This window comes from Cervus elaphus, chromosome 5 (genome assembly GCF_910594005.1).
Source record: "Cervus elaphus chromosome 5, mCerEla1.1, whole genome shotgun sequence".
NCBI classification, from domain to species: domain Eukaryota; kingdom Metazoa; phylum Chordata; class Mammalia; order Artiodactyla; family Cervidae; genus Cervus; species Cervus elaphus.
This window is the reverse complement of record NC_057819.1, coordinates 33,580,914-33,869,271: the sequence shown is the minus strand read 5'-3', so window position 1 is coordinate 33,869,271 and position 288,358 is coordinate 33,580,914. Positions and strand designations below refer to the sequence as shown.

The following is a 288,358-nucleotide window of genomic DNA, read 5'->3' as shown; positions in this document are numbered from 1 at the left end:
GGACTTCAACTCTGTTCAATTACTTGGTACAGAAATACTATGTCATCTAAACTGCCTAGTTGTATAACAGAAAAGATCAGTAAAGTAGACTGCATTATCTAGGAGGAAATGCATAAATCAATTACAATTAACTAAGGAAATGAATGAAGACTTATTACCCTTTCTATGTACATGTAGTTTATAAAAACTGCAAAGAGAAAACATTTACAATATTTAAGTTGTCAAAAGTAAAGGATACAAATACTGCAGGTCTAGAAATTAGATAGATTAAATTATTCAATAATTGAAAACAATGGAGCTTAGAGAAACATATTGGATTACATTAGAGCAAGACACAACAATCAGTAAAACAAATGACTTACACTGAGAAATTATATTTTGTTGAATTAATATCTGTTACAAAAGAAGAGAATGGAACTGTGTGAAAAGCAACATATGCTTTGAAGGAGAATTCTGCTCCCTTAATTTTTTTTATGTGTTTATTACAGAAGATCCGTTGTGTGATGGACAGAAAGATGTCAAAGGCATACTCTAAGAAGATAAAAATATATTGGCAAAGTTATGAAATTCTATGAGAATGTTTGCATAAGTAGCAATTAATATAGTTGGCTCACAAACAGACATGTGGTTTCCTTTGTTTCCAGAGATTCTATATATTCAGTAAGAGAGGAAGCTTTAGTAAATGGAGTTTGCCATTTTTGTGGGAGTCTCTGATGCTGGGAAAGATTGAAGGCAGGAGGAGAAGGGGACAACAGAAGATGACATCACCAACTCAATGGACCTGAATTTGAGTAATCTCTGGGAGTTGGTGATGGACAGAGGCCTGGTGTGCTGCAGTCCACGGGGTCCCAAAGACTCAGACAGGACTGAGTGAATAAACTGAACTGCTCTTCTAAGGGGCTTCCTACTTGGTGCTAGCAGTAAAGAACCTGCCTGCCAACGCAGAAGACGTAAGAGATGCAGGTTCAGTCCCTGGGTCAGAAGATCCTCTGGGGAAGGAAATGGCAAGCCACTCCAGTATTCTTGCCTGGAGAATCCCATAGACAGAGAAGCCTGGTGGGTCAGACATGACTGAAGCGACTTAGTACACACACGTGCTCTTACACACTTTCAAGATTGGCCAAGGACTCTGTATGCCAAAGGCCCCACAGTCCTGAAAGTCAACTCTTAGACAAGGGAAGCCAAAGTCAATTTTCCTCATGTATTATTTTTCAACCAATCCTGATTCCAAACCCTTCCAAAGGATGAACTAAAGGACAGAAGTGTATTAATAATTGGGAAGTTATCATTGGAACATAAGATCTGGATTATACAGGTTCTGAGGTCAGTTTTATATTGTGTTAGTCATATGTGACTGTCTCTGAAGTACATAATCTCATCAAGGAGACCTTTTAGGCACATGGAGGAAATAAAGTTGGGATGAGGAAAGCAGCCTTACAGTAACGTTTAATGCTTATATATATAGCCATGATTTAAAAAGCAGACAATGCCTATAATTTGTGTGGGTTCTTCATATATATATATATATATATATATATATATATATATATATGTATATATATATATATATTTTTTTTTAATTTTCTTTGAATCTCCTGTGAGAAAGGAGTGCTCAACTAAAATGGAGTAGAATCATTTTCAAACGACATAGTATCAGTTGTAAAGCATGAAGATAATGCCCCATAACAGAGTAAAAGACAATAAAAGTTCCAGAAATTTAATACATTAAAACAAGGTAAAGAAGGATAATGATACTAAGATTATTTTACTATGTAGAATAAAGAACAATGAAAGAAAAAGGAGGGAAAGAAAAAAGGAAGGCAGGAAGGAAAAAATAAAAAGATGGGGAAAAAAGAAAAAGATGGGGAAAAAAGTTACATAGGTAGACAATCTTAAAGACTTTTCACATTTTAAAGTCTCTGCCTCTCTTAAATTATTTCCTCACCCTTTCTCTACTGTTTCCTCTGTGCAAGGAAGCTGACATCCAGCAGAGTTTTCCTGATATCCATGTCTGTAAACTTCTGGATAAATTGGATCAACAAAGAGCGCTGGCAAAATTTTGATAAAGTTGAAGCTTCCTGCGGTTGCTAATGCCCGGTTTTCTCACCATTCACTTTCATTTTGTGCATCTCCAATTCCCTGTATTCACTTTCTTTTCTACATCATGCAGCACTATGTCTGGATCTTTCATCACAACTCTAGGAGTCTTTCAGCAAACAAGGAGAAAGTCTTTATTAGATCTTTTCTTTTGGACAGTATAAAATACATTAGAAATCTGAGGTTGAAGATAAAATCTATCTGGAAATAAAACAGTTCAGAACTATGAATGGGATATAATTTCATCACAGATATTTGTACTTGCAATGTTTCTGGTGACAAATATATTATGTTTCCCGTGGATAGCAAAGAACAAAATCAGAAAATATATAAATGTTGTTTTCATATCCTATGAAAGGCAAGTTATATGATGGTCCATTCAATTTTCCAATAAAAAGAAAATGGAAGAAAAATATCAAAAACAATGAAAAGATAGATAGGCAACTCTCTAAGGCAAAAAAGTAGAAATCACAGTTTTAATTCTTAAGAATTGTGGTCTTCCTTAAATATTTCAAGAACTTTTAATATCTTTACATTAATTATCAAAGAGACTACAGGAGTAGTTTATTAAAAATGAATGAACTTGCCTTATAAAAAGTGTTTTAATGTGCTTTTCTAAACATGCTTTATTGTTTTTTTACAAAAAATAAAAATAAAGCCACATTCTACCTGCAGTGATCTCATTATACTACTTCCATGTTTTTACCTAACACCTTCAACATCTTAGTCATAGTGTTGCGGGAAGGTGGACCCCTTCCAGGGCCCCAAACTGGACTCTTGTCTAACATTCAGCAATGAATTGTCTGAGGAGACACATGTGCTGACAAAGCAAGAGATTTTATTGGGAAAGGGCACCTGGGTGGAGAGCAGTAAGTTAAGGGGAACAGCTCTGCCACGTGGCTCACAGTCTCGGTTTTATGGTGATGGGATTAGTTTCCGGGTTGTCTTTAGCCAGTCATTCTGACTCAGAGTCCTTCCTGGTTGGGCATGCCTTGTTCAGCCAAGATGGATGCCAGTGAGAAGGATTCTGGGAGATGGCTAGACATGTGGTGTCTCCTTTAGACCTTTCCCAAACTCTTCCAGTTGGTGGTGACTTATTAGTCCTGTGTTCCTTACCAGGACCTCCTGTCATAAAACAACTCATGCAAATGGTTACTATGGTGCCTGGCCAGGGTGGGCGGTTTCAGTCAGTGTGCTTCCCCTAACCGTTGGCTGCTCACTGCTCAAAAGCAAGTACTTGAGGGTGAGTGTTGGTATGAACAGAAAGTTTGGTTTACTCAGGAGCCTAGCACCGCAAGGAGAAGGTAGACGTATGTTTCAGAACCTATCCTGAAGATACTGCTTGGCCATGTCAAATTTTAAAGGGCAAAGGAGGAAGTAATCTCAGGTACTCATTGAGATGGGGTGTCAGATTGGTCATCATCTCCCACTGCTCAGGTTTTTTAACTCCTTGTGATTTTTCGTTAGATGCTATCTCATTCATGCAGTTTGTTTGGGAGATTATTGAAAGGAAAGAGGGGGAAAGATCTTGTCATCCGTTAATTACTTATTCTTCATTTCTATTTCCTTGATCTAAGAGGGGGAAAAAAAACAAAACAGATTAGCAAAGTCTTTTGTGATCAAAAGATTTGAAATGTGTGCTTGGGCTGGAGATGAGTAGAGCATGGGGGTCTCTGGCTTAAAAGTTAGTTACAATATAGCTTTGCTAAAGTGACAAGACTAAAGGGACCTCCTGCAGAGAGCCGCTTCCTGCAAAGAGCTCTTACCTGCAAAGAGCTGCTTACAAAGCAGGTAAATTGCAGATAGAGCTGCTAGCATTAGGAAGATAAAAGTTTATTGATTCATGTGGGGCTTTGGAATTTAACTCAGGGAACCTATCTCATATAAAATGCTATATAAATAGTATTGTATATGTTCAGTTAATTGTATTTTTAATTACTAGGCTGTTAAAGAAACTATACGTTGCAAAAAATTAAGAAAATTTGATGTGATATACATAAATATATGAATAGATACATCTATATAATTGTTTTAATTTTCATTGAAAATTATATAATACATATAATTAAGTACGTACAAAAATTAATCAATCTTAAAGAATAACTAGTAAATGTTAAACCACCTACCCACCCTCCAGACCAAAGTAGATTTTCTTGAAACTAAAGTCCCACTTATAACCCTCCTGATATCACCCTCCCTTGATTCCTTCCTAAATAATTAAACAGTCTGCTGTACTCAACAACTCCCATATCCATGCCACAGAGTCTTCCAGAAACCAAGAAAATGCTCTATAATCTGTCATCCTCTGAAGTCTTGGCATCTTCCAGTGAATTATCCTTTATTTGGCTGGTAGACAAGGGATGTGAGAGCCAAACATATTCCATTGGACAGAAATATAAAAGAGTATCAAGGGATTATCTTTGAGCATTAGAATATAGTTAACCTCATCTAGAAGAAAAAGAAAGAATATATGCTGAAAAAATCCCAAACTGTCCTTGTCACTGTTTTCCTGTTCCCTGCTTCCACTAGGCTGAATCAAGGGCTAATCCTCTCCTTTAATTTCTTTATAGTTTTTACTATCTACAGATATGTCTCTAAACATTAAAAGATGTTGAACTTTGTCTTTAGAAATTTTTATTTTTGGGTGTTCTGGGTCTTCCTTTCTGGATGTGGACTTTCTCGAGTTTCAGCAAACAAAGGCTACTCTCTAATTGCAATGAAAGGCTTCTCATTAGGGTGGCTTCTCTTGTTATGAAGCATGGGCTCTAGCGTGTGTGGGTTTCAGTAGTTGTGTCACATGGGACTCAGTTGCCTCATGGTGAAGGAGGAAACATGCAGAACAGGCTCCATCTTGAAAGCAGGATTCCATCTTGGGCTGGACTGTGGACTTCGAGCTATATGCCCAGTATCTATAGAAATGACATACCAACTGGAAAACCAGAGCCCTTGGATAGAAGAGCTCCAGGGCTCTTTCCTAGACTCTCTGACGCCTAAAAGGATACTCTAATTATCTGTGTAACCGAATAGAATCATAAATTCTATTGTGCTTATTGGGGTATGACCATAGGCCTACTGATAATTGTCCACTATTAACTACCTAGGTTTAAGGCATTAAATCACGGGTTAACTTTGATTGTATCTTTCTTTTCCTTTGTTCAGACTAGTTTCAGGGAATTTGAGGAGGTGGGTTTGGGCATGTACACTTAGGGTATATAAGGTTTTCAAAAAAACTGATCAGGGACCTTGGCTAAGAGGTGACGCTGCCTTGGGCCGGCGGGTGTAATAAACTGCGCTCCACTATCTGCATTGTCCTTCTGAGTGAGTTTGTTTCCTGGAATGAGTGGCTACAACAACGGCTTGGGGGATCTTCCCAGAGCAGGGGTAAACTGGTGGCTCCTGTATTGCAAGGCAGATTCTCAACCATGACAGTACCAGGGAAACCCTGAACTTTGTCTTTTAAGGTTAGACATTTTTCTTCACATTGTACTTTGAGATTAATTCATGATGCTAAGTGGCACATTTTTTTCAATGTGGCGTAGTATCCTATTATATGATTACTGTCATTTTTTGTTATTTAGCCTCTAAGTCCTATTCAACTCTTTTGTGACCCCTGGATTGTAGGCTACTAGGCTCCTCTATACATGGGATCTCCCAGGCAAGAATACTGGTATAGGTTGACATTTCTTTCTCCAGAGGATATTTACCGACCCAGGGATCAAACCTGCATCTCCTGAATTGCAGGTGGATTCTTTACCACTAAGCCAGCAGGGAAACCTCTGGAAACCTCTTAGAATATTACAGAACTTATTAATATATTCTACCTTAATGAGCATTTTGTTTGGTCCATTTTTGTTATTATCAGCAAAGCTTGAGTAAATATTATTTTATATCTCTCCTGCTGCATATATTGTTTTCTTTTTTCTCTTTTCTTAGTTTTTGATTGTCATTCTTTAGCTTGTGAAGATGTAAGTGCTGGTCATTGATTCTTAGCATTTCTCCCTTTCTAATACATGTCATCAGCGACTCAATGGACATGAGTTTGAGAAAACTTCAGGAGTTGATGATGGACAGGGAGGCCTGGCATGCTGCAGTCCATGGGGTCACAAAGAGTTGGACACAACTGAGCGACTGAACTGAACTGAACTGAATACATGCACTTAGAGCAAATATATTCTTATTACTGTTCAGTGTAAAATAATGTTAAATATTTTATTAGCAATTATTTTTGACCTCTTTGATTTTTAACTGTCTTGTTTAATTTACAACTGTTTGAGAATTTCCTACTTATCTCTGTGGTATTTATTCCTATGTTAACTCCACTATGATAAGGGGACATAATTCTTTATATTTGTTATTTTCAAATGTGTTGTGACTTGTTTTATGCCTCAGCATCTGGTCTTTTTGATGAAACATTTGCTATGTACTTGAAAAGAATGTCTTTTGCAGCTGTTGGGAATAATGTTCTATATATGTCAGTTAGGTCAGGTTGATTAAATGTCTTGCTCATATTTTTTATATTATTACTAAGGTTTTGTTTTATTTATTTATTTGTCTGCTTCTTTTACCAGATGCTAAGAAAGGTGTGTTAAAATGCCAAATCGTGATTGTAGATTTTTTTTTCCTTTTATTCTTATTAACTTTGTTTTAGTTTTTAAAGTAATAAATTTAAAAACCTTTATTTAAAAAAAAATTAAAAATCTTGTTATCTAATACTTACAAAATTAAAATGAACTTTTTAGGGACTTCCCTGGTAGTTTAGTGGTTAATGATCTGCATTTCAATGCAGGGGAGGGAATGCAGGTTCAATCTCTGGTTGAAGAATTAAGATCCCACATATTGCAAAGCAACTAAGCCCATGCATCCCAAACTACTGAGTCTGCATGCCACAACTGGAGGGTACACATGCCACGACATAAGATTCTGCATGATGCCAGGAGGATCCTACATGTATCAACTAGGACTCAACACAGCCAAATAAAAAATACTTAAATAAAATCAAATGAACTTCATAATATGCGGAGGAGAACATCAGAAGTGTGTATGTACTTTTAACAGAAAAGCTGGCAATCATGGAAGGGTATGTAGGTCATAGGAGGAAATGTGAAGTTCAGCAAGAGTGAAATGGGCCACTCTGCAGCATTTTGACATGAAGTAACTGAGCAATCTGACCTATGTGGAATAAACCAAAGGGAGAATCAAGAAGATCACTTATATATTATATCCTCTTAATATATATATAGTTTATTTTAATTGAAGGATAATTGCTTTATACCCTTTCATGGACCACAAATTTGTTGTGGTGAAGGGGCTTGAGTAACTCAATGAAGCTATGAGTCATTCTGTGCAGGGTTGCATAGTGAAGAGTTCTGATAAAACATGGCTCACTGGAGGAACAAATGACAGACCTCTGACAGTGTGGATCACAACAAATTGTGGAAAATTGTTAAATAGGTGGGAATACCAGACCACTTTACTTGTCTCCTGAGAAACTTCTATGCAGGTCAAGAAGTAACTGTTAGAACCAGACATGGAACAACTGACAGGTTAAAAACTGGGAAAGGTGTATAACAATGTTGTATATTGTCACCTGGCTTATTTAATTTCTATACAGAGTACATCATGCCATATCTTGGGCTGGGTGAATCACAAACTGGAATCAAGATTTCCAAGAAAAACATTAACAACATCAGATACACAGATGATGCTATTATAATGGCAGGAACTGAAGAGGAACTAAAGAGCCTCTTGATGAGGGTGAAAGAGGAGAGTGAAAAAGCTGGCTTAAAACTCAACATTAAAACCTAAGATCATGGCCTATTCCCATGAATTCGTAACAAATAGAAGGGGAAAAAGCAGGAGTAGTGACAGACTTTATTTTCTTGGGCTCCAAAATCACTGCAGATGGTGACTGCAGCCATGAAATTAAAAGACATTTGCTCCTTGGAAGGAAAGCTATGACAAACATAGACAGTGTATTAAAAAGCAGAGACATGACTTTGCCAACAAAGGTTCATCTAGTCTAGGCTATGATTTTTCCAGTAGTCATGTATGGATGTGAGAGTTGGACTATAAAGAAAGCTGAGTGCCAAAGAATTGATGCTTTTAAACTGTGGTGTTGGAGAAGACTCTTGAGAGTCCCTTGGACTGCAAGGAGATCAAACCAGTCCATCCTAAAGGAAATTAACCCTGAGTATTCACTGCAAATTCTGATGATGAAGCTGAAAATCCAATATTTTGGTCACCTGATACAAAGAGCTGACTCTCTGGCAAAGACCCTGATGCTGGGAAAGATTGAAAGCAAAGGGAGGAGGGAGCAGCAGAAGATGAGATGGTTAGATAGCATCACCAAGTCAATGGACATGAGTCTGATCAAATTCTGGGGGATAATGAAGGCAGAGCCGCAGTGCATGGAGTTGCAAAGAGTTAGACATGACTTAGTGGCTGAACAGCAACAATAAAATTGGTAAACGAGGTTGTGCCATACAACAATATGAATTATTCATTAAGTATACATAAATCCTTTCTCTCATGAACTTTCCTTCCAACTATCATATGACCCAGCAATCCCACTAAGAATAAACCTGAGAAAACCATAATTAAAAAAGATACATGTACCCCAGTGTCCACTGAAGCACTAGCTACAACAGCCAGGACATTGAAGCAACCTAGTTAAGCAACGACAGAATCTGTATACATATTTAAAGTAGAAAGAAAACAATATTCTAATGAATATAGGCAGCAGGAGTGGGGATAGGGAGGAGAGAGTGAGAGAAAAAAGACTTCAAGATGACTTCCAATAGCTCTGGCCTCAGAAATCTGAAGAATAGCTCTGTCATCAGCTGTGCTGAGGAAGGATTATACATGTGTTTTTGGTGAAGCATGAAATCAGGTGTATTGCCACAACTGTGCCACAAATATGACTGCATAAATTCAGAAGTTATTCTCTTAAAAAAAAAAAGATATTTCACACATTTTGTGTTTTCAGTGACAGGAAAAAAAAAAAAAGAAAGAAAGAAAAGAAAGAAGAGGAATGAACCCATAGTGTGGTTTTAGCACACTAAATTTTGTAAACTAAATAATGTAGATTTGATTCAAGAATTGGGAAGGTGAAGGAACTAGTTTGCAGAGATTATGACTTTTTATAGGCCTTTGTTCTGTAATTCATTTATGTAAGTGTAAATGATAGAATACAAGAGGTGCTTCTACTTAGTTCTGTTGTATTCTTTATAAACTTTACTATGTCCTTTATAAATTCAGGTAATCAAGAATTTTATTTCTCTGAAGTCATCATACTCAGTTTAAATTTAAACATATATATTTAGCATAATGCCATATGACTACAAATGACACCTTTCTCTAATTTGGAGAAGACACATTTTATTTCCTGCTGTGGTTTAACAGTATCTTTCTCCCTTTTTAAAATCCCTAGAATGTTATGTAATGGATTCTAATTTTGATACAGTTCTTTGGGCTAAATTGCTCCATTTCTGTCAATACAAAAAAGTTCCTCTGGGTCATCAACTAATTATTCATTCTGCTGTGTACAGTCCCAAATGAAGCTTTAGATCTTCAACAAGTTATTAATATAATTTTCAAAGTCATATACATAAAGAAAGGTGTTTTAGCATTGATAATAGTTAGAGAACTTCTATAATGAGAAAACCTTTCTATGTAATGATAGTATCATAATTTTACTCCCTGCTGTTTTTTCATTGTCTACTAAAAGTGTTCTCTCAAGAAGAGAAAAAAAAGCAAATTAGAAAAAAGAAATAAAAGTAGAAATCTTTACAAATGAGTGAGTTGTATTATCATTTAAATTCTACTGTTTCTACCCTCCTGCTTACCTCTAAGATTGTTCTTACTGAGAAATAGAAAATGTTTATCACCTAAACATATACATTAGAATGAATTATATCTTTCTTCTGTTCTAACAATCTGACCTAAACTCTTTATTGGTGAAAATAAAGCTTAAAATATAAATGTTCCTCTAAGAGGAATTTATATAGAGCTGTATGTCAATTACATCTCAATAAAACTGGAAAAGAGTATATTTCTTAAGATGAAATTATTTCTTATCTCTGGTTCAAATGTTCCCTTTTGTAACAAAATCTATGATAAAGGCAAAATGAAAAACTGAAAAAAAAAATTAGATTGTGTTTTAAAGCTTTCACTTTCAACCAAAAGATAAATGCTTGAGTCAGGGTATCAAAATAAATTATGTGCCGTAAATTTTTATTTTAATGTAAAGCGTCAGGAAGACAATGAGGCAACATGAATCAAAATTGTTATACAATTTTCCAATTTTCTCACTAGAGAAACATTCAGCACTACAATGCAACTGCATATGCTTTTAAATGAGATTTTCACTAATCATTTATGAACATCGATGTGTTTTTTCTTATTTTGTTTGGAAATATTTGAAAAAGTCATTGTACGTTGCATTAAAAAAGAATAAGATGATATCCAAGTCTACAATAGCCTTCCTTAATAAACGAAGACTTAAACATCAATTGCAGTCTCAGCTAGCAAAGTTCTCCCTACTTTCTATATAAGTGACTAAGATAAAAAATAATTCATAACAATAAAAAAAAATGTGGAGTGATTTTTCACTCTCCTTTAAAAAGATAATTTTTTACAATTATGACAGAATATGATAAGCCAAAATTTTACCATGACATTGAATGTTGCAGAGAGTTTTTAGCCAAATATCCTACCACAGCTCACCAGCACCTTGGGTGTGGTGACTTGGGTGTATTTCTCTTTTACTCATACTACATTCTCTCTTCTGTATGGATGTGTTTTGTAGAAAGTTTCACTTTTATAGTTTTCTTTTTGCTAGTTCAAAAGATTCTTTAACAAAAGAAACCACTCGTTACACACAAATAGACAATTTCAATTTTTTATAGAAGATTATTTGACTTAATTTCAACATTCAGTCACTAAAAGAAACAAAAATAGAAACAGTGGAGAGAAGAAATAGCACACATGTCACCACATTGGGCTGACCAACACCCAGGCTTAAACAGTACTGGGAAGTACCTAATTAACAGCAACCTGGAGTTCCAGATGGGAAAGTGTCCCAGGCAGTGTATCCACTTCCGGGCTGAAGCTTCAAATTGCAGTTCAGAGGCTCCTGCTTATAATTCCAGGCCACAAACTGAAAAATGAAGCTCTGGTTTTAGTTTAACCTTTTCACAATGATGTTTGCTTCATCTTGTGAGACATAGGATTTTGTTAGACTTGAAGGTATTGGCCAGGCCCTCAAAGACTCAAAAATTCTAAGACCTATGCACTGCCTTACCTAAAGTGCCCCTCACCCCCGACTTGCTGTGTTTACAAGCAGGCATGGAATCTGGGCAATGTCCAGGCAGATTACAAGCAAGGTCAAGGGCATGTTCTCCTACTTTTGAAGCCTGAAAAATTCCTCATTTTAATTTCCCTAACAAGGTACGGGTTTCATTTAGGCCTAGTTTGAACACTGTCTTATCCTTGAAATTTGTTTTCACTGTCCCCTTATTCCACACATGAATAACTGCCCTTTCTAGAAGTCTTTGAACATACTGACTGTTAAGCCAGCTTTTTCACTCTCCTCTTAGAAAGAAATTGAAGTCACTCATTCATGTCTGACTCTTTGCAACCCCATGGACTGTAGCCCACCAGGCTCCATCCATGGAATTTTCCAGGCAAGAGTACTGGAGTGGGTTGCCATTTCCTCCTCCAAGAGATCTTCCTGACCCAGGGATCGAACCCGGGTCTCCCGCATTGCAGGCAGACGTTTTCCCGTCTGAGACAGCAGGGTAGTGCCACCATATCAGGCATAGCCTGAGATTTGGACACGTTTCTGATTGATGGTGGCCATTGCCTGGGTTCCAGAAAATGTAACACAAATGTAGCCACTGAACAAAGGCACTCCCACTAGTTTATAGCCAAGTTGGCTATGTATCAATATATGTCACAAGAGAAAGAAGTAGTATTCAATGAAAAAGATGCTCCATAGACATCTGGTTGGAAACTCATTTCCAAGTTGTGAGAAATGCTGTCATCAGTGTTTTTTGGCATAGCAAGGAACAGGGGTCTTAATGTACTCACACTGACATCTGAAAGGAATGGCAGCCAATAATTGATACCGAATTCCATTAACCCAGAAGATATTTATTTCACTTTCACTCTGTGACAGGTTTTGTTAGGGGGAAAGGGATAGGGAAGTGAGGGAGGTACACATGAGTAACAAGGCTTCTGTAATCATGGGACCAAAACTAAACATATTCTGACTATTATACTCTGCTCTGAAGACTCAAGCTAGAGTAGTTTTAGTTACTATGCCCAAAAATCATGATCCATATCCAGTTATTATAGCTGAATAAAAAAGCTATATTATGGCTATTAAAGCTATATTATAGCTTTCTCACAGTGGTGGACATGACAAGCATCTATTAAATTTATACTCTTCAAAGATCTCACATGGCGTGCCCTATAGAGTAGAAAATTTCTTAGTAGCATTTCAAAATATGGAAGCAAAGTTTGGGATGATTTAGGCTTCCTAAGCAGCTCTCATGGTCAAGAACCCTCCTGCCAATGCAGAAGACTTAAGAACCATGAATTCGATCCAATATTAGATCTACTCCAATATTCTTGCCTGGAGAATCCCATGGACAGAGGAGCCTGGAGGGCTACAATCCACAGGGTCACAAAGAGTCAGAAGTGACTGAAGAAACAGCACACACACAGTCTTTCCAGGATCATGCTGAGTCTTTACAAATACTCTCTTTCTGTTCTCCAAAATGGAACCTGAAAATATTTTCAATGGTGTAATACTCTGTTCATCTCCAATGAGCCACAGAAATCTGCTATGAAGCATGTGATTGCTTAAGTTCCCTGAAATTTTTACCATCTGTAGTGTGACTACTCCATCTGGTTTCTTACATTTGACAGGTGGAAATCAGTCATTGAATTTTTCTCCTTCTGGCCCAGACCTATATCAGTCGACCAATATTCTCTATGTATTCTGTATATGCAATGCAAATACCATGAACAAACAAGTCCAAACAGTATCGCTTGTGTAAAGCCCACCTGTTGATGTCAAATTTTCATCATCTTGTTCATGCTGGAAATGAACATGTGACTTCTTGGAGAAGCCACAGTCCTCCCCTTAACATGGTTAAGAGTTTATGCCATTGGTTTCAACAAACATTCTGGACTCATGAATTCCTTCTTCAAGATTTCAATCTCCTCTTCTCCCCAAGACTGTAGAAAATTAATGGGAAGAAAATCAACACTACAGAAAATGGCTACTCACCTTTATGTGATTTCCCTGCTTTATGAGTCAAGATGGGCCTAGCTTCAGGAGTTCTGTCCTTCAAATAATATGAGCCTTATTTCTGAGGCAGAAAAATGTGTGATCTAGCCATCATAGATTGAGAGGATATCTTGCACACATGATGGAGAAAACTTATAATTCTTTGATTTGCATTTTATATGATCGAGATTTTATATCCCATTTTAGTAAAGCTGACTTAACTCCTATTACCTTGAGAGAGCAGTCCTTTTTAGTACACCAGAAACTTAATATCAAATCTCTATTATTATTTCCTGTAAAAATACTAATCACTCCCTCCAAAAAATTTTGTGGCAGATGGATTTCTTAGGTTGTCAGGGATTATGTCATGAGATAAGTGTAAAAGAAAAGAATCATGTATATATTTTTAAAAGTAATGTTACTAAGGTATGCTTATTTTCTAATAACATTTATTTCATTAACTCTTTACAGTTAACACATTTTTTGGCTTATATAAATAAAATTTATTAAGGGAAAATAATAATTTGAGTAGTTCTGTTTATGGTTGGCAAATATAATGACTCCCTTGCCTCAGGTGCTGTCGAACATCAGAGACATCCTCAGAATGTCTCTGAGACATCAGAGAATCCATATGGGCTCCAGGGCCAAGGGTCTTAGTCTTGTTTTCTTCTGTGACCTGGAGTTCTGTGTGGGTAACTGATGCCCAGCTCCTTGCATCTCTGGCCTGCATCTTGGGTGGGCAAGTGATGGCGTATGGTGAAGATTCATCCAGGTCAGCTTCAACTTCAACACCCCAGCTACACAAAAGACTCTTTCCTTGCTAGAAACATCTGTGACAGACAAAAGTGTCACTGAAGGATGGAAAACTGTGCAAACACCAAATACAGTCCCTTGACCAGTCACCTGAGGTCAAAGGCTGACTACTTCTTCTTTCACTTCTTTGGTCATCCCCTTTCTGTGGTTATCTCCAGACTATGACACCAGAAATAATATAAATAATTTCATTTATATATATATGTGTGTGTGTGTGTGTGTGTGTGTGTGTGTACACATGTGTTAAAATGAAAAATCATTATAATTTTTTTAAATTATGTTACAATTGAACAAAAGTATAAGAAGCTTTTTAGTATATCAAGAGGCTTTCAGTGTATCAATTATGTCAAGAATTTGAAATTCACATAATTTTCTTTCTTTTCTCTGGTGGGGAGAAACTCTGGATATCAGAAAGAGCTTAAGAAAGCACTACAGTTAAAATGGAAATTTCAAAGCTAACTATACAAAACTAAGTTAATCTTTAGATACATGGATAAGCTACTTTGCTGCTTAGTCACTCAGTGGTGTTCGACTCTTTGTGACCTCATGGACTGTAGCCCACTAGGCTTCTCTGTCCATGGGATTCTCCAGGGAATAACACTGGAGTGAGTTGCCATTCCCTTCTCCAGAGGATCTTCTCAACCCAGGGATCGAACATGAATCTCCCACATTGCAGGCAGACTCTCTACCATCTGAGCCACAAGAGAAGACCTTAGATACTATTTGCCAACAAACATTATATCAATTTCTGATGGGAACTCCTGCTGAATGAATATAAACTACTATTAGAAATAAAAAGTGTGATGTGAAATATTTTCGTGGAATAAGTCATTTATCCAGATTCATACTTGTAAGTGTCTGATCTAATAATGCAAACTTTTCAAAATATCTTCAACATTAAAAATATTTTGAAAAAATGTTATTTTAAACTGGGTTCAGAAACAACTCATTGGTGATTTTTTTGTTTGTTTTCCTTTCCACAAGATTCATAAAAATAAATGATATTTTGCCTCTTTCATTTAATATATACCATGGAATATTCTCTTTTCAAATATATTTTTATAATTGAGATAGCAGATTCATTTCAGATTTTTGAATGAGAGAAGGTATATGCCAAATTTCTTACAGTGCTTTCATGTGTAATTAAAAATATGTGTGATTAAAAGTGATTTAAAATGTGTACAAACATTTGCAATAAATAGAATAGGCAAAAATTATGAAATAAAAATGATCTGTATAGACATTTAATTTCTCTCATTCCTCTTGTTAGCTTTCTTATTGTCAACCTTTCATCTCAGGCATGTTGTATATTAAAGTGATAATTTCAGTAGATCTAATCATTTGTTGGTTTTTTTTTCTTCCCCCTCTGGTTACTTGTCACTGAATTGTCCAATGTCTAACTGCATTATTTATGATCTTGACACAATGAATCTGAAAAATGAAAAATGCGATAAAAAATAAAGTTGGCCCAACAATTAGAAAAAAAGTGCAATAAAATGACCAATGCTTTTGTGTTGCCTTATTAAATCAAAATTTTTCTGTTGGAACCTAAGCCTTTTCATTTAATGTTTTGCCCTTACCTTCTAAAAATATATTTTTCTCTGCAATGCAAACCTGCCTGCAACACATTCTAAGAGTTTGCTTGGACAGGTTCTCTCCTTTGGTTCTTTTAGTATGAAAAGAATATCCTAAAATTATGCTCATTTTTCAAGCTCTGCTTCATCAATGAAATGTTTTTTAGTTCTTGATATCACTCTACTATCAAAGCAGAATTGATGTTTCCTATGTTAAACTGACATTTTGTTTATTTGGACATCTATTATCTGGGATATTAAATATATCTGTATATATCTTATCTCATTAATCTTGTAGTACAAACCAAAACTTCTCAATTTTAAGGAACACCTTTATGCCTCCTCCTTGCAGTTCTTTGTAAATATTAGTATTTCAAATACGTAGCATGTAAAAAAAGTATTTTTGAAATTTTCTCTTTTTCCTATTGGATAATGTAAAGAACATTGAGTTGAAAGATAAAATAAGATGTAGCACAAGCATTTTCATGTATCAATATAAATATTTCCATTGGGGGACCATTTATCTTATGCCTCCACCCCCCACCATTTACTGTGATAACCTAGACAGCATGTGAGAAAGGAAAGATATCACTTTGCTGACAAAGGTCCATATAGCCAAAGCTTTGGTTTTTTTCAGTAGCCAGGTATGGATGTGATAGTTGGATCACAAAGAAGGCTGAGAACAACAGAATCAATGCTTTTGAATTGCGGCATTGGAGAAGACTCTTGAGAGTCCCTTGGAGTGCAAGAAGATCAAACAAGTCAATCCTAAAGGAATTCAGTTCTGAATATTGGAAGGACTGATAATGAAACTGAGGCTTCAATATTTTGGCCACCTGAATTGAAGTGTTAATTCATTGGAAAAGACCTTGACGCTGGGAAATATTGAGGATGGAAGGAGAAGGGGTTGACAGAGGATAAGATGATTGGATGACATCACCAAGTCAATGAATGTGAATTTGAGAAAACTCCAGGAGATAGTGCAGGACAGGGAAGCATAGTATGCCACAGTCCATGGGGCTGCAAAGACTTGGATATCGATTAGTGACTAAACAACAACATTTACCATGATGTCTGTTTTTTCACTTAATCATGTGTCTTGCAAACAGATATCTAACTCTTCAATATGATGATCTGTAATGTTACCAAGAATTTCAAATAAAACGGCAGAGATCATATTTCATACTAACATGGAAACACTCCTGGTAAAATACCTTCAAATATATCTTTGTTTTCCCCAGTTTTTCCTTAACATCATTAGTCTACCCTCTACTCTTACATAGTACTAAAGAATGCACCAGAGTGTGTATCTTACTCAAGAATAAAAAACAGTTACATAATGAAATTTATCACCATGTCAATTTTTGGAAACCCAAACCATTGCCATACCGACTATCAAGGCTAGTGATATAAAATTTTGATCTAAAGTGTCTAACCAATAAATAATCCTAAGAAATATTGGACAGGTGATGACTTATTAACTACTGTTAAAATGGTAATTATTTTGTAATCATTGTGCTGTATATCAAACTGACACAATTTTATGTCAAATAAATATCAATAAAACTGGGCATACAGAGATTAGATGAATATCTCTTGATGAAGATTTAAGGCAAGCTTACCACATTTCTACTAACAAAAACATCACGAATGAATCTGATTACGTGAGTCAATTCATACCCAACCATCCTTCTCTTTGATTGTTGTCTTTGATGTACCTTTGGAGTAGTGTTGCATATCAAATCCAAAAGAGACAGTGACATTTATAACTGTGACTTTTTCTAAAGTGAATGCTTTGTCCCCACACTTGGTTTTGTTTTCCATGTATTATGACACCTAATAGTTATTTTTTCCAATGGAAGGAATATGTCTTATAGAAACATACAAATAAAAACAAGAAGCAGAAGAATCCCTCAGCTATCCAGTGGTTAAGAATCCATCTGGCAATGTAGGAGACATGGGTTCTATCCCTGTTCAAGAGGGATGCTCCACAGGCCATGGAGCAAATAAGTCTGTGCACCACAACTATTGAGCCTGTGTTCTGCAACAAGAGAAACCACTGCAATGAGAAGCCTATGCATCGCAACTAGAGAGTAGTCCCTGCTCTCCACAACTAGAGAAAGCCCATGCACAGCAAAGAAGACCCAATACAGCCAAAATTAAATAAATTATTAATGAATTAAAAAAGAAACAGAAGAAAACTTGTATTTCTTCTGTGCAGCTGACTCACAAGTGAAAGAAGATTCTGTCTTTCTGGAGCCTAAAATGCACACCAAGGTTTGCTTCCCAAATGCATTAATTTGATCAATTATTCCATTTTCTCAGGTACAGATTAAGTGAGGCAACACAGGGCTTCCAAGAGTGTAAAATTGTTAGGTGTCACTTCACATGCAAGGCATAATCAGGAATTGAAGAATGTTTGTCTCCTAGCAGTCTCCTATTACTATTCTCTTCACCCCACTGGCCTTAACTTCCAAGAATACAACAAACTAAAGGTGTGGTTGTCTAGTTCAAGGACTAGATCAGTGGCCTACATGGTTTTGTTTTTACCCTCATATGGCCTATATCTCCGTAAGTGTTACTGCTCCTCTTGGGCCCACAAGAAAGGGAGTTACGATAGAAGAGAGGATTTATTAAATCTATCTCAAAGGCATCCTGTATCAAGTACATATATTAATCTATATTTTATTCCCATTTCCGTATTTGACCCAATGTTTCCCAAGTGGCACTTGTGGTAAAGAACCCATCTGCCAATGCAGGAGGCATAAGAAATGTAGGTTCAATCTCTGAGTCCACAAGATCCCCTGGTAGGGAGCATGGCAACCCATTCTAGTGGATAGAGGAGCCTGACAGACTACAGTCCGTAGGGTTGCAGAGTCAAACATGACTGAAGCAACTTAGCAAACATACTGGATCCAGCTTTGAAGTTCACCATCATCTATAAGAAGTTTTATACTATATTTAAAAGGCATAAGAATACTCATAAAACATGTAAAGATTTTCCAATAGCAATGCTAAAAATATATCATAATGTCCCTAGTTAATAAGAATCCTTCCCATTACAAAATCAGTTAAAACTCAAATGTTAAAAAATCAGACATTTCTTCAAAGAAGATAAACAGATGGCCAATAAAAACATGAAAAGATGGTCAACACTGCTTATTATTAGAGAAATGCAAATCAAAACTACAATGAAATATCACCTCACTCTGGTCAAAATGGCCATCATCAAAAAATTCATAAACAATAAATGCTGGAGAGGAAGTGGAGAAAAGGGAAACCTTTTGCAAAATTGGTGGGGATGTAAATTGATACAGCCAATCTATGGAGAACAGTATGGAGATTTCTTAAAAAAAACAAGAATAAAACTAACGTATGACTTAGCAACCCCACTACTAGTCATATATTCTGAAAGTGAAAGTATTAATCTCTCAGTGTTTTTTAACTCTTTGCAACCCCATGGAGTGTATGTAGCCCACCAGGCTTCTGTGTCCATGGAATTCTCCAGGCAAGAATATTGGAGTGAGTTGCCAGTTCTCTTCTCCAGGGCATCTTCCTGACCTGAGTCTCCTGCACTGCAGGCTCATTCTTTATTGTCTGAGCCATCAGGGAAACCCAATAATTCAAAAAGACACACGTATGTCAGTTTTCATTGCAACCCTATTTACAATAGCTAGGGACATGTTAGCAACCGACATGTCCATTGACAAATAAATGGATAAAGAAAATGTGTTACATATATACAATGAAATATTACTTAGCCATAAAAAGGAACAAAGTTAAGTTAGTTCTAGTGAGGTGGCTGAACCTAAAGCCTGTTGTACAAAGTGTGAAGTAAGTCAGAAAAAGAAAAACAAGCATCACATATTAACACAGATATGTGGCATCTAGGGGTCTCCCAGGTGGCTCAGTGGTAAAGAATCTTCCTGTCAATGTAGGATCTGCAGGAGACGTGGTTCAGTCCTGGGGTCAGGCAGATCCCCTGGAAGGGGAAATGGTAACTCACTTGGTATTCTTACCTGGAGAGTCCCATGGACAGAGGAGCCTGGCAAGCTACAGTCCATGGGTCACAGAGTCAGAAATAACTGAGCAATGGAGCACAACGTCATATGGCATCTAGAAATATGGTACTGATGGACCTATCTGCAGGGCAATAATAAAGATGTGGACATAGAAAACAGAGTTGTGGACACAACAGAGGAAGGAGAGAGTGGAGAGAATTGAGAGGGTATAACTGAAACTTATACATTACCATATGTTAAATAAATAGCTAGTGGGAAGTTGCTTTATAACTCAGGGAGCTCAACCCAGTACTCTGTAACAACCTAGAGTGGTGGGACGGGGTAGGTGTTGGGAGGCTCAAGGGGGAGGGGATATATGTATACCTATGGCTGTTGTTGTTGTATGGCAGAAACTACACAACACTGTAAATTTAAAAAAAAAAAAAGTACCTGAAGATACAAATATGTAAAATTGCTCCCCCCCTTTTATAATGAAGATGGCATACTAGTAGATTAATGAATGAAGTAAATATCTTTTTTTTGTAATTTCTTGGTTAAAAAACAATTTAGAGTATAATGTCAAAATTGAATGATCAAAATCGAAAACTGATTTATTCATAAGTTAAAAGTAAAATAAATGGATATGTATTATTATTATTATATTTTTATTGTACTTAGTTTCAACCAGATGCCAAGATCAGGCTGGAATTTCCTCCAAGAATAATAACTTGGACTCTCACTGGATTAATATAAACTCCATCAGTGCCTTTTACAGGATGCATCTATAGTTCCAGAACTCTTGTGAACCTCACTTTTATAAAGTACACAGAGTTAATAAGGCAAAAATATGATCATATTTTTATATCTCCATTTACCAAATTTAGAATCATTCCATTCCTGCCTCCAGAGATGTGATGACCATGATGATCCCAGAACATAGTTCCGAATATTGCTGCAAGACCATATTAAAAATGAAACAGTATCTGCATGAGGAGATTAGGGAAGAAAAATCTTTGTTTCTGCTTTCTCTGAATCATAATCAATACCAGCTGACAACAATCTAAAACCTATAAATTATTATGAAATACCTTCCTGCAAAAGGTTAATTTCGCCATGATTTATTTACCACACAAGAGGGAATATCCAACCACACGTATGTCTTCTCTTGCTAGAGAGAGTGTGAAATGGTGTTGCCTACATGGATAATCTAGAGATCTGTAGTCATGATGCTTCCATTGGACATATTTTATTTCAAATATGTTTCTTTTCTTTGCTGCTTATTCAAAATGCATTAATATTCATTACCCCAACATTTTGTGTTTCTGGCACCTCTGGATTAGTAAACTGAACTTGGATTGGATATAATTACATTGAATTTGATCTATTTGGGGAAATGCATTTGAACTGAGTCACAGTGACTGTATCTGTTGCCACTTGGTATAGAATCCCTTACATCTAACAAAACTGCCTGATTAAAAATGATTCATCCTTTATGTGTTAGTAGCAAACTAGGGCCAACTTGAGATCTGCTGGGCAAAGGCTTAAATGCCTACAAATACATAATACGATGTCACATCTCTCTCTTTCCTCCACCTGTAAGAGTGAAAGGCAAATCTGATTCCATATTAGATCTGTTTCCTACACTTTAACTTTTGTATTCTATTGCTTTTGCTTAGCTTAGAATTAAAACTGTTGTGTATAGCCTGAAATATACAGGATAGCCCTTTCTCAAGGCTCTGAGCTTTAAGTGTTATACCTGTAAAAATTTTCCATTCATATAGAAATAAAAAGTGGCAGAACAGTTGTTTACTGGAGGTTTGCAGGAATATGGTGACTGACCTTCATGGGTAGATGTAAGAACAAAGGATTCTGACACCAAGACATTTGCAACAACCAACCACCCCTTCCCCTCACCTTGCTTTTAAAAATGTTTTGCTGAAACATTTGGGGGAGTTCAGGATTTGGGGAGTCATGAGTCACCTGTCTTCCTTGTATGGCTCTGCAATAAACCTTTCTCTGCTCCAAACTCCAACACTTCTGTTTGGCTTCACTGTACATTGGACACATGAACTTGCATTCAATACCACATCCATGCTACTGCCTTGACCCTGGATGAAAACTGAAATCAGAAAAACTAATTCAGAGTTGCTTATATAGACCAGAGTCTAACATAAACCTAGGACCTCACTCACTCTGTTCAGCACATTCTGAGTTCAGTTTAAAGTAGCATATGCTTTTCTGACTCCTTTAGACTAAGAAACCAGTATTTGAACTGTCTGTTTCATCATATTTGAAATTTTGCTTCATTGATGCCTGCTGAGGTAAGGTTACTCTTGATATAGAAAGGCCTACTCATTTTGGAAAAAAAAAATTGAGTACAAGCCGCAGTTACCCACCAAGGTTATAACACCACTTGGCCCGTAGCATAAGGCTTCCTGCTCAGGTTGCAGCACAACTGCAAAAGTCAGCTTCATAACTCAACATAAACTTCTGAAAACTGCTGATTTCAAAATGCCACTCCCGGAAGTCCAAAAGCTATAGCCATTTGATTTGACTGCATAAGAAACCTCAATCAGTCCAAACATACTTTTTTCCCTGAAAATTTACTCCTTGCCAATTTCTCAAACTCAAAGGCGAGGCTCCTGTAAATTGAATTTGCCTCTCGATCATTTCCACCCACTCCCGTGCACATACACATCGATCCGGCAGGGCCTTCCCCTTAAAATGCATGTCTTAGATAAAACCTTGCGAAGTGGCTCCCTGCCTCCCAAGAAAAGTAAGGATGGTGAGCTGAATGATTCAGGCCAAGTTTCTTACCAATCATGTAACAGGGAAGAATGAATCAGACTCCATATTAGATCTGTTTCTTTTCTTTAAACTTTGCGTTCTGTTGCTTTAGCTGTAAGTTACCCTCTAAAGGGATATTGCCTACTGCATAAAAGTTTAACAGTAGTAATTAAACCTATATTTTGTGACTGTCTGCATTTTGAAAATTCCTTCCCTTTTCCCTAATTTCATTGTTGATGTGTTTAGATATTGAATTTGTTTAAATGCTGATTTTGTAAAAGGCACAATTAATCACATTCATTATATTTTCAGGAAAGACTTCAAAAATAAACAGAATTGAAAACAAACATACCAAATGTGCATTTCCAGGAACCCTGCCTCCTATGCCTGAGTGTTAACTTAAAATGCCTTTGTTTAAGCTCAAAGGAAACATCTTGAACAGCCTACCTGTAAATGGCTGTAGGAAAGAGGAAATGAATACATCCCCTCTGCTGTCTGGAGGGAACCAGGAAATATTGGTTGCAACTTACAGCTTTTTTTTTTTTTTTAACTTTATCCCCTCACCTTCCCATCTTTGTTTCTTGAAAGAAATTAACATCATAATTGAGCAAGATGATTTTTTAGGACATTCGTCTGTCACCTTTACAGTCTGGTGTTTTAAAAAACAAAAAAACAAACAAACAAACCTCACTATTGCTTGCCCCAACACTTCATCTCTCAGTTTCTTGGCCTGTTGTGTAGCAAGTGGACTCAGTAACAACCAGATAACCAAATCAACCTTTAAAGTGGGAGGATGAACAAAAGGGCAGAGAGAAAACAAGAGCATGAATTGATACTCTCTAGAGTGAAGAAAACATCAGAGAGTGTTTATGGGCAAACTTAAATCTTACAGTTAATTTAATTTTAATGTGTGGGTTATTAGATAAAGTAACCTTTTTTTTTTTTTCTATTAAAACTACTTCTTCCTTGTTAATTATTTTTCATGTTCCTTAAACACATATTTTTTATCAACATGCATTACTTATAAAGAAGTAAGCCAACCCTTTGTTGCAAATGTTCTATAAATTAATTGTTGTTTGATAAAATCTAAGCCAAAATCCTCACAATTTAGACCACAGGTATTATGATATATAAAAAATATGAATGTATGGCCACTGTATTGATCAGGATATGGTCTTGACTGCTATAATCAAGGACAGAATAACAATAGTTGAAACAAATAAAAGTTTTATTATTATGTAAAAGTCATACTGAGATGGAGCAAGACTCTATAGCTCTAATACTTTGGCCACCTGATGTGAAGAGCTGACTCACTGGCAAAAATCTTTTTGCCAGGAAGGGGGAGAAAAAGAGAAGGGGGCAGCGGAGAATGAGAGTTAACAGCATCACAGACTCAATGGATTTGAACTTGAGCAAACTCCAGGAGATAATGAAGGGCAGGGAAGCCTGGTGTTCTGTAATCCGTGGGGTCACAAAGAGGCAGACGTGACTTAGCGAGTGAACAATGACATCAACAGATATGGTTCTTCTCCAAATCTGCAAGCCTGCCTTTTGTCTGTGGAAAAACTTTAACCAGTGAATAAGATTAATCATAGAAGTGAGAAAATGCAGAAACAAGGGAAAACTGTCAAAGGAGACCAAATAATAATAATTTTGTCAGTAAAAAATTTCAAGCACTTTTGGCTCCTTCTTAAGGGCTTTAGATAGTATTATGAGCCATATCCTGTGAGCCGTCTTATAGATACTGAAAGCCCCACCATGTGGAAGAAGTTAACCACATGATGATCGGACAGCGACCAGGACATTATCTGCCACAGGTCCAAGCACTGGCCTCAAGAAATTGAAACAGACTGACTCTTGAACTGAAGACTATCTGTATTTAAAACAATCAAAATGACTGATCAGAACACACACAATTTCAAGAAATTATCAGAGCTGACTATACAGTTTCTACAGGTAGACGTTCCCTCAGTCTATGAAAGCTCATGCTCACTGATTGTGAATTGTGAGGGGAAGGGGAGTCAGCCTTGGATATTCATCTACCCACCCCCTGGTTACCAGCATCCAGAATAAAGCAAACTTTCTTTTCCACCAACCTGGCCTCTTCCATATTTTTTGAGTGATCGGTTGCAGGGCCAGCCAGTAAGGAGAAGGGTAGGAGAACATCTTTGTTGTTGTTGTTGTTTTTTTCCCTTCTAGGAAGTGGACTGAAAGTTACATATGTTATGTTTGCCTTTATATCAGTGGATCTGTCATAAGCCACATTTAACTCACAGGAGCCTAGGAAATTTATTCCTTAGCTGAACAAGCAGGCATCTAAATTTTCTATTACTCTGGGTCGAGGATCAGCAAACATTACACGTAAAAGCACTGAGAATAAATATTTGAAGTGTTGGGGGCCAGTTGAACAGTCAGAACTACTCAGTTGTGCTGTGATAGCACAAAGCAAGACCTGGAACAGACTGTGGCTCAGGTCATCAGCTGCTTTATGAAAAATTCTGGCTCAAACTGGAGAAAATAGGGAAAACCACTAGGCGATCCAGGTAGTATTAGTCACTGTCATGTCTGACTCTTTGCAACCCCATGGGCTGTCATTCCCTTCTCCAGGGGATCTTCCTGACCCAGGGATCGAACTCAGGTCTTCTGCATTGCAGACAGATTCTTTACTATCTGAGCCTCTAGGGAAGCATTCAGGTAGGACCTAAATTAAATCCCTTAAGATTAGACAGTGGAGGTGATGAATAGATTCAAAGGAGTAAATCTGGTAGACAGAGTGTCTGAAGAGATATGGATGGATGTTCATAGCATTCTACAGGAGGTGGTGATCAAAACCATCCTAAAGAGAAAGAAATGCAAAAAGGCAAAGTGATTGTCTGAAGAGGCCTTACAACTAGCTGAGAAAAGAAGTAAAAGGCAAGGGAAAAGAAAGGATACACCCGCCTGAACGCAGAATTCCAGAGAATAACAAGGAGAGATAAGAAAGCCTTCCTCAGGGATCAGTGCAAAGAAATAGAGGAAAATGATAGAATGGGAAAGACTAGCGATCTCTTTAAGAAAATTGGGGATACCAAGGGAATGTTTCATGCAAAGATAGGCACAATAAAAGACAAAAACAACAAGGACCTATCAGAAGCAGAAGACATTAAGAAGAGGTGGCAAGAATACACAGAAGAACAGTTCAAAAAACCTCTTAATGATCCAGATAACCACGATGGTGTGTTTACTCACCTAAAGCTAGATAGCCTGGAGTGTGAAGTCAAGTGGGCTTTAGGAAGCATTACTATGAACAAAGCTAATGGAGGTGATGGAATTTCAACTGAGCTATTTCAAATCCTTAAAGATGATTTTGTTAAAATGTTGCACTCATTATGCCAGCAAATTTGGAAAACTCAGCAATGGCCACAGAAATTGAAAATGTCAGTTTTCGTTTAATCCCAAGGAAAGGCAATGCCAAAGACTGTTAAAATTACTGTACAATTGTGTCTATTTCACATGCTAGCAGGCTATGCTCAAAATCCTTCAAGCTGGGCTTCAGCAATACATGAACTGAGAACTTTCAGTTGTACAAGCTGGATTTAGAAAAGGCAGAGGAACCAGAGATCATTTCCAAAATACGCTGAATCATAGAAAAAGCAAGGAAATTCCAAGAAAACATCTACTTCTCCTTCACTAACTAATTAAAACATATTACCTGCCTCCTGAGAAACCTGTATGCAAGACAAGAAGCAGCAGTTACAACAGGACATGGAACCATGGACTGGTTCAAAATTGGGAAAGTAGTACGTCAAGCATGCATATTGTTATTCTGTTTGTTTAACTTATATGCAGAGCACATCATATGAAATTTTGGGCTGGATGACTCGCAAGCTGGAATCAAGAATGCCAAGAGAAATATCAAAGACCTCAGATATACAGATGATACCACTTTAACGGCCGAAAGTGAAGAGGAACTAATGAACCTCCGGACGAAGGTGAAAGAGGAGAGTGAAAAAGCTGACTTAAAACTCAACATTCAAAAAAATATGATCATGGTATGTGGCCCTATCATGTCATAGCAAATAGATGGGGGAAAAGTGGAAACAGTATCAGATTTCATATTCTTCAGCTTGGAAATCAATGAGGACAGTGACTACGGCCACAATATTAAAAGATGCAAAAAAATAAATAAATAAAAAATAAAAGATGCTTGCTCCTTGGAAGAAAAGCTATGAGAAACCTAGACAGTGTGTTAAAAATCAGAGACATCACTTTGATGACAAAGATTTGTGTAGTCAAAGCTATGGCTTTTCCAGTAGTCATATGTGGATGTCAGATTTCAACCATAAAGAAGACTGAGCACTGTAAAACTGATGCTTTCAAATTGAGGTGCTGCAGAAAACTCTCGAAAGGTTTGTCTCCTTGGACACCAAGGAGATCAAGTCAGTCAAATCTAAAGGAAATCAACCCTGAATATTCATTGAAAGGACTGATGCTGAAGCTGAAGCTCCAAAATTTTGGCCATCTGATGTGAAGCGCTGACTCACTGGAAAAGACCCTGATGCTGGGAAAGATTGAGGGCAAGAGGATAAGTGGGTGATAGAGGATGAGATGTTTGGATGGCATCACTGATTCAATGGACATTAGTTTGAGCAAACTGAGGGAGATAATGAAGGTCTGGGAAGCCTGGCTTGCTGCAGTCCATGGGGTTGCAAAGAGTTGTACACAACTTAGCTACTGAACAACAAAACACAAAAGCCATCACACACACAAAAAAACATGCAAATGAATGAGAGCTTCTGTGCTTCAGTATGATTTGATTTATAAGCAATGAAATTTTAATTCATATAAGTGTCATATTACAAAGTATCATTCATCTTTTCATTTTTTTTAAGCACTTAAAATTCTAAACCATACAAACAGGTGGTGAGACTGGATTTGACTACCTGGCGATAGTTTGCAAACACTCCGTAATAGGAATAGGGGACATATTGTTAGTTTTCACCACAAATACTTGATGAAATATATTTCAGAAATACAAGAATGGCACAGCATTACTAAATCTATCAATTTATTTCATTATGTTAGTACTTAAAATCAGGAGACATTTTATATGATCTCAATCAGAGGATGAGATGGCTGAATGACATCACTGACTCAAGACATGAATTTAAGGAAACTCCAGAAAATGGAGAAGGACAGGAAAGCCTGGCACGCTGCAGTCCATGGGGGCACAAAGAGTCAGAGATGACTTAGCAACTGATCAACAGGTAACAGCAAATATAACAAAACTTTGTTTGACAAGTTTAAAATCTGTTCCTAAATTATGAAACAATTCTTTAGACACAAATTCAACTCTCACTCCACATCTTACTATATGTGAAAATTAGATCTTTCAGCCACATTGATTCCAACTTTCCTCACCTGTAAAATGATGACATTAATTTTATCTATCTTCAATCATGAAGTTAATTACCAAGCGTACAAACACAATCAATTCTCATTTTTCATATCTCAATAATTTCACTTTTCTTAGCCATTTATTTTTATGGGAAAAACTTTGTAAGTCAATTTTAATTGCATTATTCATTCGATTTTATTTTATTTCCTTAGCAATTCTTTTTTCAGTCCTTTTATACGTTTCCTCTTTCTTTATCTATTTTGTGTCAGTTTTTACTTGGGCAAGATTTTTGGTCTTTTTCTTCTTGCCTACACTTTTCCATTAAAGATTTCATCTTATTTCATGAATTCAGTCATCAGTGATGACTGTAAGATCTACAATATCAATGTGTTTAAGTGCCCACCAGATATATATTTCTGGAGTCCCCAGGCAATTCTAATTCATCATGACTCCATTCCACAAAACAAAATTTATTTCACAATAATTGTTTCAGTTATTTATACCACCATTCATCCAGTTGTCTAAGTGACATTATTTATTTATCCCTTATTCATCACATTCATTTTGACCTGATATTTAATTCTCTAGGTATTATGCTACAGTGTTCAGCTAAAGGGAATATTTCCCAACTTTCATAAATTCAGATGGTAGAGGAAAAGAAAAAAAAAAGTGAAAAATGAATATAAATAATTATTTCATTTTGAACCAAGCATTATGAAGATGTAAGATGGACTACTCTATTGGATGGTAAATTTGATAGATATAAGTAAATAATATGGTCAGGGAAAGACACACCTAGGAGGTAACTCTGAGTTGGATTTAGAATCATTGATAGATGAGAGCCAGGGCAAGAAGCTGGAAATCTGAATGGCATCCTTCATACTGCCTCATGATATACCATGTACACGGTGTGCTGTTCCACTGGCAACTATATGTACTTAATCTTGTGTACCCAAATCATCAGTTTCTCTCTTTCTCCTCTTCTGCAATTTTTTTTTCACTCTTAATCTACCTCTCCCCACACCCCAATAACATAAGTTCACCCTCTAGTCTGTGAATCTGTTTCTGTTTTGTAAATAAGCTTATTTGTATCATTTTTTAAGATTCTACATACAAGCAATATTATATTTGCCTTTCTCTGTCTGACTTACTTCATATATGATAATTTCCAAGTTCATACATATTGTTGAAAATGGCATCATTTCATTCTTTTTATGACTGAGCAATACGTACTACCTCTTTTTATCCATTCATCTGTAGGTGGACATTTAGGTTTTTTCCACATCTTGGCTACTGTAAATAGTCCTGCAATGAACACTGGGGTGCAGGTATGCTGCATATATACCCAAGAGTAGGATTGCTGGATCATATGGTAGCTCTATTTTTAATTTTTAAAATAATCTCCATACTGTTCTCCAAAATGATCGCACCAATTTACATTCCCACTACCAGAGATGCTCCCTTTTCTGCACACCTTCTTCAGCATCTATTGCTTGTACAATTTTGATTCATGTAATCTTATGTTCCAAAGGAATCTTGTATCCTCCCATTAATTTTCCAGATGCAGCAAGATCGCTCTATAATGCAAATCCTGTCAAGTGACTTTGACTTCTCTAATAACAGTCTTCACAGGATTTCAATTTTGGGGTCACCATAGTCCCCAAATTCAAAATGCTCAAGACCTCAAAATATGAGGATGTTGCAACTTAAATCCTACGTTTTCCACTCCCATATTGGTATCTATGCCCAGACTCTACTGAAATATTTCAGTGCCCTTAATGTTTGCTACTTAATTTTGACTTTCACCTTTTTAAGTAGTCCTCCCTCTGTTTGAAGTCCTTTGTCTATCTAGTTAACTACTGTTCATGTCACTTGGGTGCCAGCTTAAATGTGATCACATATATTTTGTAGAAAAAAATGTCAGTCAAATGTTTTACCCTTTTGCTAGTGTTTAAATTCCTTGATTGCGAGGAATTTGCACTTTCTCAGCTTCATAATATCCAATGTCTGTCTTTTAAACTAAATTGCTTTACTGCAATTTCTGTAGTAATAATACAAGTTGATGTCTTTGCTATTCAGCATGGTAGCCTTAACACATGCACTAGTATATGTCAGTTTCTCAACAAACATGCTTCTATACCTGTATGCATTTATATGTATTTATCTTTGTAGGAAATAATGGTTGCATGAATGAGATTATATTCAGTTAAAAATAAAATATGATATAAGACTTATTTAGCACAAGGAGACACATGATACAAGCTTAGAGCTCTCTGGAATGTGCTGTTCAAATTGTGGTTGGCGAACCAGTCCCACTGAATTTGCCTGGGGTTGTTAGAAATGCAATTTTCAGTCCCATCCCAGATTTGATGAATCAGAATTTCCATGAGTGAGCCTAGGAATCTAGGCTTCAACAAGATATTCTGATAACAGAAGGCGTGTACATGACAGGTTACTGGAATCCACCCCAAAATGCTGATTTTTCAGATTTAGGCTGGGGTCTGATGAATTTTCTTGGGGGTTCTCAGGGGATGTTGACAGTGATATTTTGGGGCTCACTCTTTCTCTAGAGCAGGAAGTGTCAAACTAGTGGCATGCCAAATCTGACCCTGTTTCCGTAAATAAAAATGTGTTGGGATATAACTAACCATTCCTTAAAGTATGGTTTATGGCTCCTTCCGTTGCACCATGGCAGAGTTAAGTAGTTGTGATAGTGACCATCCGGCTCAGAAAATCTAAAACATTTACCCCTGTGCCCTTCGCAGAAAGTTTGTCAAATTAAACAGCACGTTTTTTCTTGTCTTGATTTTTTTTTTTTCAAGTCAAGTTTAATTTAATAAGAAGTTGAAACAGATTTTTATTAAGAGGGTAAAAGTGAAAGTAGTTCAGTGTCTGACTCTTTGCTACCTCATGGACTATACAGTCCACGGACTTCTCCAGGCCAGATTACTGGAGTGGGTAGCCTTTCCCTTCTCAAGTGTATCTTCCCAACCCAGGGATCAAACCCAGGTGTCCCACATTACAGGCAGATTCTTTACCAGCTGAGCCATAAAGGAAGTCCAAGAATACTGGAGTGGGTAGCTTATCCCTTCTCTAGGGGATCGTCCCAGTCCAGGAATTGAACCTGAGTCTCCTGCATTGCAGGTGGATTCTTTACCAGCTGAGCTACCAAATTAATTATAGCTTGTATGTGTGTGTTAGTTGCTCAGTTCTGTCCACTCTTTGTGATCCCAAGGACTGTAGCCCTCCAGGCTCCTCTGCCCATGGAATTCTCCAGGCAAGAGTATTGCTTAACCAGCATTTTTTATGATATTTACCTGTTGGCATAAATGCTTTTGAATCAGTTGTCTGTAGGGCTATCAGATTTGCAGGACTCTACTCAATGTTATAAACCATCAAACCTTACTGTTTAATGTTGGTACTGAACTGTAAACAATATCCTCTTTAAGTTAACTGAAAGAAACTCTAAATTAAAATTAAATGATATGAATACAATATAAAGTAACACAATATAAAACTATTACTCTGAGACTTATTTAAATGAATAACTATCAGAGTAACAGATCAATTTAAAAGATACATTTTGTTGTTGTTGTTCTTAACCAGAAAGAGACAAATTCAATACACATCACAAAAATGTTAACAAACCAGCTCTTTAATGACTCACATTCTAAGTACTAAAGTGTAAAATAGCATTCCTTTGAACTGTGGAAGAGTATTAAAGTCATAAAGCTGTTAAGGTGCCATTTCTTACCCAAATAAAAACACATTACTCTCCTGCCTTTACAAATTAGACTATATAGAGAATATTTCTTGAGTAAAAACATATTGAATAAGTTTAACCAACTGTGCTTAAATAAATAAATGTTTCAAGAAACTACAAATAAATATTTAATTTTTTTGTGTTAAATGTTTAACACATTTCCTGGAAAGAACTTTCTCTTATCTCTGAAATTGGCTTATGTTTCTGACGAAGTCATGTCATTAAAAACACAGTAGCAGCTTTATTATAGTATAAAATAATTCAACTTTAATCTTCTGTTTAATATTCCAAGGCATGAAGTGAATGATTACTTTGGGAAATTTTCTGGTTTGAACCAAGATTTTTACAAATAGCTTCACGCTTATCTATAATGAAGCTATTTTCATATTCATAAGTAAAACATAATTTACTAAGTGTTATTTCAGAAACATTTCAATGTCGTCTTAGCAAGTAACATGTAGATAGATGCATTACACACACAGGTACATGTGTACATATGAATGTATATACATAGTCATAATTTTATAATTATTTTTCAGCTCCATTTTAACAACAAAAAAAACACGTTTGTAATATGTGATCTCATGTATGTTCCATCTTAACATAGAATGCTGGGTGTTTTTTTGTTTGTTTGTTTTAGTTTTTTTGCTTTTTTTTTTTTTGTTTCTGTTTGAATATCCACTACGTTATTTTTAGGTATTATTACTAAGATGTCGAAAGAGGCAGGTGTGGGTTGAAGCTGAAGAGTGGTCTGTGTCCCACAATATTTTGGGTTTAAGTATAAGACACTTTTCAAAAAATTTAAAAATTGAAAAATCCCTGCTCCATTGTATGTTTGTATATTTAAAGCAAAGAATTAGAATAACAAAGATCCAAATCTTAATGTGGATCCTACAAAATTTATTTTAAATGTTTTAATTAAATAGGAAGTAATAATTCTTAATTAATAATGCAGTTCTTAAATCTGGTCATATATATATTCTATAGAACTAGACCAATGTTTGATTATAAAATATATTAACTCTTAATTTCTTCTTCATGTCTTCAAATCAATTTCTTTAGGTGTTTTTCTGCTATCTTTCCCGAGAAGCTCAGACAGTAAAGCATTCACCTGCAATTCAGGAGACCTGGGCTCGATCCTTGAGTCAGGAGGATCCAATGGTACAGGAAATGGAACCCACTCCAGTATTCTTGCCTGGAGAATTTCATGGACAGAGAAGCCTGGTGGGCTACAGTCCATGGAGTCACAAAGCGTTGGACATGACTGTGTGACTAACAAACACACACACACATGCTATTTTTATTTATTTATTTGTGTAAGTTCATACGCAATACATTTTGATTCTTCTTATCAATATCACAAGCTCGCCTAATTGCCAGTTAAATTTTAACATTGATTATACTGAAATTTATCATACAGAAATTTGAAAGTTTCTTCCCTTATGCTTTTCTTTAATTTCTAACAATTAACCCATTAATCTTTTTCTGGGGAGTACTCTTTAGCTAATTAAATCTTCCCTGCTCTCTTTCTTCATTCTCTTACAAGTTTGAATACATAATTTGCAGTTAAATCCTTGCCTCAGTCTCTGCTTTTGGGAATCCCAACTTACAGCAATAGACTTGGGAGCACCCAGGGAGTTAAGGGCTGCATTGTTTAAAACTCAGGTCAGCAGAGACAAATGTCAGATCCCTCCACTCCTGAACAAGGTGTCTAAGTGACCCATCTTAACTAAACATAGCCCTAGACAGAGTGATATTATCTTTAATTATTATTGATATTGTGTCTATAAAGTGTTGCAAATATATGTTTGACACTAAATATTTCATTTTATTGTAATTTATTTCATTTTTACTTTCCCATGCATGTGCGCTGCGCTGTGCTCAGTTGCCCGGTTATGTCCAACTCTGTGACCTCATGGACTGCAGCCCTCCAGGCTCCTCTGTCCATGGAGATTCTCCAGGCAAGAATACTGGAGAGTGTAACTATCCTTGCTCCAAGGGAATTTCCCTACCCAGGAATCGAACAGGGATCTCCTGTATTGCCGATTCTAGACCAGCTGAGCTACCTGGCAAGCCCGCATGTGTGCTATGTACACCTAAGTCACTTCCCTTGTGTCTGACTCTGCAACGCTATGGACTGTTGCCCACCAGGTGCTCAGTTCATGGGATTCTCCAGGCAAGAATTCTGGAGTGGATTTCTATGTCTTTCTCCAGAGGATCTTCCTGACTCAGGAATCGAACTTGTGTCTCTTCTGTCCCTGCACTGGCAGGCAGGTTCTTTACTACCAGCACCACCTGGGTTCCAGAACTTAATTAAAGCCAAACAATTTCCACAGAGGCATTGGGGCTTCCATGGTGGCTCAGACAGCAGAGAATCTGCCGGCAATGCAGGAAACTGGGTTCAATTCACTGGTTGGGAAGATCCCCTGGAGAAGGAAATGGCACCCCATCCCATTATTCTTGCCTGGAGAATTCCATGGACAGAGAAACATGGCAGGCTACAGTCCATGGGGGTCCCCAAGAGTCAGACATGACTGAGTAATGAACACTTTTATTTATTATAATAATGTCCACTAACATTATAGGTAAAAACAGTTAAGATTTATAAAATGATCATTATGTGTCAGACACAGTGCTAAGAATTTTCAAAAGTATTGTAAACTAAGTATATTACAGCATTATGCCTATTTGGGTCTACCCTTGTGGCTCAGCTGGTAAAGAATCTGCCTGCAATGTGGGAGACCTGGATTTGATCCTGGATTGGGAAGATGCCCTAGAGAAAGGAAAGTCTACCCACTCCAGTATTCTGTCCTGGAGAATTCCATGGACTGTATAATCCATGGGGTTGAAAAGAGTTGAACATGACTAAGCAACTTTCACACTTATGCCCATTTTATTCATGAGGTTAAATGAGACTGTCCTGTCCCTTTAGTTGAAAACACTGTGGATCTTGCAAAATGACTCTTAAGCAACCTAGTTCCTGCCCATTTTCTCACTATGGCCTTCCAGCCTCATGGGAGGTTTGCTGATACAAATTTTAAAATTTCTCCATGTGATAAAGTTATACAGAATATTTTTGTCACTGTTGCTTTTTAAAAACAAGAACCTTTACTGATAAAGTGTCTTTGAAAGCTGGTCCTTCTTTTCAATATGTGCTTATAAAATCAAACTCATTAATAAAACCTTTGAAATGTCTCAAAAATTTCACCTGTATTTCAAAATGTGAATTTAATTGTTAAATTTTCCATTTCCAGTGTTCAAATACCTAGCTAGGGCAAACATTTATTTGGAACAAATAGATTTCTAAGCCTGCCTCAATGAAATGGAAATTACAGTACATCTCTAAATTTAAGACATTTCTACACTAAATATTCATACATGGAATAGCTGAACAATTCTTTATGCTGAATCTTCATGTTAAGCGTAAAATAATGGGGAATACGTAGGCATGACTTCATAAATTTTCGAGAGGGAATCAACAAATACATGGGTACGTCTGATAGAACCAGAATATATGGACTTTATGCAAGTTGGAGAGGAGAGAGGAGATATCCCAAAGCTTATCCATCTAAATCACATAGCCTTAGTGAATAACAAAAGGAAAGAAGCAACCACTGCATCTTTACACAAGATTTATGCTCAAATGCCTACAACCGAAGGCTTCCCTTCTTAAGGGAAATATCACACTCCTTGGATTATGATCCTGCTCTATCCATGCTGTGCTCCAATTTATCTTGTCAGATATGCATCTGTTGCTAATGTCATTAGGGTCTTTGGTTTCCAAGTAAACACCCTCTGCATCCTCCTAGTTTCACTACTCTATGGCTAAACAGACTAGGTCTTTAAAGGTATGAGAAATAGGAGTATTAAAATTTCAATGATGCTCTCTGGCTACACAACTAGATGTACATTGTTCAAGGTGATAGTCAGAGACCCAAACACCTTAATTAGTCATTTTTGCTATATTATTCTGACACCATATTGCATGCAAAACTTAATTGTATGAATTATGTCATAAGAGTCTTCTTTTTCAGGATTCTTACTGTAATTATTAAGGTTTACATATCCCATCTCTTATACTAGGGCTTCACCTAGCAAACTATTAGGTTCTTGTTCAATGACCTGAGCATTATTTAATCATAATTCTACCCAATATCCCTGCTCCTGTTTTGTTTTGTTTACTTGTTTGTTTTCTTTTGAGTAAGCAAAAAGCTCCTTTACCATTAATCTCTCTTTTTATGATGTATAATTTATCCATTAAGACTTCCAGATGTAGGTATATTTTCTCCAATTTATTGATATTTGTCAATAGTAGCACAATTTAATAGAAGGATGGTGTTAATAAACAGTGAAAGGTCTAAATTGTATCCATTTTGGAAGCTGAATTAGCATATTACCATAGCAGAGTGTCATGTATTCAGGCAGAGGCAGAAAAATTCTAGGTCAAGGATAAAGGAAAGTTTATTGCTCACAGCAATAGCAGTAGCCAAAATATCATCGCTAGCTTACACTGCTTCTTCAAGTTCTAAAACCCAAAAAGCAACATGGAGGAATCAGGTGACATCTGGTCATGCAGTGGAAATGTGTTTAAGGAAAGGAAATCTGAGTTTAGGAATCCAAGTGTTCTATAACAGATAAAAAATTCTACTCATCTGTATTGGAAGATACTATCTTATTATGCTAAACACACTTGTTTTTTCTTCTAGAGGAAGACACTGCTTTCATCTTCCAAGGATGACAGCTTACATGTCATTTGCGCTAGATCGATATCCAACTTTATCTTCCAAGGCTCTGAACACCACAAACATCCTGAAAAAATAATCCAGAACAAAGGTAGTGTTTTTTTCTCAGAAGACATGCATACATGGGAGACTACTATGGAGACCCTCCTGCCAAAAATGCCACCACGCATCTCTACACTGTCTTAGCTTCTGGCAGGTTTCCCTGTGTGTGTGTACTCCATGAGACATTCTGATTAATCTGACAAACAGCCTGGAACTAAATCCATTTAATCTCTCTCCTTCAGCATTTAGTTAAAGTTACTAAGAAAAGGACTTTAAATAGAAGGATGAGGCTATCCTGCTGTATTGACCTCAATCATGTTTCCCAGGGTTGTAAAACCAATCAGCTGAACAAATCTCATAAACTCTCAGGGACTCTCTGGCAAAACCAGGTAGCTTTCTCCTTAAGTTTCTGTGTTGACCTTTCTCCTAGACCAAAGGCATTAATCCAGGTACAATAACATGTAGTAGTGATTGCACCGATTCTGCCTTGGTTCCTCAAGGACAACATCTAGCGAGATCCAAATCCTTACAATAACACTGACCAATAATTTGAGGCTGATATAACTCCTTCTCAGACCAAGGTGGTGTTACAAATCACCTTAGCTAAAATCAAGGACACATTTCATAGCATCTTTTCTAATTGGCTTCTTACCATTGTAGAGATAGCACCTGCTTCAATAATGAGTCAATTATATCTCCAAGAAGCTTCTCCAGTTAACCAAACCTCGTTTTGGAAGTGTATCCCCATAACTTTCCAGTGTGATGTGATTTACTGATAGCTTTCTTAAACCCTTCATGGTGTCTCATGACCACCACTAAGGTGCACATTTCTCTGTTTTCAAGGAAGTGAGTTAATGCTTGGCTTTGAAACAAAATAGTACAACCCTGATTGCACACATGTTGCCCCAGAAAGATTTGTTTAAAACCATCACCCTCTTTCAAGTGGAACCTGTATCAGTGAGGGGGGCCTGGGTTGTCTGTGATTCCATTTGGCCTGTTAGCTGATAAGCTTGCATTTTCCAATTCTCTTTAAAAAATTAAGTCTAAGACTTTCCAGGCAGTCCATTGTTGAGATTCCATGCACCCAGTGTAGGGAGCATGAACTCAATCCCTGGTCAGAGGGCTAAGATCCTACATGCCACAAGGCACAGCCAATAAATAAACACATAAGTAAAAACAAAGAAATTAAATCTAGCCCTTGATTTTGGAGAGACAGTCTGAGGACAGATAACACAATCTGTCCTGTTTGTCCATGATACCAGGAGAATGGTAGCCATCCACCCCATGAAGATATTGAGTGATAGCTTGTGGGAATGAGCACAGAAAGAACATCTAAGGTTTTAACAGGTGTTTTAGGTAGTTGGTGCTAGAATATTGGTCATTCTTTGCTGTTTCTCATAGCCTTCTCAGTAAGATTATAGAGAACAGAGATCAACTTTTGATAGCATTCTTTGGTGAGTGATGGAAAATCCAGCAGTCAGTTGACTTCAAGCTTCCTGGAACTGTTTGGGAGAACCATATCAGGAGGTATCCTTCATGAAGAAGGATTTAGGAGTGAGTCTGAATGACACTGAAAAATAATGACCTTCTTTTTTGTATATTGTCCAGACTCAAGGTGTTCCTTCCCCATGTGAGAGGGCTGTTGGTCTTCTTACATTACCAGAAATCAGTGGGTCACATTCTGATAGCTCGACTTCCCTGCTCACACCCAGATCTTTGGTTTGAAACAGTCAGAAGCAAAAAGGATAACACTAACAGAGACTGATCATGTCTCAGTTTGACCAACACTGGCAGTTGAGTTGCTTTTGGAAACCAGGGTACTAAATCAAATGATTATTACCATTGGGGATTATCACAATAAAATTTGAATCCCCTAGACCTCCCTTTAGACAAGTTATCACTCACAGTTACCGTTAAGAAAAGAAGAAAGCATTTTGCCATGATAGGATCCCCAAATTTCAAAATAACTCTTTATAACCCCACAACTCTTTTATTCTGGTCATAACCCATGAATTGACTAAACAGAGGCAATTGCTTTCTGGAGACAGCACCCTCATTGACTAAAATGCATTAAAAAGGGGTATGTACTAATTGCATCTGCAGGAGGAAGACTTAGAAATATTTTAGGGTCAATTTCTGGGGAAGATGCCTTATGTTTACTAAATTCTGTGGATGCTATGGATGGTTCACCTTGTTTATCAGCTCATTATTCAGTGGCTTTTGTGATGAAAGGCACACCATTGCCAGACTGTAAATAGCATGGGAGCCTGAAAACATGGCACATATGAGTTTGCTACACATAGTTACAATTCTAGAATCACCTGACTGGACTAAGCATCAGTGTTTAACCTGAAATAATGTCAACAACATTAAAGCCCCATAATTAGCCCCAAGGAAAGAATAAAAACCAGATATAGGTAACTGCAAGAAATAGCCAAAGGCCATGCCTCTTGCAAAGTGGTCATTTATATCATGAGAAAAATGTGTCAAATTTTGGCAAGAGTCACAGTTTAGCATGAAAGGCAATCTCTGCACCATAAAATGAAGCGAAAGTGTTAGTCACTCAGTTGCATGACTCTTTGTGACCCAATGGACTGGAGCACTCCAGGCTCCTCCATCCACGGAATTCTCCAGGCAAGGAAACTGAAGTGGATTGCCATGCCCTTCTCCAGGGGATCTTCCCGACCCAGTGATCACACCCAGGTATCCCATTTTGCAGGCAGATTCTTTACTGTCTGACCCACCAAGGAAGCCCTTCCACATCATAAATATATAGGGATTCACTTTGCTTCCAGTACATTACAGCAGGGTTATTGTCGTGGTATAAATAATGATGGGTACAGTCTGCATTAATGCCTGGATAATGAATCAGTGACATTCTAGGAAGAGGTAGCTCAATTAATAGTAAAATTTTAAGCCTTCACGTCAGAGAATGGTCTTTACACGGGTGTACACATGAAGACTATCTTTTATCTGTGAGTAGGTAGCTTTCTGAGGGGCAGGACAAACACCTAGATCATTGACAAAAGCCCAAGAGATACTAAAAGATATATTCAGTTTCATTAAAAAGGGCATTGGCAAGTACTTTGAGAATGGCCAGAATGTTGCCCACTCAGCAGAATGATTGCATCCATTTCTGCTGCTGCATGACTGTTACTGAAGTGAACCAGCCATAGCCGCTCTCTGGGCACCACTGATGATTTGCTTAGTTAAGCCATCAATCATGCCAAGATGTTTGAGGGAACTTCTGTGGATTTGGGGTCCCACTGAGCCATTGATGCTGTTGTTGCTCTCTAGTCACTAAGTCATGTCCGACTCTGTGCCCCCATGGGTTGTAGCCAGCCAGCCTCCTCTGTCCATGGGATTTCCCAGGCAAGAATACTAGAATGGGTTGCCATTTTCTTCTCCAGGGGATCTTCCCAACCAGGGACTGAACCCACATCTCCTGCTTGGCAGGTGGATTCTTTATCCCTGAGCCACCTGGGAAGCCCCACTGAGGCAGTGGTTTTACCTCAATTACGTAATAAGAGGGAAAGTAAAGGCAAAGTTGACACTTTTAATGTAAAACTGAGATGTCCCTATAGTCAAACAAGCTGCATTCTTTTTGACAGCGTCCATTTGACAAATATGGCTCATGAGTTTGAACAGACTATGCCAGCTCCCCATCCCATCCCAAATAAATACCAGTCAGAGTCACAAACACTCTAGATGTAAGGAGTTCAGTCTTGGGAAATCTCAGTAGGAAACTGCAGCTTCAAATCTTTACCTTTTGTGCAAATATGGCTGCTTTAGGGAAGCAATGAAACCACCTTAACAGGCACCTCTGGAAGGAGGCTGCCTGCTGTTTCCAGAGGCTGCCGGCTGTTATCCAATCACTACCATGGAAATTTTTAGCTTGAAGGCATAATTAGATTTGTGAAATCTCAAAGGTATAGCATTTCTCTATATGCAGTTCTTCCAAAGAGGGAGAATGCCTTCACTGACAGTACAACCCTATAAAAAATCAACATTGATTATACATTCAGAGTATGACCTTTGAGAGTAGAATAATGATTCGCCCACATAGTCTCACCCACATAGTTGAATTAGCTTCTCTGAACTATTGTAAACCTTTCTCTGACTCAGTTAGCTAAATCCAGCTGGTATTTCCCCCCAAGGGATAGGGTAGGATGGTGACTTGGATGCCTGTATCTGAAGTAGCCATAAATGTTTGAGTCCTTCCTCTTTTTGAATTTCTTCACTTAGTGCACATGGACTTTTGGGGACGTGGCCAAGCATTTTGCTCCTTAAATAAGCAGTTAGGGCTAGAAAGGAAATCAAGGATTAGTAAGCACGGAAGGAGAGAGCAGGTTCATCAGGTGGGATAAATTGTGGAAGCTGTTCAAGTCTCACCCAATGACCTGCTGATGGTTTTGGTACAGATGGTACCCACCATCCTATACTAGACAGCAAGGTCATCTTTACTGATAGCATCTATTTCAGTCTTCAACTCTCTTGAGCCTGCACGCAAAGCCCCAGTGCTCTCCAGTCAGACCCCCAACATTTGTGTTATTTTGATTTCCTTTGTCTTGACTCATAGAGTGGCAGGAATTTTTTTAAGGTCAATTTAATCTGGGGAATTTGTTGCATGATTGTCATGGTAGCAACTCTTAATATTCTCCCTGATTTAAAATAAAGGGTAAGGGAGTTTTCCAAGATGATAAGATTCACTAGTGTAAGAAAGAACTTTTCTGGATTACTTTGTGCTGCTATCTCATTGTCTAGTACCAACAAACAGATGAATGGATTAACAAAATGATATGTCCCTAAATGCTATTTCATAATTAGAAACCTTGAATATTTGATACATGCTACAAGCTGAATACACCTCAAAATATTTATGCTGAGTGAAAGATGGCAGACCTAAAAGACTGTGTACTATATGATTGTACTTAAATAAAAGTAATTATTTACTTAGAATATTTAAATAAAATAAAATGTAAACTGGCCTAGAGTGACAGAAAGATCCTCTGGGGTTTCCTGGCAAAAGGGAGTAAAGAGATGGGAGAGATTACAAAGAGGCTTGAGGAAACTTTAAGGGCTGATGATGTTTTCATTATATTGACTGTGGTGATTATTTCATATGTATTCATATGTCACGACTTATCACTTATAGACTTCAAATATGTGCAATGAACAAATATTGTATATTAATGCACATATATGGATATCTAGGAAAATGGTATAGTTGATCTTATTTTACAAAATAGAAAGAGAGACATAGATGTAGAGAACAAACATGAGCACCATTGAGTGGGGGGAAGGAGATATGGGATGAATTGGAAGATTGGGATTGACATATATACACTATTGATATTATTTATAAAATAGATAACTAATGAGAACCTACTCTATAGCTCAGGGAACTCTATTCAATTCTCTGTAGTGACCTCAATGGGAAGGAAATCCAAAGGAGAAGGGATATAGGTATACATATAGCTTATTCACTTTGCTGTATAGTAGGAACTGCTACAAAACTATAAAGCAAGTATACTCCAATAAAATTAATTTAAAAACATATGCAGTGTATTATGTGTCAAATATACTGCAATAAAGCTGTTTTTTTGTTTTGTTTTGTTATTTTTTTTAAGCTACTGAGAGGGCAGTTAAAAAATGATATGGTGAAGAGAATTTAGAAAGAGCTCCGTAAATAGATAAGTGGAAAAAAAAAAAAGACACATTCACACACATAATTCTAACTACTGCTTTGACAAATTCAGTTTTAAAAACTAGCTTTGTGCCATGGTAGATTTAGTCAGAGACCTTGAAAAATATAGTATCAATCCAAGAGATTTCAAAAATCAATAAAGCTTATAGTGAATGATCAAAAACACAGATCTTTATTCAACAGGGATTAAATTTTTTTAAAAAATGTGAGTATATGTTAGGATTATATCAGAACTTCCAGAAGCTCACGTTCACCTATTCATGATTATCTTCACATCATATATTTTGTATATGTGTGTGGTGGGAGGGTACTAGTGTGTTTATCCATATATAGATCTATCATCTTTCTAGCTATCTTTATGTTTAAAGGTTAGAATCACAGGAAACAGACTGTGAAATGTAGATATGTATGTCTCTTCAGGCAAAGACTATTCCTGAAGAAGGAGTCACTGTCTGAATCTGGAGAGTGAGCATGTTAGTCCTGGAATGAGAAGCTTGGTGTCTGAGGCAACCACTAAGTCCATGCTTTATGTGGATGCACTGACTCATATAATAAATGCACCCATCTGTGCACAGTTCAAAGATTCTGGATGGTCGGTTTTCCTGAGGAAACTGATGAAACTTTTGGTGGAATGAGCTGCACAGTCTGCCACTGTATCTAACCTCAATATGAAGTTGACATTCCCTCTCTTCCGCTTTTAATACCCTTATCTGCTTGTACGGGTGACTATGGCAGGCATGCATTATCCAACTATTCAGGCCTCTTTTTAAGAGCAACCACTGTAAGTCAGGTAGTTGCCTGACAGCTGGCACTTGCTACACCTTTAGTTCCATTCCAGCAGCCTTGCTGAGGCCACTCTCTCTGTACTCCTTCCTCACATAATTTAATACAGTTCGAGCACTAGATCTAAGTGGAGACTCCACACAAAGGTTCTTGTGTGCTGAAGCTCCCCATCAATCTACCTGTGTCTTTTTGGAGTTCTACTGCTATTTGAAGCCCTTCCCAAAGTCTTCCTTTATTTCCCCTCTTCTTTCACATCTGTCAGACCTGCATCATAGTATTAAGGTTTTCCCTGATTCTTCCTCCCCTTACCCCTTATATTATAGGAATATCCCTGACTTTCTGCCCAAAGCCTCTGGCTATTGATTCATTATTATTGTTTGCCTCTTCAAAAATTCAAATGATCACATAGCTTACCTGGTCTTATGGTGACTCAAGATACTTAACCCTGAGGACTCTGAGCCTGTAGCTATCATTTCCTTCTTAAAGTTGCTGCATGTGTCTATTGATTGTTGAGTTGGCACTGGGAAATAACAATAATCCCCAAATTAATCACCTAGATTCCTAATGTATTCTTCCTTGCTCTTATTATGGAACAGATGTCCTATCTCCTATAGATGATCAGAGAAAATCATTCCTGCCTGGATATAGATTTCTTTCCATTTCATTCTCATCTTCTGGTATCATTGAGAATCCCAAAGTGATTAGACAACACATAAAACCTGAAACATAATAGGATCCTTGTTGTGTCTGGTGACAGTAATATTCTCTCTCTAGAAACAAGACCCATAGATATGCAAATTCCAGAGTTGCAGAAATGTGTTGTTGCTGTTCAGCCACTAAATTGTGTCCAACTCTTTGTGTCTCCATGGAGGGCAGCACGTCCATCCTTCACTATCTCCCAGTGTTTGCTCAAATTCATGTCCATTGAGTCAGTGATGCTATCTAACCATCTCATCCTCTGCCTCCTCCTCCTCCTTTTGCCTTCAATCTTTCCCAGCCTCAGGGTCTTTTCAATGAGTCAGCTCTTCCTATCAGGGGGCCAGAGAATCAGAGTTTCAACATCAGTTGGTCCAATGAATATTCAGGATTGATTTCCTTTAGGATTGGCTGATTTTATCTCCTTGAAATTCAAGGGACTCTCAAGAGTCTTCTCCAGCAACACAATTGGAAAGCATCAATTCTTTGTCACTCAGCTTTCTTATGGTCCAACTCTCACATCCGCACATGACTACTGGAAGAACCATAACTTTAACTATAGAAATCAAGACACAAACTACCCAAGTGGATCACTGACAATGAAGGTAAGTGAAATTTAGTCTTATTTATATGTTTTGAGTCCTTGAATCATGTGTTTTTACCAGTTAGAGACACACCATTATATAATATTCATTCATCAGGTTGTCAGCTCCATCACTGACAATGGCATCCTATCTACAGAAGGTATACTTTCCAAGCTGAAGCTTCAGTTCACACTTTAAAAGCTTCTGCATCATTCTATTTATTGGAAATTTCTGGGTGGTGTGGTAGAAAATAGGACAAGTCAGTTCCATGATCTTGTAGACAACATCACAATTCAGTTTTAGAAGTGTGAATCCTTTGGTGTTATGATGTTTTTCTGGGTTACAAATCAGGATCGTATGCTCTGTAGACTCTTAAATTCTAGTGGTCTCTGAGACTCCATGGTCAAAAAAGGCTTACCCATATACATAATAGATGTTGTCCAGAAAATACCTGAGAAATCCCCCTGAGGGAGCTGTACACAGATCAAGAAGCAACAGGTAGAACTGGACATGCAACAACAGACTGGCTTCAAATTGGGAAGGGAGTACATCAAGGCTGTATATTGTCACCCTGCTTATTTAGCTTATATGCAAACTACATCATGCCAAATGCCAGGCTGGATGAAGCCCAAGCTGGAATCAAGATTCCCAGGAGAAATATCAATAACCTCAGATATGCAGAGGACACCGCCTTTATGGCAGAAAGAGAAGAGGAACTAAAGAGCCTCTTGATGAAAGTGAAAGAGAAGAGTGAAAAAGTTGGCTTAAAGTTCGACATTCAGAAAACTAAGATAATGGCATCTGGTCCCATCATTTCAAGGCAAATAGATGGGGAACCAAAGGAAACAGTGAGAGACTTTATTTTCTTGGGCTCCAAAGTGACTGCAGATGGTGACTGCAGCCATGAAATTAAAAGACACTTACTCCTTGGAAGAAAAGCTATGACCAATCTAGACAGCATATTAAAAAACAGAGACATTACTTTGCCAACAAAGGTCCATCTAGTCAAAGCTATGGTTTTTCCAGTGGTCATGTATGGATATGAGAATTAGACTATAAAGAAAACTGAGCACCAAACCACTGATGCTTTTGAACTGTGGTGTTGAGGAAGACTCTTGAGAGTCCCTTGGACTGCAAGGAGATCCAACCAGTCAATCGTAAAGGAAATCAGTCCTGAAGAGTCATTGGAAGGACCAATGCTGAAGCTCAAACTCCAATACCTTGGCCACCTGATGCAAAGAACTAACTCACTGTTAAATACCCTGATGCTGGGAAAGATTGAAGGCAGGAAGAGAAGGGGATGACAGGGGATGAGATGGTTGGATGGTATCACTGACTCAACTGTTATGAGTTTGAGCAAGCTCCAGGAGTTGGTAATGGACAGGGAAGCCTGGTATGCTGCAGTCCATGGGGTTGCAAAGAATCAGACATGACTGAGTGACTGAACAGAACTGAACTGAGAAAATACCTGTCCCTGTTAGAGGTGAATGGGTCCAGTGCAATAACTTGTCACCATGGTTGTGTCATTCATAACCCAAGGTGTCTACATTGGGCATGGTAATTGAAAGCGACTGGCTGATGTCAATTTCTAAGTCATTCAATCCACTTGTGTTTTGTTTTTAACCTATGACCTCTGATAGGCTTTAGTATGCAATATCAAACCAAAGATCTTCACAATTTATGTGCACTCCTGAAAGTCTCTGCACATACTTTTTCTATGGAACTCCTTGTCTTTTATCTTCCACTCCTTGCTAGATGCCCCCATGGCTCTATGTAAATTCTAATCATGTACTACTTTTCTTTCCACACAAAGTAAAGGATCAGTTAAATAATCTTCAGTTCTAATCATTGGGAGGGTTTCTTCTCACCTATGTTTTTCAGGGTCACCTCTAAGTGGGACAGTAATACAGTATTGTCTATATTCAACCTACACCCAAATGGCCAACCAACTTAACTCAGATCTAAGCCTGGTGTTATTGGTCTCTACTGCCTGGTATTAACTCTGCCTCTCCCACCCACCATGTAACTATAGGTGTGAGCTGAATAAGTGTTAACCTTTTTTAAACATTTTGTTAAATCTTTTTTTAAATGATGAGGCAAATAAGATATGTTTACTTGATAATGTATTCCTTATTTCAGTCCAAACATGTTCCAGACAGCTAGAACAATTACAAAATTTAATTGCTTAAGTGGGTCTTGAATTTTTGTAGGCTTTATCACCTGTCTTTAGGAATGCTGTGTCTTACCAAGACCTTCAGTATCCTTTTACATTCACATGATTTAATTAATGTGATTCCATCAATAGAAAGAAATAATATAATACTAAGCAAAGTGTACAGATACTGTAGGTAATTTTGACCTACATTATGACAGTCAGCAAGAAAGTTAATATTTAATACATTTAATATAACTCTGGGACAAAGTGAAGTATATCCTGTTGTTTATACTACATCAGCAATAACTGCTTCTCATCTGTTTCTTCACAGCAATAGAAAAAATCAAAATCAAAAGTTGGATACCACATGCTTGGGATCATGTTACTATGCAGTAGCAAAGATATATTTGACTACTACTTGATTGAGTTTTCAGTAGCCGACTTCATTTTCCAGGGTCCATAGAACTACTCCAGTAACCATATTTGTGAATCAAAGAGGGATATGATGAGGATCAATATTATTAAACACTTTAGATCTTCAAGAATGGCTTTGATTTCTGACATTTCCCTGGAGATGCAGCATTGCTTTTACTTTATTATATTCACAGAACAAGGGGCCAGATTCAACAGCTTATATTTGAGCTTCCCAAATATGAAAGCTCTTACTTCATAGGTGAATGTTGGTATTCTTAAAGCCACCAAATACCTTTATATAATTATTAATTGTGAGATCAGGGAAATCACTACTTTGTGGTCCATGGAGAGTGGATCTGCTCTGAGGTAGATCTGGACCAGAACAATATATTTTTTATTATCTATTTTCTTTGAACTATTCAGACCTACAATTATCTAAAAAAAAAATCTAACAAATTTTGTCTGAATTCCTGAATACAAGGAAATTCCATTGACCCTTGAACAACAGAAGGTTAAACTGCATGATCCACTTATATACAACCTTTTTCCAGTAAATAGATACTATCAGTTCAGTTCAGTCACTCAGTCGTGTCCAACTCTTTGCGACCCCATGAATCACGGCATGCCAGGCCTCCCTGTCCATCACCAACTCCCAGAGGTTCCTCAAACTCATGTCCATCGAGTCGGTGATACCATCCAGCCATCTCATCCTCTGTCGTCCCCTTCTCCTCCTGCCCCCAATCCCTCCCAGAATCAGGGTCTTTTCCAATGAGTCAACTCTTCACATGAGGTGGCCAAAGTATTGGAGTTTCAGCTTCAGCATCAGTCCTTCCAATGAACACCCAGGACTGATCTCCTTTAGGATGGACTGGTTGGATCTCCTTGCAGTCCAAGGGACTCTCAAGAGTCTTCTCCAACACCACAGTTTAAAAGCATCAAATTTTCGGTGCTCAGCTTTCTTCACAGTCCAACTCTCACATCCATACATGACTACTGGAAAACCATACCTTTGACTAGAAGGACCTTTGTTGGCAAAGTAATGTCTCTGCTTTTTAGTATGCTATCTAGGTTGGTCATAACTTTCCTTCCAAGGAGTAAGCGTCTTTTAATTTCATGGCTGCAATCACCATCTGCAGTGATTTTGGAGCCCAGAAAACTAAAGTCTGACACTGTTTCCACTGTTTCCCCATCTATTTCCCATGAAGTGAGGGACCAGATGCCATGATCTTAGTTTTCTGAATGTTGAGCTTTAAGCCAACTTTTTCACTCTCCTCTTTCACTTTCATCAAGAGGCTCTTTAGTTCTTCTTCACTTTCTGCCATAAGGGTGGGGTCATCTGCATATCTGAGGTTATTGATATTTCTCCCAGCAATCTTGATTCCAGCTGGTGCTTCATCCAGCCCAGCGTTTCTCATGATGTACTCTGCATATAAGTTAAATAAGCAGGGTGACAATATCCAGCCTTGATGTCCTCCTTTTCCTATTTGCAACCAGTCTGTTGTTTCATGTCCAGTTCTAACTATTGCTTCCTGACCTGCGTACAGGTTTCTCAAGAGGCAGGTCAGGTGGTCTGGTATTCCCATCTCTTTCAGCATTTTCCACAGTTTATTGTGATCCACACAGTCAAAGGGTTTGGCATCGTCAATAAAGCAGAAATAGATGCTTTTCTGTAACTCTCTTGCTTACATACTATAGTACTACACAATGTGCAAGTGGTTGAATCTGCAGTCGCAGAATTGCAGATACAGGAGGAAACTAGGATACAGGGGAACAGAGCATACAGAGAGTCAAATAAACATTATATTGGAGTTTTGTATGAGGGTTGGCACCCCGCAACTCATGTGATGTTCAATACTCAACTAATATTCAAATAACCTTCTCAGAATATAAAACTCAGTTGCACTCTCTCTACATTGAGTTTTAGACTCACATGAGTCCTTAGTTAAGACTCAGCTTCAAATGCAGGATTCCTAGAGATACAAGCATTTCATTCATCTAAGAAGTGCTAACACCAATCTTTGAAAAGTTCAGAAAATAAAGTTTGCAACTGAAGTTAGTTTTGACTGGTGTGCACCCTTTTCCTCTATGTAGCTCTGAGAAGAAGGAAATGTGTTATTTTCCCAGTGGGACTTAGAGAAACATTTGTTAAGCAGAAAGTATATGATTTTTACTCTATAATGTATTATAGTATGAACAAAGGTCATTTTTATATGTAGAAGTGGAAACTAAAGAGAACTTGTTTTGAACAGATTGTCTCAGCTGGTAATAGTAAAACTGAGCTTCAAAATTCTGAGGCTTTTGACTTAAATTACATATTCTTAGTGTGCCATACTCTTTGCCAGAATACTATTTTTACAAGACCCTAACAAATAAGATGACTATAAAAGTGCCTTGCATTTCAAAGTACAAATGTTGGATTGGATCTTTGTTCTGGAGTTATTGAAATGTCTAGTGCCTCCCTTTCCTCAGTACACAGTTATCAGAATAAATGACTATATGCCTCATTGGGAAAAGGCATTGATAATCATTAACATATAAACTTGCTGTGGGGTTGAAGGTGCTTTCTCATGGGAAACTTCCCTGTCCTTCAGTTAATGGGTTCTGGATTTTAAAAGTGACACATGTTTGGAAACTGTGCTGGAAATTATCATGTTTTAATGGCTTGGCTGCCCTTCACATTCTAATCATCCATGCTTCATTTCTTTTGATTGCATAAATGAATAAATACTTTTAAACATTGTCTGAATATCTTGCCCTTATGGATGCTGTGTGCACTATTATAGATAGTGAACAAGAACACTATATTTTTTATCATTCATCTTCTTTGAAATATTCAAAGATTATAGGTAGAGCACACAGCATCCTTAAGGGCAAGATTTACAGGCAATGTTTTATAGTAAAATAATTTCCATAATTATATCTGGCTTCTGTTTCCACTCTAATTTTTCTGCTCATTTCAATAATTATGTCCATCATTTTTCTTTTAATAGATGAGTACTTCCGAGATCTTATTATCTTCATTGCTCTCAAGCAACTACTGTCAGCTGTAATCTATATAGGAAGCTGTCATTGATCCAATAAAGCTGGTGAACAATTCACAATGCTTTTCCTATCATGATGGTTGCTGCTGCCAAGTCACTTCAGTCATGTCCAACTCTGTGCAACCCCAGAGATGGCAACCCACCAGGATCCCTTGTCCCTGGGATTCTCCAGGCAAGAATACTGGAGTGGATTGCCATTTCCTTCTCCAATGCATGAAAGTGAAAAGTGAAATTGAAGTCACTTCAGTCATGCCTGACTTCTAGCGATCCTATGGACTGAAGCCTACCAGGTTCCTCCATCCATGGGATTTTCCAGACAAGAGTACTGGAGTGGGTTACCACTGCGTTCTCCATCATGATGGTAACTGTGGCCTTTTGGCAGAAAATAGTCAACTGGTAGATTGTCCAGTCTTACATAGTATATCCACAATAGTCTGTCAAGTTCACTGGGCCTTTTGATTTTTGTCTTCCACTTTCTAACATGGAAGTTCTGGCATTTCTACATCATGTTTAAATTGCTTTCCCCAAACTTCCAAAGCCATCCAGGAATTAGTGCTTCACTCTAAGGTCTTTGTCTGTATATGAAATCTGTAATCAGGAAGAGTGCTTTTACACTAATAGATTATTTTAAAATTAATTTTCATTGAAATATGTTGCTTTACAGTGTTGTGTTACTTTCTACTATACAGTAGTGAATCAACTGTATGTATACACATAAACTTCTTTTTAGGATTTCCTTCCAATTTAGGTTAGCATAGAGCACTGAGTTCCCTGAGCTATACAGTAGATTCTCATTAGTTATCATTTTTATACACAGAATCAATAATGTATATATATCAGTCTCAATCTTCCAATTCATCCCACCTCCCCTTTCCTCCTTGGTGTCCTTACATATATTTTCTAGCATCTGTGTCTCTGTTTCTGTTTTGGAAATAAGATCATCTATACCATTTTTCTAGATTCCACATATATACATTAATATACAATATTCGTTCTTCTCTTCCTTCCTTTTGGATGACAATCTCTAGGTCTATCTATGTTTCTAAAAATGACACAGTTTTGTTTCTTTTCATGGCTGAATAATATTCCATTGTGTATATGTACCACATTTTATTTATCCATTTATCCATCATTGGACAGTAAGGCTGCTTCCATGTCATGGCTATTGTCAATGTTATTATTCAGCTTCATATCCGGCTATTCTTGATCAAGCACCCTTAGGAACCCATCCCATGAATATACTCCTAGTTCCTGACACTACACATAGCTTAGATCCTACACTCTCACTGAGCTATAATCCCTTTCATCTCCCAATAGAAGCATTTATTAGTAGCATCCTCCTAGATAGTATGTATTGAGGCTTATCTTTATTTAAAGATCTAATGGTCTTGAGGAAGATTGGGATACATGACAAGGAGGCACAAGTTGCCTTATAAAGTAGAATCTGTTATCAGGTTCAAGTTAAGGACAAGAACTACCCTTTAATACTAAGGGCCATATTTGTGGACTAGAGGACTAAAAAACAAACCAACCAACAAAAACAAACAAGAGATTCTGGATTTCTGACCCAGATATCTCCACTTATGCTTTATCATCCTTTTTTTTTTTTTTTTCCAATCATGGTCTTGCCCTTAGCATAGATTCTGGATTGAGAATTTACATTTTGCGTATTTCAGTTATCCTTCTAATTACTCATCAGGCTTGCATTTTAGCTTTTCTGCCCTCTGGATGTAGGAGATGATTACATTTATATGTTTATGTGCTATGTCGCTTTAAGTTAGTAATTAATTTAAGCATTTTGTTGTCCTTTTTCCCTAATGTATTAATGACCTCAATAGCAGCTATCCCATTTCATAGTCCTTATAATTATTAGTTCTCCTGAATTTCTCAAAAGACAGATCTGAGACATTTCACCAACCACTGCTCCACACCCCCCAACTGAATCCCTTTCCAGTTTATTATCATGGAAATATTAATGATGGCATCATTACTACATATCAGGGACTCTCAGTACCCCATATACCACCAGTGATGGGGTTGTCTTTGCCAACTGGCTAGCAAATGCTTTGATTCCAAAAATTTCATTTCAGCATCTGCTTTTTTGGACCATGATTTGCACCAACTGACATAGATAAGGTTCCCTGGGAAACAGTCCCTGAGACAGTTATTCAAATGAAAGCAGTTTACTGAGATGAATTCACTGAAGAACACCTGTCCATGAGTGAGAAAAGTAAGACTGGGCAGAGATCTCTGGCATGACCCTTTAGACAGGGTTGCCAGACTTAGCAAATAAAAATAGAGGGTGTTCAGTTAAATTTGAATTTCTGTTAGATAATACATACATTTTTGTTGTATGTCTATATTTTGGTATACCTCAGTGTAAGTATGCCACAATTTTACAGGGAATGCACTTATGCCAATAAAGTATTAATTGTTTACCTGCAATTCAAACTTAACTGGGTATCTTGTATTTTTTTTTTCCTTTGATGATGATACTATCTTCATAGCTGTCATGAATTGAGACAACAGATCTGGCCTATTTTCTCCCCATCTTGAAAAGTGTTTAGATGCAAGCTGCCCTATAAAAAGAGAGCAAACTTATTTGAGACAGACTTCTTTGTCCAAAGGCACTTCTTGGAGGTGATGTTAACTGCGAATTGCTAGCTGCTATGACTCCTGAGGACATAAATCCTTCTGTTTTGGACAGAGCAACTGGGTAGTTGTCCATAGTCTTCACGATTATGTGTATGTTAAAGAGTGATGGATGAGAAAGAAGGGAAGAAGGATAAATGGGTCAGGAACTATTTCATTATTTTATCTGGGCAATATTCACATCACTGATCTCCACGTTTTACAGTATACAGTACATTTATAATATAGTGTAGAATAACACATGCAGGCTAGAGCTCAGGCTTCATTCAGAATTCTTGGCCTCATCAGACCTGTGCATTTTACTCAGGTTAACAGATTCCTGGACTTAAAACTGTGGAACTGGAACACAAGTCAGTTTACTAGACTTTTCTAGAAGTCATACAAACAGATTCCTAAACCAGTCATATAGCTATATGCTATAACTTCAATATCTAAAGCAATGCAAATATTGTTTTTTTTCCTGTCTAAAGCATCTGAAAGTCATTAGAAAGGTATAACTTTGAAGATCATTGCCTATGATGTTATTATATAAAAATATAGTTAAGCAACCAGACTTAAAGATGTTACAATAATCTACACTAGTTCTATTACACAGGCATTACAAATGGAAAGGCACAGTTGCTGCCTGGATAAGAAAGGAAGGACTGGGGTAGAAATAACAATATTATTTCATAACAAAGTAAATATATTAGTTTGCTAATCATTGCAGCTCAGTGAAGCATATTTAGAAAGGGTTTGATGTAGGATATTCTGTGGGATTGATAAAACCAAAGTGGATAGAAATTTTAGGAGTAAAAATATGTCAAGCATATCTTTACATCATATATGGCATGGTGATTATAGTTAATTATATTACATTATATATTTTTAAGTGGCAAAGAGGGTTGACCGGAAGTGAATTACTGCTATATACTGCATGGAACTTGAAAAAATACTAAGTGAGAAGCCAGACACAAAGGCCACATATTGTATTATTTTGTTCCTATGAAACATTCAGAAAAGGTCAGTCCATGAAAAGAGAAAGTAGATTAGTGGTTGTCAGGGGTTGAGGGGATGTGGAAATGGGAAATTATACCAGTGAGTGCAGGATTTCCTTTGAGGGGGGTGAAAATACTATAAATTTAAATAATGAAGATGGTTGCACACCATGGTGAATACACTAAAAGTACTGAACTGTAAAGTCTAACAGCAGGAATCGTTGGTATGTGATTTTTATTCTCAATAAAGCTTTTAAATAAAATAAGTCATCACAAGAAGAAAAATTTCCTACTATTTATGGTAATGGATGTCAATTAGTCACTGTGGTGATCATTTTGTAGTACCTACATATATTAAAAACTATGCTGCACACCTGAAATTAATATAATGTTATGCCAATTATTTTACAACTAAAAAAAAAAAGAAAAGAAAAGAAGAAGTTTCAAAACAATATTTGTTCATACCCAAGACTAGAAAAATAAGAGAAAAGCAAACTCATAGCAAGCTGAAGGAATGAAAGATAAAACATAATATGCCAAACAGAAGGATTGTGAATATAAATTTATTTTTGCATAGACAGCCAGGCTCATTAAATTAATATAAAGAAGTGGATCATACTCATCTTATCTGAACCATTTACAGATAGATCAAAGTTTTGGAAGAAAAGAAACATATGTGACTGTCCATTTGATTCCTAATAATAAGCCGACATTCTAGGAATCAGTGAACTAAAATGGACTGGAATGGGTGAATTTAACTCAGATGACCATTATGTCTACTACTGTGGGCAAGAATCCCTTAGAAGAAAAGGAGTATCCATCATAGTCAACGAAAGAGTCCGAAATGCCGTACTTGTATGTGATCTCAAAAATGACAGAATGATCTCTGTTCCTTTCCAAGGCAAGCCATTCAATATCACAGTAATCCAAGCCTGTGCCCCGACCAGTAAGGCTGAAGAAGCTGAAGATGAAGGGTTCTATGAAGACCTACAAGACGTTTCAGAACTAACACCCAAAAAACATGTCTTTTTCATTATAGGGGACTGGAATGCAAAAGTAGGAGGTCAAGAAACACCTGGAGTAACAGGCAAATTTGGCCTTGGAGTACAGAATGAAGCAGGGCAGAGGTTAATAGAGTTTTGCCAAGAGAAGGCACTGGTCATAGTAAACACCCTCTTCCACCAACACAAGAGAAGACTCTACACATGGACATCACCAGATGGTCAACACCAAAATAAGATTGGTTAAATTATTTGCAGCCAAAGATGGAAAAGTTCTATACAGTCAGCAAAAACAAGACTGGGAGTTGACTATGGCTCAGATCATGAACTCCTTATTGCCAAATCCAGACTTAAATTGAAGAAAGTAGGGAAAACCACTAGACCATTCAAGTATGACCTAAATCAAATCCCTTATGATTATACAGTGGAAGTGAGAAATAGATTTAAGGGACTAGATCTGATAGACAGAGTGCCTGACGAACTATGGATTGAGGTTCATGACATTGTACAGGAGACAAGGATCAAGAACATCCCCAAGAAAAAGAAATGCAAAAAGGCTGCCTGAGGAGACCTTACAAATAGCTGTGAAAAGAAGAGAAATGAAAAGCAAAGGAGAAAAGGAAAGATATTCCTATTTGAATGCAGAGTTCCAAAAAATATCAAGGAGAGATAAGAAAGCCTTCCTCAGTGATCAGTGCAAAGAAATAGAGGAAAACAATAGGATGGGACAGACTAGAGATCTCCTCAATACAATTAGAGATACCAAGGAAACATTTCATGCAAAGATGGGTTCAATAAAGAACAGAAATGGTGGGGACCTAAGAGAAGCAGAGATATTAAGAAGAGGTGGCAAGAATACACAGAAAAACTATACAAAAAAGATATTCACAACCCAATAATCACGATTGTGTGAACACTCACCTAGAGCCAGACATCCTTGAATGTGAAGTCAAGTGGGCCTTAGGAAGCATCACTATGAACAAAACCAGTTGAGGTGATGAAATTCCAGCTGAGTGATTTCAAATCCTTAAAAATAATGCTGTGAAAGTGTTGCACTCAATATGTCAGCAAATTTGGAAAACTCAGAAGTGATCATAAGACTGGAAAAGGTCAGTTTTCATTATAATCCCAAAGAAAAGCAATGCTAAAGAATGTTCAAACTACTGCACAATCACACTCAACTCACATGCTAGCAAAGTAATGCTCAGAATTATCCAAGCCAAGCTTCAGCAATATGTGAACTCTGAACTTCCAGATGTTCAATCTGGTTTTAGAAAAGGCAGAGGGACCAGAGATCAAATTGCCAACATCTGCTGGATCATCAAAAAAGCAAGAGAGTTCCAAAACATCTATTTCTGCTTTATGGACTATGCCAAAGCCTTTCACTGTGTGGATGACAACAAACTGTGGAAAATTATGAAAGAGATCGGAATACCAGACCACTTGACCTGCCTCTTGAGAAATCTGTATGCAGGTCAGGAAGCAACAGTCAGACCTGGACAACTTCTATGCAGAGTACATCATGAGAAATTCTTGGCTAGATGAAGCACAAGCTGGAATCAAGATTGCCAGGAGAAATATCAATAAACTCAAATATTGATGACACCAGATGACACCACCCTTATGGCAGAAAGTGAAGAAGCACTAGAGAACCTCTTGATGAAAGTGAAAGAGGAGAGTGAAAATGTTGGCTTAAAGCTCAACTTTCAGAAACCTAAGATCATGACATCTGGTCCCATCACTTCATGGCAAATAGATAGGGAAACAGTGGAAACAGTGGCTGACTTTATTTTGGGGGACTCCAAAGTCACTGGAGATTGCGACTGCAGCCATGAAATTAAAAGACAATTACTCCTTGGAAGGAAAGTTGTGACCAACATAGACAGCATATTAAAAAGCAGAGACATAACTTTGCCAACAAAGGTCCATCTAGTCAAGGCTATACTTTTTCCAGTGGTCATGTATGGATGTGGGAGTTGGACTATAAAGAATGCTGAGCACTGAAGAATTGATGCTTTTGAACTGTGGTGTTGTAGAAGACTCTTGAGAGTCTCTTGGTTTGAAAGGAGGTCCACCCAGTCCATCCTAAAGGAGATCAGTCCTGGGTGTTCCTTGGAAGGACTTATGTTGAAGCTGAAACTCCAATACGTTGGCCACCTGATGGGAAGAACTGACTCATTTGAAAAGACCCTGATGCTGGGAAAGATTGAGGGCAGGAGAAGGGGACGACAGGGGATGAGATGGTTGGATGATGTTACCAACTCAATGGACACAAGTTAGAGTAGACTACGGGAGTTGGTGATGAACAGGGAGGGCTGGCCTGCTATGGTCCATGGGGTCACATAGAGTTAGGCATGACTGAGTGATTGAACTGAACTGGCTGAATAAACAAATACAAGAACAGCTTTGCTGATAAAGGTCAGAACTAAAGGTCCATATAGTCAAAGCTTGGTTTTGCCAGTAGTCATGTATGAATGTGACAGTTAGACCATAAAGAAGACTGAGCATCATAAAATTGATGCTTTCAAACTGTTGGTGGAGAAGACTCTTGAGAGTCCCTTGGACTGCAAGGAGATCCAACCAGTTAATCCTAAAGGAAATCAACCCTGAATATTCATTGGAAAGACTGATGCTAAAGCTGAAGCTTTACCACTTTGGCCACCTAATGTGAAGAGCCAGCTAGTTGAAAAATAACCTGATGCTGGGGAATATTAAGGGCAGAAGGAGAAGGGACAACAGAAGATGAGATGGTTGGATAGCATGACTGATTCAATGGACATGAGTTTTAACAAACTCAGGAAAATAGTGAAGGACTAGGAAGCCTGGCATGCTGCAGTCCATGGGGTCACAAGAGTCAGACACAACTGAGTGACTGAACAACAACAACAAGAATAGCTTATGACTAAAAATCAATTAAATTAGAATTTGAAATTTAATGAGTTACATACACTTTATGAGTATAATGCATTGTGATGTAATGGTAATAATATTACTTCCTCATTAATTCTCATAATAACTATGACAAAATATGTGTGTGGTAAGTTTCAAAGAGCTGAAAAATGATCAGTGAACCACGTTGTATGAGACAGTGACAACCAGAGTGTAAGAGGGAGGATTCCTTTAAAGAAGTAACCCTGGGATACCCCTCCCTCACCTGGCTTTTAAAAGTGCTTTGATAAAACCCATCTGAGAGTTTGGGGCTTTGAGTACTAGTTGCCCTGGATTCCTTGTTTGGATCCTGCAATAAATGATGCACTTTCCTTCTCCATAACCAGGTGTCAGTAGGTTAGTTTTACTGGGGATGGGTGAGAGACCCAAGTTTGACTTGGTAATGATGCCATTACCAAAATGTTATAAACATTCAAACATTGAATATGATTAACTGAGAAGTTGAAACATTGTCCTCTGTCTACAAAAATACTATTATCAAAACACAGTGTTTTGTATCCAAATTAATACATCAGAAAAAGGTTTAAACATCATTTCACAAAAGAAAAAATTGATATTGCAATCTGATCCTTATTCTCAGTTGGTTAATTGAGAGCACTTGTCAATGAATATTTTCCCTTTACCTTAAAAGTTATGTCAAAAAGCTGTTACTTCGGATTGCATATAGCAGGGTGTCTCAACTTCAGTACTATTGATATTTTGAGCTGCACAGCTCTCTCTCTTGGAGTGGAGAGGGGTTATTCTGTGAACTGTAACATTTGTAGAAGCATCTCTGGCATCTGCCCATTAAATGATGGTAGCACTTCCACTCTTGGCTGTTACAATCAAAACATGTGTTTAGAGCTTGTCAAATCTCCCCAGTTAGTTATATTGATAAATAAAATTTGTTAAGTGTGAAGAATGTTTGGATAATGTCTAAAATTCAGACAATGTATGTTACTGATATGCTGGAAAACAAGAGATTTGATCATTTATTGTGTTGATGTGCTTATATAGAAATAGAATACAGAAGTGAAGTGGGATGTATAAATTAAGTGAAAAAAGACTAGAAGATTAGAAAACTATCTTTAACACTATAGCATTATTGTGTTAATAATTAACACATTAATTAACATTTAATCTTAATTAACAATTAACATTATTGTCTTAATAATTAAAAATGACTAAAAAATGGTGAAAATGCCCAAATATGAAATAATAATTTTGAAACTATTTAGCAGTCTTCACATTGTGTCACAGTATAATAGCATTCATTCTTTCCAACATAAAATGTGACAAAGGATGTTTCTCTATGGAAAACAAGGTCAAACAATCAGAAAAGTTTCTGGATTTAATAACCTAGATAACTGAAGTGCAAGCACTATGTTACAATAAGGGAAAGAGGCACAGATTCTCCTTCAAGTTTTTATGGTCTGATGCTGGTTCCATACAGGAAAAGGTGTACGTCAAGGCTGTATATTGTCACTCTGCTTACTTAACTTATATGCAGAGTACATCATGAGAAACGCTGGGCTGGAAGATACACAAGCTGGAATCAAGATTGCCGGGAGAAATATCAATAACCTCAGATATGCAGATGACACCACCCTTATGGCAGAAAGTGAAGAAGAACTAAAGAGCCTCTTGAGGAAAGTGAAATAGGAGAATGAAAAAGTTGGCTTAAAGCTCAACATTCAGAAAAGTAAGATCATGGCATCTGGTCCCATCACTTCTTGGGAAATAGATGGGGAAACAGTGTCAGGCTTTTTTTTGAGGGGGGGGGGGCTTCAAAATCACTGCGGATGGTGATTGCAGCCATGAAATTAAAAGATGCTTACTCCTTGGAAGGAAAGTTATGACCAACCTAGATAGCATATTAAAAAGCAGAGACATTACTTTGCCAACAAAGGTCTGTCTGGTCAAGGCTATGGTTTTTCCAGTGGTCATGTATGGGTGTGAGAGTTGGACTGTGAAGAAAGCTGAGTGCTGAAAATTTGATGCTTTTAAACTGTGGTGTTGGAAAAGACTCTTAAGAGTCCCTTGGACTGCAAGGAGATCCAATCAGTCCATCCTAAAGGAGATCATTCTTGGGTGCTCATTGGAAGGACTGATGCTGAAGCTGAAACTCCAACACTTTGGCCACCTCATGTGAAGAGTTGACTCATTGGAAAAGACCCTGATTCTGGGAGGGATTGGGGGCAGGAGGAGAAGGGGACGACAGAGGATGAGATGGCTGGATGGCATCACGAACTCGATGGACATGAGTTTGAGTAAGCTCCGGGAGTTTGTGATGGACAGGGAGGCCTGGTGCGCTGTGATTCATGAGGTCGCAAAGAGTCGGACACAACGGAGCAACTGACTGAACTGAACTGAAGAGGTGTGTGGACTGTGTGCTTAATCGCTTAGTTATGTCAGACTCTTTGCAAGTCCATGGATTGTAACCCACCAGACTCCTCTGTCTATGGGATTCTCCAGGCAAGAATACTAGAGTGGATTCTTATTCCCTTCTCCAGATGACATTCCCGACCCAGGGATCAAACCCGGGTATCCAGCATTGCAAACAGATTCTTTACCATATGAGTTACAGGGAAGTTCCTTATTTCAAATAAAGTAGCTGTAAATGTACGGTTGTATTTAGTGAAAGGAGAGGTGGCCTGGATGCAATAAAATATATGCTTTGGGCTAACATGTAAAGGCTTGATTGGTGAGACAACTGTCACAATTAATCTGTAATTGAAAAATTACTAGGGATTTAGTAATCAATGAGTGAGGAGGAGTGCTCAAGTTGAAGGAACAATGTGTGCAAAGGCCCTGGAGTTGAAGCACGTGTGCTCTTTCTTGAGATGTCATAGAAGTCCACCAATCCCATGTGGATTGGCATAATATCAACAAATGCAAATGTATTTGGCATAAGATCAGTGGAAGTTTTTCATAATTGATACATCACCAAAGAACTTAAAACCAATAGAAGGACCTAGGGCTTATTGAAAAGAACAATGGGAAATCATTAAGTATTTAAACAGCAGCAGGTAATATAATCAAACTGTAATTTAAAAAGAAGTGATTGTATAATAGTGACAGAGAAAAACACAATTGAAGGACTGATGCTACCCAAATTCAGACTTCTTATAAAGTTGCAGTAATAAAGACAATATAATCAACTGATCTTTGACAAAGAAGCAAAGGAAATGCAATGAAGCAAAGATAGTCTATTTAACAAATGGTACTGGAACAAATGGACATACACCTTCAAAAAACAAATGAATCTGAAAATAGATCATACACTTTCCACAAAAAAATTAACTCAAAATGAGCACCAAAAACATGATCCATGAAAACATTGATTATCAAGCTGTACTTTATTAAAACTAAAAATTTCTGTTCTGCAAAAGATAATATCAAGAGAATAAGAAAACCAGCCACAGACTGGGAGAAAATATTTGCACATGACATATCTGATAAAGGATTGTAATCCAAGATACACAAAAAATTCTTAAAACTCAACAATAAGGTATCAAACAGCCTGATTAAAAATGGACCAAAGATCTTAAGAAATACCTCATCAAAGAAGATATACAGGTGACAAATAAGCATGAAAAGATGTTCTGCATCTTATGTCATCAGCAAAATGCAAATTGAAAGAATGAAATACCAGCACAGGCCTATTTGATTATAGAGAACACTGACAATATCAAAATCCAGAACACTGGCAGTGTCAAATACTTTGAGGTTGTGGTATAACAGGAGCTTTCATAAGCTGCTGATGGGGATGCAAATTGGTACAACCATTTTGGAGGACAATTTGGCAGTTTTTATAAAAATAAGCATAATATTACAAGTATCTTTATAACATTTTCACTGCTTAGTATTTACCCAAGGGAGCTGAAACCTTATGCTTGTACATATCCTGAACATGGGTGTTTAGAGCAGCTTTATTCATAATTGTCAAAATTTAAAGTCATTCAAATTGTCTTTCAGTAGATGAATGAATAATCACCCATGTTACGTCCAGATAATGCAATATCACTTGGCACTAAAAAGAAATGAGCTATCAAGCCATGAAAAGACATGGAAGAAGCTTAAATGCACATAAGTAAGTGAAGGAAGCCAAACGGAGAAATCTAAATACTGTATGATCCCAAATATATGGCATTCTAGAAAAGGGAAAACTATGGCAACAATTAAAAGAAAACTGAATTGGGTGTGTGGAGGGATGAATGGATGCAGAAGAAAGGGAAACTATCTAACATCATCTCTGACCTATAAGGAAAGTAATCATTCTCACCTTAAAAAAAGAAACTTAGACCTGTTATGCCCGATGTCCGAATCCCCGAGCGGGAAGAGAGAGAAGGCTTCCAAGACAATGCAACTCGCAAAAAGGGAAGTTTATTACTGTCTCGAGCCAGGGCTTTCTGCCACAAACATCACAGTGGTGCAGGGTCAGAAAGCGCCGAGCTCAAGCTTGGTACACAAATTTATAAGATATGCAAAAGCGGTTAGTAGCTGGCTTAAGCGGATTGGTTACATGTTTGCAAAGTAATTCTATCGGTACAGACTTTCGCGGGCTTTTCAGCTCTCCCTTTGTTCTTACTGGGCGCATATTGATTGGCTGGCTCCAGGTTACCTGATGGGGGTAGGGAATCTTACCATTTCGGGGGAAGCTAAAACTTAGGTCCAGGCCGCCCGTCATGGTATTAACCCTGGCAGCCTCACATTCCCCCCTGTCTTCTTGTTCCTGTAGAGGAATCCTTCTCTTCATCCTGGGATACCATCTGATATTGCTGCCTCAATACCATAATCTGAATGGTATTTAGACGTTCTTTAATAAATGACATTAGCCGGTTTAAAATACAAGGGCCAAACGTGAGTGTTAATAATAGCACTATAAGCAGGCCCAGGAGGGTGGAAACTAAGGTGGTCAGCCAGGGGGAGCGTTGAAACCAAGACTCAAACCATCCCTGCTGGGCCTCCCGTTCCCTCTTTCGTTGCGCCAGCCCTTCTCTTACTTTTGCCATAGATTCTCTTACCACTCCTGTATGGTCTGCATAGAAACAACATTCTTCTCCCAGAGCCGCGCAGACCCCACCCTGTTGGAGAAAAATCAAGTCCAATCCTCTCCTATTCTGCAAGACCACCTCAGACAAGGAAGTCAGAGACTTCTCCAAGTGGCTGATTGATTCTTCTATGTGAGTTATATCTTCATCTATGGCGGCTCGTAGGGAAGAAAACCCTTGGCCTTGCAGAGATAGTGAAGCTATTCCTGTCCCTGCTCCTGCCAGCCCAAGACTGAACAAGGCTGCCATGGTGATCGCACTGATTGGCTCTCTCTTTTGTCTTGGCAATTCTCGGTCCCAATGTGAGTACATAACCTCTTCAGAGTGGTATAAGATTTTTGGCATTACAGCAACCAGGACACAGAATTCTTGACTCTGGTTAAAAACCTTCACATTTAAACATGGGGTTAGCCCAGTATGTGAACAAATCCACCAGCCCCCAACCTCTGGCACAATCCAATTTTTGCCATATAAGCGTAGGTTACTAATAGTCCGGGCACAGAGGGAAGTTTTATCACGTGGCACTGTGCCCAAACAGAGTCCCTGTCCCCAAACTTCGTTCATTGTGAGGCCAACCTTGCGTTCTTCCCATCGGCATGGGGGTGGGTTCTGGCCTGAAGATAAGTGGTAAGAGACATTGAGGCCTATGGCCTCATAGAAGGGGGGGTGAAGATTATAACAAAGCCAACAGGACTGGGTTGCATTAGGGTTGGTATGGTTTAAGACCGTAAAGGCTGCATTCACTAAGGCCCATAGGGGGTCCTGAATTGCTGAGCTAATGGTAACAGCCAGAGGGCCAGGGGTTTCTGTCAGTTTGCCTCTGAGGCTCGGGGTAGAGGAGATGTTAAATGTTCCTGGCAAGCTTGGTCTAAAGGGGGTTGGCTTGGGGGTCGCCTTGTGCCCCTGTAATGCTCTGACCAGATTGGGACCTAAACTATGTACCTGCACCGGCTCAATAACCTGTTTAATGATTAAAAGCTCGCCTGGGTAGGGGCCGGGCCAATTTACGTGGAGCTGAAAACCCCAAGTCAGTCCTGAGGTCCAGCGGTTTTCTTTTTTCACCCGTTCCTGGTTAAATCGTACTCGTACCTGAGGCCCCTGGTGTCTACGGTCCTTGAAGGTGAAGCTAACTAGATCTCTGTTTCCGACATCCCACCTCTGGGGTCCATCACAAGAGGTCACACAACTCCAGCTCCTGCAATAATAGCTTTCTATGCCACCACAGGTTTTCCAGTTATTTTTTACGTAGCCCGGGCAAGCCCAAAACCCCAACCTATGGTTTTTTATCCCATCCCTATAGTATTTATCATAGAGACCGTCCTGCTTTGCGAAGAGGCTTGAGAGGTCGAAGTTCAGGTCCGGCCACCAGGTGTTTGGAGGGTGGATTCCTGAGGTCTCATTGAGCAGCTCATGAGTTTGCCCGTCGTTGAGTTTCCATGTGATCTTAGCAGGTTGATGGGGGTTATGACTGGTCGCTCCTGGGTCGATGAGAGCTGCCATCAGCAGGAGAATTAGGAGGCCTCCCAGCGGACGAGTTTCAGTTTCAAAGGATTTGACGGGTGAGGACTCGCCTTCCATTCTGCTCGCGCTTTTTCCTGTTCTTCCGATGTGGCTTGCCGCACGTGATTGCAGTGAACCCAGGGTCCAATCCCGTCAACCTTGACAGCGGTAGGAGTGGTAAGGAGAACGACATAAGGGCCTTTCCATCTAGGTTCTAATACTTTAGATTGGTGTCGTTTTACCCAAACCCAATCACCTGGGCTAATATTATGTGAGGGGAGGGCCCTCTTGTTTTGGCCCTCATGTATCTCTCGAATCAATTTCCAAACATGGTTATGCACCTTACTTAATGCTATCAGAGTTTGCTGGAATTGTCCCAAAGTAGGGGGTGGCAGACATTTTCCTTCGAAAATAGGATACACAGGAGGGGGTCTTCCATACAGAATCTCAAAAGGAGTAAGATTCAGCTTATAAGGGGTGTTACGTGCCCGAAAGAGTGCAAAGGGGAGGAGAGTCACCCAGTCCCCGCCAGTCTCTATTGCCAACTTTGTCAAAGTTTCTTTTAGGGTCCGATTCATTCTCTCAACCTGTCCTGAGCTCTGGGGATTATATTCGCAATGTAACTCCATTTCTTCCCCAGAGCTTGGGCCAGCCCTTGTACAATCTGGCTCACAAAGGCAGGTCCACTATCAGAGCCCATAGTCACTGGCAGCCCATACCTAGGCACTATCTCCTCTAAGATCTTTTTAGCAACCACTATTGCTGTCTCTCCCTTAGTGGGGAAAGCTTCTACCCACCCCGAGAAGGTATCTACCAGTACCAACAGATAGCGGTACCCATACTTGCCTGGCCTTACCTCGGTGAAATCTATCTCCCAATGTTGCCCTGGCTTTTCCCCTCAGTACCTCGTTCCCGAGTGCTGCTTCTTCTCTGCCCTCATCAGCTGGCACGCTTCGCAGGCTTGAATTATCTCTCGTACAGTTGCATTTTGTCGAGGGAACCTCAGGCAGGCCATCTGGAGAAGTGTTAGGGTCTTTTTTTCTCCCAAGTGTGTAGTTGTGTGCAGGTGTTCACACAGGTGACGACCCAGGGTGGCAGGCAAGATCAGGTTGTTGTTTTCGTCTCGGTACCATCCATCTTGGTCATCTTTCTGGAGGGTGGTATCCTTGTTGATCCAGGCGAGATCAGGGAGGGAATATTCGGGAACTGGTGGCAAGGTCCCCATACCAGGGGGTGGAAGTCCCACGGCTAATATGGGGGCAGCATAGTCCCGGCTAGCTGCTTCTCGAGCGGCCGCATCAGCAGCACGATTGCCCCGCGCCTTAGGGTCTTCTCCCTTCTGGTGACCGGGGACATGTGCTATCGCTACTGCCCGGGGTAGTTGGACAGCTTCCAAAAGCCTGCGAATCTCAGGCAGATTTTTGACCTCTTTTCCCTCAGCTGTCCGAAATCCCCTTTCTTGGTATATGGGACCTTGAATATGGGCAGTGCTGAAAGCATATCGGCTGTCAGTAAAAATGGTGACTCTCTTCCCTTTGGCTTGCTCCAGAGCCTGTATTAGGGCAATCATTTCTGCTTTTTGTGCAGAAGTGTTTGGGGGTAGTGTCTCAGCCCATATCGTCTGCCCTGAATCATCAACTATGGCGGCTCCCGCCTTCCTTTGCCCATCTTTTACATAACTGCTCCCATCGGTGAACCATACTAGCTCACTGTTGCTTAGGGGTACATCAGTTAAGTCTTTTCATGCCGCCAGGGCCTCAGCCAGTATCTCACTGCAATCATGGAGAGGGCTGTCCTTCTCTGGGTTGGGTAGGAGCGTGGCCGGATTTAGGAAGCAAGGGGTCTGAAAACGCACCCGTGGGGCATCGAGAAGCAAGGCCTGGTAGTGTGTCAAGCGGGCATTGGAGATCCACTTACCCGGCGGCTGCTTTAAAACCCCTTCCACGGCGTGGGGGGTGTAAACCGAGAGTTGCTGTCCATACGTCAGCTTGTCAGCGTCGCGGACGAGGAGGGCTGTAGCTGCAATGATGCGAAGGCAAGGGGGCCACCCAGCGGCCACCGGGTCTAATCGTTTCGAAAGGTATGCTACCGGCCGCTTCCATGGTCCCCATTGTTGAGTCAAGACCCCCTTTCCTATTCCTTGCTTTTCATCTACAAACAGCTGGAATGGCTTATTTGGGTTAGGCAGTGCAAGGGCTGGGGCTTCTAGTAGGGCCCGTCTGAGTGTCTGGAAAGCCTGTTTCATTGGCTCAGTCCAAGTCCACTTTGGGGTCTCTTTACTTCCCTCATATAAGGGCCGGGCCTTCTCAGCAAACCCCATAATCCACAGTCTGCAATATCCAACAGTCCCCAGAAACTCTCTCACCTGGCGGGGGTTTTTGGGCTCTGGTATCTGCAATATTGTTTCTTTCATGGCCTGAGTTAGCCACCTTTGCCCCTGCCTGATCTTATACCCCAAATAGGTGACCTCTTGCCGGGCTATTTGTGCCTTCTTTGCGCTAGCGCGATACCCCAAGATGCCTAGGGTTTGTAATAGGTCCCCAGTGGCACGGCCGCAAGCTTCCTCTGTGGTTCCAGCCAACATAAGGTCATCTACATATTGTAGCAGAATGACCTCTGGGTGGCAAGCCCGATATTCGTAGAGGTCCTCACTCAGAGCCTCATTAAACAAGGTAGGGGAGTTCTTGAACCCCTGTGGGAGGCGGGTCCAAGTTAATTGTACTACCGGTTGGCCTTCCCCCTCAGTCCACTCAAAGGCAAATATCTCCTGGCTCTGGACTGCCAGGGGTAGGCTGAAAAAGGCATCCTTCAAGTCCAGCACAGTGTACCAAGTGTACTCAGGCAGTAAACTGCTCAGGAGGGTATACGGGTTAGGGACAGTTGGGTGTATGTCACTCACCCGTTTGTTGACTTCTCGCAGGTCTTGGACAGGTCTGTAATCTGTCCCCCCTAGCTTCTTCACCGGCAGTAAGGGGGTGTTCCAAGGGGATTGGCATCGCCTGAGAATTCCGGCCTCCATGAGCCGTCGAATGTGAGGAGTGATCCCCCGCCGAGCTTCTTGGCTCATAGGGTACTGTTTCACCCTCACAGGAATTGCCTCGGCCTTTAGCTCGATGACGACCGGATGTCTCTGTTTAGCCAGTCCCATTCCTGCTGTTTCTGCCCAGGCCAATGGATATTTATGGACCCACGGTTGTACATCTAGTGCTACGGTCTCTGAGGACTTAAGCGCAAAGTGTCTGTATTCATCCCTTAAGGCTAGGGACAAGACATGTATCGGTTGTCCAAGTCCATCCGTGACTGACATTCCCCCGGGGTCAAAATGGATCTGAGCATTAACTTTAGTCAACAAGTCTCTTCTAAGTAGAGGGGCTGGGCATTCTGGTATCACCAAAAACGAATGGGACACCTGGTGGGTCCCCAGATTTACTTTCCGTTCTGTGGTCCAACAATATCTTTTTGTCCCCGTGGCTCCTTGCACTAAGCTGGCTTTCTTAGACATTGGTCCCAGTTTTTTATTTAAAACAGAGTGTTGGGCGCCAGTATCTACCATGAAGCCAACGGGTTTCCCCTCCACATGTATGGTTACCCAGGACTCGGGGAGGGGTGCCGAGTCTCGACTCCCCTAGTCACTGTCTTCCCCCGCATATAGAACTCGAGTTCCGGGGGCGATTTTCTCTCTCTGGGTCATTCCTCTCCTTGAGTCCCTCTTAGGGCACTCGTTTTTCCAGTGCCCCTGTTCTTTGCAGTAGGCGCACTGATCCTTCTTTAGGGCCTGCCTTTTTGGTTTTTCTTTTTCTCCCGTCCGGGGGTCTCGAGGTTCCCTCAATTCTGTTCCGGCCTTTAACCCCGCAAAAAGAATCTGGGCTAGCTCCTTCTGGTTCTTCCGGTTTTCCCTCGCCCTATGTTCCCTCTCTTCTTTCCTGATCTTTTCCGCTAATTCCCTTTCCTCCCGCCGAATTCGCTCTTCCCTTTCTTCTGGGGTCTCCCTATTATTAAATACCTTTTCAGCTACTTTCAGTAAATCCTGTATTGTCTGTTCTCCCAATCCCTCTACCTTTTGTAATTTCTTCCTAATATCTGGGGCTGCCTGATTCACAAACGCTAACAAAACTGCAGCGCGTGACTCCTCAGCCTGGGGGTCCATAGGTGTATATTGCCTGAAAGCTTCCATCAGCCTCTCTAGGAAGGCTGCCGGGCTTTCAGTGGGCTCTTGCCTTACTGAATTTACCTTTGCCAGATTTGTCGGCTTTCTTGCTGCAGCCCGCAGGCCAGCCATTAGAGTCTGGCGGTACACTCGGAGACGCTCCCTACCTTCCACCTGCTCAAAATCCCCGTTAGGCCGCAACAGAGGAAACCCCTCGTCCACAAGATGAGGCTGGGCGGTTGGCCTCCCGTCGACCCCTGGTACCCGTTTCCGTGCCTCTGCCAGAATTCGCTCCCGTTCTTCCGTGGTGAAGAGCACCTGCAACAGCTGCTGACAATCATCCCAGGTGGGATTATGAGTGAACAAAATGGAATCTAAGAGGTCAATGAGGCCTTGGGGCTTCTCTGAGAAAGGAGGGTTTTGGGTCTTCCAATTGTACAGGTCACTCGTGGAAAAGGGCCAGTACTGATAGGTTCGCTCTCCGTCCGGGTTAGTTGGTCCCACTCGGACGGGGAGCGCCTGAACAGTGGATGAAGGTAACTCTGGGTCCCTAGGGTCTTGCTTACCCCTATCTCCCTTAGTTTTCCCCCGGGTCCCCAATGCCAGTCCCCCGTCACGGTCGGTTCCCGTTGGCCCTCTTAATCCTCTCGGTTCACCTGTGGGAGCTTCTCTCCTCGGAGGGGATTGCAAGGAGGGCACATATGGCGGAGGCCTTATCTCCGTTTCTAGATCTATCAGGTTTGGATAAGATGATTCCTGAAGGACTGGTTTTGGGTCCTCTTTCTTTTTGGTTTCCTCCGGGGGGGTCTCCATCACCAGGACCTGTGAACTGGAGGAACTAGGAAGTTTGTAAACAAAAGGTTTTAACCAGTTAGGCGGATTTTCCACTAGATCCTGCCAGACCATGACATAGGGGACTTGACTCGGATGGCCCCAGGGATCAGGAGCCATAATCTTCTCCTTCACAGCCTGTATGATGGACGGTTGAAAGGTGCCTTCCGGAGGCCATCCAACCTGAAAGGCGGGCCACTCTGCAGAACAAAAAGTTATTAATTTAGCTTTTTTGACTAGCAAAGACAAGTCATGGGCCCTGGCCCTGACATCCGAAAAATGGTCAGTCATGAGAGAAAGTGGGGTAGATTCTCCCTGCCCCATGGTCAAAGAATAAACGGTAAGGGAGAGAGAGAATAAGTCAGAAGTGAGAAAGAACGATGCACCAGAAGAGAACGAGACTAGAGACCATGCCGGCACACACAAAAACACGGAGAGCCAAAGACAAACACACGGACAAACAAACGTCGGCCGACGACACAGCGCTGGGTTTTCGGGCCCCCTGAATTTTCTTGCCTCCCGGTAGCAGATTCACCTTACCGAATGGCGTCCGCTGTTCACCAGACTCGGGGTCGGGAGAAGAACCTTTTTTCCCGTGGAGTCAGCTGCCTTCCAGCGCGTCCGCTGGCCCCGGCCTTACGCCGTCTTGCTCCCCCTTTATAAAAAGCCTTCTCGCGGAGTCGGCTGCTGCCCAGCGCGTCCGCTGGCCCCGGCCTTACGCCGGCTTGCTCCCCCTTTATAAAAAGCCTTCTCGCGGAGTCGGCTGCCCCCCAGCGCGTCCGCTGGCCTTGGCCTTACGCCGGCTTGCTCCCCCTTTATAAAAAGCCTTCTCGCGGAGTCGGCTGCCGCCCTGCTTCCTGAGCACCGGTGTTATTATTTATCCTTCCCCTTTGTCCTATAAGCGTTCTCTTCTCCCTGTCAAGGGATCCCGGACGAGCCCCCAAATGTTATGCCCGATGTCCGAATCCCCGAGCGGGAAGAGAGAGAAGGCTTCCAAGACAATGCAACTCGCAAAAAGGGAAGTTTATTACTGTCTCGAGCCAGGGCTTTCTGCCACAAACATCACAGTGGTGCAGGGTCAGAAAGCGCCGAGCTCAAGCTTGGTACACAAATTTATAAGATATGCAAAAGCGGTTAGTAGCTGGCTTAAGCGGATTGGTTACATGTTTGCAAAGTAATTCTATCGGTACAGACTTTCGCGGGCTTTTCAGCTCTCCCTTTGTTCTTACTGGGCGCATATTGATTGGCTGGCTCCAGGTTACCTGATGGGGGTAGGGAATCTTACCATTTCGGGGGAAGCTAAAACTTAGGTCCAGGCCGCCCGTCATGGTATTAACCCTGGCAGCCTCACAAGACCAACTGAAAATCAGTAACTTTTTTGAATGTTTTATTATTTTTGAGTCACTAAGTTGTGTCTGACTCTCTGCAATCCCATAGACTATAACCTACAGGCTCCTCTGTCCATGGGATTTCCCAGACAAGAATACTGGACTGTGCGGCCATTTCCTTCTCCAAGCGATCTTTCTGACCCAGGCATGGAGCCTGTGTCTCTTGCATTGGCAAGTGGATTCTTTACCACTGAGCCATCAGTGAAGCCCTTTGTGAAAGTGCTTAGTTGCTCAGTCATACCTGACTTTTTGCAACCCCCATGGATTGCAGCCTGCCTTGCTCCTCTGCCGAGGGGGATTCTTCAGGCAAGAATATGGATTGCCATGCCCTCCTCCAGGGGATCTTCCCAACCCAGGGAACAAACCCAGACCTCCCTCGTTGCAGGCAGATTCTATACCACCTGAGCCACCAGGGAAGCCTGAGTCACAAACAAAACCTGCTTCTCAGAAACAGAGACTGATGGAGTCATACAATGGTAGGAGCCTGAGAATGTACTTTTGACAAATGGTTGAAGGCTGAGTTTGGACTAGCATGAAAGTCCTTTCCTGAAGGAAAGGGTCCCAAAGTCTTTCCCTCCAGGAACTTCACCAGTGTCTCATCATGTTGAAGGTTTGCAAAGGAAGCCTTATGGCTCTGGCAGGTGGAGAGAAAACAGATCATTCTGAAATATACTCAGAGTCTTCTCCATCATGGAAGGCTGTCAGAAAGAAAGACTGTGGGCTGAAGGACATCCTTCCACTGTCAGAGTGCCTACTAAGGTGGGGCCGGGGGGGAGGGAAGCAGAGACTGGGAGAAGGAGGCTTTTTACATCCCAAAGACTACATTTCAAAACAATGGCTCTCAGGTCCTTAAGAAAGATACTTCTAAAAATTACATATTCATAGTTGTAAGACATTTCTAATGAATGTTGTAAGAAAGGGAGACTAGCAGCCTTTGAGATGTTGGCTAGAACAGAGTAAATTAACCCAACACCTTTGAACTTTGTCAGGCAACATTCTAGTAGGAACTTAGGCCATCTTAAGTACACAGCCTTATGATGCTAAGAAGCCAAGGTAGAGTTTGGTTGTCTCTCAGAGCAGAAGTTTGGACAAAATTGTTCTGTGCCAAGAGTCCTGTAGTTCTCAGCGTTACAGCTGAGAACTACAAGCCATGGACTCTCTGAAGAGGAGCAGTTAGAAAAGCCTAAAGACAGAATGGGAGTCAAAAATAAAGGCAATTGAAATGCTTTGAAACCTCTTGTATTTGCAACTTTGCAAACTTTAAACAGAGTTCAGCTCCTATCCGTGTTAATGAAAAATGTAGCACTAATGACTTAATATATACCTCATTTCCTATTACCTAATAAAACCTGTGTGACTTTCAAGGAAAAATGCAAGTCATGCTAAAAGACAAGAAAAACACTGTGAGGTGAAAAAGCAAGCATCAGAAACAGATATAGATACAGCAGAGATGTTAGAGTATCAGCCTGAGAATGCAATGATAAATAATGTGGTAAAGTCCCCAGTGGGGGGCAGGGGGAGTGAAATGGAAGTTGGTAATCAATGAAAAAAATAGGTAATATGTAAGAACATGGGTAATATGTAAGATTATGGGTAATATAAGCAGAGAGACAACAACTCTAAGAAGGAAGCAAAAAGAAATGCTAGAAATAAAATATTTTTTAAAAAAATCATTATAATAGAATTTTAGAATTCTTTGGTAGATTCATCAGTAGGTTTGACAAAGCTGAGAAAAGAATCACTGAGTTTAAAGACTTTTCAAAAGAAACTTCCCAAACTGAAATGTGAATTTAAAAAAGTGAAACAAACAAAAAAGAACAAACCATTTGCAAAGAGTGAAACAACTGCAAAACTATATAACACGGGACTGGAAAAGGTCAATTTTCATTCCAATCCCAAAGAGAGGCAATCCCAAAGTATGCTAAAGCTACCATACAATTGCACTCATCTCACACGTTAGTAAAGAAATGTGCAAAATTCTCCAAGCTCAGCTTCAGCAATATGTGAACCATGAACTTCCAAATGTTCAAGCTGGATTTAGAAAAGGCAGAGGAACCAGAGATCAAATTGCCAACATCTGTTAGATCAGTGAAAAAGCAAGAGAGTTCCAGAAAAACATCTATTTCTGCTTTATTGACTATGCCAAAGTCTTTGACTGTGTGGATGACAACAAACTGTGGAAAATTCTGAAAGAGATGGGAATACCAGACCACCTGACCTGCCTCTTGAGAAACCTATATGCAGGTCAGGAAGCAACAGTTAGAACTGACATAGAACAACAGACTGGTTGCAAATAGGAAAGGGAGTACGTCAAGGCTGAATATTGTCACCCTGCTTGTTTAACTTATATGCATTGTACATCATGAGAAATGCTGGGCTGGAAGAATCATAAGCTGGAATCAAGATTGCTGGGAGAAATATCAATAACCTCAGATATGCAGAGGACACCACCCTTATGGCAGAAAGTGAAGAGGAAGTAAAAAGCCTCTTGATGAAAGTGAAAGAGGAGAGTGAAAAAGTTGGCTTAAAACTCAGCATTCAGAAAACTAAGATCATGGCATCTGGCCCCATCACTTCATGGGAAATAGATGGGGAAACAGTGTCAGGCTTTTTTATTGCGGGGGGGGGGGGGGGGGCCCCAAAGTCACTGGAGATTGTGACTGCAGCCATGAAATTAAAAGATGCTTACTCCTTGGAAGGAAAGTTATGACCAACCTAGATAGCATATTAAAAAGCAGAGACATTACTTTGCCAACAAAGGTCCATCTAGTGAAGGCTATGGCTTTTCCAGCGGTCATGTATGGATGTGAGAGCTGGACTGTGAAGAAAGCTGAGCACAGAAAATTTGATGCTTTTAAACTGTGGTATTGGAGAAGATTCTTGAGAGTCCTTTGGACTGCAAGGAGATCCAGCCAGTCCATCCTAAAGGAGATCAGTCCTGGGTGTTCACTGGAAGGGCTGATGCTGAAACTGAAACTCCAATACTTTGGCCACCTCATGCCAAGAGTTGATTCATTGGAAGAGACCTTGATGCTGGGAGGGATTGGGGGCAGGAGGAGTAGGGGACGACAGAGGATGAGATGGCTGGATGGCATCACGAACTGGATGGACATGAGTTTGAGTAACCTCTGGGAGTTTGTGATGGACAGGGAGGCCTGGCGTACCGCGACTCATGAGGTCGCAAAGAGCTGAACATGGCTGAGTGACTGCACTGAACTGAACGTGCATTAGAGATTAGAGAGGTTAGAAGAAAAATTGCTGTTAGAGAAAGATGCTGAACAATAGAAAAATTCTAAGTATAAGGTTTTGTTTTTTTTTTTTTTAATTTCAAAGGAATAGAGATTTAAACTTTAGAGATGTGAGCAACTTCAACAACTAAATATGTTTTAATTTAAGTGGTTAGTCACTCAGACATGTCCAACTCTGCGACCCCATGGACTGTAGCTTGCCAGGCTCTCCTATCCATGGGGATTCTCCAGTCAAGAATACTGCAGTGGAAAGCCATGCCCTCCTCCAGGGGATATTCCCAACCCAGGGATCAAACCCAGGTCTCCCTCAGTGCAGGAAGATTCTTTACCTTCTGAAACAACAGGTAAGACCTTTAAATTATATAGACGTGTTATTCTTTATAATAGCAGAGTGGGAAGTTCATTAAGTCACTGTTAATCTATATTTGTTAATGCATCTTGCATACTTTTAAACACATACTAAATATATTCAAATTTATACTGAATGGATAATTTAAAGTGATCCTGGTTGAATTAATAAATCCCTTTTTTGTTAATACCAGAAAAAATTAAATGTTAAATCCACTAAGAATTTAATACTCCAAAGTCCTAAAAATAAGCACATGTCAACTTTAAAATTTTTAACACATGAAGACTCTCTTCAAGTTCAGTTCTATTTAGTTCAGTCACTCAGTCATGTCTGACTCTTTGCAACCCCATGTACTGCAGCACAGCACACTGGGCCTCCTTGTCCATCGCCTATAACTGGGGTTTACTCAAACTCATGTGCTTTGAGTTGCTGATGCCATCCAACCATCTCATCCTCTGTCATCCCCTTCTCCTCCCTCCTTCAATCTTTCCCAGCATCAGGGTCTTTTCCAAAGAGTCAGTTCTTCACATAAGGTGGCCAAAGTATTGGAGAGTCAGCCTCATCATCAGTTCTTCCAATGAGTATTCAGGATTGATTTCCTTTCAGATTGACTGGTATGATCTCCTTGCAGCCCAAGGGACTCTCAAGAGTCTTCTCCAACACTACAGTTCAAAAGAATCAATTCTTCAGTGCTCAGCTTTCTTTATAGTCCAACTCTCACATCCATACATGACTACTGGAAAAACCATAGTTTTGACTAGACAAAACTTTATTGGCAAACTGATGTCTCTGCTTTTTTAAAATGCTGTCTAGGTTGGTCATCGCTCTTCTTCCAAAGAACAAGTGTCTTTTAATTTCATGGCCACTGTTTCCACTGTTTCACCATCTATTTGCCATGAAGTGATAGGACCAGATGCCATGATCTTAGTTTTCTGAATGCTGAGTTTTAAGCCAACTTTTTCACTCTCCTCTTTCACTTTCATCAAGAGGCTCTTTAGTTCTTCTCCACTTTCTGCCATAAGGTTGGTGTCATCTGCATATCTGAGGTTATTGATATTTCTCCCAGCAGCCTTGATTCCAGCTTGTGCTTCTTCCAGCCCAGCATTTCTCATGATGTACTTTGCATATAAGTTAAACAAGCAGGGTGACAATATACATCCTTGATGTACTCCTTTTCCTATTTGGAACCAGTCTGTTGTTCCATGTCAGTTCTAACTGTTGCTTTCTGACCTGCCTCTTGAGTAATACAGGTTTCTCAAGAGGCAGGTCAGGTGGTCTGGTATTCCCATCTCTTTCAGAATTTTCCACAATTTGTTGTCATCCAACCAGTCAAAGGCTCTGGCATAGTCAATAAAGCAGAAATAGATGATTTTCTGGAACTCTCTTGCTTTTTTGGTGATCCAGCAGATGTTGGCAATTTGATCTCTGGTTCCTCTGCCTTTTCTAAATCCAGCTTGAACATCTGGGTGTTCATGGTTCACTTACTGTTGAAGCCTGGCTTGGAGAATTCTGAGCATTAGTTTACTAGCATGTGAGATGAATGCAACTGTGTGGTAGTTTGAGCATTTTGGGCATTGCCTTTATTTGGGATTGGAATGAAAACAGACCTTTTCCAGTCCTGTGATCACTTTTGAGTTTTCCAAATTTGTTGGCGTATTGAGTGCAGTACTTTCACAGCATCATCTTTTAGGATTTGAAATCGCTCACCTGGAATCCCATTACCTACACTAGCTTTGTTTATAATAATGTTTCCTAAGGCCCACTTGACTACACATTCCAGAATGTCTGGCTCTAGGTGAGTGATTATACCATTGCAATTATCTGGGTTTCATTAAGATCTTATTTGTACAGTTCTTCTGTGTATTCTTGCCAACTCTTCTTGATGCCTTCAACTTCTATTAGGTCCATTCCGTTTCTGTCCTTTATTGAGCCCACCTTTACATGAAATGTTCCCTTGGTGTCTCTAATTTTCTTGAAGAGATCTCTAATCTTTTCTATTCTATTGTTTTCCTCTATTTCTTTGCATTGATCACTGAGGAAGGCTTTCTTAGTTCTCCTTGCTGTTCTTTGGAACTCTGCATCTCAATGTGAATATCTTTCCTTTTCTCCTTTGCTTTTTGCTTCATTTCTTTTCACAGCTATTTTATAAACATTATCTCATTTAATTCCCACAAAAATGCCTTGAGTTTGGCCCCATACATATCTCAGTTTTGCATAATGGTTATGTATCGTGGTGGCTCAGATGGTAAAGAATCTGCCTGCAATGCAGGGAACTTGAGTTAAGTCCTTGGCTCAGGAAGGTTCCCTCAAGAAGGGAATGGCTACCCACTCCAGTATTCTTTCCTGGATAATTCCATGGATAAGAAGCCTGGTGGGCTACAGTTCATGGGGTTGTAAAGAGTCAGACACAGCTGAGCAACTAACACGTCATTGCCTTATCCAAAGGTTACACAGCTAGCAAATAATGGGTCTTAAGTTTGAATCCAAGCCATAGATCAAGAATTTTGTTCTTTCACAAGCTACATTGCCTCACCAAAATGAATTATACTATTCTGCCTTCTTGAAAGAAATTAAAATCCAAAATCAACTTATCTTGCCATTTTGACGTAAAGGTCAAATTCTAGAGTTCTTGAGTTATAACAACATCTAAAGAATCACCCTCTCCAATTTCATTTTCTGGTCAAGGCATAGGTGACTAACAAAGGCACTGTAACTATTTGATCTTAAAACAATTGAACTGGTCAAATGTTGCAACTCTGATATATCTCAATTTTTAGAGATGAGAAATAAGGAAAGGAACTATCAATATTATGTCTTTCCAATATGTTTATGTTTTAGGAAAGTGCCCTACTACTCAATCATCTGCTCCCTAAGCAGCCATCCCAGATGAAATAATGTTACTAAAATATCTATAAATATTGCAAGAGATCAGAGCAGAAATGCAACAGTATCAGAGAAAGAGAAACTTTTCAGGCTCATCAGTAGGACAGTCAATGGCTAGAAGTTGTCAGGAATACAAAACTTCTGAATTTAAACTTATTTTGATAAATGTCTCAGCAACATGCTAATTTTGTACTAAGCGCGTACAATATCTGTGGGGTGATTCAACTTATGTGGATGAATCATAGCTGCCATCTTTTACAAAGTTTAGAAATGTGTCATGTTGGCAAGCCCAGTTAGCAGAAATAATTCAAGGTGACTTTATTTTATATCCAGCATGTTCAGAATTCCTTAATTTCCGTTTCTTCAGAGTCCCCTGTCTCTTGGTACTCTGTACTGAATTGAAAGTCGGCTCAGTCTAGTATCTTAGTTTTCATACTCCTGTGAGCAGTCTTTTTTTTTTTTTCCTTTTTATCGTTATTCTTTTTATCATTAAGCACTGAGCATGTGGCTCTGAGGTCAGTTAGGACTGGAAGAAATCAGTCCCTAATCTAGAGAAATGTTCTCCACACAAGTTAAGAGAGAAGATTAGGAAGTGTCCCTATAGTCTCCCCATCAGGGAGAATTGGGAGGATGTTGAAAGGCTTGTTAGAGGGCTGAAGGTGCCTGAAGCACTTACATTTGTAACAATCTCTTTTCCAGTGTCCTCGCTATGCAATAATAGCAGACCCTTCCCTGGTGGCTTGGACAGTAAAGCGTCTGCCTGCAATGGGGAAGACCTGGGTTCAATCCCTGGGCTGGATCCCTTGGTTGGGAAGATCCACTGGAGAAGGAACTGGCAACCCACTCCAGTACTCTTGCCTGAAAAAATCCCATGGACGGTGGTGCCTGGTAGGCTACAGTCCATAGGGTCACAAACAGTTGGACATGACTGAGTGACATCACTTCATTTATCATTTCAGTTTGAATATTTTTACCAAGAACTACCTAATCAGTTCAGTTCAATTCAGTCATTCAGTTGTGTCTGACACTTTGCAACCCATGGACTGCAGGTGTTCCTGTCCATCACCAACTCCCAGAGCTTGCTTCAAACTCACGTCCATCAAGTCAGTGATGATATCCAACCATATCAGCCTCTGGCATCCCTTTCTCCTCCTGCTTTCAATCTTTCCAGCATCAGGGTCTCTTCCAATGAGTCCATTCTTTTGCATCAGGTGGCCAAAGTATTGGAGCTTCAACCTCATCATCAGTCCTTCCAATGAATATTCAGGGTTGATTTCCTTTAGGATAGACTGGTTGAATCTCCTTGCAGTTCAAAGGACTCTCAAGAGTCTTCTCCTACACCATAGTTCAAAAGCATCAATTCTTTGGTGCTCAGCTTTCTTTATGGTCCAACACTCACATCCATATATGACTACTGGAAAAACCATAGCTTTGACTAGATGGAACTTTGTTGGCAAAGTAATGTCTCTACTTTTTAATATGCTGTCTAGGTTGGTCACAGCTTTTCTTCCAAGGAGCAGGCATCTTTTGATTTCATGGCTGCAGTCATCATCTGCAGCAATTGTGGAGTCCAAGAAAACAAAGTCTGTTACTGTTTCCATTGTTTCCCAATCTATTGGCCATGAAGTCATGGGACTGAAGACAATGATCTGAGTTTTTTAAATGTTGAGTTTTTAGCCAGATTTTTCACTATCCCCTTTCACTTTCATCAAGGGCTCTTTAGTTCCTCTTCACTACCTAATAGTGGTTATGTGTTCATAAAGTTTTCCTACAAAATATTGCAAAATCTCAAATTTAAGGGGGAAAAATCCTTTTTTCCACAATTTTTGTAAATTTTTTTTGAAAATTTTATTTTCAGCATATTAAATTTACTCATAAAACATTATAAAACTTTTGGGGCCGTGTGTAATTTCCTTTGTTCTGTCTCATCTCATCACAACAAAAATTTGAAATGATGGACCAGTGTTACAGCCCTTGAATGAACCAGTGTTACAGTTTTGTGTTACAGCTCAGTTTTATTTAGAAAGTAAAGGAAAACACATCCTTGAGGCATGAGGGCATGCTGATCCAAAAGGTGTGAAGAGAAGAGAGGCCCCTAGCCCAATTTTGGCTCTTCTTTTCATGTTTTTATCCTTCCCCTGGGCCTGCCCTGTGTAAATTGGGCTAGCCAGCAGTGCTGTTTGTTTTACCTGAGGTCCTCACTCTGGTCCTCAGACCTTCCTTTGTTCTAATTTTGTGGGTTTTTCCCTTCCTTGTCTTTTTGCCATGACCATTCTGGAATCATTTTTCCTATTTTTAACTACCTAACATGACCATTATTATTATTATTATTATTATTATTATTTTGGTCCCATGCAGCTAAGAGGCTTATCCCAGATCAGGTGAAGGTCCTTGCTGATATGTCACTCCATGTGTTAATTTCCAGATTAGACCCATTGATAAATAATAAAAGAGTCTCTAGATCCTCTATCTTCTAACCTAATAGGATCCAGGAGATATTTCTCTTGTTGCCTCTTCCCATACCTAGAATCACTATTATAATTATTCTATGTTATTAAAATGATCTATTTTTGGTTATACATTATATAATACAAAAGACACCAATCTTATAAAATAAACAGATTACAAGCCATATAGCTAATAATGGGATTAAAGTTACAAACAGGGATTTAAGCCACGAGTTTTTAGAACCAAACCATTGTTATAAAACATCAGCCATTAGATGATTCATCTGATGTGTAAACACAATGTTCAGTTTGAATGCTAGCACAGGTGCCCCCTTGAGATGCTATAAGAATATCAAGGGCCATATGATTTTGTAAGACACCTTTTTCTCATCATAGGGACCTCAGAATTTAGTAGGCAAGTAGCCTGGTTGCTATCATTTAATGTCCTTTGAGTGAATTTTGCTAAGGCTTCAATGTGAGAAATAACATTTTCCAATCCTATTGAAGGCACAGAAATAGTTTCTAAATGACCACACCAGTGAAATACAGAGCTCTTGGCTCATTGGACTCGTATTGATGGCAAATTTGTTGGAGTCCCATCTAAATTTATATGTCAGTGGTCTTGAACCCAAGGGAATACTAAAGTATACTTTCTAACTAGCCTGGTGGAAGTCGGGGTCAGAGATCAGACTCACAAAGCCATTGAGCCCTGTTAGGTGCCAGTCAGCTTATTTCTGGTCTTCTGGCCCAATCTATTCTATATCAATCACTGTCTTTAAGAGAAATCATACTTTGACAGTTTTCATAAGACACCCAGACTAATTTTCTAGTGCTACTGGGTTGATTTTCTTTGGTATGGTTTAATTGTTTCCAGCTTCGGGGGTGGGGGTGGGGGAGGGGGGAGGGCTGGGTTTTTAGGCTTAGATGACCATAGCCTGGTGTTAGTTAGATAAATCCATCCCATAACTGAAGAAGCATCCCTCTTAATAGTCTAGAGTTTACTTTTTTTTGTTTGTTTTTGTTTGGACTGGAATTTAGCCTGTTACTCTTATTGAGCTTGAGTAATCTTAAGGGGCACTTCATATTTATGGCCAGGGTCAAAATAAGTATGCTTGATTGACCAAGTAAGAGGATCCCATCTAGTGATATCAGTAGTAGCCCAGACAGAGCTGTAATTCTTTTTTATCCAAAATATATGTTCTAAGACCCATCCAGTCAGAGCCTTGGAGGGAAGAAACCCATCAAGGTAAACCATAAGTACTGGATGGAGGTAACTAGCCACAAACCCAATAACTTGATTGGCTTCTAAAATTTGCATAAGATAGTGCCCATGATAGAAAAACATTGATTCATGTATCCAAGAAACTAAGAAGAAAACTTATGACCAATCATACAGGTCTGGTCCAACATCTTGGGACAGCTATCTACTCCTGATGTCATCTTTTTCTCATCCCTACATTGCTGTTTCCTTATTATCTGAGAGTTGCTTTAAGGTGAGTTTGATGTCAGCAGTACTCTCTACAGACCAGTCTGATGCAGAAGCCCTTTTTAGGTGGGAAATATGAATCCATGAGTCAATTTCCTTCAGTTTTGTTGCACATGAACTAGTTAAAAGAACCTGATAAGAGCCCTTCCATTTAGCTTGGAGGAAGTCCTTTAAATTATGTCTTTTTCAATATACATAATCTCATGGTTGTAAGTCATGGGACATCTGGTCTTAATTTGATGATGCATTTGTGTAATAAGCTTCAGAAAAACATTTAAAATGACATCAATAATTTGATTAAACTCTTCCAATAATATGATATATCTCCCTTAAGTAATCTAGTATCATACAGTCTTTCATCCAACCTCATTGGTCCCCCTGTAATAATCTCAAAGGGAGACAAATGATGTTTGCCAAAGGAGTGGATATGAGGTTGAGGAAAACCAATGGAAGGGCCTTAGGCCAAGAGAAGGAATAAGCAGGCATAATTTTAGCCAACTGAGTTTTAACTGTTCCATTTTTCCTTTCCACTAACCCAGAAGACTGGGGGTGACGGGTGCAATGGAAATGCTGCATAATCAGCCAAATTTTACAAGTTTCATTAACAATTTGTCCAGTAAAATAGGTCCCTTTGTCACCATGTAGTTCAGAGGAAAGTCCCCATATGAGAATCACCCTTTGTAAAAGCAGCTTCCTTACCGATTGTGTCATGGCCCTTCTGCAAGGTTAAAGATTTGAATATAATGCAGTTAGGAAACTTGGATATTTCTGCAATATATAACATTTTAGTATAATTATTAGAATTATGACTGCTAATATTATATCAGCACATATCAGGTGTTAGGGATTCCATATAAATTTTGGAATATCTGTATTAATGATATTTATCTGTATATTACAAACTAAAGTTTACTTTCAATCACTGGACAATGTTTTTGAATAAAAAATACCAAATAAGCTTAGCTTAACATTTATCTCTGAGGTTCTTCAGAGATGTTTCTTCAAAGCATCCATCTCAGAGTCAGCTCGAGACTAAAAAGCTTAGTTGTATTTTGCTATTTGGGAAGTTTGTTGGAAATATCAAAAAGATTTTAAAACACAGGCTTATAGGTCATTGAAATAATACCTAGTCACTTAACCAAAGTCACCAAGAAAGTAAATATAGATCATTTAAGGGCACAGAAACCCACACAATCTGTTATCAAAAGGAGTACTTATAACTGACAGAAATAAAATTTCCAGTCTTGCATTAGCTCACTTATTAAAGTCCATTTACTAAGTTAACTTAAATCTAAATTTAGTTAATACTGATTATGTATAAAACTTCTTCCTCAGGGTTCCTCTTCATAGTCTCTCACCACTTTTTGTATTCAGTCTGCCTTTCATTTTTCATCTAAATACAATTAACTAGCTTATTTTTGTCACTAAAATGTAATTTCATTTCTCATATCTTCTTTCCTGCAAACATACATTTAATTTCCTACTGTATTCTGAAAAGTTACTGTATTGTTTTTAATAGCTTTAATTATATGTTTGAATTAGAATCCTCAACTCTTAAAACCTTCAATTTAGTAAAACTAATAAGAAGGAATTATGCACTGTCTTTACACTGGCATTTTATAAATTAGTGAGCTTAAATATCAGTGATAATTTTTTACAACTTTAGTTTTCTTATAGAGAACATTTTAGTTGATACCAAACATTTTCATTAATATTTTCAAATACTTTTAATTATTTAATTTAGTAATTGATATCTCAGTATCTTCTAAACAAGTAAGCTTTCATCACTTAACTTAAATTGGCACAGCTTTAGAATCTTAAGTTACCAAACATTTGGGACTATCATTTTAAGTAGACATTTCTAAAATATGATTACTTTAAACCTTTTACCCAAAGTCCTTATCTAATTTACATTTACCTTAAAGTTTTATCATTTAGAGTTATTTTCTTGTAAGAGATAAGTAAGTTCTTATTTATTAACCTAGGTATAGTAAAGTATACTTTATTTTGATGACACTTAATGACATCCATGCTAATTTAGATCTACAAAATTAAACATTAATATCAGGTGTCAACTTAATATTGAATATTTTCCAGTTTATGAGAATCTGAAAGTCATCTTGGTCAGTTTTCTTTAAATGTGAGCACTTTTTATTAAAATTGTTGCAGGGAGGAAGCCAATTCTAACTCCATATTGGAAGTGTTTCTTTGATTTGCTTTTTGTTGCTTTGTTATTATAATCATACAGAATGGTTTGCCTCAGAGAATCCTGCCCCTTTGCCTGACTGTTAAACTAAAGTGTCTTTGTTCAGAACCCTGTCCACCTGTGGATGGCTGGAAGGAAGAAATCAACATATCCCTGGCCTGAGGCTTGCCCTTGTAGGAGATGTTTGCATGATTAATGGCCTTTTTTGTTTGCTTCCTCACCTCCCCTCATCTCTAATCAATAAAAGAACCTAACCTCCAGACTCCCAATAAGATGGTTATTTTGAGGTGCTAGCCTGCCATCTTCCTGGTCTGCTGGCTCCCTGATCAAAGTCTTTCCTTTACCTCAACATCTCATCTCTCAGATTCATTGGCCTATTGTGCAGTGAGCAGAGCAAACTTGGACTCAGTAGCAAAATTAAGTAGAGCTCTTTATAAATCCAATTCTAATAATACCTTTAGGTAGAGTTCTCATATGTATAATGTGTACACAGACATAAACAAAATTAGCAGTTAGAATACCTTAATATTGCTTGCTCAGATGATTAAGGCTTACTCTCTATAAGATTTGACTGTAGGAACATTCTCAGCAGTTTAGATTTAAAACTGCCACTTTTTTTCCCCCTTGGTCTTGCCAGCTTAATTGGTTTTAGTCTTGGTCCTTGCAGCCTGTATTCATATTCTGGTTCAGACATTTGCAGTTGTTTAGTTTTTTAAGTTTTGTTTTGTGTTTTGTTTTGTTTTTTTTTTTTTTTTGCCTAAAGTTACTAAAATCAGTGGCAAGATTTTTATCAAACTGAAATGTGATTTACAAATTTCTATGTTTTATAACTTTAGAGTTTGAATTTATCACATCTTCAAAGCTTTGTGTAAGGCATTTAGCAAAGAACTTTCTGAGTTTATAAATTTAAACCAAAGTAAAATCACTCTTTTTATTTTATTAACCCTTGCATATTATTAGTTCCTAGTTTACTTATTTTGTATGACTCAGGTAACTATGGGTTTCTTCAGTATGTTTAGTTAATATTTCTTTTATGGCAGTCTGAATGCCTTGTTTATCCCACAACATAGTTAAATAAAAGCTGTAACCACCTTATATAAAGCTCATTTAAATATACAATTAATATACCTTATCTAGATTCCACCAACTTTAATACCTTTAACTTTAGCTCTAAAAAGGATACAATCAACAAGCTTTGGTCTTAGGGGAGACTTTAGAAGCTTTTTTTCTTTTTGTTCCCTCTTTTACCTACTTTTATATAAAAGATTCTGGGATTCCCAGAGTCAGGTAGAGCTGAGGAAGTCAGGCCCTTTAGCCTAACTGTCTGTCCCAAGATAACTAGTCAGATATCTCTGTGTAAAGTTTTCTAGCCTCTTAAAAATATAACTTAAAACTGGGGTAAACAGAACAGATTCATTTAGCTTTTAATGTTGGGGAAGAGTAGGAGTTTATGTTTCCTGCTGGGAAAGATTGAAGGCAGAAGAAGAAGAGGACAACAAAGAAGAGATGGTTGGATGGAATCACCAATTCAATGGACATGAACTTGGACAAACTCGGGGAGATGGTGAGGGACAGGGAAGCCTGGAATGCTGCAGTCCGTAGGGTCACCAAGAGTGGGACAGGGCTTGATGACTTGAACAACGACAAGGCCCATTGAGAAGAAGGTCTCAATGTAGCTTCCTAAACCAGCTTTCCTCATTAAAAAATAAATAAATAAATAAATTCTTAGGTTAATTTGACTTTTGTTTTATGGGTAGCAACAAAGCAGTTGTTTACAATGAGAGCGCTCTAGATTTAATAATTTGTTAGTTTCTCTAATTTTCAAAGGATCCATCATTTGGCCACCAATAAATCCTATCTTCACAGAGATGCAAGTGATTAAGAACACAAAACGACCTCTTACAGGCCTAAGGCAAACATACAATAGAACAACCTAGGAAGATCAGATAGGATGTTTGCAACTCAAAGACAGAGAGAAATCTGAGTTTCCCCATTGAAGGCCTTACTTAAGGCTTTACTAAACCAGCTTTTAATTTTTAACTGTATGTGTTTTAAAGAGCCCCCTTCCCAATAATTAAGGCAAATTTAATTTCTCCAGTTAACTAGGTAATTACAAATATGAGCTCTGTTCGTTGTGTCTTTCTATACCAGAACCACCTGGATGTCTTTCAACTGAGCCCCGGGTATTCCTTACTAAAACCGAGCCTGCCCCTACCAGTGCCTTTCCATGTTTGCGTGTTCTCTTGATATGTTTCAACCAATTCCTGGATGTCTTTAATGGACTCCCTCTCTCTCCCAAAGTCTTTCAATCAGGTGGGAATTCCCTTGGTATCTTCTGACTGAGCCCCACACTGGTGGGTATTTCCTAGTGTCTTCCCACTGCCTTCCCCCCACCCCCCCACCCAGGAGCTTACTGAGGGGTTAAGTACCTGCTATATCCCACCAAATAAAAATTCAGGGTCTCAACCAGTATGGAGAAGGAAATGGCAGCCCACTCCAGTATTCTTGCCTAGAAAATTCTGTGGACAGAGGAACCCAGTGGGCTGCTGTCCATGAGGATAGCACAGAGTCGGACACAACTGAAGTGACTTAGCATGCATGCATGCATTGGAGAAGGAAATGGCAACCCACTCCAGTATTCTTGCATGGAGAATCCCAGGGACAGAGGAGCCTGGTGGTCTGCCATCTATGGGGTCGCACAGAGTCGGACACGACTGAAGTGACTTAGCAGAGGCAGCAACCAGTATGGGAGATCTGCGGCCCAGGAGAGATTTACTCAAATCCATCCTGAACTCCCGAGGAAGTGGGTGGGCACAAGGGGCCTCTGCTGGTGCCATGGTTATGGTTTTCGGTAGAGTTTAGGCAGAGGAGAAAAATCTGTTCTGGGTCCCCTTGTGGTCGCCAAACTTTCGACTAAAACATATAGTCACATATCGTCACAACCAGAAAGTAGAGAATTATTTAATGGAAACATTTAGGACTCTAAGCCCAGGAGACAGCATCTCAGTAGCTCTGAGAAAACTGCTTAAAGGAGGCAGGAGGGGAAGTCAGGCTACATACAAGTTTGCAACAATGGGAGCAGGCAGTCTGAACATCAAAAATCAGATATCAAGTTAAGGAAGTTAACACTATATTTTCGGAAGATGCAAGCCTCTGGGCTCACTAAATTCATTCCTCTCATATGCACCTCAGGTCTCTGGGGCCAATCCTATTTCTTTGTTCTCTTTGATTTTTGCATTCCTCCAACTCCTCAGCAATCATCATGGAGGGTGGCAGCACCTTTTGGATGGCAGATTTGGGAACCCTCATTTACATTTGGAGCCCAGAAATTGTTGATGGTTGTAATGTTTTTTCTTTATTAATATGGCAGGAGGTATTTTCATTTCACATCATAAAGGCAGAAACTTTTATTCCCTGATATATATAGCCCACATGCCAGAACTGTGTCTTAATCAAAGAAGTGCTAAACTATGTTGAATCATGGCTTCTCATTAATGGCTATATTATTTTCTATACATTTTGGTTAGTAATATAAAAAGTAGTAAAAATGAATGTCTTCTTTAAAGTGTTTTCCATAGATGCACTACAAGGCACAAATATAATTGCATGTTTTGTTTTGGGTATGCATGATTTGTTCAGTCACATCTGAATCTTTGCGACCCCACAGACTGTAGCCTGCCAGGCTCCTCTGTTCATGGGGTTTTTATGGCAAGAATATGTCATTCTCCTCCTTCAGAGGCGCTTCCTGACCCAAGGATCAAACCTGCCTCTCTTGAGTCTCTTGCGTTGCAAGTGGATTCTTTACCTGCTGAGCCATCAGGAAAGAGACATACTTTGTTTTGGTAGGTGTTAAAGAATGCTCTTCAAGCAGCTTCTTCCAGCTTATATTTTACCTAAAAGACATGTTTTTCTCAAAATTCTCATGAACAGTTATGATTATATTTTTATATCTGCAATGTGACAGGCAAACCATTTCCATTCATTCATCCCCCCCCCCAACCTTCATTCTTTCAACAAACATTCTTTCAACTTTGAATAAATATCTTTTCAAGTGCCAGTTGGTTTTGTACATACTGGAGAATACCATTCAACCTGTCAAATGATGCCTTTATTCTCATGGGTCTTCCTAGTGGAAGAGGTTAAGAAACATTAAACAGCACAATATTTGAGCTAAGTAGAAATACATCAGGCTATTGGCTCTTATAGGAGTGATTAGCTATTTGCTTAGATGGACAGGAAAGTTTATCCCCTCCCCTGCATTGGAATCATGGACTCTTGACCATGAAACTGCCAGGAGAGGCTCTTGAAAATATCCTTTCAATTTATAATATATAAGATGAAACTGAAGTGCCAAGAAGGAGCCATCCATGCAAAGGTGGACAGAGATGACAGTTAAAGGCACAGAAGCAGAGACAGCAGTGAAGACAAAGGCAACAGGGAGTGGTGATTTTGGCACGTTTCAGGAAGTTAATGAACCACCATTTATATAGTCACAGGAACAAATTGAGCTCTGGTGAGTTTAGAGAGGGAGAGACCTGTGAGGTCTGAAATTCACATGGCTGTAGGAGAATAAAGGATGGGTGAAATGGAGAGGAGGAGAAACATATAAACTTTTAGTAGGCTTTTTCATCTGTTAAATAGCGATGCATGCTTAGTGTAAGTATTCAAATGTATCACGTATTTCAAAACAATTATCCAGAACCAACTTCAGCAAATAAATAATACTATGGCAAGCTCCAAACTAGTTCTACTACTTTGTTCAAGCTTTTAAAATGATCAAAGCTTCCAAGTCACTTATCAGTAGGTTTTAATGTATTGTTTCATTTATTATACTTATTACAAGTTAGAGATAACCAGGCATCCTAGGAAAAGAGGCCTCTTATAAATCATGCTGATTGTTTATTTACCTGTAAATGACTCTAAATGATTAACCTACTTGAAATGCATCTACAAGGAAGCATATATTATTCTACAATACATATGCTATTCTACAAATATATAACAAGATTCTTTAGAAAAAATTCCTAAAGTCTATTTATTTCTGTTTAATTTTTACTATAAAAACATTTTTTCCTAAGGAAAATAAAATGACACTTGGAAAGTAATATTTAAGTTACAAAATTTATTCCTGTTACTTCTTAAGTTCAGGATTTTTCCATCAAGGAAGGATGAGCTCAGTAAGCTGAAAGGAGAAATAATTCATGTCTTATGCAATTATTTTAAAATTTTTCTTTGATTTTTAAAAAATTTTTGCTTATGGACAGAAAAATTTAAAGTTCAAATAAATGTTGTAGTAGAGAGAATTTATAGTAGATAAGATCTCAAAAAATTGAAAGGTAATTTTATACTCAGAGAAGATTTTAAAAAGAAATATAAGTATGTATCATCTAAATAGTGATATATTAAGATGTCTTGACACGTAAAATCTTACAAAAACATCACTATGTGTAGATGTCTTTACAGGAATATATTTTAGGAAGACCATTAGAGCTTATTTTGGAAGAGAAAGTCTAGCTATATCAGTGAAACAAAAAATTCTACATCTAAGAAGGATGAGAAGCAATATATACACCTTGTAAGGAAATACATTGATTTCTAAATAAACCGAAGAATCTTCTGATATTTCCATCTCAGCATGATCATCATAACTGAAAGTGCTTTAGCACACTAACCGTGTGGCCCTCTTAGGTGAAAGATAATGGTGTTGTCATTATTGTCTAAATGATCTTTTTATGGTTTGTGACAACATTTGTGTAAAAATTATATGACTTTTATGTAAAATAAGTATTACATGAGTTGTGTCTGTACTCAGTTGTGTCAGATTCTTTGTGACCCTTTGGACTATAGCTGGCCAGGCTCCTCTCTGTCCATGGGAATCTCCAGGTAAGAATTCTGGAGTGGGTTTCCATTCACTCCTCCAGGGGATCTTCTCAATTCAGGGATCAAACCCATTTTTCCTTCATGATGTTTTACCAAAACAAAAAATATCTAGTAAGAAAAAAATATCTTAGATTTTATTGGTGTTATATATCAGTATAAGTTCAATCATACTTTTGAACTCCTGGTTTTCCACTGTGGTTTTCAAATGAAAATAAAAATAAATACAATATACACTAATTAAGCTGTACTACGTGCTTGATATTTATTCCTCTAGTTGAAGTGGAAGTGATATCTCTTTAAATAATGGAAGAGATATATGCAGATCTCTTAAAAGAAGTTTTTCTCAAAATGTTTATAATGCCATGAATCAGGACATTTTATTAAAATGCACACTAGCTGACATTCAGGATAAGCGTGATGTTCTAGGAGCTCTTTACTATTAATTCATTCCTGATGGATTTTTAAACATTTCACATTCTTTATACTCTCTCTCTCTCTCTGAATTTCAATTTGTATTAAATAATATAGAGGTTTTGAGATGCTTTTTTCACTTAAGAAATGAGTTATGCAATCTATGAAGTTCCATAATATGTCATTACAACTATTAGAGATTTTATACGTCTCTGCTCCCATAGCTTAAATGAAATTATAGGGAGGAAGTATGGCTCACATAAAAATATCAAGTCCAAGGTTCTCCTCTGAACAGTATTTTATAGATTTCTTTACCCTTCTCAACATGTATCAGAAATGGTCCCATATGTCCAGAGGTACTCCACAACGTTTCTAACTCCTATTAAAATGACCCAAAGTTGAGCCCCAGACATAGGACAATTTTACTAACAGGAAGACTAAAATTCAGTGATATCATTTAAGTTAAGCACAGTATCTTAACTAGGACATGGCCAAGCTAAGACTGGAAAATCATGGTCTTACTTTTAGGAGTCAAAGTAACCAAAGATCTGTGAAAGTCTCTTGTAACTATGAACATGTTTTCAAACTGTATATTTTAAACTGTTCAATTACATTTTTAAGTCCAAAATACAAAGTAGATGGTTTTCTGTGTTTCCAGTTATTCTTTTCTTTCATTGTGATGTAGTAAATTACAAAAATGTTCCTTATACCTTGAATAATTATGATTTGCTTTATTTGGAAAACACTCTGTATAATGTGTGCATGCTCAGTCACTCCATTGTATCTGACTCTTTGCAACCCCATGGACTATATAGCCCACCAGGCTCCCCTGTCCCCTGGAATTTTCCAGGCAAGAATAATGGAGTGGGTTGCCATTTCCTATTCCAGAGGATCTTACTCACCCAGAAACAGAATGCACATTTCCTGCATCTCCTCTTTGACAGGTGGATTCTTAACCACTGCACCACCTGGGAAGTCCTACTATGTATAATAGAACTACACTAATGAAATTATTTTTATAATAGTTACTTTTAATTGAAAATAATGGTAAAATTTTAAAAGATGCAGTGGTATTGTAAAATATCCAGCTTTAAAGTTCTCTATTTTCTTCAAAATTTCATATTTCAAATTGCAGCTATTAAAAGTTTTTCAAAATGCAATTATGTTATGACTTTTTGGACAATAGTCCAACAAAAAAATTTTAATCTAGATAATGAAATTATTCAATATATATAGCAAAATTAGTGGTGTGGATTAAACAGTTTCATAATTTCTTGGATTGAAAATCCAAGCTTTTATAATTTGACTTATGTATCTGCTCAAAAAACATCTATATATTTTACTTTCCAGTGTATGTGTCAAGGAAGTAAGATTTCATAATATCAAAAGCAAATAAAGGCCTTTAAACTCATAAAACAGCACTTTTAGTTATATAGTTTACTATGTGTTGACTCCAAGTTCACTTGGAACTTCAGGGCTGAAATGTCTTATGCCTAAGTTCTGAGTTTATGAAGACTAAAATGTAAGAAATGGTCTTTCACTTCAGGTTTTAAAAATGACAGTCCAAAGATAAAAGTGTGTGATCTCAGAGATATGGGAAAAGTATGTCCTTATAGAGAATTTATGGTGTGTACTACAAGTTCTGAGATGGAAACTTCTCAATTTAGACCACTGAGTAGCTCCAGCTCAGATCATTCAGTTTTAGGACTTCTGTCCTCTATGATATACAGAGAAAAGTGAGAAAGTGATTTCCTTCCCCTTCACACAAGCGCCTTTATTTTTGTTTGTTAACGATCACCACAAATATTAGTACCTTAGGCTTTTAACTCTAGTATATGTTATGCTATTCATTCTATTTCTATAGATACATAAAAACATACATAATAGATAATTATATTGAAGGAAATGTTCACAAGAGTTATTACATGCATTTCACTGGTCACTAAGATGAATAAACACAAAAACTTTCAACTGCAAGCTGTACCATTGCAATGTCAGCTCAGTGAGCACCATGGACTCTTAGAACGTTGTAAGTTTAAAGTCCCAGTTCAAGCACACATGTCTAAGAAATCATTTTTTATTAATTAGAACTCTGTTTGAATGCAAAATAGACTAACTGATTTATTACAATCTCAGCGATCAGTAAGGAACAAGGAGAAAACAGTTTGTAAGTAATTGGGAACAAAGAAAGCTTTGAAAATCTAGTGCTAAAAATGATGACTAACATTTATTACATACCTATGTTATCTACTTATTTAAGTTAACATGTACTTACATGAATAGCTATTTATTATTCAATTAAGCCCTCTATAACATTTTTAAGTATTTCTTCTACATTTATGCCTTTTATTTATGGGTGTGATATGCAAATATTGGCAATCTACCAAGTTGCTAAGCTACTGACTCTAACTATATACAAAGAGGAAGTGGGCATTAACACTGCCGATCTTCTTCAATTTACAATGGAATATTGTTTTTGTTAAGTCGGCTGTATAGTTCACGGGGTCATAAGAGACGGACACGACTGAGCAACTTTCACTTCACTAAGTCTTGTCTACTGTTTGTGACCCCATGAACTGTAGCCCCCAGGCTTCTCTGTTCATGGGATTTCCTAGGCAAGAACTTTGGAATGGGTTGTCATTTCCTTCTCCACAACGGGGCTATGCCCCTGTAAACCAAGCATACACTGAATATACCATAAGTGGAAAATGTGGTTAATATACCTAACCTATTGAGCATCATAGCATAGCATAACTTTAAACATGCTCAGAACACCTACTTTAACTTTCAACTGGAGAAGTCATCTATGACAAAGCTATGATAAAAATGCAGAATAGCTCATATAATTAATGAATACTATACTGAAAGTGAAAAACGAATGGTTGTTTGAGCTTAGAATGGTTGTATGTATTTCTGTTGTTTACCCTCATGACGGCGTGGCTGGCTGGCGGCTGCCACTGCCCAGTGTCACAAGACATGACTTTTTACTGCATATCCCTAGTCTAGCAAACTATCAAAACTCAAAATTCAGAGTATAGTTTCTGCTGAATGCATATGGCTTTTGCATCATTGTAAAGTCAAGCCATTGTAAGTCAGGGGCTCTTTGTGAAAGATTTTGGAGTGTTATTAGACTTAACATGTTTTCCATTGTAGCATCTCAAGTACCTGGGGAACTGTATTTTGATTAATAGTAGATTTAAACAAGGCTTTTCTGTTCAGGGCCAGAGAAAAAATATGTTTAGCTTTGCAGGCACGAACAGTTCTGTAACATATCTAGAAGTCAGGTAAAAGAGCCTCACACTGACCAATTATGGAAGATTGTAACATAATAGATTATACCTCCTTGAATACAATTAATTCAAGCAAGAATAAATAATAAATGAGAAGAATAAATAATCGAAGTTTAAACTGGTGAATCACAGCTTTAAAAAGTGGGTATTCATGTGATCTCAATGAATCTCCTATAAAATAGTTGCTAATTACAAAGGGAAAAGAGTAATTTTAGGGTAGAGAAAATTAGCAGCCACAACCTTTTGTCCAGCTAGTAAAGTTTGTTGTTTTTTAGTAAATATATCATACCTAACCCTCTGAAAATCCATGGATTGTAGCCTGTCAGGCTCCTCTGTCCATGGCATTTCCCAGGCAATAACATTGGAGTGGATTGCCATTACTTTCTCCATGGGATCTTCCCGACCCAGGGATCAAACTTGAGTTTCCTGATTGGTAGGCAAATTCTTTACCACTGAGCAACCTGGGAAGCCCACCTGAAAAATTTACATATCAGTAATTGGATACATAAAACTTGTATGGCACTTGATAAAATGCAATTTGAAAATAATAAATAAGCTAAAGTTACTTCTGCCCCCAAAATGGATAATTTGAATTTATTCATAAAGAAGCATCAGACAACTCCAAATTGACAAACATTCTACAAGTGTTCTTGAAAATTTTGTGTAAAGTTGGCATCATATTGAAATAAATAAGTAAAAATAAAACACAGTCCATGAACCTGTTAGGTAGTTAGAATAGGAAAAAGAGTCTAGAATTGTGGTAGCTAAAAGACAAAGAAGGGAAAAGCCTGCAAAAATAGAACAAATGAAGGTCTCAGGACCAGAGTGAGGACCTCAGGTAAAACAAACAGGCCTCCAGGTTAGCTTAACTTACATAGGGTAGGCTCAAGGGGAGGAGAAAAAAAAAAAAAAAAACACCTATAAAAAGAGGAGCCCAAATTGAGCTGGGGTCTTCTTTTCTCTTTCCATCTTTTGGGTCAGCCTGCCATCACGCCTCAAGGATGTATTTTCCTTTGCTTTCTAAATAAAACTGAGCTGTAACAGAGCTGTAACACTGGTCCATCCAAGCAAATTACATGGGACTGTAACACTGGTCCATCTGAGAAAATTATACAGGGCTGTAACACTGATCCATCCGTCTCTTCAAATTTTTGCTGTGGCGAGACAGAATCAAGGAAATCACACATGCCCCCAACATCTATGGTGCCATGACTCAGATTTAACCTGGCTGAAACAAACTCAACTCAGCCCCCATGAGGTGGAGGTCAAACACAACAGAAGCCCAACTCGGCGAAAGCTCCTGCGGTGGAAGCAGAATGCAAAGAAAACCCAGCACAGAGGAAGTGACAAGAAGCCCCGCATGCTGGAAACTGGGACAGCAAAAATTAACTCAGCAGAAAGCTCATGCGGCTTAGTCTCAGATTCCAGAAGACCTCCAGCTAAGGTGGGAGGTCCTTGCTCCTATGGCTGGAAGGACATCTGGCTAACAAAATCTTAATTCCTTTACAATCTTTCATTTGTTGTTTCCTCAAACCCCGCTAGGAACAGGCTAGCAGCAATGGGTTCAACTGAGGGATTCTGCCAGGGGCTACTCCTCAGTGTGTCCCAAAGGCTCCACTATATGCTGTTAGAAGTAGCTGTTGCCCAAGTGAGTAGCGGGTTCTTCTGTCCTTAACCTTCTTTGTGCCAAGGATCAGATGAATGAAAAGTAAGCACAGGCCAGGTATTTTTCAGATTTTCTGGCAGATTATGAAGGGGATTCCTCAGTACGTTTTTCCCACTGCTTTTTCTTCCCCTCCTTCAGCTCCTCTCTCCCAGGACTTGAGCCTGGCCAAAACCCATGGTGCTGGCTTCAGGACCTAATGAAGCTCAGGCTCTGATGTCTCATTTCCAAAATTCAGTGAGAGACACAGCGATAGGTAAGAGGTGGATTTGTTTGGATTCAGAGAGAAGCACACTCCACAGAGTGTAGGCCATCACAAAGGAGAGTGTCGTGGCCATGGAATTGGTGTGGTTAGTTTTTTTGTTTTTTTGTTTTTTTGTTGTTGAGCTGGGTGATTTCACATGCTAATGAGTGGGAGGGTCATTCCAACTATTGGGGAACCACCCACTCCATCTTTTGACAGTGTCTTGGAACTGTCCTGGCACCTCTGTGTGTGTCATTTAGCTTGCAGACTGAGGATCAAGGTTTAGTTGAATTTGACTTGTCACCTTGGACCCATCTGATTTTAATGGGTCTATGTTATGCCCTTGGGCTATACCATTTTTTCAAAAGTTGTGCCCTGCCCCCTTCCCTCCTGTTTCACGCTCTTTTCTTGAGCTGTCTGGGCCACAGTGTTGCCTCTACAATCTTCTGGAGGGACAGCCAGAAAATAACTGGCCCTTGGGAGGGAAATACTGTATAATATCCGATCCTTCTAGATATTCAGGGCTTCATCTTCCATGTTTCTTACAACATGTGCAACAACATCTCTCGGTGAACCTATTAAGGCGGGTGACAGGCACACAATGCCTGCTAGAAGTCCATCTGTTGGAATCTCTTCAAGGGCAATTGGGCTTCTAGGGATAAGTTTTTCCACTGAGGGAGTTAGCCCTGCAGGCTATCAAATCCAAATCCTTACCCAAATCCTTACCACCTTCCCCCTAAAGTTACAAACATACCCCTGGATCAAATCTCCACTCTACTTTTATGGAACATCTGGTCTGTTATCTCTTACCAATTTGTTCTTAAACCACTTACCAACTCCTACAACCAGGACCCTGCCCCCTTGTAGGCAACATTGCTCCACCCTGCTTATTGTTAGAATACTCTTACTGCCCTTAACAGGACCAGATAACCCACTCCTTTGTCATTACTTCTGCTATTATCTAAAGTGAGTCTATGACAATGAAATATTTACCATTGGAGACACCCTAACCTGCTTTTATGAAGGACCAGAGGAGGATATCAGTGACTTGTGTTCCCTCAGAAGAAAAGGCTTTGGCTGCTTCACCAGGTTCCAAGTCTCAGGGCACAGGCTTGGATTGCTTTACATCATGATATTTATCCCCACTTGTGGTGAACAAACTGGCAGTGAGTTAAAATTAAAACTCCTTAATCCTACCCAGCACTGGTCATGATGGAGATCTTGGGTATGCCCAACTCCAGTCCAGGGGTCCCTGGAAGTCGACCTGCCTTGACCTGCCTAGGGATCTGGTCCTCAAAAGTTTGTCATGCCTCAACTTGCTTGGGGATCCATCAGTCCAGGGGTTCCAGGAGGTCAACATGCCTTGACCCACCCAGGGACCCAATTCTTGAGAGGCTGACCTGCCTCAGCCTGCTCAGGGATTCGATCTCCAGGAGGCTGTCATGACTCAGCCTGCCTGGGGATCTGCACCCTTTCCCAGGGATGCCTGGCTCTCAGGTTGCAACAGTACTAGGTAGGATAAGCTTCAAAAAGACTCACCCTTAAGGAAGTCCACCCATGGAAATTGAAGGAAGCCTATTTATTTTTTTATCTCTCTTGCTCTCATTTCCATCCCCCTACCCCCGTCATCACTGTCTTTCAGATGAGAATTAACCAGTCCACTTCCCAACAGACACCCTTGAGATGCATCCTTGATAACTGGAAGCTTTTTGATCCTACAGAAAATCCTACAGAAAAGTCACTTAAAATTCTTTTTGTGCCACTTTGTGGCCATGGTATCCTCTGGGGGACAAGAAACACTGGCCTGAGGATGGGAGTTGAAATTACAATTCCATCCTACAGCTAGACTTATTTTGCAAAAGACAAGGGAAATGGACAGAGATCCCCTATGTCCAAAGTTTCTTCCAACTAAGAGATATGAAGGAACTCTGTCTTAAGTTTGGGATTGTTGTATGCCCTAAAAGTGAACCTACTAGACAAATGGTGTTAAGCACAGACAACCAAGAGAAAGACGCCCCCCCCCCCACCCGCCCCCCCGTGAAGGCTCACCTCTCATAGCTTCCAAGTTGTCTGGTGCTCCTTCCTTGGATGCAAACGTGCCCCCATGTTGGGAGTACCACCTCCACAAAAGCCAATTTGAGCATGTCCCTTAGCTGAAACTGGAGGAGAATTTGGACCAACCTGGGTCCATAAGCCCTTCTCCCTCTTAAAGCTAAGACAGATCAAACAAGGCCTGGAAAGCTATACAGATGACCCAAGCAAATACATACATACATTCCAACATATTACCTTGGTCTTTGACTTGATGTGGAAGAACATCATATTTAGTCAAACTTTTGGAGAAGGCAATGGCAACGCACTCCAGTACCTTGCCTGGAAAACCCCATGGACCGAGGAGCCTGGTAGGCTGTGGTCCATGGATTCGCTAAGAGTCGGACACGACTGAGTGACTTCACTTTCAATTTTGACTTTCATGTATTGGAGAATGAAATGGCAGCCCACTCCAGTGTTCTTGCCTGGAGAATCCCAGGGATGGGGGAGCCTGGTGGGCTGCCGTTTATGGGGTCGCACAGAGTTGGACATGACTGAAGTGACTTAGCAGCAGCAGCAGTCAAACTTTATCTGACCCTGAGCATGCTAGGATCTTAAAGGAAGCCTGGAGGTATGCTACAGGGCTTCACATGTCAAATGATAAATACCCAGTAGGGGAATCTGTGGTCCCTTCCTCAGATCCTAATTGGAATTATAATGACCCTGAGCACAACTGGGAAAGGGATCATTTTCTGACCTGTGTGAAGGCAGGACCGAAAGCTATCCAGCAAAAAGTAATCAGCTATGACTGGATCTGAGCAATAACTCAGGAGCCCAGTGAGAATCCCATTGCCTTTCTGGAAATGCTAAAAGAGGCCCTTGAAAAGTTTACCAATCTGGACTTAGACTCTTATGAAAGACCAGTAATTTTAAAGGGGGGATTCCTGTACCATTGTGCATCAGACATCAGGATAAAGTTACAACAGCTACAGCAGCAGGACACTGCTGCCTCTTTTGATGAGATGGTTTAGACCAACATTTTTTATACCAGAGAATAGGAGAGAGCGACCCAGGGGAGGGAGGAAAGCAAAGAGACAAGGCATGACCAGATGCTGAACATCCTCCAGGGAAGCTGCATGGCAAACCCTAAGTCCTTGAAGGACAAGACATGAGGCAAACGCTTAATCCTTAGACAGGCAGGACATTGGGTCAAAGAGTGTCCAAACCATGACAAGTCTCCTAAAATGGCTTGCTACAAATCAACTGGGACATTGAGCAGCACTCTGCCCTCAGGACCCAAGAGCCTCAAGGTCAAGTGCCAAGCCTTCCCTCACGATGGTTGACCAGGACTGAAGTGGCCCACTCCAGCCAGCCCGCCTGTCACGATAACCATCATGGGGCTGGAGTCAAGGGTGCAACTGGATGTGACAGGTGGGTCCAAGAATTTCTTGGTTGACACAGTCGTTATCTACTCTGTCTTAATCTCCTACTCCAGAGCCTTCTCCTCCCAAACCTGTACCATTTGGGGTGCTACAGGAAAAACAGCTACTAAAAGATTCACCTGAGCACTTCTTTGTTGCTGTTATGGACAAATATTTTCCCACCAGTTTCTGGTGGTCCCTGAGTGTCTACTCCCTTATTGGGAAGAGATATACTCACTAAGCTGGGGACCACTCTTGGGAAGCTTTCCAGCCCCTAGAGCCCTACAGCTTCTGGTTACTACTGAAGAACCCATTACCGTCTCCAACAGAGAGGGACCAAAAACTATAGGAGGACAAAATTAACCCCTAGGTGTGGGACCACGGAACTGGATGAGCCCACCAAGCTGAACTTGTTGTCATTGTCCTCCAAGATCCCACTCAGTTTCCAAACCAGAAAAAATATCCCCTCAGAAGAGAAACTCAGGAAGGACTACAGCCTCTAATAAATTCCTTGCCTGTGGGCTATTGGTTCCCACCAGTTCACCATATAACACCCTGATCCTCTATGTAAAGAAAGAGTATGGGACTTGGCAAATGGTTCAAAATATTTGGATCATAAATGAAGATGTAGTCCCCCTCCATCCACAGAACCCAATCCCTATATAATCTTGGGAGAAATCTCGCCCAGTGCCAGGTGGTTTACATTCTTGGATCTCAACGATGCATTCTTTGGCATATCATTGACTAAAGAACCCAAATATATTTTTTGCCTTAGAGTGGGAGGCTCCAGGAGAAAAACACCAACAGATGACCTGGACAGTATTACCTTAGTGGCTCAGAGAGAGCCTGCACCTGTTTGGACAGGCCCTTAGCTAAGATCTCCTAGATCTGGACCTGGGACCTGATGGGAAAATATTACAATACATAGATGACCTACTAATCTTCTCTGCAGATGAAAAAAATGCCCAACAACATGCAATTCAAAAGTTCTAAACTTTTGGCAGAGAGGGGATATAAAGTCTCCCTTGCTAAGGCACAGATGGTCGCGACAAAGGTCACTTATCCAGGAGTTCAGATTACACATGAGTCCAGAGGCTGTCCTCTGATCAAGTACAAGTAATCCTCCAGTTGACCTCCCTCATGACTCGAAAACAATTGCAAGCTTTCCTGGTGCTAACTGGGTGTTGAAGAATCTGGATACCCAACTATGGTCTAATTGCCCAGCCCTTATATGAAAGCTTGAAGGGATGGGGTGATTCAATCCCACTGATGGGGGGAACTCCTCAAAACAAGGCAGAGGCTACACTAAAATAGACTTTAATTTAAGCACCTGCCTTGAGGTTGCCAGACCCAGGAAAAGCATTCCAACTTTATATCCACAAAAAAGAAGGAATAGGCTTGGGAGTGTTAACTCAAAGGTTGGGACCTGAGCCCCAGCCTGTAGCTTACTTATCCAAGAGGCTCGACCCAACCACACAAGGCTGGCCTCCCTGATTTTGAAATCTTGCAACTATTCCAATGTTGATAGAAGATACTTTAAAACACTCTTTTTAAAGCAAATTAACTATTTTCACCAGTCACTAAGTGAAACAACTCCTAAATGGGAGAGGCCATTTATGGATGTCTGATCAAAGGATCCTCAGATATTGAGTAGTGTTGATGGAAAATCCAGGCCTGACTATATCCCCTTGTGTGGTTCTTAACTCAGCCACCCTCCTGCCTACCCCAGAGGGCTCTCTCCCCTTTCACTCTTGCCTAGAAACATTGGACCACTGGAGAAAACCCCAATAGGGATTGTCAGAAGATCCTCTGACCAATGCTGAGGAAATCTGGTACACTGATGGAAGGAGCTTTGTCTTGGATGGAAAAAGAAGAGCTGGATATGCAGTAGTCTCCAATTTTGAGACCGTAGAGCCTAACCTTTGCCTCCAGGTACTTCAGTCCAATTAGCTGAGCTCACAGCCCTGACTCTAGCTTTAGAGCTGAGGAAAGGAAAAAGAGTAGCCATTTACACTAACTTCAAGTATGTCTTTCTGGGGCTACATGGACATGTGGATATTTGGAAAGAAAGAGGCCATTTGACCACCCAAGGGTTCCCAATCAAATATGATGATCAAATCCTTAGGCTCTTAGGGGCAGTTCATCTGCCCACTGAGGTTTCAGTCTCCCACTGTAAAGGACACCAAAAAGGGAGCATGGAAGTGATACTAGGGAACCAAGCAGCCAATCAGGCAGATAAGAAAGCACTATTACAGAACAATAACCCAATAAGGGTTGCCACCTTTGTTCCACAGACAAATTTGCCAGAAACTCCTTCATGTACAGAAGGTGAGACTCTTAAAACTAAGAGTGAGGGCTTTCAAGAAGATCATATGGGGTGGTTCCACAAGGAGGGACTCCTTTTTCTGCCTGGGAACCTCCAATGGAAGCTGGTTAACTCCTTACATGCCACCACTCATTTAGGGCAGAAGGCCCTCCAAAGATTAGTAGAAAGGTCCTTCAGAGGAACAGGCCTCCAAACGACTATAAGGCAAGTGGTCTCCTCTTGTCCCACTTGTCAATTAAACAACCCCAAGGAGCTCAAAGACCCCAGCTGGCCCAGCCCGTCCAACAATGTGGGACCTACCCAGGAGACTTCTGGCAGTTGGACTTCACCCAGATGCCAATTTCCCAAGGGTATAAATACCTATTAGTCATGATAGATACATTCACAGGATGGATTGAAGGCTTTCCCACCCTGACTGAGAAGGCTAAGGAGGTGGCAAAAAAATAAATAAATAAATAAAATAAAATAAAAACTGCTCCATGAAATCATTCCGAGATTTGGTCTGCCCGCGTCATTACAAAATGACATTGGGACATCATTTACTTCCAAGGTCACCCAAGGTGTCTCTGAAGCATTGGGCATTTCTTATTATCTCCATTGTGCCTGGAGGTCTCAACCTTCAGGAAAAGTAGGAAGAGCCAACCAATTCCTAAATTCAGCTATAAAAAGCTAACCCAGCAGACCTCCCTGGGATGGAAGGAGGCTTTACCAATAGCTCTCCTCCACACCTGTGTTGTCCCTAAGGAACAGGTTGGTCTTAGTCCTTATGAGATGCTTTATGGGAGACCTTTTGTTTATGTCATTGGCCTCTTCCTTGATCTAGAGGCTCAGCCCCTTCAGTCTTACACCATGGCCATTGGGAAATTCCAACAAGATGTACACTTGTGGGGTGCCAACAAGGACCCAAAAGATTCTAAAGAGTCACCATATATGCTCCAGGTACTCAAGTCCTAATTAAAGTCTGGAAAGATGGCTCCTTAAAGTCTCAACTCCAGCCCGCATGGAAGGGCCCCTACCCTGTAATATTTTCTATCCCCACAGCAGTCAAGGAACTAGAACACAAATCCTGGATTCACTATTCATGAGTCAAGCCATGGAAGGAAAGAGAAGAGGACACTCAATACACCTGTGAGCCCCTGGGAGATCTCAGATACCTATTCAGGACTACAAATGAATGCTATTCTAATGAACACACCCAAAATTAAGTTTCTGGGGATAAGATTTCCCAGGACAGCTCTAAAGAGCCAACATAGCTTGGCAGGGGTTGTACTCCAAAATAGACAGGAGATAGATCTCCTGATCCCAGAACAAGGAGAGACTTGAGCCATCTTAAATGAAATGTGTTTTTTTCTGGGTAAATAGCTGCAGCCAAGTTAAATAAAGTCTCACAACCCTCAAGAAAAGCATTCAGATCCTACAGGACCTCAAAGAATGAACCGGAGAGCTCTCAAGGTGGCTACAGTCTCTCCTTGGGGGAGCCTTCTCCTAGCAAGGGGAAATTTGGAGTTGGCTAATGCCCCTCCTAATCCTGTTATCACCATATCGATGATGCTTATGATTGCTCCATGTACTATCAATTGTCTAACCTGTTTTGTCTCTGCCCAGGTCAACAAGCTAGAACATGCAGTGCCAGTTCAACAAGGGTATACAAAACTATACCCAACCACAGAAAATATCACTCACCCTTAGCTGGACAGCACTATAAGGACTCTGAGGTTTGAGACTAGCAAGAGGGGGAGGCCCAATGCCCCTTGCCACCCCAGTTCAGCAGGAAGTAGCCAGAGAGATCTTGATGCCCCTATTCCCAAAGAATTGGGCCTCCCATCTCTCAAGGAGGGGATTGTTAGGTAGTTAGAATAGGCAAAATGAATCCAGAATGGCAGTGGCTAAAAGATAAAGAAGGGAAAATCCCTCAAAAATAGAACAAAGGAAGGTCCAAGGACCAGAGTTAGAACATCTGGTAAAACAAACAGCCCTCCTGGCTAGCCCAATCTACATAGGGCAGGCTCAGGGGGAGGAGAAAAAACATAAAAAGAGGAGCCCAAACTGAGCCAGGGGCTTCTCTTCTTTTTGTGTCTTTTGGGTCGGCCCACCCTCACACCTCGAGGAGGATTATTTTCCTTTGCTTTCTAAATAAAACTGAGCTGTAACACAGAGCTCTAATACTGCTCCGTCAGAGAAAATTACAAGGGGCTGTAATACTGGTCCATCCATTGCTTCAAATTTTTGCTGTGGCAAGACAGAACTGAGGAAATTATGTACTCCCCTGACAAATCCATGTCAGAACAAACAAATCAGAATTTCTCAAAATGGTACCCAGAAAATTGCATTTCTAAAGTCTGTGGCTCAGTTGGTAAAGAATCTGCCTGCAAAAAAAAAAAAAAAAAAGAATCTGCCTGCAATGAGGGAGACCTGGGTTTGATCCCTGGGTTGGGAAGATCCCCTGGACAAGGGAAAGGCTACCCACTCCAGTATTCTGGCCTAGAGAATTCCATGGACTGTATAGTCCATGGAATCTCAGAGTCAGACACGACTGAGCGACTTTTGCTTTTACTAGTTGATGCTAGTTTGCAGCCAACTTTGAGATCTGCAGATCTGTGGAAAGAAGAGAGAGCAGCCATTGATAGGATCAAGTGCTGTGTTCTGGGTTGTGTAATCAATACAAAAAGTAAACAATACTCATCTGTAGGACCTATTATATTAGATGCAGAGTCTCATGAAGTATATCCACTTGAGACACCATGCAAAACTAAAATCATGCTTTCTCATTCAAGTACCTTGAAACTTCATTACCAGGATTATTCCCAAGAAACATGCTAGTATAAACTTAAGGATTTTATTTTAGGTTGCTGCTTTGAGTGTGCTAGCATCTGATTTTAGTTATCTACCTTGTAAATATGAAGGAAATTAATTATTAAGTACTTTTGTAGGAAGGAGAGTCAAATGTTTTCAATCTGTGGAGAAACAACTTCTAAAGACAGAAAGTCATTGAAAACCATTCTTTGGGCATTAAGGTTTGAGAAATATTCAAGTTCCTAAGAATAAAACTATCCCAAAGGTCAAGGACTTAGTGTTACCCAAACAATCCCTTAAGGTTCACACATATTAGCAGATAGATTATGAATTCAACAGATATTCAAATTATAGAGAATTAAATTTTAAGTTTACTTTCAGTTCTCAAACATGTATCTACATGAATAAGCTGTAATTAACACCATCATAGAATTTTAGTTTCAATCTGTGCATTCAGAAGCATCGTGTAGATGTTGTACTCAGGTAACACACTTTGTTATAGAGGTGGCATTGGTCTAAAATAGAAATAGATTATAAAGTTAAATTTCATGGATGCTGGTCCTGGGTGGAACCTTTATTGTCCTAGGACTTACATATCTTTTAGCTCTTCTTTTCTCATCTTCTCTCTGTAACTGGCTCCTCAGCTCCATCACAACTGACACACAGTTGACAGGGCACAGTCTACATGAAATATCTCCAGGATTTGCAAGATCTCACTGCATCCTTTGTCATTCATTGTAAATTTCAAGGGAATCTGATTACTACCAATTTTCCAATCATGGGCCAAGTCGACCAACTAATTTGGTCCAATTATTTATAATCCATGTTTGAAATGATATAGATCAAAAGTATTTGAGGTGAGAAATAAAACATTTTAACTTGGCCCTCTCTTGTGTTAAATTTAGAGTTACCAAATGCAGCCACTTATGTGTCTAAGATAATTTTATTCTAGGTTTTTTTTGTTGTTGTTGTTGTTGTTTTTTAATAAACAACCTAACCTTACTCCTAAAGCAACTAGGGAAAGATGAACAAACAAAATCCGGGATTGGTAGAAAGAAACAAATCATAAACATCAGAGCAGAAATAAATGAAATAGAAACAAATAAAATAGTAGCAAAAATCAATGAAACTAAAAGCTGGTTCTTTGAGAGGATAAACAAAGCTGAAAAACCTATAGCCAGACTCATCAAGAAAGAAGAGAGAGGACTCAAATTAATAAAATTAGAAATGAAAAAGGAACAGTGACAACTGACATTGCAGAAATACAAAGGATCATAAAAAATTACTACAAGCAACTATATGCCAATAAAATGATTAATCTGTAAGAAATGGACAAGTTCTTAGAAAGGCACAAACTTCCAAGACTGAACCAGAAAGATACAGAAAATATGAAAAGACCAATCACAAGTAATGAAACTGAAACTGTGATTACAAAATCTTCCAACAAAGAAAACTCCAGGACCAGATAAATTCACAGGTTAACTCTATCAAATGCTTAGAGAAGAGGTAATACCTGCCCTCAAATTCTTCCAAAAATTGCAGAGAGAGGAACACTCCCAGGCTCATTCTATCAGACCACCATCACCGGAATACCAAACCAAAGATATCACAAAAAAGGAAAAAAAAAGATTACAGTTTTCACCTGTTTTGCCAAAAGATTTGTCCTGTTTCCATGTGTCTTTGAATGATTGTATTTTCCCACAACTTTTTGTACAACCCTTCCTGAAAAAGAGATGCTTCCCTCCCCTTCTTAACTAAGTAATTCCAAATTCTGCTTTTCTCTGAACATTCATAGCCTCCAAGCTATTCTAAGTAACATTTTTTATCAGTTAATATTTTGGGTTAAAAATTTCCAAAACAAACCTGAATATTGCTTGGCAGATAAGAAATGTGTTATGAATATTAGGAACGTATGTGCAATAGAGGCAAATAGAGGGCATTCTGGGGTGCTGATCAACAAGTCATCAGAGTAGCACTTCTGCTGGGATGAATTAATATTCTGGATGAATGACTGTATTCATGGATGAATGACTCTTCTCAAGACCAGAATAAGTCTGGTCTTGAGCCATCTCTTTAAGATTTTATGTCTATGGAGAGTTCATCTGACTGGGAGAGATTAGAATATGTTCCTACACCCTGGGATTTTGGAAAGTGATGGCTAGTACCAAAAAGCTTCCAGGAAATCCTTAAGCTTTGCAGAGAAATGATGAGCACTGGGTTATAATAACTCACAAAAATACACACAATAGGATAGGTTTTGGTGTTTGCTTTTATTGTTGCTTGTGTTCTCTTAAAAAAGAAATCAGAGTGCTTATAGGAAGGACAGATGAATATTGAGGATGGAGGGAAAGCTAAAACACTAAAGTAATTAATGGGACTTCCCCAATGGTCCACTGGTTAACACACTAAGCTTTCACTGCAGGGGGCATGGGTTTGGTTCCTGGTTAGGAAACTAAGATCACATATACCACATGGCCAAAAATATTATAAGCAGTCCATAACAAAAAAGATGTAGTAAGGATGATATGATAACCTTGACAGTTGGTGCCAGGGACCAGTTTTGTGGAAGACAATTTTTCCTCAGAACAGGAGACAGGAGGTGACTTGGGGATGCTATAAGATCATTACATTTGTTGTGCCCTTTATTTACTATTAGTACATCAATTCCACCTAAGCTCATCAGGCATCAGATCTTGGAGATTGTGGACAGGTTATGATAGTGAGTCCAAGGTTTTGTTTAATCTATGATAAATTTAGGCAATTAAGAATCAAAGTTGATTTTTCACCAGTATTCTTTTCAAATACAATTTATTTAAAGTACATATTGTTCAAGGTTGTATTATTGTTCAAGGTCGCTTTATCTTATATATATATATATATATATATACACACACATATATATGTATGTATACACACATATGCACGTGTATATATAATGATTTTTAACCTTCATTTTTATCATCACTTTGTGAACAAGATGACACTTATGATTACCCAATGCCAGGCAACATACTGCCTAGGCATACAGTCATAGGAATGGAAAACATTTTCAGAAAGTTTATCAGTCACTCTCATAGGTCACTAATGAAAACATGAGAGTTCTGCAGTTCTCATTTTAAGAAATCCTTTCTAACAGATAACCCACAAATATATATCAAATCCAATGTAATTTTCAGTAATATCATTAATGCTTCTGGAATTTTCAGATCTAGAAATATTTACCTGAATTGCTATCTGTTAGAATTGTATATGGAATGCCAAGAGATTGCATTTTTCAGTGTAATTTTTATGATTTTAAAAATAACGCATTGTTATTAGAGAACATTTAGCACATCTTGAAAGCTGTAACAGCTATAATCCCACCACCCAGAGCTAATAACCATTAAAGTAATAACACATTTATGTACTTAGCGTCTCTGTTTCACTTACATGTTTCTGTCCCTCTATGCAGTTTAAAGTTGATGCCTTATGTGATGGTTTTCTCTTGATACTGTGTCATATGTTTTTATCTTTACCATCAAAGCTTGTTTTCAAACTTCAGTCATCCCCTCATTAGAAACAGGTAAACTAAAAGTAGGGAGCTTTCTGGACTGATAGCCATTGAAGTGTGCTGTGCTCTAATTAATGAGAAAGTGGGTATGCAGCAAAGAGGACAGGGTTTTAGTCATTTGAAATCAACTCTCTATATATATTTTTAAAGTTATTTATTTGGCTGTGCCCAGTCTTAGTTGCTGGAGAAGGCAATGGCACCCCACTCCAGTACTCTTGCCTGGAAAATCCCATGGATGGAGGAGCCTGGTAGGCTGCAGTCCATGGGGTCACTAAGAGTCGGACACGACTGAGCATCTTCACTTTCACTTTTCACTGTCATGCATTGGAGAAGGAAATGACAACCCACTCCAGTGTTCTTGCCTGGAGAATCCCAGGGACGGGGGAGCCTGGTGGGCCCACCCCCACCCCCGTCTGTGGGGTCGTACAGAGTCGGACACGACTGAATCGACTTAGCAGCAGCAGCAGTCTTAGTTGCTGTATGTGGGATTCATTTATCTTGACCAAGGACTGAACCTGCACCATCTCTGTTAAGAGCATGGAGCCTTAACCATTGGATCACCAAGGAAGTAACTGAATCAACTCTAAATTTTTTTGAAGGGGATTGTTTGGTTAAACTTCTGATGATCAGATTATCCTAATTAGTAACTATTTGTGTATAAGTTTGTATGGGAAGTCAAGTTCATCCAAGATAAGGGACACAAGATGATAGTAAGGCTAAAGTAAAGCAAAACATTTTCCAAACTATGAAGACACCATGCCATTCTAAATAAGATTGCATATATTACTTAAAGAGTGAATACAACCAAGGGGCACAGGCAGCCAATCTAAAAGTTTTGCTATAAACTATAAACTCCTTTCATTTTTCTTGATTTTTCAAGTAAATGAAAATGCCAAAAAGACTTACACATGGTGAAAATCTTAAAAAATATTTTTTTTCTACATGAAAGAGTAAGGAAATTGATTATAGACAAACATGAAACATGTTAGTATATAAAATCAAAATATATTTCTATTTTATTTACTGAAATGACATGCCAAAAATTTTGCTTGGTATTTCAGTATTATCTAATTTTTTATAAAAATCCAATCTGGAGGAGTAAGATTGAGGTAAACTCACTACCTCTCTACTTATGATATTGTATCATTATGAATCATCACAGCTTGCTTAAGGCCTTGTGATTGCATATGTATAAAATGTGAACTTTATTTTTAAAATTCGGGGCTACTGGATTTCAAGAGATGTGACAGTCTCACCAGTTTGACTCCTTTGAATATTTGTTTATTTTAACAATTTGTATGATTTCATCATTAATAACAAGCAAATACATCAAAGATACTAATTACCTCTGAAATACAGAGATAAACAAGATGATTAATCTTTTCTGAACTTCCACAACTAAAGGAAGAGAAAGACTAGTTAACAATTGCTTGCAATTCGCTGAGTGCAATAGCATTTTATATAATAAGAAAAGCAGAAATACGTGGGAACAGTTCATCTTTGAAGGAAGTTCAGAGATGCCTGAGCCTCATATGGTTAAGAGTCAGCAGGAGTCAGTCAGGTGATGAATTAGGGTTGAAGGTGGAGGAGTGGAGGATGAGCACTCCTGGCAGAATACAAAGTTTGTAGAGAGACATGAAAGCAAGCCATGCTCTGGAATATGTGAGCATCTGCAAGTAGTTTAGTAAGTTTCTTATTGAGATATAATTTGACAGGAGCTAGGTCATAAACCAACTTGAATGTAATAGTTGGGAATTTGATTCTGAAAGACATAAGGAATTGTGGATAGTTGGAAAGGGATCATCATTGTAAGTTTTTAACTAAATTACTGCTTGCATTGTGGAAACAGATTAAAACATAGGAGGAATCAGAACACATCGTTATTCATCGCACGCATACTGAAAAGAGGTCATGAGGACCTGAGTTACATAAAACAGACAAGCAGATAAAGATGTGAAAAATACTTAAAAGCATAACTGGGACTCTCTGGTATTATAGTGGATAAGAGTCTGCCTACCAATGCAGGGAACACAGGCTTGATCCCTGGTCTGAGAAGATCTCATATGTGTGAAGCAACTAAGCCCAAGTGCTATAGCTACAGAGCCCTCACTCTAGAGCCTGTGATCCTCAACTACTGAGTCCACATGCTGCAACTACTGAAGGTCACAGGCCTAGAGCCTGCTCTACTACAAGAGAAGGCAATGCAATGAGAAGCTCAGAACACCACAATGAAGCAACAAAGAATAACCTCCGCTCGCCACACCCAGAGAAAGCCCGAGCAGCAACGAAGCCAGTGCAGCCAAAAATATTTTCTTTTAAAGAATTTAATCTATATAACTAAACTAAGAGTAAATTAGAGAGGATTTCTCTTTCTAACATTTCCAGTTGAATGATTCCATAAATCATATGTGAAAATTCTCTGTCAGATTATTAGGGCTGCTGTAACAGAAATATCATAGACTGAGAGGCTTCAACAGCAAACTTTTATTTCTCACAGTTGTGGAGGATGCTAAGTCCAAGATCAAGTATCTGGCAGACCTGATAAAGGCCCTTTTCCTGATTCATAGACAGTCGTCATCTCACTGTGTCTCGTGTGACAGAAGAAGCAAGGGAGCCTTCTGGGGGTCTCTTTTATAAGGGCCACTAACCTAGTTCATGAGAGTTTCATCCTCAAAGGCCAAGGGCTCCACTTCCAAATATCATCACATTGGGTGAGGCTTTAACATAAGAGTTTGGGGAGGACATACACAAATTCAATCCATAGCAACCTCTTTGCTCTTTAGAGTCATTCATTTGGGTTTTATGTGTGTGTTTATTAATTGTTTTTCCTTACAATTAGATGTATTTGTTGCTCCATATGTTGAAGCACCCATTAAATGGTGCAAAGTTTTTTGAGTAAAATTCTACTTCCTTTATGATGGATTGTCCAGGTAATGAAAAGGGAATTAAAAATCGCTCACTCCTAAGTAAAGCTAATTTCCACTAATGGACTCTCTACTGAAGTGGTCCAAACTTTTTCAGAACTGCTCTCAGTATGAATTTTTTCCTTTTCTTTTTTTTTTCATTTTCTCCCTCCTTGTATTGGTATCTTATCTACATCATAATCTGGAGTTTCTCCCTGCCTACTTAAATACTTTCCTTCTTTTTCATTCACAAGCACTTCCCATATTAATCCCTTGCACATCTAATCCCATTTACCATCTTTGACTATCAGAACCAAAACATACACAGATGGTACCAGGAAAGTCCTAGAAAGCAGTTGTTAGGTATTTTTAGGGACTGGCTTATTCATCAATTGGTATAAGATCTGAGGGGTTAGTGGGACATGGATGTTGGAACAAAATGGCAAGGTGCTTACTAAAGAGGTCACCTGCAATGACCTGGGAAAGTGTTCTGGAAAAATAACTTTACTAATATGAAAGTTTAAATATTTCAGTCATATGGGAAGAGTAGTGCCTACAATGGCAGTGGAATGGGCTGATTGTTACTAATTTGCATCAGTGTCTTACAGGGAATAGAGTGAAACTGGGGAAAAAAATTAAAACTTAAGTTTAGAAGTTAAAAAAGATTATCTTGTAACTTAAAAAAAAAAGAAAGCCTTTATCTCCTTTATTGGGAAAGAGGTCACAGCTAAAGAGCAAACAGGATTTGATAGGATCTTGGAATTCCTGCTGCTGCTGCTAAGTCGCTTCAGTCGTGTCTATGTGTGACCCCATAGATGGTAGCCCACCAGGCTCCCCCGTCCCTGGGATTCTCCAGGCAGGAACACTGGAGTGGGTTGCCATTTCCTTCTCCAATACATGAAAGTCAAAAGTGAAAGGGAAGTCGTTCAGTCGTGTCCAACTCTTAGCGACCCCAAGGACTGCAGCCTACCAGACTCCTCCATCCATGGGGTTTTCCAGACAACAGTCCTGGAGTGGGTTGCCATTGCCTTCTCCACTTGGAATTCCAAAGACCTGTAAATACTCAGCCAAGGCATATGCCATGGTTGGAGTAACCTCTAGGTTGGGTCCTTGATGCAAGAGTACAAAGTACATAGTACAAAAGGACAAAGGGAAATCTCTGAAACTGCCTTCTACTTTGGTCAAGGTAGTAAATAAAAAATTATATTGTCTTCTGGGACAGGAATGTGATCAGTGCCATCTTTATAGGGCCAAATGATGCAGGCATGGTGGGTCCTATCATTTTGTTTAATTCTTCCATTTGGTCCTTTCAGTAGAGGATGAATTTATGGAATTTCTGTAGGCTACTGTCAGCTCATGCAGTAGCAGCTGCAATTAGAGCTGTTGTACTGAATGTGATATCACTGCTAGAGTTGATTAAAACGACTTTACATGCATGACACACAGGCACTGGTTTCCAAAAGCATTATTTTATTTAGTGATTAGAAAAGAGTGTAAAAAGCAGTTCATACTCTAGTCTGAAGACAGGGAGCATGATTTCTCCAGCTCTGCTCATCTTTCTCAAGAGTATTTTGGTTATTCTGGGTCTTTGGTATAGCATTACTATTTTAGAATGATTTGTTCTAGTTCTGTGAAAAATACTCTTGGCATTTTGATAAGAATTGCATTGAATCTGTAGACTGCCTTGGGTAGTATGGTCATTTCAACAATGTTATTTTTTTCAGTCAAAGAACACAGTGTATCTTACCATCTGTTTTCATTATCTTCAATTTCTTTAATCAGTATCTTAGAGTTTTCCAAGCACAGATCTTTTACCATCTTTGGTAAGTTTATTCATAGGTATTTTATTATCTTTTCAATGATATTAAATGGGATTGTTCCCTTAATTTCTTTCAGATACAGAGAACAAACTAGTGGTTACCAGTGGGGGGGAGGATATGGGAGGGGCAAGGTAGAGTATTAAGAGGTACAAACTATTATGTATAAAATAAGCTAGTAGAATATATTGTACAGTAGAGGGAATATAGCCAGTATTTTATAATAACTATAAATAAAGTATGAGTTTTAAAAATTGTGAATCACTATGTTGTACACTTGTAATTTACATGATATTTCATATCAACTACACTTCATTTAAAAAAAAAAACTTTGTATTACATGAAACCTACAATGATATTCAATTAGAGTCTTTTCCTAGGGCTATGTTTAGTTTCCAGCCCCTTTTCATAATATAGTCTAATGTAAACCTTGTCTGCATATTTCACAAAACATTAGTTTAATTAACTGTAATGATATTATAATGCTGATCAAGCAGGAAAGACAAATGACGGCTAGCACATGAATAATTTTGGTACAACATAAACACTACAGGATGAAAAATTTAAACACCATCTGTGAAGATTCTGGAGAAGGAAATGGCAACCTACTTCAGTATTCTTGCCTGGAGAATCCCATGGACAGAGGAGCCTGATGGGTTACAGTTCATGGGGTCACAAAGAGTCGGAAATGACTAAAGCAGTTTAGCACGTACGCACGAAGATTCAGGATAGGTCAGTCACAAATGTTTCTCTGAATAAATCTCTTCCACACCAAATCTTGCTTAACTTCTGCTCTCAGAGATCTCAAATTGACAAAGGCAATATACTAAAAAAGCAGCATCACATTTAACAGTGATTTCAGGTTCCTATGCAACACTGCTCTTTATAGCATCAGACCTTGCTTCTATCTCCAGTCACATCCACAACTGGGTGTTGTTTTTGCTTTGGCTCTGTCTCTTCATTCTTTCTGGAGTTAGTCCTCTACTGATCTCCAGTAGCATATTGGGCATCTACTAACCTGGGGAGTTCATCTTTCAGTGTCCTATCTTTTTGCCTTTTCACACTGTTCATGCGGCTCTCAAGGCAAGAACACTGAAATGGTTTGCCATTCCCTTCTCAGTGGGGAGAACTTTTGTCAGAACTCTCCACCATGTCCCGTCTGTCTTGGGTGGCCCTACACAGCATGGCTCACAGTTTCATTGAGTTAGACAAGGCAGTGGTCCTTGTGATCAGACTGGTTAGTCTTCTGTGATTGTGGTTTTCAGTCCGTCTGTCCTCTGATGGAGAAGGATAAGAGACTTAGGGAAGCTTCCTGATGGGAGAGACTAACTAAGGGGAAAACGAGGTCTTGTTCTGATGGGCAAGGCCATGCTCAGTAAATCTTTAATCCAATTTTCTGTTGATGGGTGAAACTGTATTTCCTCCCTGTTATTTACCTGGAGCCAAACTATGGTGGAGGTAATGAAGGTAATGGTGACCTCCTTCAAAAGGCCCCATGCATGCACTGCTACACTCACTGTCCCCAGCCCTGCAGCAGGCCCCCATTGACCCACACCTCCGCTGGAGACTCCTAGACACTACTGGGCAAGTCTGGGTCAGTCTCAGTGGGGTCACTGCTCCTTTCTCCTGGGTCCTGGTGCACGCAAGGTTCTGTTTGTGCCCTCCAAGAGTCTGTCTTCCAGTCCTGTGTATAGTCCTGTGGCAGCTCTATGGTGGGGTTAATGGCGACCTCCTCCAAGAGGGCTTGTGCCATACCCAGGTCTGCTGCACCCAGAGCCCCTGCCCCTGCCGCAGTCCACTGCTGACCCGCACCTCCACAGGAGATGCTCAGACACAGTTCTGTCTCAGTCTCTGTGGGGTCTCTGGGTCCTGGTGTGCACAAGGTTTGTTTGAGCCCTCTGAGTGTCTCTGTCGGAAATGGGGTTTGATTCTAAATGGAAATTTGCCCCTCCTACTATCTTGCTGGGGCTTCTTCTTTGTGCCTGGGCATGGGGTATCTCCTGACAGCGACCGCTCCAGTGCTTACCATCTTGCTGGAGTTTCTCTGACCTTGGATGTGGGGTATCTCCTCACAGCCGCTTCAGAGAAGTGCAACTGCTGCTCCTGACCTGGGATGTGGGGTATCTCCTCATGGCCACTCCATCAAAGCACAGCCACTGCTCCTGACTGTGGTGGAACTGGGGTATTTCCTCATGGCTGCTGCAGCACCGTGAAGCCACTGCTCCAGTTCATTTAGTCCATTGGAATGGGTGACGTTAACTCAGATGACCATTGCATCTACTACTGTGGGCAAGAATCCATTAGAAGAAAATGGAGCAGCTATCATAGTCAACAAGAGTCCAAAATACTTGGACTCTTGGATGTAATACTTGGATGCAAGCTCAAAAATGATAGCATGATCTCTATTTGTTTCCAAGACAAACCATTCAATATCACAGTAATCCAAGTCTATGCCCAACCAATAATGCTAAAAAAAAAAATGATGCTGAGTGACTCTATGAAGACCTACAAGACCTTCTAGAACTAACACTGCAAAAAGGTGTCCTTTTCATTATAGGGGACTGGAATGCAAAAGTAGGAAATCAAGAAACATCTGGAGTAACAGGCAAATTTGGCCTTGGAGTACAGAATGAAGCAGGGCAAAGGCTAATAGAGTTTTGCCAAGAGACCGCACTGGTCATGGCAAACACCCTCTTCCAACAACACAAGAGAAGATTCTACACATGGACATCACCAGATGGTCAATACCAAAATCAGATTGATTATATTCTTTTCAGCCAAAGATGGAGGAGCTCTATACAGTCAGCAAAAACAAGACTAGGAGCTGACTGTGGCTCAGATCATGAATTCCTTATTGCCAAATTCAGACTTAAATTGAAGAAAGTAGGGAAAACCATGAGACCATTCAGGTATAACCTAAATCGTATCCCTTAGGATTATACAGTGGAAGTGACAAATAGATTCAAGGGATTAGATCTGAGAGACAGAGTGTCCAAAGAACTATGGACGGAGGTTTATGACATTGTACAAGAGGCAGTGATTAAGACCATCACCAAGAAGAAGAAATGCAAAAAAAAAGCCAAACAGCTGTCTGAGGAGGGCTTACAAATAGCTGTAAAAAGAAGAGAAGTGAAAAGCAAAAAAGAAAAGGAAAGATATACCCATTTGAATTCAGAATTCCAAACAACAGCAAGGAAAGATAAGAAAGCCTTCCTCAGCTATCAATGCAAAAAAAATAGAGGAAAAAAAAAGAATGGGAAAGACTAGAGATCTCTTCAAGAAAATCAGAGATACCAAGGGAATATTTCATGTAAAGATGGGCTCAGTTAAGGACAGAAATGGCATGGGCCTAACAGAAGCAGAAGATATTAAGAAGAGGTGGCAAGAATACAGAGAAGAACTATACAAAAAAATGTTCATGACCCAGATAATCATGATTGTATGGTCACTCACCTAGAACCAGACATCCTGGAATGTGAAATTAAGTGGACCTTAAGAAGCATCACTATGAACAAAGCTAGTAGAGGTGATCAAATTCAGGTGAGCGATTCAAGTCCTAAAAGATGATGTTGTGAAACTGCTGGATTCAATATGCCAGCAAATTTGGAAAACTCAGCAGTGGCCACAGGATGGAAAAGGCCAGTTTTCATTCCAATCCCAAAGAAAGGCAATGCCAAAGAATGCTCAAACTACCACACAATTGCACTCATCTCACATACTAGTAAAGTAATGCTCAAAATTCTCCAAACCTCGATCCAACAGTACATGAACCATGAACTTCCAGGTGTTCAAGCTGGCTTTAGAAAAGGCAGAGGAACCAGAGATCAAATTGCCAACATTCACTGGATTATTGAAAAAGAAGAGAGTTCCAGAGAAACATATATTTCTGCTTTATTGACTATGTCAAAGCCTTCAACTGTGTGGATCACAATAAACTGTGGAAAAATCTAAGAGATGGGAATACCAGACCACCTGACCTGCCTCTTGAGAAACCTGTATTCAGGCCAGGAAACAATAGTTAGAACTGGACATGGAACAACAGACTGGTTCCAAATAGGAAAAGGAGTATGTCAAGGCTATATATTGTGACCCTGCTTATTTAACTTCTATGCAGACTACATCGTTAGAAATGCTGGGCTGGAAGAAGCACAAGCTGGAATCAAGATTGCCGGGAGAAACATCAATAATCTCAGGTATGCAGACAACACCACCCTTATAGTAGAAAGTGAAGAAGAACTAAAGATCCTCTTGATGAAAACGAAAGAGGAGAGTGAAAATGTTGTCTAAAAACTAAACATTCAGAAAACTAAGATCATGGCATCTGGTCCCATCACTTCATGTGAAATAGATGGGGAAACAGTGGAAACAGTGACAGATTATTTTTTGGGCTCCAAAATCACTGCAGATGGTGATTGCAGCCATGAAATGAAAAGACCCTTGCTCCTTGGAAGAAAAGCTATGACCAACTTAGCATCTTAAAAAGCAGAGACATTACTTTGCCAACAAAGGTCCATCGAGTCAAGGCTATGTTTTTTCCAGTAGTCATGTATGGATGTGAGAATTGGACTGTAAGGAAAGCTGAGCACCAAAGAATTGATGCTTTTTAATGTGATGTTGGCAAACACTCTTGAGAGTCCCTTGGTCTGCAAGAGGAGCCAACCAGTCCACCCTAAAGGAGATCAGTTCTGGGTGTTCATTGGAAGGACTTATGTTGAAGCTGAAACTCCAATACTTTGGCCCCCTGATGTGAAGAACTGATTCATTTGAAGAGACCGTGATGCTGGGAAAGATTGAAAGTAGAAGGTAAAGGGGATGACAGAGGATGAGATAGTTGGATTGCATCACCGACTCAATGGACATGAGTTTGAGTAACCTCTAGGAGTTGGTGTTGAATAGGGAGTCCTGGTGTGCTGCAGTCCCTGCCGTCGCAAAAAGTCGGACATGACTGAGCGACAAAACTGAACTGAACTGATGTAAAGGAATGGAATGCAGTGTCCATACTTATCACAGCTATTTCATGTACAATGTGAAGGTGATATTCAGTACAGTGAGAAAAGCTAAAGTAATACATTGTACAATGTTTATAAAGGAGAGAATTCAAATGCTATTTGCTCTCAGTGTGATGGTATGTGTTGTTGTTCTGACCCTTTGTGACCCCATGGAGTGAAACACTCCAGGCTCCTCTGTGCTCAAGTATCTCCTGGAGTTTGCTCCAATTATTTTCTATTGAGTCAGTGATGCTATCTATTCATATCATCCTCTGCCACATTAGATAGTAAGTAGAGATTCCTAAATGCTCTATAAAGATTTTTTGCTAGAATAAATATATCAATATAGCAATTACAGGGTACAAAATCATTATATAAAATTAAATTTTGTTTATATGTACTGTCATTAAACAACTGGAACTGAAATGTTAAAATATTATCTATGATGTTATTACAATCATAACAAAAGAAATGATTGATTTAATAAAGATAGGCAAATTTTCTACTAAAAAACTTGAAGAAAAATAACAATAAAAAATAAAAGAAACACAAAAATAGAATAGATACTCAATGTTATATGAGTAAAAGACTACAGATTAAAATGCCATTTATTCCTTAATTTATGTTTAACGCAAATCGTTAAAACTCCTTAATTACAATGATATGCTCAACTTAAAACATGCAAAGATCTTAGAGTAGCAATAATGTTTTAAATGATATACAAAGTTGCAAAACATATTAGCTTATTTCAAAATATTCTGCAAATCTAGAGTAATCAGGGCATTGTGTTATCAACATATGAGCATGCATACGAGTTAACAGGGAAGAACAAATTCAGAAAGTTCAAAAACGGTCCTTCACAGATATAGTCAACTGACTTTTGACCACGAGGCCAAAGTATTTAACAGATAAAGAAAGTTGATTTCAATAATTTGACTGTTATTCAGTCTCTCAGTCTTGTCCGACTCTTTGAGACCCCATGGACTGCAGCACGCCAGACTCTCCTGTCCTTAACTATCCAACTCAACACTATGAATCAGCTAATTTATATATACATAGGTTATATATATATATATAAATTAAACTCTGAAATTTTGGTGAGTAGATAGATGATAGCCAGCTTAATAGATATCTTTATTAATAGATATATGTTTATAATAAATACATAGATACATCTATATGCATACACCAATATACATGTGTAGAGTACATTAGAAGTATTGTTTAATATAGTATTTGTATATATACATTTATCTTTATACATGTACTATCATACAATATTTCTAATGTGTATATATATATATTTATACACATATTATATTATACAATATTTCTAATGTACTCACAAGTATATTTGCGTGTACATATAAATGTATCTATGTATTTATTATAAATATATATATCTCTGTATAAAGGTATCTATCTATTAAGCTAGTTATCATCTATCTACTCCCCAGAATTTCAGAGTTTGATTTATATATAAATAATCTATATATATGGACATATAGAGATAAATGGAATTTTTTAAATTGAATTTTAGTTGATTCATAGTGTTGTGTGAGATAGTGAAGGGCAGGGAAGTCTGGTGTGCTGCAGTCCATGGGGTTGCAAAAAGTCATACACGACTGAGAGATGAAAAACAACAGCACTATTATTGAAAACAAATTCACTCATCCATTAAATGCTTTGGCTTTATGGTCAAACATTAATTGACTATATCTGTGAAGGATCACTTTTGAAATTTCTGAATTTGTTCTTCTCTGTTAACTTATATGCCTCTATACGATGATAACACAATGCCCCTGATTACTCTAGATTTGCAGAATATTTTGATTATATTCTATATATATATATGTGTGCGTATGTACACACACACATATACACAGATATATATATATATATATATGGTGCTGCCAAGTCACTTTAGTCATGTCCGACTCTGTGCGACCCCATAGACGGCAGCCCACCAGGCTCCCCCATCCCTGGGATTCTCCAGGCAAGAACACTGGAGTGGGTTGCCATTTCCTTTTCCATATATATATATGTATATATATTTCCTTCTCCATATATATATATGTATATATATATATATTTATTTAAGCACACACACATACGTATATATATATTGTTATTCAGTGTTTCAGTCGTGTCTCTTTGTGATCCCATGAACTGCAGCATGCAAGGCTTTCCTGTCCTTAATTGCCTCCTGAAGCCTGCTCAAGCTCAATCCATTGATTCGGTGATGCCATCCAACCATCTCATCCTCTGTTGTCCCCTTCGCCTCCTGCTTTTAACTTTTTTCAGCATCAGTTTTTTCCCCAATGAGTCAGCTCTTCACATCAGGTGGCCAAAGGATTGGAGCTTCAGCTACAGCTCAGTCCTTCCAATGAATATTCAGGACTGATTTCCTTTAGGATTGATTGGTTTGATATCCTTGCTGCTCAAGGGATTCTCAAAAGTCCTCTCCAGCACCACAGTTCAAAAGCATCAGTTATTTGATGCTCAGCCTTTTTTATGGCTCAACTCTCATCTCCATACATGACTACTGGAAAAAACATAGCTTTGGCTATATGGAACTTTGTTGGCAAAGTGATGTCTTTGCTTTTTTAATGTGCTGTCTAGGTGTATCATAGTTTTTCTTCCAAGGAGCAAACATCTTTTAATTTCATGGCTGCAGTCACCATCTGCAGTGATTTTGGAGCCCAAGAAAATAAAGTCTGTTACTGTTTTCATTGTTCCCCCATCTATTTGCCATTAAGTGATGGGACCAGATGCCACGATCTTAGTTTTTGATTTTGAATGTTGAGTTTTAAGTCAACTTTTTCACCTCTTCTTTCAACTTCATCAAGAGGCTCTTTAGTTCCTCTTCATTTTCTGCCATTAGGGCAGTGTCATCTACATATCTGAGGTTATTGATATTTCTCCTGGAAATCTTGATTTCAGCTTCTTCTTCATCATCCAGCCTGACATTTCATGTAATGTGCTCTGCATATAAGTTAAATAATCAGGGTGACAATATACAGCCTTGAATTGCCCCTTTCCCAATTTGGAACCAGTCCCTTTGTCCATGTCTAGTTCTAACTGTTGCTTCTTGACCTGCATACAGGTTTTGCAGGAGACAGGTAAAGTGGCCTGGTATTTCCATCTCTTTATGCATGTATATATATATAGAGAGAGAAAAATAAAATAACCCAAGTGAGAATGGAGGTCATTTATGAATTTCAAGAGGGTGAGCCATTTGTATTTTGAAGAGACCCAAAGGCAAGCTGAGGTGAGAAAGTGTTATAGTGCATAAAAGAGTCAGTTCAGCTGTGTTCTGATTGAAAATTGTTGGTGTAGGAAAGCAGGAGGCCAGCTATCTAGAAACAAGACTCTGAGCCTTGATTGGGTTACGTAGTTTAGGAGCATATTTCATTTTCACTTCAAATGGGTAAAAATATAGGAAAGCCAGGAGTCAATGGTCAAGTCCTGACTGTTCTAAGGTACCGTCTACAAAGGTTGTGGTTTGGCTCCTGGACTGTTTACTGCAGAAGTTGTGGGTCAGAGTTCTTCTATGTAAGATCTGGCTACTTCCTGTTGTTGTACTTAGTCTCTCAGTCTGCCTTTTGGTCAATCTCTTGATTGTATTTGACCAATTCAAAGAAGGCTAGAAATTCAGGTGTTCACCATTTGGGGGTAGTCCAGTTGGCTCTGCCTCCAACTGTGTGCTATAACCTTCTTGAACATTTTTGTCATTGAAATCATCCAACCAGAGAGCAGACGCATAGAATTCAGTGTTCTAGCATCATGATTTCTATGATGAAAAATTAGGAATATTCCTTGAAAGATACTTTGGTTCCAAAGAATGATGTGATTGTCTCTCATGTTGATCTATATTCCATCTATGGCAGAGATTGTATTATTAATAGTTTCTGTGAATGTTAGTGATGAGATTCTTGCATTGTTTCTGTGTGTGTATGAATCACAATTCTGATTGTTCATAGAAATGAACAATTACCCACGTAGTGTACCTAAAAATTTAATGTGACACTCTTTTGACATTTGTAGCTCAGATTGAATTTCCAGCCTGCTTGATTTATAGAATTAGAGCTTCTATATAATATATATAGAAACTCTAGTCATAAAAGAAACTCTAACTAACTAAATATATATATATATATATATATATATATATATATACACATACATACATACATCTGACATATACAAGATCAAGCCTGATCACAAAGAAAGTAGTTTGCACATGGAGAGATACATGGAGATCCGGGGGGAAAAGGCAAAGCTCATGACTTGAGGGCTAATCCAAGGTATTATATTAGCTAGGTTATATATTGAGTCCATATTAAATAAAAAAAAGCAGTAGTTGATGCAGGCTTCCCTGGTAGCTCAGCTGGTAGAGAATTCCCCTGCAATGCAGGAGACCCTGGTTTGATTCCTGGGTCAGGAAGTTCCCCTGGAGAAGGGATAAATTACTCTCTCCAGTAATCTTGGGCTTCCCTGGTGGCTCAAATGATAAAGAATCCACCTGCAATGTGGGAGACCTAGGTTCAATCCCTGGGTTGGGAAGATCCCCTGGAGGAGGGTATGACAACCCACTCCAGTATTCTTGCCTGGAGAATCCCCATGGACAGAGGGGCCTGGGGGCTACAGTCCATGGGGTCGCAAAGAGCCAGACATGACTGAGCAACTAAGCATGGCACAGCATAGTAATTGATGCATCCCGCTGCAAAGTTTGCTGATTTAAATTTAAGATTATCTAGGGTCAGATTGATAGATAATAGCAATTTAGTTCTTTTTCTGAGAGTGGGACAGCAACAACTTCCCTGGTTGGATTGACCAAGTTCATCTCTCTAGGTAGGTACAAAAGTTAATTGCAAGTCTGTGATTCCCTATGGTATCAATTAATGAGAGCAGAATTTTCTGTAAGTTTTTTTTTTCTTTTTTAATCATGAATATCAAATGATAGATGTTATGTCTAACAGTCTGGAAGATTAAGAGCGGCAGCTATTGTTTCAGACAGTCCATGAATGACTTTGAAATTGGTATATTCTGAATTAATATTTTTAATAAAGAGTAAAGGGGAACAAAAGGATAATTATGAATACAACACAAAGAAGGGTCAATAAGAAATGCAAAATAAACCATGAGCTACACAGATATCTTGGTCTGACATCTTAGGCAGAAGCTAACTGTCCACTATACAGCCCAACTGTTTGTTCAATGATCTTGGTTCAGTTGTATGCTTTTGAATATCAGTGGCTTCTAAAGAATTTCTGAAAATATTGAGTTTGAAGACTCACATTGGAGTAGCCTGCAAATTTTGTGAAATTCTGGGTTGCTTATATAGTTATAAGACATGCACCTAAAGAACGTGTTTTATGGAGATTCACTGCTGTACTTTTATTAATAATGTCTGACAAAGTCTTTCCACCTGTGTGGAGGCAGCAAATTGGCCAATATGGTGTGGTCTCTCTCACTCCACATTTTGTAAATAATGGCTATGTAACAGCTGAGATCATTTATAGTACCTAGCATGTGCGTCACTGGGTACTCACCTGGTCATGGGTTGTGTGCTTACACATGTATGTGAGCTCCATCTATAAAATGGAGGGAATCACCGCTGTGTTATGTCTGTGTCCATTGGGTCAGCCACGAAAGGAAAGAATATAGCACAAATATTGCTATGGCTTCTGCATCCGCCAGGAGAGAACACAATTATGGCTGCTGTGTCGGATAGAAGAGAGGTTGTATGCAGTTATGTTGTGTTATGTTACGTCTACTGCTATGGCTGCTCTGTGAGCCAGAGGAGAAGTCCGCAGTTCCTATGGGTCCATGTGTCTTCTTCCACCCTTTTAGCTTGCACCTCGCCTACCCTGGGTTCAGCAAACAGGATGGGGAGTGCGAACAGCAAGACAAATGACACTGTGAACAGGATGAAGAGCAATATCCCCGGCACCCCTGCTTCACTTCATAGATCACAGCCTTGTCATGACAAAGGGACTCATAAAACTCAATGAAATTATGAGCCATGCCTGACAAGGTAAACCAAGATGGATGGGTCATAGTGAAGAGTTCTGACAAAATGTGGTAACATGGAGGAGGACATGGAAACCACTCCAGTATACTTGCCTAGAGAACCACATGGACAATATGAAAAGGCCAAAAGATATGACACTGGAAGATGAGCTCCAAAGTCAGAAGGAAAGTGTACAGTATGCTACTGGGGAAGAGCAGAGGACAATTATTAATAGCCCCAGAAAGAATGAAGAGGCTGGGCCAAAGCAGAAAGGACGTTGTGGATGTGTCTGGTAGTGAAAGTAAAGTTTAATGCTGTAAAAATGGAATGTTAGGTCTATGCATCAAGGCAATTGGACCTGGTCCAGCAGGAGCTGGCCAGATTGAGCACTGATATCTTAAGGAATCAGTGAACTAAAATCAATGAGAATGGGCAAATTTAACTCAGATGACCATTGTATCTGTTACTGTGGGTGACAATCCCTTAGAAGAAATGGATTAGCCTTCACAGTCAATAAAAGCCCAAAATTCAGTATTTGAGTGCAATCTCATGAGTGACAGAATGGTCTGTTTGTTTCCAAGGAAAACCATTCAACAGCACAGCAATCCAAGTGTATGTCCCAAAAAGAGATACCAAAGAAGATGAAGTTGACATGTTCAATAATATGTACAAAACCTTCTAGAACTAACACCAACAAAGATGCCCTTTTCCTCTTAGGGGGTTGGAATATAAAAGAAGGAAGTCAAGAAATACCCAAAATAACAAACAGGCCAATTTAGACTTGGAGTACAAAATGAAGGAGAGCAAATGCTAACCAGCTTTTGTCAAGGGAACAGACTGGTCATAGAAAAACCGTTGTCCAATAACCTAAGATATGACTCTACACATGGACATCATGGATGGTCAATACCAAAATCAGATTGATTATGTTCTTTGTAGCCAAAGATGGAGACGCTGTATATAGTCAGCAAAAACAAAACCTAGAACTGACTATGGCTCAGATTGGGAACTACTATTGTAAAATGCAGGCTTAAATTGAAGAAAGTAGGGAAAACCGATAGGCCATGATGTATGACATAAATCAAATCACTTATACAATGGAGGTGACAGGACAAATATCAAGGAATTAGATCTGGTAGACAATATACCTGAAAACCTATGGATGGAGGCCTGTGACAGTGTACAGGAGGAAGAGACCAAAACCATCCCAAAGAAAAAGAAATTCAAGAAGGCAAAGTGGTTATCTGAGGAGGCTTTGCAAATAGCTGAGGAAAGAATAGAAGTAAAAAGCAAAAGAGATGGGGACAGATAGTCCCAGCTGAATGCAGTGTTCCAGATAACAGAAGTAGAAATAAAAAAGCATTCTTAAGCAAATAATGGAAAGAAACAATGAGAAGAATGAAATGGAAAAGACTAGAGATCTCTCCAAGATAATTAGAGTGATCGAGGGAAAATTTCATGAAAGGAGGGGAACAATAAAGGAAAGAAGCAGTAAGGACCTAACAGAAGCAGAAGATATTAAGAAGAGGTGGCAAGAATACACAAAAAACTATACAGAAAAGATCTTAATTACCTGACTAACCACAATGGTGTGCTCTCTCACCTAGAACCAGACATACTGGAGTGTGAAGTCAAGTGGGCCTTAGGAAGCATTGCAATGAACAAAGCTAGTGGAGGTGATGGAATTCCAGCTGAGCTATTTAAAATCTTAAAAGAAGATGCTGTTAAAGTGCTGCACTCAATATGTTAGCAAATTTGGAAAACATAAGTGGCCACAGGACTGGAAAATGTCAGTTTTAATTCCAATCTCCAAAAAGAGCAATGCCAAAGAATGTACAAACTACCATACAATTCTGCTCAGTTCATGTGCTAGCAAGGTTATGCTCAAAATCCTTCAAGATAGGCTTCAGCATTATTGAACTGAGAATTGAGTGAATTGAGAATTTCCAGATGTACAAGCTGAATTTTGAAGAGTTTGAGGAACCAGAGATCACATTGCCAACATTCGTTGAATCATGGAGAAGGAAAGGGATTTCCTAATTAGCATCTATTTCTTCTTCATTGACTACATACAATGTGGGTCACAAAAAAACTGTAGGAAATTCTTAATGAGATGGGAGTACCAGACCACCACACCTGTTCCCTAAGAAACTTGTATGTAGGTAAAAAAGCAGCACTTAAAACAGGACATGGAACAACTGACAGGCTCAAAACTGGGAAAGGATTATGTGAAGACTGTATATTGTAACACTGTTTATTTAACTGCTATAGATAGTTCATCGTGCAAAATGCTGGGTTGGATGAATCACAAGATGGAATCAAGATTGCTGGGAGAAATATCAACAACCTCAGATATGCAAATGATATCCCTCTAATGGCAGAAAGGGAAGAGGAACTAAAGAGCCTCTTAATGAAAGTGAAAGAGTGAAAAAATTAGCTTAAAGTTCAATATTCAAAAATTAATATCATAGCATTTGTTCCCATCATGACTGCGTGCTAAGTCACTTCAGTCCTGTCTGACTCTTTGTGAAACTATAGACTGTAGCCTACCAGGTTCCTCTGTCCATGAGATTTTTCCAGGCAAGAACACTGGAGTGAGTTGATATGCCTTCCTTCAGGGGATATTCCTGACTCAGGTATTGAACCAGCATCTTTTATGTTTCCTGTATTGATCTTTACCACTAACCCCTCTGGCCCCATCACTTCATGGCAAATTGAAGGGGAAAAAGTGGAAGCAGTGACAGATTTTGATTTACTAGGCTCCAAAGTCACTGAGGACAGTGACTGCAGACACGAAATTAAAAGATGCTTGTTCTTTGGAGGGAAAACTATGACAAATTTAGACAGCAGAGACATCACTTTGCTGACTAATGTCCATATAATCACAACTATGATTTTACCAGAAGTCAGGTACTCTACAAATGTGAGTTGGACCATTAAGAAGGCTGAGTGCCCCAAAATTGATGCTTTTAAGTTGTGGTGCTGCAGAAGATTTTTGAGAATCCCTTGGAATGCAAGGAGACCAAACTAGTCAATCCTAAATGAAATCAGTCCTGAATATTTATTAGAAGAACTGATGCTGAAGCTCCAGTACTTGGCCACTTGACACAAAAAGCCAACTCATTAGAAAAGATCCTGATGCTGGGAAAGATTGAAGGCAGGAGGAGAAGGGGACAACAGAGGACGAGATGGTTGGATTGCATCAGTGACTCAATGTACATGAGTTTGAGCAAGTTCTGAGAGATGGTGAAGGACAGGGAAGCCTGGCGTGGTGTAGTCCATGGACTCAAAAAGTGTTGGACACGACTGAGAGACTAAACAACAACAACAATGCTGCATGTGGGATCTTAGTTCCCTGACCAGGATTTGAACTAGCACTCCCTGCATCAGCTTTAGTCAAATTATGCAATAGTAAAAGCAATTTTAATCAGAATTTTATGTAGTGGCTTCTGAATACCAAAAAGCATTGTCTATTGAGCCTGAGAAATGCCATTCTGCTTTTTTTTTTAAAGTCACTTCTCTAATGAACAGTTTTTCCAAGGAAAATTTCTTTAGGTGAACATTTGCTATGGCTGTGATAACAAAGAGCTATACTCTGGGGAGCTTAAACAAAAGAAATTTATTGTCTCACAATTCTGGAGGCTGGAATCCAATGTCAAGATGGCAGCAAATTTGGTTTCATTCTGAGGGCTCTCTCCTTAACTCATAGGTGGCTATCTCTCCCCATGTCTTCACTTGATCTACTCTTTGTGTATGTCTATATACCAATCTCAGCCATATTGGATTAGGGACCACACTAGTGTTCTCATTTAACTATAATCATCTTTTTAAATAATGTATTTCCAAATTCAGGTACATCCTGGACTTTAAGGAACTAGAGGTTAAGACTTCAACGTATGAATTTTGGGTGACACATTTGAGACTATAACACCACCGAAGGCCCAAATCACTTTAGTGAAGTTATTCCATTTTGAGAGATATTCATAAGAATCAGGATTATCTTTGGTACATGGGAGAAGCTGAGTTTTTCTTGGAGTAGAAGAAGATTTAGATTTAGAGAGCTCCATGATAAATAATAGTGGTGGATTAAAAGTTTTGCCTTGGCACTGAAAAGTAAATGTTATGTTTTATCCCCACTCCCAACCCCATTTAACTGTCGACCACTTCCTCTGAATTCAGACAGACCCAATCATCAGCAACCTCTGGAGGGCAGAAAACCAGAGACCTCTGGATCAAAGTAATCCATCAAGACAAAAAAAAAAAAAAAAAAAACAAGAGAAATTACATATGGTTTCATTAATGACCAAAAGCAAATGTGTCCAGATGGATGCAAGTCTAGTGAGAAGAGCAAATTCAGTGATCTTGGACATCCATTCAGGAAGACTTGTAAGTAAGGTCTATCTTTGTGTCATACCTGATTAATTTCCTTTGTATGACAAATACTTTTAGAAAGCACGTCACAAAATGGAAGAACAGAAGTGAGCAAAAAGGAAAGAGGAGAAAATTTTTTTTTCTACTGAGGATGCCAAAAATGATGGTAACCAGTAATATAATTCTGATAAACTGAGAGAAATTCAGACCTATATACACAAAGTGGAGTTTAGAACTGGTGCTGACTTTCACATAAATGAAGTCTCAAACAAGCTGTGAGAAGGAAGTCAAAGGGTCCCTTTAGGCAGATCACACCTAATTGAACACTAAGTCCATGTGAACTTGGCATCTTGGTGTACCTTCCAAGAAAACTGTAGAAATACAGGATGATCTCCTTAATAGACAATCTTTTTATTCAGAGCTTGCCATAGCTAGAGAGTTTACCACTATCTCTTGCACTTTTGAAACACTTGAAAGCAGCCAGGAGAGTAGAAACATTTTACATTAGCAAAAAAGGAAAAATCTCAGGTCTGCCATGAATGGAGGTTGTTGGCATGGCTAAGTAGGCATTCCACATCCTACATGATTGACTTGAGGGTAAATTTGGTTTTTCTTGTTGGTCCTGAACTGGAAATGTGGGCAAACACAGGGAGGCTTGTAGTCATTAACCAGATTCTAACCATTTTGGGATAATTACTGCAGAGGTTGCGTTTGCCTCCTGGATTCCTGAAGGAATGGCAATGGTTGCTGCAAAGCTGTAGAGTTCATGGTTGACTTCTCAGGCTGGTTCCTCCAGACACTGTGGGTCGGAGTTCTACTGGCATATATTCTTGGCCACTTTCTGTCTGTATATTCAGTTTCATATCATAGAGGATACATATTATATAAATACATCTATCTATCTATCTACCTACCTATACATACACACATAATCTTATATCCAGCTCCACTGGGGAGATTAATATTAATATAAACAGGCAACAGAAAAGTATAATTCTAAATTATACAGAATATTCAAGGAAAATTATAGGAGCATTAGTGAGGATAAATTTTGAGATATGTTTGTGTGTGTGGATTGAAAAGAAAGTCAGGTAAGACTTTGCTGAACTATTGAACTAAAAGAAAACAGTGTTTAATCTAGTTAAAAGGAGGAAAGGAGAGGATATTTCCTAGTAGTGTAAGGAAACATGAACAAGGACATCCAGATGGTTAAATATAATTTAGTATAGCAAATAACATCAGAGAAATGTGTTTAAATATAAAAAGAAGCAAGAGAATGGATGGACAGTGGGCAGCAGCTACACTGAATTATCTAGTTAAGGAGCTTATGCTTTGATCCTAATACAATGGAATGCTATTGAAGCTTTTAAATGGAATAGTGTAACTTAATCTGAAATTCTTTTAAATAAATTTCCTGGAAGACCTTGGAGGATGAATTTCACTGGGTCATCTACAATCAGAGAAAGCAGCTTTTAAATTAGTATAAGGATACTTACATGATAAGTTCCTGAAATGTGGCAGTGAAAGGTAATATGGACGAAAGTAGGAAGCAAAATCACAAATCAATTAAAAGTAAAAGCAAACAGACTTTGTGATTCAGAGTGAAATGGGAGAGGGCAGGGTTAAGCTATGCTTCATAACTGGAAGTTCAAATCTCTGACGCAGATGAAGCGTGCAGGACAATGGGTTAAATTCAAATGCCATTTAACATCGAATATGTTGACATTCCTGCAACAGAGCCAGGAAGATAGTTCCAATAGATATTTTCATATAATCTCAAATTAAAAGAAGATTCAAAGGAAGATGGTGTGAGTGTGCAGGAGAAACTGGCAACATTAAGGAGTTCGTGAGAGTAAGTAAAGTAGAAATGACAGTAGGCATTTCTGCACATGTTTATATAAAATTATTTCCTTCCTCCAAAATAACACTTACCACAGCTCTGGATTTTTAGGAGGTTATTTAGATGCCTGGTTTCTATACTCCTGTTGGTATTCTGACAGGAGGGGGTTTAATATCATATTTACCATTCTAATTTCAGTGCCTAGCATAGCTCTAGAATTTTTTGAAAAGCTTAATATTTTAAAATAAATCAATGAACAAAGAAATTGATGAGAATATAATCTTGAGGCAAGCAGACACTTAAAGGATATAGGGAGAAAGACAGACACATGAAAATGATTATGAAAGAAAGAATGAGAAAATGAAAAGAATCAGGAAATAGTGGTATCAAGGAAGGTAATGGAAGAGAGAATTTAAAGAGGAAAGTAATGGACACTACTCTGCAGCTCAAATGGAACAGAAAGTCTCAGTAAGTGAGGATGAAAATCAGCTGGCTTTGGCAACAGGATCTTAGCAGGTAGCAGCTAAAAGTATTTCCACAGAGTGAAGGAGGCAAAATCAGAATTCAGTGGATTGGAATGGAGAGTAAATGGAAGAGAAAATTAAGACAGAGATTGTTATCTACTTTTCAAGAACATGAATGAAGAAGTACAGACCCTAGAGGATTATTATACAGAGAGGAGGGATCAAATAATACTATCATATTTCAATTGCAGTTTTGAATCTGAAAAATTTGCACATGTTTTTAAGAAACTATGACAAAGTGTAACCTGGTTTTGAAGGAAGAAAGAAATGAAAACCTTTGGAAGCAGATATGAATTTGATGTTTAGTCGTTCAATCATGTCAGACTCTTTGTGAGCCCATGAACTGTAGCCCTCCAGGCTCCTCTGTTCATGGTATTTCTCAGGCAAGAATACTGGAGTGGGTTGCCATTTCCTTCTCCAAGGGGTCTTTCTGATCAAGGAATAGAACCCGCATTTCCTGCATTGGCAGGTGGATTCTTTACCACTGAGCCACCAAGGATGCCCATCCTTCTGTTAGGTAATAATTTATTTGTATTTTCTGACCTATGACAGGCTATTTAAAGGATATTATTTATATCAGAGAACAGTGTTTTTAAAAGCTATTGACACTTCAAACAAGTTCCCTTGAAAACCGTCTTTCCTGAAATGTTTTACCAAATATAAACTGCTTGAGTTTTCATAGTTAATATACGTACTTAAGAAATAATTAAATATACTTATTATTCTATGTTATTAATTTTTGTATGTATATAACTTGGCAGATAACTCTTGAGATGTAACAAATCATTTGAGAGCTTTATATTTTATAAAATAATTCTTAAAAATTTAGTTGTGATTACAAAAACATATATATCCACAAGAATTTTCCTCTTTGACACCACTCTGGCTACTTGACAATGAAAAGCATATACTGCTTAGTGACAAATAGTGTCTGTGCAAGCCATTTAGCTCCACATTAAACTTACAGTTTCTTTTACATGACTAAGTCTTAAGTGGAAACTTATCTCACTCTAAAAAACTAAAGAAAAAAAGAAAACCTTTGCATAAATGAATTCATGGTCAAAAATAAAGTAATGATAATGAGTAGGCAATTCTATTCTTAATAATAATGACATTATGACCTTTGGAAATTTTATTCCCTGACAGTTTTGCTTTTGCTAATGCTAATTTATAACTTGTAAAATGTGTTGGATAAAAAAAGGGTGAGAACATGTTTCAAGGATTAATATAAATGAAAAAAAAAATGAAATTGTCTTTGATGTTAATGCTACTAATTAGACTCAGAAACTAAAGATAATATCAGTGTGAAAATTCAAGCATTTATATTAAATGATAATCAAGAAATTTTTAAATGTGAAAAGAAATGATGACTTTATCATGTGTATATAAAGGGATTTGAAAGCTGTAAAGTATTATATAGGATATTTTTTTAAGCTTCTGGTCATTAGACTTGAGAAAATGACTACAATAGACTATGAGATAAAATTGTTTCATAAGAAGAAAGATAAGGAACAGAAAGAAGATGTAATAGTGATTTAACTTGCTCACTGCACAGCATGTGGAGTTATTAGTGAAGGACAAAATATAAATGGTGGGAAATAGTAGGGTTAACAACTTAGAAAATATCAAAGCATCAAAACTAAAAAGGGAGATGTGTCTATTCAAAATGTGAATCTATTATTCAGATATTAGAAAGGCCAATTTTGTGGGTGTTCTGAGGTCATAGTGGTTTCATTTGAACACTAAAAATGGAGAAGAAAACCACATAGAAAAATGTGAAAACGTATGTGCATGTGCATACATTTAGTCAATCAGGCATGTCCAACATTTTATGACCCCATGGACTGTAGCCCGCCAGGGTCTTCTGTTCATGGGACTCTCCAAAGAATACTAGATTGGGTTGCCATTTCCTTCTAAAGGGGATCATCTCAACCCTCGAACTGAACTTGGATATTCTAATGTTCTTTAGCTAATTGTTAACTGTACAGATAAAAATCTTTATTTTTCTATCATATGTAGAACAATTTTTAGAGACTGGATATAGTATACAAAAGATATGAAAAGGAGGAGAAGCATTTTACTGTTCTTTACCTCAAACTGTGAGATTTTCACAGGGGCTTGTTTTCCTGAAAATGCCCTATATTTTCAATATGTGAATTAAAGACTTGGCCCCCAATTGAGAGAAATATAATAAATCAATCATTGTAGGTTTTATATTGGAAATGAGACTTACAAGTGCATTTTATAAAATAATTTATTATTAAGAACACAGTGAAGAATCAAAGTTTAATAAGCTGTTGTGTTCAATTCAAACTGTTGGTGAGGAGTCTAAGAGAATGAATGAAAAAGCTGTTGATTCTCATAAATATGTTGCAATTATTCTTACAGTTCTGAATAGTCTTACTTTACTAGTGTTGTATAGTTCTGAGGGTTCAAACTTTTGTCTTTGCAGTCTCCCATGACACATACGAACCAAAATTTTCACCAGGGGGTTTTAGGTTAAAAAAAAAAAAAAGACAAGATCTTCAGTACTATAAATACAGTGAGATTCATGGAGCGTATTCACTGCCTCATATTATATGATGCCATAGACACAAAAAACAAATCAATGTTTACATGATATTGTCATTGATCTAAAGTTATTGACTTATTCTCTTTACATTATCAAGAACCACTGGAACTGTTTTCTAAGTCATGACCAGATGCCTTTCCTTCAAAACAGATAATGTAGAACAAAAATATTCAACACTTTAATATCAAAATTCATAACCTGTATTTCACTGTGTAATCTTTTTTAATTGTGATATAGTTGCTTTGTAATAATGTGTTAGTTTCTGCTGCATAGCGGCGTGAATCAGCTGTATGTATCTGTATATCCCCTTGCTCTTGAATCGCCTGAGCCTCCCATCCTAGCCTCCCATCTCCTCACCGCACAGTCCCATCACAGAGCCCCAAGTTGAGCTCCCTGTACTATACAACAGGTTGCCACTAGCTATCTATTTAACAGATGGTAGTGCGTACATGTTGTTTTCAATCTTCCCATTTGTTTGACTCGCCCTGTCCCTTGACATGTCCACATGTCAATTACCTATGTCTGTGTCCATATTCCTGCCCTGCAAATAGATTTATCTGTATCATTTTTCTAGATTCCACATAGATACATCTATATACAATATTGATTTTTTTCTTTCTGACTTACTTCGCTTTGTATGACAGACTAGTTTCATCCACTTCTCTACAAATAGCCTAAGTTCATTTCTTTTCATAGCTGAGTAACATTCCATTTATCCAGGTACCACATCTTCTTTATCCATTCATCTGTTGATGGACACTTAGGTTTCTTCCATGTAATCTGATGGACAAAAATCTGTTTCCTTTTCCAAGGTTAATATCCTTGTAGTATTTTCCCCTTATTTCTAACAGTGACAAGCTTGCAGAAATTTTTATAGATCGCTTACCATTTTTTTCCCCAAGCATCATTACCTTCAAGTTCTAAGTAAGGATTTAGAAGTCGGGAAGTCAGGACTTCCCTGGTGATCCAGTGGTTAGGAATCTGCCTGCTAATGCAGGTGACATGGATTCTATCCCTGATCTGGGAAGATCCCACATGTCATGAGGCAGCTAATCCCGTGTGCCACAACTACTGAAGCCCATATGCCCCAGAGCCTGTGCACAGCAAGAAAAGAAGCCTCAATAATGGAAAGCCCATGCACTGCAAATGGAGAGAAGTCCCTTTATGCTGTAACCAGAGAAAGTTCATGTGCTGCAGCAAAGACCCAGTGTAGCCAAAAATAAATTTAAAAATAAAAATTATATTAAAAATCTTTTAAGATGTCAAAGAAATGCAACACAGATCAAGGACCTAAGAACCAGAATATCTCAATATCATTACATAAATACTGTAAGAAATAATTTATTTTAGGAGAGTGATATGATTGTGTAAACTATCATAATATTGTATACATTTAAGTATAAAATTTTGGTTACCCAAAGAGAAAAATAGCCATCTTGTGAAAAAATCCTTAAATATATAGATTCTGAAATGCTCAGAGAGCTTTCACTCTGGATTAGCTTAGATATATATATATGGTTTTGTAAAGAAGTAGCAGTGTTAGTAGACAGATGGGAGAGATATTTTTCACATTTTACTATCTTTTTATTTTAGGTGTATTTACTATGTGAATGTTTTATGATGTATGAAATTAAATAAATAATTTTAAAATTGATGATAATAGCCATAAAGCATTGCCAATATCAAATACAATCTGGATTCCCTGTCTTTCTAGGTCACATAAAAATTAAGAAGTAAAGAAAAATTAAGAAAAATAAAAAACTTAAGTTTAAACAAGCCCTAATAGGTGGTTCAAAAAGCATAACATGTGAAGAAGCAGGACCTTGGCAATGATTCGCTTTTCAAGTCACTGAGTTAATTACATTAACTTTTAGGAACTGTCCAAAGTTTATGAAATCAGTGGATATTTACTCATTAGCTAAAAATAATCAATAATAATAAAAAGGTATAAAGACATTCTATCTAAGCTTTGCTGATTTCAATGGAAATTATTCTACATAACAGAAAATAAGTACTGAGTAAATCACTGGGGCCTCGAATAGCCAAAGTAATCTTGAGAAAGAAGAATGGAACTGGAGGAATCAACCTGCCTGACTTCAGACTATACTATAAAGCCACAGTCATCAAGACAGTATGGTACTGGTGCAAAGACAGAAATATAGATCAATGGAACAGAATAGAAAGCCCAGAGATAAATCCATGAACCTATGGACACCTTATCTTCGACAAAGGAGGCAAGAATATACAATGGGAAAAAGACAACCTCTTTAACAAGTGGTGCTGGGAAAACTGGTCAACCACTTGTAAAAGAATGAAACTAGAACACTTTCTAACACCATACACAAAAATAAACTCAAAATGGATTAAAGATCTAAATGTAAGACCAGAAACTATAAAACTCCTAGAGGAGAACATAGGCAAAACATTCTCTGACATAAATCACAGCAGGATCCTCCATGACCCACCTCCCAGAATATTGGAAATAAAAGTAAAAATAAACAAATGGGACCTAATTAAACTTAAAAGCTTTTGCACAACAAAGGAAACTATAAGCAAGGTGAAAAGACAGCCCTCAGATTGGGAGAAAATAATAGCAAACAAAACAACAGACAAAGGATTAATCTCAAAAATATACAAGCGACTCCTGGGGTTTAGCTTTTAAAATACCATGAGAGATGGATTTGAAAATGCAAGCAAAACTCAGCCGGGAATGAATTAATCCAGAATTGGAAAAATCAATAACTCTTCAGTTGTCAAATAGAAGAGACAACTATCAAGATCAAATATTTGCAATGTAGGTACACCTGAGATGTTGTTATTGAACTTGAATGAGCCTGGTCACTGCTCAAAGTAAACAATACTTGAGAGACAGGTGTTGGTTAGAAAGCAAAGTGTGCTTTAATCAGGAAATCAGAAACCTGGGGAGTAGGCAGACTCATATTCTAAATAAACCTTGAAGATTCTGCTTGGCCATGATCATTTTTGAAGGGAAAAGTGGGAGAGAATTTCAGTGAGTTACTGGGGTAAGAGGTTGGATTCTGCATCATTTTCCACTGTGTGCAGACTGCCTAATTCCTCATGGTCTTTCTTCAGATCCTATTTTGCCCAAGTGACTTGCTTGCAGGAGTTCTAAGAGTGCTGGGGGTGGACAATTAGTAATTATTCAACTATTTAAGTATTCATTTTTACTTCTCTAATCTAGAGAAAGAATCAACAGGCTAGGTAAAGCGTTGTGTGTATTCAGTAGAGCATAATTCAGAAGTTAGGTTAAATTGCCTAGTGACCTCATTTCTATAATTAGGTTCTCTTAAGATTAGGGGAACAAGAATGGGCAAACAGCAAAGGAGCAAAAGAGTTGCTTATACAGAACTGATCATGTTTGACTTCTTTTTAATCTATTCCGAGCTACCTCTTAGCTCTACCAACTTAAAAGCAGTAGCACTTTTGTTTGTGTGTGAGTTAATCTACCACTACCCAAAATTGTAAACACTTTCTTTGGAATGGGCTTGTTATTGTTTTGAACTAAGCAATTATTCAAATTCACATGTACATTTATGTTATCAATTAATATTGCCAAAGTTTATTTTTATTGGTGCTTTCTTAAGTAAAATCTCCTATTTTAATGGTATTTTAAAAACTGTAATTTCCATTCACCAATATTATTAATATTAGCTCTCTTCTTCATGTCTCATCTGTGGTCAAAATTATTAAAAAAAAACATTTTCTATTTGTTTGGAAGTCATTATACAAATCTAACTAAGTTTCAAAAGAGGTTGCATACAGGGAGATGAAGCAAAGGACAACATGGACATTCTATGCTTTATGTTATCAGAAAAGTTAAGTCAAATGCAATGATTTTTAAAACCCTGAATGACTTTTTTATTTCTGATTAAGCATCTATTTCCATACATAAGTGAATTAAGCATTGATAATTCTTTATATATATATATATATATGCTACACCCTTTGAGATTAATTAGATACTAAATACTAGAGAATCTTTGTATCTCACAATAAAATGAAAAACTACCTAATTTGAGAATAGTTCCACTTTTTCTTATACAGAAATTTATTTCCGCTTAGGTGATACAGGAAGACTAAAGGGATCTAGAGTTGACTAATTGCTCGGCATCCAGATAGATAAGATGATGTAAAGCAATTTCACCTGAAGAGAGGTCTTTCCTTTTGGAGAACACTCTGGACATGTTTCAGAATGGTTACTTTTTCCATTCTCCTGCTTAAAACACACATAATTTATTCATGGGCTCTTAACCTAGATAAAGTGGGGGCTCTTGGAGGTAAAACACAAGATTGAGAGCCAAGAAGTTTTTCAAAGTAATCCACACTCAGACTCCAAAAATTTGTAATAGTTATCATCTAAATGTTTCTATCAATTTGTGGCACAGAGGATTTCTGCTTTGAACAGTTCTCGATTGTGAGTCTCTGTTTTGCCTCTGTCTATATTTTGAAGTTGTAATTTATTCTGTAATATCAAATATTTGATGGATCAAAAAAAATCAGTTCATTTTATTTAGCTACTTTCTTGTAATGATGAAAGTGATGACTTTCAAGATTTTTACATATCAGAGCTGAAATTGAAACCCTCCACACTAAACTGTAAATTTATTTTTAAAGACAATTTTACAAAAATTAATTAATAAGTGCATATCAATGGAAAGGCAGACATATAGAAATATTTGAAAACTTTGTACTTCTAAATCACCTTCCAGTTATTTCATGATACCATAAATTTGTCTTTTTAGTCAAACAATTTGACATACATAATTTTTTCTTCTGAGATATGTATATTTTGAATTAAGGTAATTATAAATTACCCTTCGGCTTTTAAAAAAATCACATTTTATTTTATTTGATTCTATAATATCTCTAAAATGCTCATATTTTATTTCAAATTAGATACATTTTATGGTCATTTATATTACTCGTAAATTTACCATCATCCTGATTTTATGTTTTTCTTTTTTTTTCTGATTTTATGTTTTTCAGAACTGCCTTATACACTTTTTCTAAAGGAGATAATATATTTCACATACAGCCCTCTAGTATCTTTCTAAAATGGATATATAAATTTTCTATCAACAAATATGTCATTATTTTTGTAGTTAATTGTTTCTATCTAGGACTCATTGGAAAAGACCCTAATTCTGTGAAAGATTGAAGGCAGGAGGAGAAGGGGACAACAGAGGATGAGATGATTGGATGGCATCACCAACTTGATGGACATGAGTTTAAGCAAGCTCTGAGAGTTGGTGATGGACATGGAAACCTGGCATGCTGCAGTCCATGGGGTCACAAAGAGTTGGACACGACTGACCTGAATCCTCATTGACTATATCCCCAAATGCCAGTTACACTTTTTCAAACTACAGTTCTGTCTCTTAAAATGTTTGAGTTTTGTTATTTCTATTTTTTAACCTTAATCACTTTAAAGTAATAATGCCCAATATATCCAGGACATAGAGAAATAGATAATCACATGAAAATGTTATATAAGGTTGCTAAACCATAAGTACAGCTTAGCAGTGTACCTTAAAAGTGAATATACTCATTGACAGCCTTCTAAATGTTTATGCAAAGCATTAAAATATGCTAATTAACCACAAAATAATTTTCAAAAGTGAACACTAGTAAAATGCCACTGAACGTCAAAAGCACAACTGTTTCAAAACAATGTAAATCACATTTTATATTTGATTTCCACAATCATTCAGTATAATGTAGTGGAGCAGTATTGTTTATTAGTCTGCAGAATGGTCATATTTTATAGTATTTGTGTGTACACATGGAACTATATTGCATGCATTTATAGAAGATATATAAATCATGTGAAACCTTGAAAAAAAGTGGAGACTGGATATCCATTTCCTTCTGTCTTTCTTAGTGGGAAAGCTTCAAATGTCCCACCATTAAATATGATTTAATTGTAGACTTTTGTAAATATTCTTCAGAAAGTCGAGGAAGTTCTCTCTTTTTAGTTACTGAAAGTACTTTTTCTTTTATCATGACTGATACTGGATTTTGTCAAATGTTTTTTCTGCATTTATTAATATTATCACTTGATTTTTTTCTTCTTTAATTTATAAAATATGATGGATTGCATTGGTAAGTTTTGAATTTTAATCTAGCCTTGTATAACAAAGATAAATCCTATTTGGTTGTGGTGGGTCTTTTTATACACTGTTGGATTAAATCTCCTAGTATTTTGTTCAGGATTTTTGCATCATTGTCCATGAGAAATATTGGTCCGTAGTTTTCTTTTCTTGTAATATCTTTGCCTGGCCTTGATGTTAGGGTAATATTGGCCTCACAGAATCAGTTATTAAGTAACTGATTAGTAAGCAACTGAAGCAGTAATCCTCTCTGCTTCCTAGCTTCCTAGTCTGAAATAGACTGTAGAGAACTGTTACAGCTCTTTTTTTTTTTTTTTTACTTGTTTGGTACCATCTGAGATGAAAGCTTTCTATTAGGGAAGATTATTAATTATAGATTCAATTTTAATAAATGCATTCCAATTTCTGAAATTTGACAAACTGTGTCTCTAAAGGAATTGTCAAATTTGTGAGCTTAGAGTTGCATAAAGTTCTTCACAGTATTCCTCTGCCATAATTTTATTATAAAGTTTGCCTTGTTGTAATGTCACTTCCTTAATTTCTGATATTAGTAATCTGTGTCCTCTCTCTTTTAAAATTAGTTGGTCTAGCTAGAAGCTTATTGATTTAATGATCTTTTCACAGAGTCAGTTTTTTATTTCATTGATTTATTTTTCTATTGATTTCCCACTATTAATCATTGATTTCTCTTCTAATCATTATTTCTTTTTTCACTTACTTTGGACTTTGCTCTTATTTTTCTAGTTTCTGAAGGCAGAAGCCTAGATAGTTTATTTTATATGTTTTTTTTCCTAATATATGTATTCAATGCTATAAATTTCTCTTTAAGTATTTCTGTTCTATCCCACAGATTTTGATGGCTTGTTTTTATTTTTGTTTAGTTAAAAGCTTTTTTTTTTTTCCTTTGGAGTGTTTTTCCCCATTTTATCTGCATGTTATTTTGAAACATGTTTAATCTGCATGTATTTGGAGATTTTGGATTTATCTTTTAGTTATTAATTTCTATTTTTGAGAGAAGATCTTGTATTATTTTTATTATGTTAAATTTGTTAGATGCGTTTTATAACCTAGAATTGATTTACCTTGGTGAATGTTCCACATAAGTTTGAGGAAGAATGTGTATTCTGCTGTTGTTGAATGAAATAGTTTATAGATGTCCATTTGTCTGGTTGATTGATGGTGTTGTCGAGTTCAATTATGTTCTTACTGATTTTCTAACTGAAAAATATGTATTATTCAATCAGTAAGAATAAGCAGCCTGGAGTTTTGATATTAATATCAAGTGAAATATATACCAAGACAAATAGTAGTATTCGATAAGGGAGAAAGATCTCATAATGGTAAAACAGCCGTTCATAAGGTATAAATGTCTCTGTACATAATGATGGAAATTTAAAACCCATGAAGAAAATGAGACAGATATAAAGAATGAAATAAATAACAAAAAAGATTAAACACTCTTTCTCAGGAACTGATAAAATAACTACAGGAACTATCAGAAAAGACAAAGCAAACCTAAGGAACACTATCAGCTACCTTTAAATAACTGTTATTTATAGAATGCTACAGTCAAGATTACCCTACTGAGCATTATTTTCAGAGTGTATTGAACATTTATTGGGCCATATCATACTATGAATGGGGCTTCCCAGGTGTTGCTAGTGGTAAAAACCCGCCTGCCAATGCAGGAGATACAAGAGATACAGGTTCAATCCCTGGGTCAGGAAGATCTCTTGGAGGAGGGCATTGCAACCCACTCTAGCATTGTTGCCTGGAAAATTCCATGGACAGAGAGCCTGACAGGCTACAGTCCCTGGGGTCCCAAAGAGTTGGACACAACTGAAACGACTTAGCACATATACTATAAATTAATTGTAAGTTAGTGATAGTTATCATTAAAATTTGAAATCATAAAGAATATATTCTTAACTAAAATGAACTGAATTAGAAGTTGATACTAACAAGATAAAGAGAAAGAAAAAACAAATATCTGTAAGTTAAACAACTTATTTCTAAAAATTCCATATGTCAAAAAAGACAGGAAAATTTAGAAAGTAACTGAAAAGAAGTTAATGCAAAACACAATATATCAAAATTATGGGATATCACTAATATAAAGACTAAGGGAAAGCTAATATCTATAAATTTTTATGTTAGGAAAGATATAAGATGCTAAATTCTCAAACTAAAATATTTAGAAATGATTTCTTAAGAAATTAGGCAGGAATAGACCAAATTAAAACCAAAGTCAACTTTTTTTGTTTTATTCACTAATTTATTACATATTTTTTGTAGATTTTACATGTAAGTGATATCAACAGCATTGATCTTTCTAGCATAAAACCCTCCAAGTCCATCCATGTTCCTGCAAATGGCAAATTTACCCTCAAGTCAACTTATTCTTTTTTTGAGCTTATTGATATTCCTATGCATGCATGCACATGTGCATGTGTGTGTGTTTGTGTGTGTGGGTATCACATCATCCTTATACTTTCATCTGTAGATAGACATGTTGGTTATTTCTATATCTTGGCAATTGTAAATAATGTTGCTATGAACATTGGGCTGCATGTGTTTTTTTCAAATTAGCGTTCTTTATTTTGTTTTAGATATATACCTAAGAATGGTATTGCTGGATTTTATAGTAATGAATAGGTCTATTTTTAGTTTTTAAGAAGCCTCTGTACTGTTTTCAATAGTAGCTACATCAATTTATATTCACACCAATAGTATACAAGGGTTCTCTTTCTCCACATCCTTGCCAACATTTGTTATTTGTATTCATTTTGGTGATAGCCTTTCTAATAGGTGTGAGGTGACAACTTGTGACTGTTTTGGCTTGAATTTCCCTGATGTTTAGCAGTGTTGAGCATCTTTTCATGTGCCTGTTTGCCATGTGCCTTTCCTCTTTGGAAAAAATGCCTATTCAGATCTTCTGTTGTTGTTTAGCCACTAAGTCATCTCTGGCTCTTTGCTTCTCCTTGGACTGTAGCTCAGCAGTCTCCTCTGTCCATGGGATTTCCCAGGCAAGAATACTGAAGTGGGTTGTGGATCTTCCCAATGCAGGGATGAACCCACATCTCCTGCATTGGCAGGTGGATATTTTACCACTGAGCCACCAGGGAAGCCTCATTCAGATCTTTCTGCTCATTTTCAAATTGGATCATTTGCTTTTTTGATGTTGAGTTGTGTAAACTGTTTATGTACATTGGATATGAATCCCTTATTGGTCATATCATTAACAAATATCTTCTTTATAAGTGGAGGTTATTAGTAGGGGGGTGGGGAGTGAGCAACATTAGGGTGGATGAGTTGGAGGTATAAATTATTGGGTATAAGATAAGCTTATGCATGTACAGTACAATTGGGAGAATATAGCCAATAATTTGTAATGATGGAGTGGAAGATAAACATTAACATTTGTATAAAAATTAAAAAAAAATTAGAAGATGATCCAAATAAGTCAAGAACCAAAAAGTACTTAGAATAAAGGATATAATATAGATAAGATCATAGAAGGAAGGATGTAATGCAGATAAGATCATAGATGTGTGAAAAAGAAAAGCAATAGAGAAATAGATTTAAAATAATAATGGATTAAAAAATGAAATTAAAACCCAATTTCTTGAAAAGATAAGATTAATCAGCTTCTAACTAGATTGATAAAAGCCTAAAGAGAAATGACACACTTTACCAGTAAGAATACAATATTAGGCAGAGCTTTATGCCAATAATTTGGCAAATTAAACTAAATGTACAGTAATTTTAAAAAATAAGCATAAATTACCAAAACTGAAATGGGCAAGAATAAAAAATCTGAAGAGTCTCTAGATTGAAAAATTCTTCCCACAAAGAACACTTCAGGACCAGATTGCTAAGGGGTTAAAACCACCAGTTATTTGAAGAAGAAATAATACCAAGATTACTCAAGCATTTTCAGAAAATATAAAAGTGACATTCATCAATTAATTTCTGAAAGCAATGCTCTGCTCTTACCATGGCAAGCAATATGTAGACATGAAAACAGTTGCCTTAGACTCGACTTTTAAAATGAAATTTTATTTAACTGTATTTTGAGACTCTTTGTTACAGAAACTTCATCTATATACAGGTATTAGAACACAACAATTAACTTTTGTTTCTGTTTATTGTTTACTTTATTGTTAGCATTTACTTGCTTCTTTGTTATAAAGTTCCTTCTTAAAATAATATAGCTTTCCAAAAACAAAGAATGCATAGCTATGAGGAAACACTTCCACCATTTGACTTATAAATTTTAAGCAAATGTACAGTGTTCACTACATATTTTTTCTTAAAAATAAGTAAATGCATGCATAATATTATTTTTATCATTATTGGATGTTTTGTTATATAATATTTATAATCATCTTTGATGATATGTAATATATTAATAATAATAAGAGTTACAAATATAAATCATTTGTTAAAACAATTTACCAAGTAGCACACTAAGCAATTGAAATCAATAATCTGTGCTATTCAATATAACTCAAAAGTTAAGTAATATTATGTTAATTTTTATTTGTTGCACTTTAGTATCCAAATGTTTAAGTAATTACATGGCTTAAGAGAAGTGAGAACTGGGTCTATTTAATTCCTAAGCACATGTTATGAAGACATAATTAACGTTTGATAAAATAAATATCAGTAAAAATTAATAATTAAATAATATTTGCTCTAGAAAAGATATCCCTATATTTGGTCATTTAGTTATTAGTTCTATTCTCTCAGTATAGTTGTCTAGAAGATTCATACTTTTAGGCACTTTCACATATACATCTTTTTTTAGAAAATTTTAGTTCTTTAAATCATATCAAGAAGATTAACTTTAATAAGGAATTTTATATATTTTAAAGATATTCTGTATTTCAGTTTAGAGTATAAAGTTGATTATAACATAGTGAATTTATAACATGACATTTTTTATTTGCTAGAAAATTTGAAAGGATAGAAAGTACATGTTCAGAAGCATGTTTTATCTACCACATGTCATACATGTGTGCTCAGTCATCTCAGTCGTGTCTAACTCTTTGTAACTCTATGGACTGTAGCCCACCAGGCTCCTCTGTACATGGGATTCTCCAGGCAAGAACTCTGGAATGTGTTGCTATGCCTTGCTCCAAGGGATCTCCCCAACCCAGGGATCATACCCACATCTCTTGTATCTCCTGCATTGGCAGGCAAGTTCTTTACCACTAGCACCACCTGGCTGTCTGAGCCACAGGGACACTTCACCAAATGTCGATTAACCTTATTTAATAAAAGTTATTGATTCTCACATTAGGGATATTCTAACATAAGAGTAAGTATTCATTTTAGCATAAAAACAGAAATCCAATAAAACAAATGTGTCTCAACAGTTTTATTCTATTACTCTATTCACCAACAAGGACTTATTGAATATTTTCCTGAATGTTAAAGATTAAAAACAGAACAAAAAAAGATAAACCCGTTGACCTTTAGAAATTAGGGTCTAATTTTGTAAGTTGAATGGAAGAATTTGTTAGTGAACCAGACTTGAATCTGCTGCCCATGGGCAGTTGGGCCAATCTTCGGACAGGGTTGTGGTGAAGGAAAATGCAGTGTTATAGTGGGCACCAGACAAGGAGTCCAGGGCAGCTATGCTCAGAAAAACTGAAATTCCTGATGGGTTTCAAGGAAACTTTTTTAAAGATATTGTAAGAGAAGGGAGTTGGCAGGTATGTGATCAATTTATGCACAATTCTCTGATTGGTTTACAGAGAGGTAACAGGGTAGGGTCACAAGGGTTACTGTTATCAATCAATAGAATCTAGTAGATCTGGGGGATACATGCTCATGACCATCAAGTAATTAGCTTCTTTCATTTGGTAGAGGTTTTAGTATCTGTAAAGCAACTCAGGAATGTGCATCAGACGTGTTATCTAGGTGCTTCAAGGAGGGACTAAAGATTCTACAACTGCTATGTGGTTGATTTACTGTTTAAATTGTTACCAATTCTCTGAGTTGAACTGCCGTTTTTGTCAGTATGTGGTCACAGCCTCTTAAAAAATAAATTACTGAGTCATGTGTTTGTGACTCAGGAGAGTCCTGGGTGACTATAGCTTTTTGAGAAACAAAAACAGGCAGAGGACACGGGTGAGGTATCTGTCCCAAGGAGGCCCCACAGGGTCAAGCTCAGTTTCAAACTAACTGCTTTGGTTCTCTTCAGGAATTTCACTCCTCCCCTCTTCTTATGTCTGGAAAGAAGGCCTTCACCTGCAAAGATCTCTTTCCGAGGATGAGTAACCCAGCCTCCACTAACAACAGCATGTTTGTCTGCAAGCTCCGCAGCACAGCGGGGCAGGCTCCTCACGCCATGTGTCAATTCCCGTCCTGGACCAGGGGCCCTTCATTTCGTATATTCAACTAGATGGCACCTGCCCACCTCTCAATTCAGCCTATAAATATGGAAATGTTCAGTGGGAAGAGAGTTCCCACTTGAATGCTTTAGAAAGAACATCCATATCTACCTGTTTCAACACAACTTTCTGTAAATCAAAGAGAACCTGAAGGATCTTGTGTGCTATTTTGCTGCTTTTTAAATTTCCACATTCCCATCTTATTTCCTTAAAACAAGTAGTGTTAATGATGTTTTTGTCAACGATTGATTAACCCTTTTACATATCATCTTTATCAGTCCATGCTTTCAGAACCTAAGTTTTCCCTTTAGTTACTTGGCTTCCTTTCTCTTCTTAATACTCAAGGTGTTTAACACACACACACACACACAAAATCAGTCAATCAATATGTTCTTTGGTATTGGTAAACAGCCCAATGAAATAATCAAATCAAATTACACAAGGCTACACATAACAAATATTACACTTCATTCACCTTTTTTTAAAAATCCACTTTCTTTTCGCAAATTTAATCTAAGTTCCTACAACTTACAGCTTCTAACTCAGTTTTCCTTGAAGATTTATCTGTTTAATATTGCTCCAAATTGATCGTTCACATCTTCTATCTTACAAGTTGCCGACACATGTTAAGGCCTATGTCTTATAAGAACTTTCAACTAATTTAAGGATGTTAATGAATCTGTAGACTATTTTTTTTTTCAATTAACATAAAACTAGGAAACCTAGGAAATATTTTAAAAATGATTGTTAAATGAATTAATGAATAACTGATGTCAGTGAGCATTTTAGAATATATTTTATATGTTTTGCAATAATTCACTTTTATAAGATCTGGATAAATGTGTCTAACAGGCATTGAAAAGAAAATGGTGTATCTAAATAAAAAAATGCATATTTTATTCTTATTTTATTATTTATTAGTAATGTGTGGTTTTTAGGTTACCTTAATTTTTAGTTTTATGAACTATAGAATAGGAACAGCAAGCATTTGTCTTCATTTCAGTAGTTAAATCTGATAAATCATAAAGGATACTATCAAATATTAAGCATTCTATATACTTAACACTTCATTTTTGCTGTTGTTTAATTTTTACCTCTATGAATTTTATAGTGCTCTATGTTATTAAAAGTACTTTAAATATGATATTTTAAAATGCAATGCATTTTTATTTCTTTTTTTTTTCATACTGTATTTTGTAAATCTGAATGTACACATATGGGGAAAACATGTTTTATATAAGAAAATATCTTAAACGTAGTGCTTTGCATATAATAGACATGAAGGAACTATAGTTAGTTATTAAAGCTTTGATTGTTTTTTAACTGCTATTTTATAAGACTTAGAAAATAAAATAGTTGCCCTGTCAAATGATAGAATATTTACCCTTAGTTGTTAGTCCTAGTCTCTTCAACTTTTTTTTTTTTTTTTCTAGCTTCATTGGGATATCAATAACATACAACATCTGTAAGGTTAAGTATAAAACTTGATATACTTATATATTGTAAAGTGATCATCATCATGGACTTCCCACCTGCCAATGCAGTAGACATAAGAGGTGTGGTATCCATCCCTCAGTTGGGAAGATCCCCTGAAGCAGGGTATGGCAACCCACTCCAGTATCATTGTTTGGAGAATTCCATGGACAGAAGAGCCAGGTGGGTTATGGTCCACAGGGTCACAAAGAGTTGGACACGACTGAGCGACTAAACAACAACAAAAACGTGACCAACTTAGCATGAACAATCATCACCATAGCATTAACTAGCACCTTCATCACATGACTGCCGGACCTGCCGGCAAAACGAACAGGTCGAGGACGCAATCACCAGAGCACCTGAGAAATAAAAGACTCGGAAAGATGGGGTTGAGAGGGACAGAGTCAGCTTGTGACTGATTCCGACGACTTTATTGAGGGGTAACATACATATATATGCTAACAGGATTCACCAAATTTTAGATCAAAGACTTGCATACGTGCAGAACTGCAGACACTAGTTTTAGCTCAGGAGTTTTATCTAACTCTAGCAGAGCATGGCACCAGCGTCTTACAATCAGTTAAAGACTACCTAGACATAAACCGTTCACAGGAGCCCGATAATCTTATCAGATTCAGGAGAATGGGCAAATGGTGGCTGCAGCGATTTCCTTGAGGGAGGTGAGAAAGGCCAATTTGCACTTTAACAAATCAGGGGTGGTGGGACAGAGAGGGACCTCTTAGATCTCTCTCAGGGCCGAGAAGGGGCCTGAGCACTCAGGCCGGCTCCCCGCACATGACATAATTATCATTTCTTTTTTCTGGTGGGAACATTTAATATTTATTCTCTTGGCAACTTTTAAGTACATAATACAGTTTTATTGTCTATAAGCAACATGCTATACATTAGATACACAGAACTTGTTAATCTTGTAATTAGATTTGTAATTTTAATTACCTTACAATTACCTGCCTCCTGAGAAATCTATATGCAGGTCAAGAAGCAACAGTTAGAACCAGACGTGGACTGGTTCCAAATTGGGAAAGGAGTACATCAAGGCTGTATATTGTCACCCTGCCTATTTAACTTGTACGCAGAGTATATCATGCAAAATGCCAGGCTGGATAAAGCACAAGCTGGGGTCTAGATTGCCAGGAGGGATATCAATAACCTCAGATATGCATTTGATATTGCCCTTATGGCAGAAAGTGAAGAAGAACTAAAGAGCCTCTTGATGAAGGTGAAAAAGGAGAGTGGAAAAGTTGGCTTAAAACTCAACATTCAAACAATGGAGATAATGCCATCTGGTCCCATCACCTCATGGCAAACAGATGGGGAAACAGTGGAAACAGTGACAGATTTCATTTTGGGGGGCTCCAAAATCATTGCAGATGGTGACTGCAGCCATGAAATGAAAAGATGCTTGCTCTTTGAAAGAGAAACTATGACCAACCTGGACAGCATATTAAAAAACAGAGACATTGCTTGGCCAACAAAGGTCCGTCTAGTAAAAGCTATGGTTTTTTCAGTGGTCATGTATGGATGTGAGAGTTGTACTATAAAGAAGCCTGAGCACTGAAGAATTGATGCTTTTGGATCTGTGGATTGGAGAGGACTTTTGAGAGTCCTGTACTGCAAGGAGATCTAACAAGTCCATCCTAAAGGAAATCAGTCCTGAATATTCATTGGAAGGACTGATGCTGAAGCTGAAGCTCCAATACTTTGACCACCTGATGTGAAGAACTGACTCCTTGGAAAAGACCCTGATGCTTGGAAAAATTGAAGGCAGGAGGAAAAGGGGATGATAGAGGATGAGATGGTTGGATGGCATCACACAATCAGTGGACCTGAGTTTGAGCAATCTCCGGGAGTTAGTGACAGACAGGGAAGCCTGGCCTGGCCTGCTGCAATCCATGGGGTCGCAGAGTTGGATACAACTGAGCAACTGAACTGAACTGAAGTGAACTGAACCCTTTGGCAATGTCTCTCCCTTTTTCCCACACCATAACCCTTGGTAATCAACGTTCTACTCCCTCTGATTTCTGCTTTTTTGGATTCTACATGTAAGTGATATCATAGCTTATTTGCCTTTCTCCATCTGAAGTTTCACTTAGCATAATGCACTTGAGTTTCATTTATGTTGTCACAAATGGGATGATTTCCTTCTTTCTCATGACTGACAAACGTCTCATTGTGTATCCATACAGGACCTTCTTTAGGACATTTAGATTATTTCCATATCTTGACTTGGAGAAAAGAATGGCAATCCAGTCCAGTATTGTTGCCTGGAGAATCCCATGGACAGAAGAGCCTAAGAGCTATGGTCCATGGGGTCGCAAGAATTGAACGTGACTGAGTGATTAATACACACACACACACACACACACACACACACACATCTTTACTATTGTTAGCAATGTTACAATGAACAGGAGAGTGTAGGTATGTCTTCAAAATCCTGATTTCATTTCCTTCAGAATTGTAATATACCCAGAAGGAAGACTGCTGGATTGTATAGTAGTTTTATTTTTAATGTGTTGAAAAAAATCCATACTGTTTTCTGTAGTGGATGTACCAGTTTAGATTGCCATCAAGAATGTACAAGGATTTTCTTTTTTTCCACACCCTCCCCAGCACTTGTTATCTCTTGTCTATTTGGGTATAGCCATTGTAACAGATGTGAGTGGATATCTCATTGAGATTTTGATTTTCCTTTTCCTGATGATAAGTGATGTTGAGCATCATCTTCTTATGTTACCTGGTGGTGATTTATATGTCTTATTTAGAAAAAAATATCTGGTCAGTTCCATTGCTCAATATTAATAAGATTTTTTTTTTGCTTTTGATTGAATTATTTATTCATATAATTTGGATATTAAACTCTCAGAGGGGATTGTTTCAAGATGGTGAATTAGAAGTATATGCACTTATCTCCTCCTGTGAGAGCACCAAAATATCAACTAGTTTTTGAACAACAATTGACAGGAGGACACTAGAATCACCAAAAAAAAAAAAAGATACCCCATATACAAAGACAAAGAAGAAGCCACAGCAATATGGTAAGAGGGGTGAAATCATGATAAAATCAAATCCCATCTCTGTTGGGTGGGCAACCCACAAACTGGAGGTCAATAATACCAAAGAAGTTCTCCCGCTGTTGTGAAAGTTTCTGATCCCCAGTCTGGGGATCTGGCAAAGGAACTGGGAAGACCAAGGAAATCTGACTGAAGACCAGCAGGATATGATTACAGGACTTCCACAGTACTGGGGGAAATAGAGACTCCACTCTTAGAGGGCACAAGCAAAATCTTGTGCACACCAAGACCCAGGGGAAAGGAGAAGTGACCCTACAGGAGACTGAATCAAATCTACCAAATCTGCCTGCTCCTCCTCTGAAGGCATGTGTCAGCAGTGTTTGCTGCAGGGATTGGGCTCTGGAAGGTGCCGCTTGGTATGAGCCCTCTTGGAGGTCACCATTAATCCTACGATGAAGCCCTATAGATCTCAGAGCTGGGTCAGCTCAGGCCAAACAATTAACAGGGAAGGAGCACACCACCACCCATCAACAGATAATTAAAGTTTTACTGAGCAAGGATATGCCCACCAGAGTAAGACCCTTTTTTTCCCACCGCCACTTCCTCCCATCAGGAAGCTTGCACAAACTTTGCCTCATCAACTAGAGGGCAGACAGAAGAAGCAAGAGAAGCCATAATCCCACATGGGCTAGAATGAAAACCACATCAGGGAAAGTTCATCAGAATAAACTCTTAGATATTTTATTTGAAAATATTTTCTTCCCTTCTGTAAGTTATCTTTTTATTTTGTTGATTTATTTATTTATTTTTTTGCTCTGCAGAAGATTTTTAGTTTAATGTTGATTCCTTTTATTTATTTATTTATTCTTTCTTTTGTTGCTTGTGCTTTTGGTCTCATACCCAGAAAAGTCACAACCAAGACCATTGTCAAGGTGCCTATGTTTGCCTATGTTTTCTTCTATGAAGTTCATAGGTTTGTTCACATCTTTAAGTCTTTAATCCATTTTGAATTAATATAGAAGTCCAGTTACATTTTTCTGCATGTGGTTACTCAGTTTTTACAACATTATTTATTGAAGAAACTCCCCCTTTCCAATTGAGTATTCTTAGCTACCTTATCAAGTATTAGTTGAACATAGATGGAAAGGTTTATTTTACTTTCTCAATATTGCTCCATTAATCTATGTGTCTGTTTTTGTGCCAGTAGCATTATAATATTGTTTAAAATCAGGAAGTCTTCTGTCTTCAGCTTTGTTCTTTTTCAAAATTTCTTTGGCTGTTCAGGGACTTTGATTTCATAAAATTTATGATATTTTTTTCTATTTCTGGAAAAATGTCATTGAAATGTTGATAAAAATTATGTTGAAATGTTGATAAGATTGTGTTGAATTTATAGATTGTTTTGACTAGTACGGACATTTATTAATATCAACTATTCCAATGCAGAACATGGAATATATTTATACTTATTTGCATTTTCTTAACTTTTACTCATCAGTGCTCTGATTTTAAGTCCACAGATTTTTTTACCACTTAGGTTAAATTTACTTTAAAGTAATTTATTACTTTGATCCCACTGTAATTGAGTTTTTTATTCTTTCAGATGCTTTGGTAATAATGTACAGAAATGCACCTATTTTTTGGATGTTGAGTTTTTATTCCACAACTTTACTGAATTTCTTGATTAATTCTTGCCATTTTTGGTGGAATATTTAGGATTTTCTGTAGATAACAACCTATTCTATGCAAGCAAAGTTAATTTTACCTTTTCTTTTCCTGCTTTAATCCCTGTTATTTATTTTTCTTGCCAGACTGCTTAGGCTAAAACTTCCATTACTGTGTTGACGGGAGTAATTACAGTGAGGACTCTCGTTTTTCCTAATTTTATGTGAAAGACTTTTAAACTTTCATCACTGAGTATGATTTGGCTATGACTTTGTCATATATAACATTTATTATGTTGAGGTGTGTCCTTCTATGATCAAATTTTTTTTAGGGTTTTTATCATAGAAAGATGCATTTTGTCAAATTTTATTTTCTGTATTTATTGAGATGATCCTATGTTTTCTACTTTACATTTTATTAGTGTATCACATTTATTGATTTGAGTATGTTGAATAATCCTTGAATCCCAAGGAGGAATCCCATGATACTTTTAATATGCTAATGAATTAGGTTTGCTAATATTTTGTTGTACACATGTTCCTTGAAGATTTTGGTCTGTAATTATCTTCTCATATTGTGTCTTTATCTTTTGCATCATGACATTTTTGTAAAATGAATTTTGGAATGACATTCCACTTCAATTTTTTGGAGGTGTTTTAGAAGAATTGGCATTGATTTTTCTTTAAACGTTTAATAGAATTCACCAGTAAAAACTTCTGGTGCTGGGCTTTGCTGTGTTGGAAGATTTTCAATTACTGATACAATTGCCATACTTGTCCTTGAAGGATTCAGATAATGTATTTCTTTCTCAGTCTTAGTATATCATATATTTTAGTAATTTTTCTAATTCCTCTGGGTTATCCTCTAGATCCTAGAAGTACAGAGTGATGCTGTTTCTGTTTATCTGAGATCTTTCTTGTTTCTTTATGTAAGTATTTATCACTATAAACTTCCTTCTTAGAATTGTTTTTGCAGCATCTAATGGGTTTAATAAGTTGTGTTTCCATTTTAATTTGTTCTAAAATATTTTTTGGTTTCTCTTGAGTTCTTCTTTAATCTAATATTTTTAAGGAGCATGTTGTTTAGTTGTTGTTTATCTGTAAGTTTTCCACCTTTCTTCTTGTTATTGATTTCTAGTTTTATATCATTTTGGTTAAAGAAATACTTGTCATGATTTCAAGCTTAAATTTGCTAACACTTGTTCTGTTCTCTCGTACATGACCTGCTCTGGAGAATGTTCTATGTGGCTTGAGAAGAATGTATCTTCTGCTGCTATTGGATGGAATATTCCATATATCAGTTCAGTTCAGTTGCTCAGTCATGTTCGACTCTTTGCTACCTGATGGACTGCAGCACGCCAGGCTTCCCTGTCCATTGCCAACACCCAGAGTTTACTCAAACTCATGTCCATCTAGTCGGTGATGCCATCCAACCATCTCATCCTCTGTTGTCCCCTTCTCCTCCTGCCCTCAATCTTTCCCAGCATCAGGGTCTTTTCAGATGAGTCAGTTCTTCCCATCAGGTGGCCAAAGTATTGGGGTTTCAGCTTCTGTATCAGTCTTTCCAGTGAATATTCAGGGCTGATTTCCCTTAGGATGGACTGGTTGGATCTCCTTGCAGTTCAAGGACTCCCAAGAGTCTTCCCCAACACCACAGTTCAAAAGCATCAACTCCTCGATGCTCAGTTTTATTTATAGTCCAACTTTCACATCCATGCTCGACTACTGAAAAAAACATAGCTTTGACTAGACAGACCTTTGTTGGCAAAGTAATGACCCTGCTTCTTAACATGCTGTCTAGGCTGGTCATAACTTTTCTTCCAAGGAGCAAGTTTCTTTAATTCCATGGCTGCAATCTCCATCTGCAGTGATTTTGGAGCACCCAAAAGTAAAGTATTTCACTGTTTTCATCCTTTCTCCATCTATTTGCCATGAAGTAATGGTATCAGACACTAAGATCTTAGTTCTCTGAGTGTTGAGTTTTAAACCAACATTTTCACTCTCCTCTTTCACTTTCATCAAGAGGTTCTTTAGTTCTTCTTTGCTTTCTGTCACAAGGGTAGTGTAATCTATGTATCTGAGGGTACTGATATCTCTCCTGGCAATCTTGATTACAGCTGGTGCTTCATCCAGCCTGGCATTTTGCATGATGTATTCTGCATATAAGTTAAATAAGCAGGGTGACAATATACAGCCTTGATGTACTCCTTTTCCTATTTGGAACCAGTCTGTTGTTCCGTGTCCAGTTCTGATTTCTCAGGAGGCAAGACAGGTGGTCTGGTATTCCCATTTCTTGAAGAATTTTCCACAGTTTGTTGTGATCCACAGTCAAAGACTTTGACCTAGTCAATAAAGCAGAAGTAGATGTTTTTCTGGAAGTCTCTTGCATTTTCAATGATCCAATGGATGTTGACAATTTGACCTCTAGTTCCTCTGCCTTTTCTAAATCCAGCTTGAAGACGTGGAAGTTCCAGTTCATGTACTGTTGAAGCCTGGCTTGGAGAATGTTGAGCATTACTTTGCTAGCGTGTGAAATGAGTGTAATTGTGCAGTAGTTTGGACGTTCTTTGGCATTGCCTTTCTTAGGGATTGGTATGAAAACTGACGTTTTCCAGTCCTGTGGCCACTGCTGAGTTTTCCAAATTTGATGGCATATTGTGTTCAGCACTTTAACAGCATCATCTTTTAGGATTTGAATTAGCTCAACTGGAATTCCATCACCTCCACTAGCTTTGTTTGTAGTGATGCTTCCTAAGGCGCACTTGACTTCACATTCTGAGATTCTGGCTTTAGGTGGGTGATCACAGCATCGTGGCTATCTAGGTCATGAAGCTCTTTTTTGTATAGTTCTCCCATGTATTCTTGCTATTTCTTCTTAATGTCTTCTGCGGTGTTAAGTCCATACCATTTCTTTCCTTTTTTTGTGCTTATCTTTGCATGCAATATTTCCTTGGTATCTCTAATTTTCTTGAAGAGATCTCTAGTGTTTTCCATTATATTGTTTTTCTCTATTTCTTTGCATTGATCACTGAAGAAATCTTTCTTATCTCTCCTTGGTAGTCTTTGGAATTCTGAATTCAAATGGGTATATCTTTCTTTTTCTTCTTTGCTTTTAGCTTCTCTTCTTTTCACAGCTATTTGTAAGGCCTCCTCAGCCAGCCATTTTTCCTTTTTGCATTTCTTTTTCTTGGGGATGGTCTTGATCACTGCCTCCTGTACAATGTCATGAACCTCCATCCATAGTTCTTCAGTCACTCTATCAGATCTGATCCCTTGAATCTATTTCTCACTTCCACTGTATAATCATAAGGGATTTGATTTAGGTCATTCCTGAATGGTCTAGTGGTTTTCCCTACTTTCTTCAATTTCAGTCTGAATTTGGCAATAACAAGTTCATGATCTGAGCCACAATCAGCTTCCAGTCTTGTTTTTGCTTACTGTATAGAACTTCTCCATCTTTGGCTGCAAAGAATATAATCAATCTGATTTCGGTACTAACCATCAGGTGATGTCCCTGTGTAGAGTCGTCTCTTGTGTTGTTGGAAGAAGAGGGTGCTTGCTATGACCTTTTCATTCTCTAGGCAAAATTCCGTTAGCCTTTGCCCTGCTTCATTCTTTACTCCAAGGCCAGTTTGCCTGTTACTGCTGTTTTCTCTTGACTTCCTACTTTTGCATTCCAGTCCCCTATAATGAAAAGGACATCTTTTTGGGTGTTAGTTCTAGAAGATCTTGTAGGTCTTCATAGAACCATTCAACTTCAGCCTCTTCAGCAGTAATGGTTGGAGCATAGACCTGGATTATTGTGATATTGAATGGTTTGCCTTGGAAAGAAACAGAGATCATTCTGTCATTTTTGAGATTGCACCCAAGAACTGCATTTTGGACACTTGTGTTGACTATGAGGGCTTTAATTTTTATATTAGGGTTAAGTAAACATATCATCATATCACAACATTATGTTATTTTGAATCTGACTACTTAGATATTCAGATGATACCACTTTAATGGCAGAAAGTGAAGAGGAACTAAAGAGCCTCTTGATGAGGATGAAAGAGGAGAGTGAAAAACTGGCTTAGAACTCAACATTCAAAAAACTAAAATCATGTATCTGGTCTCATTATTCATGTCAAATAGAAGTGGAACAAGTTGAAGCAGTGCAGATTTTATTTTCCTGGGCTCCAAACTCACTGTGGATGGTGACTGCAGCCATGAAATTAAAAGACATTTGCTCCTTGGAGGGAAAGCTATGACAAACCTTGACAGCATAGTAAAAAGCAGAGACATTACTTTGCCAACAAAAGTCCATATAGTTAAAGCTATGATTTTTTGAGTAGTCATGTATGGATGACAGAATTGGACTATAAAGAAGGCCAAGCACTGAAAAATCAATGCTTTTTAATTGTGGTGCTGTAGAAGACTCTTGAGAGTTCCTTGGACTACAAGGAGATCAAACCAGTCAATATTGAAGAAAATCAACCCTGAATATTCTTTGGAAGGACTGATATTGAAACTGAAGCTCCAATACTTTGGCCACCCGAGCAAAGAGCTGACTCATTGGAACAGACCCTGATGCTGGGAAAGATGGAAGGCAATCAGGGACGGGGCAGCACAGGATGAGATGGTTAGAGAGCATCACCTACTCAAAGAACATGAATTTGAGCAAACTCCATGGAGATAGTGAAAGACTGGGATGCCTGATGTGATGCAGTTCATGGGTTTGCAAAGAGTCACACATGACTTAGCAACTGAACAAAAAACATATACTTTCTTTACTAGTCTTTGTATAGTTTCATGTTAGTTAGCAGTGTCTTTTGATTTTAGCTTGAAAAAGTTTTTTGAAAGAGTTTCTGTTTTCTTATAAAACAGGTTTACTGCTGAGGAATTCCCTCAAGTTTTGTTTATTAAGGAAAGTCTTTATGACACTTTTAATTCTGAAGGACAACTTTGCTAAGTAAAGCTGACCTGATTAGCAGTTTCTTACTATACATTGAATGAATCATTCCACTGTCTTTTGGCTTGCAAGTTTCCTGCCGAGAAATCCACTGATCACCTTCTGGGAGTTCCCTTGTTTTGTTTTTTCTCTAGCTGCTTTTAGAATGATCTCTTCACCTCTGGCTTTAGACAGTTTTATTAGAATATGCCTTAGAGAAGATTGTTTTGGTTCAAAATTGTGAGATTGTTCATTTGCTTCATGACCTTGAATGTTCAAGTTTCTCCCCAGGTTTGGGAAGTTCTCAGCTATTATTTCTCTTTTTAATTTTTTTTTTTTTAACTTCAAGGAAAATTTCTTTACTTTGTTCTGTTGGTTTCTGCTGAACAGCAACACAAATCAATTATATATATATATATATAAAAAATAAAATAAAATATACTGTATCATATTATATTATTTTTATTATATTTATATTATAAAATAAAAATATATATAAAATAAAATAAATATATACATAATCATTCATATATATATATATATCCCCTCCATCTTGAGCCTCCCTCACCTCTCCCATTCCACTCCTCTAGGTCATCATCTATTCTACACATGATAAAGTATATATAGATTTTTTTTTTTAAGTATATTTGTTAATGTGACTTTCTCCTTGCCATCTCTTTATGGGTCCACAGTTATGCATACATAATTCCTCCTTATGGAATCCAGTAATTTCTATGGTTCTTCTTCATTCCTTTCAACCTGTTTTCTCCTTGCTGCTCTGACTAGATAATTTCAATCGGTTTGTCTTTGAGTGATTAATTCTGATTCTCTCTTTGCTTTTTTAAGTCTGCTGTTGAATCCCTCTACTGAATTTTTCAGCTCAGTCTTCGTATTCTTCAACTCTAAAATTTCTGCTGGCCCCTTTTTAATGTTTTCTATCTTTTTATTGAGCTTCCCATTGCGTCCTTACGCTTCTTTTCCTTATATCACAAAATTATTTGTCTGTATCCTCGTGTAGCTCTCTGAGCCACTGTAGAACAACTATTTCTTTTTTTTTTTTTTCCCAATTAATTTCTGGATCTCCATTTTTTCAAGGCCAGTTACTGGAGATTTACTATAGTATTGGTCGAGTCATGTTTCCCTGACTCCTCATGATCCCTGTAGAATTTTATAGGTATCTACTTCTTTGAAGAAGCAGTCATCTCTTTAAGAGTTTATTAACTAATGTCAGGAAGGGAAGCCTTTAACTTGCTAGTGGGAGCACTTGATGCATGCTCTGACCCTGTGTGTCTTGTGGTGTAAGGCACTGAGTGTAAGATTGTGTGTTGGCAGCAGGTCCAAGGCCACATGATGTATCTTTGGCTCAGGCTGTTGGATTCCACAGCATTAACAAACGTGTGGTCCTTCGAGAGAACTGTGATGGAGGCTGTAGTGACTGCAAGGACTGTTGTTTTACTCAGTGGTCCTTCTAGACACGATAAGGACCAGGGCAAGCAGGGTGGTGGTTAGATCCAGAAGTGAACACACACTCATCTACGAGGTCCGGCTGCAGTTACCTATGTAGTTGCAGGGGATACTTGTAGACTTACCTGTAGTGATGGAGGCCTGAGAGGTTAGCAAGGGCTGGGGCTAAGTATAGGCTCATTGGCCACTGTTGGGACTCTGGATTTTGGCTTGATCTTCCATGGCTTCATTAGTAGCTCAGTTGCTAAAGAATCTGCCTGCAAAGCAGGAGACCCTGGTACAATTCCTGGGTTGGGAAGATCCACTGGAGATGGGATAGACTACCCACTCTAATATTCTTGGGCTTCTCTTGTGGCTCAGCTGGTAAAGAATCCACTCACAATGCAGGGGACCCCAGTTCAATCCCTGGGTTGGGAAGACCCCCTGGAGAAGGGAAAGGCTACCCACTCCAGTATTCTGGCCCGGAGAATTCCATGGACTGTCTAGTTCATGGGGTTGCAAAGAGTTGGATACTGCTGAGAGATTTTCACTTTCACTTTTCTATGACTACACACTCTCCCCCGGGGCATGAACACTGAAGTGGATTTGGTGCTGGGTGTTTGCCGTATGGTGTGCAGAGGGGAGTTAGAGGGGCTGCTTAGAGTGTCAGTGTGATGTTGGCCAGTGACAAGGGGCAAGGGGCAAGGTTTGATCTAGGTCCACAAGCAGTTGTGGGATCCTGGTTGTCAATGGCTCACCCTAAGCTGTACACATTCCTCCTGGGCATATTTGCTGCAGTGGAGACAGTGAATGACCTGAGGTCTGTGATGTGTAGATACACAGCTGAATGGACTAACTCCCAGTATACGCATAGAGATGAAGATCTGCCAGGGATGCTTTGACTGGCTTCTTGTACTCACACAGCTGCAGAAGACCCATCTGGCTGTCTGCATGACTCCCAGCCTCCAGTAGGACCAGGGAGAGACAAATAGCTGGCATCTTAAACTTGCAACCAGAGAGATCTTAGGACGCTGCCAGGCCTATACTCCAGTGGGTCCAGGAGCAGTCATGGTGGAGAGGTCTACGATGGACCACATAGCTGGTAGGTATCTGTTATCAGGAAACCCAAAGACCTGTATGGACAAAGCTAGCAAAAACTATAAGGGGTCTTTGGAGGCTGTGCTGGTTCTAGCCTTATCAGTGACAAAATCTGAATGTGTCTGCAAATCACATTTCTGTGAAAATCTCTTCTGCTATGTGAGTGAATAAAAGCCACTGCTTTTCTTCCTCATTCTTCAGCTAGCTCAAAATATCTTAGCTTTGCTGATCTGGTTGTGATGAAACTGAAGCAGGACCATTGCACAGTGCCCTGAGAGGCTGGAGATCTGGTCCTCAACTTACTCTTCCTTTCCTGATGAGAGAAACTCTTTTATCTGGGAAGATCCTTCTTGGAGCTGAGCAATGCCAGTTTGGGTGATGAGATGAAATAAGCATGATGAAATTGTCTTACTCCTCCTCTTGTGTAACTGCTCTCTGGTTTTTATTTTGTTGTTGTTCCATTATGCTGCTCAGTCTTCCTAAACAGATTTTAAACATCTCCCATAGCTGGTTTTGTTCATGGATAACTGTCCAATTGTTGATCTTTGTAGGGGCACAGGGGAAGTTGAATTCTCCTATGCAGTTATTTCTTATATCATCTGTCTTGGGTAATTCTGTCTTTTCTCTTTATTTTCTGACAAGATTGTCCAGTGAATGTAATAGCATGTAAATATCAGGTTTGGGAATTGTGCAATAAAGTACCCATTGGGAATACAACTTAAGTGGATTAAAAACTGAATAAATCAACAATCCTCCTTATGGACCACTTAAACTAATATAGATTCATAAAATAGTAACCAAACTAACCATATGAAATATAATGTGTGTGTCTTCTGCACAACTATATGTCACCTGTTTCAGGGCAAAAAATAAAAGAGCCACTTCTGGCTCACTGTTTCAAACCATATTTCAGACACTAAAAATTGTGTGTATGTGTATCATTTCCTGTGATCTTAAATAATATGTAAATGAATGTGAACAGCTGTAAGAAGCCATGTAAGCCATTTTTACATGTCTCTTGTAAAAATATGTAGAAAATGTGTTTTGCAATTATATGATACTTGTTCTTGCTTGAGAGCTGAAATGTGAATTATTACTGTAAATGAGGCAGATAATAATTGACTGTGGTGCATTTAATTTGTACTGAGAGCTAAGCTCTCCTAAAGTTTTACAGTTAATATGAATTTTTAAGCCTTTTTTTCTTTTCATTATGTTTCCTATATTTTGTGTCAGTTTCCAGATTCACTGCTTATGGCAGTTAACTTTTATTGAACTAAAAACTGCAATGAGTTAAAATCCTTGATAATTAAAAGACAGCATCACAGCCTAGCATTTTTTTTACATGAAATTTAATGTATTGTAGTAACACTATTATCTATAGACAAAGAGAAGGAGAAAAATAGTTTTGCTTGTTATAACAGAAGAAAGAAGACTATTCTCCAACTACAGGTACAACAAATAAAATTTTGAGTAAGTTTTCTGATAAAAATTTTCCAGAAGTTTTCAGTTGGCTGTAGAAAAAAAAAAAATCCAGTGCTATTGACATCTCTATAAACTGCATTTTTTTGATTTACTATATTGTCTATAGTTTTGAATGTCATTTATTACTTTCTGTTAACCATACTTGACTTTTCATAAAAGCCATCATCTTCCATTTTAAAGCTATCTACCAGGTGATTTTCATCAACAACGGTTTTATTTCAAGTGAGTCTTAAAGTCTGCCTAGCTTTAATTTGTAAGTTTCAGCTTTCATTTTCTCCTAAAATATTGACCTTTAGTGGAAAATTCAACTCTTTAGGATGATTTCACTTTCTAGAACAGATTTTCCAAAGAGCATTATTTGAGCTCTTTGAGTGAGCCTCTACTCATACTTGCTGGCAGAAATGTTCCATGGGTTTCCAGGACTGGGCTCAGCTTTGCTCCTATGAGCCCTCGCTTATTTCCAGGAGGCAGACTAGACACTTTCCCATGAGCCATGAACACTGGGTGCTACATCAGGTTAGCAGACTTCAATTCTGTTTTCCTCTCTGTAAATCTGATCTTGAATTCTTTATAATCACAGGACAGTATAAATTTTCTTCTCCATTACTGCATGCTAAGCTCCTTATCCAGGTCCTTCCTGATATTTTGGTTTGGGAACTTCCAACCTAGTAGAGGAGTCCAGAATGCTCCCTGGTTTCCTTGGAGTCTGTTCTGCAATTAAACAAAACCCTTTAAAATTAAGGTTTTGAAGTAAGGCATTTAAAAATACAAATGCGAACAGACTTTCTGAAAATTTTACATAATGTAGTGTAACCATAAGGTTAGGATTGAATTAACTGTTAGAAGCCCCCTGAGTAGCATAGCTATTATCCTTCAGTTCCTTCAGAGAGTATTTGTCTCAGTTCCTCATAGAGTATTTGTCTTCTGTCTTGCCTTCTATATTCTAATTCCCACAAGAGTTAGATGACTCATTTTCATCACTAAGTCTGTATTTGCATCTGAAATTTAAGGACTGCATTTTGGTCCTTGGTGGGAGGGATGAATCCAATGTGCTTAAAAATAAACCTACTTTCATAAATGCTCAGGTCCATACTTACAGTTTTTAGTCCAGTAGAGTAGGTTCTTCTAAACTTACATATAATCGGTTCAAAAACTAAGCTAATTATATTAGGAAATAAAATTTAGGGACTTACACACTCCAGTTACTTATTAGCCCTACATGTTCTCCAGTGCTCAACCTTATTAACACTTGTTTTATAATTATTTATAACCCTGTTTTATAATTATTTCTGCTTTGGCAATCTATCGTTTCTCCAAATCCAACATGTACAATTTAAAACTTACTATATTATCGTTTGATAATATGTACCTTTTCTAAATCTTTCCAGTTCTAATAATACCATATTAAGGAGAAAAGAAAGTTGTAAAATTTTTAATCTTTGTTACTGCTGAAAAATAGAAACATATATATATAGAAAAAAGATTTAGAGCAATGTGCAATTTCTCATATCCGTCATTAACTTAGTAATATATTGTTAGTGTCTATGCAGGAGTAGACATTATTCTAGATCCAAAAATACAGCAGTAAACAAAGTGTGTAAGTCCCTCATCTAGTGGTGGAGAGTCAATAAGCAACAACAACAACAACAACAAAATGTAATGTATAGTTTGTAAATTTTCAGTAAGTGCTCTGGGTTGACTTCTAGAGAGACAAATAGCAAACGTTTATTTCAGTTAAGAGCCATTCATTCTCAATGTATGGCTAATAGTTGCCATTAGCCTCCATTAAAAAGAAAAAAAAAAGAAACACAAGAAAATTAAATACTCTGAAACTAGTACTTTCTTAATTATGTAACTGAAGCATCAATATTGAAATGGTCTAGATTGAGGCTGTGGCAATCTCAATCTGTTCCATTCTACCTGGATTAAAATATAAGATTGTTAAAATACATGTATGTGCCTTCAAAGGTGGCTCAGTTATAAAGAATCCACCTGCCAAGCAGGAGCCATGGATTCAATCCTTGGGTCAGGAAGATTCTCCTGGAGAAGGAAATGGCAACAAGTTTATTTTAAATGACACTTCAGTATTTTTGCCTAGAAAATCCATGGACAGTGGGGCCTGGTGGATTACAGTCCATGGGGTCACAAAAGAATCAGATATGACTTAGCGACTAAACAACAACAACAAAAACCTTCTAAAAAATTCTTGACCTTAACTCTGCACAAATTCCAAGAAAATAACAAATGAACAACTGAAGGAAAAAACCCACAAAACTGGAGAAATCCATATCCAATTTGCCAGGGATCAGTACGGTCATATGAACCCAGCGAGCAGCGGCCGCGCAGCACTGCAGTGTGAGACGCCAGGAGGAGATACCCACATACAAGGTCAGCAGCGGCCGTGAAGAGATACCCCATGTCCAAGGTAAGGAGCAGTGGCTGTGCTTTGCTGGAGCAGCTGTGAAGAGATACCCAACGTCAAAAGTAAGAGAAACCCCACTAAGGTGGTAGGTGCTGAGAGAGGGCATCAGAGGGCAGACAGAATGAAACCACAATCACAGAAACTAACCAATCTAATCACACGGACTTGTCTAACTCAATGAAACTAAACCGTACCATGTAGGTCCACCCAAGACAGGTCATGGTGGAGAGTTTTGACAAAATGTGGTCCACTGGGCAAGGGCATGGCAAACCATTTCAGTATTCTTGGCTTGAGAACCCCATTAACAGTTTGAAAAGCAAAAAGGAGGACACTGAAAGATGAACTCCCAGGTTGGTAGGTGCCCAATATGCCACTGGAGATCAGTAGAGAAACAACTTCAGAAAGAATGAAGAGATGGAGCGATAGCAAAAACAACACCCAGTTGTGGATGTGACTGGTAATAGAAGCAATGTCTGATGCAATAAAGAGCAATATTGCATAGGAACCTGGAAGGTTAGGTCCATGAATCAAGCAAATTGAAAGTGGCCAAACAGGCGATGGCAAGAGTGAACATCGGCGTTTTAGAAATCAGCGAACTAAGATATACAGGAATGGGTGAATTTAATTCAGATGACCATTATATCTACTATTGTGGGCAAGAATCCCTTAGAAGAAATGGAGTATCCATCATAGTTAACAAAAGAGTCCAAAATGTAGTAATTGCATGCAGTCTCATAAACAATAGAATGATCTCTGTTCGTTTCCAAGGCAAACCATTCAGTACCATGGTAATCCAAGTCTATGACCCAACCAGAAATGCTGAAGAAGATGAAAATGAATGGTTCTATGAAGACCTACAAGACCTTTTAGAATTAACACCCCAAAAAGATGTCTTTTTCATTATAGGGGACTGGAATGCAAAAGTAGGAAGTCAAGAAACACCTGGAGTAACAGACAAATTTGGCCTTAGAGTATGGAATGAAGCAGTGCGAAGGCTAATAGAGTGTTGCCAAGAGAACACACTGGTCATAGCAAACACCCTCTTCCAACAACACAAGAGACAACTCTACACATGGACATCACCAGATGGCCAACACCGAAATCAGATTGATTATATTCTTTGCAGCCAAGGATGGAGAAGCTCTATACAGGCAGCAAAAACAAGACTAGGAGCTGACTGTGGCTCAGACCATGAACTCCTTATTGCCAAATCCAGATTTAAATTGAAGAAAGTAGGGGAAACCACTAGACCATTCAGTTATGACCTAATTCAAATCCCTTACAATTATACAGTGGAAGTGAGAAATAGATATAAGGGACTAGATCTGATAGACAGAGTGCCTGATGAACTATGGATGGAGATTCATACCATTGTATAGGAGACAGAGAACAAGACTATCCCCAAGAAAAAGAAATGCAAAAGGCAAAATAGTTGTCTGAGGAAGCCTTACAAATAGCTGTGAAAAGAAGAGGAGTGAAGAGCAAAGTAGAAAAGGAAAGATAGCAAGGAGAGATAAGAAAGACTCTCTCAGTGATCAGTGCAAAGAAATAGAGGAAAACAATAGAATAGGAAAGACTAGATATCTCTTCAAGAAAATTAGAGATACCAAGGGAACATTTCAGGCAAAGATGGGCTCAATAAAGGACAGAAATAGTATGGACCTAACAGAAGCAGAAGATATTAAGAAGAGGTGGCAAGAATACACAGAAGAACTGTACAAAAAAGACCTTCATGACCCAGTTAATCATGATGGTGTGATCACTCACCTAGAGCCAGACATCCTGGAATGTGAAGTCAAGTGAGCCTTAGGGAACATCACTACGAACAAAGCTAGTGGATGTGATGGAATTCCAGTTGAGTCATTTCAAATCCTAAAATATTTTTCTGTGAAAGTGCTGCACTCAATATGCCAGCCAATTTGGAAAACTAAGCAGCGGCCACAGGACTGGAAAAGGTCAGTTTTCATTACAATCCCAAAGAAAGGCAGTGCCAAAGAATGCTCAAACTACCGCACAATTGCACTCATCTCACACGTTAGTAAAGTAATGCTCAAAGTTCTCTAAGTTAGGCTTCAGTAATATATGAACCATGAAATTCCAAATGTTCAACCTCGATTTAGAAAAGACATAGGAATCAGAGATCATATTGCCAACATCCGCTGGATCATTGAAAACACAAGAGAGTTTCAGAAAAACATCTATTTCTGCTTTATTGGCTATGCCAAAGCTATAGGCTCTGTGGTTCACAATAAACTGTGGAAATTTCTGAAAGAGATGAGAATACTAGACCACCTGACCTGCCTCTTGAGAAACCTGTATGCAGGTCAGGAAGCAACAAGTAGAACTGGACATGGAACAACAGACTGGTTCCAAATAGGAAAAGGAGTACGTCAAGGCTGTATATTGTGACCCTGCTTATTTAACTTTTATGCAGAGTTCATCATGAGAAATGCTGGGCTGGATGAAGCACAAGCTGGAATCAAGTTTGTGGGGAGAAATATCGATAACCTCAGATATGCAGATGACACCACCCTTATGGCGGAAAGTGAAGAAGAACTAAAGAGCCTCTTGATGAAAGTGAAAGAGGTGAGCGAAAAGGTTGACTTAAAACTCAACATTCAGAAAACTAAGATCATGGCATCTGGTCCCATCACTTCATGGCAAAAAGATGGGGAAACTGTGTAAACAGTGAAAGACTTCATTTTTGAGGGCTCCAAAATCACTGCAGATGGTGGCTGCAGCCATTAAATTAAAAGACTCTTACTCTTTGGAAAGAAAATTGTGACCAACCTAGACAGCATATTAAAAAGCAGAGACATTACTTTGCCAACAAAGGTCCAACTAGTCAAAGCTACACTCCTCCAGTAACGTGTATGGATATGGGAACTGGAGTATAAAGAAACCTGAGAACCAAAGAATTGGTGCTTTTGAACTGTAATGTTGGAAAATACTCTTGAGAGTCCCTTGGACTGCAAGGAGATCCAACCAGTCCATCCTAAAGGAGACTAGTCCTGAGTGTTCACTGGAAGGATTGATGTTGAAGCTGTAACTCCAATACTTTGGCCACCTGATATGAAGAACTGACTCATTTGAAGAGACCCTGATGCTGGGAAAGATTGAGAGCAGGAGTAGAAGGGGACAACAGAGGATGAGATGGTTAGATGGCATTACCGACTCAATGGATGTGAGTTTGGGTAAAACTCTGGGAGTTGGTAATAGACAGGGAGGCCTGGCATCCTGCGATCCATTGGGTTGCAAAGAACCAGACCCAACTGAGCGCCTGAACTGAACTCAAATGATGAATATGTGATAAGTGATGATGTACTGAAAGACACTTCCCAATACCACTTTATACATTACTAGGGAGAGATAGTTAGGCACTTTTGAAATATTTTGTCCTCAAGTGTTTATATTCTAGAGACTCTGAATATATTTTTGCACAAGTACACATTGGATATATGCTTTTTTCTAACAATAAACAGGTTTTTTTTTTTAAGTAAAAGAAGTTCTTATTTTTTTGTAAAGAAACATAATAGGGAACCTAAAATTGCTAGATTATATTTTATTAAGTTCCTTGCAAATGGCAAAAGTGAAAAATGAAACAAAAATTTTTCTGGAGTCCAGGTTCACCAAAGGTAAACTTATTACATAGATAAGATCCCTGTTACAGAGATAAACACCTTGTGGGTCCTCTAGAAATGTTATTTGCATCCCTTATCCTTCTATTACAGCTAGTGATTAGCTGGCCTCCAAACTGTCTCCCTGATCCGTATTTCTTCCATGTAAATTATAACTTGCAAAATGTTTCCTATTTCAAATGTGTAAACATATTTGCCTTCTTGAAAATATCATGTTTATCAATGCACAATTTCAGTTGTGAAACTACGTTGAAAGGCACTTACATTTTTTCTGCAATTGGTTTGCATTATTTTAGCCTTAGCCCGGTTACTACTTTGTTAATTACTAAGATCATTACTTCCATAAATTAGGTATATAATATATACTCAATTAAATCTTATTGACCTATTATCTGATGAATTCAGGCATTTTTCTAAAATAAACTGCTATATTATGTATAACTCTATTTAGGTATTTGAACTTTTTTGAACTCTTGAATGAAAGCTTCGGTCAAAAGATATCATATTTACAAGAATGCAGAGATTTGACATTAAAATAGCACATATGGCAAAGAGAAGTCCCTAGATTAATGTGCAAAGAGAGATGATAAGATATAAATGACAGGAAGGAATAGGTATTTTTACAACATAATTTGAAGAAAACAGTAAACTCGAAGAAGTGATTAGAATTCTGGAAACTGAGTGACAGGATTTTTCTAAATGACAGAGAATAGGCAAGTAAAAAATAAGCAAGAATATTCTCCCTGGGAAATGGTAGGAGAACAGCATTTTATAAGAAGTATGATAAAAACATAAGTGGATTGACAAAGTGATGTAAAAAACATGTAAAAAATAATATTGCTCTATATGAGAATGATTTCTGACTTTTCAATAACATGACTATTGTTATGGAACTAAAGAAGTTAAAAATGAAGAGAAATAACCTTTCAGACAACTAGTTTTAATCAAATTAGTTGATAAACCTCCATATACATATATTTTAATTGAAATTCACAAAACATATGATTAAATATTATAAATTAACAGTTCAATGGCATTCACTTAATTCACAGTTGTGGGCAAACACTACCACTCTCTAGTTTCAAACCTCTTCATCATCCCAGAAAACTATCTTACATGATAAGTAACTATTCCAATTTCCACCTCTCTCATTCTATGGTTACAACAAATTTGCTTTCTGTCTCTATGGATTTGCCTATTCTGATTGTATCATGTAGATTTAATCATACAAAGTGATCTATTATGCCTAGTTTCAGATGAGGAGAAATGGTGATTTAAGCCAAAACATTTAAACTAAAGTAAGTTCACAAAATATGAAGAAAAATTTTAAATCTCTGACAAAATTAATCAGAGTAGGAATTTTTGTTCAGTAAGTTTCATTCTATGATTATTTTAACTATTTTTTTTAATTTTCAAATAACAGATGTGATTTGTCAACTATGAGTTAATCTGTCAGAAACATAATTTAAATAAGCCAATAGGAACCATAAAGTGGCAAAGAACATGGTAAGAGACAAAAGCCAGTTTGTCACCCAGGCAAGTTCATGCAGCATTCGGGATAAAATATTAAAAGTACACATGAAACCACACTGTAAATAATTGTGATTTCATAAATTAGGTTTGTTTTTTAAGTTATTTGGTGCCCATTCACACATAACCATCAGTTTTCTTCTCATGAAATCACTGAAAGAGTATCAGTTGCAAACAAACCTTCTTGAGACAGAATACAAATTCTATACAAATCATCAAGGGCAAAACCTGAAAGACTATTCTATTTTATCTTAAACAGAGACTAGTACTGAAAATCTACTTGTGAAGTAAGAATGAATAATATCAGAGCTCATATTAAAAACCCCTGAAATTGCAGTGGTTTCTCTGTGGCCAACAACAAAGAAATATGCCCCTTCTGTGAGCTTGCTAGCATTTCAATGCACAGCAGGCTTGTAAATAATTTTCTAAGCTCTCACTCTGCAGTGAATGTTGAGAAAGGCCAGCTGGATGTGCTTACCATGCTGAGAATGACCACATAAAGTGGGTATAAAATTTTAAAATCGGTTTAATACACTGATTAATTATAATAACTTTTCCATTAAATTCAAACCTCATTAAAACATAAGCATGCTGAAATATCCTTTGTATATCAGTATTGAAAAACGAATAAGTGAATGGAAGGAAAGTATAGAGTAGAAATAGAGGCCAATATAACAACACAGTTTGCAGGTTAATTACAGAATTATTGGAAGCTAGTATTTTTTCAATGACTGCAATTCCCTAATCAGAGATAATTTTCCCTAGAAAAAACTTTATTTATTTTTCCACATAATTTGACTTGCACAAATATCAAGCTATTTTTCAACATATATTTCAAATTCCATTTATTTTTTAATGAATTTCATCATCCTTCTCTGAGGACTGATCCATTCTTCCTTTGGGTTTCTTTCTATCCCTTCACATTCTCTCCATTCATAGACTTATCAATAATGTTTTCCATTTACAATTGAAATCTTTCTTTAAATAAAAGGTTCCTGTGTTGCAAACAACACAGAGGTAGGCATGTTCTTTGCTGCTAGTGATTCAGTGACTAGCACACAGTTGCTATCATTATCTGTGGTAATAATCACAATATGTAAATAAAGGGAAATATCAGAAAAATGTGATGTAAAATTCTACATACTTAACAAGAGTTTGCAGTAGGTTTTAAAATCAATTACTAGTATTTACATTTATTTTCATCTTTGACTCTATGTTGTTGACTGATAGTTAACTGACTGATAGTCAGTGTCTAACTGACTGATGGGTCAAAGGCCTTCCTTGGTCTCCAAATATGAAAAGCTGTGCTGAGATTTCCTTGTGGGACAAAAAGGATGCTATTTTCCAGCTAAGACACTCTCAGTTAACTCTTTCCCCCTATGCTCTTACTTCTCTGGTCCACAACAAATCACTTTCACCATAATCCTCAAAACTTTACTATTAAAGAGTATAATCTGATACATTTGATATATGACACAGTCCTAGGAATCAAACTCTAAGGATGACGTCGGTTTGTGGATAGGTCATTCTTCAGCTGGATTGCAAAAAGGATCACATCTGTAGTACAATACAAGATAGGACAGCCAGTCCCATTCCTGTTAGCGCATTTTGCAGCTGGGTGACCTGTCACGGAACAGAGGTGTAAAGAGATCTAGTAGCTTGAACATCATCCCTTGTCTTTGAGGGGTATGGAAGAAAGAGAAAACACAAGCAATGCAGAAATGGGTGACTGTTAATAGGCAATGTGGATACCCTTAGATAAAATGACAGGTTTAGAATAATTAAGCAACAAATTAAAACAAAGTGTAAGTGCCATAAGGCTCTGGGACTCATCTGCTGCAGCTGGAAGACTAACCAAACAGAAAGCCATATGACCTAATTTAATTATTAAGAGTGGCAGAGAATCCAAAGGTCCAATTCATCAGACTAGGAAATTCTCTGAAACCAGTCAGGACTATTAGAGGGAACTATTGGGACACTGAGATTTGGGATGGGGTTATACAGACAGGGCTTCCCTAGTGGCTCAGTGGTAGAGACTCTTCCTGCCAATGCAGGAGATGAAGGTTCAATCCCTGGGCTGGGAAGATCTCCTGAGAAGGAAGTGGCAATCCACTCCAGTATTCTTACCTGGGAAATCTCATAGAGAGAGGATCCTGGAGAGCTACAGTCCAAGGAGTTGCAAAGAGTTGGAATTCACTGAGCAACTAATACACACACCAAGCCTGTAGTTCAGACTTGGGACACTGCTCTGTAACACAAGATTTCACTCCTTAACAAGGCTTCTGGGAGATAGGTGTTGGAAGCTTAATGAAATAAGAGCCCAACTTACGTGGAAACCAGAACTGCTGTATCTAGGGGTGATTTAGGGGGACTCACACAAAGGGATATATTAGCAAGTAATTAATATTTATATTTAATTAATATATAAAAATGCAAAAAAAAATGGCAATTACTTCAGTGAATGAATTGACTGTTAACAAGATGTAGATTTGTGAATATACACACTAGTAATACTTGTTCAACATTATTAAAGTTTCATACTATTTCATTGGTTCTATGATATTAGAAATAACATGATTTAATAAAACATCCATGAAAACACTGGTTTGTCTCTTGAAATGGAAATGGTGTCCCTAGATAGCTATGTTTCTGGGTTGGTTGAAGTGATCTTCAAATAAGAATCACTGTGTGTTACCATTATTTTGATTAAGTGCCAAGTACTGTTCTCTTTCTATTTAAAGTTTCAAAGGAAATGTATATTTCTCCAAGCATAATCATCATTCAGCTCATGAAGCTGACTAACTAGAAACTTTGTCATGCATTTATTTAATGATTATTAAGAAATGAAAGACTAGGAGTATTTGCTTTCATTTGTTTTGTTGCTCTAATCATTTGTATTGTAAATTACTATCAATGTGGCATTAAAAGACTAGAATTATGTAGAGTAAATGAAAACTAGAGTTAACATCTTATGTTTGACCCTTCTCATAGCAAATACATTTGGATTTCTTTCAATAATTTTTAATACCTATATATTTATTCAATTATATATTCAGTATAACTATAATTATATAGGCCTTTGTGTGCATGCTAAGCTGCTTCAGTCATGTCTGACTCTTTGCGATCCTATGGACCATAGGCTACCAGGTTCCTCTGGGCATGGGATTTTTCAGGCAAGAATACTGGAGTGGGTTGACATGCCCTCCTCCAGGAGATCTTCCTGACCCGGGGATCGGACCTGCATCTTTTAGGTGTCCTGGATTGGCAGACAGGTTCTTTATCACTAATGCTACCTGGGAAGCTATATATGTATTCACACATTTGCATTAATAGAAGAATCAGAATTAAGCTATTCCCTTCTAGCTAATTTCTAACAGGTAAATTAAAAAAAGCATATTTCAATGAATATATATACAGGCTTAACAGTGAGTCTGTACCGCTTATATGGTTGGAGATAGAGTTGATTTTACCAAAAATAAATATTTGTTTCCATCTCAAGTCACTTCCTCAAATGCAAACTTAATAAGATTTAATAGTATTCATCACAAAGAATATTTTAGCATTAAACAAGTTGCTAAGAACTTAAAAAACTCCCTTTTCTAAACTAGAATAATACAGACCAAGATTGCAGATAATTGTTCCTTTCCCACTTTTTTTTTGTTAATGTCCCAGTACCTTATCTGTTGGAATGGTTTTACTCATTAAAATTTTATTGGAAGGAATTTCTAAAATCTTTTCTGGAAATGATAATCCTTATTGCATAGTGTTTGAAAAATCTAACCTCTGTAAGATTGAGGGCAAATATTATGCAAATAAAGACCAAAAGAATGATTGTGCCTGTGAAACATTCCTTCAAAGACCTTTATATATGCTGAGTTAACACTAATGATCTCTGAGGAGCACAGCTTCCTGACATATTTTATTCTCCCTTATAGAAGGAGAGGGCAATTGAAATAGAGCAATTTTCCACATAACTATATTAAATTGTTATTTTCACTTTATAAGTGTTTTCCTTACAGCCCAAAGTCACACAGCAGACTCAGTTTAAATATTTAAACTGAACAATTTCCTTTTGTGTCCATCTAGACCAGGGTTGACAAACTACAGACTAAGGGCAAAATTCTGTCTACAACCTGCTTCTGAAAATTGTTTTATTGGAAAACAGACACATTTACTTGCTTTTTACTATCTAGGGCTGCTTTCCCATTACCGTGACAAAGCTGAATCATTGCAACAGAGAGCATATTGTTTTTAAAGCCTAAAAAGTTATAAATACATATTTTTAATACTTGCATTTATTTTATATGTATATACACACACACACACATATATATACACACACTCTCTCGGTTGGAATAGCTTAACGTTGGTTTTTCTTGCAGCACGAATATATATAAAAACACATGGATATTAAAATCTGAAAGACAAAAATATGAATATATTTGCCATGAGAAGGATCAAATACATGATGTTATCTATTTTCCATTTATATTACCTAATCCTCCTCTTTGAATACCCACTAACTACTTTTCAATACCAAATGGATAGGAAAAAATAAAAATAAATATATAGAAGGTATATAAATATAAAGTATTAAATGTTTTCTGAACTCTTAAGAGTTCAAGATGGCAGTGTGAGAAGATCCTGCATTTACATCCTCCCAAGGACACAACAAATCTAAAGTTACACATGGAATTATTCTTTCAGAAAAGAACTTGAAAACCGAATGAGTCTCCACTGTTCATTGAAAAGTAAAAGGGTAAAAGTATAGCACTGAGATGGTTAGTAAGAGCAGAGGTGTGGTCTTGCCAAAGAAAATCCCATACTCTAGCTATGGTGGTCCACACTTGGGAGGGATCACAAAATAATGGATATTTCCCTTAAGAAGCAAGGGGCTTGAGCTTGACATCAGGTGATCCTACACTTGAAACTGCACAGAAGAGAGAAGTCCCCAAAACACCTGACTTGGAACCATTGGGGAACATGATACCCTCAGGACAACTACAAAACTGCAGGAAATGAAAAACCCACTTGTAAACTCACTCAGCCTAAAACCAGTGCAAACACCAGTATGAGAAGTGCACAGACTATAGATGAAGGAGGCCCATGTTCTAACCTTGGAGTGTCTGCTGGACCAGCAGGAACCAGCTGGGATGTGCCTCAGGGACTGAGACCTTGGGAGAAGCTATTTTTGCAACTTCAGGAAAACTTGCTAATGCCAGCGCTGGTGAGTGCCACTTTGAAAGCCCGATTCACCCGTGCTTTGGCAGGGTCTCACTCCCAGCAACTGACAGTCCACCAACCAGTGTGTGCAACATACACAGGCATGCCTTAGAGGAAACAAAATCAATATCCAAATCTCTGTGGCTTTTCTATATATGATAAAGATAACTTAAGAAAACAATTTGATTTACAATAGCATAAAAAAGAAGAAGAAAAAAGGAACAAATTTAACCAAGAAAGTAAAAGACCTATGTATTAAAAACAGCAAGACATTGATAAAAACTGAAGCAGACACAAGTAATTGTAATGATATTTCATGTTCATGGATTGGAAGAATTCATATCATTAAAATACCTATAGAAATAAACAAATAAATACTAGCTAGAAAAAATACACTTCAAATCAATCTACAGATTGAATGCAATCTCTATCAAAATTCCAGTGGCATATTTCTTAGAAACAGAATGAATAATTCTAAAATTTTTGTGGTACCATGAAAGATTCTGAAATCCATTCTGAAAACAAGTGTGTAAAAGAAGAGCAAAGATGAGGGTATCATACTTCCTGATTTTAAGCTAAAACAGTGCTGTAATAATCAAAATAGTATGACACCGATATAAAAACTGACACATAGGTAAATGAAACAGAATTTAGATCCTGGGAATAAACCCACATGTTGTATAAACCCACATGTTGTATGCCACATACAACAAAGTCATAAAAATTTTAATGGACAAAAGGTAATTTCTTCCATAATTGGTGTTGGAAAAACTGAACAACTACATACAAAAAAGCCCCAAACTAGAACACTATCTTACATACACAAAAATTAACTAAAAATTGATTAAAGGCTTGGGAACCATTTAATTCCTAGAAGTAAATGTCCACAGCTACTTCCCTGACACTGCAATGTTTATGTGAACCTGACTCCAAAGGCAAGTGGAACAAAAACAAAAAAAAACAAATGGGACTACATCAAAAGCTTCTACACAGCAAAAGAAACCATCACCAAAACAAAAAGACAACACAATGAACAGAAGAAGATATTTACAAATTATATATTTCATAAGGTATAAATCTGGAGTAGGGCATGGCAACCCACTTCAGCATTCTTGTCTGGAGAAACTCCATGGACAGAGGAGCCTGGTAGGCTATAAGCCATAGGGTCACAAAGAGTCGGACATGACTGAAGCAACTTAGCATGCATGCAAGGCATTGATATTCAGCACACAGAAATAAATCACACAAAAATAACAAAACTTAACTCAATTACAAAATGAGCAGAGTATCTGAATAGACATTTTTTTTCCAAAGAAAACATACAGATGAGCAACAACCTATGAAAAGATGTTCAAAATAACTAATTATTACAGAAATGCAAATCAAAGCCACACTGAGATATCACCTCATACTTGTTAGAATCAGTTCAGTTCAGTCTCTCAGTCGTGTCCAACTCTTTGCAACCCCATGAATCGCAGTACGTCAGGCCTTCCTGTCCATCACCAACTCCCAGAGTTTACTCAAACTCATGTCCATCGAGTCGGTGATGCCATCCAGCCATCTCATCCTTTGTTGTCCCCTTCTCCTCCTGCCTCCGATCCCTCCCAGCATCAGGGTCTTTTCCAATGAGCCAACTCTTCATATGAGGTGGCCAAAGTACTGGAGTTTCAGCTTCAGCATCAGTCCTTCCAATGAACACCCAGGACTGATCTCCTTTAGGATGGACTGGTTGGATCTCCTTGTAGTCCAAGGGACTCTCAAGAGTCTTCTCCAACTCCACAGCTCAAAAGCATCATGTTAGAATGGCTATTATTAAAAAGACAATAAATCACTAATTTTGGCAATGACATGGAGTAAGGGAACCCTTGAATACCGTTGGTGAGACTATAAATTGGTGCAGCCAGTATGGAAAACAGTCTGGGGGTTCCTCAACAAGTTAAGAATAGTACTACTATGTGATCCGTGTGTTCCACTTCTGGATATGTGAACAATGCAAAATCATTACATTAGGAAAATATGTACACCCTTATGTTCATTGTAACATTGTTTGCAAAGTAGCCAATATGGAAATAACCTACTGACTGTGGATAGGTGAATGAATAAAGAAGATATGGTATAGGGTATACATTCATAATGTAATATGACTCAGCCATTAAAAAAAAGATGAAATCTTGCCATTTGTGACATTATAGATGAATCTGGAAGGTATTGTGCTAAGTGAAGTAAGTCAGAGGATGAAAGATGGATGCCATATGATTTCACTAATAGGTGGAATCTAAAAGGCAAGCAAATCACATAAATAAAATAAAGCAAAAAGAAACTCGTAGATAAATCATATTAGTGGTACCAGAGGGGAATGAAGTTGGGAGTGAGCAAAAGGAGAGAAGAAGGTCAACTATGTGATGATGAATGGTCACCAGACTTGTGGTGGTGATCAGCAAGTAGTGAATACAGATATTAAATTATAATGCCATACACCTGAAATATATAATTAATTAAAATATGTTCTAGTCCATTTAGAATAATCATAAATATAATAGAAATTAAAAAGCATAGATATAATCAAAAATAAAAATCTAAACTTTCAACTTTTCATGGCTCCAGGAAAAGAAGTATTTTATCTTGTTCATTAAGTTATTATGTTTTGTTATGTTAAAGCTGAGGAAATTGAAGAAATTGTTTCTACTTTTTTGCTATGACTATATAAATGTGTTGTAATAATTTGTCACTTTTACTCAAATTCTTAAGTTTCTTTCACTTGAAAAGTGACCCTTTAAACGTGTTATATAAAGCATGAGTAAGCACAAGCCTGGGAAAAATACATAGAAGTCAGTTTACTTAGTTGGATTTTTATGTATCAGAAAAATTAAACATTGTAAGTTAGAAAGTCACATTTTTTTGCCTTTTCATACTGTTCATGGGGTTCTCAAGGCAAGAATGCTGAAGTGGTTTGCCATTCCCTTCTCCAGTGGACCATGTTTTGTCAGAACTCTCCACTATGACCCATCCACCTTGGGTGGCCCTACACAGCATCATTCGTAGTTTCATTGAGTTAGACAAGGGTGTGGTGCATGTGATCAGTTTGATTAATTTTCTGTAATTGTGGGTTTCATTCTGCCCACCCTCTGACAATAAGGATAAGAGGCTTATGGAAGTTTCCTGATGGGAAAGACTGACTGGGTCTTGTTCAAATAGGTGGGGCCATGCTCAATAAGTCTTTAATCTGATTTTCTGTTGATGGGGAGGGCTGTATTCCCTCCCTGTTGCTTGACCTGAGACTATACTATGGTGGAGTTAATGAAGATAATGGCAGCCTCCTTCAAAAGGTCCTGTGTACCCCTGCAGTATTCAGTGGCCCCGACCTTGCAGCAGGCCACCGCCAACCCACGCCTCAGCTGGAGACACCTGGACACTCACAGGTAAGTCTGGGTCAGTCTCTTGTGGGGTCACTGCTCCTTTCTCCTGGGTCCCTAGTGTGCACAAGGTTTTGTTTGTGCCCTCCAAGAGTCTGTTTTCCCAGTCCTGTGTAAGTTCTGTAATGAAATCCCACTGGCCTCCAAAGTCAAATTCTTTGGGGGTTCTCAGTCCCTTTGCCAAACCTCCAGGCTGGAAATCTGTTGTGGGTCCTGGAACTTTCTTGACAGGGCAAGAATTGTGCTGGTTTATCCAGTAGTCATGTATAGATATGAGAGTTAGACTATAAAGAAAGTTGAGCACTGAAGAATTGATGCTTTTGAAATGTGGTATTGGAGAAGACTCTTGAGAGTCCCTTGGACTGCAAGGGGATCAAACCAGTCAATCCTAAAGGAAATAAGTCCTGAATATTCATCAAAAGAACTAATGCTGAGGCTGAAACTCCAATACTTTGGCTACCTGATGCAAAGAACTGACTCATTGGAAAAGACCCTGATGCTGGGAGAGATTGAAGGCAGGAGAAGCGGACACAGAGGATGAGATGGCTGGATGGCATCACTGAATCTATGGACATGAGTTTGAGTAGGCTGTGGGAGTTGGTGATGGGCAGGGAAGCCTGGTGTGCTGCAGTCCATGGGGTCACAAAGAGTCAGACATAACTGACTGACTGAAATGACCCGAACTAAAATTAGAAAGTGATAATCTTGAAATAACTGATTTGATGACCATTATTTTTATTTAAAACATACTGTTTTTTGGGGGGAGTTGTAACATTCCCTTTGGGGATTTGAAGAAGTCATGTGCAGACCTAGAGAGAGAGATTGTTTACAGTTAAGAATAATTTTCAGAGCTTAGCACTGCTATTCATAGTAATGTTTATCGCTTAATGATATAAATTTGTAATGCAAAATACATTCCTCCATTTCTTAAGTCAATACTAAATTAAATAAATAAATGGATTCACTTTTAGTAACAAAAATTCCCCATGATGAAAGATTAATTTTTGTTAGGAACATGATTTTAAATTACTGATGGACAGATTAATTTTTAAATATATTTCAGATCGAATACCATATTCTATTTAAAATTTTAAGAATGTTCTTTAATAGTTTAAAGCTCACAGGCCCCAAATAATTAGAAAACAATGACTACCTCACAAACTATGAGAAATAGGACAGAAATCAAAGGCCAATGGGTGGGATGATCATCCCATTCTTTTCTCCCCTCCTTTTAATTTCAATAAAGTAATGTTGATAAAGAACCCACTGATGTTAGGCACTGCTTTTATTAGAGATGTAGTGATTAATAAATCCTTGTCATGACTACCAGAAGCATCCACTGTATTCTAAATATGAGAAATTGGTTTACATTGCATGTACTATAAAAGGTCTATAAATAGTACTGTATTTTGGAATATATGGCAGCTGAGGGTTTGGCTACTCTGCAAATATTATTGACAACGTGTAATATTTATTTAATTTAACTTCATTCCTACAATGGTCCAGACAATGCAATAGCTGCTAAAGTGATGACAAAACAGACACAAGTGATGTTTTCTTGGAAATTAGAGTCCACTAATATTAAGGAAAGTAGGATAGATCAAATATCCTGAATTCAAAACTACCAATGATTATATATTTTATTTTCCCCTCTATATCTGAACTCATGTTTCAGTATGCACATGAAATATAGAGGAATAAAGAAAATAAAAAAAAAAATTTTTTAATCATTCATATCTAAATTAGAATTAATTCTATAATTGTGAATGTATGAAAAGATGTTATAAATTATGCTCATATAAATACTTCGACGTTATCATTCCTAAGATATATTGTAGATTCTCCACCACATGAAGATCTTTGAGCCGCTTCACCTACAGTTTTGTTTTGTTTTTTTTTCTGAATCACACGTGATTTCTGTCCTTTGTCTCATCTTGTATACTATCAATTCCCCCATTTCTGTTTTCCTTATTCTTCTATAACAGAAAAATGTTATTTCTATACTTCTAAGTGCAAAATCGTAAATTAATGAGCTGGACTGCTGACAACAATCTGAGCTCATTAAGCATTTCTATGAAGAATTTCCATTCCTAAAAGGAATTCTGATACCAGCTAGTAAGGTCATTTAATTTCCATTCCTATAATTACTAGATGTAGAAAAGACACTGTTCTAGATGTATTTTAGAGAAAACTTACTACTTAACATAATAAATATTTTTATTTTTGAAAGGATGGTTAGATTTCAATCAATTCTGCATATTTATTTGAATATATATGACTCTCCGGGCTTCCCTGATGGCTCAGACAGTAAAGAATTCACCTTCAACGTGGGAGAACTGGGTTTGATCCCTGGGTTTGGAATATCCCCTGGAGAATGGTAGGGCAACCCAGTCCAGTATTCTTACCAGGAGAATCCCCATGGACAGAGGAGCCTGGCAGGCTACAGTCCATGGGGTCACAAAGAGTCAGACATGACTGAGCGACTAAGCACAGCACAGTAACTCTCAGGAAACTTTGATGCTATAATACAAACAATCATTAGGAGAGAAAAGGCATGTTTGTACATTTTCTCTGATTTGATAAAGGGAGACTCAGTTCTTTGGTCTTTCTAAATGCATTGACTATACCTGGAGTGAAAGATTCACTGGTGACAGAAAACAACACACCAGAAGCAGAAGTCAAGCATTTCTATCAGCATTAGGCAATTAGAAACACTTTGAAACCAATGGCTTTCCAGGATGACTAACAATCAGTTCACTGGTAGCAACTGGGAATAGAATTACTCTAGGTGCTGTTTTCTTAGAACCTTATTGTTCAGAGCTTTCTTAGTATCATGCATTTTTTTCCCCACAGAGTTCCTAAGCCATAATAAATATCTAGTAATTCCATTGCTATGTTGTGATGCTTATGCAACTGAATAAGTTTTATACTCTAAAAACAGCATTTATTTGGCAAAAATTAAAATCCAGTTAGAAACTGACACATTTCTCATCTTACATTGATTTTCCTGTGATACCTGCTTTTTTACAGCAAATGGTGAAAATAAATTTGTACAGGTATGACATAAGCATTGAAAATAACAGCTTAATTTAGAGCAATGAAAAATGTAATGTGATAGAATTTATGTGTTAGTAAGGCTTACTTCTTGGGTATCAGATAGAGGGAAAGGTAAATGCTATGTTAAAAAGAGACAGTTGCTATTAATGAAGGTAACTAGCAAAGATTTAAAGAAAGTGAAAGACTGAATTGTCTCATCAAGAGTGTTCTAGACAGGGAGGAAAAATAGGAGAAAGACTCGTGTGTGTATGTGTGTGTCTGTGTGTATGCTCGCGTGCGTGCATGCATGCGTCCTCAGTCATGTCCAGCTTTTGTGACTCCATGGACTGTGACCCCCCAGGTTTATCTATCCATGGAAATTTTCAGGCAAGAATACTGGAGGCAGGTTGCTCTTTCCTACTCTGTGGCATCTTCCCAACACAGGGATTGAAACCGCATCTCTTTTGTCCCTAGCATTGGCAGGCAGATTCTTTACCACTGAGCTACCCAGGAAGAAATACCCTTAAGCATGTATAAATCTGCCTAGTGAACTTTAAAAAAAAAAGTCAGTATGACTGGAGGTTAGTAGGTAAGTACAAATATAAGAATGCACTGGAGACACATTATAAAAGGCATCATACTTACACTTTATGAAAATTGTAAGGATTTTGGCTTCCACTCTGATGGCAAAGGAGCCATCAAAGTGCTTTGAGCAGAGAAGTATGATTATGTAAACAAGAGTTAACCTGGATTGCATGATTGCTCTGTTAATAGAATTTATACAAGGAAGTAGAAAGATATACCCATCTGAATGCAGAGTTCCAAAGAATAGCAAGGAGAGATAAGAAACTATTTTTAAGCGAGCAATGCAAAGAAATAGAGGGAAACAATAGAATGGGAAACACTAGAGATCGCTTCAAGAAAATTAGAGATACCAAGGCAACATTTCATGCAAAGATGGGCACAATAAAAGACAGAAACCATATGGACCTAACAGAAGCAGAAGTTATTAAGAGGTGACAAGAATACAGAGAAGAACTATACATAAAAGATCTTCATGACCCGGATAAACACGATGGTGTGATCACTCACCTAGAGCCAGATACCTTGGAGTGTGAAGTCAAGTGGGCTTTAGGAAGCGTCACTACAAACAAAGTTAGTGGATGTGATGGAATTCCAGCTGAGCTGCTTCAAAATCCTAAAAGATAATGCTGTGAAAATGATGCACTCAGTATGCCAGCAAATTGGGAAAACTTGGCAGTGGCCACAGGACTGGAAAAGGTCAGTTTTCATCCCAATTCTGAAGAAGTGCAATGCCAAAGAATGTTCAAACTACTGCACAATTGCACTCATTTCACATGCTGGCAAAGTAATGCTCAAAATTCTCCAAGCTAGGCTTCAATAGTACATGTAACAACAACTTACAGATGTTCAAGTTGGATTTAGAAAAGGCAGAGGAACCAGAGATCAAGTAGGCAACATTCATCAGATCATAGAAAAAGCAAGAGAATTCCAGAAATAAAGAACATCTACTTCTGGTTCATTGACTCGCCAAAGCCTTTGACTTTGTGGATCACAACAAACCATGGAAAATTCTTAAATAGATGGGAATACCAGACCACCTGACCCGCCTCTTGATAAACCTGTATGCAGGTCAAGAAGCAACAGTTAGAACCAGACATGGAAAAACAGACTGGTTCCAAATTGGGAAAGGAGTACTTCAAGGCTGTATATTGCCACCCTATTTATTTAGCTTAATATGCAGAGTACATAATGCAAAATGCTGGGCTGGATAAAGCACAAGCTGGGATCAAGATTGCCAGGAGAAATATCAATAACCTCCTGTCTTTTTCTTGATCTTAGAGGTCTTGAAATACCTTTCGCATTTCATCATTAAATACAACGTGGGCTGTGAGATTGTCTTATATTTTCTTTAATACTTTATGTCACCTCTATACCTACTCTTTTGAGTTTTTATCATAAACACGTACTGTGTCAGAGTTTTTTCTCCATCTTTTGAGATGATCACATAATTTTTATTCTTCAACTTACTAATGTTGTGCATCTCACTGATTGATTGAGTTATCAAACCATTCTTGAATCTCTGTACTAAATCCTACTTGATCATGTTGTATAACCCTTAGAATGTATTATTCAGTTTGGTTTGCCAATATTTTTGATAATTTTACACATATGCTCATAAGTGATATTGGCTTTTAATATTCTTTTCTTGTGTGATTTCATTTTGTCTGCATTTGATATCAGGGTGATAATGACCTCATAGAGTGTGTTTGGAAGTTTAACTTCCTCTACAGTTTTTTGGGTTAGTGTGAAAAACTAGGTGCTATTAACTCCTCTAAATATTTATTATAATTCACTTGTGAAATTTGTTCCTGGTTTTCTGTTTTGGGAGTTTTTTTTTTTTTTTTTTTTTTTTTTTTTAATATTGATTCAATTCTATTACTTGTAATTAGTCTGTTCTTATTTTCTATTTCTTCCTAAATCAGTCTTTGGAGATTCAACATTACTAGGAATTTGTTCATTTCTTTTAGGTTGTTCATTTCATTGGTGTATAATAGTTTGTAGTGATCTACGATCCTTTGTTTTACTGTAGTGATGGTTGTAACTTCTTTTTCATTTCTAATATTGTTTATTTTGGTCCTCTTTCTTTCTTAATGAATTTGGCTTGAAGTTTATCAATGTTGCTGATCTTTTCAAACAACTAGCTATTAATTACATTGGCATTTTCTATTTTTTTGCCTTTATTTCATTGACTTCTCTAATCTTTATGTCCATTCTATTACTAAATTTGGCTTTTTGTTTTCTTGTTCTTTTCCTCCCTAATTCCTTTAGGTGTAAAGGTAGAATTTTTATTTTAGATTTTTCTTGTTTCTTAAGGCAGGCTTGTAAATCTGTAAACTGCTCTCTTTGAGTTGCTTTGCTGTGTCACATCAATTTTGGATCACTGTGTTTCATTTTTCATTTATCTCAGGACATTTTTGATTTCTAGTTTAATTTCTTTGGTGACTCAATGATTTTGTTTTGTAGTATGTTTTTAAACTCCAACTTGTTTGTGTTTTTGCAGGTTTTTTTTTTTTTTTTCTTTTTCTTTTGGTGATTTCTAATCTCACAACTTTGTGGTTAGAAAAGATGCCTAGAAAATAAATAAATAAATAAATAAAAAAGAAAAAGAAAAGATGCCTAGTATGATTTCAAACTTCTTAAATTTGCTGAGACTGCTTCTATGGCCTAGTACCTAATCTATCTTGAAAAAAAATTCCATGTGCACTTGAGAAGAATGTGTGACCAGCTGCTTTTGAGTGGAATGTCTTATATATATATATATAATTAAGTCCATTTGATCTAACATGCCATATAGTTCAATTTAGTCAGTCGTGTCTGATTCTTTGTGACCCCATGAATCACAGCACCCCAGGCATCCCTGTCAATAACAAACTCCCAGAGTTTACTTAAACTCATGCACATCGAGTCGGTGATGCCATGCAGCCATCTCATCCTCTGTTGTCCCCTTCTCCTCCTGCCCCCAATCCCTCCCAGCATCAGGGTCTTTTCCAGTGAGTCAGCTCTTCGCATGAGGTGGCCGAAGTATTGGAGTTTCAGCTTCAGCTTTAGTCCTTCCAATGAACACCATCTCCTTTGGGATGGACTGGTTGGATCTCCTTGCAGTCCAAGGGACTTTCAAGGGGCTTCTCCAACACCACAGTTCAAAAGCATCAATTTTTTGGCGCTCAGCTTTCTTCACAGTTCAATTCTCACATCCATACATGACTATTGGAAAAACCATAGCCTTGACTAGATGGACCTTTGTTGGCAAAGTAATGTCTCTGCTTTTTAATATGCTATCTAAGTTGGTCATAACTTTCTTTCCAAGGAGTAAGCGTCTTTTAATTTCATGGCTGCAGTCACCATCGGCAGTGATTTTGGAGCCCCCCAAAAAAATAAAGTCTGACACTGTTTCCACTGTCCCCCCATCTATTTCCCATGAGGTAATGGGACCAGATGCCATAATCTTAGTTTTCTGAATATTGAGCTTTAAGCCAACATTTTCACTCTCCTCTTTCACTTTCATCAAGAAGCTTTTTAGTTCCTCTTCACTTTCTGCCATATGGGTGGTGTCATCTGCATATCTGAGGTTATTGATATTTCTCCCAGCAATCTTGATTCCAGCTTGTGCTTCTTCCACCCCAGCATTTCTCATGATGTACTCTGCATATAAGTTAAATAAGCAGGGTGACAATATACAGCATTGACATTCTCTTTTTCCTATTTGCAACCAGTCTGTTCTACACCCAGTTCTAACTGTTGCTTCCTGACCTGCATACAGGTTTCTCAAGAGGCAGATCAGGTGGTCTGGTATTCCCATCTCTTTCAGAATTTTCCACAGTTTATTGTGATCCACACAGTCAAAGGCTTTGGCATAGTCAAAGCAGAAATAGATGTTTTTCTGGAACTCTCTTTCTTTTTCAATGATCCAGCGGATATTGGCAATTTGATCTCTGGTTCCTATGCCTTTTCTAAAACCAGCTTGAACATCTGGAAGTTCTCGGTTCACGTATTGCTGAAGCCTGGCTTGGAGAATTTTGAGCATTACTTTACTAGCGTGTGAGATGAGTGCAATTGTGTGGTAGTTTGAGCATTCTTTGGCATTACCTTTCTTAGGGATTGGAATGAAAACTGACCTTTTCCAGTCCTGTGGCCACTGCTGAGTTTTCCAAATTTGATGGCATATTGAGTGCAGCTCTTTCACAGCATCATCTTTCAGGATTTGAAATAGCTCAACTGGAATTCCATCACATCCACTAGTTTTGTTTGTAGTGATTCTTCCTAAGGCCCACTTGACTTCACATTCCAGGATGTCTGGCTCTAGGTGAGTGAGCACACCATTGTGATTATCTGGGTCATGAAGATCTTTTTTGTACAGTTCTTCTGTGTGTTCTTGCCACCTCTTCTTAATATCTTCTGCTTTTGTTAGGTCCACACCATTTCTGTCCTTTATTGAGCCCATTTTTGCATGAAATGTTCCCTTGGTATCTCTAATTTTCTTGACGAGATCTCTAGTCTTTCCCATTCTGTTGTTTTCCTCTATTTCTTTGCATTGATCACTGAGGAAGGCTTTCTTATCTCTCCTTGCTATTATTTGGAACTCTGCATTCAAATGGGAATATCTTTCCTTTTCTCCTCTGATTTTCACTTCTCTTCATTTCACAGCTATTTGTAAAGCCTCCTCAGACAACCATTTTGCCTTTTTGAATTTCTTTTCCATGGGGATGGTCTAAATCCCTTTCTCTTGTACAATGTCATGAACCTCCGTCCATAGTTCATCAGGCTCTCTGTCTATCAGATCTAGTCCCTTAAATCTATTTCTCACTTCCACTGTATAGTCATAAGGGATTTTATTTAGGTCATACCTGAATGGTTTAGTGGTTATCCTTACTTTCTTCAATTTAAATCTGAATTTTGCAATAAGGAGTTCATGATCTGAGCCATAGACAGGACCACTGTTTTGTCTAACTCAATGAAACTAAGCCATGCCGTGTGGGTCCACCCAAGATGGACAGGTCATAGTGGAGAGGTCTGACAGAATGTGGTCCACTGGATAAGGGAATGGCAAACCACTTCAGTATTCTTGCCTTGAGAACCCCATGAACAGTATGAGAAGGCAAAATGATAGGATACTGAAAGAGGAACTCTCCAGGTCGGTAGATGCCCAATATGCCACTGGAGATCAGTGGAGAAATAACTCCAGAAAGAATGAAGGGATGGAGCCAAAGAAAAAACAATACCCAGTTGTGGATGGGACTCGTGATAGAAGCAAGGTCCAATGCTGTAAAGAGCAATATTGCATAGGAACCTGGAATGTTAGGTCCATGAATCAAGGCAAATTGGAAGTGGTCAAACAGGAGATGGCAAGAGTGAATGTTGACATTCTAGGAATCAGCAAACTAAAATGGACTGGAATAGGTGAATTTAACTCAGATGACCATTATATCTACTACTGTGGGCAGGAATCCCTTAGAATAAATGGAGTAGCCATCATAGTCAACAAAAAAGTCCAAAAAGCAGTACTTGGAGGCAATCTCAAAGACAACAGAATGATCTCTGTTCGTTTTCAAGGCAAACCATTCAATATCACAGTAATCCAAGCCTATGCCCCAACCAGTAATGCTGGAGAAGCTGAAGTGGAACGGTTCTATGTAAGACCTACAAGATCTTTTAGAACTAACAGCCAAAAAAGATGTCCTTTTCATTATAGGGGACTGGAATGCAAAAGTAGCAAGTCAAGAAACTCCTGGAGTAACAGGCAAATTTGGCCTTAGAGTACGGAATTAAGCAGGGCAAAGGCTAATAGAGTTTTGCCAAGAGAATGCACTGGTCATAGCAAACACCCTCTTCCAACAACACAAGAGAAGACTCTACACATGGATATCACCAGATGGTCAACACTGAAATCAGATTGATTATACTCTTTGCAGCCAAAGATGGAGAAGCTCTATACAGTCAGCAAAAAACATGCCATATAGGGTCAGTGTTTTTGTATTAATTTTCTGTCTGTATAATCTTTCCATCAATAGTAGTATGGTGTTAAGATCTCATACTTCTATTATGTTACCATCAAGTTCTCCCTTTTTCTTGGCTAAATTTTTGCTACTTATGTGCTCCCATGCTGAGTACAAATGTATTTACAATTATTGTATTGTTTCCCTGGATGATGCCTTTTTATTATGCAATGTCTCTCTTTGTCTTTATTTAAATTATTTGTTTCAAAGCTTAGTTTTTCTGATATAAGTGTTGTTATACTTTTTTTTTTTTTTCCATTTTCACTTGCATGGACTATCTTTCTATTCCCTCACTTTTAATTTGTGTGCATCTTTAGATCTGACGTGAGTCTCTTGGAGGCAATATATATATATATATATATATTCAGTTACTCTATGTCTGTTGATTGGAGTATTTAATCCATTTACATGTGAAGAAATTATTAGTAGATATACACTTATTGTTATTTTGTTCATTTTGGGGGGGATTATTTCATTGTTCATTTTTCTCTCACTTTCCTTCTGATTTACTAACCACATTTAGTGTAATGTTTGAATTCTTTTACTTCTTTATATATGCAATTCCTTAAAGTAGCTTATTTCTTAATTTTGAAAGCTTGCTAACAACCCTGTATCTTGACATATATCCCAAGTTTACTATTTTAGATAGCACATTTCACATCTATTTGCTTTGTGTTTTCCTTAACTACTTACTTTGGATATAGATTAATTTACTACTTTTCACATTTAGCCTTCCTACTAGTCTTATTTCCTACCTTTATTGTATATTTGCCTTTAACAATGAGTTCTTTTCTATTGTAATTTTTATGTTTCTAGTTGTAGCTATTTCCTTGTAGTTTAGAGAAAGTCCTTTAACATTTCTTACTAAGCTGGTTATGTGCTGCTGAACTGTTTTAGCATTTGCTTATCTATAAAACTTTTGATCTCTCCTTCAAAACTGAATGATAATCTTGCCAAGTTAGAATATTCTCTATTGTAGATTTTTCCCTTTCTTCATTTTAAGTATGTTATGTCCCTACTTTCTGGTCTGCAATGTTTCGGCTGAAAAGTCAGCTTTTATTTTTATGGCAATTCCCTTGCATGTCACTAGTTGTTTTTCCCTTACTGCTTTTAGTATTCTCTCCTTATCTTTAACTTTTGCCCTTTTAATAATGTGTTTTCTCACTGTGGCTATCCATTCTTCTCCTGAGTTCTTTGATAGCTTTATTATCATTACTTTGCACTCTTTATCAAATAAGATTGCTTATCTTCATTTCCCTTAGTTCTTCTAGGGTTTTATCTAGAATATGTTTAAAATTAAGGAATTTCAAACACATTCCTCTGTCATCTCATTTTACCTAAATTGATTATTTTTACTATGTAGTTGATAGGTTGGTTATGTGTCTTGATCTTGGAGAAGTGTCCTTATGTAGGAAACTTCCTATGGGGCCCAGGATTGCACTACCCTCTGCCAGCAAAGATATATGTTCGGGGGGGGGGGGGCTTTATATGGGCCACATTTTTCCTTCATAGTGTAGGACTGACTACTGAGGGCAGGTGTGACTGTCTTTTGGTCCAGTTGATTACCAAGCCCTGCTTTTTGCATAGAATGTTGGCTGATGCTATATGGGACCAGATCATAGGATACTTGGCTGCACAGTCAGGGGACCATTAGTTTTGTGCTGGCTAGCTTGTAGGTAGGTTGGATTATAGGCAACTGGCTTCAGAGCCACAAGGTTTCCCAGGGCTATTCCTCACCCACTGGTGGGTATAGCCAGATCTTGGGGATGCTGGCTGCTTGGTCCAAAGGTCTTGGAGCTGGTGTCAGTCTGCTTTTGGACAGGGCCATGTTTGGTGGTTAGGTGCAGGGCTTTAGAAGTCCCAGTGCTAGTGCCACTACACTGATGGGTGTGATCAGGTGTGGAGCTCTCCTTTGGGAGGCAATATGGCCTTGGGTGATAGAGCACTCAGGGATTCCTAAGACTGGCAGCCTCCCAGTGGGTGGGGCTGTGTCTTTGACCATCAAGCTGCTTGGTGTGGAACATACCAAGACTGGTGACAACCAGTTGGTAAGCAGGGCTGGATCCTAGACACTAATGAGCTAGAAGAAAGATACCAAAAGTGGTGTTTGCTAGTACCAGTGTCCTAGTCATAGAATAAATTCCCAAAATGACTGCTGCCAGCATCTGTGTCCCCAGAGTGAGTCACAATCACCTCCTTGTCTCTTTAAGAGACTTTCCAAGATTAGCAAGTGCACCTTGCCCAAGGTCCTTTCAAATTGCTACTTCTGACTTGGGTATTACAGTGTGTGAGACTTTGGGTCTGCACCCTTTAAGAGTGGAATGTCTATTTCCCTCAGTTTTCTAGCTCTCCCAAAAGCAAATCCTACTGGTTTTCAAGCATTCTGATGGCTTACATTTCCCATGTAAGACCCCTGGTCTGAGAAGCCCAATGTAGGACTTGGACCCCTTGCTCTTTCAGGAGAAGCTCTGCAGTTGTATTTAGTCTCCCATTTGTGGGTTGCTCACATAGGCTATTAGTCTTGACTTCACCACACGTCTATCCCTCTAACTGTCACATTGGGGTTGCTTCTTTATATCTTTAGTTGCAGAAGAACTTTTATATTAGTCTTGAGACATTCTCATCAATATTTACTCTGTAAATAGTTGTACTTCTCCTGTACTTCTGGGGAAAAGGTGAGCTAAAAGTCTTCCCACTCTTCCATCTTGGCCACTCCTCCAGAACTAATATATTATTAATTAAAGGCTTAAATTAAAAGAATGCATTTTAATTTGGTTTCTTAAAATGATAAAATTGTTGATATTAAAATTTTAGTGAATAAAAAATAATGTAGAAGAAGAGACAGATATCTGGTACAAATGAATTTCAAATAAGGTATATAGCTACTCCATCTTAAAGGAGGGGTAACGTAAGCCTCCATTCATTAAGTTTGGTCTGCACATAGTGACTTGCAAAGGGTACCAAAAGAAAGAAAAACAGAGTGATTTTTCAGAATAGTCTGACAAGCAATACTTCAGCCAGGTATTGTGAGGTCAGTGTCAATACTCTCATAAATCTTCATAATAGTATATATCTTGGATATGATATAATAAAAATGACACTTTGCTTCTATAGTCTTCCTCCCCAAAATCCATCTATCCATGTTAATTCAAGACAGGAGCTTCTTACAATCTACCTGATCAGCATTCCTGGAAACCATCAAGGTCATCAAAAACAAGGAGAATCTGTGAAACTGCTACAGCCTAAAGAAGACTTTGGAGGTAAGACAACTAAATATGAGGCTATATCCTGGACAGAATCTCTAGCAGAAAAACACAGGAAATGTGCCAGCGTGTCTGGAAACCAAGGAGGCATCTGGGGTACGTCAATGGACTGTAGTTGGGGGACAGAGTACCTTCCTAGGGTTATTTTTTGAGAGGTTTCCAGAGGGTTCATTAAATCCATTAAAATGTATAAGAACATTGATCAGATGATATCCAGAATGCTAATTTATTCCAGAAGAAGCAGGTGATCTCAAGAAAAGATTCTGCCTCAGCTTGGGTTTGGAACACATTACAAATTTTGTTTTTACAGATAAAACAGCAATGGGAGAATGCTGTGGTAGTGACTATATAGTGCGTTACAGAAGATGAGTAAACTATGGAGTTGGAAATGCTTTAGGAAAATATGCATTTTCCCACATTATTAGGGTTAGTATCAACTGTTTCTTTCTTCAAGAACAGAACAATATTTTACATTTCTCAAAGACATGCCAATTTGATCTAGTAATCTTAAATCTAGATACATACCTTCACTTGATAATTACATGAAAGCAAATATTTACATAGAAGGATGTTTATGCTAGCAATGTTTGAAAAAATAAAAAAAACCTGGAAAACTGGTCAAATTCTATTTTTATTTCTCATAGATTACATGCTGACTCTAAAGTGAGGTTAACCAAACTTGGCCCAGCAAGCTAGTCACATAATCTTGTAAATAAGGTTTTTCTGAAAAACAACTTTTTTACACAGTAAACAAAAAATAAGAAGGTCATTCATTGGCCACTGAGAAATTGTTTTGCTAAGGGCTGTGTTACAAAGCCACAGGTGAGCAAAATATAAACTATGAATAATGTGTGCTATACTTTGTCCGTGAATAGTTTGTCAATATGTGGAGAAATTACCTTACTTAACAAAATGAGGTAATATTGTTAAGCTAGTTTACCGATTTGCTTTCACAAATAGGTTTAACTTTGTTGATCAAGCTGCTGGCTCATAAAGTACCACTAGTTCTATCCCTCCTAGATTAAGTTACCTATTGTTTTATTGAGTGATAAATGATCAATCTTTTTTTTTTTTTTTTTTTAATCCAGTTGATGTGATCTGATTTTTACTTTGGGAATATTAACCTGGCAATAATACAGGACAGAGTGGAGTGGAAAGAAACATCCGGGGGAACAAAAGGTCGGGGAAAGCATGGGGGAAGAATGTATGTCACACAGAGCCAACAGAGCAAATTCACTGCCGTTTTCTCAAAAGAACACAGGACTGATTAGGAAACACGGAATTCTTCCATTCTGTGTCAACTCTGCCTGCCCTCCTCCAATCACCACTTTCCATTCTCCTCCACCTCCATCTTGAATCACCAATACAAGGAGTGTGGAAGATATAGGGCATGCCACTCATCCTGGGGGATGGTGTTTGTGATGTTGAAGGTGAGGTTTCTGGGGATGGCGGCTGAGGGGTGGTGGTGTCTCATGTACGCGCACCTCTCAATGTCTCCTCTGGGCCCTGATTCTAAGATAGAAAGCAGATTTCCAAACAGTGTCCTGTCAGTGCCAGCCACATCCTCAGGTCTGAAATGATCAATCTTAATAAAGGTTTCAGTAGAGCCCTCTCACAGGATTTTTGCAGTTTATGAGGTGGTTCCCATTATCATTTAAAATGTTTAAGGATAAATTATAGATCTTTCAGATGAGATTACATTTTACTGCCCTCTTCCTATTTCTGAGCATCAGAACTGAATATTATACCAGTTCCTCATTATATTAGACATGTAGTATTTTTTTATATATATAGTGAAGAAAAAACTCAATTTAAATTTTTTTTTTATTTTGAAATCTCATTGTCAGCCTTTTTAATGAATCATTTATACCTTTCATACTTTGCATAGAAATTGAAGACAAGAGTATCACACAATGGCCCTAGCACAAAATGTCTACATTCAGGGGTAAACTACTTTTCTTTTCCTGAAAATAAGGACTATAATTTTTAAATTTCCAGAGTATTTTGTTGAAACAATTCACTTTTTCACCCTTTCAAAAGTTATTTTTATGTTCCATACATTCAAATAATAGAATAGGATCTGGGGATGGAGAAAAGAATAATATACTGAAATTCCTTTCTTAATTGGGTTCACTGGGGCAAGAGAATGAAAAAAAAAAGCATTGGGCAAGAAAAAGAAAGAAAGAAAAGGAAAAGAGAGGAAGGAAAAAAGAAATAAGAAATATGTGTGTGAAGAAAATAAAGTAGTATCAAGAGCTAGAAAGAGTGAGGGAGTAAGGACAGTGTAAAAGAGCTGTCAGAGTTGCCTTTCTGAAGAAATGATGGTTGCCGCTTGAGGATAAGGGAGCCCCATAAAAATCCCTGATTTCCAAATCAGGGTGTACGGCACATTCTCAGAGAGAGTCATGAGATATATACATATACACACACACACACACACCAAAAAGCATCTTTCAAAACAGGGGTTAACCCTAGAGTATGCCAACATCAAAGTGAACTTTGGCATACACAGTTTCCACTGAAACTTGGAAAACACAATTTCATGTTCTCCTGAAATGCAGAGAGTGGGTGATAAAGAACAGGATCAAACTAAATAGAAATGTAATACTAAAATCATTATAAATCTAGATGCTCATGGAGTTATACCTTTATCATAGGGGGTAATTGGAAAATAAACTCACTACAGAACACAGCTTCAAGGAAACTATTTTTTCAAACTTGGAACTGGGAAGAGAAGGAAAAATAATACAACAACCTCTCCCACTCATAATGCACAGTCATGAGATACCTTAAACAGGTTTTGAGAATTCATCCATGTTCTCTGTGTGATTTGAAGATGACAAAAAGAGCATCTAATTGAAAATGGCCTCAGTCTGATAATAGTTTACAAAGATTTTGTGAGCAAATAACTTGATCACCAGACCCTAAGAAATAGTTTGGTAATACAAAGCCAATAGAAATGTGTATACACATTCTCAGATGACATACTAAAGATCTTCACTGCAGCATTATTCATAACATTAAACAATTACATTGATTCAAATATGTGTCAAGAGTTGAATGGATAATCAAACTATGATAAATTAATGCAAAATGATATTAGATAACATTGAAGACTTAGAAATCCACACTGTAAACAACCACAGATGAAGCTCATGAACATGTTAAACAGAAGAAGCCAGACATTAAAGGGCCATGGCTGTATATTTTCTTATGCGCTGCTTCTGATAGGCAAAGGTAATATATTACTCTGGACAGCAGAGAGCAGTGGTCAGCTTTACACAGAGATGACAGGGTAGCTGCCGGTGATGGGGCTGGAATACTGACAGTGCTCTCTTTCATGATCTAAGAGTTCATCACATGGATGTGTTCACTTCATCAAAATGCACTGTGTTGTAGAGTTATGATTTATGTATTTGAGTATGTATGTTTCACTTCAATAAATTAAAAAATAATAACCTCATGTATTGTCCTCCATATTTGCTCTCTCAATATCAAAAATATTGATTAGCTTTTGCCTATATAAGAATATTTATTCTGGGTACATCATGCAAAATGCCAGGCTGGATGAAATACAAGCTGGAATCCAGATTGCTGGGAGAAATATCAGTAACCTCAGATATGCAGATGACATCCCCCTTATGGCAGAAAGCGAAGGAGAACTAAAGAGCCTCTTGATGAAAGTGAAAGAGGAGAGTGAAAAAGCTTAAAACTCAACATTCAAAAACTAAGATCATGGCATCTGGTCCCATCACTTCATGGCAAATACATGACGAATCAGTGGAAACAAACAATGACAGACATTTATTTTTGGGTTCCAAAATCACTGCAAATGGTGATGGCAGCCATGAAATTAAAAGATACTTGCTCCTTGGAAGAAAAAATATGACACACCTAGACAGCATATTAAAAAGCAGAGACATTACTTTGCCAACAAAGGACTGTCTAGTCAAAGTTATGGTTTTTCCAGTAGTTATGTATGGATGTAAGAGTTGGACTGTAAAGAAAGCTGAGTGCCGAAGAATTTATACTTTTTTTTGTTGTTGTTGTTTATTTTAATTTTTATTTCATTTTTCTACTAGTTCTTGTTTTACAAAGGTATTGGGCACTGACAAATTCATAATAAAATGAAAATTGTACCTTGTGTGTGTGTTAGTTGCTCAGTTGTGTCCAACTCTTTGCGACCCCATGGACTGCAGCCCACCAGGCCTCTCCGTCCATGGAATTTCCCAGGCAAGAATACTGGAGTGGGTTGCCATTCCCTTCTCCAGAATTTATACTTTTGAACTGTGGTGTTGGAGAAGACTCTTGAGAGTCCCTTGGTCTTCAAGGAGATCAAACCAGTCAATCCCAAAGGAAATCAGACTTGAACATTCATTGGAAGAACTGATGCTGAGGCTGAAACTCCAATACTTTGGCCACCTGATGCAAAGAACTGACTCATTGGGAAAGACCCTGATGCTGAGAAAGATTGAAGGCAGGAGGAGAAGGGGACAACAGAGGATGAGATGGTTGGATTGCATCACTGACTCGATTGACATGAGTTTGAGCAAGCTCCAGGAGTTGGTGATGGACAAGGAAGCCTGGTATTCTGCAGTCCATGATGTCTCAAAGAGTCAGATATGAGTGAGCAACTGAACTGAACTAAATATTTTTAAACATCATTGCTAGATTAATGATAACATTTTGTGAAACTTGGTAAAATGCATTGGGGTCTTCAAACAGTGTGGTTAATTTTATGTGCAAGTCTAGTTATGTCACTTTTATGGAAAACTCGGGGTAACTATTTTTTTATGCATTTCTAGAAAGATATACATTACAGAAAACCATTTTTCCAAGATTACTGAAAATAATATTCTGATATTCATTGCTAAAAAAGGAAGAACTTTGAAAATTAGTAAAGTATAGATAAGTACCAAGAGGAATTAAATAAAATTACAAAAGCCGAGTAAAATATGAAAGCAATTTCAATTATTTTAAAATGTTTTTCCTTTTATAAAAAAACATTTATGTTAGAGGTTCTATACTTTTTCCTATAGACTTTATCAGTAATACCTTAAGTACCATATGTGTATTTTTCCAAAACCACCAAATCACTTTCATGAATATAATCTAGTTTCATAATCAAAAGAATCTATAAATGTAGTCAATAGAAAAGTATTTCATCCCCATTTTATTTTTAAGAAATTAAGTTTGCTAAATCTGAAATTACTGAGACAAATGCATTTTTTTAACTTTCAAATTTGTCCCTTATAGTATAATTTGCTTCAAATATTGAATTCATAAGCAGTCTTGATAAAATACAACAAATTTATCAATGTTCCCTTACTATATTATCATGTGAAAGTGAAAATGTCAGTTGCTTAGCCCAGTCAGACACTTTTTGACCCCATGGACTGTAGCCTGCCAGACTCTGCTGTCCATGGAATTCTCCAAGAATGCTGGAGAGGGCAGCCATTCCCTGCTCCAGGGATCTTCCCAACCCAGGAACTGAACCTGGGTCTCCTGCATTGCAGGCAGATTTTTTTTTACTGTCTGAGCCACAAGGGAAGCCCACTATATTATAATGTTAATGCATTTATAAATTTTACTGAATCTCTTTCACTTTTATAAAATTCTCCCAGATAAAATAAACAGATTAAGAAAAATATAAGTATAGATTTTACTTACTTCACTATAGATGCCCAGTATTGTTGATTTGGTTTGCTCCTTTTTCTCTTGATACCAATAAGTGTATATATATATATATATATATATATATATATATATACCAAATAGAATATCCTTTTCATTTTATATTACATTAATGGAATCATTTTATGAAGTATTTAGGGTAATGACCATTGGCAATAGGAATTAATTTGTAAAAATTTTTGAGTTCATCTCAGAGATGAAAAAGGAAATTAGCATTAGAGATTCAGACTCAAATTTATAATAAAAATGAAAATTTTTATATGCAACATTTTCCTTATTAATAATTTCCACAAACGGGGAGTTGTCTTGTTCAATTTTCTTTTCTGTTATCTTTTTCATACGAAAGATGTAGCAGGAAGCATCATTCCACACTACTAAAAAGATGAATTGAACAAGATTGATCCTTGAATTTAGTTTGTTAGTAGCTCTAGATTGTTCCTTTTTTTTCCCCCTGGAATACAGGAGAAAAGCACAGAATGAAAACTGCCTTTCACATTTCATCACGTGTAATGTTACAAACTGGTAACAGCAATTTTCCAACAATAGAGAACTTCATTTTTATATGTTGAAGGTTGAAAAAAAATTAAACAAAGACTACTGACATATATGATGTGAATATTGTGTGTTTATATGTGATCACCCATGAAGCAAAAATTCTGTGACTGATCCCATTATAAAGTCATGATTGCTTAAAAGGTACATACATAACATAAACATATTTATGAGTGTACTTATATATCAGATACACAGATCATGAAGCAAGAATTGCTTTCAACTAATTTTGCAATTAAGGCCAGGTTAAGCCATGTTATATTGCTCCTAAATTTTTACTGTCAGACAATTAATATAGATATTGAGTGCATACTATATGTTAGACATTTATATATGTACTGATTATTCATAGCAGTTACAATTAACCAAAAATAATTGGCCTTTATAGAACTCATACTCTAGTGATATATATGAACAGTACTTAAGTAGACTAGTATTTGTAGTTGTTCAGTTGCTCAGTCATATCTGACTCTTTGTGACCCCATGGATGGCAACACGCCAGTCTTCCAGTCCTTCACTATTTCGCAGAGTTTGCTTAAACTTATGTCCGTTCAGTCGTTGATGCAATCCAACCATCTCATCCTGTTTTCTCCTTCCCATGCCTTCAAGTTTCCAAGAATTGGTGCCTTTTCCAATGAAATCAGCTCTTCATATCAGGTGGCCAAAGCATTGGAGCCTCAACAGCAGTCCTTCAATGAGTGTTCAGGACTGATTTCCCTTAAGATTGACTGGTTTGATCTCCTTGCTGTCCAAGGGACTCTCAAAATTCTTCCCCATCACTACAGTTCAAAAGCATAAATTCTTCAGTGCTCAACCTTCTTTATGGTCCAACTCTCACATTGGTACATGACTACTGGAAAAACCATAGCTTTGGCTATATGGAACTTTGCTGCCAAAACAGTGACTCTGCTTTTTAATACACTGTCTAGATTTTTCATAGCTTTTCTTCCAAGGAGCAAGTGTCTTTTAATTTCATTGCTGCAGTCACATCCACAGTGATTTTGGAGCCTAAGGAAATTAAGTCTGTCATTGTTTCAAAATTTTTCCCCATCAATTAAACATGAAGTAATGGGACCAGATGCCATGATCTCAGTTTTTTGAATGTTTAGTTTTAAGCTACCTTTTGCACTCTCCTCTTTCACCTTCATCAAGAGGCTAGTTAGTTCTTCTTTGTCTTCTGCCATTAGGGTGGTTTCATCTCTATAAATGAGGTTACTGATATTTCTCCTGGCAATCATGACTTCAGCGTGAGCTTCATTCAGCCTGGCATTTCACATAATGTACTCTTCATATAAGTTAAATAACCAGGGTGACAATATACAGCCTTACCATACTTCTTTCCCAATTTTGAACCAATCTGTTTTTCCATGCCCAGTTCCAACTGCTGCTTCTTGACCTGTATACAGATTCCTCAGGAGACAGGTAAAGTGGTCTGCTATTCCAAACTCATTAAGAATTTTCCACAGTTTGTAGTAATTCATGAAGTTAAAGGCTTTAGTGTAGTCAATGAAGCAGAAGTAGATGTTTTCATGGAATTCTCTTTTTTTTTTTTGATCCAACAGATGTTGGTAATTTGACCTCTAATTCCTCTGTCTTTTCTAAATCCAGCTTGTACATCTGGAAGTTCTCAGTTCATGTACTGTTGAAGCCTAACTTGAAGAATTTTGAGTATCAACTCGCTAGCATGTGAAATGGGTGCATTTGTTCAATTGTTTGAATACTCTCTGGCATTGCCTTTCTTTGGGATTGGAATGAAAACTCACCTTTCCCATTCTTGTGGCCACTGCCGAGTCTTCCAAATACACTGGCCTATTCAGTACAGCACTTTTATAGAATCATCTTTTAGGATTTGGAATAGTTCAGCTGGAGTCCCATCATCTTCACTAGCTTTGTTCATAGTGATGCTTCTTAAGGCTCACTTGATTTCACACTCCAGGATGTCTGGCTCTAGGTTAGTGATCACACCATCAATGGTTATCAGGTTTATTAAAACCTTTTTTTTGGGGGGAGGGGCACAGTTCTTCTGTATATCCTTGTCACGCCTTTTTAATATCTTCTACTCCTGTTAGATCCATGCCATTTCTGTCCTTTATTGTGCCCTTCTTTGCATGTAATATTCCTTTGGCATCTCTAATTTTTTTTGAAGAAAACTCTAGTCTTTCTTATTCTATTGTCTTCTATTTCTTAGTATTGTTCACTGAAGAAGGCTTTCTTATCTCTCCTTGCTCATGTCTAGAACTTTACATTCAGATGGATATATTTTTCCTTTTTTCATTTGCCTTTCTCTTCTTTTCTAGTTATTTGTAAGGCATCCTAAGACAACCATTTTGCCTTTATGTATTTCTTTTTCTTGGTGATGATTTTTTATCACCATCTCCTGTATGATGTTTCAAATCTCCATCTGTAGTTTTTCAGGCACTCTGTCTATCAGATCTAATCTCTTGAATCTTTTTGTCACTTCCACTGTATAATCATAAGGGTTTTAAATTAGGTTATACCTGAATTGACTACTGGTTTTCCCTACTTTCTTCAATTTAAGTCTGAATTTTGCTAAAAGGAGTTCATGATATGAGCCACTGTCAGCTGCTGGTTTTGTTTTTGTTGACTGCATTGAGCTTCCTCATCTTCAGCTGCAAAAAATATAATCAAGTGGATTTTGGAAATGATCATCTGGTGATGTCCATGTGTAAAGTTGTCTTGACTTGTTGGAGAGGACGTTTATTATGACCAGGTGTTTTCTTGGCAAAACTCTGTTAGTCTTTGTCCTGCTATATTTTGTACTCCAAGGCCAGACTTGCTTGTTACTCCAGGTCTCTTTTGACTTTCTACTTTTGCATTCCAGTCCACTATGATGAAAAGGACATCTTGTGTTGGTGTTAGTTCCAGAAGGTCTAGTAGGTCTTCACAGAACCATCAACTTCAGCTTCTCAGCATCAGTTTTTGGGGGATAGACTTGAATTACTCTGATATTGACATTTGCCTTGGAAACGAACCAAGATTATTCTGTCATTTTTGAGACTGCACCAAGTTCTGCATTTTGGACTCTTTTCTTGACTATGAGGGCTACTCCACTTCTTCTAAGGTATTCTTTCCCACAGTAGTAGATATGGCCTTCTGAATTAAGTTTGCCTGTACCCATACATTTTAGTTCATTGTTTCCTAAAATATCTATGTTCACTCTTATCATCTCCTGTTAGACCACTTCCAGTTTACCTTGATTCATGGGCCTAAACATCTAGATTCCTAAGCAATACTGTTCTTTACAGCATCAAACTTTGCTTTCACCACCAGGCACATCCACAACTGGGCATCATTTCTACTTTGGCTCAAACTCTTCCTTCTGGAGCGATTTCTCTGCTCTTCTTCAGTAGCATATTGGACAACTACCAATAAGGGGTGGGGGGGTTATCTTTCAGTGTCATATCTTTTTGGCTTTTCATACTTTTCATGGGGTTTGCAAGTCAAGAATGCTGAACTGGTTTACATTCCTTTCTCCAATGCAGCACATTTTGTCAGAACTCTCCACCATGGCTGGCCATCTTGGGTGGCCCTGCATGGCATGGCTCATAGTTTTATTGAATTACACAAAGCTGTGATCTGTGTGATTCTTTTGGTTAGTTTTCTGTGATTGTGGTTCTCATTCTTTCTGCCCTCTGATGGATGAGGATAAGAGGCTTGTATAAACTTCCTGATGGAAGAATTGTCTGTGGAGAAAACTGGGTCTTACTCGGGGAGGTAAGGCCATGCTCAGTAAATCTTTAACCCAATTATCTATTGATGGGTGGACCTGTGTTCCTTCTCTGTAGTTTGGCCTGAGACTCAACTATGGTAGGGGTAATGGTGGAGGACCTCCTGTTGGAGGAGCCTGCCCAGACTGCCCAGACTGCTGCTGTCAGCGCCCCTGGCCACAAGGCAGCCACTGCTGATCCATGCCTCTGCTGGAGACTCCCAGACACTCACAGGCAAGTCTGGCTCATTCTCTTGTAGGGCTTCTGTTTCTTTCTCCTGGTTTCTGGTGCACACAAAATTTTGTTTTTGCCCTCCAAGTATAGCATTTAAAGGCATATTTGCTTTTATTTATTTTTTTTTGTAAGTAAGATGTATTTTCTTTTGCAGCAGTTGAAGACACATTCTGCTGTTTTGCAGATGACTAAGACTGTCTTTTTTGTATGGTAAGCTGAATTTGAAGTTTCCTCAGTGGAGAGCTAGGACCTGGATGAGTGTCTACAGTGATTCCCAAGAGCATTCTTTTCTGGTTTCTCATACCAGATGTCTTCCTCCTTTTTGAAGAATGTCATGAAAAGCTGTTTCAATGTAAGTCACAATGCCTGGAACATAAGACACAAAGCACTGTTTAATAATACCTTTTTCATTAGGAATTTAAGAATCACATTACTTCCATAAATTCATTGTTAATCATTGTGTATTTACAATTTACCTCCTAATATTCTGCCATATTTATCACTGTAGTTTAAAACAACCAACATGAAATTTCACTTCTGTTCATCTTGGGAACAGGGGATGGATTTACCCTTTCATCACAAATAATTAAAATCTGGATCTGATACATGAAATGGACAATTTTTAGAATTTTTAGAATTTAGAAAAAGACAGTGAAATATCTAGACTAAAGATTCAGGGCTGTTAAATAAAAATAAGGCACAAGTCCTCACTGAATTTAGGAGATAGAGATCAAAAGTGCAGAGAGAGAGGTTTGTGTCACAGTTCAGGAAAAATGTGAATTTAGTGGAAAAGAGCTTCCAAAACACGAAAATGATTGCTTAAAGTAAAAATTAGAAATCAAGAAATATGTGAAACTGTATTGCTCTTAAAGTTTTATATGAGATGAAGAGATGTAATACCATCTGTGGTAGACAAGTTAAAAGCAAATAATATATACCCTAGGAAAAGACAATGAATATTAAAATACAGTTACTAGTTAATAGAGGAGATGAAACAGAATCATAGGATTAGCTAATTTGTAAAATAAGAGAATAGAATTTTAAAATGTTTGGGATATGTGAAAGCCAAAAAATATGTTTGATTCAAATAAAGATGCACTGAATGCTATAGTAAATGTAAAATGTCCAAAAGGAAAAAAAATAAAAGAAAAAAATTTGCCACCCTGAATAAATGAGACAGTTATTCATTCACCCATGATGTTTATAGAAAATCCACTTTACATATAAAGGTAAAGTTTTTTAAAAATATAACAAAGAACATATTTATCACAGAAGGGCCAAACACAAGATGAAGTGACTATAGTGGCATCAGATAATGTGTATTCTGAAAAAATAAATATTGACAGAGATAAAAAAATAATACTGATAAAGGTATTAGTTCTATAAGAAGAAATGGCAACCCTAGTAATGTTGTATTCAATAACAGAGTCCAAAATATATGAAAGAAAGATCAACAATTCTAAAACAGAAATAGATAAATTGGCAATTGTGGTAGAGTATTTCAATACTCTTCTAGTTAACTGACAGAATGAGCAGTTAGAAAATCAATGTGTACAGAATATTTAATTAACAGCTCTGTCCCAGGTGGCTCAGCTAATAAAGTTTCCATTTGCCAAAGCAAGAGATTCAAAAGATGCAGTTTCAATCCCTAGGTCGGGAAGATCTCCTGGAGGAGGAAATGGCAACCCACTCCAGTATTCTTACCTGGAAAATACCATGGGCAGAGGAGCCTGGCGTTCTACAGTCCATGGGGCCACAAAGAGTAGGATGTGACTGAATGTGTGCACACACATACTATGATTTGAATTGAACTAATAGACATCTGACTAGCATTCTACATAAAGCAGCAGAGTATACATTCTTTTTAAAGCACATGGTATATTCAGTCTCATACACTGTATGTTAGGCCATAACACAAGTGAGGTTGCCATTTCCTACTCCATGGGATCTTCCTGACCCAACCTATATCTCCTTAGTCTCCTGTACTGGCAAGTGGATTTTTTACTGCTGAACCCCCAGGGAAATCCATAATACAAGTATGAACAACTTAAAATAATACAGAGGATACTCTCTGATCACAGTGGAATTAGCTTAAAAATCAGTAGCATAAACTAACCTGGAAAATTCTTCTATATTTAGATATTAAATAGCACACTCCTCATGGGACAAAGGAAATTCATAGTGAAAATTTGGGACTGACATGTACACTCTGGTATATTTAAAATAGAGAAACGAAAAGGATCTATTGTACAACCCAAGGAACACTGCATAATATTCTGTAATAACTTAAATGGATAAAGTATTTGAAAAAGAAATACACATGTGTATGGATAACTGAATTTGTGTCACTGTATACCCAAAAGTAACAAAACATTGCTATTCAACTATGTTCCAATATAAAATTAAAAATAAAACCAAAGAAAAATGGGAAAAACATTTTATTGGAGTATAGTTGATTTACAATGTTGTGTTTGTACAGCTAACAAATTTCTGCTGTACAGTGAAGTGAATCAGTTATACATATACATGAATTCACTCTTTTTTAGATTCTTTTCCTATAGGTCATTACAGAGTATTGAGTAGAGTTCCCTGTGCTATACAATAGGTCCTTTCTAGTTATCTATTTTACATATAGTAGTGTGTATATATTGAACTGAATGAAGATAAAAACATATCAAAATTTGTGGGATACAGATAAATATGTGTTTGTGCTCAGTTATGTTGAACTCTTTGCAATCCCATGGACTGTAGCCCACCAGGCTCCTTGGTCCATGGAATTTTCCAGGCAAGAATATTGGAGTGGGTGGCCATTTCCTACTCTAATACAGCTAATATTGCCTATAGAAAATGTATAGCTTTAAATTTCCATGCTAGGAGAGAAAAGATGTCTATCAATAATTGTAGCATCTCATTTAGAAAATAAAAAAAGAGCAAATTATATTCAAAGATTTTTTGAAAAAAAATTAGGATAACAACATTAATAAGTGACATAGAAATTGTATACCTAAAGGAATAAAAATAAATGACCTTAAGTTATTTTTTGAAATAAAGTCAATAAAATGATAGATTTTTAACAAGTCTGACCACCATAAAAAGAGAGAAAAGAGAAATAAATCATACCAATAATGAGAGTGAAAATGTCAGAACAAACTGATACACTCTAAAAGGATCATAAAATAATATTATGAACAAGCTTATTTCAGTAAATTTGACAACTTATATTAGGAGAAAAATTCCCTGAAAGACACAAACAACCAAAAATGACCAAACAGAATGAGAAATCTGAATAGAACTCTGTCTTCAAAGCACATAACATGCATTTCCTATACATACAATTTAGAGGGAAAGGAAGCATTTTCTAACTCATTTTGATAAAGCTCTTATTACCATACTACCAAAGACAAATCAAAATACTCTAAGAAAAATTAAAAAAATGAACATAGATGCAAACATTACAGATAAATATTACCAAGTAAATCCAGCAATATATAAACAACACATAAGACTTTTTCAATATTTGCAAATCTGTCAATACAATTCATGATAACTACAGAATAAAAGAAAAATGTCTCAAAAGATTTGTGAATAGTGCAAAAAAAAATTTAACTTTTTTTTTCACAAAATAATAGCCTTTCAATATAATAAGAATGGAAGGTAACTTCTTCAAAAAGGTAAAAGCTCTCAATAAAAATCTTGTAGCTAGAAGAATACCTACTGGTGAAATACTTAATGATTTTATTCTGAGATTAAAAAAAAATATGCATATATATATGCTCCCTTATATTCAACTTTAGATTGAAAAAAGATGTACAGATAGTAATTGTAGATGATGTGATTATGTTCAAAGTCATTCTAAAGAATCTATCACAAAAAGCTATTGCTGTCAAGTTTGCAATTTAAATATCAGTGTCAATATTCAAAAGTTTTTTAAAAAGTTAAATTTTAAAAAGCTTACTTCCTATATCTTAACAATAAACTTGAAATTGAAAAATGCTGTTTAATATAGAGTCAGCAATATGAAATACTTAAAGATTTATCTAGCACAGTATGTCCACAATCCTTGTACTAAAGACTGTAAAACATTGGAGAAAGGAATTACAGAAGTCTTAAATAATTGGATAGATATATCATTTTCATATGTTGAGCACACTCTTGTTATCAAACTAGCAAATAATTATGATAAGCAGAAATAATACAAGGTCATTTAAATCATAAAAATTTTTTGACATTGTAGCAAATGAATTTCAATATTGTATAAAAAAACAAGCACACAACGTCTAACTTAGGTTTACCTCAGGAAGGTTGGATTATTATTTAAATTATTTACAATGAAATTCAGAACCTAAAGAGATTATGGAAGAAAATAATTTTATAATTCTAATGATCATTTGACAAAATGTCATATAATTCATTATTTATAAAATATATATTCAATATAAATGTAATACAAATTCATTGTATTTATATGGCAACCATCTTAGTAAAGCTGGAATGAAGGGCAATGTTTAGTGTGATATCATTTTAAGTCTGACATGATCATATACATCCTTATTAAAATGAGCAAGAGTTGAGGATGACTATATTATCACTTCTTTTTCATATTATATTGAAGAATCCATTCTGTACATTTTTAAAAGCAAATATGCTTTTTAGTAGAAAATTAAAATGTTATTTTTTGCCAAAAATTTTACAGTAGATATTATTAAGATAAATAAAATATAAATACTAGAAAATATATTTGCTATTTATAAGGTTAATATGTAAATTATTGGAAAATTTGGAATATGACTGAGTATATGATTTATATAGAAACATCAATCGCAATTGCATACTTCTGAAATAAACATAAAAATGATACTATTTGAAATGCTATAAGTTATTTTGAAATATACATAACAAAAATCTCAGTTATTCTATGCAGAGAATTATTTAACATTGGTGGAAAATAAAAAAATATTCAAAATGGGGAGAAATTCTATATTTATGAATATAAAAATAAATATTGCAAAGACATGATTTTTTCATAAACGTTTTGATTCAATGAAATTCAAATGAAAACTATAGGTCTTTTATAACCCTTGATAAAATAATTCAAATATTTTTATGAAAGATAATTAAGAATAATCAAGATACATTTGACTAGAAAGGAGAGTTTGCATTATAGGATATCAAGACTTATAAAATCACAGTAATTGATATAGTACATAATTAGAATATATTAATGGACAGAATTTAATGATTCTACTCATAGAATATATTTGAAAACCAAATAGACACAATATAACTCTTTGAAATATGATGTGTTAGCTTGGAGGATTAGTGAGAAAAATGGATGTTTTAAAAGATTAAATAGAACAGGAAAATAATTATTGATATGGAATATATTAAATTGATTCCCTTCTCACGCCATTAGCCAATGTCAAACCATATGAAAAACAAGGTAAATAAGTCGTACTTTTAAAAGTTTAATATAAATTTTAATCAGTTCTATCTTTGAGTTTGAGAATATGGAGTGTTTATAAATAAAGCCAAAAGTGCCACTTACAAAGCAAAATGTTGACAAATGTGACTATGTAAAAAGAAAAAGTCTCTACAACAAAAGCCACTCTATAGAAAGTTTAAAACTTAAGTTAAAAACTAGAGGAAGATATTTGCAACATATACAATCAATAACAAAATAAAAAGAACTCCTACAAAACTAGCTTGAAACAGAAAAATTACCTAATATTAAAATGAAAACAAAAAATACTCTAGAAAATACAGAAGAAGTCATATACATGGTTAGTGAAGATTTGATGTGATATTCAATCATATAATCAGAAAAATGTAAATTGAAACCAGAATGAGATTCAATTTTACATATTTTCACATAGCAAAATTTAAGAAGTATAATTCCATATGCTTGAAGGTATGCCATTTATTATAGCTTCAAAAATCATTGTTGGAACTTTGCAGATATTGTATATAGCCATTTTGTACAGACATGTTAAAAAATAATTTGATATTTTAACAGTTTTACTATCCATGAATTTCACTTCTAAATATATACGAAAGTTTAAAAATACAAATATTTCTAGGATAATATCCAGGGGTATTAATAGCAGTACTGTTTGGGAAAACAAAAATAAGCCCATCAGCAGGAAAATGGATAAATCAAGTATGAAATTTTAAAACAATGCAATATTATAGAGTGGTCACAGTAAATGATCTATATCTAGTTCTGTAGCATAGATTAACTCCATTAATATAACACTCCATTAATATAACAGTTATATTAATAAATATAACTATTTAAAATTCCCACAAACTACATACAATATGGTACTATTTTCATAAAATCAAATTATCTGAAATCGTAGGCTCAATAATATGCCTTGAAATGTGACCAAACTAAAATTTTAGCAAAGATAATGTGAAAGGCAAGATTAAGAGAGTGACTAGTTTGGGTGTAGAAAACTAGTTTGGGTGAGTAGGTTATAATCACACAAAGTGAAGTAGCTCAGTCATGTCCAACTCTTTGCGACCATGTGTACTGTAGCCTACCAGGCGCCTCCGTCCATGGGATTCTCCAGGCAAGAATACTGGAGTGGGGTGCCATTTCCTTCTCCAGGGAATCTTCCCGACCAAGGGATTGAACCCAGGCCTCCCACATTGCAGACAGATGCTTTTACCCTCTGAGACACCAGGGAAACTCTATAATCACACAGGGGGAAGTTATTGTCCTTATTTTCCTCTTCATGTTGAGTGGGCAGTATATTGTTAAAGGCCAAAAAGTATCAATATATACATGCTCCTCGTATGCAAATAAACTACTCATGGGCCAATGATAAAATAATGTCATGAATCAGAGAAAGTTTATCCAGTTATATGACCCCCAGACCTAGAGATTAAAAATGATCTCTGTCTCACACACACCCACACCCACACACACACACACACAGGGATACACTGCAAATATTTTAGGCTAATTTTGAAGCCTTTTTTATACAGTCATAGCTCTCTTCCCTGTTTAGTTGCTAAGTCCTGTCTGACTCTTTTGTGACCACATGGACTGCAGCCCTCTAGGCTCCTCTGTTCATGGTATTTCCCAGGTAAGAATACCGGAGTGGGTTTTCATTTCCTCCTCCAGGGGGTCATCCCAACCCAGGGCTTGAACTCATGTCTCTTGCATCTCCTCTGCAGTCTCAGTTCTTGCCATTTGGCGGATAGCATATATTAGACTAACATTAAGCATTTAATTTTTTTAACAGTACAGGATCCTGTTTTCCTCATGTCATGTCCTCAGTTCCTGTACATGTAATTTCATTCTCTTAACCTAGCCCATAACACTAATTTTTCATAGTCCAGTTCAACTTTATTTTTAAAAGGAGCCTCTCTGATTTTTCCTGTGCTCACAAAAGATACTCAACTCTGTGCTTCCATAATTCTCCTCCCTGCTTGTTTGTGGAGTGTGGGGCACTCTGCTTTAGACCTGAGCCATCTAAAATCCAAATGCACATCTGGTTAATCTGTATGTTCCTGTGTAGGTACTATGGTGGGAATGTAAGCAAATATTCAATACATATTGAACTAACTCAAAAGTGTCACAAATGAAACTGGCAATTGTAAACTGTTGAATTGAATCCATTCTTATTTCAGGCTATCTCCGGCAATCTCTAAATTATTCAACAACTTCATAGAATAAATTTCCAGGAATTATTATGCCATGACAACCCTTAGAGATGGAGAGGAAAACTTTAAGACCGACATATCACTTTTCCCCAGGCATCTTTTGCCCCATGGTTTTAATATCTGTCAGTGATCTTTATTTAAACAAGTTTTTACATTAGGCTCTCTCATTTATTATTACTCATGTATTTGTTAATTGACATTCTTCATTAAAGAAGAACTTTCCTTCCCCATTTCTTCTTTTATTGAGTAAAAGTGTAGACAGATTTTTATTAAAATTTTCATTAAACACATTTTCATTTTCTCCTCCTCCTCCTCCTCATCATCGTCATAATCATTATTCTGATGCTTATAATGTCAAAACTTAGCAAGACCGTTTTCAAACCTACTTACCTTTTGGCTTTACCTCACTAATTTTTGAGCACATCATAAATAGATTTCTATTGATTTATCAGCGTAGATAAAATACTTCAGTTTCCTTTATCCTTTTCTCTTTCTCTCTCAGTAAAAATTATGGCTTCCAACATTATCAATATATTTGTTCATTTGATCTTTCACAAAGTACAGATGAATTGGTTTCAACATTACAAAATAAATACCATCCCAACAAGACTACTAAGTAGACTGTTTTGTGGTTTTTATTGCCCTTAGAATATGTTCCATTAAAGGCACACAATCAAAATACAGTTTTCAAAATTATGTGAATTATTTCTCCATGGTTGTATATAAACTTGATATAAAGTGGTTATAATGTTGGGATAACATTTGCTTGTATTCAGGTTCAGGAATTGCTTTGGAGGGACACATTTTGGCCTTTTAAATCACTATTCTATTATTTCTCTGTAATAAAATCATTGTCATGTATTATTAATACGTTTGAAGCAAACAAATGTCCTTTATGTAAACTGAATTACGTTACTATTGTCTATCTTGACATTTTGCTTGAGACTCCATTTGTATTTCTATGATTCTCTACTTTGATGTTTATTCTTCTTTTATGGTTCTTCATAATGCAAGTATTTCAGTTTTTCTTCTATTGTACTGACCAATTAACTACTTGGCTGATGGTTTTCCGATAACTCCATGAAATTCCACTCTGCATTTAAATTTGAAATGTAAAAGTAATGTATTTCAAGTAATATATTTCAACTCTTATATTGAAGATAATCTTCCTTAATTATATACTTCTGTGCATATACACATGTATAATACATGTAATACATATATGTATGTACATATCTATGTGTGTATATACAATGCAAATATATATGATACACTCATGTTTTACTTTAGGCTTAGATCTATTTAGACTATTTTACTTTTGAAGGCATTATGATATCTAGGTATGTGTTTATTTTTTTAATCCTATAATCAAAAGCGAAGTGTTATTTTAATAGATAAAAACTGCCAATAATTTGAGCTTTTTCAAAGAGCATATTTGTTTTTTTTTTCCTGTAACTAACTTAGTAACATTCTGAAGTACGATTTTCATAATTCTCTGTTGACAATGAAATACTACTATTTTCTTTTAAAGCCTCAAATTGTCTACCAGAAAAATAATTTTATTTATTTTTAAATCATAAAATTACATAAAATGGATGTCTTTCAGGTTGATGTAAAAATTCAACTCAAATTTTCATTCTGTGGCTTTGGTTTTAAATCTCTGTATTGACTTGGTAAAGCAGCATTTTCAGGATCAAAACATAAAATGTACCTTGTTCGGGGAGTAAATAGCACAATGGTATGTAGCATGTTTGGCTGCAATATTTACTTATCTCTGTGTGTGTCTTAGTTTGCCTTTTGCCCCTTCCCTTTCTCAAATGATTAGTTTTCATATGTAGAAACATCATTGCCTGGCAAGTAAGCAGAAATAGGGCATTTTTATCACAATATCACTTGAAGTGTTTCTTTAAAGTTTCAAAGATTATTTTAATGCTAAAGTAAGCTTGTAAATGTAATGTCATCTCTAAAATTAGTACCTACACATGAAAAATATGTCAAATTTTGCTAATTCCTATCACATTTAAAGATCATTGAATAGACCGCTAAGATGTATGTCGCTGCTGCTGCAGCTATGTAACCGCATTAGTCACGTCTGTCTCTGTGCGACCCTCTGGACTGCAGTCTGCCAGGTTCCTCTGTACATGGAATTCTCCAGGCTAGAGTATTAGAGCGGGTTGCCATGCCCTCCTCCAGGATCTTCCCGACCCAAGGATTGAACCCAGGTCTCCTGCATTGCAGGCAGATTCTTTATCGCCCAGCCACCAGGGAAGCCCCTAAAATGTGTATACCTATAATGGTCTTTTGATGTGTCAGCTTGACTAAGCAATAGTCTTCAGCGATACAATCAAACCCTAATCTCTATATTGCTGTGAATACTTTATTATTGTGAATAAAGTGTAGTTGATTTTAAGAAAGGAATATTCACCTGAGTAATGAGTGGGCCTGATTCAATCAGTTGAAATGCTTTAAAGACAAAGTTGAGATTTTCCTGAATAAGAAAAAGTTGACCCTGGAGGACAGCAAATTTAGCTCTTGTCTGAGAGTTCACAGCTGCCCTGTGGGTTTTGGACAGTTCCATAATCAAACTATGTTATTGCAATAAATCTCTTAAAATACACTTCCTTCTGGTTTTTCTTTTCTAGTTGAATTTTGATTAATACAGATTTTAGTAATGGATTCTATATTTCTTTTTTCCTTTACATTAGCAGAGGCTTTGACTAATCCATGTTACCATTCAATTTCACCATACTTGGTATTTCAGAATCATCGTGTACATACTTATTACAATTTTAATTCTGAGTAGACCAACTTTTATCATTTCCCTTGTTGCTTGTGCTTGACATTGCAGTCATATTAATATTTTCTTATCTAAGCAGTAAATTTTGTAGTTCTTCATGTGTTTAGGGTTTACATGATTTGAAGGCTTTTATAAAAAAAAGATTGAATGTTTATTTTAAGATCAATTTTTCAGGGAGGATTCAACTCAGGACAAAAAAGTATATATTGGAAGAACTCTAGGATCACATTCTTCTTATGTTAAAGATGTTTCAGAGATCCCACCAACATCTTCAAGTTGAGTGAATCTCTAGAAGAACTCAAATGGGTATACTCTAGTTATATTCACAGTCAATGTTTATGACAGCAGAGGATTCAGAGCAAAAGGAAAATGATCCACAGTGGCAAATTCCAGAGAGCTTAGGTGCTGGCTTCTGGGTCTGTCTTTATCTGGATCATATAACAGGTATTGTCTCCAGCAGCCAACTAAAAAGACCCATGTAAATGTGGGTGCCAGAAAAGTCTCAAGGTCAAATCATTTTATGAAGACAATGTTAAGGAAATTATGTTGCTATTGTGGAACAACTCAGACTGTGATAACTTTGTACTGATTTCTAAAGCTATATTGATTATCATTGCTTTGAACTCTCACTAGAGATTGTGTTGCCCCTTGAATACCTTGTTCTATTTAGCTAGGTCTTTACTCTCAGCCTTGGACTCTGATTTCTGCCCCAACTCCACTCATTCATTCTAAAATTAATTCTAAGTCTATCTACAAGTCAGTTAATTTTCTTTTTTTCTCAAGTATGCATTTCCCATGATAAGATGTATTCCCATGATAAGATAAGAACAAATAAACTTCAAATATATGTCATTAAAGCTTGCAATACTCAACATGCCATTTAAAGCCATTTTCCTTTTGCATAAGAGTATTTTATCTTTCTGCATGGTGTCTTCTGCATATTTTATCACTTCAAACAAAACATAAATTTTGTTTTCTGACTTTACCAACTTCAAGTATGTTACAGGTCCTCTTTCAAAAGAGTTGCTCATATGCTATTCCATGTAGTGATTATATTTCTCTTTACATTATTCAAAATTGTTTTCAGATTTCTTTAATAATTTAAGATTTAGTGTGGGGATAAATCAATTCCCACAATCAATGGTATTGAAAGATATATTACCATTTGGGCCACTAAAAAAAGAAACAAACAAACAAAAAAATAGCTATCAGTGTTTACATAAGACTGTGATGATTCATCTAAAATCAGAGAATGAATAGAAAGACTGTATTTTCCGATGAAACACAATGTTGTTTCAAAGTCATTTGTAAGCATTCATAAGAATGTTAAAAAATCAAACATCAAATTAATATAGCAAAATCATGATGGGTTAAAAGAAAAACTTGATGGCTTTTACTGAAAAAAGTCTTAAGCAGCAAATCGAATTGCAAGACACTATCCTTGAAGTAACATCATTAAGATCATTTTGAACAAAGACTATTCAGAAAAAGTAGAGGACTTGATTTATAAAATTATATCTCACAGTAGAACGACCAGACTTCACTTGCAGGTGAGAGGCATAGATGATTCATTCTTTCATTCTGATCCTTGGTACCTGAGCAGACTCTTCAAGAAATGCAAAATGGGGTTGAAAGATGGAAGAAAATAATATAGTTCCTAACTTTCTCTGAGGAACAACTGCAGCAGTTTTCCTGTCTTCATCCATACAAAGAAGAAGACAGGTTTGCTTGTGACATAATTAAATGTCAGGGGATTGATCATTTGGACCTGTATCACCCACACAACTACACAAAGTCCCACGTGGTTGGCAACTTCATTCTTCCCATTGAACCCCCTTTTCCTTTAATGGTTCAGAGAAGAAAAAATTCTGGTACTGATTTTGAACATTTCTAGTTCATCTCAGTCTTCTGTGCAGTAAGATTATTTCCTTTCATACAGTTGACCTGAGGAAACTTGGAGTTAGCAGACAAGTTCTGCTCTAGGTCTGTTCTCTCCATTGCCTTAGATTAGCCAAAAGGTTTTGTATTCCTTGCTAGAAAATTTAGGGAGTTGTATTAGTTGTCTTGTATGTTTGTTTGTTTTGTTTTTTAAGAAAATCAGTTTATTTGATGATATCTTTTACTAAATACATCTTTTTCTCCTATGACCTCTGGTCCTTAAGCAAAAGCAGTTCAGACTTTAGAGTCCTGTGTATTACCTAATTTAAAAATCTATATGAAATCTTATATTTTATTGAGCTACAATTGGCATATATTTTGTAAGTTTAAGGTGTGTAACATATTGATTTAATTCACTTACATATTGCAATATAATGACCACCATAACATTAACTAACACTCTATAATGTCATATAGTTCAGTTCAGTTCAGTCACTCAGTCATGTCTGACTCTTTGTGACCCCATGGACTACAGCATGCCAGGCCTCCCTGTCCATCACCAACTCCCAGAGTTTACTCAAACTCATGTCCATTGAGTCGGTGATGCCATCCAACCATCTCATCTTTGGTCTTCCCCATCTCCTTCTGCCCTCAATCTTTCCCAGCATCAGGGTCTTTTCAAATGAGTCAGCTCTTCGCATCAGGTGGCCAAAGGATTGGAGTTTCAGGTTCAACATCAGTCCTTCCAATGAACACCCAGGACTGATCTCCTTTATCCTTTAGGATGGACTGGTTGGATCTCCTTGCATTCCAAGAGACTCTCAAGAGTCTTCTTCAACACCACAGTTCAAAAGCATCAATTCTTCAGCACTCAGCTTTCTTTATAGTCCAACTCTCATGTGCATACATGACTACTGGAAAAGGCAAATTGGAAATGGTCAAACAGGAGACGGCAAGAGTGAATGTTGACATTTTAGGAATCAGCGAACTAAAATGGACTGGAAAGGGTGAATTTAACTCAGATGATCTTTATATCTACTACTGTTGGCAAGAATCCCTTAGAAGAAATGTCTTATAATTCTTATTTATTTTTTGTGCTGAGAAAAATCAAGATCTAGTCTCTGAGCAACTTTTAGGTTGCTTTTTGTTTGCTTTTTATTGGGATATAATTTTTTCACAATCTTGTGCTAGTTTCTGCAGCGCAGCAAAGTGAATCAATCATAAATATAAACACATCCCCTCCCTTCTGGATTTCCCACCTATCTAGATCACCATGGAGCATCAACTAGCATTGCCTACACTATAAACAGGCTTTCACTAGTTATCTATTCAATGCATAGTAGCGTATACATATTAATCCCAATCTCCCAATTCGTCCCACCCTCTTTTTCCACCTTGATACTCATATGTTGGTTTTCTATGTCTATTTTTCTATTTCTGCTTTGCAAATAAGTTAATCTGTACTTTTTTTCTGGATTCTACATATATGTGGCAATATGCAATATTTCTTGTTTATTTTTTTCTCTTCATGTATGGCAGTCTTTAGGTCCATCCATGTCTCTACATATAACCCAACTTTGTTCCTTTTAATGGCTGAGTAACATTCCATTGTGCATATGAACCACATTTCCTTTATCCACTCCTCTATCAATGGACATTTAGATTGCTTCCATGTCATGGCTATTACATAGAGAGTTTATAGCACAGTTTTGTTGATTATAACTGCTGTACAGTGCATTAGATCCCCAAGTCTTATGTATCTACTGATTGCAAGTTTTATTTATGGCCTAACTGTCCCATCCATACATGATTGCTGGAAAAAATGCAGTTTTGACTATATGGCAAAGTGATGTCTCTGATTTTTAATACTCTGTCTGGTTTTGTCATAGTTTTCCTTCCAAGGCATACGTGTCTTTTAATTTCATGGCTGCAGTCACTATCAGCAGTGATTTTGGAGTCCAGGAAAATAAAATCTGTCACCATTTCTGATTTTCCCCTTCTATTTGCCATCCAAATATAGGACCAGATGCCATGATCTTAGTTTTTGAATGCTGAGTTTTAAGCCAGTTTTTACTCTCCTCTTTCATATATATTTAGCTTTATGTTTAAGTTTTTAATCCATTTTAAGTTCATTTTTGTGAGTGGTGTAAGATAGTGTACCAATTATATATTTTTGCATATATTTATCAACTTTCCCCAGCATTGTTGTTGAAGAGACTATTCTCTCTCCCTTGAGTGTTTTTGGATACCTTATCAGATATTAACTACGTGTTTAGTGATTTATTTCTGGTCCCTCTATTCTGTTCCATTGGTCTGTGTGTCTGTTTGTATACCATTATTAGTTTTGATTACAATATCTTTGTAATTTTTTTGAAATAAGGAAGTATGATGCTTCTAGTTTTGTTCTTCTTTATAAGGTTGCTTTCCTGAGGGATCAGCAGGTAAAGAATGTAAGAAATGCAGATTTGATTCCTGGGTCAGGAACATCCCCTGGAAAAGGAAAAGACAACCCATTTCAGTATTCTTGCCTGAAAAGCAAAGATTGCTTTAGTTATGCAGGAACTTTTATATTTCCATACAAATCTTTATTATTTTTCTATTTCTGTGAAGAATGCTATTGGAATTTTTATAGGGATTTCTTCAAGTCTGTAGATGCATGGGCAGTATGGGTACTTTAAGAATATTGACACTCCCAATCTGTGAACACTGAATGTATTTCTATTTTTTGTTTGCTTTCTTCAATTTCTTTCATCAAAATCTTACAGCCTTTATTGTTCAGAACTTTCACCCCTTTGGTTCATTTTTTTTTAATATATATTTTATTGCTTAAATTATATCATGAATGAGATAATTTCTTTTTCAGGTGTATTTAGTGTATAAAAATACAACTGACTTCTATGTGTTGATTTTATATCCTTCAAGGTTACTGAAGTCATTGATTTTTTCCAAAAGATTTCTAGTGTGGTTTTTAGGATTTTTCTTATATCTCAAAAATAAATAAATAAATAAAATCATATCATCTGTAAATAATGGCAATTTTACTTCTTCCTTTCTAGTTTGAATGTGTTTTATTCTTTTGTCCTGCCTAACTGCTCACGCTAGGACTTCCAGTATACATTGAATGAAGAGGGTAAGAATGAGCAAACTTCTCTTGTGCCTGATCTTATAGGAAAATCTTTCAGTCTTTTACTGTTGAGTATATTAGCTATCCATTTGCTGTACAAGGTCTTTATTGTATTCAGATATGTTCCTTGTATACTCAATTTGTCAGGGCTATTCATCATGAAAAGATGCTGTGTTTTGTCAAATGCTTCTTCAGCATCTATTTAGATGATCTAATGACTTTTATCTTTCATTCTATTAAGGGAGCTTATCGTGTTTGTTAATTGGATATGTTTAACCATTCTTGCATTTCAGGTATAATTCCCATTTGATCATGCCATATAACCCTTTTACTGCATTGCTGGATTCAATTTGCTACTATGTTGCTGAGAATTTTTGCATCTATATTCTTCTGGAATGTTGACCTAAAGTTTTCTTTTCTTATAGTACCATTATCATTATTGATAATGGTGGCTTTATAAAATGAGTTTAACTGCATTCCCTTCTCTTTATTTTTAGAAGAATTTGAGGAGAGTTGGTATTAATTCTTTACCTATGTGGTAGAATAAAGCCATTTGATCCTGTTTTCTTATGTGGGAGATTTTAGGTAACTGATTCAATCTCCTTACTAATAATGTATACAGACTTTCTACTTACTCCTGTTTCAGTCTTGTTAAGCTGCATGTTTCTAGGAATTTATTCATTTTCTTACAGATTATCCAATTTCTTGGCATATAATTGTTCACAGCAGTCTCTTATGTCCTGATGCATTTCTGTCCTATCAGTTGAATGTCTTCTCTTTCATTTCTGATTGCATTTAGGAGTTTTTGTTTGTTTGTTTGTTTTTTCTTTGTAAGTCTAGCTAACTTTTGGCTAATTTTGTCTTTACAAAAATAGGTCTAAGTTTTGCTGATAATTTCTACAGCTTTCTGTTACTTTCCATTTATTTCTCCTCTTATCTTTGTTATTTATGCTAATATTCAGCTTAGTTTGTTCTTTTTCCAGTCTTTTTTCTCCTTTATATCTGAAGGATAACTTTACCAGAGTGAGTATTTCTGTCTGGTAACTTGTTTTTATTTTTCTTTTTTCTTTCAACACTTTAAACATGTCAGCCCATTCTTTCCTATCTTATAGGGTTTCTGCTGAGAAATCTGCTGATAACCCAGTTTTTTATTTTTTACAGTTTTATTATAATGTGTCTTGGAAAAGATTGCTGTTGTTTTGTTTTCATTGAAATAATAGGTGATATGATTTTGAACTGTGGTGTTGGAGAAGACTCTTGAGAGTCCCTTGGACTACAAGGAGATCCAACCAGTCCATCCTGAAGGAGATTAAGTCCTGGGTGTTCATTGGAAGGACTGATGCTAAAGCTGAAACTTCAATACTTTGGCCACCTCATACAAAGAGTTGACTCATTGGAAACGACCCTGATGCTGGGAGGGATTGGGGGCAAGAGAAGAAGGGGACGAAAAAGGATGAGATGGCTGGATGGCATCACCGACTCAATGGACATGAGTTTGAGTAAACTCCGGGAGTTGGTGATGGACAGGGAGGCCTGGCGTGCTGTGATTCACGGAGTCGCAAAGACTCAGACATGACTGAGCAACTGAACTGAGCTGAACTGATGCTATCTTCATGAACTTGGACATCGAAGTAACCTCCCTATATTTGGGAAATTCTAGGTTCCTCCCTTCTTCCTTTCATCTCTGGAACCCCAATTGTTTTAATATTTTAATATTTGATGGAGATCCATATACTGTATAGACTTTCTTGATTCTTTTTCATTCCTTTTTCTTTGTTCTCCTCTGATTGGGTTATTTCAAAGTTTCGAAGTATGTTCTATTTGATCTATTCTACTATTGATATTCTCCATAGCATTTTTCTTTTTTTTAAAAACTGAATATTTCACTCAAGAATTTTAGTTTTATTTTTTTTAAGTCCTATTTTTTTTAACATTTCTAATATTTTCATGTTCCTGCATTTTCTTATAATTTGTTGAGTTTCTCACAATAGGCATTTTGAATTCTTTATCACCTAGATTTCAAAATGCCATGACTTTGAGTTAGGTTATTGGAGGATTATTATTATCTTTTGGTAATGATATGTTCCCTTGATTCTTCATATTACTTGTTTTTCATTGATGTTCTTGCATGCAGTAGCAGACACCTCCTCAAATCTTTACAAGTTACCTTCAGGTGGGATGAACTATGTTTGTCCTGTTACATCTGGTGTTTTATCTGACTTTGTATAGATACACCTGCTCCACACTTCTCACTGTTTCTTATGGTAGAAATCTTAAGCTTACATGTCTCTTTTTGGTTCCTACAACTCACTAGCCAGCGGCTGGAAAATTATTTTTCTTTTCCAGAAAGTCATTCTACAGCTTGAGTTTGTGGTTTCTCTCTTGCCCCCAGACTCTAATTTGTTTTTCTGAGAGCAGCCTACTTATTGGAGTTCACTTTCACTTTGGCACTTTGGGCCATACACAAGGAGCCAGTTTCCTAGTTGGGGGAGCTATAGGTTTAGCATTGAGCTGGTAGGGATGCCCACAAGCCTTGTGAGGGGATTCTCTTGGTAGGTTCCCTCAGAGGCTCATGTGCAGACTTTCTGCTGAAGTCCTGAGTGAAGTCACCAGAAAATGCATCCCTTTGAAACTCTTTGATGTTTCTACCTGCTCCTTCCCCATCTTCTCCCTCTTCCTAGACAGGGCCCTCTCATCTCTGTATTCTGAGTGCTACTAGAGTAGGGCTAGACTGGGTCCTGCTCAGCTGGGATGCTGAACACTCACTCACTGCCATCCCCTTCCCCAGTGTGAGAGGTTGTCATTGGCTACTTCAGTCCCACACCATGCAGCCTTGGGGAAGATGCTCATCATCAAAGTTTCTCTTGCCATCTCCAATAAATCCAGGTCTTTCCCCCTCCAACACAATGTTGCAATCCCCCCTTAGGAAGTTGGACTTTTACAAAGTCTTTCCCATTTGTGGATTTTTCCCAAATCAGAACTCTCCAGGCATTTTCTGACCATGCACAGGGGAGTGGGGGGGGGGGGGGGGCGGGATCACAGGTCTTATGTGTCCTGCTGATTTCATACCCCATACCAAGGTCTCCTTGCTGATCAGCAGAATTACAGGTGTTCAAGGCTCCCCCAGAGTTCCGTGTTGCTAGGTTCTACAACTCCCACACAGACACTTCTGATTTTGGATGGAGGCCTAATTAGTTGCTAAGAAAGATAGACTAAAAAAAGGCATACCTTACACTGTTATGACATTGACCTTATTCTTCCTAGATTCATATTATTTACATTTATCTTCTTTTTTTTTCTGAAGGAAATCTAAGTAAGTTACAAGTAGATGTATATTTCAAAATGCTGCAAAGTTCATTAAAAATCACTTTTATTTGTCTGAATATCTTGAACACTAGAGCCACTACTCTATAAATCCTGATACTGTTATGAGAATTTAGTAGTTTATTCATTCCTCCTATAATCTCTGTCTCTATGGAAGTGTTACCTGCTATGGGATAGCTATGCAAGTTTTTCAATCCCATTTCTTCTAAGCATAAGTGTAAGATTGGTTTCTTATAAATGTAGAGCATATGTAGCCTGAGTTGTAATAGTCATCAAATATGTCAGATGAACAAATTATTCCAATTTCACCATTATGTGTCTCTCTTTTGGGTCCATGATGCAGCAAAAATTCAAAGATCCGCATGTGTTATAATTAGAAGATAACGATGGTAGTGAGGGCAAAACATAAACTGAATGGAATAAATTTATGCTGAATCTCCAATTTTTTTTCCTGAGTGATATGTATCTTTTCCACATTATTTTATGCAAATAAAGAAACTGATTCAATAATCCTAGTTAAAATTGCATCCAGTGTGCTGTGTATTTTGCTGAGCTATTCCAATAATATTGCACTGGCTGTTTCCCAAACCATATTTCACCCAGTCAGACTTAAAATATTGCTCTGCTCTGCCTTTATTCCTCTGAAGTGACACCTTGAAAGTGATGCCTTGTGTGTTATAGAAGATGGACTAAAAGTAGATTCAATAAACTGTCTGTCTAATTTATACCACACACAACATCATCTGGGGACAGTGTGCAATAAGGCAAAAAGGGAAGAAATAAATGGTACTTTTGGCGTTTCGGAGAGCAGGCCAGGTTTAGAAGCCATAGGGAGTATATTTTGTTTGCTGTTTGTGCCTCAATTCCAAGAATTTCTTAGATTTTAAGTCTCTCCACCTACTTCAGTTTGTACTACATTACAAAGTCAACTTGAAAATATTTACTATCAAATTTTACCTTATTTTGTTTCCAACTTTTCAAAACTGGGATATTCTTTAAATGATCTGTGAATTTAGAAAACAATGCAATTTCTTCTTTTAATATTAAGTTAGAGAGTCAAAGATAAGTTTTATTTAATGCATGTGTAAAACACGTTATAGCAATTATACATATTTGACTGGTTATCTGAGAGGTAGATATGGTAAGGCAATATGTTATTCAAGTTTGCAATTCTCCCAGTGCCTTACAATGCATTGTCCCTGTTATGTAGCAGTTTATTTATCAGTAATAAAAATGATAAATGGTTATTTGTCAGTAATGTTTTATTATATCAAAGAGGAACTCCATTTCAATCTGCAGTACAGTATATAATCAATTTCATAATATTTCAAGAAATAATTCATCATTTTCCTGACACACTACATATCCAAGTAGAAGATATGGGTGAAAAAAGAGGATACCAAAACTAAGCAGTATAATACTTTAATAATTTCAAATATTAAGAATGACTAATTATATCAATATGCACACAACCAATAAACAGATTCAGAAAATATGTTACTGTTCATATGTGATTTTTGCCAAAATCAGAAGTTATATTTTAAAGTACATAAATCTCACAAAAGGTTTGGATCTTTCCACAGTCTTGTTTATCTAGGTTTAAAAAAATGGCCTACATGTAAGGACTGTATTTCTTGGTATTTCCAATTGATTGAGGATTTACATTGGATCATAAATTTGACCTTCCTTTTCGAAGTGAGAAATGCTTTATGATTCTCATATTCACCTTCTGACACCAAACTGTAGCCATAAAATGGAATAGAACCATTGCCCTCAGGTAAATGTCATATTCTATGACCACATTTTTAGAAAGTTATAAAGATGCTAAAGGGAACATTGCAAAAATTTAAGGGATACATTTATTTATAGAATCAGTTTAAGAATTGACGCTTTTGAACTGCTATGTTGGAGAAGATTCTTGAGAGTCCCTTGGACTGCAAGGATATCAAGCCAGTCAATCCTAAAGGAAATCAATCCTGAATATTTATTGGAAGGACTGATGCTGAAGCTGAACTCCAATATTTTGGCCACGTGAAGCAAAGAGTTGACTCATTAGAAAAGACCCTGATGCTGGGAAACATTGAAGGCGGGGGGAGGAGGGGATAACAGAGGGTGAGATGGTTGAATGGCATCACCAACTCAATGGACATGAGTTTGAGTAAGCTCCAGGAGTTGGTGATGGACAGGGAAGCCTGGTGTTCTGCAGTCCATGGGGTAGCAAAGAGTCAAACACGACTGAGTGACTGAACTGAAATGAATGTTTTAATATGATCTATTTTGTAATTGACATAACTGAAGATAATCATGCTCCTCTAATACTTTATACATTGTAAGTTTTTAAATACTTTAAATGCTATTTGCTAGTTTAGAAAGATTCTTCTCAAAATGAAATCAATTTAGAAATTATTTTGCAATATGTGAATTATAATTCATATGTGCTCTTTCCTTTTTTAAGATGAGTGTTTGAAAAATGTTTAATGGTTAAAAGGTTAAGAACTCATTATATTTAGCAGAAGTTATTTTTTATAAACTACTTAGACTTAGAAGGAAAATTGATTACTAAAACCAAGTAAATTTTGACTTTGTTATTTAAAGGAGTCTTTATTTCACAGCCAATTTGAGAGGAAGATACTGAGCTTTTTCATGTACCTCCTGCTCCTTACACATGCACGCCCGCCAAGTGTCAATATCCCCCAACAATGGTATATTTGTTACAACTGATGGGACTACACTGACATATCATTATCACACAAAGTCCATTGTTCACATTAGAATTCAATCCTGATGTTGTATATTCTACTATTGACTTGGACAAATGCATAATGACATGCATGCACAATTATAGTTTTTTATAAGGTATTTTCACTGACCAAAAAATCTGCTTAAAATCCCCTAAAGTATTTTTTAACTATTATTTATTCCTAAGCAGAAAATATTTCATATAAGAAAAAATTTGATGAAGTTCTTTATCAATGAATGCCAACATATTAGTTTGTGTTGATAATATAATATCCTTCCACCTTCATGCAACTGACCTGGATTCCCCTGAGGTTGCTGGCAAATCTGATACTTAAGAATACCCAGCTAGAGTGGTTATTGCTAAAGAAGCCAGAGAAAACGCCTATAGAGAGCTATTGACTCTTCAGATATTGCCTTTGTGTTCTGAAGATGTCTCACCATATCTAACTGATAAAGCAGATTTTTTTGCTGCTGCCTTTTGCCTCCTAAATCTTACTCAATTTTAAGTGAACTCTAATCTACTGCTGTATTCAGAAGGGAATTCTGAAAAATACAGTCCCAACATAACCAAACTGAAATTGAAAAATCTAACACAAATACAGTAGGATATAAACCTCATCATTTAAAACAAAATTATTTATATATTTAGTTAGTTTATTACTATTATTATTATTATTTTTTGGCCGTACTGGGTTTCCATTGCTGCTTAGGCTGTTCTCTAGTTGCAGCAAATTGGGCCACTTTCCAGTCGCTGTGCACGGGCTTCTCACTGCGGTGGCTTCTCCTATTGCAGAGCACAGGCTCGAGTGCCCACAGGCTTCAGTAGTTTCAGCACATGGACTTACTAGTTGCAGCCTCCAGGCCCCAAGACCACGGGCTTAGTTGCTCTGTAGCATGTGGGATCTTCCCAGACCAGGGATTGAACCCATGTCTCCTGCACTGTCAGACTGACTCTTTACCACCGAGCCACCAGGGAAACTCTGAACCTCATTATTTAATACTCCTTCTGTCTCAATTCCTATTTATGGGCCAGTTTCCTCTGCATAATACACGGTGAATCTGTCTACACAGAAACTCTTGACTCAGTGTCCAAGATTCTCACAAAGATAGGATGTGGGGCTCTGAGTCATCCACCAGCACTTTGAATCAGAACTCGGGAACATGAAGGGATACAGAATGAGTACATTATTTCAAGTTGAAATGGGCATGGAAGAGAGGGCTGGATGAAACAGTGGCACCTGCATTACCTTTCTGGGTGCAGCAGACATAGAGATTTTAACAGCAGCTTTTATTGTCAAGAGTGCCTTGTATCTAGCAGTAGACATGTCATTTGTGGCACCTATACCTAGTAATTAATTGACTTTCATTGAAAGATTAAAACTCCATCCTATGGACTTCACATGGATAAGAAGCGCTACACAGCGTGTTTTCTTCCATGATTTATTTTAAAATAATTCATTTTAAATAAATTTAAATTATAGTTTATTTTAAAATCCTTATGAACCTAAAACTTCAACATTTTTATTTTTGAATTTCTTATTGAAGTATAACATCCATGCAAAATAATTGTGCCTATCAAGAGATCAACATTTTCCCTCACTCACAACTGGCTCACAGGTCAGGAATAGAACTAGCATTACTAGTAACAACCACAATCTCTGTGGTGCCTTTTCAGTATTTCCTGCTAAAGGATAAAAACTATGTGTAATTCTTATAACAGAGGTTAATTCTTCCAGTTTTTATCTTTATAATTATACAAAATATGTGCTTCAGTATCTGGCTTTATTTCCTCAGCAGCATATTTTCAAGTTATCCAAACTGTTGAGTGGCTGAAGTTAATTTATTTCCTTTGCCAAGTAACAATCAATTGCATAAAGATATATTGCAATCATTTATCCATTCTATTCTTAATGACCATTGAATAGTTTACAATTTCTTGCTATTAGAAATAAGTGAACATTCTAGTGCATGTCTTTGGTGGAAAAAAATATATACATCTTCTACAGAGTATTTTTCCTAGGAGTGGAGTAACGAGATCACAGGAAATGCATACATTGAGCTGTTGAACTGTAGTGCTTACTGCCAAGTCATTTTCAAAATTGATTTGTAGTGAGATCCACTTACAAGTTAGGTACACTTGGTTAATTATGTACTTCAAATGCACTGTATTCTCACTGATGCTTTTTTTCTGCTTGTTCTATCAGCTATTAAGAAAAGTGTGTTAGGCTGCACCACTATCTTTTGAGTTCTGTCAACTTTTGCTTTACGTATATTATTCTTACAGATTTATAATAGTGATTCCTTCCTAGAGGATTGGTTCTTTTATCATTATAGCATTTCTGTAATATCTCTAGCATTCCTCTTTTTAAGGTATGTCAGAAACTCAGCTATGTTCAAGAGAACCAGGCTGCCAGGTGTTAGAATATCCCACTAAGACAATAAGCCAAAATGAAATTAAAATTTAAGCCCTTAACTGCTTTCTGTTATTGTCTATATAAGCAAAAAGGCTAAATCAGAGGAAGCATTGAGTCCTTCCCTCCCTCTTCTGTTCTATTCCCCCACACAGAATAGTGCAGGTGGATAAGCATAGACATGAGGTTGCCTCACAGTAGGTGAAACCCTAAACAAAGGGCTTCTGCAGTTTTATGGGCCTGAAAGAAGGCTGGGAGATGGGGAAGGAGGCACTCATAATGAAGGGAAAAGATTGGTTACTGAGTGACGAAGAGAAGCACCTTCTAGTATACCCCTATCCTGTAAAGACATCTAAGCAATGGCACCCAAAGAAAGCTTCCTCCAAAGACACCAAGTAAAGAAGCCTCTACATGAAAACACCTCAGTTCGTGTTGCAGTGGTGTGCAAGAGTAGGGCTGGCTAGGAGATGCTGAGTCTTGACTGCAAGTCAGACCTGAGATGTGAACTGCAAGTCTGATATATGTAGGGCAACTCTCCCAGTGGAGCCTGCCAGGTATAGGCTTTGTAAATGCCTATGATCAGGCCTCAAACATTGCACATAGGGCTGCACTCCTCAAGGATATATTGAGTTAATATAAGTTCCACAATGCTTTTTGGGTTTTGTGGGGGTTTTTGTTTATATTTATAACAAAGTACAAACCTGACTCCATATTGGATCTGTCCCTTTAGTGCTAACCTCTGCGCTCTGTTGCCTGTGCCTAATCCTGATGACTCTGACCTTTGGGAAAGAATGTTGTCTAGAGACTGAAAAATAGAGGAGAACCCATTCTCCAGGCTCTAATCTTTTTTTTTTTTTTTTATGTTGGTCTTGTTTATCTAACAAGACCTCCAAAAATTATGCAGACCCCTTCTACAATTCTCCTCCGAGCCTAACTACCCGACCCCTTCTACAATTCTCCTCCGAGCCTAACTACCCGAGTCCTAAGTATGAAACAAAGGACTCGGGTGTGCGCACGGGGGAGCATGACCCTAACTCTTGGGCTCTAATCTTTAAATAGATGAAACTTTTAACAGAGAATAACATTTGTCTTCCTGGAGGTTTATAGGAACACATTGAAATGACCTACATGGACACTTGCAAGAACAGGGGATTCCAGCACCCAGAAATTTGCTATGGCTCCCATAGCCCCTCCCCTTTTAGTATAAAAGAAGCCTGAATTCTACCTCAGGGAAGATAGTTCTTCGGGACAAGAGTTCACAAATCTTCTTGGTCTACTAGCTTTCCAAATAAAATCATTACTTCTTGCCCAACAACTTCTCTCTTGATTTATTGTCTTGTCATGCAGGGAGTATGTGGATCACAACAAACTGGAAAATTCTTTAAGAGATGGGAATACCAGACCACCAGATCTGCCTCCTGAAAAACTTGTATACAGATCAAGAAGCAAAGGTTAGAACCAGACATGGAACAATGGACTGGTTCAAAATTGGGAAAGGAGTACACCAAGGCTGTATATTGTCACTCTGCTTATTTAACTTATATGCAGAGTACATCATGCTAAATGCCAAGCTGAATGAAGCTCAGGCTGCAATCTAGATGCCAGGGGAAATATTAATAACCTCAGATACACAGATGACATCACCCTAATAGGAGAAAATGAAGAGGAACTAAAGAGCCTCTTGAGGGAGGTGAAAGAGAAGAGTGAAAAGGTTGGCTTAAAAACTCAACATTCAAAAAATAAAGATCATGGCATCTGGTCCCATCACTTCATGGCAAATAGTTGGGGAAAAATAGAAACAGTGACAAACTTTATTTTCCTGGACTCCAAAAATCACTGTGGATGGTGACTGCAGCCATGAAATTAAAAGACACTTGCTCCTTGGAAAAAAAGCTATAACAAACCTAGAGAGCATATGAAAAGGCAGAGATATCACTTTTCCAACAAATGTCCATCTAGTCAAAGCTATGGTTTTTCCAGTAATGATGTACAGACGTGAGAGTTGGGCCATAAGGTAACTGAGTGCAGAAGAATAGATGCTTTTGATCTGTGGTTCAGCAGAAGACTCTTGAGTCCCTTGGACAGCAAGCTGACCACAGCAGTTAATCCTAAAGGAAATTGACCCTCAATATTCACTGATATTGAAGTTGAAACTCCAATACTTTGGCCACCTGATGCGAAGAGATGCCTTATTGGAAAAAACCCTGATGCTGGGAAAGATTGAGGGCAGGAGAAGAAGCAGGCAGCAGAGAGTGAGATGGTTGGATAGCATCGTCGACTAAATGGACATGATTTTGAGCAAACTCTGGGAGATGGTGAAGGACAGGGAAGCCTGGTGTGCTGCAGTCCATGGGGTACAGAGAAATTGAGTGACTGAACAACAAAATACAAAGAGATGGGAGAGCTTAGACTAGGTAATGTATTTATGTGCTATCTTCTCCCCTCAATTTACTTTCAATATTTCTGTATCCTTATATTTGAACTATATCTCCTTTTCACTTCATTTTTACAAGTCCAATCTGACATTCTCATTGTATTACTTGTAGTATTTAGTTGAATTATATCTTGCATAACAACTGATAAATATATGTATGTATATGCATATGTCAGTGCATATATACATACAGACATATGAATTGAGAAACGTCTTGTGGTGAATTATCTGTCACCTTTATGCTCTTTATTTCAACTATAACTTTTATTGTTTAATTTTTATCTCTCTGTTAAACTATAGGTTATACAGTGTTCTCTTGGAATCATGCTAGAGATTACAATGTGTGTCCTTGACATATTGTAATCTAATACAACAATTAATATTATTAATTATCCCTTGAAGAAAATGGGTATTTTTTACCCTTACTCTTACTGCTTTCATTATTTATTCACCTTGTCTCTAGTATTCAGCATTTTCATTCTGCTGTGCCTGGTGTGGTACTTTTTTGCAGGTATTCACTAGGTGTTTATTATGCTTCTTGAATTTGTATAAGTTGCCCCCATTTTGAAAAATGCTTGGTTGTTATTGAATAGTGTTTCTGCACTTTTCATTGTCTCTTCTCACATTCCAAGAATATTAGGCTTTTCCACTCTTTTACAGATGTCTCTCTCTGTCTCTCTTTCTCTCTCTCTCTCCCTCTCTCTCTCATTTTTTAAGATGTGACTCTCTTTTTATTCCCACATCATAATGTTACATGTTACATTTTCTAATAGCCTGTCTTACAGTGCAATAATAAATCTTCTGTTATGTCTAATGTGTTCTTAAACTGTTTTCATTGGATGTCAATGTTATATATTATAATTATAATTTCTAGAACTTTCTGTTAGCTACATGTGTAGTTTCCGGGGCTTCCCTGATAGCTCAGTTGGTAAAGAATCTGCCTGCAGTGCAGGAGACCCCAGTTCAATTCCTGGGTGAGAAAGGTCTGCTGGAAAGGGATAGGTTACCCACTTCAGTATTCTTGAGCTTCCAATTCATTAAGCAATTAACCAGTTAGCAAATATATTTATAGGTTATAAATCTTCCAATTTTCTAAAATTCTACATTTTTCTTCTATTTTCTCTATCCTTTTCTACATACAATGATTATGTTACTCACAATTCTCTTACAAACCTAATTGTTGTTCAGTCGCTAAGTTGTGTCCAACTCTTTGCAACCCCAGGTACTGCAGCATGCCAGGCTTCCCTGTCCTTCACTGTCTCCCAGAGTTTGCTCAAACTCATATTCATTGAGTCGGTGATGCCATCCAACCATTTCATCCTCTGCCATCTCCTTCTCCTCCCGCCCTCAATCTTTCCAGCATCAGGGTCTTTTCCAGTGAGTCGACTCTTTGCATTAGGTGGCCAAAATATTGCAGTTTCAGCTTTAGCATCAGTCCTTCCAATGAATATTCAGGCCTGATTTCCTTTAGGATTAACTGATTTGAGCTTCTTGTTGTCCAAGGGCCTCTCAAGAGTCTTTTCCAGCTCCACAGTTCAAAAGTATCAATTCTTCAGTGCTTAGCCTTCTCTATGGCACAACTCTCACATCCGTACATGACTACTGAAAAAATCATAGCTTTGACTATATGGATCTTTGTTGGCAAAATAGTGTCTCTGTTTTTTAATACACTGTCATTACTCCCCCCCTCCCTCAAGGAGCAAGCTTCTTTCAATTTTGTGCTAATTTCAAAGTTTGGATCTTTTGTGAAATTCTTTATATTGTCTGTTTATACCCTTAATTAAAAAAAAATCAGATTCCTCTGTCATTTGGCAAGCCTGGTGGTTTTATTACATAGAAATCATTGTTTATATATGGTGTGTTATGCATACTCAGTTGTGTATGACTCTTTGTGACCCTAGGGACTGTGGTCCACCAGGCTCCTCTGTCCATGACATTTTCTAAGCAAGAACACTGGAGTGGGTTGCCATTTCCTACTCCAGGGAATCTTCTTGACCCAGGGATTGAATCCATGATTCCTGTGTCTCCTGCATTGCAAGTGGTTCCTTAACCACTGGGTCATGGGGACTCAAATGATAACCTTTCTCTTTACTTGGCTGACTCTTCTGTTAGGCAGATAATGTGGTTTCTGAACTCTGTGATAAAATCAGGGACTTTGTTAAGTTAAGTCTAGGTTTCCGTTTTTGCCAGAATTCAGCAACTTTCCTAAGGGAAAAACTGCTAACATCCAAAAGATTCCTATTTTTTTTTTCCCCCCCAAAACTCTTCTGATCTCTCATTCCCTCCATTGTCTATATTTGGTTTTATGCTCAGATCCTTGACTCCCTGTCCACATACAAATCAGAAAATGCCTCCACAGTAAAGTGGCTGCAAACATCTGATTACTTCTATGAGATTCTTTAGTTTTATAGAAACTATAGTCCCAATCACAGCACTTTTGTATCAGTTAAAGCCAATTATTATTGACTAGAATACCTGAATGCCACAAACCATTTAATCTCACTTGTAAATTAAAGTTCTCATCTAGGGAGCTTTATGGTGTCAACGTTTAGAGCACCCTCTTCTTCCATTAAAATCCAGGATTTAGCTGGCTGGTTTGGAGGATTCAAATCACTGTATTTTAAAATAATTATTCCTGAGATACTCATCACAGATGTAGTTAGTTCATGTGGTAACATTTTCACTTACCTTTAAAATCTACCTAAATTTTGACATAGATTTAATTAGGTTTGTAGATCTAGTTTCACAGAAAAAAAAAAAGAGATTAAAATCCATAGAGTTTTAAATCCCTTTGCCCAATTTTGCTTTCCACATCACAATAAGCAAAAGTTATGACTAAGCAGCCCAACATTCAACTGAAAACTTTGATCTTTACAAGACAGTCTCTTCTAGATAAAGGTTAATCTTATTACATTTTATTTTTAAGGAATAGCACCATAACATTTAAAACTTTAACATCCGAGAAGGTATCAGGATATGGATGGATCTTTCAATAATTTTAGTAATATTATTTTATTTTATTTGTAACTTCTTGATATATCTACTGCCTTTACTTATGTATTTCTGGTTAAGTTGACTTCTAAAATTTTATGATTTTGCCTGAAAATCAAAAACAAAATTTACGTTAATTACAATAATGATAACATCTGATGTTACCCTTAACTACAGATACAATAAAAATGTTAATTTGTAGACTTTCCATCACCATTTATTTAAATATTCCTGATCAATGAATAAATTGTATAATTCTGGGTGTTGATACCCTACATATGGATTTGCTTTTAATCTTTCTGCTTTACATTTATGACATGACATTTCTTGCAACACACAATGCATTTCTGATCGTAAATAAAACTTTAACTTCTTGCTGGCTTTATGGGGCCATAATGTGCCTTCCATTATTCTTTGGAACTAAAACCTGTCTTATTCTCAACCCCTTGGCATGGAGGCTAGGAGTTTTCTGCCTTGCTTTACTATATTCTTTCTCTCTACTCTCTTTCCCCGTCTTTCTCTTTTTTGTTAACTAGTCATCTTTCTCTTCACATTGCTACAGATTCAGGCTACATTTTCCTACAAATTGTATTAATCACAAGAAAAGGTAATAGGCAAAATGATTCAATACAAACTATTAATGGGGGTGATGTCAGAAAGATTGAAGAATGAAACCAAGTGAGGCCCTTTGGGGCTTCCAGGCATAGAGCCTTTCCCGCCCCCATTTCTTGTTGGCAAGGCTCCAGCCTCCATGACCTTCCCTGAATTCCAAAGGATGGATTCAAACAGTTGCTGATCCTGGGAGGAGCAGTGAAAAAATCACCTGAGACAAAATGAAAGGAATCAGAGAATCTCATCAAGACTAGGAGACTGACCACTTGACCCAAGATTAATGGAATGCAAGCCCTGCTCACACTCTAATTAACTATCAGAGACCCTTTTGACCCACTGTTATAACACCCCTCATCAAATTCTCTGGGATTCAGACACAAAGTTTCTTGAAGCAGAAGCCTGATTTGTCTCCCTTTGCCTGGAAAAGTAACAAATATATCCTTTTCACTTCATTCAAAACTGTTTCCAAGATTTGATTTTATAACAGTGTACAGAGACACACAACTTTCAGTAGCAAGAACAGGAAATACTACACTCTCCTTCAACTGTGGAGATTAAATTTTGTGATTCAGCTGATTCAACAGCAACTTGTGGACCAAAATCCATTGTGAGAAATCTATGAAACAGTTAAGAGACTCTTGCAACCCAGGCAAGCATGAAAACAGCTGCATCAAAGCCAGTAGGAAAATTCATGGCAGTAAAGCTTGCCAGAGCCCTTCATCTGGCTCAGTGCCAACATAATCAATAAAGCAGAAACCCAACTCTCAGCATCTCCCTGGGGAGGGAAAGAGAAGACATAAACATAAGTCTAACATTCAGACTTTTCTGGAAGTTTCCCAAGGGATCAGTTTCTATCTTGCTTGAATATAAATGCTCACAGGTAAAGGTGCCATTCAGGGGCCAATGAGAAAAAAGATGACAGCTTGAACTATCATACACTGAGTCACCATTATCCCTCCTGCTGCGCAGTGCAGATCCCAAGGAAGAAAGCCTCAGGCTGAATGAAGCATGCCTGCAAGCAATTGTTCAGCTTCGTGGAGCGCTGCCAAGGAGATGGTTTCTGGCTCTTCTGTCTGAGTGCTGACAAGACTTGAGTACGTGGTGATTGTAGAGTATGCTGACATACCCTACACGCTTCAGAACATACAACAACAACAAAACTGGGCCACTTCTGTTGCTCCGAGAAAACCAATGTACAGCAGCTAGAGGCTGATACAGATCGGTTGCTTCTCCCGCAGACAAAAAAGAGAAGAACGAAGCACTCATCATTCCAGCTATGGGTGACTGCCCAAGCGACTGCTTTTATTTTATTTATGTTGTTTTCTTTTTTCCTCTCACCAGACTCAGAGCACTGATGGGTCCAGGCATGCTTTAGATATCCGGGTCTGCTGGGAACAAAATGTGCTGGGAGTTTTTAGGTAGCTCCAGAGAACATGAAGTTCTGCACACAGACATCAGAGAGAGCAGGAGATAAAGAGTTCTGGGGGAAAAAGAAAAAAAAACAGAAACTAACAAAACTTCTCTAAGTAGGAATTTACAGGTATAACTGCAAGGAAGACAAATACACAGAAAAATGGGGGAAGGGGTGCAATCCTCACATTTCTGTTGAATATCTTCCCCATTAAAAATATCCAGCAAACCTGGGAACTGTGGCTGGTTTTGTTTGTTGGTTTTTTTAAGTGTTCAGTAACCAACACAATGTAACAGGGCACAAATAAAAAGGGAAACTGAAAGGAACAAAATAAATCATCAAAAATTGACCATAAAGATGCAGAAGTATATGCATTACCTGGAAAATAATTAAAAATAATTGTCATGAAGATGCTCAAAGAACTCAGAAAAATTATGCAGGAACTAAATGAGAATATCAACAAATAGATAAAAATAACAAATATAGCCAAAGAAATTTTGTGTTGGTAATGAAATAACTGAATTGAAAAATTCACTAGGGGAATTAAACAGTAGACTTGATCAAACAGAAGAATCATCAAATTAAAATATAAACCACCTGAAATTATGTAATCAGAGGAACAAAAAGAATAAAAAAGAATGAAGAGGGCCAAAGAGACAAGCAAGCAGATCATTATGCACATTATAGGAGTCCCAGAAGAAAGCAGGAGAGAAAGTGGCAGAAAGTTTAATTGTGGCTGAAAACTTATCTGTCAAATTAAATGAACAGCCAGATTCAAGAAGCCTCTGTGGGCTTGCTAAGTTGCTTCAGTCATGTCTGTCTTTTTGCATCTCTATGGACTATAGCCCGCCATGATCCTCTGTCCATGGGACTCTCCAGGCAAGAATACTGGAGTGGGTTGCAGTTCTCTCCTCCAGGGATCTTCCCGACCCAGGGATCAAACCCTCAACTCTTACATCTCCTTCATTGGGAGGTGGATTTTTTTTACCACTAGCACCACCTGGGAAGCCCTCAAGAAACCCAGTAGAGCCCAGTTACTGTGAACCTAAAGAAGAATACACTTAGTTACATTGTAATCAGTTTATCAAAAGTCAAAGAACATATAGGGTTATCATTACCATCTTTCTAAATTCCATATATATGTGTTAGTATGCTGTAATGTTCTTTATCTTTCTGGCTTACCCTATATGCAAAACAGAAAAAGAGACACAGAAATACAGAACAGACTTTTGGACTCTGTAGGAGAAGGCAAGGGTGGGATGTTTCGAGAGAACAGCATATATATTATCTATGGTGAAACAGACCACCGGCCCAGGTGGGATGCATGAGACAGATGCTCAGGCCAGGTGCACTAGGAGGACCCAGGGGAATCGGGTGGGGGGGGAGGTGGGAGGGGGGATCGGGATGGGGAATACATGTAACTCCATGGCTGATTCATGTCAATGTATGACAAAACCCACTGCAATGTTGCGAAGTAATTAGCCTCCAACTAATAAAAATAATTGAAAAATAAATAAATAAATAAATATAGCCGGGTGGGGGGAAAAAAAAAAGTCAAAGAACAAAAAGTAAATTTTGAAAGCAGCAAGCAAAAACAACTCATCATAAATAAGGGAGTCCTCATAAAACTGTCAGTGAAATAGAAGGAAATTATTTCAATATAATAAAAGTGATACATGAAATCCCTACAGTTAATTTTTTTTTTCAGCTGGGAAAAATGAAAAGTTTTTCCACTAAGACAAGAAATGCCATGAATGGCTACTTTGCCACTTTTATTTAATATCAGTACTAGAAGTTCTAGATAGAGCAATTAGGCAAGAAAAAGGAATTAAAGATATACAAATTGGAAACAAAGAATATTTATCTCTGTTCACAGATGGAATTGTCTTATAAGCAGAACAAGGAAACCAATTAAAAACACAATAAAGAGAACTAATAAAATATCAGCAAATTGTCAGGATAAAAACTCAATGTACAAAGTTATTTGCATTTCTATACACAAACAATGAACAATCTAAAAAGGAAATTAAGTAAACAATCTAATTTATGATAATATAAAAAGAATAAAATATTTCAGAATAAACAATTGAGGAAACAAAATACTTGTACACTAAAAACTACAAAACATTGCTGAAAGCAATTAAAAAAGGTTAATGGAAGGACATTCTGTATTCAATGATTGGAAAGCTTAATAGCATTCAAACATTCAGAACTGAAAATTATATACAGATTCAATGCAATTCCTATCAAAATTCCCAATGCATTGAAGAAAATCACAAAATTCTAAAAATAAATCAATTAGATAAAACAATTTTCAGATAGAAAAACAAAACTAGAGATGTCATATTCCTGACTTCAAAATATACTGTAATACTATAGTATTCAAAAGAAGATGATATTGATATTAAGGCAGACACATAGAATAACTGAACAAAATAGGCATCCCAGAAATAAAAGTTTGCATATATTGTCAAATGACCTAAAACAAGGTTGCCAAGACTAAACAGTGGGAAAAAACAGTCTCTTCAACAAATGGTACTGGGAAAACTGGATAGTCACAAACATAAGAATGCTCATAAAGCCTCGTCAAACACCATACACACAAATAAACTCAAAATGTACTCAAGACTTGAACATGAGTCTTGAAATTATAAAACTCTGGGAAGAAAACACAGGCATAAAATTTCATGATGTTTATCTTAGCTATGATTCCCCATATATGATACCAAAAGTACAGGCTATATAAACAAATATAAAGTGGAACTACTTCAAACTAAAAACTTCTATGCAACAAAGGAAACAGTCACAAAGATTGAAAGACAATATGTAGGATGGGAGAAACATTTGCAAACCATACATCTGATAAAGAATCAATATCCAGAATATATAAACAACTCATACAATTCAATAGTAATAAGCAAATGATTACTTATTGAGCATTTAGTACCATCACTTCATGACAAATAGATGGGGAAACAATGGAAACAGTGACAGACTTTATTTTCTTGGGCTTTGAGATTGCTGCAGATAATGACTGCGGCCATGAAATTAAAAGATGCTTGCTCCTTGGAAGAAAAGCTATGACAAACCTGGACAGCATATTAAAAAGCAGAGATATTGCTTTGCTGACAAAGGTCAAAGTTATGGTTTTTTCCAGTAGTCATGTATGGATGTGAGAGTTGGACCATAAAGAAAGCTGAGAGCCAAAGAATTGATACTTTTGAACTGTGGTGCTGGAGAAGACTCTTGAGACTGCAAGAAGACTCCTTGGACTGCAAGGAGATCAAACCAGTCAGTCCTAAATATTCATTGGAAGGACTAATGATGAAACTGAATCTCCAATACTTTGGCCACCTGTTGTGAAGAACTGACTCACTGGAAAAGACCCTGATGTTGGGAAATATTGAAGAGACGAGGAGAAAGGGATGACAGAGGATGGGATGGCTGAATGGCATCAGCGACTCGATGGACATGAGTTTGAGCAAGCTCCAGGAGTTGGTGATGGACAGGGAGGCCTGGCAGGCTGTAGTCCATTGGACTGCAAAGAGTTGGACACAACTGAGTGACTGAACAGAACTGAACTGAACTGAATAAGCAAATAACCTACCTAAAGAATCTGAGCAAAGGCCTTGAATAGAGAGTTCTTCAATGAAGACAGGGAAATGACCAACAGGTGTATGAAAACGTGGTCAGCATCCCTAATCATCGGGGAAATAAATACCAAAACCTCAAAGACTTATCATTATTAGGGTGACCATTATAAATAAACAAACAACAACAAAAAAAAAAAACCCAGAAAGCAAAACGTGTTTGTAAGATTTAGAGAAATTGGTACTTTGTGTACTGTTTATAGGAATATAAAATAATCAGCTACTATATAAATAGAATAATTTCCCCCATCCAAAATTAAAAATAGAGCCACCATATGATCCAACAATTTCACTTTTAGTTATTAAAAAAAAAAAAAAACTTGACACATTCTTAAAAATATATCTATACTCCCATATCAGTTAAATACTATGTCCAGTACAAGGGGAAGAAACTACCTAAATATGCATTAATTCATGAAGGGGTAAAGAAAATGTGGTATATACTTAAAATTAACTGCTACCTAATCTTAAGAAAAAAGCAAAACCCTGTCATATGGTACAACTTGGATGAATCTCAAGGACTGCAAGCTAAGTGAAATAAGCCAGTTACATAAAGGAAAATACTGCAAGATTTCACTTATGTAAGGTATCGGAAGTAGTTAAATTCATAGAAATATAAAATAGAATGATAGTTGTCCAGGGTTGAGGGGAGGGGAAATGGAAGTTGCTATTCAATGGATACAAAGCTTCAGTCATGCAATATGAGAAAGTTCTAGCTATCTTCTGTACAATAATTCACATATGGTTTATAGGACTGTTTTGTACACTTAAAAGTGTTAATAGGGCAGAGATTTCATATTTTTAATTATTTTAGAAGAATGAATAGTTATTGGTGTAGTATCTCTGATCTCTATTTATACAATGCTTAGTCTTAGTCACTATAGGATTACAATCAAGTTTGATAACTGGTCAAGTCGTCTTGACCCAAGTCATCCTTTTTAGCATAAGTTCAATAGTGAATTTATTTTTCTTAGTTTTTGCCAGTGGTTTTCAGATACTTCTCCTTACCACTGGACAAAAGATGTGCTTATATTATGCTTGATTGTAAAATTTATCAATAATAAAACTGAGGAGATAGTAGAGGCTATATAGGATACATGAATTTATTTATATATACAGAACTCACTGTCTGAATGCAATTATCTAGTCTTTGCATTTTTAACTTTACCTAGAAATGTAGTCTGATGAGACTTATAAAGAGAAATTCCAGAATGAAAGTGACTTTGGAACTTACTTTTTTACTTCTATCTTGAGATTATCACTAATAAACATTTAATTTAAAAGCATCCACTGTCTAAATTGCAATTACAATTTCTATTTTTGTACCTGTATATTTCAAGTTTTCCAACTGAAAAGACTTGTTTTAACTATTCATATCATAAATTTACATGTGTGTATTCATTTTGGGTCTCTCTATTTTGTTTCATTCTTCTGTACATCTATATTTGGTGTCTGTGTCATAATTTTTATGTTATTTTGGAAAGTTACAAAATGGTTAATCCTTATCCTATTAATTATATCCATGTACTTAATGTAAGCTAGTAAAATCATCTGCAATTATAATGAACACTATTTCTACAATATAAAAAATTTGATATATGTTTATATATTCACTCTACATTGAGCATTTTAGCAAATTTTCAAACTTTGAACATGTTTTCTTTGTCAGAAAACATATGTCTGTGTACTTACAAGTGATTATTTATGATGTAACCCACATGAAATTTTCCCAAGCACCACAATTTTTTATATAAATCCACTGCACAGAAGGTATGTGTTTGTAGTTTGGCATTTTGATCCTATATTCCAGAATAAAGGAACTAATCATTGCAAAATAGAATAAATGGATAGATAGTGTCTATCACAACATAACAAATATATGATTAGAAAAGAGAAATATACAAAATTAAAATCTGAATAGCTATATATGACAAACCCACAGCAAGCATCACCCTCAATGGTGAAAAATTGAAAGCATTTCCCCTGAAATCAGGAACAAGACAAGGGTGCCCACTCTCACCACTACTATTCAACATAGTGTTGGAAGTTTTGGCCACAGCAATCAGAGCAAAAAAAGAAGTAAAAGGAATCCAGATAGGAAAAGAAGAAGTGAAACTCTCACTGTTTGCAGATGACATGATCCTCTACATAGAAAACCCTAAAGACTCTACCAGAAAATTACTAGAGCTAATCAATGAATATAGTAAAGTTGCAGGATATAAAATTAACACACAGAAATCCCTTGCATTCCTATATACTAACAATGAAAAAACAGAAAGAGAAATTAAGGAAACAATACCATTCACCATTGCAACAAAAAGAATAAAATACTTAGGAGAATATCTACCTAAAGAAACAAAAGACCTATACATAGAAAACTATAAAACACTGATGAAAGAAATCAAAGAGGACACAAACAGATGGAGAAACATACCATGCTCATGGATTGGAAGAATCAATATTGTCAAAATGGCTATTCTACCCAAAGCAATCTATAGATTCAATGCAATCCCTATCAAGCTACCAACGGTATTTTTCACAGAACTAGACCAAAGAATTTCACAATTTGTATGGAAATACAAAAAACCTCGAATAGCCAAAGTAATCTTGAGAAAGAAGAATGGAACTGGAGGAATCAACCTGCCTGACTTCAGACTCTGCTACAAAGCCACAGTCATCAAGACAGTATGGTACTGGCACAAAGACAGAAATATAGATCAATGGAACAGAATAGAAAGCCCAGAGATAAATCCACGGACCTATGGACACCTTATCTTTGACAGAGGAGGCAAGGATATACAATGGAAAAAAGACGGCCTCTTTAACAAGTGGTGCTGGGAAAACTGGTCAACCACTTGTAAAAGAATGAAACTAGAACACTTTCTAACACCATATACAAAAATAAACTCAAAATGGATTAAAGATCTAAATGTAAGACCAGAAACTATAAAACTCCTAGAGGAGAACATAGGCAAAACACTCTCCGACATAAATCACAGCAAGATCCTCTATGACCCACCTCCCAGAATATTGGAAATAAAAGCAAAACTAAACAAATGGGACCTAATGAAACTTAAAAGCTTTTGCACTACAAAGGAAACTATAAGCAAGGTGAAAAGACAGCCCTCAGATTGGGAGAAAATAATAGCAAATGAAGAAACAGACAAAGGATTAATCTCAAAAATATACAAGCAACTCCTGCAGCTCAATTCCAGAAAAATAAATGACCCAATCAAAAAATGGGCCAAAGAACTAAACAGACATTTCTCCAAAGAAGACATACAGATGGCTAACAAACACATGAAAAGATGCTCAACATCACTCATTATTAGAGAAATGCAAATCAAAACCACAATGAGGTACCATTACACGCCAGTCAGGATGGCTGCTATCCAAAAGTCTACAAGCAATAAATGCTGGAGAGGGTGTGGAGAAAAGGGAACCCTCTTACACTGTTGGTGGGAATGCAAACTAGTACAGCCGCTATGGAGAATAGTGTGGAGATTTCTTAAAAAACTGGAAATAGAACTGCCATATGACCCAGCAATACCACCCCTGGGCATACACACTGAGGAAAGCAGATCTGAAAGAGACACGTGCACCCCAATGTTCATTTCAGCACTGTTTATAATAGCCAGGACATGGAAGCAACCTAGATGCCCATCAGCAAATGAATGGATAAGGAAGCTGTGGTACATATACACCATGGAATATTACTCAGCTGTTAAAAAGAATTCATTTGAATCAGTCCTAATGAGATGGATGAAGCTGGAGCCCCTTATACAGAGTGAAGTAAGCCAGAAAGATAAAGAACATTACAGCATACTAACACATATATATGGAATTTAGAAAGATGGTAACGACAACCCTATATGCAGAACAGAAAAAGAGACACAGAAATACAGAACAGACTTTTGAACTCTGTGGGAGAATGTGAGGGTGGGATATTTCAAAAGAACAGCATGTATACTATCTATGGTGAAACAGATCACCAGCCCAGGTGGGATGCATGAGACAAGTGCTCTGGCCTGGTGCACTGGGAAGACCCAGAGGAATCGGGTGGAGAGGGAGGTGGGAGGGGGGATCGGGATGGGGAATATGTGTAAATCTATGGCTGATTCATATCAATGTATGACAAAAAAAAAAAAAAAAAGAATATTGTAAAGTAAAAATAACAAATAAAAAAAAATCAGATGTTTCACTTTAAAAAAAAATAATAAAAAAAAATAAAATAAATGTCTATATATGTGTAACTGAATTACTTGTTATACATTATACCTGAAACCAATGTGTTGTTATTGTTCAGTTGAAAAATCTTGTCTGACTCTGCGACCCCATGCACTGTAGCACACCAGGCTCCTCTGTCCTCTACTATCTCCTGGAGTTTGCTCAAATTCATGTCCACTGAGTCAGTGATAATACCTAACCATCTCATCCTCTTCTGCCTTCTTCTTTTGCCTTCAAACTTTCCCAGCATCAAGATCTTTTCCAGTGAGTTTACTCTTTGCATCAGGTGGCCAAAATAGTGGAGACTCAGTTTCAGCATCAGTCCTTCCAATGAGTGTTCAGGGTTGATTTCCTTTAGTATTGACTGGTTTCATGTCCTTGCAGTCCAAGGGACTCCCAAGAGTCTTCCGCAGAACCACAAGTCAAAAGCATCCATTCTTTGGGGCTCAGCACCTCTCACATCTGTACATAATTACTGGAAAAACCATAGCTTTGAATAGATGGACCTTTCTTGGCCAAGTGATGTCTCTGCTTTTTAATATGCTGTCTAGGTTTGTCATAGCTTTTCTTCCAAGGAACAAACATCTTAATTTCATGGCTGCAGTCACCATCTGCAGTGTGTGTTGTGCACAGGAATATAAAATCTGTCACCACTTCCACTATCTTCAGTTTTATTTACAGTGAAGTGGTGGGACCAGATGCCAGAATCTTAGTATTTTAATGCTGAATTTCAAGCCAGCTTTTTCACTCTCCTTCTTCAGCCTCATCAAGAGACTCTTTAGTTCTTCTTTATTTACTGCCATTCAGTTCAGTTCAGTTCAGTTGCTCAGTTGTGTCTGACTCTTTGCGACCCCATGAATTGCAACACACCAGGCCTCCCTGTCCATCACCAACTCCCGGAGTTTACTCAAACTCATGCCCATTGAGTCGGTGATGCCATCCAGCCATCTCATCCTCTGTCATCCCCGTCTCCTCCTGCCCCCAATCCCTCCCAGCATCAGGGTCTTTTCCAATGAGTCAACTCTTCGCATGAGGTGGCCAAAGTATTGGAGTTTCAACCTCAGCATCAGTCCTTCCAATGAACACCCAGGACTGATCTCCTTTAGGATGGACTGGTTGGATCTCCTTGCAGTCATTAGGGTGGTATCATCTGTATATCTGAGGTTGTTGATGACTGTCCCAGAAATCTTGACTCTAGTTTGTGATTCATCCAGCCCAGGCTTTTGCCTAATGTACCCTGAAGACAAATTAAATAAGCAAGGTGACAATATACTGTGTTGTTGTACTCCTTTCCCAATTTGGAGCCAACCAGTTGCTCCATGTCCCATTCTATCTTTTGCTTCTTGACCTACATTCAAATTTCTTAGGACAGTTAAGGTAGTCTGGATTTCTATCTTTTTAAAAATTCTCAACAGTTTGTTAAGATCCACACAGTCAAAGGCTTTAGTGTAGTTGATAAAGCAGATGTAGATGGTTTTCTGGAGCTTCTTTGCTTTCTCCATCATCCAACAGATGTTGGCAATTTGTCCTCTAGTTCCTCTGCCTTTTCTAAACCCAGCTTGGACATCTGGAAATTCTTGAATACTGGAATACTGCTGAAGCCTAGTTCGCTGATTTTTAGAGCATAACTTTGCTAACATGTGAAATGAGTGCAATTGTATGGTAGTTTGAACATTCTTTGGCATTGCCCTTCTTTGGGATTGGAATGAAAACTGATATTTCCAGTCCTGTGGCCACTGACACATTTTTCAAATTTGCTGACATATTAAGTGTAGCACTTTATCAGTAACATCTTTCATGTTTTTAAATAGCTCTGCTGGAATCCCATCACTTTCAATAGCTTTATTTATACTAATACTTCCTAAGGCCCATTTGACTTTACACTCCAAGATGTCTAGTTATAGCTGAGTTACCATACCATCGTGATTATCTGGATCATTAAGACCATTCTTCTCTGTATTCTTGCCATCTCTTCTTAATCTCTTCTGCTTCTATGAGTACTTACTGTTTCTATCCTTTATCCTGCTCATCCTAGCATGAAGTGTTTCCTTGATAGTACCAATTTTCTTGAATTTATTTCTCATCTTTCCCATTCTGTTGTTTTCCTCTATTTCTTTGCATTTTTCATTTAAGAAAACCTTCTTATTTCTCTTTGCTCTTCTCTGGAACTCTGCATTCAGTTGGATATATCTTTCCCTTTTTCCCTTGCCTTTCACTTCTCTTCTTTCCTCAGCTACTTTTAAAGCCTCCTCAGAAAATCACTTTGCCTTGTTGCATTTCTTTTTCTTTGGGATAGTTTTGGTCATTGCCTCCTGTACAATGTTGCAAGTCTCTGTTCATAGTTCTTTAGGCCTCTGTCTACTGAATCTAATCACTTTAATGTATTTGTCTCCTCCACTGTATAATCACAAGTCATTTTATTTTGGTCATTACTAAATGACCTAGTGGTTTTTCCTATGTTCTTCATTTTAAGCCTGAATTTTGCAATAAGAAGGTCATGATCTGAGTTACATTCAGCTCCAGGTCTTGTTTTTACTGACTGTGTAGAACTCCTCCATCTTTGGCTGCAAAGATTATCCATTTGATTTCAGTATCGACGATCTGATGATGTTCATGTGAATAGCTGTTTATTGGATTGTTGGAAAAGGGTGTTTGCTATGACTAGTCTGCTTTCTTGACAAAACTCTGTTAGCCTTTGTCCTGATTCATTTTGTCCCCCAAGGCCAAACTTAACTTTTATCTTTTATTCCTGGTATCTCTTGATTTCCTATTTTTGCATTCTAATCCCCTACAATGAAAAGGATGTATTTCTTTTTTGGGGGGGTAGTGTTAGTTCTAGAAAATGTTGTATGTACTCATAGAACTAGTCAGCTTCAGCTTATTCAGCATCAGTGGTTAGGGCAGAGACTTGGATTACTGTGATGTTGAATGGTTTGCCTTGGAGATGGAATGAGATCATTCTGTCATTTTTGAGACTTTACCCAAGTACTACATTTTGAACTCTTCCATTGACTATGAAGGCTATTTTATTTCTTCTAATAGATTCTTGCACACAGTAGTAGATATAATAGCTATCTGAATTAAATTTGCCCATTCTGGTCCACTTTAATCCACTGATTTCCTAAGATGTCAGTGTTCACTCTTGATATCTCCTATTTGAGCACATCTAATTTACCTTGATTTGTGGCTTCCCAAGGGGTGTTGGTGGTAAACAATCTGCCTGCCAATGCGGGAGACACAAGAGATGCAGATTTGATCCCTGCTTGGGAAGATACCCTGGAGCAGCAAGGGGCAACCCACTCCAGTATTCTTGCCTGGAAAAGTACATGGACAGAGGGGCTTAGCCGGATACATTCCATGGGACTCCAAAGAGTCGGACACAATGGAGTAACTGAGCATACAATAGACCTAACTCTCCAAGTTCCTATGCAATATTAGTCTTTACAACATAGGGCTGTGGTTGGAAGAACTGATGCTGAAGCTGAAGCTCTAATACTTTGGTCACATTGTGCAAACAGTTGACTGCTGACTTATTGAAAAGGATCCTAATCCTGGGAAATAACGAGGGCAGGAGGAGAAGGGAATGCAGAGGATGAGATGTTTGGATGGCATCATCGACTCAGTGCACACAAGTCTGACCAAACTCCAGGAGATAGTGAAGGAGAGGGAAGCCTAGAGTTCTGCAATCCATGGGGTCACAAAGAGTCAGACACAACTTAGCTACAGACCAACAACAATGAATGCATTATTAATTCTTTGCAACCTCAAACTTTGGGCACCAGACACATCTACAACTTAGTGTTGTTTCCAGTTTGGCCCAGCCACTTCATTATTTCTGGAGCTATTAGTAATTGTCCTCTTCTCTTCCCCAGTAGTATATTAGACACCTTCCAACCTGGGGCGGGGGCTCACCTTCCGATGTCATATATTTTTGTCTTTTCATCCTGTTCACGGGGTTCTATCAGGAAGAATACTGGAATGGGTTGCCATTTCCTCTTCCATTGGATCATGTTTTGTCAGAACTCTTCACTATGACCCATCCATCTTGGGTGGCCCTGCAGGGCATGGCTCATAGCTTCATTGAGTTATGCAAGCCCATTTGCCACAAGGTTGTGATCCATGTAGGGGAAAACGAATATACTTTTGTAAATCAAGTATACTGCAATAAAATTTTCAAATATTAGAAAGGTGGAGAGCAGCAGCATTAAATGTCACTGCCAGCTTTTTATGTCCACGGTTTGGAAGAAATCAAAACATATGTGGAATCTAGAAAGATGGTACTGATGATCGTATTTTCAGGGCAGCAAAGGAGAAACAGAAATAAAGAACAGGCTTTTGATCATGGTGGGGGGGGCAGAAGGGATGGGAAGACTTGAGAGAGTGATACTTAAAAAATCTACATTATCATATGTAAAACTGATAGCCTGTGGGAATTTGCTGTGTGATGCAGGGAACCCAAAATTAGAGCTCTGTGACAACCTAGAGGGGTGGGATGAGAGGTGGGAGAGAGGTTTAAGAGGGAGGGGACATGTGTATTCCTATTGCTAACTCATATTAATTTATGACAGAAACCATCACTATTTTGCAAAGTAACTATCCTCTAATTAAAAATAAAATGTTAAGAAAAAAATGAGACAGAAAAGGTAATACTACCTTTGAAATGCTTAAATATATTAAGACTCAGCAGTCAAACACCAAAGTCAACAGATGTCTGGATTGAAAGGTAGAAAAATAATTGTGCTCAGACTAGAACCAAAGTATTACAACAATTAAGCTCTCCTAGTATTTAGTGAGATGATGCCCTTGCTACTTAAATCTTTCTGGGATACACACAGAGAAAGATGAAGATGGATAGAGCTCAAAAACTAATGCAACAACGGTATCCAAAGTTTAGTAAGATTGTAGCTGCATATAATAATTAATTATAGACAAATCTCTGATGATAGTACATATATTCTCTTAGTTTCCTCAGATATCCTTTAAATTTCATGACTTTTGCCAATGTTGTTCTCCTTGAAATTCTCTTTCTTTTACTCTGTAACTAACTCCTTAAAACTCCTCATGCCTCATCTAAAGTGTTTCTCATTAAGTGAGACCTTCCCCAATTCTGCCAAACAAGATTAGTTGTTCCCTTTCTTATGAATATTGCAACTGAAATTAGATAATGGGATTTTTGTTAATAGCATCCGCTTTCTTAGTTAAATTTAAATCATGTGGGTTTTTCTTATAGCCTAATCTCAGGTACCTAAGCCAGTGTCTAGAATATAATTGGTGTCATAATTGCCAAGTAAATTTTGAATGAATCATTTGATTAATGTGGAAATAAGTAGAAAACACTAGCAAATCATATGTAGTCGAAGTATTCATTGGTCACAAAATTATGTCTCCTTTCTCTAGTAGACTGCCACTATTTATGACAGCTATAGTAATAGATGAATAAATTACAGAAGATAAATGAGAATGGAAGGAGAGAGGATAAATTAATATGAAAGAAAGAGGAAACAGAAAAGAAATAATTTTAGCAAATTTTTATAAATAGATGACAGTTGATTCAGTAGTAGTTTATAAATGTGCAAGAAAAAAAAACAATGCATGTTGCATTTAGAACCACATACTTTTAAAGTCACTATTAATGAAAAGATTGTAAAATGTTCCTTAGTCTGTATAAAACTTTTCAACACTGTGCAAATTTTTGTGTCCCTTCTGAATCTTAAATAAATAAATTATGAAGAAAAACAGGAAATGGAAGTTTGCTAGCATCTGTGGGGTCACACAGATTTGGACACGACTGACGTGACTTAGCAGCAGCAGTGTTACAAAATAATACTATTTTGCATTTCAATATCTTAGAGGAAGAGCTTGGCAAATGAATGAAGTTGATTTAACTCTGACTTACTCACTTCTGTCATTCGATATCTCCTCACTTCAAAGCAATTATTTGACTTTAATGTTAGTAATTAAACGAACCAAAAAGTTTTGTAGATTTGACATAGTCTTATTTTGCTTGAACCACTGATCTCAATTATTTACTACACTGATATTTAGGGCTATGGATTATAATGCACCAGGATTAAGCACCATATTCTACACAAGACTCTAAGAGATGACGACTTTGAAGGATTTTCCAAAATATGCTTTTATTTATTATTATATCTTTAATGTTGGATTTTCTAATATGTGGTGTTAAAAGAAGGATTGCTTCTCAAGAGACATACTGAGTGAATCAACCCACTAATCTTTGTGTCATTACAAAAGTTATTTCTTTCTCCTTATTTTGCTTTCTATGACCTCTTCAATCCAAGCTGAGAAAATAGGCCCTAATTTAGATGTTTTATTTTCATGGTATCTGGTAAAAGAAAAAGAAAATAGAAGACCACACATTTCATAAAATTTTGGTGGCATATATCAGCTTCTCTCCCACTCCATTAGTGAGCAATTTGTACTTCCAAATAGAAGTCAAAGGGGAAGGCATATGTTTTCCCTTCATAGATTAGGTCAGCAAATAAATTGGGAAAAATAATCCACATCAACCATAAAAATACACAAGACTGCATGGATTGTTTCCATACTTTGGTCATTATGGATAATAAATCTATGTAAATTTGTAAGTTGCTTTACTCTTTTGTTGCATACTTACATATCTTTAGGATAGAAGTAGTAGTGTTAGCCACTCAGTTGTGTCTGACTCTGCAACCCCATGGACTGTAGCCCACCAGACTCCTCTGTCCATGGAATTCTCCAGGCAAGAATACAGGAGTGGGTTGCCATTTCCTTCTCCAGGGGATCTTCCCAACCCAACAATCAAACCAGAGTCTCCTGCATTGCAGGCAGATTCTTTAATATCTGAGCCACCAGCAAAGCCAAAACTGGAACAATTTCAACAACATGATATTGTAGATTTGAAATATAACTTCAAAAATGAAGCAAATATGTGTGAGTCCATAGTGATACAAATTTTGAATAAGCAAAAGAGAGAGGGGAGAAAAATCTTCCTTATAGAAGAATTCCAAACACTATGTACAAATACTCCCTATGGGAAGGGGGATTTAGTTCTTACACTACTCCATGTGACTGGCAAAATTTAGTTACTTGCTTCCAAAAAATATATATTAAAGAAAGAGAAAAACAGCATCTTTACAGTGGAGAAATCTGGCAAATACTTTCTTGTCTAATCAATGATGACTAATGTCACCAGAGGTGTCATGAGAATATCATGTAACCTTTGGCATGATATGACCAGAAAATCACTTCACTTCTTCTGTATTCTTTTCAAAAATTTCATCATAGAACTTTTAGTAGAAAAAGATAAGACAGACTCAAATTGAAGGGCATTCTACAGGATATCTGGACAGTACCTTCAGTGTATTTCAAAGTCTGAAACAGAAAGAGGACATTAATACCAAAAATAAAAAAAGTAAAACATGTTTGAAAGTCAATTCAACCTTGGAGTTTAGGCATCAACAATGCAGCAACGTCTTTTTTTTAAGTTTAGCCACATAGCACATGACTGTAATTTGGATTTGTCTGTTTTCAAGGGTAGTACTACAAGTTTTGCTCATGTATTTTGAAGCTCTATTATTAAATGCATGGTACATTGGTTTATAATCTTTTATTGTACTTAAAGTATATTTCCCATTAACAGGATATATTTGGTCTTATGTTTTGATCCAATCTGACAATCTTTTCTTTTCACTTTGGCTCCTACATTATTTACATTTCATGTTGTTTTTGATATTTTGGCATTTAAATGTCTCAAAGTATTTGCTTTATATGTTTTCCATCTATTTTTTTATCACTCTTCCCTCTTTGTCTATCTTCTTTTGAATAACTGAATATTTTCACTTTTTGAATATATTTTGTTATTATGTTAGCTACAATTAAAAAAAAAATATGCTGTAAATACCACACTATGTATTTTTGTTTTTAAGAAGCTCTAAAACATTCAAATAATTCATAAAATGTCATATATTAACCATGTATTTGCTATTTATGCTCCTCTACTTCCTTTTTTTTAAGATTTATATTTTATTCCACTATTCTTTCTTCTTGAAGCATGTTATTTTACACATCTGTAATGCAAATCTGTTACTGGTGAAACTGCTCCCACATTTGGATGTGAGAAAATTTATTTATTTTCACATTCTTTATGAAATTTATTTCCATTAGGTTTACAATTCTGGGTCACATTTTTTCCCACTCAATATTTTAAGGTGTTCCTCTACTTCCTTTGTTTCTAACAAGATACCTGCTTTCATCACTATCTGCTTCTCTGTATCTATTCCCTTTGGATCATTTTAAGATTTTTCTTTTATAATTATTTGAGTAATTAGACTATGTCATGCCTTGATATAACTTCCTTCTTATTCATTGCACTTGGGGGTTGTTGAAATTATTGGATTATTTGTGTTAATAAATTGGAGTGCATTCAGGAAAAGTATTGCCCCTTGGCCATTGTTCATATTCTTTTTTTCTACTTATACCACCCCTATTTTGCTAACTCCAAATACAATATTAGGCTGCTTGACATTCTCCCACAGCTCAGTGATATCTCGTTTGTATTTAAAAATACTCTATTGTAGGGCTTCCTTGGTGGTTTAGTAGTGAAGGATCTGCCTGTCCATATAGGAGACATAGGTTCAATCCCTGATCCGGGAGGATCCCACATGCTGCAGAGCATCTCAACTCATGTGTCGCAACTATTGAGCCTGTGGTCTAGAGACGAGGAGCCACAACTACTGAAGCCCACCAGCTCTAGAGTATGTGCTCCACAACAGGAGAAGATGCTACAATGAGAAGTCCCTGCAGAGCAACTAGAGAGTAGCCCCCCTTCTCTGCACCTAGAGAAAAGCCCATATAGCAATGAATACCTAGCACAAGACAAAGATAAATAAATAAACAGAATTTTTAAAAATACCCTATTCCCTGTGCCTTTCATTTGGGATACTTCATATTTTGTTGTCTCATTTTCATTAGTCCTTTTTTCTCTATTGTGTAATCTGGGAAATTTTATTAGAGGCTAGATATTATGATTATTTTCTTGCTTGGTGCTAGTCATTTTTATATCACTTGGTGAGCAAAATGCTTCCATAGGCAAAAAGGGTAGAATCTTTTGAATTAATGGTTAGATTAAACCTAATTAGAGACCGAGACGGTCTTTGCACAAAAAGAGCAGTGAAGACAGTATGTAAGGCTTAAGAGGAAAATTATCAAGAGCCAGTGTAATGACACATGTAGGAATTTAATCTACATTTTATATTTTCTTATTTAAATACATACAAAGACCATTATGTGGCATTATAATAAGAGGAGAAAGAGTGAAATATAAATTTAGAAAAGTGGCACAGAGCCTGTGCTTAAGAAAAACTTATACGGTTCTGTGCCTGCTAGATTGCATTAGTCTTGTCCAACATTTTGTGAACCTGTGGACTGTAGCCCACTGGGCAACTCTATCTATGGGATATTCTAGTCCAGAATACTGAAGTGTGTTGCCATGCCCTCCTTCAGAGGATCTTCCAGACCCAGAGATTGAATTGTGTCTCTTACATCCCCTGCATTGGTAGGCAGGTTTTTTTTTTTTTTTTTTTTTCTTTTTTACCTACAAGGTCACCTGGAAAACCCCAAGGTATCTCACAAATATCCATATCTACCCAGTACCTTTGACTATGAATTCATCTGGAAATAAGCCTGTTATTTTATTCCATAATATCTTACAGAAAAATCTGAATTAAACTTTTGGCCAACCCAAAACAAAAACAGTTGTACTAAGATAATGTCATACTGGATTCGGGTGATTCTAATTCTACTAAGACATCCTGTTCAGTCGCTCAGTCATGTCCGACTCTCTGCGACCCCATGCTGCACTGTGCCAGGCTTCCCTATCCTTCATTATCTCCTGGAGTTTGCTAAAACTCATGTTCATTGAGGCTATGATAAAACATCCAACCATCTCATCCTCTGTCACTCCCTTCTCCTTTCTTCAATCTTTCCCAGCATCAGAATCTTTTCCAGTGAGCTGGCTCTTTGCATCAGCTGGCCAAAGTATTAGAGCTTCAGTTTCAGCATCAATCCTTCCAATAAGTATCCACTGTTGATTTCCTTTAGGATTGACTGGTTTAATCTCCTTGCTGTCCAAGGGACTCTCAAAAGTCTTCTTCAGCACCCCAGTTTGAAAACATTATTTTTTCGGTGCTCAGCATTCTTTTTTTTCCCCCCACTTATTTTTATTAGTTGGAGGCTAATTACTTTACAATATTGTAGTGGTTTTTGTCATACATTGACATGAATCAGTCATGGATTTACATGTATTCCCCATCCTGATCCCCCCTCCCACCTCCCTCTCCACCCGATTCCTCTGGGTCTTCCCAGTGCACCAGGTCTGAGCACTTGTCTCATACATCCAACAGCATCAAAACATGTATATTATCTAGGGTGCTCAGCATTCTTGATGGTCCAGCTCTCACATCCATACAGGACCACTAGTAAAACCATAGCTTTTGACTATACTGACCTCTGCCAGCAAAGTGATGTCTCTGCTTTTAAATATGCTGTCTAGCTTTGACATAGCTTTTCTTCCAAGGAGAAAGCATCTTTTAATTTCATGGTTACAGTCACTGTCCACAGTGATTTTGGAGCCCAAGTAAATAAATTTTGTCACTGTTTCCATTATTTCCCCATCTATTTGCCATGAAATGATTGAACTGGATGCCATGATCTTAGTTTTTTGAATGCTGAGTTTTAGGCCAGTTTTTTCACTCTCCTCTTTCACCCTCATTAAGAGGCTCTTTCATTTCTCTTTGCTTTCTCCTGGTAGCTTACAGTGAAAGGTGTTGGATTCATGATCTCTGAAGAAGATTTAGCTTTGGGACCAGGGACCAGACTTGATTACTCAAGACCTTTCGTGTAGCAGAGTTTTATTAAAGTACGAAATGGGACAGAGAAAGCTTCTGACGGACATCAGAAGGGGGACAGAGAGTGCTCCTTCCTGCTAGTGTTAGCCAGCTGTCTTGTGTCTGTTAGAAAGCCATTAATCAGATAAGAGACACACCTCAAGCTGAAGGAGCTTCACAAGACCCTTTTCCCACAACATGCATTTTTGAGATAGGATGGCATGAGATATGTCATCCCCCAGCTGTAAAACAATTGTTATGAATACTGGCTTGTTGAGCTATTATTAGCCCAAGGTTTGAGAAAAGGAAAAAAAAGTTAATCTTAGGTGGAACCATTTTGAAGGCAAATTCCAAAGCAAATCCATAGTTTCACTAACATAGCTTAAGAAAAACATTTCCATACAGAAACCTCCTTTTAAGGAAAAAAAAATCTGACACATGTAGTTTGTTTCCTCCTGCCACTTAAGGGAGAGATTAAAAAATGTCTGACATTGCAGCCTATTTCCTCCGTTTGGAGACCCCAGCCTTCCTGCCTGTTACCTTCTCACTGCCGTTGTGGTAGTGTCATTTGCATGTTTGAGGTTATTAACATTTCTCTCAGCAATCTTTGATTCCAGCTTGTGATTCACCTAGCCCTGCATTTTGCATGATGTTCTGTGCATAAGCCTTCTCAGGTCGCTCAACTGGTAAAGAATCTGCCAGCAATGCAGGAGACCCCAGTTTTGTTCCTGGGTTGGGAAGATCCCCTGGAGAAGGGAACACCTATACACTTCAATATTTTGGCCTGGAGAATTCCATGCAGTGTATAGTGTATGGGGTTGCAGAGAGTTGGACACGACTGAGCATAGAAGTTAAGTAAGCAAGGTGACAATATACAGCCTTGATTTACTCCTTTTCCAATTTTGACCTGTCGGTTGTTCCATGTCCAGGTCTAACTGTTACTTATTGACCTGCATACAGGTTTCACAGGAGGCAAGGTGGTCTGATATTTTCATGCTTTTAGAACTTTCTATTGTTTGTTGTGATTCACACAGTCAAAAGCTTTAGCATAGTAAAAGAAGCAGAAGTAGTTTTTTTTTTTTTTTATTCCCTTGCTTTTTCTATGATTCAATGAATGTTGAAAATTTAATCTCTTATTCCTCAGCCTTTTCTAAATCCAGCTTTACATCTGGAAGTTCTTGGTTCATGTACTGTTGAAGCCTAGCTTGAAGGATTTTGAGCATTACCTTCCAAGTATGTGAGATGAGTGCAATTGTGCAGTAGTTTCAACATTCTTTGCCATTGCACTTCTGTAGGATTGGTATGAAACTGACCTTTTCAATCCTGTGGCCACAGCTGAGTTTTCCAAATTTGCTGGTATAGTGAGTGCAGTACTATAACATCATCATCTTTTAGGATATGAAGTAACTCTAGTGGAATTCCATCACCTCCACTAGCTTTGTTTGTAGTGACACTTCCTAAGGCCCAGGATGTCTGGCTCTAGGTGAATGATCACATCATCATGGTCATCCAGGTCATTAAGACCTATTTTTATAACTCTTCTGTGTATTCTTGCCACTTTTCTTAATCTCTTCAACTTCAATTAGGTCCATACTGTTTCTGTCCTTTAGTGTGCCTATCTTTGCATGAAATATTCTCTTGGTATCTCTAATTTTCTTGAAGAGATCTCTAGTCTTTCCCATTCTATTGTTTTTCCCTATTTACATTGTTTACTTAGAAAGGTTTTCTTATCTGTCCTTGCTCTTCTCTGGAACTCTGCATTCATATGGGTGTATCTTTCCTTTTCTCCTTTACCTTTTGCTTTTTCTCAGCTATTTGTAAGGCCTCCTCAGGCAACCATTTTTCCTTTTTCCATTTCTTTTTCTTGGGGATAGTTTGGTCACTGCCTCTTGTACAATGTTGTGAACTTCCATTTGTAGTTCTTTAGGCACTCTTTCTATTATATCTAATCCCTTGAATCTATTTGTCACTTCCACTGCATAATTATAAGGAATTTGATTTAGTTCATACCTGAATGGCCTAGTGGTTTTTCCTACTTTCTTCAATTTAAGTCTGAATTCTGCAATAAATAATTTATGATCTGAGCCACTGTCAGCTCCCAGTCTTATTTTGGCTGACTGTATAGAATGTCTCCAACTTTTGCTGCAAAGAATGTAATCAGTCTCATTTTAGTATTGATCATCTGGTGATGGCCATGTGTAGAGTTGTCTCTTGTATTTTTGGAGGAGGGTGATTACCATTGTCTTTATAAGGAGGGGGAAATTTGGACAAATAAATATGCACATATAGAGAACACTGCATTATAATATAAGCAGAAACTGGAGTTATATCACTAGAAGCTAACAAATGTAAGGATTTTCAGCAACCATCAGATGCAAGGAAGTAGGGATGGAACAGGTTCTCCCTCAGAGTCCCCATAACAAGAACCAACACTGAAAATACTTTACTTTTGGACTAACTGACTTCAGAACTGTAAAAGAATGAATGAACATCTGTTGTTTGAGGTCACCCAATTTGTGTTAATTTGTTGCAGTAATACCAGGAAGCCAATACACTTGCTGAAAAGCACTAAGAGTGTAATATGTCATGATAATTGTATGATTATTTCCCACCAGATAAAGATATATTTTAAACATAGAGTAAGCAGAGATTTGGCACTAATCAGGATTGGACTTTCAAGTTTAATTCAAAAAAGTGGCAAATTAACTGTTGATAAATACAAATTTGTGAATATTCTGATTGACAATTCAATTAATGGTGCAAAGTAGGTTTTGATATATATAAATTGAGAAAGAGACAAAGGTTATAGGATGATTACATTTTAGATGATGGGTTTAAATATTGAAACTGGATTGTTATCAAAATGTGATAGGCATATAGATGGTGAAATGATTTAAATTGATTATAGAATTTGATGCTTTCAAACTGTGGTGCTGGAGAAGACTCTTGAGAGTGCCTTGGACAGCAAGGAGATCAAACCCATCAATCTTAAAGAAAATCAACTCTGAATATTCATTGGAAGGAATGATGCTGAAGCTAAAGTTCCAATGCTTTGGCCACCTGATGTGTAGAGCTGACTCATTGGAAAAGACCCTGATGCTAGGTAAAATTGAGGACAAGAGGAGAAGAGGGCTATAGAAGTTGAGATGGCTGGATGGTATCACTGACTCAATGGCATTTGTTAGAGCAAACTCAGGGTGATGGTGAAAGACAGAGAAGCCTGGCATGCTGCAATTCATGGGGCCGCAAAGAGTCAGACACGACTTAGTGACTGAACAATAACATGAGATTTGATTACATTTATCATTTTTGCCTCTCCTGATCCACCCTCTGTCCTTCATGTTGATCTCTTTCCCAGGAGACTCACCTCCATGGATAACATTTATGTTCTTCCTTATCTTCTGGGTACAGAGTAAGTCTGGGTAACCCAAACTAAAAGTCACATTGAAGAAGAAGATTAGGAAATGCAGTCTATGAACTCCTTTCTCTGTAACCCCTCTCCCTTACAGTCTTTGTTTCTCAACCCAAGGATACTAGTCTTTCTAGGAATCTTCTCTACATAACACCTTCTTCTTAGATTATCCCTTAAAATCTAGGAATAATATAATTTTACTTTTGATAAAGTATTGTTACTTATTATAATCCAGCCTCTGCTACTTCCCTCCCATACTTTTTAATAATAGACATTTTATAAATAAATCTCCTATTTTTTTTTATTTTTTTAAATTTATTTATTTATTTTTTTCAGTGGGTTTTGTCATACATTGACATGAATCAGCAATAGATTTACACGTATTCCCCATCCCAATCCCCCCTCCCCCCTCCCTCTCCACCCGATTCCTCTGGGTCTTCCCAGTGCACCAGGTTCGAGCACTTGTCTCATGCATCCCACCTGGGCTGGTGACCTGTTTCACCATAAATAATATACATGCTGTTCTTTCTAAACATCCCACCCTCACCTTCTCCCACAGAGTTCAAAAGTCTGTTCTGTACTTCTGTGTCTCTTTTTCTGTTTTGCATATAGGGTTGTCGTTACCATCTTTCTAAATTCCATATATATGTGTTAGTATGCTGTAATGTTCTTTATCTTTCTGGCTTACTTCACTCTGTATAAGGGGCTCCAGTTTCATCCATCTCATTGGAACTGGTTCAAATGAATTCTTTTTAATGGCTGAGTAATATTCCATGGTGTATATGTACCACAGCTTCCTTATCCATTCATTTGCTGATGGGCATCTAGGTTGCTTCCATGTCCTGGCTATTATAAACAGTGCTGCGATGAACATTGGGGTACACGTGTCTCTTTCAGATCTGCTTTCCTCAGTGTGTATGCCCAGGGGTGGTATTGCTGGGTCATATGGCAGTTCTATTTCCAGTTTTTTAAGAAATCTCCACACTATTCTCCACAGCGGCTGTACTAGTTTGCATTCCCACCAACAGTGTAAGAGGGTTCCCTTTTCTCCACACCCTCTCCAGCATTTATTGCTTGTAGACTTTTGGATAGCAGCCATCCTGACTGGCGTGTAATGGTACCTCATTGTGGTTTTGATTTGCATTTCTCTGATGATGAGTGATGTTGAGCATCTTTTCATGTGTTTGTTAGCCATCTGTATGTCTTCTTTGGAGAAATGTCTGTTTAGTTCTTTGGCCCATTTTTTGATTGGGTCATTTATTTTTCTGGAATTGAGCTGCAGGAGTTGCTTGTATATTTTTGAGATTAATCCTTTGTCTGTTTCTTCATTTGCTATTATTTTCTCCCAATCTGAGGGCTGTCTCTTCACCTTACTTATAGTTTCCTTTGTAGTGCAAAAGCTTTTAAGTTTCATTAGGTCCCATTTGTTTAGTTTTGCTTTTATTTCCAATATTCTGGGAGGTGGGTCATAGAGGATCTTGCTGTGATTTATGTCGGAGAGTGTTTTGCCTATGTTCTCCTCTAGGAGTTTTATAGTTTCTGGTCTTACATTTAGATCTTTAATCCATTTTGAGTTTATTTTTGTGTATGGTGTTAGAAAGTGTTCTAGTTTCATTCTTTTACAAGTGGTTGACCAGTTTTCCCAGCACCACTTGTTAAAGAGGCCGTCTTTTTTCCATTGTGTATCCTTGCCTCCTTTGTCAAAGATAAGGTGTCCATAAGTTTGTGGATTTATCTCTGGGCTTTCTATTCTGTTCCATTGATCTATATTTCTGTCTTTGTGCCAGTACCATACTGTCTTGATGACTGTGGCTTTGTAGTAGAGTCTGAAGTCAGGCAGGTTGATTCCTCCAGTTCCATTCTTCTTTCTCAAGATTACTTTGGCTATTCGAGGTTTTTTGTATTTCCATACAAATTGTGAAATTCTTTGGTCTAGTTCTGTGAAAAATACCGTTGGTAGCTTGATAGGGATTGCATTGAATCTATAGACTGCTTTGGGTAGAATAGCCATTTTGACAATATTGATTCTTCCAATCCATGAGCATGGTATGTTTCTCCATCTGTTTGTGTCCTCTTTGATTTCTTTCATCAGTGTTTTATAGTTTTCTATGTATAGGTCTTTTGTTTCTTTAGGTAGATATTCTCCTAAGTATTTTATTCTTTTTGTTGCAATGGTGAATGGTATTGTTTCCTTAATTTCTCTTTCTGTTTTTTCATTGTTAGTATATAGGAATGCAAGGGATTTTTGTGTGTTAATTTTATATCCTGCAACTTTACTATATTCATTGATTAGCTCTAGTAATTTTCTGGTAGAGTCTTTAGGGTTTTCTATGTAGAGGATCATGTCATCTGCAAACAGTGAGAGTTTCACTTCTTCTTTTCCTATCTGGATTCCTTTTACTTCTTTTTTTGCTCTGATTGCTGTGGCCAAAACTTCCAACACTATGTTGAATAGTAGTGGTGAGAGTGGGCACCCTTGTCTTGTTCCTGATTTCAGGGGAAATGCTTTCAATTTTTCACCATTGAGGGTGATACTTGCTGTGGGTTTGTCATATATAGCTTTTATTATGTTGAGGTATGTTCCTTCTATTCCTGCTTTCTGGAGAGTTTTAATCATGAATGGGTGTTGAATTTTGTCAAAGGCTTTCTCTGCATCTATTGAGATAATCATATGGTTTTTATCTTTCAATTTGTTAATGTGGTGTATTACATTGATTGATTTGCAGATATTAAAGAATCCTTGCATTCCTGGGATAAAGCCCACTTGGTCGTGGTATATGATTTTTTTAATATGTTGTTGGATTCTGTTTGCTAGAATTTTGTTAAGGATTTTTGCATCTATGTTCATCAGTGATATTGGCCTGTAGTTTTCTTTTTTTGTGGCATCTTTGTCTGGTTTTGGAATTAGGGTGATGGTGGCCTCATAGAATGAGTTTGGAAGTTTACCTTCCTCTGCAATTTTCTGGAAGAGTTTGAGTAAGATAGGTGTTAGCTCTTCTCTAAATTTTTGGTAGAATTCAGCTGTGAAGCCATCTGGTCCTGGGCTTTTGTTTGCTGGTAGATTTTTGATTACAGTTTCGATTTCCTTGCTTGTGATGGGTCTGTTAAGATCTTCTATTTCTTCCTGGTTCAGTTTTGGAAGGTTATACTTTTCTAAGAATTTGTCCATTTCATCCAAGTTGTCCATTTTATTGGCATAGAGCTGCTGGTAGTAGTCTCTTATGATCCTTTGTATTTCAGTGTTGTCTGTTGTGATCTCTCCATTTTCATTTCTAATTTTGTTAATTTGGTTTTTCTCTCTTTGCTTCTTAATGAGTCTTGCTAATGGTTTGTCAATTTTGTTTATTTTTTCAAAAAACCAGCTTTTAGCTTTGTTGATTTTTGCTATGGTCTCTTTAGTTTCTTTTGCATTTATTTCTGCCCTAATATTTAGGATTTCTTTCCTTCTGCTAACCCTGGGGTTCTTCATTTCTTCCTTCTCTAATTGCTTTAGGTGTAGAGTTAGGTTATTTATTTGGCTTTTTTCTTGTTTCTTGATGTCAGCCTGTAATGCTATGAACCTTCCCCTTAGCACTGCTTTTACAGTATCCCATAGGTTTTGGGTTGTTGTGTTTTCATTTTCATTCATTTCTATACATATTTTGATTTCTTTTTTGATTTCTTCTATGATTTGTTGGTTATTCAGAAGCGTGTTATTTAGCCTCCATATGTCTGCATTTTTAACAATTTTTTTTCCTGCAATTGAGATGTAATCTTACTGCACTGTGGTCAGAAAAGATGACTGGAATGATTTCAATTTTTTTGAATTTTCCAGGACCAGATTTATGGCCCAGGATGTGGTCTATTCTGGAGAAGGTTCCGTGTGCACTTGAGAAAAAGGTGAAGTTGATTGTTTTGGGGTGAAATGTCCTATAGATATCAATCAGGTCTAGCTGGTCCATTGTGTCATTCAAGGTTTGTGTTTCCTTGTTAATTTTCTGTTTAGTTGATCTATCCATAGTTGTGAGTGGGGTATTAAAGTCTCCCACTATTATTGTGTTAGTATTAATTTCCTCTTTCATACTCGTTAGCGTTTGCCGCACATATTGTGGTGCTTCTATGTTGGGTGCATATATATTTATAATTGTTATATCTTCTTCTTGCATTAATCCTTTGATCATTATGTAGTGTCCTTCTTTGTCTCTTTTCACATCCTTTATTTGAAAGTCTATTTTATCTGATATGAGTGTTGCGACTCCTGCTTTCTTTTGGTCTCCGTTTGCATGAAATATTTTTTTCCAGCCCTTCACTTTTAGTCTGTATGTGTCTCTTGCTTTGAGGTGGGTCTCTTGTAGACAGCATATATAGGGGTCTTGTTTTTGTATCCATTCAGCCAATCTTTGTCTTTTGGTTGGGGCATTCAACCCATTTACATTTAAGGTAATTATTGATAGGTGTGGTCCCGTTGCCATTTACTTTGTTGTTTTGGGTTCACGTTTATACAACCTTTCTGCATTTCCTATCTAGAGAAGATTTGGTGGTGCTGAATTCTCTCAGCCTTTGCTTGTCTGTAAAGCTTTTGAATTCTCCTTCATATCTGAATGAGATCCTTGCTGGGTACAGTAATCTAGGTTGTAGGTTATTCTCTTTCATTACTTTCAGTATGTCTTGCCATTCCCTTCTGGCCTGGAGGGTTTCTATTGATAGATCAGCTGTTATCCTTATGGGAATCCCTTTGTGTGTTATTTGTTGTTTTTCCCTTGCTGCTTTTAATATTTGTTCTTTCTGTTTGATCTTTGTTAATTTGATTAATATGTGTCTTGGAGTGTTTCGCCTTGGGTTTATCCTGTTTGGGACTCTCTGGGTTTCTTGGACTTGGGTGGCTATTTCCTTCCCCATTTTAGGGAAGTTTTCAGCTATTATCTCCTCGAGTATTTTCTCATGGCCTTTCTTTTTGTCTTCTTCTTCTGGGATTCCTATGATTCGAATGTTGGGGCGTTTCACAGTGTCCCAGAGGTCCCTGAGGTTGTCCTCATTTCTTTTGATCCTTTTTTCTTTTTTCCTCCCTGCTTCATTTATTTCCACCATTTTATCTTCTACCTCACTTATCCTATCTTCTGTCTCCGTTATTCTACTCTTGGTTCCCTCCAGAGTGTTTTTGATCTCATTCATTGCATTATTCATTTTTAATTGACTCTTTTTTATTTCTTCTAGGTCTTTATTAAACATTTCTTGCATTTTTTCAATCTTTGTCTCCAGGCTATTTATCTGTAACTCCATTTTGTTTTCAAGATTTTGGATCATTTTTATTATCATTATTCTAAATTCTTTTTCAGGTAGATTCCCTATCTCCTCCTCTTTTGCTTGACTTGGTGGGCATTTTTCATGTTCCTTTACCTGTTGGGTATTTCTTTGCCTTTTCATCTTGTTTAGATTGCTGTGTCTGGAGTGGGCTTTCTGTATTCTGGAGGTCTGTGGTTCCTTTTTATTGTGGAGGATTAACCCAGTGGGTGGGGTTAGATGATTGGCTTGTCAAGGTTTCCTGGTTAGGAAAGTTGGCGTCGGTGTTCTGGTGCGTGGAACTTGATTTCTTCTCTCTGGAGAGCAATGGAGTGCTCAGTAATGAGTTTTGAGATGGGTCTATGTGTTAGGTGTCACCTTGGGCAGCCTGTATGTTGACGTTCAGGGCTATGTTCCTGCGTTGCTGGAGAATTTGCTTGGTATGTCTTGCTCTAAAACTTACTGGCTCTTGGGTGGTGGTTGGTTTCAGTGTAGGTATGGAGGCTTTTGGACGGTCACTTATTACTTAAAGTTCCATGTAGTCAGGAGTTTTCTGGTGTTCTCAGATTTTGGGCTTAAGTCTCCTGCCTCTGGATTTCAGTTTTATTCTTCCTGTAGTCTCAGGACTTCTCCAACTACACAGCACTGATAATAAAACTTCTAGGTTAATGGTGAAAAGATTCTCCCCCGTTAGGGACACCCAGAGAGGTTCACAGAGTTACATGAAGAAGAGGAGAGGGAGGGGGGAGATAGTGTTGAGCAGGAGGAGAAAAAGGGGGACTCAAGAGGAGAGAGACAGATCTACACAGTTGTCTGTTCCCAGAATGTTCTCCGTAGCCCAGACACCCACAGAATTGGATTGGGAAGAAAAGGAGAAAGGAGGAAATAGAGGTGTTCTGAGGTAGAAAACAGAGAGTCAAGATTGGGAGAGAAAAATCAACACACTCCTGAATAAAAATGGGAACTGAATATTGGATTCTTAAATGTTCACAATTTATATCATATATTGAAAAACAAAAATTAAAAATCTAGAGTAGAGATTAGACTCTTAAAAAATACTATATTAAAAACAAAAACCAAAACACACACAAAATTTTTTTTTAAAATATATATGAAGTTCAGTTTAAAAAATAGGGCTTCTCTTTATTTATTTATTTTTTCTGGTAAGGTTATAGTGTATTGAAAATGAAAATTAAGGAGTAGTAGAGGAGTACTAGAGGACTTTAAAAGAAATAAGAGAAAAAGAAAAATAGAAAATAGAAGAGAAAAAGGAGAAAAAAAAAGAAAGAAAGAAAAGAATTTTCCCTAATTAAAAAAATCGTAAAAATCTATGAAAATGAAAGTTAAGGAATGATGGGGGAGTAATAGGGAATTTTAAAGGAAAATAAAAGAGAAAAAATAAAAAAGAAAAAATTTAAAAAAAAAAGTAAAAATATATCTAGGAATTTCTCTGGAGCTGTTGCGGTCAGTGTCGGTTCGGCTCAGTTTCAGATATCTCCTCGTTCCAGCTTACAGATCTCGATATCTACAGGCCTCTTCCGGTATAATCGGTGTTTTCTACAGGGATTTTAATCTGTTGCACCGCTGTCTCCTGAAGCGGTTCCCTTTGTTTATTTGGCTTCTGTTTGCCGGTTTCTTCAGAGCCTCATTTCCGCCCTGACACAGGCGGGCGGAGGTGGACTCTTATTCAGGTAGCTAGTTCTGTCGCGCTGCTGGGAGGGGCTGACGCTGCGGGGATGGGCTGACGCTGCGGGGATGGGCTGGCGCTGCCGGGAGAGGCTGGCGCTGGTTTCTCGGTCTGCGCTGCTCAGAATCCCAGCCGCTCCTCATGGAGCGCGCAGCGCGCAGCTTCAGCCCTCGGGTGATCCACAAAAGCGCGGAACAAAAGGCTGAGTCCGCTCTTATGCCTTCCCCGTCAGAGCGTTCCAGGCAGCCAGAAGCTTGACCGGCGCACTCTCTCCGGGTGCGGCGCACCCGTTCCCTTCCATGGTCCCAATCTCGGTTTCTGCCGGCGCCAGTCGGGTGTGTGCGCCTTCTGCCCTCTGCCCCCAGCCCGTCCCCGCCCGCGTCGGTCGGGTGCCTGCGCGCTGTGTCTTACCCGACCTGCTCCCGCCTCCGGCGGGTCCGGGCCGGCCCGCAGTCTGCGAGCCCCTCTCCGGACTCTCTCGGTCCCCCCATTCCGCGAATGGCCGGCAGCGAGTTCGGGCCGGTCAATTTTCTCTCTCTTCCCTGCTCTCCCACAGTTCAAGCTGGCAACTCACAAAAGCTCCCTCCGATTGTCCTCAGGGCACTCAGGCCCGGACCCTGCCCCAAACAATGCCGCCTGCTCCTCTCCGTGCCGCCCCCACTTGCTGGTGGCGGATGCGGGTGTCTGGGGCACTTTTCTGCTGAGAGTTGCTTTTAGGCAGGTAATCTGTGGGTTTTATTTATTGTTTCCCTCCCAGTCAGATTGCCCTCCTAGATTCAAACGCTTCCCCCAGGCCCGCCAGTGCGAGGGTTTCCGGGTGTCTGGAAATGTCCTCTAAAGACTTTCTTCCCAGGACGGATCTCCGTCCTTAGCTCTTTTGTCTCACTTTTTATCTTTTATATTTTTTCCTACCTCCTTTCGAAGACAATGGGCTGCTTTTCTGGGTGCCTGATGACCTCAGCTAGCGATCAGAAGTTGTTTTGTGAAGTTTGCTCTGCGTTCAGATATTCTTTTGATGAATTTGTAGGAGAGAAAGTGGTCTCCCCTTCCTACTCCTCCGCCATCTTGGCTCCTCCCTAAATCTCCTATTAATTATGCTATTTTTAATGAGATTTCTGTTTATTAGAACCCTGACTGATACAAAGAGTATAATTTTATTGCTAAGGACAAAGTCTTAGAAGCAAATAAGAAAAGTAGGGTGAAGATTAGTGGTGGACAGAAGCTCTAGGAAATGAGTAGACAGTATGTTAAGGAGGAAACTGTGGAGCTACTGAATCACCAAGAAATACATGCTTCCTTAGTGGCTCAGTTGGTAAAGAAACCACCTGCAATGTGGGAGATCTTGTTTCAATCCCAGGGTTGGGAAGTTCCTCTGGAGGAGGGCATGGCAACCCCCTCCAGTATGCTTGCCTGGAAAAATCCCAGGCAAGAGACTAGTGGGCTGCAGTCCATAGTATTTCAAAGAGCTGGACACGACTGAGTGACTAAGCACAAGAAGTATATCAATGAGAAATATTAAGAAATTATGGAATGAAATGGATGCTGAAGATGTGTGTAGCAAGTACACACAGTCGATGAAAAAACACATCTAAGAAAAAAGAAAAAAATGTCTGGAACTAGCAATAAGAATGAAGGAAGGCATTTGGCTGAACCTGGAAAAGATCAGTGTGAAAAAAAGGAAACATGCTTTTGAAGGTTTCTGAGTAACATCTTTCCTTGAAGAAAGCAGGTTCAGAAAGGGTGATAACATTCAAGGGATATTTTAGAGCTCAGTGGAAATATTTCAAACACTGGAGTGGTGAGGTGTTGTCATCCCAGAATGTATGCATCTTTCTCTTATACTGCTTAGCATTTTTAGGAAAAGTATGCTAAAGATCTAGTACAGTACCTGACACACAGGCAACAGATAAGTAACTGCTTAATTGTGACTAAATCTCCAGAAAATTAACTGATAAAAAAAATGCCTAGGAATAATCTTAAAAAGAGACATAATTGATCCATCAGAAGAACAAATCACAGTTATCTGTAACAGTAATGGATAAATTTTAAATAAATGATTTTATTTAAATGATCTACTTCTAGATGGAAAGACTGGATATACCTGGAAGAACTTATATGTTTCATGCAGTTTCAATTAAAAAAATAATAGATTTCTTTTAAAATTGAAGAAGCTTTTTGAGTTTATCTTTGCAGGAAAAGTATAAAGGAAATGAGAGCAATGATAACAATATTTTTAACAAAAACAAGTCATACTTTGAATAATGATTCTCAGATTCATATAAATGAGAAAATTCAATGATACAGTATTTGGTAGTGTGATAAAAAAGAGTTAGTAAAATAATATAAAAACAAAGCAAGCTATTACAGATTTATGTAGCAAAGATGATTATTTCAATATAAGAACATAGCAATGATCATGGTTTATGGCTTTTTAAATCTATGATTCATTGTGAATATCTTTAATAAATACTTTATAAAAGATGGCATGTGTAATGATCAAAATAACCACACATGCCACATTATGAAGCCTGACATTTATAAGGTTCAAAAAGACTAGTTCTTGAAAGATAGTGGCAACCCATCTTTTAGGCAAGACCAGATTTTTTTAAGGGCAATTTTTTTCTATACACTTCATGAATAACTTATTACCTAAATAAATATATTTTCTATTAACAAATGTTTATGTATTAGAATGCATAATGTCAATGAACTTAATAAATACTTAGTAGCTTTATTAAAATTATTTGTGTCTTGGAATATTTCCTATATATATTTTCAGAACTCATTCTAGTACAAGGTTGTAGTAAGAACCAAGTCTTGAATAGAAAATTCTAAAAACTGAGTGTTGTTAATGAGGCACTATGTGAAGATCATTGCTTAATAAAATTCAGTATTTTCTGGAATATTTATTTCTAATCCAGGATATCTTCACACTATTTTCACACATTGTATTTTAGGTTCAGCATAATACTGTGTTTTCATCACCTGGAAACATTTCTGCATGTATTTCTCCTCCTTACAGGTCTGTGGAATAGGAAGAGAAGCTCTGCTTCAAGAGTAGGCTTACAGCCCAGTCGAAGAGATTCTCTTCCAAAGTCTTATTCTGGGGTTCAGACTGCAGGAGAAGGAATGTTCTTTTCTTGACCAAGTTAGAAGCTCTCACAGAGATGAAGGTAAACTTTTAATGAGATCTTGGGATCAGCTCACTGTCACTTCTGCTGGAGCTGGTCACTTGGAAAAGCCCCAAGCCAGTGAGCTGGGGAGATATTTTTTCTCCAGATGTGAGGTAAGAAAAAAATGAAAATTTGATTTAAAACACATAATCTTCAACAGTTATCTCATCAAATATAATTACTTGGGTTTAATTGAGTAATCAAGGTGAAACCAACTTGTCTTTCATGAATAAGAAGTTTTTCAATAATCAAATTACATTAACACAGATAAGGTGTGCTTAAATAATGAAATTTGTTCAAGTAGTATCAATGAATAATCTTACTGTTTTAAAGTAACTTAGATCAGTAAATATACCTTATATATTATTGGAAATAGAATAAATTAAAACTATTTGGGGGAAATAATTTAGGGAAACAAATTGGAAAGATCTCAAAGTATATTTCAGAAATTCAAGGACTCAAACTAATTGTACTTAACTATGAAAGGGCTTCTGTTATATGACATTACTGGCAGACCTTGGGTTTCCCAGGTGGCTGAAAGGGTAAAAAAATCCACTCGCAGTGCTGGAGATAAGGTGATGCAGGAGATGTAGGAGACACAGGAGACTTGGCTTTAATCCCTGGGTAGGAAGATACCCTGGAGGAGGGTATGGCAACCCACTCCAATATATATTGCCTAGACCTTGCTATGGATAGAGGAGCCTGGCACACTACAGTTCACAGGGTCACAAAGAGTTGGACAAAATTGAAGCAACTTGGCACGCATGCATGCTTTGGCAGATCCTATAACAACTGTATGAACATTTTTCACATTTATTTCCACTTATTAAATATCTGAAGAAAAGTTACAATTGTATTATTTTATCTGTCATTGTTATCTGGAGACAAAAATCTGATTATATGTTTCTAACTTTATTTTCTATAGAGTGAATTCAACCAGAAAGGCACCAGCTTACTATTCATGGCAGATGAGAGAGCCAGAGCCTGTGGCTATAGCATCTCTCAGCCCTGACAGATCTGAAGATGGAAGGCTATTGACAGAAAAATCAATCCCATTAGCTTCTCCATTTGTGTGAACATTGATAAACATTTGAGCTATAATAGGTTCATCATGCAGATGGGATAGCAATCAAGGATTAGAATGTGGCCCCCGATCTTCTAAAACATGTATTAAATTTCCATTAAACATTTCCTGTGGCACTCTCTAATTCAGCAACATGTCTTCTCCCTAATACTTGGTTTCCTTATGCTGTTTGAATGATAGTACAAATGTTAAAAGCAGATAAGCTCTGTCAACTATAAATCAAAACAATTACAATTTCAGAATTAAAGACATTACTTCCCTCCAAAAAGAAAAATCAAATACATAGCTGATTTACAGACACAAAGGATTGGAAAATTGATGATGAGAGTTGTGTTCCTTTCTCCATATTTAAATCTTAGCTCTTTACAAATTGTCTAAATGCATATATTTTCAGCAAAATTATGTGAAGAATGCCATTGCATTACCATAAGAACACAATAGGATTAAACTTTTAAAATATGGAAGTCGTTTTCTTTATCATAGACAGGATCTTAGAAACCCAATAAATAAAGTGACTACAAAATTGTTTTGATATTTGTCTCTATTTTAAGGCTTTGGACTCTATTGAGATTTTTTTTTTTTTTAATATTTTTCTTTTTCTTTTTTTTTTTTTTATTAGTTGGAGGCTAATTACTTCACAACATTTCAGTGGGTTTTGTCATACATTGATATGAATCAGCCATAGAGTTACACGTATTCCCCATCCTGATCCCCCCTCCCACCTCCCTCTCCACCCTATTCCTCTGGGTCTTCCCAGTGCACCAGGCCCAAATGAATAATACAGCATTTTTATTGGGCTTTCCTGGTGGCTTAGACAGTAAAGAATCCACCTGCAACACAGGAGACCTAGGTTTGATCCCTGAGTTGGGAATTACTATATTTTAAAATCTAAAAAAAAAATTTTCATAAATATATACTATTACAAAACAAATTTTAGCAATTTTAAAGTATTAAGTGCAATTGAAAATTAACAATCAAAAAATATATAATTACTCAGGAACTTGAAAAAAATCAATCTAAAGACATATTCAATTAGAAATGAATTACAACTATATCACAAACAGAGCTTCCCAGGTGACATTAGTGGTAAAGAACCCACCTGTTGGTGCAGTAGATGCAGGTTCTATCCCTGGGTCAGGAAAATCCCCTGCAGAAAGGCACGGCCATCCACTCCAGTACTCTTGCCTGGAGAATCCCATGGACAGAGGGGACTGATGGGCCACATACATTTCATGGTGTTGCAAAGAGTCAGCAAACAGCTGAAGCAACAGCACAGCACATATGACATACTGTTTAAAATGTGTATATAAATGCATATATTAGAAAAATAAAGATAAAAGTGAATAATGTAGTAATCCTACCAAAAAAATGGAAGAAGAGCAAAACAAATAGATGGAAGTGTGAGCAGTTAAAAATGTATAACTTTTTAAGATAATTCCTTAAAATACATAGTAAAATAAAAAATTACATGTATACACTAAAGTGAAGAAAGAAAGGCTTACTATTTATTTTTATCAGATATATATTTATATATTTTTCCTTAAAATATTTTCTTTAAAAATATTTCTATAAATTGTAAAATTATCTCTTAACCAATTACATAATGGCTCTGTATAACCTGTTATAGGGATTTTATTTACTTAGTGCTATTCAAGGAACAATCAATTAATTAATGTATGAACTAAGCAAGTAATTAATTATCTACTATTCAGAGTGGACAGGCATTAAGAGTTGAAAAAAAAAATATGTCGAGGGAACACTTGATTGAGATCAGGGAGTTGCAGAAACATGACTGACAACACGGGTCTAAGGAGAAGTTTTTTGGTGAGGATATCCACATTCGTGTAGTGAAGATGGCTTAAATTTGCTAGAAATATTTTACCTTTACTGATGAATCTTACATGTCTTTCTATTTATCTAAATAGATAAATAGATAAACACCCACAGCTTATTTTGTGGGTGTTAAGAAATCAATTCTAAAAATTGTATGAAAAGAAAAGAGACCCAGAATATCCCAAACTATATTAAAGAAGAACAAAGTCAGAAGATAGACACCAGCTAACTTCAAGATTTACTAAAAGCTACAATAATGAAGATAGTATAGTATTGTTAAAAGAACTGAAGAGTAGATGAGTAGATCAAAATAGGTAGCCAAGAAATATCGACAAAATAATTTCAATCTTTTTTCTGTAACATGCAGCTTAAAATAAAACTTGATCTCTAGTTTGTGAGAACTTTGTGTTATTGGTTACATCCACTCTTGTGTTTAAAATGGAAAAAAAAAATAAACTATTTCAATGCAGTTATGTTTGTTTTGGATCTCTCAGATTTTATTAGCTCTGTGCAATTTCTTCTGACTTTTCTGACTCAAGTCTAATGCCATGCCCTCCACCAATACAAAAGATCATCCCTCTTAACTCTTCTCTTTATTAACTATTTGATTCAACAAAGGTTAAAAAAAAAAAAAAAAAAGCTAACCATTATGAAGTCTTACAGTGTGCTGGGTATCATTCTGAATATTTTGCATGTATTATTAATCAACTAGCTAGAAAAACCCCAGTGGGATAGATGCTATTGTTTTTCTCCATTTTTTTAAAGAAGCTGAAGGAATATCTGCAACCTACTTGACATTGCATGCATTTTCAGTGACAAAGCTGGATTGATATTTATTCTACCAGTTTTGATACTCTTGACTAATTTGTTATAGGATGAGATAGTGTTTACTGAGATTATGGAGTCACGGACAATATCGTATCACATATTAGAATAGTTCTTATATGTATACAAAAGCCCAAATACATAAATGTTTTCATATGAAAATGTCATAGTTGGCTTATCTGAAGATTTATGAAAATGTGTTTATGTTTCATATTTTTAAAAATCTACATCAGATAGTCTAATCTCATAGAGTTTCTTCAGTCCAGTTCAGTCACTCAGTCGTGTCCAACTCTGTGACCCCATGGGCTGCAGCACACCAGGCTTCCCTGACCATCACCAACTCCTGGAGCCTACTCAAATTCATGTCCACAGAGTCAGTGATGCCTTCCAACCATCTCACTCTCTGTCGTCCCCTTCTCCTTCTGCCTTCATTCTTTCCCAGCAATAGGGTCTTTTCCAATGAGTCAGTTCTTCGCATTAGAGCTTCAGCTTCAGCATCTGTCCTTCCAATGAATATTCAGGACTGATTGCTTTTAGGATGGACTGGCTGGATCTCCTTGCAATCCAAGGACTTTTCAAGAGTCTTCTCTAACACCACAGTTCAAAAGCATCAATGCTTTGGGACTCATATTTCTTTATAGGCCAACTCTCACATCCATACATGACTATTGGAAAAACCATAGCTTTGACTAGACTGATTTCTTCAGAAAGTTCAAAATATTTTCCAGTATCTGAATCTCTGTTTATAAATGAGACCAGTGTGGCCAATGTGGATATGAACTTGGTTAAGGCACACACCATTTTTATATCCTGTAGCAATATGCAAAGTTGACTATGTACTTGTTTGCTTTATCATGCTATAGAAAGTGAAGTGGCTCAGTCATGTCTGACTCTTTGCAACCCCATGGACTGTAGCCTACCATGCTCCTCCATCCATGGGATTTTCCAGGCAAGAGCGGGTTGCCATTACCTTCTCCAGAAGATCTTCCCGACCCAGGGATTGAACCTGGGCCTCCCGCATTGTAGGAAGATGCTTTACTGAGTGAACGACTGGTGAAATCTTACCATGCTATAGGTGCAACTATAGATAATTAGGGATAAAAGCTCATGCTTGTATGTTTTCTTGATGATAATATAACAAGTCTGAATCCATTAGAAGTCCAGCTTATGTTGTTTCTTAAAATGTTCCCCCTGTCTTCCCACATCACTCAGGTTTAAAATACAACACTCTTACATTGTCCTACAAGGTTATCACAATTAAAATCCTCCAACACATGTTATTACCTATTGGACATCACCTGTCATCTTCCCTTTCTCACTTCATTCAGCATCTTGGTCTTCCTTTCTGTTTGTCCCTCACTATAAGCAAAATACTGACTCATCTACCTAGGATAAATGGTCTTTGGTAAATAGCTGTCTACTTGGCTTCTGTCCTCAAGTCCTTTGCTTCTTTGATAGACTGTCAACTGCCAGTGAGGCAACCTCTGATCGCTCTACTCAAAATTGAAAGTGCTCCCCAACTTTCAATGTCCTCCTTGGCTTGATTTTTACTCTTAGAACCCATTGTTTCATTATTTTATTTTTTATTAAGCTTATGTTTGTCTTGCTGTACTAAAGTATAAGTACCATGAAGACAAGATTTACTTATTTTCTGCTTTATTTGCTATTTACTGTTAATATATTGATAATGTCTAGCACCAAGTGGTACTCAATAAAACTTGAATGAATAGTTCACACTAAATAGTCCAAGTAATATAGAAAAAAATGTATTTGTGTAACCAAAATAAGCTCACAGATGCTCAAACACCTGTAATATAAATTTACTTTAAATTATTAAGATTTATTTTCTTAATTCATTGAGTAACCTATTAGTAATAATATTTAAAAAGTCTAAATAAAACACACAAACACACACACACATATGAATTACCTCAATATTTAAACATTTATGAATTAACACATTATTTAATTGAATCCACAAAGAACATATTTCAGAAAGATCTTAAAACTATTTTGAGGTGTAAAATAAGAATGAGTGTTAATGTGATCAATTTGCCAATGTAAAATGTACCAAAAACATGCTATTTTTAACAGCAATACATGTTTAGAAAAAGAGCAATATTACAAGATAAAAGCTATGAATTCTTTGATGTATTTATGGGTTTATGCTTTTAAACAGAAAACCATATAATAGATTAGAAAGATTGCCTTTAACAAGAAAGACTGCCTTACAACTAAAGCAATCCATAAAATCACAGTCACTGTTAAATATATTAAATATTAAATCACTATTAAATATATTGAATCACTATTAAATTTATTAAAAGAGAAAGAAAATATTATAGTAAAACCTGAGCAGTTTGTGGATCACATTATCTTTTCATTAATTGGTTAAAAGTTTAACTTTCCTCAATCTCTTTTTATTGGTCTACCAGGTAAAATCTGTAATTCTAGGTGACTATTCCTTAAAGACATATCTATTAAACCAATATTACATTTTGAAAACTAATTTCCAAAAATCTGTCATCATTAAAAACCAAGGCACTGACATATTACTTGCAATCCGTTTCTCACCACTGATACCTCTTCACAAATTCTAAGGAGAAATTTCATTTTAATGATCATTGAACAAGAATGTTTTTCTCCTAATGTTGTTGAGTAAGCAAAACAAACTTAAATGCAGAATTTATCAAGACTTTTCTGAGACATTTTTACAATAATTATGGATGTACATTTGAAACTAACATTAAAAAGCAACTGTACACCAATAAAAGTACAATTTTTAACAATGCATCATCCTAAAAAAAAAAGAAAAAGAAAGTGGCCAAAGCAGATTTTCCCTAAGATTCTAAAATACTGATACAAAATTATGTTTGCCTTCTTTTTTTTAACATTTCAACTTTTAATAACATTCTTGTTGTAGGAATAGTTTACCCTTATTTATTTTGCTTATGACTTTAATATTTGTGATCAAAACAGAGAATTCTGTTTCTGTAAATAGCAATGAAACTATATTTTATGATGTTGTTTTAAAACTGTCTCAAATACTATTTTAAAAAATACTAATTTCTAAAATAAATTATGTATATTTTAATTCTATTCTTCCTCTTGATTTTTATTTTTAGGAGAAATTATATTTAATTTTGGAGGGGAAATGTGTTTTATGTTTCTTTTCTATTTCCTCATTCACATTAAAAATTTAACACTAATCTTGGTGCCTAATTGGAAAAGAAAATTCTCAGCCAAAAATATGAAGATGTTTTGGATATGAATATTTCCATTAGTAAATTAAAAATAAAGTAAATGGTTTCAGTGGAAAATGCAAACTAATTCAGAGTGAACAAAATGCTGGCAATCTTGAGGGCTGTGCAGGTCTTTGTTTAGAGGTAGCTGTTTTTAATTGGAATGGACCATATCAAATACACCTCCTATAATTTTTTATTTTTTCAATCATAGGTGGTAAATTTTTCCCAAGCCAATTATTTTTCCTTATAAAAAATGAACTTCCTGTTGCATTTAGCAAATTCTGATCAGTTTGTCTTCTGAAATGTTGATATATATTTGATGTGAATTCAAAGTATTATTTGAATATTTCATCATAGTCATCCTTGAGGTTCAAAAACTGCCATATACATCAAATATTCTTTGAACAAAGAATGATGTGATAATGAGGGGAAAGTGTGCTTACCAAATGCACAAGATAGAATAGCATTTGCTCCCTGACCCCCATCAAACAATAACAACAACAACAACAAAGGACTAAAAGAAGATTGAAAAGAAACTGCCACGCATTAGATCAAAGGAGTTGGTTTCCTTGTTAAGTAAACAATTTAGAGCTTCTCGTTACTTCTCAGTGTATGTTCTCATATTATTTTCCATACAGTTCAAAGCTGATTTTTGTGACCTCTCTGACTAGATAACAAAGTACCAGACAATACCATTCTTTAAAATTGCTTAGACTATGGATAAATCTGTTGGACATAAACCATTCTGCAACTTTTTGAATTTGTGGAGCAGAGGTTTTATCAGACCTACACATCTCGCGTACACATCCCCAAAATAATGTTTTACAGTTACAGAACAAATCATCTTCCCAATTTCAACATATGATTTTATGATTAACTAAATCTCATTATTTTGGAAGTTAAGAAACTTTCTTTTCAAGCATGTTGTATGCAGAAAACAGGGTGGGGAAAGACAGGTTGGCTAGAATTTTTGGTTGGAATTTTTATTCTTTTATATATTTAGTTTATGAAATTCTGTTTTGTCTCTTGTCTTACCCAATTATCATCCCCATTTTTTGAATTTTTTTGTGACATGTTTATTTGTAGCAGCTGCTGTACTCTAGATTGTCACTGCAAATTGCTATTATTTATACCTCTTCCCATTTTCAGATTTATTTGCCAACTTTAATTAGAATCACTACTTCTAAGAAAGTTTTATTTAAAATAAGCAAGAAAAATACACACCTGTTCAGATTTTAGCATTCTGCATGTGCTTAAATGCATGCAAAATACTCTCAACTATTCAAGCCTATATAACTCTCTGGGTTCCTTGTTCCCAGCCTTTTACAGTCACCTTGCTCTCTTAATCCAAATAAAATGATTACACTTTTCATCCCAGATCCTATTGGGAATGTCCCATTACCATTATCAATACTTCTGGTGATACCTGAAGTGTCAGTCATGTTTTTCTATGACTTCTCTTCCCTAATATCTCTTCCCAGATCTAGTTTCAATTATCACCTTGAGAACAGTCTTCTTTCCCTTCTGTTCTGCCCAGGTGTTTATTTTTCCTTAGCTTCAATTTCTCCAGAAATGCAAGTTTATAGCCGTAGCACTTTGACTAAAAGTTTCAGAATAATAGGAACATAGTGGGGAAGAATACATTAAATCCCAAGTCAGAACAAGGACCCTTCATCTGTCATTCTTGCCAATTTGCTTCTTACCATTTGTGATTCTCCCCAGACTCAACCTTTCCTTTATGTCCTATATATCTCTTACTCTAAACAGCCATTTCCAAATTCCCAAAAATATCTTTTCTTCAGAGTTTTAAGATGCCAATTCGTGTATACTTAAATAAAGTGACAGAAATTTTAAGCTGCTTTACTTCTTTTAGAGTACCTTCTCTCTCCACCCAAATAAATGACAACAATAAAACAAACAAACAAGTAAAAGACATGAAAAGTGTTTCTCTAAATTAGTCCTAGAAATGGATCACCCTTATAATAATCACTTACAGGTTTAAAATGGAGGGACTTGGAACTTATCCTAAACTTAATTTATTTGAAATTGTTGAGATGTTGGCACAGCAATTTGTCTTTCAATAAGTTGGCAAAGTGATGATCAAAACCACATAATAGTTGATAATCACCTAGAAATTAGCAGTATCCTCCTTAGATCTACTGTTTAAACAGCCTATAGATTTATGTATTTTTTATCTCCTAAGCAATTTTCACTTTTTTGAATCATTTGCTCTTGTTGTTGCTGTTTATTCACTAAGTCATGTCCAACTCTTTGTAATCCCATGGACTGTAGCCCACCATATTCCTCTGAAATAGAATTTCCCAGGCAAGGATACTGGAGTGGGTTGTCATTTCTTTCCCCAGAGGGTCTTCTGACCCAGGGATTGAACCCACATCTCCTGCATTTGCAGGCAAATTCGTTACCGCTGAGCCACCAGAGGAAGCATAGAACTCTAGAAAATGTTTCTTTTGATATTTTTTGAAAGATTGTGACAATAAATAAAAATGTTGATAATTACAATTATATAAGTGGAAATTTTCAATAAAAATGATACAAGAAATCTTTATCATTTGTAATCCATCACATAATATGATTCATCACTTATGCAAAAACATTTAATGCATTTACTCTATTTAATATATTTACATTACTCTATGCAAATCATTGTACTAGATTTCATGAGAGTTCAAAACTCTCCTCCTGAACCTTACATTACAAGGATGAAGACTCCTTACAAATATATAAATTGTCATCAAACCAAATACAATTTGATAATTTATTGAAAAAGCCTACAACAATAATTTTACAGGCAAAGAAAATGTTTTAGCGGTATTAAGGATGCTTAACAATTTTTTAATCTATAATTAAGCTGACAGTGATTGGACATTTGTAGATGGTGTTGAGAAGAACCAGTAAAAGAGTATGTGTGTGGAATAATATGTTAGGAAACATTGTTTGAAGCTTCAATGAGAATGTATATAAAAGACTTTAACAAATTAAGTGATTCTTAAGCAAATATTATTCCATAATATTAAATTAAGTAAATAATATTGTAAATTACATGTTTGGTAAATAAGGTGCTATAGCTAAAAAAAAAAAGTGAGTTGTTGACTACAGTCTGAATACCAGGAAATCTATATAATTAATATAAATTTATTTAATAAATAAATAAAATGCTGAAAATATATAAATACTAGTGTAAAAACTATTGAGGTGATTGCAAAATTCAAAAACCACAAGTCATTTGTTAATTTTTTTTTAAGTTAGTAAAGATATTTGACATGGGAAATATTTAACATAAATTAGAGATAAAAATGCTGTCAATCTTAAGTAAAATTCACAATTTTTCTTGTAAGAAGAAACATCTAAAAACGATTAGTCATGATGGATCAATATTTTTCAAGAAAGCTCTTTATTCAAATTTTTGAATGATAAATTATCTAACTAAGTAAATTTAAAAGAGTATCTACTGCAATTGATAATTTGGGAATTGTTTGCAATTATTTGTGATTTTAAATGAACTATAATTGTCTAGAGAAACCAACTATAATCCCATAAGCATTTAGCATGCCATACAATGTCAATGCATGAGTTTTTAACATGATGATTCTATCCTCCATAGAGATGATAAAGTGAGAATAAAAAAAAATCAGATGATTTGCAACATTTCAGATGATCTCTAAATGGTGTCAGTAAAATTAAGTGTTTTCTGAGCACTGTCACCAACATAGCAAGCAGGAGGATGAAACTGAGGAGCTGACAGTCAATTAGATATCAAGGACACTAAGATGGGATAGTTTATGGGGGGGCCTTAGTGTTGATGTAGAATAAGTGGTTGATGCATAAATGTGATGGAATGACAACTATTTGAAAGAAATTTTCACTTCAGTCTTTAATTTGTGTCAGTACAGTCAGAAAAAGAGACACTAAGAAATCTTTAAACCGCAGAACCCTGTAGGATGTAACTACTTGATTGTAGAGAATAGAAAATTCAGCACCATCAATGGTACTTGATCTATTTGCACGAAGAAAATTTTACTTACAGTGTTTTTTTTTCCTTAAGGCATTATTAAAGTAAAAGTTTATAATTAAGATAAATATAGTGATCTATCAAAAAATGACTGTTAACTTACTTGAAGGAAGCAGAGACATTAGGAAGAAAAAAAAAATCTGGCAATATTTTAACTGTAACACCATAGAAGACACACACAGTCTCATAAAAGGACAGGAATATTACTTGACGAATGATTCAAAAGTGCCTTTAAAATCCAAATGGAAACTATTATTGCCTCAATGATCATATTTGTTTGCTTCCTAAGGTAACATATTTTTTATTACTATGTAATATGTTCCATCTACAGTTGCTGGTGATAATACGTTGAACTGGTACTTAAAGAAGAAGTAGGACAGCTGACATACTGTGATGATAAATTTAGGGAATTTTAGGAAGATGAAACGGCATTTATAAAGATAAGGAATTATAGAGAAATGGGCATATTTTGAAATATTTGGAAGAAAGGATCAAATTAAGGTAGTAATATAGGCTTTGTAATTTAAGAACTGATCAAAGTATATTTTGTTTGTGTGTATCAGATATGACATTATTTTACTTTGAAAAGTATAAAGAAAAAGTACATTTTATAATATATTTTACACAACAATGATTGCAATATAGAATTATATTTCTTAAAGTTTAGACTGAAAGTAAGGCCCTGCAGATAAAAAGAATAGTTAAAAAGAGATTAAATTATCCAGGCTGTAGTTGAATATATGCTGGGTGAAGGCCATAAATAGAAAAAAAAAAGTGATGCATTTATGAGACATTTAAGATGATTGATTAGTCAGTTGGTGATATATTAGAAGGAAGTCATGATTACAATAATTTTTTCAAATGTTTAGGACTTTGTAGTAATATGACTCAATAAAAATAAATATAAGAAAAAAAATTTTTTAAAAGGAAAAGTTATTTCAGTATTGAAAAGGTTTAAGTTGTCAGTGGGTATCCACTTGGAGATAAGTAAATAATAAGAATTTTAGGAGAAATCTTATGAGAGACGAAAGATCTTAACAGTCATCATTATATGTATATTTTGAAGTTTTTTATTTTAGTTAAATTTTGCTATATAATAAATGGTTTTAAACTTAGTAACTTAGAGCAATGGAGCCGTTGATTACTTCACGTCTTTGCAGATTGGCAGAAAGTGGTGGTTCTTTTGGACAGAAGTATCCCTAGCCGGTCTCAGCTGTGCACACTCGGGCGTCTCTGACAGCTGTTGTGTTGGCTGTGGCTGGCTCATTCATACACGTCATTCATGAAGGAAATCTTGTGAAGCTTGGGCTGCTGCTCCTATGATCTCAGCCTCCAGCATGCCAGCCTAAATTTGTTCACATGGTTTCAGAATTGTAAAAGAGAGAGTAGAACCACACACAGCCTATTTCAGTCAAGGCTAAGAAGAAGCATACCACTACTTTCACCTGATTTTATTTGCCAAAGTCCAATCCAAACTCAAAAAGAGGTAAACATACTCCATTTCCTGGTGGCTTGGAAATGTTTCATAGAGGGAAGGGACAAATATGGGGCCATATAGAATAAATTCTCATAGAAAATGTATAATTTCAGGAATTTTTAAAAGGTGGCAAAAAATTTGAAAGACATTTTTGATGTTATGTGAAAGATTCAAACAATAAAAGAAGCGGATTAAAAACAGAAAAGATCAGATGCATAGTGGGAAGGCTATAAAAATTGTTTAAAGACTTATGTATTAAAAAACAAGGTAATGTGAGAGTTCTTATTTCTGTATTTATTTTGTTTCCATTATCTACATGTTAGTTGTGAGAAAAGTAAATAATTTTGAATAAACATAAATGTGCCTTTTTAAAAATATATTCTGTGTGTTGGAGCTCAGTCTTCTGTGTGTGTTTGTGTGTACTCAGTCGTGTCTGATTCTTTGTGACCTCATGGTCTATAGCCCATGAAGCTCCTCTGATCACAAGATTTCCCAGGCAAGAATGCTGGAGTTGGTTGCCTTTTCCTTCTCCAGGAGATCTTCCTGACCCTGGGGTCAGACCTGTGTCTCTTGTGTCTCTTGCATTGGCAGGCAGGTTCCTTACCACTAGTGCCACCTGGGAGCCTCCAGTCTTGGGTAATGATCTCCATAATTCTTATTCTGTCTTTGCTTTCTTCTTTTTTTACTTTTTTTTTTTTCATTTAAAAAAATAAAAGTGAAAGTTTTGGTCACTCAGTCGTGTCTGACTCTCTGTGATCCCATGGACTGACCCCAGGCTCCTTTATCCATGGAATTCTCCAGGCAAGAATGCTGGAGTGGGTAGACATTACATTCTCCATGGGATCTTCCCCACCTAGGAATCAAACCTGAATCTCCTGCATTGCAGATTCTTTGCTGTCTTAGCCATCAGGGAAACTTTTCATTCAATAAACTACTGTTGTAATCAGTCTGCTTTATTTAACTCTTGGCAGTTGTCTGATGGAATTAATTTTACTTCCAATTATATAAGCTTTTTATTATATTCATTTTTCGGAATATACTATTTTAAAAATATAGTTTAATATAATTTAATAGATTCTACATTTTTTGTTATCTTTAGGTATACAGGAAAAAATGAGTGGAATGTGCAGACTTCCCATATACTCCCTCTGCTCCCTCACACAGTTGCTTCTTAATATCTTGCATTAGTGTGGTACACTTATTACAATTAATTAGGCAATACTGATGCATTATTATTAACTGAAGTGCATAGCTTCATTAGGAGTCAATCTTTGTGTTGTACATTCCAGATTTGTGGTTTTTTTTTTTTTTTGGACAAATATGTAGCATGTATGTACCATTGCAATGTCCTATGGAATAGTCTTGCTGCCCTAAAAGTCCCTTCTGCTCCAATAACTCATCATTTTCTCTCTCTCTCCCTGAACTCCCTGAACCAATGGCTGCTTTATTGTCTCATTAATTTTGCCTTTTCTAGAATGTCATGTAGTTGGTGTCATAGAGTACATAGCCTTTTCAAATTGAATTATTTCACTTGGCAATACGTATTTAAGCATCATCTATGTGTTTTTATAACTTGATAGGTCAATGCTGAATAATATTCAACTGTCTAGACACTTCATTTATTCATTCACCACCTGAAAGACATCTTGGGTAATTCCAAGTATTAGAAATTATGAGTAAAGATGCCACAAACATTTGTGTGCAAGTTTTTGGGTTAACACACATTTTAGTTCATTTGTGCAAACAGGGAGGAGTGTGATGCTCGGTCATATGTAGGACTATATTTAGTTTTAAGGGAAACTGCAAATCTGTGTTCTGCAGTGGCTGTGCCTTTCTTCATTTCTTCCAACAACGACAGAGTTTCTATTGCCGAATTATGTTTTCAGCATTTTTATCTTAAATATTGATGCTTTTGAACTATGGTGTTGGGGGAAGACTCTCGAGAATCACTTGGACTGCAAGACGATCAAACCAGTCAGTCCTAAAGGAAATCAATCCTGAATATTCCTTGGAGGGACTGATGCTGAAGCTGAAGCTCCAATACTTTGGCCACCTGATGTGAAGAGCTGATTCACTGGGAAAAAACCTTGTTCTGGGAAAGACTGAAGGTAGGAGGAGAAGGGGATAACAGAGGATGAGATGTTTGGTTTGCATCACCAACTCAATGGACATGAATTTGAGCATGCTCTGAGTGATGGTGAAGGACAAGGAAGCCTGGAGTGCTGTTTATGGGATCTCAAAGAGTTGGACATGAGCAAACTGAAGTCAAAGAGCAACTGAACAATAACAGTCTTAAATATTATCACCACACTGAAAGAAGGTTACCTAGTTTTTCTTCTATGTTTTATTCTTGGAGTTTGATAGCTTTGTGCTTTACATTTTATTTATTAAAAACTAATTAACTATTCCATGTGAGACTTGTTGCCTGTAAACTTGCCATAATTGTGCGTTATTTCCAGAAGTTTTTTACAGATGTTGATTTTTTAATGATTTAGCTACTGATGTTAATTTTTCATAGAAAATTGTATCATCTTTCAAAAGAAAGAAAAATTTATTTCTTCCTAATCAATAAATGTTTATATCTTTTTCTTGCCTTATTGTACTAGCTAAGACTTGTGTTTTAGGTCTAATAGGAGTAATGAGAAAGCAGACAACTTTGCCTTAGTCCTCATCTTAAGGGGAAACTCTACTTTCTCACTTTTAAGTAGAATGTAGGCTGTAGATGTTTTGTAGATATTCTTTATCAGTGAAAAAGTTCCATTCTGTTTCTATTTTATAGAGGGTTTTTATCAAGAATGTGTGTTTGTTTCATTTTTTTCTAAATCTATTGATGTGATTATACAAATTGTCTTCTTTGGTTTATGGCTGTGATTTTTTTCACTTTTTTCCTATATTAAAAACACTTAATATGAGCTCTACTTTCTTAAGAAGATTTCTAAGTGTACAGTATAGTACTGTAAATTTTAGGCACCATGGTGTACAGCAGATGTCTAGAATGTATTCATCTTGTATACAGTAATATAACATACTATTTTGGCTTCTCTTTTCATATTTCATTGAGTAAACAATACTATGGAATTAGGGAGACTGGGAAATTGAAATAATCTAATTTAGGGATAATTATAGCTTGGTCCCTAAATTATGCTGAGTACTATGCAGAAAATGTGATATGGAATACTTTTGGACTTATTTTGGAGTTAGTACTGCTGGACTTGCTGATGAATCTGATGTGATAGTTAAGAGAAAGAGAGGAATAAAGAAAATATTTTATAATAACTTTTGAGAAGTCTGGAAGAAAATGCAAATGCTTCAAGGAGGTGAATTTATACATTTATCTTGAATGCTATTGGGACTTTGAATTTCATACACTGAGTTTGGTCTATCATATTAATTTCTCTCTGTGTTATTTTCACTAGTGCTATTATTAGTAATAAAAGTCCAGTTCCAACAACAAAAGAGACAAAACAGATCTGTTGAATAATAAAATATGCATAATAATCAAAATAATAATTCATAATAATGGAATTATACATTGTTATGGATTGAATTGCATCACCCCAAATTCATATGTTGAAGTCCTAACCCTCAGTATCTTAGGATGCAACCATATTTGGAGATGATGTCTTTAAAGAGCTAAGTACTTTAAAATAAAGCCATTAGAGTTGTTCCATAATCCAATGTAATTGATGTCCTTATGAGAAGAGAAAGAGATACCAGCAGTCTGTGTGCAAAGATGGGCTACCATGCGAAGAGGCAGCGAGTAGGTGACCATCTACAAGCCAAGGAGAAAGATTCAGAAGAAGCCAAACCTTCCTGCACTTTGTTTTTTATGTATTATTATTATTTTTTACAGTAGACCCTTGTTAGTTATCCATTTTAAATATAACACTGTGTACATGCCAGTCCCAAACTCTAAATCTATCCTTCCCCACACCCTTCCCCCCTGGTAATCATAAGTTCCTTCTCTAAGGCTGTGAGTGTTTCAGTTTTGTAAATAAGTACATTTGCATCATTTTTTACAGCCCACATATAAGCAATATCATATAATATTTGTCACTATCTGTCTGACTTACTTCACTTAGTATGATAATCTCTAGAGCCATCCATGTTGCTGTGAGTGGCATTATTTCATTTTTTATGACTAATAACCCATTATATATATATGAATATATATATATGCATATATATATATATATATACCACATCTTCTTTATACATCATCTATCAATGGACATTTAGGTTGCTTCCATGTCTTGGCTATTGTAAATACTATTTCAAAGAACATCAGGGTGCATGTATCCTTTTAAAACATGATTTTCCCTGGGTATATGCCCAGAAGTGGGATTGTTGTGTCCTATAGTAGCTCTATGTTTATTATTTTAATAATCTTTGTCTTGAATTTCTAGTCTCCAGAAAAGTGAAAACACAGATTTCTATTGTTTAAGGCACACAATCTGTTTAGCATCTTCTTATGGAAGCCACATTAAACAAATACACACATATTTTCTGATTTTAATATATCTTTTATTTACATGTAAATATTCCTTAGTTGTATTAGATTTGTCACTATGTAGCTGTGACTAGTTAAGCCAATCATTAATCTTTCTTCTTGATGGTATAATGAAGAGGTCAGAAGATACAGAGGTGCACAGTTACATAACTGAGCTTTCATAAGTCAAAGAAAGTTAGACAAATGCCCAAGTCATGCACAAAGCCATTGACTACTTAGAACTTGATCATTAAAATGATGAAGAGAAACTCACTAAGAGTTATTGTATGATAAATTCTTCAAAAGAGACTCATTTATAACCAGAATGAATAAAAGAGGCCATTGAGAAATTGATTAGGTCCTCAAACATTTGGAGGGAAATTAAATAATTTATGGTTAGGTAATGAAAGTTCAATGTGAAATTCAAAAAGATATACCTTTACTAGTATTGTCAGAAGACCATCATAAATTCAACACTTGATTCATAATTTGATTATTTAAATATTTATCAAAATTTTAATAACCTACAATGGATTATATATAATATAAAATACTTTTCATATTTTTTAACTTTTTAGATAAATACCCAATGAAATTTGAACTATAGAATAAATATACATATTTGAAATATAGAATGCTTTATGAGTGAATTCATTCTAGATCATCTTTTCAAAGTTATAAGTAGTTTCACATAATAGAATATAACCTATGTTTGTAGGGTATTGTCAAACTTCCTTCAGGTTATCTACAGAATTTTGTATCTATGAATTAAATAGAAAGAAATATGTGTCTATTTTGGATACTACCAAAAGAAACTGATTAGAAAATTATCATAAATAATTATAGTTATTCCATATATCCATATAAGATGCCACTTATAGAGTCATACTTTTCTTGAAATGAATGTGAATTTTCTTATAAATATTATTATGCTAACTATTTTGGAACTCATTTAGGCCAGCATGAGACAGAGCTAGAAAAATATTAAAACCATATTTTTAATTGATAAATCTGATGCCATTTTCAGGCAACTAATCTCTTAAAGAAGTTTTTGTGTTTGTGTAAGTACTATGTAGCATGATTCACAGTTCCCATAATCTAATTATTTTTTCACTTAAAATGCAAAATGTATGATTTCTGTCTGTATTGCAATAAGCAAAATGCTCTGTAGAACAAGAAGCACTATTATTTTATAAAAATCAAAGATATCTAGATTATATTTCAAAAATATTTTAAGACCAAAAAAGCAAACTATCAAACATAGGTTTTAATGATGTAGGAAAGATAAATTTCTATTTCTTATAATTAGTTTTTATCATGTTAATCATTTTAAATTAAAACAAAATGCTATTGCTCCCAAGAGGAATCACTATTTTGTGAAGTTTGTAGAAACAGTTTTTTAAATCATGCAAAGAAATTGTGGTGTTGGTTTAGTTCAGTTGCTTAGTCGTGTCCGACACTTTGCCACCCCATGGATACAGCACGCGGGGCCTCCCTGTCCATCACCAAGCCCTGGAGTTTACTCAAACTCACGTCCATAGAGTCACTGTTGCCTTCCAACCATCTAATCCTCTGTCGTCCCCTTCCCCGCTGTCCCCACCCTCAATCTTTCCCAGCATCAGGGTCTTTTCAAATGAGTTAGTTCTTTGCATCAGGTGGCCAAAATATTGGAGTTTCAGCTTCCAATTAATATTCAAAACTGACTTCCTTTAGGATGGACTGGTTGGATCTCCTTGCAATCCAAGGGACTCTCATGAGTCTTCTCCAACACCACAGTTCAAAAGCATAATTCTTTAGCACTCAGCTTTCTTTATAGTCCAACTCTCACATCCATACATGACTACCGGAAAAACCATAGCCTTGACTAGACAGACCTTTGTTGGCAAAGTAATGTCTCTGCTTTTTAATGTGCTGTCTAGTTTGGTCATAACTTTCCTTCCAAGGAGTAAGCATCCTTTAATTTCATGGCTGCAATCACCACCTGGAGTGATTTGGAGCCCCCCAAAAATACAGTCAGCCGCTGTTTCCCCATCTATTTGCCATGAAGTGATGGGACCAGATATCATGATCTTAGTTTTCTGAATGTTGAGTTTTAAGCCAACTTTTTCACTCTCCTCTTTCACTTTCATCCAGAGGCTCTTTAGTTCTTCTTCTCTTTCTGCCATAAGGGTGGGGTCATCTGCATATCTGAGGTTATTGATATTTCTCCTGGCAATCTTGATTCTAGCTTGTGCTTTATCCAGCCTGGCATTTCACATGATGTATTCTGCATAGAAGTTAAATAAGCAGAGTGACAGTATACAGCCTTGATGTTCTCCTTTCCCAATTAGGATCTACTCTGTTGCTCCATGTCCAGTTCTAACTATTGCTTCTTGACCTACACACAAATTTCTCAGGAGGCATGTAAGGTGGTCTGGTATTTCCACCTGTTTAAAAATTTACCACAGTTTGTTGTGATACACACTGTCAAAGGCTTTGGAGTAATCAATAAAGGAGAAATAGATGTTTTCTGGGACTCTCTTGCTTTTTAAATGATCCAACGGATGTTGGCAATTTGATCTCTGGTTCCTCTGCCTTTTCTAAAACCAGCTTGAACATCTGGAAGTTCACTGTTCACTGAAGTATTGCTGAAGCCTGGCTTGGAGAATTTTGAGCATCACTTTGCTAGTGTGTGAGATGAGTGCAATTGTGTGGTAGTTTGAACATTCTTTGACATTGCATTTCTTTGGAATTGGAATGAAAACTGACCTTTTCCAGTCCCGTGACCACTGCTGAGTTTTCCAAATTTGCTGGCATGTTGAATGCAGCACTTTCACAGCATCATCTTTTAGGATTTGAAATAGCTCAACTGAAATTCCATCACCTCAACTAGCTTTGTTTGTAGTGATACTTTCTAAGGCCCACTTGACTTTGCAACCCAGGATGTCACCAATTATTATCCTTAATTATACAGACATTAAAATATGAAAGAATGACCCCTACAATTACATTTTAATTTTATTCTGTTTAGTATGAAAGAAAAAAAAAAAAAAAGATTAGTCTATACATACAGATGGCTTCCCTGTGGTTTAGCAGTAAAGAATCCACCAGCCAATGCAGGAGATGCAGGTTGGATCCCTGTGTCAGAAAGATCCCCAGGAGAAAGAAAAGGCAAACTACTCCAGAATTATTGTCTGGGAAATCTGGGAAATATCATGGACAGATGAACCTGGTGGGCTACAGTCCATGGGGGCATGACTTAACAACTAAACAGCCAAAATACTCATAACTTTAAAGTTTTTATTTAATTTTTCTAGTGGTATTATTTAATAATCAATATAAACATCTTCACATTTCTAAGAATGAAAATTGTTCAAAAAATTTGGATAAAAGTCTGGTAATCATTCTATAAATAGCTTATATTTCTTATGAAGATCTATATTCGATACATGTGCATGTGTGTTCAGTTGTGTCTGACTCTGCGACCCCATGGACTTCAGCCCTTTAGCTCTTCTGTCTATGGAATTCTTCAAGCAATAAAACTGGAGTGGATTGCCATTTCCTCCTACAGAGGATCTTCCCGACCCAGGGATTGAACCCACCTCTCCTGCACTGGCAGGCGGATTTTTTAACCACTGAGCCAGCTGGGAATCCCGTATTCAATACATGCCTTATACTTTATTGACTGTTTAAAGAACATAGAGTTAGTCATTTAAGAACAATTACCTGTATTTAGTATGTGTACCAGAGGGAAAATCTGATACTTTCAGCTTGATGCTTGGTTTGCCTGGTTTTAATAATTGATTATTATACTTCGTTACACTCTCTGTTAAGAAGATGACGCCACCTAGTTTTTCCTGTCCTACTCATTTTAAATTTAAGTAAATTTAATGAGATAAAGTAGTTCTCAAAAAAAAAAAAAAAAAAACAAAACAGAGCATCGTTGAATAATGACACTTTATTATTATAAGCATAGTATTCCTTTGAAGTTGACAGCAAGATTGTATTTTTGATGTCTTTTTAGTCTGGAAATTACTGATCATTGAATAAATCTAGTTAAAACTATTTGCTGAGAGAAAATGAAAATATAATGAGGAAGTGGAACAAAAATAGTATTTGATCATATATCTGCATGTCAGTAAGACAATTTTTTTTTTTAACTGAAGACTCTTTCTTGGCATCTGTGTTCCAGTTAATATCCATATACAGATAAAAATATATCAAAGTTTAAATCTCAACCAGTTCCAGGGAAAAGATAAATAAGTGTTTTTGCCTTCATGCAGTGCAGACTTGTTTTTACATTCCTTGATAAATCTGTCACTTAGTAAGGTGACCCAATTAATGTTCTTAGGTTAACTTGTTCAAATAATGCATTTTTTCTCCCTGAAAGAGAGTAAAGAAACACATGGCCGATGGAATATGAACTTTCCTTAGAGCTATTTTTCCCCAAAAACACAAGCCACCTCCTAATGTATAACAATTTATAAAAATCTCCAAGTCCAATGGTATTCTGCTGAAGCTAGTTTATAATAATGTACCTTACACATTTTCAGCTATCCATTAAAATGTCCACAAGGAAACTTGTTTTCATATCACATAGTTTTTCTTGGTACTCTTCCAGAGGATTCACTATTAATATTGGCATTAAATTCTCAGAAAACAAGTCTGCTGGGAATAAAGCAGATAAATCAATAGGTAGTTAGGTAGATGGTAGATAGACAAGAAAGCAAAGGCAAAAAACAATTATTAAATTATCATAAAACTGTCATTAAATTCACAAGTCTTTTGTATGTAAATTAAGTCTACTCATTCAAACACCTGTCCTAGGAGCTCAAGAATTCAGCAGTGGCCCCAAGATAATGATTAGAGCAAAAAAAAAAAAAAAAACAAAACCACTCAGTACAGCCAAAGAATTGCCTGAGATAGGAAATTTGGGATTTTCAGGTGACTCAGTGTTAAAGAATCCACCTGTCAGTGCAGGAGATACAGATGATTCAGGCTCTCTCCCTGGTCAGGAAGATCTCTCCAAGGAGGAAATTGCTACCCACTTCAAGTATCCCTCGGAGAAGGCAATGGCACCCCACTCCAGTACTCTTGACTGGAATATCACATGGACAGAGGAGCCTGGTAGACTGCAGTCCATGGGTTGCGAAGAATCGGACACGACTGAGCGACTTCACTTTCACTTTCATGCATTGGAGAAGGAAATGGCAACCCACTCCAGTGTTCTTGCCTGGACAATCCCAGGGATGGCAGAGCCTGGTGGGCTGCTGTCTGTGGGGTTGCACAGAGTCGGACACGACTGAAGCGACTTAGAGCAATAGCAGCAGCAAGTATCCTTGCTGGGGAAAGTCCCAGGGACAGAGGAACCTGGCGGGGTTCAGTTCATGGGGTCGCAATGTGTTGGACACGACTGAGCACGCATGCACTCCAAATTTAAGACAGCATGTTAACTATAAGAGAATAGATGTTATAACCAGCAATTAACTTGCTGATGTATAATAAATACCCTGAAGAAAATTCAAAACAAAACTTTATTTAAAGATCTTAAGAAATGGATCTTCAGACAGCAGATGCCTTTTCCATCTTTCATATAAGGAGGAGCATAAACCTTGATCTTAGCAGCTCATAAAACTTCAGCTGAGCAAGACTGGTGGAAGTCAATATCAATAGTTCAACAAATAGCACATATTTCTATTTTATTTAATTGATTTTTAAATTCCTTCTTTATTTTGGAAAATACAAAAATAGACCTTACTTATCAAAATACACAAAAATAGAAAAAACTTATTTTTAGCTATCTCACATAAATGCATACATAATTTACTCATTTTTTCTTCTTTAAAATAGAGTAATGGAATGTGAAAACTAACTTTAAAAAATTATATAAGATTTATAAAGTAAACCCAGTCACACTAAAGTTACTTCTGTTGCCAATTTCTAGTGCCAAAATGATTTTAGCAAATCTACTGTTTTATAAATTATGATTGGGAAGGAGATGAAAGAAAGAGCTAAAATAGTACCTGAGAGTCAAGATCTAATAATACTATGGTAAAGTTAATCTAATTTGTTTATTAAGTTCAATTCTCTGCAAAGAAAGAAAATTCAAAAAAACCACTGGCTGTTGTAGCCACTTTGCTATTTTGTTAACTGGATCAACTGCATGGAATGCCTATTTCCTATTAGGCAGTCGTTAGGAATAATAAAACCCAAGCAAACAAAAAGACTTAAATAAAAAGTCATCAATTCATCCTTGCTATAGAGACACTGCCAATGTATTGCTTGTATACACAAATGTTTTGAAATATGTTAAATAATATGTCCTGACAGCCAATAAGATATTTCTGAGCAAATGTTACTGAAAATGTTTGGGTTATTTACAAATTACTTAAACATCTTTTTAGTGTATAGAGGTAATATAAGTTAAGCTGCTGTATTGCAGAGGGAGCTGACCTTGGTTGGTGCTCTGTGATGATCTATACAAGTAGGGTGGTGGGGTGGGTGAGAGGTTCAAGAGGGAGGGGATATATACACATATAGCTGATCCACTTCATGATACAGCAAAAACTAACATAATATTGTGAAACAATTATACATATATATATATATATATATAAAGATCATTTATATATTATCTTTTTTCTCCAGTCACCTGATCAAGAATGGGCACACTAATTATTTAAACACCAATACACACACACACACACACACACAATCTCTTTGTCTCAATGCTTGTTTTATGTTTATCATCTCTATTTGACATTTTCCATAAGAGTCAAGAATAGCTGTTTCTAATAAAAATACAAATTTTGCTTAAAACAGTAACTGCATAGATGTATAGATATTGTACTACATATGTTACATATATACAACAATTTGAAATAATTTATCTCTATAGGAACTACCAAGATATACCTGATGGTCCAAGAGTTTGCCTTAGGAAGAATACTTCTTCAATTAAAATAGTATAGATGAAGAAAACTTGTGTGTAGTTAATTATTTCAGCTGGAGTAACAGGACATTTGGTGAGGGATTTTTCACAATTTTTATCACTTCATTATATTCTTGTGGCTGCATGTCTTCCATTTCTTTATAGCCGGTATCTGTCAGATGAATTTTGCGGGAGGTAGCCAGAAGTATGTCCTACTTTGATGTTAGTAAAATGGCACATTAACAAAAATCACAGTGTTTTCCAGGCAGGTTGACACAGTTACTGAGGATAATATACAAATTTATGAATTATATTCACTGTGAGACACACACTGTACACTCCCTAAGGTACCTAAAATTATAAATACTGAAAACACCAAACATTTGCAAGTATGTGAAGCAACTCTAACTTTTGTCTATTGCAAATGGTAATGTAAAATGCTAAGATCTCTTTAGAAAAGATGTAGATATTTCTTATAAAGTTAAAAATATACTTGCTATACCACACAACAACTGTACTCATTAACTTATTCGAAAATGATAAAAAGATAAGTCCATGCGAAGGTTTATATGCACAGAATGGTCATAGAAACTTTGTTCATCATAGTTAAACCTGAAAATCAACACAAATGTGCATCAGACTATTTCATACTTATACAAATGACTAGCACTCTGCATAGAAAGAATGCAGTTACTTATTTACACACAAGAATGGCTTTCATGTCTCTATTTTTGTGGGAAAAGAAAATGCTAGACATGAAAGAACAATATCTGGTGGCCTCAGAGTGACCAGGTTGTGATTGTTGAAAAGGAATTATGACAAAGGAAATATTTTGAGGGTATTTTTTTTTTTGAGGGGGAGGGTTTGGGTAGGGTGGGTGGGTACATTTCCTTACAATGTTGTTAGTTTCTGCTGTATAAGGAAGTGAATCAGCTATATGTATACGTATAGTCCCTTACCCTTGAACCTCCCTCCTACTGCCCCATCCCACCCATCAGGTCATCACAGAGCACCGAACTGAGCTCTCCGTGCAATACACCAGTGATCTATTTTATATTTGTCAAGACTACTCTCTCAATTTATCTCATCCTCTTTCTCCTCTACTATGACCAGAAGTCTGTTTTTTAAGTTTATGCTTCTATTACTGTCCTGGAATTATGTTTATCTGAACTGTTTTTCCAGATTCCACATATATGCATTAATACATGATATTTGAGTTTTTAAATATATGTGTGTTTTGATAGGGATATGGACTACATGGATGAACTCAGTTGTCAAAGCTTAGCATTTTATATACATAAGATTTATGCTTTTCATTGTATATTCACTTTGCCTAAAAAATAATGTAAATAGAAACTGTCCAGGCTTAAGTAGTTTTTTTCTCACTATTCTACTCAGCAGTTAAGGAAAGGAACACTAAAAACAAACACTGAAATGAACAGTTTTAATATTTGTGTGTGTGTGTTAAAGAAAGCAAAAGAACATGAATGAAAAGAAAGAAGCTATTAGAAAGGGCATAGTTAAAATGTACAGTTATGAGCAATTGACTATATTGAGAAGGAAGTGAACCTTGGAAAGAAATCAATGGACATATGTAGAGAGGTCAAGTCTGGTTAAAGGAAATGTACAAGGGGTCAGGGGGAGTAGACAAGCAAAATTCTGGAATCATGAGAAGTTGTAGCCAGCAACTTCAAAGTTCAGATTTCAAGTTGCACAAGGATTCTAAATCTGACAAGATCAAGGTTATGGAGATGTGGGTGATGGATGGATATTCCATGGTTTAGTAGAGTCCTAGGGCTGCTGGAATAAGTGAGAAACACAAATTGAGTAGCTGAGGCCAACAGAATGTATCTCATGGTTCTCGGTGATACAAGTTCAAAATCTACAACTAACATCACAGTCAATGATGGAAAGCTTAAAGCATTTCCTCTAAGGTCAGGAATAGGACAAAAAAGTCCACTCTCCACTTTTGCTCAACATAGTTTAGGAAGCCCTAACTATAGCAATCAGAGAAGAAAAAGAAGTAAAGGAAATCCAAATTTCCTTTCCCTGGTGGCTTAGATGGTAAAGCATATACCTGCAATGCAGGAGACCTGGGTTCATTCCCTGGATCGGGAAGATCCCCTGGAGAAGGAAATGGCAGCCCTCTCCAGTACTCTTGCCTGGAAAATTCCATGGACTGAGGAGCCTGGTAGGCTA

General features: G+C 37.1%; 1 protein-coding gene across 1 annotated transcript; it reads right to left on the bottom strand.

The window, feature by feature from the left end:
• Nucleotides 1–62,175: 62,175 nt before the first annotated feature.
• Nucleotides 62,176–259,584, bottom strand: LOC122693144 (the record flags this gene model as incomplete). Its single annotated transcript, XM_043900737.1, is given in 6 exon segments — nucleotides 62,176–63,642; nucleotides 64,107–64,609; nucleotides 64,612–65,149; nucleotides 65,231–68,532; nucleotides 68,698–68,804; nucleotides 259,505–259,584. Coding segments are annotated over 6 exon segments (5,997 nt in total), but the record flags the coding sequence as incomplete, so codon positions are not given.
• Between the last annotated feature and the right edge of the window lie 28,774 nt (nucleotides 259,585–288,358).